Source organism: Balaenoptera borealis, assembly GCF_965194805.1.
Source record: "Balaenoptera borealis genome assembly, chromosome: 5".
NCBI lineage: Eukaryota > Metazoa > Chordata > Mammalia > Artiodactyla > Balaenopteridae > Balaenoptera > Balaenoptera borealis.
In genome coordinates this window covers 83,552,429-83,780,980 of record NC_138862.1, presented here as the reverse complement: position 1 = coordinate 83,780,980, position 228,552 = coordinate 83,552,429, and the positions used below count along the sequence as shown (strand labels likewise).

At 40.6% G+C, this 228,552-nt stretch overlaps 4 protein-coding genes, 2 long non-coding RNA genes and 1 pseudogene across 26 annotated transcripts; 3 read left to right on the top strand and 4 right to left on the bottom strand.

Moving 5' to 3' along the window:
* The first annotated feature begins 18,498 nt into the window (after positions 1–18,498).
* YEATS2 (YEATS domain containing 2) lies at positions 18,499–127,883 on the top strand. 9 transcript variants are annotated; one of them, XM_082393866.1, is made up of 31 exons: positions 18,500–18,690; positions 45,210–45,327; positions 50,316–50,413; positions 50,933–51,025; positions 55,476–55,721; positions 57,309–57,424; positions 68,118–68,279; positions 76,996–77,107; positions 80,611–80,659; positions 82,910–83,086; positions 84,085–84,324; positions 85,796–85,954; positions 87,482–87,585; positions 88,944–89,051; positions 89,530–89,712; positions 96,737–96,995; positions 99,179–99,340; positions 101,932–102,077; positions 102,854–103,012; positions 106,009–106,185; positions 107,077–107,260; positions 112,351–112,479; positions 112,973–113,071; positions 117,667–117,769; positions 118,689–118,762; positions 119,838–119,917; positions 120,865–121,066; positions 122,715–122,941; positions 123,829–123,903; positions 124,627–124,700; positions 126,090–127,883. In XM_082393866.1, exons 2-31 carry the CDS (start codon positions 45,228–45,230, stop codon positions 126,196–126,198), a joined length of 4,206 nt encoding a protein of 1,401 aa, XP_082249992.1. In that variant the 5' UTR covers positions 18,500–18,690; positions 45,210–45,227; the 3' UTR covers positions 126,199–127,883. The 9 variants fall into 9 exon arrangements, 8 of the variants coding, with proteins under 8 accessions (XP_082249994.1, XP_082249995.1, XP_082249992.1 ...); XM_082393864.1 differs by having other exon boundaries at positions 107,074–107,260; XM_082393863.1 differs by having other exon boundaries at positions 84,082–84,324; positions 107,074–107,260.
* On the top strand, positions 35,584–42,987 carry LOC309629762 (large ribosomal subunit protein eL29 pseudogene; annotated as a pseudogene). The gene is made up of 2 exons (XR_014249489.1): positions 35,584–39,397; positions 40,063–42,987. The product of XR_014249489.1 is annotated as a large ribosomal subunit protein eL29 pseudogene (transcript).
* On the top strand, positions 68,287–73,988 carry LOC309629837. The gene is made up of 2 exons (XR_014245258.1): positions 68,287–70,632; positions 70,959–73,988. It is a non-coding gene; the product is annotated as an uncharacterized lncRNA (long non-coding RNA).
* On the bottom strand, positions 121,203–123,822 carry LOC309629794. 2 transcript variants are annotated; one of them, XR_014245216.1, is made up of 3 exons: positions 123,362–123,822; positions 122,617–122,767; positions 121,203–121,505 (listed from the first exon to the last, which is right to left on the bottom strand). It is a non-coding gene; the product is annotated as an uncharacterized lncRNA (long non-coding RNA). The 2 variants fall into 2 exon arrangements; XR_014245217.1 differs by having other exon boundaries at positions 123,366–123,822.
* Positions 127,003–141,004, bottom strand: MAP6D1 (MAP6 domain containing 1). Of its 5 annotated transcripts, none has more exons than XR_014245200.1 (4): positions 137,227–141,004; positions 132,159–132,276; positions 128,616–131,579; positions 127,003–127,111 (listed from the first exon to the last, which is right to left on the bottom strand). XR_014245200.1 is itself a non-coding variant. In XM_082394189.1 (3 exons), the coding sequence occupies exons 1-3, from the start codon at positions 137,604–137,606 to the stop codon at positions 131,499–131,501; spliced, it is 579 nt and encodes a 192-aa protein (XP_082250315.1). In that variant the 5' UTR covers positions 137,607–137,655; the 3' UTR covers positions 131,135–131,498. The 5 variants fall into 5 exon arrangements, 1 of the variants encoding a protein (XP_082250315.1); XR_014245201.1 differs by having other exon boundaries at positions 128,653–131,579; XR_014245202.1 differs by having other exon boundaries at positions 131,439–131,579; positions 137,227–137,655.
* Positions 141,005–141,103: 99 nt separating this feature from the next.
* Positions 141,104–202,846, bottom strand: PARL (presenilin associated rhomboid like). Of its 7 annotated transcripts, none has more exons than XM_082394172.1 (10): positions 202,757–202,846; positions 192,546–192,741; positions 191,936–192,076; positions 189,587–189,635; positions 160,688–160,783; positions 159,956–160,105; positions 158,434–158,504; positions 145,050–145,151; positions 144,813–144,910; positions 141,104–141,429 (listed from the first exon to the last, which is right to left on the bottom strand). In XM_082394172.1, the coding sequence occupies exons 1-10, from the start codon at positions 202,798–202,800 to the stop codon at positions 141,318–141,320; spliced, it is 1,059 nt and encodes a 352-aa protein (XP_082250298.1). In that variant the 5' UTR covers positions 202,801–202,846; the 3' UTR covers positions 141,104–141,317. The 7 variants fall into 7 exon arrangements, with proteins under 7 accessions (XP_082250298.1, XP_082250301.1, XP_082250300.1 ...); XM_082394175.1 differs by having other exon boundaries at positions 189,531–189,635; positions 202,757–202,774; XM_082394174.1 differs by lacking the exon at positions 202,757–202,846 and adding an exon at positions 202,597–202,751 and having other exon boundaries at positions 189,531–189,635.
* An 11,867-nt stretch (positions 202,847–214,713) lies between these two features.
* LOC309629752 (cytochrome P450 2D4-like) lies at positions 214,714–226,379 on the bottom strand. The gene is made up of 7 exons (XM_082394263.1): positions 226,215–226,379; positions 225,356–225,516; positions 224,692–224,868; positions 224,139–224,280; positions 223,158–223,345; positions 217,850–217,991; positions 214,714–217,761 (listed from the first exon to the last, which is right to left on the bottom strand). The coding sequence occupies exons 3-7, from the start codon at positions 224,812–224,814 to the stop codon at positions 217,544–217,546; spliced, it is 813 nt and encodes a 270-aa protein (XP_082250389.1). The 5' UTR covers positions 224,815–224,868; positions 225,356–225,516; positions 226,215–226,379; the 3' UTR covers positions 214,714–217,543.
* Between the last annotated feature and the right edge of the window lie 2,173 nt (positions 226,380–228,552).

Sequence of the window (228,552 nt, the reverse complement as noted above, 5' to 3'; positions counted from 1 at the left end):
TCTTTTATATTTTTTGTATGATGTTTTGACATCTTTGGGGGACCTTGCTGGCTGGGAAGAGACTGCTCCTCCCAGGACTGGCTAATTCCTAGAGGCGGTAAACAGCTAGTCAGTGAGCCCAGCTTTCATATATAAACCAACCAATCTCCTGTCCAAAACTCCAGCCGCCTCCTTTAACTCTCACACACCAAACCAACATTTCCCGTGCCCTAAAGCACCCTAGGGCCAGGTACCAGACTGCTAAGAACCACCCCTTGTGTCACCAAACCAGCTGGGATTATTCAAACTAGCCAACCCTAAACTGTTTACCCTGCTATGCCTTGACTTACCCATGGAAACCCCAGTAAAGGCTCTGTCCTATGCTTCCCCCTCATTTCTTTCTGCCCCCTGACTGACGCTGGTGCTTCCCCTGTGGCCCTGTGTGACACACTGTGCCTCTTGTTTCTAGGAGAACTGTAAGTAATACTAGACTTTTCTTTCAATGGCACTGACTGCTCCACGTTATCACCCAGTCACCTTTATAAATTAAGACTCAAAAGTCAGATGTTCATTTTTATGTTTGAATAGCATGTTCAGCACAGAGGTGCTTAATGTTTTAGTGAATAAAACCACCAATTCTGTTTTTTATACAAGAGCCTGTATATACCTTAAAACAGGATTTTTGAGTCATAGTTTGATAAACATAATCATCAATACGTGTGTAGTACAACCAAAGTGCCAATCGGTCCAAAGAGTCAAGGCTTTTCAATACTCTCATCTTTTTATTTAGAGAAAAACACGGTTGTGTGATAAAGGAGGAAAGAGGATTTTTAAAAGATCATATTTACTTGCTTAACACACTCCTACTGAGATGTGGTGGATGATACCAAAGACAGTAAGGCTTTATAGGAATTCAGTGTCTGCAGGTGAGTAAACAGAGGAGGTGAAACAAAACAGAAAGCAACACTCCAAGAAGCTTTCTAGCATGGTGTGACAGCTATGGAAATGGGCCTGACTAGCCTCCAACCACAGGGAGCATAATTGACCAAATGATGCCCCAGCTGCTGGCTTTGAAATCCATCTTGCATTTGTGCTGAGCCCACACCTCCTACCAGCTGCTTTCAGCCAATGACTTGTAACAGGGATACTAAGGCACACATGTTCCTTCTGATGGTGGATTTGGGCTCCAGGACTCCCCTTCTGCTTTGTCCAACCTTCATTAGACTACATGGCAATCTAAGATGCTTCTATCCAACCTTCTTTCCCTCTCTCCTTCACTTGCTTCTGGGGTCTAATGGCTCTCCCAGCCTTCTCTCTCTCTCTCCCTCCCTCCCTCCCTCCACGTTTTCCCTCACAGGGCATTTTCTTGCATGTTTTTATTAAAATCCTTGCACATTTGATCTCGTCTTAGCATCTGCTTCTCACAGGACTAGCATACGTGGCAAGTGGGAAAAAAATCCCTTGGGAATCATTGCCTTAATGATAAAGTCAGCACTGTGGAGTGATCCACTAAACCTGGTTTTCTGATAAGTCCTAGTTGTTACACTTAGACTAGGCTTGGTGGCAACATAATGTGAAAATAGGTTTTGAAGTCAGAGCTGTATTCAAATGCCAGCTTTAACATTTACTGCTTGTGTGTCTTTGGGTAAGATGCTCAAACTTTCTGGGGCTGCAGTTTCCCCTCTTCCTACTTAGGCTTGTTGTGAGGATTAAATTAGAATATAAAAGCATGTAATGTCTCAGCAAGCAGCCCTCCCCTGATTGATATGTATTTCCTCACTTGACAAAGCTTCTGCAGGGCAGGGCCTGTTTTATTAGATTAATTCCACAGCATCTTACCCAGTGCTTGGCAGCAACGGGAAAGAAGAGACCAAAGCCCAGTACTTGGCAGTGGTGCTTAATCAGGAATGGTAGTTCTTAACAGCTGAGAGATTCATTCGTTTATGTATTCATTTATTTATTTGACAAATACTGGCGTCCTTAATGTGGATCAGACAGAATGTTTCCTCTGGGATTACAGTAATGAATGTGACAGTTCCTGTTCTCAAAGTTTATAGAATGATGGGAGAAGCAGACATATGAATAAATTCTATATATAGTGTGATAGGGGAACTTATAGGATTCCAGCGACTGAGAACTGTGTAAATGGGAATAAAGAATCAGCACTTTCTAGAGTAAAGAGATTGTATGGTCTCTTCTTTCTTTTTTTTTTTTTTTCTTAACATCTTTATTGGAGTATAATTGCTTTACAATGGTGTGTCAGTTTCTGCTTTATAACAAAGTGAATCAGTTACACATATACATATGTTCCCATATCTCTTCCCTCTTGCGTCTCCCTCTCTTCTTTCTAATTGCTGCCAAGAACTGGGTAAGATGCTGTGGGATTAATAAGACAGGCCCTGCCCTCCAGAGCTTTCTGTCAAGTGAGGAAATACATAGCAATCAGGAAAGGGCTGCTTGCTGAGACATGGAAATAACATTACACTAATGTCCTAGTCTGTGGCATTTTCCGCTTCTCAACTTGTGATTTCCATATACCTACCATTCATAAAATTGTTTGTTAGCAAATTTTGACCTCTGACATAGTCATACTCTTTAATTTTGATTTCTGCCATTATCCTGGGTCATTTAAGCATATAGGACCCATCCCTTTGCTCTAGCCTCACATTGTTTTGACCTCTAGTCAACAGACCTTCACTCCCACTCACTCCAAGTAACACAGAAGGCCATTCCTCGGATCATTTCATCACCCAGAATTATTCTTCCTATGAAACCTTAAACTCCAAAGCCTTTCTGTCTTTTGCCACAGCCTTCCTTTCCTTCCATCTCTCTCATTCTGTGATTTTCCTTGTGAGCTTATCTAGATCTTCAGTCTTCTAACACCTCTTCCTGCAGGCCCCTGGGTTACCCATTATCCCTTCCCAGCCTGCATTCCATCATCACAATGTCATTCCAACACTCACCAGCACTCAAAATTTGCTCACCCCTTTGATTTCCCATTCTGCTTATTCTCCTACTGCCTCCATGTGTATCATCCCAATGGTTGGCCTTCTCTGCTCCTACTCCCAAGCTATTGAACACAGGTAGAGAAGATCAGCTAATTTATACCTCTAAAATTGTGTGATCTCCAACTTCAATTGGGCAAGATACTCTTGGCAAGGCTTCAACTCACTCGCCACTCTCCTGGCGTACTCCACTCTCTTAGCAGTTGATCTTGCTTTCTCCTTCAGAGACTTAAAGGACATGAAGTAGAATCTCTCCTCCTATACTTCTTTCCTATCCTCTCTCTCCTTCAGGGTTTAGGTGTCCCTCCTCCACCTGAACTCTGAATCCCACTCTACCAGCATCTTAGGGACTTCCCCCTACATCCTTCTCTGATTTTCAACCTCTCTATGAGCACTTTCCCATAGCATTTAAACATACTCTAGCCTCTCCCATTTTTAAAATCCTTTCTGCAGCCCCAAGTTCCTTTCTGGCTCTACCCTCTTTTTTAAAAGCCTCTCCTTTGCCTCACTTCTTCATACACCGCAACCTGGCTCACATACTCACACCACTACAGAAATCACATTTGCCAAGAGCTCCAATTACATCTTTGTTGTTAAATTTTAAGTCCCTATCTTATTTAACAAATTTGATGGTCCTGATGACATTTTCCTATCTTGTCTATAGCCATACTTTTCCTTTTCCTCCTCTTTCATGGGCTCTTCCTCTGCCTCTGCCCTAAATCCTCAATCATCAGGCTTTCTTCTTACCCTGCAGATAATTATCCTGGGTAATTTTATCCACCACTATGGTCCCAGTTATGACTATATTTGATGGATCCTAAATCTAAGTGTTCAGACAAGATACTTATATCCAAATGTCTTCTAGAAATTTCTGTATGAGTCCTTAATATGGGACTACTAGAACCTGAAACTCAAAAGCAGCTTTTTCCAAAAAGGTTCATCTTGTATTTTCCTTTCTGGTTAATAGCAACAAAATTGACTGAAACCTAAGAGTAATTTTTCCTATTATTCAATCATGCATTCAAATATTGAGTCCATACCTTGTGCCAGGAACTCTTCCTCTTTATATCTAAATCAATCTATCTGTCTGTCTATCCATCCATCTAACTTTCCATCCTCCCTACCAATGCCTTAGTTCAGGCCTTCATTATCTCTATGGAAGAGCCTTCTAAGTGGTTTGCCTAAGATCAAAATTCCTTGTTGGCATGTGACTGAAACAACACTATCTGAATAGGAAATTTATTGCAAGGTAGCAGAGGCTCACAGAGTTGATGAGGCAGCCAAGTATCCTACCTAGAAAATAGGCATAAACTGGGGCAGCTCTAGAGAGCTATGAAGCAGGACACACACAATTATCTTTAAGCAAAAATAATCTGGATAGAACATCCCTACCCATCCACCATGCTAATAAATTTATCTTTACCTCACTGACTCCTTGATTGAAATCTGTGGTGGAAACACTCAGCTGACACCAGTTCATGTAACTGACTGGCTGCTAAGGGCTAGTGGAGAGAGAGAGAGAGAGAGAAAGATCTGAATTCCTTAGGGAGAGGGAAGCTTTGTTTCTTGTCAAAATCAATACAATATGGAATTCCCCAAATCTTGGGTGGGGTGGGGGAGAGAGGAGGAACGCTTCCTGGGCTTACCCATCTCTGTGCCTTGGTTTCCTTCTCCTGGAATGCCTGGCCTCCAGCTATCTCCCCTACATTCTCTGAAAGAGCTAGGATTCATTTCCTCAGGGGAGCTTCCGTGATCACCCTCTTCCCATCCTGTAACCAAGCAGAGCCCTATGGGGCCTTCCCAGAACAGGATCCCCTCCCTCATATCCTTCACCTGCCTTTTGTCTATAGATAAACTTTAGTCAAAGAATAAATTTAATCAGAGAAGTGAGAAAATGCAGAAAGGAACACAGTCAAGCAAGACAAAATAATAGTTTAGTCGTTAAACAAAGTCAAGGACCTTTGGTTCCTTCTCAAGGGCTATGGATAATATTCTGAGCCATGTCCTCTGAGCTGTTTTGCAGATACTGAAACCCCCACCAGGTGGAAGAAGTTAACAGTATGCTGCCCACAACACGTAGACCCTAGACCGGTTGGAACCGGGTTGATGATGTTGACTTCTGATCATCACCACCAACCAATCAGAAGAACGTCCACGAGCTGATCACACACCTCACCCTATCCTTAAAAACCTTTTCCTGAAACCATTTGGGGAATTCTAGTCTTTCAAGCACTAGCTGCCCTGGACTCCTTGCTTGGCCCTGCAATGAACGCTGTACTAGCCTTCACCACAACCAGGTGTCAGTAGAGTGGCTTTACTGCGTGCAGGCAAGTGGACCCAAGTTTGGTTTGGTAATAAGCCCAGTCTGAGTTAGATGGGCTCTTGTGTGCCCCCATTACCTCCTTGATATACCTCTGTGAGAGTACTTTACTGTTTACTTGACTCTTTACCTCCCTCTCCCAGATTATGGACTCTTCAAAATTAGAAACCATCTCTTATTTGGTGAGGTCCAAGAATCTAGCCAAGAATCCAGCCCAGAGGAGAGGACCAGCTGGGGTAAGATGCCTTAGTAGGTAGTTTTGGAAAACCCAAGGTCACTTGAAAGTGAAAAGAGAGAGAAAGTGGCTAGAATGTAGAGTGCCAATGACAAATGGCCTGTTTTGAATTTGCCTAGAACTGAAAAATTTCATCAATATGTGTTAAATCATATTATTAATGATTTCCTGGCATCTTACATAACAGTGGCTTTCCCTGATCTTATCATTAGCTTTTGGGTTTCTGTCTAAATCTAGGTTCAGCAATAACCCTCTCCTTGCTTCTGAGTCCAGATCAAATGCTACCTCATCTATGATGCCTTTCCTGATTCCCCAAACGGATTTATTTTTCACTCCTTGAGGGCAAGGACCAAGTCTGTCTTGTTAACCTAACTCTATCCCAAGGACCAGCCAAAGTGCCTGGCACAGTGTAGGTAATGAATATTTATTTGACTGATTATCACTATGGGAGGCAGAAGGGATATGTTGAAAAATAGAGGAATGGGGAAGTTATAAAGCCTCCAAATTTCTTTAGTGATTCCTGGTTTTGTTCACACCTACTGCTTCTCTCTTGTTCGCTAACTGGAAGTCCTGATGGGTTGTTACCCAATCTTTTGTTCCTGACTTACTCTGCTACTGCTATCCCTAACCCCACCCCTACCTCCACATCTGCTATGATCCCATTTTTTATCAAAAGTATATAAATTACTTCTGGAATAGTGGTGTGAAGAGTTTCACAGACCCCCACCTCAGCAAAACAACTGTAATTGGTGAAAATTATTTTAAAAATAACAACATTTAAAGTCTCTAGAAATTATCCTAAAGGCGTATAATAAGTAAAGAAACATTTATTCAAGAAAATCTGCTGAAACTTAGTAAGAACAGAGTCTGTAGCACTTAAGCCACTATGCACGCTCTACCTCACTTTCCCTCCCAACTCAATATGACAGAAGCTACACTCCAAGTGGATGTGGTCAAGAAGATGGGGCTCCCCTGCTCCCAGGCAAAGAGGTCTCCGTGGGAGGGGCAGGCCACCAGCATTTCGCATCCCCCCACGGCTCCATGTTGCCTAGGCTAATTTCCAGGTGAGTATCGCTGAGAGGTAGGCACCCTTCCTCCAGCCAGCCCCTACTTGGATGGCAGAAGTTCCACACCAAAAAGGCAGGTCAAGAAGACCAGAGCCTATGACCCCAGCATAGCACCCTGCTTGTAAAGCTGACTGACTTTATTTCTAACAGAGTGTGGAGATGTTCAAACTGTCCACCACAATAGTGGTAGACAGTTAAGAGAAGGCTGGTAGCGCCAAGAGATCAACAAACACAGGCCAGCTAGTTTACCAGTGAGAACTAGGGAAAGAAACTGCTAAGAAGACCCCTCCTGGGATCAGAATAAATCTCAAAGACTGGCCCCAAAAACTAACCCTGCAAAGGAGTCAAAATTAAATTGAACTTCATAAAAGTTTAAAGCTTCTGTGCTTCAAAGGATACCATCGAGAAACTGAAAAGACAATCCACAGAATGGGAGAAAATATTTGCAAATCATATTATCTGTTAAGGGACTTGTATCTAGAATATATAGTGTACTAGTTTCCTGAGACTGCCATAACATAGTATCACAGGCTGGGTGGCTTAAACGACAGAAATTTATTGCTTCACAGTTGTGGAAGATTCAAGTCTGAGATCAAGGTATCTCGATTTCTTCTGGGGACTGCGAGGAAGAAAATGTTCCATGCCGCTCATCTAGTTTCTTAGTATTTTCTGTCAATCTCTGGCATTCCTTAGCTTCTGCTACATCACCCTGTTCTCTGCCTTCATCTTCATATGATGTTCTACTTGTACGCATGTCTCTCTGTGTCGAAATCTTCCCCTTTTTATAAGGACACCCACCATATTAGATTAACCCCACCATAAAACCTCATTTTAACTTGGTTACATCTGTAAAGACTCTATCTCCAAATAAAGTCATATTCTGAGGTATCGAGGGCAAGGACTCCAACATATCTTTTGGAGGAGACACATTCAACCCACAACATATAGAGAACTCTTACCACTCAATAAAATAAAATAAAAAAACCCAATTTCAAAATGGGCAAAAGATCAGAGTAGACATTTCTTCAAAGGAGATATACAAATGGCCAATAAGCAAAGATGCTCAATATCATTAGTTATTAGGGAAATGCAAATCAAAACCACAATGAGCTACCACTTCATACCCACTAAAATGACTATAATAAAAAAGACAGGCTTTGGGGTTTTTTGTTTTTTAGTTTAAATAAATTGAATTTTTAAAAAAGACAGATAACAACAAAGGTTGACAAGGATGTAGGAAAAATGGAATCCTCATACACTGCTGCTGAGTATTTAAAATGGTACAGCCACCTTGGAAAACAGTCTTGCTGCTCCTCAGAAAGTCAAACATAGAGTTATCGCATAACCCAGCTCCTAGGTGAGTACCCAAGAGAAATAAAAACATATATCCACGCCAAAACTTAAACAGTGCTTATAACAGCATTATTTGTAACAGCCAAAAGGTGGAAGCAACTCAGAAGTCTATCAACTGATGAATGGATAAATAAAAAGTGGAATTTTATTCATCAATAAAAAGGAAAAGAGAACTGATACATGCTACAGCATGACTGAATTTTAAAAGCATTATGCTAAGTGGAAGAAGCCAGTCACAAAAGGCCACCTATTGTACAATTCCATTCATATGAAACACCCAGAATGGGCAAATCTATAGAGACAGAGGTTGGTTGGTGGTTGCCTAGAGATGGAGGGTCTGGGGGAAATAGAGAGTGACTGCTAATTGGCATGTGGTTTGTTTTGGGGTAGTGATTGTGCAATTCTGTGAATATATTTACTACAAACCATTGAATTGTATACTTTGAGTTAATTATATGATTTATGAATTATATCTCAATAAAGCTGCTATATTTTTAAAATTTGTATAAACTCTTTCAGGAACCTCATCCTACCCAAAGTTGCTATTAGAACTGTAGTTGACAGTGAGAAAGAACAAAGGTTCTTCCTTGTTTCCAGTGCAGTTTTCTTCCTTGATTTCTAGAGACAATAGGACTTTGCCCCGCTCAGCATCTCCTTACACGGATAGGGAGCCGACTTATGGATAGATAATTACAATACTGTGTGTGAAGACCAGTAATGGGCAGATGATGGGTATAGTACGGAGAGCAAGCACAGATTTTTGAAGCCTGACGGCCCTGGGTTTGAATCCCAGCTCTGCTACTACCAGCCTCTGTTTCCTCTTTTTAAATCGTGAACAATAATAACGAGCCATGGGAATGCTGGAGGAACTAAAGGAAATACTGTCATCAGAGCACAATGTCTATCACAAGGCCCTGCACAGCAGTGCTTCTCACACTTCAGCTGGCGTGGGACTCATCTGGGGATCCTGTTAAATTGCAGATTCTGATTCAGTAGGTCTGGGGTGGAGCCTGAAACTCTCTGCTTTTCTAACAGGCTCCCAGGTGATGGCCCTAGTGTTGGTTGAGGACCACCGGTTAAGTAGCAAGACTCTACAGTACCCTGTGTATGAAGTGCCAAAAGAGTGTAGAGGAGGAAGCAGTCAATTAATTCTTCAGAAGGGAAGCCAGAGCTGGACTTTCCTTGAAGAACTGGTAGGGAGTTTGCCAGGAATGAGAAGGGGGATGTGCATTCCAGACAAGGGGAAGAGAATGATTGAGACCTTGACATAAGAGTGGCAGGTGACCTCAGAAATAACTTACGGGGACTTCCCTGGTGGTCCAGTTGTTAAGACTCCATGTTTCTACTGCAGGGGGAAAGGGTTCGATCCCCGGTCGGGGAAAAAAGATCCTGCATGCTGTGCGGCCAAAAAAAAACCCAAAAAAACTTATGGAACGTGGTGAGCAGCGGCCAGAAACTGGGAAGGTAGGTTGTAAATGATTTAAACCTGACGTTAAAGAGTTTTAATTTTAGCCTAGGCCAGTGGTTCTCAAAATGTGGTCCCTGATCAGCACCATCCTCAAACTTGTTAGGAATACACATTTTAGGACCCACCCCAGACCTACTGAATCAGAGACTCTGGAGGAGTGGCCCAGCAATCTATGTTTAAACGAGTCCTTCAGGTAATGCGGATGCACAGTAAAATTTGAGAATTACCCCTAGGTAATGGGGCCGGGGCACTGAGGTGTTTTAAGTAGTAGAGTGAAGTGATCAGATGTGTTCTAGAAAGTTGACCCCAGCGGTTGAAACACACTAGATGGGGAGAGTAGGAAGGCAGCACAACCAATTAGGAGGAGAGGGTAAAAGTCCAGGTGGAGAGGGTGGGCACCTGGACCAGGGCAATGGTGAGGGAATAAAGGAGAGAGAGCTGACCTAAGAAGAATTTAAGAGATGGATTCAGTAACACCTGGAGACTAACTGGATGTGACCTGTGAAGGTAAACAAGGAGTGGATGATTCCAAAGTTTCCATCTCAGATAACTGAGTGGGTGGTGAAACTAATCAAAATAGTAAGAGAAAGGAGAAAAGTAAGCCTTGGATGGGGAAAAAATGAGTTTAATTATGGATAGGCTGAATTTGCTTCAGGGCCATACAAAGGGAAATGTCTTAAATGCACTTGAAAATAATGGTCCAGGTTCAGGTTGGAGACCCAAATTCATGATCTAGATTTGGAACTTGTTGGCATGTAAGGGGCAGTTGAAGCTGTGCCCATGGAGAAAATTATTCAAGAAATGAGAACAGAACAAGGATAGAAGCCACAGAAATCTCAGTATTCAGGCACAGGCAGAGAAAGAGGAGCTGGGGGTGGAGACTGAGAAAGAGCTATCTGAGAAGTTGAGAATAGGAAAGAAGCACATTGAAGAAATCTCGTGTGTCATAAAGGAATGTGGTTGGCTGAAAATAACAGAAAGTCTGGCCACAAGTTGTTTAAACAAACAAATGATGTTTTTCTTACATAGCAAGTTGGCAGTCCAGGCCTGGTACCATCATAAAAGACCCAGGCTCCAGCTTTCTTTCTGTCCCGTTTTTAAGGTGTTGGCTTGAAACTCCATGGTTGAAAGATGGCTGCCGTACTTTCAGGCATCACATCCAAAGTCAAGGCAGGAAGAAGGGGACAGAGAGGCTGACGCAGGACTAGCTACAACTCTCCCCTTTCTTTGGGAGTCTCTCTTTTTATTCATTGAACTTGCGGTTTCATCTTCTTGGCTACAACTGAGTCACATGGTCACCCCTGGCTTCAAGGGAGGGTAGGAAATTGAGTGTTTAACTTTCTGGCTTCTATAGAAGAAGGCAAGGGAGAAAGGGTTGGGAGTGGATATGACATCTGCCAAGCTGTCGTGTATGCCACATCTAAAAGGAGAGAGACACGGTGACGAAGGGGGGCAAGGAGAGGCACAGCTTCTCAGCCCTATGCTGTTGCATAAATAAATCTTTTACACAAAATATAAATGTCAACACTGTACAACCAGTATAAAATTGAGTCAAAAAACAAAACAAAAAACAGCTTTCCCAGCTATCATTCCCAATATTATGATTCTTTTTTTTTTTAACTTTACAACAGACTGCCTGCATTTTGGGCTATGAAAATCCAAACTCATTCTATACACAAACTCTGACTGCTGAAATTCTCCAGTTGGTGTTATCTATAGTGAATAGAATACAAAGCAGCTCAGAAAACTCTCTGACAGTTTCCCCTCCTTTTGTTCCTTTTATAATGTGAACAATTCTTCTCTAGGCACATTTATGACTGTTCTGACATTATCTGCTGCTCAGCTGGGGACACCAAACCTGGATGAGTTTACTCTGAACATATGAATAAGGCATTTTGTAAGCATAGAAGGAGAAACATAATGGCCATATAAAGTATAATAGTTTAGAGATGTTTGGAGAATAAAAGTTATTATGCAGGTGGTATGTTTCACTGCCAAGGTCAATTTATAGAAGATTACTCTTCCCAGCTAAAATCCCCTGTTCACTTGCATTGGAAGAATCCGAGATCTGACTACAGGGGCAACATCCCACAATCTGCCATTGGGTGCCCCATGGTAAAGGCCAAATAAGCCTCCCAATATCAGGGTCAACAGGAAAGCACTCTGGGCAGTAACTGATTTTCGAAACCTGATGTATATGCAATATTATTTGTTTTGGCTTCATCTAGGCCACCAGAGGCCTCTTATTATATTTGGGAATGAGGGCTGTTTACAGCCAGGACTATACCTCTTGACTGAGGGCATTTGCGGAGCATTTCTAGAACAGATGAGCCGTAAAATAGGAAGCCAGGAAAAGATCATGATAAAAGCCACCAGAGGATAATATAAGTAAATACCATCAAGAAAACTAAAGTATATAAAAATTCTGTCAACAAATTAATAAGCTTAGCACTACTGTCATTATTTATCTTTAATAACAGAGAGCTGTAGTGTAGAAAACCAATATAAAAACAATAAACAATAAATGAAAATATCACAGTATTGTATTAACTAGACACCTAACAGCTGATGAAAAGATATAAGGAAATGTAACCAAATTAAAATCAGAAGTCTTCAGTCTTTAAAGCTTGACCCAGAAGTTTAAGCAGGACTACTTTTGTACATTCCCCTTTTTACATTGTCTAGATTCCACCACAATCAAATCATATTACAGCTGAAGTTGTATATTTATGTTAACTTTACAAGTAATTTTCAGATGTTTTTAGCCTGTTCCCAGAGATGACTTCTTTTTTTTTTTTAAACAACTTTATTGAGATACATGCTTTTGCTATGAACATTCCTGTACAAATTCAGTGTGGACATATGCTTTCATCTCTCCTGGGTATTTGCCTAGGAGTGTAACTGCAGGGACACATGATAACTCTGTGTTTAACATTTTGAGACACTGCCAAGCTGTTTGCCAAAGCAGCTGCACCCTTTTACATTCGCATCAGCAATGTATGAGAGTTCCAAGTTCTCCTCATCTTCATTTTCATATGAAACAAATACAGAGAACCCAACCACTTCCAACCATAGGAAGTTTCCTTTCAGGGCAAATACCCTTTTTTTTTTTTCACACCAATGAAAACGTTTTGCATCATCTTCCCCATTCGCCAAGTCTGCATTTGTGGCGACGGCCCAGTCCACACAGAGGAGACGCACAATGCATGGTTTCTTTGTGGGTTAGGATGGGGTCCAGTAAGATCTTCAAGGGCGGGATATAGTTTTGTTAACATCCAAAAAGGCCAACCAGACGTTTGGTTTCTTGTTTGGACCTGGTTGTGGACAATCATTTATTTTTAACAACCCGAGTGTAATTCCCAGGCACTAACGACTTTAACAGTTTGCTTGGCACTGTACGTGTGAGGTTCTCATTTTAGAAGTCTAATTAGTGACTGCATCCTGGGAGGGGAACCTCATGACCACAAGGGCTCCAGGGGTCCCTGTCAATCTTAGGAAGGGTGGTTGGTCTTCCCAGGGTGGAGGCCAGGAGGATACTTCCAGCCTGGGGATCTCTGGGGCAGAGCTTAGCAAAATTGTCCATCTGAGCCAGATTCCCCTCCCACTCTCAGAGCCTGAGCCTCACCACCCTTCCCAGGCTTTCCTTGGTTATCTGATTGCTGCTTTCAGTCTGCCCCATCCCTCCCCTCCAGTGGAGCCCTGCGAGAAGCCGGGGGCTGCAGCTCCCAGAGTGAGCCTCCCTTCCAAATACCAGCTCCTTCTCCTGGGTCAGTGCCATCATTCCTAGAACCTTCTTGACTAACTTTAATAATTGTTGCTTTTCCTTTCATTAATACTGTACATTTAACATTCACCCCCACCTCCCTCCTCTCACACTTTTACTAAGGAAGGGACTGGTGAGCGATCGAAGCCACCCCACCCTCTCTTCCAGTTGAGAGACTGTAAGACCCCAAACTGACATAAACCGTATTTTTTCCCCCAAGACTTGAAACTAAGTTTAAGCATACTGTCAAAGTCTCCCAAGACCTCAGTCTCAGATCAACCTTATCTAAATAAAACTGTCTGAAATTGAAAAGTTAGTTATTTAACATTTTGTTGCCTTCGCTCTGTGTCATTTTCATCTTTTATACTTGGGAATGATAGATCCCAAGTATATATCAGAAGCGTGATTGTTTCAGAAGCACAGAAACATAGTTATGAGTTTCTCATACATATTTAACCTAAATACTAACCTGTTTTTATCAATTCTATCTGACCAGATAACATACAAACAGAAATTTCACTAATAAATAATTTTAAAATTCTTACCCATGGAAGTTAGATGCCTTTAATATTTTTAATATTCTACTTGGTACAGATAAATAATTCTCCAATATCAGAAAACAGAAGTGCAAATAAAACAATAAATGGCCACTGATGTTCAGACTGGGATTGGGTTTTGGGGGGACAGGAAAACAATAGGAAGTGGTGGGACCATGCCCTGCAGGCAATAGGGCTTTTCTAAATGGGATTGCAGCTTCCCAGCTGCACCCAAAGTGTCTAAGCCCTCAGACCCTGGTGCCAGATAGCCTGGGTCTGCAACCCAGCTCTGCCACTTCTTAGCTGTCTGATAAGTTACTCAACCTTTCTGTGCTTCAGTTTTCTCTTCCTTAAAGTACGAACCATAAAAATCAAGTTGTTACTTAGATTAAATTTGTGAAGTGCCTGGAACACTGCCCAGCTCATAGTGTTAGCTAGTATCTAATTACAGCAATGTGGGTCCAGGTTACCACAGCTTGATTTTTCTTTTTTGTTTTTTTTAATTTTATTTATTTATTTTTGGCTGCGTTGGGTCTTTGTTGCTGCGCACGGGCTTTCTCTAGTTGCGGCGAGCGGGAGCTACTCTCCTTTGCGGTGCACGGGCTTCTCATTGCGGTAGCTTCTCTGGTTGCGGAGCATGGGCTGTAGGCATGCGAGCTTCAGTAGTTGTGGCTCACGGGCTCAGTAGTTGTGGCTCACGGGCTCTAGAGCGCAGGCTCAGTAGCTGTGGCACGCGGGCTTAGTTGCTCCGCGGCATGTGGGATCTTCCCGGACCACGGCTTGAACCCATGTCCCCTGCACTGGCAGGCGGATTCTTAACCACTGCGCCACCAGGGAAGTCCCTTGATTTTTCATAGAAGGGGAAATCCAGGTTATTATGTGATATTTCTCAACATTTGGAATGTTGTCTTGTATAAAGCAAAGTGTGACATTATGGGCTGTGACTGTGCAACCCCTCTGAACTGTGCTGTCTTTTCTCCAATCTCATCAGCCCTCAGAACTACCTGTTGACAAGGTTATGTTGACAGCGCTACCCACCAGTTCTCTGAGCCCCAGAACTGTGTGCACAGATGCCTGTTTAATGTCTTCAGGTAGATGTCTTAAACTTAAAATGTCCCAAGAATTCTTGATTCACTCACCACTACCCCCTACATAGAAAATCTGTTCTCCCTTCAGTCTCTCTCCTCTCAGTAAATGGCATCACCATCCACCATCTGCCAACTCTAGAAACCAGTCCCCCTCGGTTCTTCTAATCTTCTCCTTCCAGGCCCCCCTCCAGTGCAAGAGGCCTGGCCAAGGAGGGGCGTGAAATCCAATCTCCAGCTGTGGGCCCCATCGCGGGGCACCATCTGCTTGAAGGCTGGGGCTGCTTTTTCTCACTTTCCTGGTCTTCTCCCAGTTCATTACCAAGTCTCTCGCTATTTTCTCCACAATTCTTGAATCTTTCTGCTTCCCTCCATCTCCGCTGCCCACTGTAAGGTACCCTCATTTTTCACCTGGATGATCGATCAAATTGCTTTCCAACTGTGTGGCTGCTTCTTTGTTCACACACCCCTCCAGTCATTCCCCACCCATTTGCTAGGTCGAATATATTACCTTAAAAGGGCAAATCGAGTACATTACTCCCCTGCTTAAAACCCTCTGATGACTTCCTGTTGTTCTTAAGGTAAAGATAAAAATCTTAACACCACCTACCTGCACGATCTTGTTCTTGCCTGACTCAGCCCCAAACCCAGCCACTCTGCTCTTAAGTTACCCTGAACTTCTCTCACTTTGTCTTAGGCTTTATCGTGACCCGACAGCTCCTACTGCTTTCAGTTTCACTTAATATTTTTTCAGGGAGGCTTTTTCTACCTCCATATTAAATTTGGTCCCCCCGTGCTGTGCTCTCTTAGCACCCTGCCCATTTGCTTCATAGAGCTTCTTTCTTTCTTTTTTTTTTTAATTAATTAATTTATTTATGGCTGTGCTGGGTCTTCGCTTCTGTGCGAGGGCTTTCTCAAGTTGTGGCAAGCGGGGGCCACTCTTCATCGCGGTGCGCGGGCCTCTCAGTATCGCGGCCTCTCTTGTTGCGGAGCACAGGCTCCAGACGTGCAGGCTCAGTAATTGTGGCTCATGGGCCTAGTTGCTCAGTAATTGTGGCTCACGGGCCTAGTTGCTCCGCGGCATGTGGGATCTTCCCAGACCAGGGCTCGAACCCGTGTCCCCTGCATTGGCAGGCAGATTCTCAACCACTGCGCCACCAGGGAAGCCCCCATAGAGCTTACTTCTGTTACTGAAATGTACACACTGTGTGCATATGTATACAAATCCGTAGCTGTTATTTCTCTTTAACTGATGAAAACTTTCTTGTGGGTTTTCATTCCTGTTGGGGAGTGGGCTAAATTTAAGCTTGCCATACTACTCAGCCATAAAATTTCACTCAGCCATGAAATTTTGCCATTTGCAGCAACATGGACGGACTTGGAGGGCATTATGCTAAGTAAGATAAGTCACACAGAGAAAGACAAATACTGTATGATATCATTTATATGTGGAATCTTAAAAATACAACAAACTAGTGAATAAAACAAGAAAGAAGCAGACTCACATATATAGAGAACAAACTAGTGGTTACCAGTGGGGAGAGGGAAGGGGGAGAGGCAATATAGGGTAGGGGGGAAAAAGGGTTATTATGGAATTACATGAAATCATGTGTGTGAAACTTTTGAAAATCGTAAAGCACTATAGCATTTAAAGAATCTTTCATTCAATTAAAAAAAAAATACTCTGGAAAAACAAACAAAAAGAACTTGCCAGTGAAAGTTATATGGTCTTAAACCATCTCATTTTGGGTAAATATTCAGTGAATGGAAAGTTGTAGTCCTATCAGAACTTACCCCTCCCCACTCTTGACTTCCCAAGATGGCCTGTGGGATCAAAGGGAAGCTTTGAGGGAGTGGCCAGAGGGGTCTCAGATCTGTGTGCAGAGCTGTGAGCCATAGCCTGGGTCCTCACTGGCCTTTGCAGCCATGTGCCTAGTCAAACCTGGTCAGCAGGGCCCTACTGGCATCAACTGCTGAGGTTGTTGGCTGTCAAGCTCATGATCTGTTGCTTCAGCACCTTGAGAGTCTGACGTCTCACCTTCCCACCCCGACTCCTTCATCCCTGCTCCTCTCACCAGCTGACCTGGGAGCACTTCAGCTCTTGCTGGGGTTTTTAGCTCTGCCCATCCTTGGGGTCTTAGCCACATCATTACCTGCCAATTAATCCACCCTAAGGCCTCTGGTTTAGGATCACCTGGCCCCTGGCACAGTGCCCATCGGCCTGTCCATGGCTCTCACCCATGCTACTTTCTGCTTGCCTGGCAGAAGGCGTAAGAGAAGTCTGGGTTTCTGGCACACCATCTGCAAATTGTGGACACCCAGCAGCACTATCTCAGATTCCTCTTTCTCACTAATGCTGCTGTCTGCTCCTAAGCCCTGATCAATGTGAGACTTCTGCCAGAACTGGGCAGCCTTCCAAGCTGGGCCAGGAGAAGTGGGCTTCTAGCCTCCTCCACACTCAGCTGGATATTTCTAAGCCCCTGCCTCAGGGTTAGACCCCCAAAGTAGGAGAATACAGACATGCCCATGCTGACCACTTACCCTACCTCTTTCTCCATGAAATTTATTTTTATCTCCCCGATTCCCATTCTCTTTTTGGGTTTTAGCTTAAAGCTAAGAGAGTCCTTTCCTGGCCTTTCAGATTAGATTGACGGTAAATTTCACAAGGGCAGAAACTGTTTTGTTCATTTCTGATCCTCAGTATCTAACATAGTGCTGGGCACACAGTGCCAGGACATAGAATAGAAACACACAAAAAATCTGTTGAACAAATATTGTTAATCTGCCTTTACCCTTAATAGACATTAAGGTCAGGAGGCCAACAGTGACATTTTATAAATCCCTCTATTCCCTTATCATGCAGGGCTTTGGAGTAAGTTCCTGGCCCTACTATTCATTTATTCAACAAATACTTTTTGAGTGCACACTATGTGCAATGCACTGGGCTTGCAATTGGAGATATACGAGTAAATCCTTTAAAACATTTTTATTAAACACATCCAAAAAACTGATAACATATACATAAAGTGAAAAAAAAATTATAAAGTGAACTCCCTCTAAACCTTGGTAATTCCAATGGTAAATCTTTACGTAGTGAGGAAAACAGATTGGAGGGGGACAGAAATAGATACCTGGAGACCACATGGGAGGCTACAGTGGCCTTGGGCAGAGAGATGATGGGGTCTACTGTAGGGTGGTACAGGGAGAAGGAAAGGGAAGGTTGGGCTCAAGAGATATTTAGGTGGAAAACAGTACTTGATAGATTGTTACTCACTAGTTGTATGACCTAAATAACCTTTCCGAGCCTCAGTTTCTGCACCTGTAAAATAGGTTAGTAATAACTATAGTTATTTGTATCCCTAGCACAGAGCACAAAGCTTGGTACAAGATGACACATACAAAAATCATAGCTACTGTTGTCCTTGCTGTAGAAGCTTCATAAATGCCGGCAGAATGAATATTCTGTCTTTGGGCTGGAACTCGCCGTCTTTCTCTAAGGAGGAAAATAATATATGATGGTGCCTTTACCAGAACCGGCGCCCATGCTCCCCAGGTAGCGGGACAGGGCTGGGCAGTGCGGGCCAGCGCGTCCCGGCCCGGGGTGAGAGTCTAGGACAGCCTCAACCCCTCCCCGGCCCCGCCCACAACCTTGCGAACTCCGCCCCCGGAACCGCGTGCGTCGCCACCGCCCTTGCTGGTGACGTCCGGGCCAAACGGGTCGGGCGGGCTCTGCCGAGCAGTGTGCTTCCGCGGGCTCCGGGGTCGCTGGGGCCTCGTGGCGGGGCGGCTTAACGGGGCTTGGCCCGCTGCCTCCCCTTCCCCGTGCCCTCTTGCGGCGCCCGGCGGGGCCTGCGCTTCAGCCAGAGACCCGGAAAAAGGGTGAGTGTTGGCGGGAGCGGGATGGGACCGCCGGGCGCGCGCTCCGTTCTCCCGGGCATTGTCTGGGCGGGGGCGGCGCGGGCACGTGCACGCCCTTCCCCCACCCCGCCGGACGCGCCGGCACCCTGGTTGAGGGGGGGGGAGGGAGGGGGCGGGTGACTGACGAGGGGAGAGGATCCGAAGGAGGAGGCTGGGTCCGGGGTGAGTGTGTGTGCCGGGGTAGTCTCCGCAGCGGGAACCCGGAATTTGGGTGTGTGAGGGGTGTCCTTTTTTAAGGGGCAACGCGCTCTCTGAGGGGATGGGGGTCGCCTGGGCCCCACTGGCGGGAGCTTTTAGCCTGTTAAACCTGGTGGCCTGCGATGGGATTGGAGACGAGATTTGGCCCCAGCACCGGCAAGTTGTGGATTTATCAGCAAGAATCGTGGAGTCTTTCTCCAACCTGTCGGCTTCCCTACCGTCTCCTTCCACCGTGAAGGATGAGTAGGACTTAGAAAGGTTGGAGGATACTCTAGAGATGGTGCCCGGGTTAAAGCACCAGAGGTGTGAGACAGTGCTGGGTGGGAGTGAAAGGCTGCTTTGGTGGGTTGCGGCCAGATTGCAGAAGACAATGAGGTTTATCTCATAACCTTTTTTTTTTCTATTGTGAATGTAATTATGTTGAAAAATAGAAAGTAGAGGGAAAATATCACCAGTAATTCTACAGCCCTGACACCTCATTCTTAGAATTTTGATATTTGTTTGCTACTGTTTTCTCCTAAGCTTGTAACAGTTGCAGAGTTGTAACTACAATTTTCCATTCCCTTTTCTCCTTAACATGTAAGAATGTAATATTATGTAGTATTCAGCAATATAATTTCCTCTTTCTTAAAAAGCAAGTAGTAGGTATTCATCATAGAAAAATTTAAAAATACAAGAAAAATGAGGAAAAGAACCCATAGTTTTACTGTCTAGAGATATTATCATGGAGTGTATATTTTTGGTTTTGTATGTTCTTTCAAAGATAGGAGCAGGTGAAGCCGTTCTTAGGAACTGAGTTTTTATGAGAACCCTTTTGAAGGCTGTAAGAAGGAAAGTAGCATAATCTGCTGGGCGGAGGAAGAGGGCAAGAGCGGAAGCTAGAAGATCGGTTAGTTTACAGTACCTTGGACTAGGTCCATGATTGTGGAGATGGAGAAGAGTAGAAAGATTAACAAATATTTTGGAGGTAGAATGAACAAGACTTGGAAATGGATTGGTGAGAGAAAGGGAGAACTCTTTGCTTTCTGATACTTGTTTTGAGCAACTTCGAGTAGATGGCAGCATTCGCTGAGAAGAATGGAAGAGAGAAATTTGAGGTGGGAGAAATCATGAGTTCTGTTTTGGGTGTATTAAATTTGAAATGTATATTAGATATGAAGTTGGTATGTTGAGGAAGCAGTTGGATGTACAGGTTTGGAGCTTCCAGAAGAGAACCTAGAGCTGGAGATAAAAATTTGGGAGTACTCAGTATATAGATGATATTCAAAGTTATAGGACTACCTGAGATCACTTAGGGAGAGAGTGTAGATAGAGAAGTGAAAATTGAGTGAGCCTCAGGCACTGTAACGCTTGGAGATCTTATGGGGGAAAAAGATTGAGCACAGGACAGAAGAAACAGTCAGCGAGGTAGGAGAAAAAGCAGGAGACTGGTGTCATGGGAACCACGAGAGAGAAGTTTCTGGATGATGGAGGCTTGGTCCGTCAGTGCTTCTGAGATGTTTAATGAGTTGCTCACTTGGATTTGGCAACGCAGAGGTTATTAGTTTGGTCATTGGTATTATTATCCAGAGTTGTAGAAGTAGTAGGAGGTAGAAACAGATGGGAGTAATTGAATGGGAGTGGGGAAGTGAAGACAATGAGTGTGGATTAGAAACAAGTGCCCCTTGTTAAAGACACCTTATTTTCATCTCCCCCCAAACTAAATTTAATAGATGAAAAATTGTGTCTTGTTTAATGTTTCATTCCTTGATTACTAGTATGTTTGAACATTTTTTCTCATTTATTGGCCATTTGTGAATTTCTGTTCCTGTCCTTTGTGCGTCTTTTTATTTGTGTTTGTCTTTTCCTGATTGACTTTCTAATTGTCAAGAATTATCTAGATACTAAAAATATGTAGCCTGATACAGAGCTTACAGAATTTTCCCCCTTATGTGTGTCACCATTCCCCACCCCCTGGGAATAAATGAGTTTATTACCTGTGCTCCATCAGGAAGGACATGGTTAATAATGGAAAAAGCATACTTACCATTTAACTCCTATGTATACTTTTTTTCAGGTGTAGTAAGATACACATAACGTAAAATTTACCACTGTAACCATTTTTAAGTGTACAGTCCAGTGGTATTAAATACATTTATATCATTGTGCAGCCATCACCACGATCCGTCTCCACAACTCTTTTCATCTTGTAAAACAGAAACTCTAAACTTCTCATTTTCCCTTATGCACAGCTATTGGCAATCACCATTCTGCTTTCTGTCTCTGTGATTTTGACTAGTTTGAGTACCTCATATAAGTGGATTCAGGCAGCAGTTGTCTTTTTGTGACTGGCTTATTTTACTTAGCATAATGTACTGAAGGTTCATCCATGTTGTAGCATATGTCTCAATTTCCTTCCTTTTTAAAGGCTGGATAATGTTCCAGTGTATGTATATATCACATTTTATTTTTTCATTCATCTGTTGATGAACAATTGAGTTGCTTCCATCTTTTGGCTCTTGTGAATAATGCTCCTAGGAATGTGGGTGCAGACATACCGGTTTGAGTCCCTGCTTTCAGTTCTTTGGGGGTATTTACACAGAAGTGGAATTTCTGGATCATACAGTAATTCTATTTTTAATTTTTTGAGGAAGCGCCACACTGTTTTCCGTAGTGGCTGCACCATTTTATATTCCCACCACCAATGCACGAGGGTTCCAGTTTCTTCACGTGCTTGCTAACACTTTTCTGCTTTTTGTTTTTTTTTTCTAAAGTAGCCATGCTAATGGCTGTGAGGTGATATCTCATTGTGTTTTTGATTTGCACTTCCCTAATATTAGTGATGTTGAATATCTTTTCATGTGCTTATTGACCATTTGTATATCTTTGGAGAAATGTCAATTCAAATCCTTTGCCCATTTTGAATCGAGTTCTAAGTTTTGTGTTTAGGTCTTTGATCTATTTTGAGTTAATTTTTGTACCTGGCATTAGTTAAGGGTCCAAATTCATTTTTTTGCACATAGATACCCAGTTTTCCTAGCACTATTTGTTGAAAAGACTGTTTTTTTTTTTAAATTTTTATTTATTATTTATGTATTATGTTTATTTTTGGCTGTGTTGGGTCTTCGTTTCTGTGTGAGGGCTTTCTCCAGTTGCGGCGAGTGGGAGCCACTCTTCATCGCGGTGCGCGGGCCTCTCACTATCGCGGCCTCTCTTGTTGCGGAGCACAGGCTCCAGACGCTCAGGCTCAGTAGTTGTGGCTCACGGGCCCAGTTGCTCCGCGGCATGTGGGATCTTCCCAGACCAGGGCTCGAACCCGTGTCCCCTGCATTGGCAGGCAGATTCTCAACCACTGCGCCACCAGGGAAGCCCGAAAAGACTGTTTTTTCACCATTAAGTGATCTTGGCACCCTTGTCAAAGATCATTTGAGCATATATGCAAGAGTTTATTTTTGGGCTATTTTATTCCATTGGTCTATATATCTGTATTTATGCCAGTACCATGCTGTTTTGATTACTGTAACTTCTAGTAAGTTTTGAAATCAGGAAGTGTGAGTCCTCCAGTTTTGTTCTTTTTCAAGATTGTTTTGGTTATTCAGGGTCCCTTGAGATTCCATATGAATTTTGGGATGGGTTTTTCTATTTCTGCAAAAAATGTCATTGAGATTTCAGTAGGTATTGCATTGACTTTGTAGATGGCTTCAGGTAGTATTGACTTTTTAACAGTATTAGGTCTTCCAGTCCATGAAAATGGGATGTGTTACCATTTATTTGTCTTTAATTGCTTTCAGCAATATTTTATAGTTTTCATTGTATGTATCTTTTACCTTCTTGGTTAGTTCCTAAATATTTTATTCTTTTTGATTCTATTATAAATGGAAATATTTTTGTAATTTCCTTTTCAGATTATTCATTGTGTATAGAAATGTAACTGATTTTTATGTGATGACTTGGTATCCTGCTACTTTGCTGAATTAATTTATTCTACCAGTTTTTTGGTGGAATCTTTAGGGTTTTCTACATATCCCCCCATATTAAAATTCCTTTATTCAATGGATACACTGTAATTTGCTATGGACTATTTCTAGTTTTTTATTATGAAGTTTTTTATTATATTCTAAATATATAGAAAGTGGAGAACTAATATTTAAGTTGTAGATCTGTTAAGTACAGCCCATGTATGATGTATATCACCAGTCTTGAGAGTATTTCCTTAGGATAGATTCCAAGAAATACTTGATCCTCCTCTTTTCTCATTCACTCATAGAGAATAGAATTCTTCATTGCCATCTCCTTAAATCGGCCCCCACCTCCTTGCTTTTAACTAAACCTGCCTCCCTTTCAGTCTGTTTTCTACACTGCCGCTGAATGGAGGGTGAGGGTCAGCATTGGTGCACTTTTCCCTCATAGAAAACAAGACTTATGAAGCAGATTGTTTCTATAGCATCTGTTCTGTGGGAGTTAGAAAAAAAATTTTTGAATGCTGGGGTGCACTTTATGGATGAATTGGAATTTATTTTGATTCTTGAAGGATGAATAGCATTTCAGTAAGCAGAGAGAAGTTAGGGATGAAATGTGAACCCGTTGGAAGGTAATTAGGAGAAGTTCAGGCATGTGAACTTTGACGACTGTAGGCAGGGAGAGGTAGAAGAACTAGTTCTCCTAACCAAGAATTGTTTATTCTGTTTATCTGAAGAGTGAGCTTGGAGTAAGTGTGGGGAGAGACCTGTTATGTGGTGGTAATGAAGGCTGGCGGTGACCAGAATGGCAAGGGGCAGGAGCTTCAACTTTATTCGTAATGTTTTTATTTACAGAGTTGTGGATATGTTGGTGATTGTTATTTTGTTTTTTTAAACTAATTTAGTTTATTTGAATGTATACTTATTCATTGAGACATAATTCACATAAGATAGAATTCACCATTTTTAAGTGTATAATTCAGTGTTTTTTTTAGTATATTCACAAGGTTGTACAACCATTACTACCATCTAATTCCATAACATTTTCATGATTCCAGAAAGAAAACCCATACATATTTGCAGTCAGTCCCAGTTCCCTCCTCCCCTCATCCCCTGGCAGCCACTTTCTGTGTCTATGGATTCACCTGTTTCTGGACATTTCATAGAAATATAATCATGTAACGTGGCCTTTTGTGTCTGGCTTCTTTCACTTAATTAGCATAATATATTCAAAGTTGATCTGTGTTGTAGCATGTGTTGGTACTTTATTCTTTTTTATTGCTTAATAATATGTTGTATGATTATATCACATTTTGTTTATCCAATCATCAATTGACATTTGAGTTGCTTCCATTTTTTTCACTATTGTGAATAATGTTGTTATGAACATTCACATACATACAAGTTTTTACGTGGACATATGTTTTTAGTTCTTTTGAAAGTATACCTAGGTGTGGAATTGCTAGGTCACATAGTAATTCTGTGTTTAACTTTTTGAGGAACTGCCAAACTGTTTTCCACAGCAGTTGCACCATTTTACATTTCCACCAACAATGTATGAGGGCTCCCATTGTGTATTCTTTTTTAATTTTTAAATTTATTTTATTTATTTATTTTTGGCTGCATTGGGTCTTCATTGCTGCACGCGGGCTTTCTCTAGTTGGGACGAGCGGGGGCTACTCTTCATTGTGGTACCTGGACTTCTCATCGTGGTGGCTTCTCTTGTTGCGGAGCAAGGGCTCTAGGCCTACAGGCTCGGTAGTTGTGGCTCGCGGTCTCGAGCACAGGCTCAGTAGTTGTGGCGCACTGGCTTAGTTGCTCCGCGGCATGTGGGAGCTTCCCGGACGAGGGCTCAAACCCGTGTGCCCTGCGTTGACAGGCGGATTCTTAACCACTACGCCACCAGGGAAGCCCACCATTGTGTATTCTTTATACATGTTTTGACAGTCTGTATTTAATAGCTGTGTGTGTATGTTTAAATTGCTTCATCGAGGCACAATTGGCATACCACAATCTGCACATATATTAAGTGTATAATTTGATAAGTTTTGACATATTTATGCATCTGTGAAAACATCACCACAATCAAGATAGTAAATATATGCATCATCCCCCCAATTTTTCTAATGCCCCTTTGTGATCCTTCTCTCTCCCTTCCCCATCATTGCCCCATACCACAACAACCACTGATCAGGTTTCTGTCACTATAGACTAGTTTGCGTTTTGTATAAATGTTACCATTGTAGTATATACTTTTTTCTTAAGCTAGCTTCTTTCACTCAGCATCATTTTGAAATTAATTCATGTTGCTGCATGTATTGGTTAATTCTTTTTTATTTCATTTTTTTAAGTTTATTTATTTATTTATTTATGGCTTCCTTGGGTCTTTGTTGCTGTGCACGGGCTTTCTCTAATTGCGTTGAGCGGGGGCTACTCTTCGCTGCGGGTCGTGGGCTTCTTATTGCGGTGGCTTCTCCTGTTGTGGAGCACGGGCTTCAGTAGTTGTGGCACATGGGCTCAGTAGTTGTGGCACGCAGGCTTCAGTAGTTGTGGCTCGCAGGCTCTAGAGCGCAGGCTCAGTAGTTGTGGCTCACGGGCTTTGTTACACTGCGGCATGTGGGATCTTCCCGCACCAGGGCTTGAACCCATCTCCCCTGCATTGGCAGGCAGATTCTTAACCACTTTGCCACCAGGGAAGTCCCTGGTTAATTCTTTTTTACTGAAGAGTATGTTCTATTGTATGGATATATCGCAATTTGTTTATCCATTCACCTACTAATGGACATTTGGGTTGTTTTTAGTTTTTGACTATTACAAATAACATTGCTGTGAACATTTGTGTTTTTGTATGGACATAGGCTTTTATTTCTCTTGGGTAATACGTAGGAGTGGAATGGCTGGGTCATATGGTAGGGAATTTTTAATTTTTTTTAAGAAACTGCCATGCTGTTTTCCAAAGTGGTTGTACCATTTTGCATTCCCACCACCAATGCATGAAAGTTCCAGTTGTTCCACATTCTCTGTAGTTGTGTCTTTTAAGCATATAGAGAAGTAAGAAGAAAACAAAAAGAGACATAAACTCTTTTGGCGTTTTCCTCCCCCAAATAATGCATGTACATGGTTAGAAAATTCAAACATTGTAGTCAGGAATAAAATGAAAAGCAAAACCACTACCCAGAGGCAACTGTTGTTAAATCAATTTTTATCCTTTCTTCCAGAAAAACCTACACAGGCATCTACCAGCATATTTTTAGGTTTCTCTGCTCTTTCCCCTAGTTTACACAGAAAGAATCAAAGTATACACACCATCTGCACCTTGGCTTTTTTTCACTTTACAATTTATTTTAGAGGTATTTCCGTATCAACACATTCTTTTTAATGGCTACATTGCAGAACATTTTTGCTATATGAAAACATGAATATGTTCCAGTGCAATTGATATAATAGGGAACTATTTTGAGTATAACGTGAATTTAAACATTTGCTCATGCGTGATTTCATCTGCAAGAAATGCTAGATGAATGCAGAAAACTGCACCTGCTGAATTGAGCCATGGCAAAAATACACAAGCCACACGCAGGCACACACCTCAGACATCCTCCAGCAACCTCAGTTTGCTGTGTTATGAGCCACACCCATCCACATCTGGTGTTACACTTTTCTGTTGATTTCAGATTAGCCTCCTTACCACTTCAAGGTAACTCAGCAAGCTGTAACTTTTCAATGCCCACTTCCACAAGCAAACTTGAGGTCTTTTTCAAGGCAAACTGCCAAGTTTATTGTAGCACTTAGGTATTTCTTAACCATTTAATGTGTAAAACTGTGCTGCCATTTTTACAATATTAGATGCCTTTTTTTATTTGATTCCCTTTTTTTCTTAATGTCACTGATAAAATTTTTGAGTGTTGGGCTCAAACCCATTTTTCCCATAAGCCTTGTGGTTTCTGTTATGCAATTTTATACAGCATGGTGATTTTTAGGAATGCATATGTCACATTATAGTGGAACTGATTTATTCCATAGTATGAATGTACATAATTTCTTTTAATTTGTATTGTTTTTAAAAATTATGAAATACATCATATGTATATTAAAGAGCATATATAATAAGGAGGTACGTTTTAAAGAATAATAATAGAGTAGCAAATACCTACTTAGCTATCACCCAGCTTAAGAAATAGATCAGTGGGACTTCCCTGGTGGCACAGTGGTTAACAATCCACCTGCCAATGCAGGGGACATGGGTTCGAGCCGTGGTCCGGGAAGATCCCACATGCTGCAGAGCAACTAAGCCCGTGTGTCGCAACGAAGAGTAGCCCCCGCTCTCCACAGCTAGAGAAAGCCTGCGCCCATCAACGAAGACGCAACACAGCCATAAATAAATAAATAAATAAATAAATAAATAAATAAAAAATACATAGGAGATCACTAATACTTTTGAACCTCCTTGTGTTCCTCTCGCTGATCATTTTATACCTTTTTTGAATATCTGAAATATTTGATTAAAAAATTAAATTTGAAAGTGTTAACAGTACGTGCCTCTGGTCTTCCTAATGTTGATTAGGAACTGGTCTTCCTAAGGTTGATTCCCCTCCTGCAAGTGTACACACAGCATGCACACGCATACTTGGGGAAGGATAATCTGTAAATAGATTTCTGTTTAAGGTTAATGTATAGTGGGTTTGTCATTGTTATTATTTATAATACCTTTATTGAGCTCTCATTCACATACTATAAAATTCACTCCTTTAAGCTCTTGCAGCTCAATATCAAAAAAACACACAACCCAATCCAAAAATGGGCAGAAGACCTAAACAGACATTTCTCCAAAGAAGATATACAGATTGCCAACAGACACATGAAAGGATGCTCAACATCACTAATCATTAGAGAAATGCAAATCCAAACTACAATGAGGTATCACCTCACACCAGTCAGAATGGCCATCATCAAAAAATCTACAAACACTAAATGCTGGAGAGGGTGTGGAGAAAAGGGAACCCTCTTGCACTGTTGGTGGGAATGTAAATTGATACAGCCAATATGGAGAACAGATGGAGGTTCCTTAAAAAACTGAAAATACAACTACCATATGACCCAGCAATCCCACTACTGGGCATATACCCTGAGAAAACCATAATTCAAAAAGAGACATGTACCACAATGTTCACTGCAGCTCTATTTACAATAGTCAGGACATGGAAGCAACCTAAGTGTCCATCGACAGATGAATGGATAAAGAAGATGTGGCACATATATACAATGGAATATTACTCAGCCATAAAAAGAAATGAAACTGAGTTATTTATAGTGAGGTGGATGGACCTAGAGTCTGTCATACAGAGTGAAGTAAGTCAAAAAGAGAAAAACAAATACCGTATGCTAACACATATATGTAGAATCTACAAAAAAAACAAGGTTCTGCAGAACCTAGGGGCAGGACAGGTATAAAGACAGAGATGTAGAGAGTGGACTTGAGGACACGGGGAGGGGGAAGGGTAAGCTGGGACGAAGTGAGAGAGTGGCATGGACATATATACACTACCAAATGTAAAATAGCTAGTGAGAAGCAGCTGCATAGCACATGGAGATCAGCTCAGTGCTTTGTGACCACCTAGAGGGGTGGGATAGGGAGGGTGGAAGGGAGACGCGAGAGGGAGGAGATATGGGGATATATGTATATGTATAGCTGATTCACTTTGTTATACAGCAGAAACTAACACACCATTGTAAAGCAATTATACTCCAATAAAGGTGTTAAAAAATAAAGAGAGTAAACAATGTAAAAAAACAATTCACTCCTTTAAAGTGTAATACTCGGGAGATTTTTTTGGTTTTTTTTTTTTAGTATATTTACAAAGTTGTGCAACCATCACTGTATCTAATTCCAGAAAAATTTCATCAATAGGTAGATTTTTGTAAATAGGTAGATTTTCTAGATTAGGCAGTGTTGCTAAAGAAAAACCAATTTTCTGAAAAATATCTTATGTTTTAAGGTACTTGTTTTCTTTCTAGAATCTCAGCTCTTGATAGAATGGCATGAGACTTATCCCCATAGGATTGACTGTCAGTTTGAAAGCTCCAGTGAAAAAAATCCCTGTTTAGTGAAGTGTGCAAAATTAGGCTTAATTTATATATTCTCAGTGACTGTGGCCAAGCGTTTGACACAATCTTGATCTGGTCCAGTTCCTTTCTTTCCTTTTCAGCCCTTATTTGTAGACAAGTCTTTTTTTTTCCCTCTTTTTGCTTCTCTTGGAAAGGAAACTTTTATGGCTTCACATCTGAAACAACAAGATTGTCATATGCGTCAGAATTATCACTTTAGATAATTCCAGTGATTTTTGTCTGAAAGTGGCTCCAAGGAAGTTACTGGAATGTTACATGGCCTACCTTCTGTCAACTTAAGAAGAATTTACCGTAAATACATCAAAACCTGTAAACTTCCCAGATAGCTCAGTCTGTCTACAAAGAGTATGTTTAAGAGGTCGGGTAAAGGAAGGGTAAACCTACCTAAAGCCAGATCTCCAGCTGTTGCACTAATGGATAGAAGCAGGGCATTCATAATTTAGAATAGCTGTTTGATCCTAAACTCTTTTTCTTGTTACTTTGTAAGACTGGAGACAGAATACTGTTCTGAATGGATCCTGGGACAGACCTTATATAACAACTTATGTAGTCTTAAGCAGTTTTATTTATAATAGGAAAGTAGGTGTTTTTGGCCTGGAAATATATAATACTTAAATAATGAAACAGTTTTTTTGAGCTCAGCTGTCTAACTGTCCCATTTTGCTCACCTCTTTACATGTCACACTGGGGATGGCCACATCAACCTAGTGGATCACATCAGTTTGATGCAAATGACCAACCTCTATCAGCTTCCCACCATTCTGGTCCAGTGTAAAATTGTGGCTATTTTTATTTAAAAGACCTATTTTTTCCCATACCAGGTGAGTTGAAGAAACAGTGATTGTGTTGGCCGACACAGGGCTCAAACCTGTGTCCCCTGGATTGGCAGGCGGATTCTTAGCCACTGCGCCACCAGGGAAGTCCCAGCATACAGTATTTGTTTTTCTCTTTCTGACTTACTTCACTCTGTGTGACAGACTCTAGCTCCATGCACCTCACTACAAATAACTCAATTTCATTTCTTTTTATGGCTGAGTAATATTCCATTGTATATATGTGCCACATCTTCTTTATCCATTCATCTGTCAGTGGACACTTAGGTTGCTTCCATGTCCTGGCTATTGTAAATAGTGCTGCAGTGAACATTGTACATGTCTCTTTTTGAATTATGGTTTTCTCAGGGTATATGCCCAGTAGTGGGATTGCTGGGTCATATGGTAGTTCTATTTTTAGTTTTTTAAGGAACCTCCATACTGTTCTCCATAATGGCTGTATCAATTTACATTCCCACCAACAGTGCAAGAGGGTTCTCTTTTCTCCACACCCTCGCCAGCATTTATTGTTTGTAAATTTTTTGATGATGGCCATTTTCTGACCAGTGAGAGGTGACACCTCATTGTAGTTTCAATTTGCATTTCTCTAATGATTAGTGATATTGAGCATCTTTTCATGTGTTTGTTGGCAATCTGTGTATCTTCTTTGGAGAAATGTCTATTTAGGTCTTCTGCCCATTTTTGGGTTGGGTTGTTTGTTTTTCTGGTATTGAGCTGCATGAGCTGCTTGTACATTTTGGAGATTAATCCTTTGTCAGTTGCTTAGTGGGGAAATATTGTCTCCCATTCTGAGGGTTGTCTTTTTGTCTTGTTTATGGTTTCCTTTGCTGTGCAAAAGCTTTTAAGTTTCATTAGGTCTCATTTGTTTGTTTTTATTTCCATTTCTCTAGGAGGTAGGTCAAAAAGGATGTTTCTGTGATTTATGTCATAGAGCGTTCTGCCTATGTTTTCCTCTAAGAGTTTTATAGTGTCTGGCCTTACATTTAAGTCTTTAATCCATTTTGAGTTTATTTTTGTGTACGATGTTAGGGAGTGTTCTAATTTCATTCTTTTACGTGTAGCTGTCCAGTTTTCCCAGCACCACTTATTGAAGAGGCTGTCTTTTCTCCATTGTGTATTCTTGCCTCCTTTATGAAAGATAAGGTGACCATATGTGCGTGGGTTTATCTTTGGGCTTTCTATCCTGTTCCATTGATCTATATTTCTGTTTTTGTGCCAGTACCATATTGTCTTGATTACTGTAGCTTTGTAGTATAGTCTGAAGTCAGGGAGCCTGATTCCACCAGCTCCGTTTTTCTTTCTCAAGATTGTTTTGGCTATTCGGGGTCTTTTGTGTTTCCATACAAACTGTGCAGTTTTTTGTTCTAGTTCTCTGAAAAATGCCATTGGTAGTTTGTTAGGGGTTACATTGAATCTGTAGATTACTTTGGGTAGTATAGTCATTTTCACAATGTTGATTCTTTCAATCCAAGAACGTAGTATCTCTCTCCATCAGTTTGTATCATCTTTAATTTTTTTCATCAGTGTCCTATAGTTTTCCGCATACAGGTCTTTTGTCTCCTAAGGTAGGTTTATTCCTAGATATTTTATTCTTTTTGCTGCAATGGTAAATGGGAGTGTTTCCTTAATTTCTCTTTCAGATTTTTCATCATTAGTGTACAGGAATGCAAGAGATTTCTGTGCATTAATTTTGTATCCTGCTACTCTACCAAATTCATTGATTAGCTCTAGTAGTTTTCTGGTAGCATCGTTAGGATTCTCTATGTATAGTATCATGTCATCTGCAAACGGTGACAGTTTTACTTCTTTTCCTATTTGGATTCTTCTTATTTCTTTTTCTTCTCTGATTGCTGTGGCTAAAACTTCCAAAACTATGTTGAATAATAGTGGTGAGAGTGGGCAACCTTGTCTTGTTCCTGATCTTAGAAGAAATGGTTTCAGTTTTTCACCACTGAGGACGATGTTGGCTGTGGGTTTGTCATATATGGCCTTTATTATGTTCAGGTAGGTTCCCTCTATGCCTACTTTCTGGAGAGATTTTATCATAAATGGGTATTGAATTTTGTCAAAAGCTTTTTCTGCATCTATTGAGATGATCATATGGTTTTTCTTCTTCAATTTGTTAATATGGTGTATCACGTTGATTGATTTACATATACTGAAGAATCCTTGCATTCCTGGGATAAATCCCACTTCATCGTGGTGTATGATACTTTTAATGTGCTGTTGGATTTTGTTTGCTAGTATTTTGTTGAGGATTTTTGCATCTATATTCATCAGAGATATTGGCCTGTAGTTTTTTTGTGACATCTTTGTCTGGTTTTGGTATCAGGGTGATGGTGGCCTCATAGAATGAGTTTGGGAGTGTTCCTCCCTCTGCTGTATTTTGGAAGAGTTTGAGAAGGACAGGTGTTAGCCCTTCTCTGAATGTTTGATAGAATTCACCTGTGAAGCCATCTGGTCCTCGACTTTTGTTTGTTGGAAGATTTTTAATCACAGTTTCAATTTCAGTGCTTGTGATTGGTCTGTTTATATTTTCTATTTTTTCCTGGTTCAGTCTCAGAAGGTTGTGCTTTTCTAAGAATTTGTCCATTTCTTCCAGGTTGTCCATTTTATTGGCATAGAGTTGCTTGTAGTAATCTCTCATGATCCTTTGTAATTCTGCAGTGTCAGTTTACTTCTTTTTCATTTTTAATTCTGTTGATTTGCATCTTCTCCCTTTTTTTCTTGATGAGTCTGGCTAATGGTTTATCAATTTTGTTTATCTTCTCAAAGAACCAACTTTTAGTTTTATTGATCTTTGCTGTTGTTTCTTTCATTTCTTTTTCATTTATTTCTGATCTGATCTTTATGATTTCTTTCCTTCTGCTAACTTTGGGGGTTTTTTTGTTCTTCTTTCTCTAACTGCTTTAGGTGTAAGGTTAGGTTGTTTATTTGAGATGTTTCTTGTTTCTTGAGGTAGGGTTGTATTGCTATAAACTTCCCTCTTAGAACTGCTTTTGCTGCATCGCATAGGTTTTGGGTCGTCGTGTTTTCATTGTCATTTGTTTCTAGGTATTTTTTGATTTCCTCTTTGATTTCTTCAGTGATCTCTTGGTTATTTAGTAGCGTATTATTTAGCCTTCATGTGTTTGTATATTTTACTGTTTTTTTCCTGTAATTGATATCTAGTCTCACAGCGATTTGGTCGGAAAAGATACTTGATACGATTTCAGTTTTCTTAAATTTACCAGGGCTTGATTTGTGACCGAAGATATGGTCTGTCCTGGAAAATGTTCCGTGAGCACTTGAGAAGAAAGTGTATTCTGTTGTTTGTGGATGGAATGTCCTATAAATATCAATTAAGTCCATCTTGTTTAATGTGTCATTTAAAGCTTGTGTTTCCTTATTTATTTTCATTTTGGATGATCTGTCCATTGGTGAAAGTGGGTTGTTAAAGTCCCCTACTATTATTGTGTTACTGTCGATTTCCCCTTTTACGACTGTTAGCATTTGCCTTAGATATTGAGGTACTCCTATGTTGGGTGCATAAATATTTACAATTGTTATATTTTCTTCGTGGATTGATCCCTTGATCATTATGTAGTGTCCTTCTTTGTCTCTTATACTAGTCTTTATTTTAAAGTCTATTTTGTCTGATATGAGAATTGCTACTCCAGATTTCTTTTGATTTCTATTTGCATGGAATATCTTTTTCCATCCCCTCACTTTCAATCTGTATGTGTCCCTAGCTAGGTCTGAAGTGGGTCTCTTGTAGACAGCATGTGTATGGGTCTTGTTTTTGTATCCATTCAGCCAGCCTGTGTCTTTTGGTTGGAACGTTTAATCCATTTACATTTAAGGAAATTATTGATATGTGTGTTCCTATTACCGTTTTCTAATTGTTTTTGGTTTGTTTTTGTAGGTCTTTTCCTTCTCATGTGTTTCCTGCCTAGAGAAGTTCCTTTAGCATTTGTTGTAAAGCTGGTTTGGTGGTGCTGAATTCTCTTAACTTTTGGTTATCTGTAAAGGTTTTAATTTCTCCATCAGGTCTGAATGAGATCCTCGCTGGGTAGGGTAATCTTGGTTGTAGGTTTTTCCCATTCAGCACTTTAAATATGTCCTGCCACTCCCTTCTCACTTGCAGAGTTTCTGCTGAAAAATCAGCTGTGAACCTTATGGGGATTCCCGTGTATGTTATTTGTTGCTTTTCCCTTACTGCTTTTAATATTTTTTCTTTGTATTTAATTTTTGATAGTTTGATTAATATGTGTCTCGGTGTGTTTCTCTTTGGGTGTATCCTGTATGGTACTCTCTGTGTTTCCTGGACTTGATTGACTATTTCCTTTCCTATGTTAGGGAAGTTTTCAACTGTAATCTCTTCAAATATTTTCTCGACCCTTTCTTTTTCTCTTCTTCTTCTGGGACCCCTATAATTCGAATGTTGGTGCGTTTAATGTTGTCCCAGAGGTCTCTGAGACTGTCCTCACTTCTTTTCATTCTTTTTTCTTTATTCTGCTCCCTGGCAGTTATTTCCACCATTTTATCTTCCAGCTCACTTATCTGTTCTTTTGCCCCAGTTATTCTGATATTGATTCTTTCTAGAGTATTTTTAATTTCGGTAATCATGTTGCTCATCACTGTTTGCTCTTTAGTTCTTCTAGATCCTTGTTGAATGTTTCTTGTATTTTCTCCGTTCTGTCTCCGAGATTTTGGATCATCTTTACTATCATTACTTTGAATTCTTTTTCAGGTAGGTCGCCTATTTCGTCTTCATGTATTTGGTCTTGTAGGTTTTTACCTTGCTTCTTCGTCTGTAATGTATTTTTTTGTCGTTTTATGTTTTTTTTTGTTTTTTTGATGGGTGGTGCTGTATTCCTGTCTTACTGGTTGTTTGGCCTGAGATGTGCAGCACTGGAGTTTGCAGGCAGTTGGATAGAGCCTGGTCTTGGTGCTGAGGTGAGGACCTCTGGGAGGGCTCACTCCAATTGATATTTTCTGGGGTCTGAGGTTCTCTGTTAGTACAGCGGTTTGGACTTGGAACTCCCACCACAGGAGCTCAGGCCCGACCTCCAGACTGAGAACCAAGATCCCACAAGCTTCGTGGCATGGTTAAAAAAAAAAAAAGGGAAGAGAGAAAGAAGAAAAGGAGCAGTACAATATCAAAGAATAATAAACAAAATAAAATTAGAAAGATAAAAAATGTATTAGTAGAAATAAAACTATAATTGAGACAACTACAACAAGGTAAAAGAAAACCACAACAGAAAAAAAGAAAAAAAAAGGAGGAGAAAAGTCAAAAGGAGGGATCACTAACAAAATATAAAGAATAAAATAAAATTAGAAAAGTAAAAGATTTATTAGGAAAAATATAAAATATAAAAGAGTCAAGAACAATGAATCAACAAGGTAAAACAGAAGCCCAATCTAAAAGAGGAAAAAAGAAAAGAAAACAGAAAAAAAAAAAGAAAAAAGCCTTGGCTTTGGGTGTGGAGTTTAGGTGGGGGTGGAACTTAGACAGGGGCAGGGTTTAGAGTGGCGGGGGACCTAGGCCAGTGAGGGCGGTGACATTTGAGCATGGGGCGGGGCCTAGACGGGGCACTGTTCAAGCCTGGGTCTGGTTCTCTGCTCAGGACCTGCGCAGAAGGGGAGAGGCAGCACGTGGAAAGGAGGGCCTCTGGAATGTGGAGTTCCCCGAAGTTTGGAGATAGGGCGCTGGGTGAGGCTGTGTGGGTGGCGTTTAGGCCCCACAAATTGGAGGGGGACCGAGTGTAGAGGTGGGGCCCTGGGTGTGGGTGTGGGGCAGGGCTTGGGTTCTGCACAGCAGGAGGGAGGCTCTGAGGACAGAGGATTAGGCCCAGGAGCCCAGCAGGCTTCCCGGTGCCTAAGTGGACAGGGAAAGCGCTGGCCCCGTTCCCTTCTGTTCCTCTGTGCCCCTCCCCCACCGTCTCCCCCAACGTCTGCCCCGTTGCCGCTGGCCCCCTAACCATGGGTCCCGCTAGGTGTAGGAACTCCTCCCCTCCCCCAGCCGCCCCTCAGGGGTGCCGGTCCCGGAGGTCCGGCCTTACCTTTGCTCCCCTTTCCCTCCCTCCCACTCCCTCAGGACCCGCACATCTGGAGGGGGCCTAGGTGGGCAGAGGATCAGGCCCAGGATCTCAACAGGTTCCTGAGGGTCCAAGTGGACAGGGGAAACCTGGCCACGCTTCCTTTTGATCCTCTGCCCTCCCAGTGCTTCCCCAATTTCCCCCTTCTGGCGTGGGATCCCTTCCCCTCCCCTAGCTGCCACTCTGGGGTGCCAGTTCCCTCCTGCCTCCCCTTCTCCTCCCCCTTCACTCCCCCCATGCCACACGTCCTACCCAGTTAGTGGGGGTTCCTCCTGTCCCCTTCGGTGTCTGTGGTCCCCCACTGGTGCCTGGTAGGTGCCCTAGTTGTGAGGAAACGGGCATTCCGCGTCCTCCTAGTACGCCATCTTGACTCCACCTCTCCTGATCTCTTTTTTTAAATTTATTTTATTGAAGTTTAGTTGATTTGCAAGTTGTGTTAATTTTTGCTGTACAGCGAGCAAAGTGATTGAGTTATACATATGTATACATTCTTCTTTTTCATATTCTCTTTCGTTATGGTTTATCACAGGATATTGAATATAGTTCGCTGTGCTATACAGTAGGACCTTGTTGTTTATCCAGACAGAAGTTTTAAGTTTCTCACCATTCTGAGTTAACATGATGAAATCTTGTGCCATCCTGGTTCTGTCCCACCTGGGATGTGACTCATCCCTTTGTCCTGTGTATTCTGCCCTTTAGTCACTTAGTAGCCATCTTGGTATCACATCAACTGTTGAGGTATCAGTGCTTGTGTTCAAGTCACCCTTATTTTACTTTATAATGGCACCAAAGTGAAAGAGTGGCTATGCTGGCAATTCAGATATGCCAAAGAGAAGCCGTAAAGTGCTTCCTTTAGGTGAAAAGATGAAAGTTAATAAGGAAAGAAAGAAGTTGTATGCTGAGGTTGCTAAGATCTGCCTTATGAACGAATCTTCCATCCATGAAATTGTCAAGAAGGAAAAAGAAATTCATGCTAGTTTTTTTTTTCACACCTCATATTGTGAAATTTATGGCTACGGTGTGTGAAGAGTACCTAGTTAAGATGGAAAAGGCATTAAATTTGTGGTGAAAGAGAAAAAGAGAAGACAGGGTTCACTACTCTTCTTTGTTTCAGGCATCCACTGGGGTCTTGGAACGTATCCCACACAGATAAGGGGGGACTGTGGTAGACTCGGTTTTGTGTATAAGACCTGGCTTAGAATAACTAGGATGGAGTTTTCTTTTTTTTTCTTTTTTAACATCTTTATTGGAGTATAATTGCTTTACAATGGTGTGTTAGTTTCTGCTTCATAACAAAGTGAATCAGCTATACATATACATATATCCCCATATCTTCTCCCTCTTGCGTCTCCCTCCCTCCCACCCTCCCTGTCCCACCCCTCTAGGTGTTCACAAAGCACCGAGCTGATCTCCCTGTGCTATGCGGCTGCTTCCCACTAGCTATCTATTTTATATTTGGTAGTGTATATATGTCCATGCCACTCTCTCACTTCGTCCCAGCTTACCCTTCCCCCTCCCCGTGTCCTCAAGTCCATTCTCTATGTCTGTGTCTTTATTCCTGTCCTGCCCCTAGGTTCTTCAGAAGCACTTTTTTTTTTTTTTTTTTTTAGATTCCTTATATATGTGTTAGCATACGGTATTTGTTTTTCCCTTTCTGACTTCACTCTGTATGACGGAGTCTAGGTCCATCCACCTCACTACAAATAACTCAGTTTCATTTAAGATGGAGTTTTTTGTTGGTACCAACTTAAATGAAAATCAGAACAAAATCTTCTCTTCTCGCTTTTAGATTTCCCTTGATCTGAGTCTTTCCTATAAATAGGCTACTTCAGATAGCTTGTATTGTGAAAAATAAGCATAATTTGGGGAAGAAGATTTTCAGTTATCAGTATCAATGGGAGATGACAGCTCTATGAGTAATCTTCAAACAGAGGAAAAAATTTAAATTGACACTGAAATATATATTTTGATTTTTTTGAAAGGACTTCTTCATGCCTAATGATTTTTGTCATTATAATATTAAAATGGTTATTCTTTCTCAGCATGCACATTGGGCAGTCTTTGAGAAGCCTGGATGGTGTTGGAGTAGAAGCTGCTGCTATTTTTAGTTTGCAAAGTATAATTCATGAAATGGATCATATGTATTTGGATTACTGAAAGTCAGTTGCATTTATATATTTCTAAAGGTCCAATGTTAGACCTATGCAGTTCAAATCACCTTGCTTCTGGATCTCCCCAATGCTTTATTTATTGCTGGTAATAAAACCTTCTAGTCACGATGCACAGTTCTTTTAATACCTTGCTGGACTGGATTTGTATCTGCTTATATTTGCAAATGAAAACTGGTCTCTCATTTTCCTCTGAGGATGCCTTTTGACCACATCTCCATAGGTTTAGATATATTGTTTCCTTTTTGCTGATAATTTTTAAATAGTCATTGAAATTTCCTTCTTTCATATCATAGTGAGTTTTTGTTAATAATTTCATATTTAATTTTATCAAAATCAGAGAATATAACTGTAACATATCCTAATTTTGCAGTAATTGAGACTTTCTTTATATAACTTATATAATTTAATTTAATGAATTTTTCTAGCTATTTAAAATATTTTTCGTTGGGTTCAGAGTTGTATGTATATATTAAATCTGGCTTGTAAATTGTACTATCTATATCATCTGTATTTTTATCTGTTGTCTTCTTGATCTTTTAAATTTCTGAGAGACATATGTTCAAATTCTCCTCTTATGATTGTGATTTTCTTAAATTCTTGTTTTTCTCGTTTGTTTTGTGTTTTGCATGTCTTGACATGATGCTGTTTGATTTATAGTTTATTACATATCTTTGCAATTGTGTCTTTTAATAGTAACATAATCTTTTTTGTATTAAATGGTTTTTGCCTTAAATTATTCTCTCTGCCGATAATCTTGCCATGTGTGCTTTTTGTTTGCATGTGTCTGTGTGTAATATCTTTGCATATCCCTTTATTTTAAACATTTAGCTATAATACCTTTGAAGGTATAGCAATATCAACAAATAGATTTGTAAGTATTATAGAAAGAATGATGAAAGCTAGTAGTTTGTTCCCTGTGGGTATTTATATTTTGGCATGTATTTTAGTTATCCCTTCATTTATTTTTTCAGCAAATAATTTATTGAGACCTTCCAAGAACTTTGGAGAGGGAATATGGGGAGAGCTGTGTTTGGTAGTATGATCAGGGAAGGCCTTCTCTGATAAGGTGGGCATTTGAGCTGGCGTCTGGAAAGCTAACCTGGGGGAAGAGCATTCCAGGCAGAAGGAACCATAAGTCCAAAAACCCTAAGGAATGATTGAGGTGTTTTTGAGGAATAGAAGGAAAACCAAGGCTTTCTTGGTGGTGCAGTAGTTAAGAATCCGCCTGCCAATGCAGGGGACATGGGTTCGAGCCCTGGTCTGGGAAGATCCCATATGCTGCAGAGCATCGAGGCGTGTGCGCCATAGCTACTGAGCCTGTGCTCTAGAGCCCGTGAGCCACAACTACTAAAGCCAGCACACCTAGAGCCCGTGCTCCACAATGAGAAGCCACCGCAATGAGAAGCCCGCGCACCGCAACGAAGAGTAACCCCTGCTCACAGCAGCTAGAGAAAGCCCACGCACAGCAACAGAGACCCAACACAGCCAAAAATAAATAAATGAAATAAATAAATTTAAAAAAGAATAAAAATAAAAAACATTTTAATAAAAAGAAAGAAAATCAGTGTGTCTGGATCTTAATGATTAAGGATGGAGAAGCAGGCAGGGCCCAATTCATGTAACATTTTGTAGGTCATGTTAGGGAGTATGATTTTATTCTAAGAGTTATTGGAAGCCACTGGAAGATTTCAAGCAGGAGAGGGCATGTTCAGATATGTTTGTATAGTCCTTTTCTGAGCTGAGCCACAGTTTACATTACAGTGAAATACACAGATTTTAAGTGTACAGTTGGAATGAGTTTTTAACAATTGCATGTACCCGTGTAACCCACACCTTTATTAAGATAAAAAATATTTCGGGGCTTCCCTGGTGGTTCAGTGGTTAAGAATCCACCTGCCACTGCAAGGGATATGGGTTCAAGCCCTGGCCCGGGAAGATCCCACATGCCATGGAGCAACTAAGCCTGTGCGCCACAACTACTGAGCCTGAGCTCTAGAACCTGCAAGCCACAACTACTGAGCCTGCGTGCCACAACTACTGAAGCCTGCGCTCCTAGAGCCCGTGCTCTGCAACAAGAGAAGCCCGCGCACCGCAACAAAGAGTAGCCCCTGCTCACCGCAACTAGAGAAAGCCCATGCACAACAACGAAGACCCAACACAGCCAAAAAAAAAAAAAAAATTCGGTGGGCCCTGGTGCAGACATGGCCAAGTCCAAGAACCATACCACGTACAACCAGTCCCTAAAATGGCACAGAAATGGCATCAAGAAACCTCAGTCACAATGATATGAATCTCTTAGCGGGGTGGGCCCCTAGTTCCTGAGAAATATGTGTTTTGTCACGAAGCACAAGAAGGGCCTAAAGAAGATCCAGGCCAACAACGCCAAGGCCATGAGTGCACATGCTGAGGCTATCAAGGCCCTCGTAAAGCCCAAGGAGGTCAAGCCCAAGATCTCAAAGGGCGGCAGCCACAAGCTCAGTCAGCTTGCCTACATTGCTCACCCCAAGTTTGGGAAACAGGCTCGTGCCTGTATCGCTAAGGGTCTAAAGCCTTAAGGCTCTGCCGGCCAAAGGCCAAGGCCAAGGCCGCAGCTGCAGGTACAGCTGCAGCTCCAACTCCAGTCCAGCTCAGGCTCCCAAAGCTGCCTAGGCCCCCACAAAGGCTCCAGAGTAGAGGCCTTTATCTACCAATGTGAGGACAGAAGGACTGGTGTGACCCCTGGGTTGCTGTCTGCATGGGACTGGTGTCCTCCTGTGCTATTTGTACAAATACACGGGGGAAAAAAAGATATAAAATATTTCTGTCACCCCAGAGTCTTTATTCCTCTTCTCAGTCAGTCTCCACTACCAGCACCCCAACTACTATTCTGTTTTCGTTCACCATAGATTAATTTGTGTGTTCTTGAACTTCATGTAAATAGGATCATTCAGTATGTGTTCCTATTATGTGTCTGGCTTCTTTTACTTACCATAATGAAGATTTATTCCTGTTGTTGGTTGTATCGGGAGTTCATTGGTTATACTACAATTTGCTTACCCATTCTCCTGTTTTGTTTTTTGTAGACATATTTGAAATGTCTATCTGGCTAATAGAGGAGAACGGATTCTCTCATTCACATGTTTAATAAAGGAGCACTAGTTGTCTTATTTACAGAGGGGAAAATATTTTGTTTGAAATGAAAACTACAGAAAGGACAGGGCTAAAGAATTATAAAGTTGTTATTAACATGTTAGGAGCATCTGTCTGTATGGAAGCAGATGGAAAATGATTGTACCTGCTGCTCCCCATCCCACCTCTTAAATCAGATAGGAAAAGTCATCTTGAGTGAAAGCACGAAATACAGTGGTTCTGATGAGATTCAAATGCCATGAGGATCACAGAATTTTATATTGAGAAGGTACCTCACTTAGTAAAGTTTCCAGGAACCTTATTTATCAGATTTTATTCCTTTACCCAAGAGTTGGCCATGTCTTGTATGATGTGGTGTTTGCAAGACAGGGTTCCAGGACTAGATGCTAGGTCTTCTCTAACATGAGAACTAAGAATTTCTAGTGACTCTATATTACATAATTTTTGTGTTTAAATTGTACAATTTTCCTTTAAAAATTATTTTTCTCTTCAAAGTATAGAGCATTAAAAAGTTTTGTTTGTTTTTGGTATTTAACCTTTTTCAAAAACTTAGACTTGTTTATGTTATTTGAATGGGTGTGATACAGGGTGGTTTTGCTTTCTTACATTGTATTACAATACATGGGGGGAGGGGAATGTGTATTTTTAAAGTTTAAATTGACAGTGTTTACTTTTTATAAGGAAGCTATTTCAATGAGAGAAAATTTTTAAATTAGAGGAATCAGCATTACATACATTTCTGTATTTGGATTTGGTCCCATGGTATGGAGAAAATCCTTTCTCACAGACAAATTATGAACAGTAACTGATTTTCTTTTTTAACAGTTTACCACAGTCAGTATTCTTTTCAATTTCATTTGATTCAAACCCTTAAGAGGATTAGTAGGACATTTTGTTTCAAAGTTGAACCTGACAATATCTAACAACTGTTCGTATTTCCTTTTCATAAATCTCAAAGACAGACAAGAAGAATCCAAAACTTACCATTACATGGATCATTTGTTACACATTCCACATACTTACTTATTACATAATGGTGAGAGCATGCCTTGGCAGATGTGCCTAGCCTTAGGTAGCATGTACTTGAATGTGGCATGTATGTCTTTTAGTATTGTTCTTGGTAGAACAGAAGCAGACCTCAATTACTAAAAATGTTCAGTACAGACCTAAATCTTCCTCAACATGTTTATCAGGAGGAGCTCAAACCTATGCCCAAAGATGACAGGAAAGGCTTTATTTACAGGGGCTGCATGAAAATGTGAATTACCTTGACAGCATAAGTTAATTCATTGGTGGTTTCTTCCTTACCCACCCCACCCCCTTGCACCTCCAAAATCTTCTCTTTTTTCCCTTCTGTTCTCTCAGTTTTAGAGCACAAGTCAAAAGAGAATTTTGCTTTATCCCTTAAGTGAGGGTAAAACAAAATACTGTTTTCTTCAAGAATCCCCAACCTTTTGGGGGAGGAGCCACCATTACTCCTGAGAGTACTTGGGGAGAGAGGGGGTGTGGGAAGAGAATATGGAGATTATGAAGTCCGCTGGATGGATGAGTGAAGGTGATGCTGGACTCACTCATTTTTACAGATAATCTAGTAAGACTCTTGGTAAACTGTAGAAGACAGGTGGTCACTGAGGAAATGGTATGGTGCAAAACAGATTGGATATCTGCTATGATGTATCTACTTCTGATACCAGGTTTATCTTGATAGTAGGAGGTTTTGTTGTTGTTCTTTTTCTATCTGCATTAAGGAAAAAGGAGTGAGGTTTACTGATTTTTTTTTTTTAACATTTTTAATTTTATTTATTTATTTATTTATTTATGGCTGTGCTGGGTCTTCGTTTCTGTGCGAGGGCTTTCTCTAGTTGCAGCGAGCGGGGGCCACTCTTCATCGCGGTGCGTGGGCCTCTCACTATCGCGGCCTCTCTTGTTGCAGAGCACAGGCTCCAGACACGCAGGCTCAGTAGTTGTGGCTCACGGGCCTAGCCACTCCGCGGCATGTGGGATCTTGCTGGACCAGGGCTCGAACCCATGTCCCCTGCATTGGCAGGCAGATTCTCAACCACTGTGCCACCAGGGAAGCCCAGGTTTATTGATTTTTAAGAAAGTATTATTTATGTAACTGCCCAAGATTTTTTCAGGTTGTCTATAACTAGTTGCCGACCAAATGGAGAAGGCTAAAAGAACAATACCCTACTCTCACTTTTTATAAGCTTTAAAAACAGAAAATAGTAGTTGGATTCAGGACTTCTCCAAAAATACTCATTTATATTCTAAATTAGAGCAGGTAGGTAATGATTGTGAACAAACATTAAATGGCTTGATTTAGGATGTTTATAAATGCTGGGGGGGACAGGTAGGACATTTTAAAGCTTAGGGCCATTATACAAAATAACAATTATAAGAAAAATGTTCTAGATCCAGGATTTACATATATATCATTACATAATGAGTCTCTCCCAGCTGAATCAAGTGAGTCTACCTCAGAGATGGGTGAAAGAACTGGACTAAGAGCTGAGAGGCTTTTAAATTGTTATTTCTGTTTTAACTTTGAGTGAGTAAAAAAATAATTATTTTTGAGTTATACTTTATTTTCATTAATTCTATTTTAAAACTGTGTATTACCTCAATAAATACATTTTGTGTATTTTTGCCTTTGGTTAGGTAAATAATCTCCATCAGTGGTAGAGGAGAGGTTTGGAAATTAGGGAGCTCTTCTTGTCTTTTCTGTCATAGATCAATCTTCTAAGGGGCAGCTCATCTAACCTCCCTGGACCTGTTTTCTTATCTGTCAGTAGACCCTCGCTGCCCAGTAAGGGACCCACTAGCCACAGGTTGTTATTGAGCCTTTGTAATGTGGCTAGTCCAAATTAAGGTGTACTCTAGGTGTAAAAGACTTAGTACAAAAGTAAGAATGTAGAATATCTTATTGCTAATTTGCTTATATTGATTATATCATTGGAATGATAGTATTTTGGGTACATTGGTTAAATAAAATGTATTATTAAAATTAATTTCACCCATTTCTTTTTCTTTTTTTAAATGTGGGCACTAGAAAATGTTTATTTCCATTTGTGGCTCACATTATGTTGCTTTTGGATAGCGCTGATCTGTACAGCATTTCCTAAACTGACTCATGAAATATTAATAAGTGCTTAATGAAACACAGTTTGGAAGAGGAGCGGTGTCCAGTGGAACTTTCTGCAGTGATAAAATGGTCTGCATCTCTGTTGTCCAATTTAGTAGCTACTGGCCCTGATGGCTATTGAGCACTTGAAATGTGGCTAGTGTTCTGAAATGTAGGAAAAGGAACTGAATTTTAAATATTATTTAATTTTAATTAACTTTAAGGAGCCACGTATGGCTAGTGGCTAATGTATTGGGACAGTGCAGATCTAAAGATTTATGGGACGGTTTTGTTTAGAGACTTGTATACCTAGGACTTGTTTACCATATTGCAAGCTTGTTAGTTTAATATAAGTCTATACAGTTTGTGTTTATTATGAATAATAATAAATGATCGTAACAATAATATTTATTAAGTACTTGTTATATAGCATGTACTATGTAAATACCAGAGAGAGGATTTGTATAATAAATTGTTTACTGAGTTATATTGCTCGTATTCTGTCATATATTTGATGCGTTGTGGTTTCCAGGATATTGTGGGCTTACCATGTTTTCATCAAAATCTGGTTTCTTTTCTTTCTATATGAGGTCCCTTCTGTGAAAGCCTGGCTCCTTTTGGAATGTCTGAACAATGTGCTGCCTTGTTAAAGGATTTTCTTTTGAAAGGGAAACGCATGCTTTGTAACAGATGATGATGATTTTTTTTCAGTGAACTTTTGAAGTTAGTTATGTTTTTAGCTTTAAAAGGGATGTGTGTGTATTTACACAGACTTATAAATATCAGTATTATGTAATATTTATTCCTTTTGTGTGTGTGTACACATATAAGTATTGATATCAAGCAGTGTTATTAATTAATGTATTATTGCTTCACAGTGAAGAACGAATGTCATCATGTCTGGAATCAAGCGAACAATCAAAGAAACTGACCCTGATTATGAGGATGTATCTGTGGCCCTTCCAAATAAGCGGCATAAAGCAATTGAGAATTCAGGTAGAAATTCACTTGCCTTAGGAAATTATTTCTTTGTTGACATATGCCTCCCTATAAGATTTATAGGAACTAAAATGAAATGCATGTCCACTATTGTGTATATTTTGAAGAGGTTTGTGAGAGGGATTAGCTAAGTGCTCTGTTTAATAGTAATATACCATGTGTGGCATAAAAGGCTGGAACATAATCAGGTAGACTGTGAAAGCGTCAGTAATGAGACAGGCTCTAAGTTTTAGCTATCATTGTATGTTAGGTGTAATCGTAAAGTCTTAGCAATGTGTGTACTACAATGTGGTATCATGTGAGATGATTATAGGTGGTACATGAATTAAGGTTTTTTATTTTAATAGTGTTCATGTCTATAGAAAAGATAATGGTCTTATCAGACTTGCAGTTTCATGGCTACTGCTTAGGATAAGGCTAACTTTTTTGTTTTTTAAATTTTAATTCTATTGGAGTATAGTTGATTTAAAATGTTGTGTTAGTTTCAGGTGTACAGCAAAGTGATTCAGTTATACACATATATATATTCATTCTTTTTTAGATTCTTTTCTCATATAGATTATCACAGAATGTCGAGTAGAGTTCCCTGTGCTATACAGTAGGTCCTTGTTGGTTATCTATCTTATGTATAGTAGTGGGTGTATCTTCATCCCAAGCTCCTTATTTGTCCCTCCCCCCAAGGGCTAACACTTTTTAAAAATACTATTTAATGGAGTTAATTAGATGTTTCACATGGTTCTCAGATGTGGTAGGTAACTTGAAGGTGGGATATGAATGATGGAAATTTGGGAAACACTGATCTTTGCACTTAGCTGGTGGTGGCTTAGTTAAGACTCAGAGGCATTAAATTACTTGCCCAAGATCATTTAATTAGTTGAAGACCAGATCATCTGTAGTTACCCAGAATGTTTTAAGCTGTCTCAAAAAAAGTGGCTATATTTGAGTTTCTAATACAAAATATTGCTAAAATTCATTACTGTTTATTTAAAAAATAAATCTATGTAAGTTATTACAGCTAGATAAAGAAGGTCTCAAAGTCATAGATAAGGTGCTGCAGCTCCACAGAGATCAGAGCCCCAAGGTTAAGTGGTGAAGGAAATTCCTGTCTGTGTAAGTGCAGTCAAGTCATATGTACCCCACAAAAGTCTCTGTGTACCGGAAATGATCAAATCCAGTTCCAAACAATAAAAACATTTCACTGAAACTTTTCTCTCCATTCAGTTGTAATTTTATTTACAAGGATATGTCATTTGCTTTCAATAACAAGCCACATAAATATGAAAGTATCATGAAACTTAAATTCATTATTCAAATGCATCACATGGCGTATCTTTTTTGTAATAAAAATAAGAAAAGGGAAAACTTATTGTTTTAGGAAACATCGTAATTTCAATTTAAATCTAATGTAAGTTCCCAAATATGTAGCCTAAGCAGGGACAGTTTTTTGTTACTAAGTGCCAATTTGCCGTTCTTCTTCTTGGTGTCCATTCTCAACCTAATTCCTAATAAAGATTTTATTTTTATTCTTCAGAATTTTTCTCAAAGCAGGTTTGGTAGAATGCTTCCCTTTTCTTTTTTTTTTTAAATATAAATTTATTTATTTTTGGCTGCATTGGGTCTTCGTTGCTGCACACAGGCTTTCTCTAGTTGCGGTGAGCGGGGGCTACTCTTTGTTGTGGCGCGCGGGCTTCTCATTGCACTGGCTTCTCTTGTTGCAGAGCACGGGCTCTAGGCATGCGGGCTTCAGTAGTTGTGGCACACAGGCTTCAGTAGTTGTGGCTCGTGGGCTCTAGAGCGCAGGCTCAGTAGTTGTGGTGCACGGGCTCAGTTGCTCTGTGGCATGTGGGATCTTGCTGGACCAGGGCTTGAACCCGTGTCCCCTGCATTGGCAGGTGGATTCTTAACCACTGCGCCACCAGGGAAGTCCCAGGATGCTTCCCTTTTCTTATATGGTTTTATTTTGTTTGGCTTTAGTTTTCCTTATTTCATGAAAGAGATAATTTAGAATTGCTTTTTTCTGAGAAGCTTATGATAAAACAGCCTGCATTGATAACAGTCTCTGACTTTTAGCCTCCCCTAAGATTATCTGCTGGTTTCCAAATATATACAAGGTTTATATATACAAGGATACATACATACAGTAATACTAGAAAAAACTCTTTTCATCAGATATGAGGAAAGCTTAGTCATTTGCTTCAATGCAGGCATATCCACAAGAACGCTTATACCAGCACTAGTTTTATTTATTTATTTAACATCTTTATTGGAGTATAATTGCTTTACAGTGGTGTGTTAGTTTCTGCCGTATAACAAAGTGAATCAGCTATACGTATACATATATCCCCATATCTCCTCCCTCTTGCCTCTCCCTCCCACCCTCCCTATCCCACCCCTCTAGGTGGTCACAAAGCCCCGAGCTGATCTCCATGTGCTATGCAGCTGCTTCCCACTAGCTATATATTTTACATTTGGTAGTGTATATATGTCCATGCCACTCTCTCACTTCGTCCCAGCTTACCCTTCCCCCTCCCCGTGTCCTCAAGTCCACTCTCTACATCTGCGTCTTTATACCTGTCCTGCCCCTAGGTTCTTCAGAACCATTTTTTTTTTTAGATTCCATATATATGTGTTAGCATATGGTATTTGTTTTTCTCTTTCTGACTTACTTCACTCTGTATGACAGACTCTAGGTCCATCCACCTCACTGCAAATAACTCAATTTCATTTCTTTCTATGGCTGAGTAATATTCCATTGTATATATGTGCCACATCTTCTTTATCCATTCATCTGTCGATGGACACTTAGGTTGCTTCCATGTCCTGACTATTGTAAATAGAGCTGCAGTGAACATTGTGGTACATGTCTCTTTTTGAATTATGGTTTTCTCAGAGTATATACCCAGTAGTGGTATTGCTGGGTCATATGGTAGTTCTCTTTTTAGTTTTTTAAGGAACCACTATACTGTTCTCCATAGTGACTGTATTAATTTACATTCCCACCAACAGTGCAAGAGGGTTCCCTTTTCTCCACACCCTCTCCAGCATTTATTGTTTGTAGATTTTTTGATGATGGCCATTCTGGCCGGTGTGAGGTGATACCTCATGGTGGTTTTGATTTGCATTTCTCTAATGATTAGTGATGTTGAGCATCGTTTCATGTGTTTGTTGGCAACCTGTATATCTTCTTTGGAGAAATGTCTATTTAGGTCTTCTGCCCATTCTTGGATTGGGTTGTTTGTTTTTTTGATATTGAGCTGCATGAGCTGCTTGTAAATTTTGGAGATTAATCCTTTGTCAGTTGCTTCATTTGCAAATATTTTCTCCCATTCTGAGGGTTCTCTTTTCGTCTTGTTTATGTTTTCCTTTGCTGTGCAAAAGTTTTTAAGTTTCATTAGGTCCCATGTGTTTATTTTTGTTTTTATTTCCATTTCTCTAGGAGGTGGGTCAAAAAGGATGTTTCTGTGATTTATGTCATAGAGTGTTCTGCCTATGTTTTCCTCTAAGAGTTTTATAGTGTCTGGCCTTAAATTTAGGTCTTTAATCCATTTTGAGTTTATTTTTGTGTATGGTGTTAGGGAGTGTTCTAATTTCATTCTTTTACGTGTAGCTGTCCAGTTTTCCCAGCACCATTTATTGAAGAGGCTGTTTTATTCTCCATTGTATATTCTTGCCTCCATTATCAAAAATAAGGTGATCATATGCCAGCACTAGTTTTAAATTGGCAGTCTAGTGGCATATTTTACGGGGAGAAAATGATATGGGTGATCAAGGATCCAAATTTTCTCTGCAATTTTTTTTACACCCCAAAGCATGGGTGGTGATTTTTTCATATTACAAACACAGGATCATTATGCAATATCCCAGGTTTTTCAAGCAGTCATTCGACTCTTCTTTTTTTATTCTCTTGTAATCAAACTACATTTCATATCTGATGTTTTTAACTCTTTGAATTGCATATTACCCTGAGTAGTCCTTTTGAATTCTTTCTTTGCTGGTTCCTTCAGGTAGTTGTAATCAGAAACTGCTGAATTGTATGCTAGATCCTAACTTCCTGCCTTCTTATGAACTGCTCTTGTGTCACAGACTACTTCTTCCTCTAGCTAACTCTTTACTTTCTTTTTCCTTGGGGTTATGGTTTTTCAGAAGTCACCACGTATTTCTCTCGGAATCTTCATGGGTTTCTTTTTCTTTTTTGGTAATTTTATTTTGATGTGACTTCAAACAGAAAAATTGCAAGGAGAATTTGTATGTCTTTTGTCCAGATTAATTCACCAGTTGTTTACATTTTGCCTCATTTGGTTTATCATTCTTTTCCCCCACCCCCAATCCATACACACACGTACTACACAAATGCATGTATGCACGCAGGTATATATGCACATCATTTTTTCAAAATCATCTGAAGATACATTAGACACTTGTAAACACTTGTGTATTTCCTAAGGACAAATTTCTTATGTAATCACAGTACAATTATCAGAAGCAGGAAATTTTAACATTTTACATTACATTGTCTAATCTGCTGTCCATATTCAAGTTTTACCAGTTGTCCCAGTATTTTATAACTATTCCCCCTCTCCAGGATCACACAATGCATTTAGTTGTTATATCTCTTTAGTCTCTTTTAATCTCCTCAACTTTTCTTTGTCTTTCTTGACTTTAGTATTTGAATGTATAGGCCAGTTATTTTATACAGTGTCCTTCAATTTAGGTTTGTCTGGTGTTTGCTGTGATTAGATTCAGCGTTTTTAGCAGGAACGCCACAGAGTGGTGGAGTGTTGTCAGTATATCATATCAGAAAACATGTGAGGTCAGTTTGCTTGAATATTTGGTGATGTTAACTTTTCATTATTGATTAAGGTGATGACCATGAGGTTTCTCCACTTCAGAGTTACTGTTCCTGGGTTTCTTTTGTTGCTTGCTGAGTTGAATCAAGGCGGCAACTGATTAATTAGACCTTGGATTATTGTATGTTCTTTGTGCAGCTCGAGATGCTGCTGTGCAGAAGATTGAGACTATTATCAAGGAACAATTTGCACTTGAAATGAAGAATAAGGAACATGAAATTGAGGTCATTGACCAGGTATAATGATGTTAAATTAAAAATAAAGGAACAGAACTATTGAAAAAAAACTACGTGTGATGAATTTTTAAAAATCTGTTGAGATGGAATTATGGTGTATTTTTCCCCTTTGCTGTTCTTTTAAAAGGAGCTTTCTCGTTTTTGGGAAAAAAGACCTGCGCCTTTTTTTTTTTTCTTTAAATGACACTGCAGAAAAAGATTAAAAAGTCACTTGAAATTCCATCCCAAAAGATAATTCCTCTTTGCTTTTGTGCTCAATGTCTTTGTGGACATTTCTCAATGAATATGCATATATACATACAAATACATATTAATATGTCTATATACTCTTGCAAACATCGTATTTTGTCATTTAAATATTTTGCCAATCTGATAGGTGGAAAATGGTCATTTCTATTTGTCTTTCTTTGATTATTAGAGAAGTTGAACCTTTGGGTTCATTTACATTTCTTATGAATTGTTTGTATATCTCTTCTGTCATTTCCATTTTTAAAAGTAATTAATTAATATTTATTTTAGCGACTAATTGAGGCAAGAAGGATGATGGATAAACTTCGTGCCTGCATTGTCGCAAACTACTATGCTTCTGCAGGACTTCTGAAAGTTTCTGAGGTAAGTTTTCCTCATATGCAGTCATTTCTGGCCACCCATATTGTTGTGTGAAGAGAAATTAGTCTTGATGTGAAATCCCTGCCTTCAAAACATTTCTTATATTGACCTTTCGAATTCAAGAAGCCTAGCCTGCCTTCCTGAGAATATATGTAAATTTATCATTGTGTTCAACCATATCCTTTAATTATACCTCTCTACATTGTCAATAATCGTTAAGTAACATTTTTTTCTTTTTGCTTAATTGTTCTGTAAATAATTGTTAGCACTGTTGCTAGGCTTTGCAGATACAAAGATGAGTGTGACCCTGTTCTAACTTGCCTTATTCCTCTTCATTTGATTATGGATGGCTTTGGAATAAATTATAGATCGATTCATTTTTCTCTGACCTTTTACTGCTAATGAATGACAATTGTTAGTTTCAGTAGATTGACTCTATTCAAGAAGCCCTGATTTTTTTCCCCCTTTTTGTGAAAATTTTCAAATATATAGAGAAGGTGAAATAAGCACTTGTTTATGCATCACTTAGCTTCAGCAGTTTTAACATTTTGCCATGTTTGCTTTATCTATCTTATTTTTGTCTAAAACATTAAAAAGTAAGTTCCAAGCATCATGACACTTCATCCCTAAATACTTAATCCTAAAGGATCGTCTTCTGTGTAGTCACAATACCTAAGAGAATGAGTCCCTAATATTATTTGATAATCAGTCCATATTCAGATTTTCCCAGTTGTCCCCAAAATATCTTTAAAGTTGGGTTTTTTTTTGTTTTTCGTTTTTGGACAGGATCCAGTCAGGGTTCATGGGTTACATTTGGCTGTTTTGTTTCTCTAGTCTCATTTTATCTAGAACAGCTCTCCCATCTTTTTTTCCCCTGTGATATTGACTTATTTGAAGAGAGCAGGCCATTTATGTTGTAGAATGTCCCACATTTTGGATTTTTTTCCCCTTGGGTTGTTCCTTCATTCCTTCTATTTTTCTGTAAAATAAGAGTCAAGTCTAAAGATTTGATTAGATTAAGGTTGAGTCTTTTTGGAGACAGTACTTCATAGGTAATGCTGTATACTTCATATTGTATCACATTAGGAGACATAGTATCAGGTTGTGCTACTGTTAGTGATACTAAGTTTAGTCATGGTTAATGTGATTACCACTAGATTGCTCCAATGATAAAGGATGGGGATAAGATTGAACTGATACAGAAGTATTTCTTCTTGCTTGACGTTTTGATAATTTCAGCATAAGTTTTGTTTTTTCTTAAGTGTTTTCCAGTTAGAATTAGATAATTCTCCTCTTGGACAGTACCGGCTCAATGAGAATAGTGGAAGGGCTGCAGGGAGCATAGTAGCATGCTGCTTTGCATCATTCCCTGTGGTTTTTACACATAAGAGGTACCTGCCACGTATAGGCTTTTGTGTCATCCTGTGGAGCTTTAGGGTATTAGGTATCTGAAGCATTATTTGAGTTTAATCTTAGGTGGTAGATAGTTGTTTCTTCTACTGCAGAAGTTTCCATATTACATTTTAGAGTCTGAACTACTTTGCTCGAGCTACCGTAACAAATTACCACAAGCTTGGTGGCTTAAAACAACAGAAATTTGGGACTTCCTTGGTGACGCAGTGGGTAAGACTCTGCACTCCCAATGCAGGGGACCCAGGTTCGATCCCTGGTCAGGGAACTATATCCCACATGCATGATGCAACTGAGAGTTCGCGCATGCCACAACTAAGGAGCCCATGAGCCACAGCTAAGGAGCCCGTGTGCTGCAACTAAGGAGCTGGAGAGCCTCAACTAAGGAGCCCACCTCCTGCAGCTAAGACCCTGCGCAACCAAATAAATTTTAAAAATAAATAAATAAATAAATAAAGGAACCAGACTTTAAAAAAAACCAAAACAAAACAGGAATTTATTATCTCATGATTCTAGAGGCTAGCAGTCCAAAATCAAGTATGTTGGTGGCTAGGCCATGCTCCCTCTGAAGACTCTAGGGAAGAATTCTTCCTTGTCTTCTCCTAGCTTCCGGTGGTTGCTAGCAGTACTTGGCATTCCTTGGCTTGTAGCTGCATCACTCCAATTTCTGCCTTTAACATGGACTTTTCCCTTTGTGTGTCTTCTCTGTTTCTTTCTGTATCCAACTTTCCCTCTTTTAAGAATACTAGTCATTGAAGTAAGGCCTACCCAAATCCAGTATGACATCATCTTAACTTGATTACATCTGAAAAGACTGTATTTTCAAATAGTCACATTCACAGGTCTAGGTGGACATGAATTTTTGGGAGACACTGTTAACCCAGGGCAGATTCTAAAGTCATCTGTCACATGGCTTGCTATTAGATTCAACAAGATGCACATTGCAAGCTAGCAGCTGCCTGACATAGGACTGTAGCTACTCTGAAGAGCTGGTTATTCATTTAATGTTTTGATGCCTTTTTTTTTAAACCATTAGCAGTACTGAACTGTGCTATTTGATAGTCTAGAAATGTACTGATTTTTATCTTGTTATATTCTGATTGGGATTTATTTAAGGATATTTAGGTATATTTTTATCTTTTAGGATCTGCCAATTAATTATTTTTAGTTTGCTCTAACAAAATACATTTATAGCTCTAAAATAAACCTTTATTATTGAAGTACAACAGCTCTGTTGCTTTGACTCTGAAACACTGGTCTCTGGCTCCCTTTTACTTGCTAAAACAATTATTATTATTATTTTTTTTAACATCTTTATTGAAGTATAATTGCTTTACAATGGTGTGTTAGTTTCTGCTTTAAAACAAAGTGAATCAGTTATACATATACGTACGTTCCCATATCTCTTCCCTCTTGCATCTCCCTCCCTCCCACACTCCCTATCCCACCCCTCTAGGTGGTCACAAACCACCGAGCTGATCTCCCTGTGCTATGCGGCTGCTTCCCACTAGCTATCTATTTCACATTTGGTAGTGTATATATGTCCATGACACTCTCTCACCCTGTCACATCTCACCCCTCCCCCTCCCCATATCCTCAAGTCCATTCTTTTTTTTTTTTTTTTTTTAATTTTTTTTAAGTCCATTGTTTAGTAGGTCTGTGTCTTTATTCCCATCTTGCCACTAGGTTCTTCATGACCTTTTTCTTTTTTTTTTTTCCTTAGATTCCATACATATGTGTTAGCATACTGTATTTGTTTTTCTCTTTCTGACTTACTTCACTCTGTATGACAGACTCTAACTCCATCCACCTCATTACAAATACCTCCATTTCATTTCTTTTTATGGCTGAGTAATAGTCCATTGTATATATGTGCCACATCTTCTTTATCCATTCATCCGATGATGGACACTTTGGTTGCTTCCATGTCCTGGCTATTGTAAATAGAGCTGCAATGAACATTTTGGTACATGACTCTTTTTGAATTATGGTTTTCTCAGGGTATATGCCCAGTAGTGGGATTGCTGGGTCGTATGGTAGTTCTATTTTTAGTAAAACAATTATTTTTAATTTCAATTAAGCAATTTCTAAAGCTGGGCTTCCTAGGAAGTAACTACATTATAACAACACACTATTTTATATGCAAGTAACAAAACACAGAAAAATACCCTAGGCAGGCTTTAGTACTGGACTGAGGACAGACTGTATATCATTATTAATCATTTTAAACCATTCTATGCTACATTTTATTCCTACGTGGGAGCCATTTTACATATACATTTTTAAAAATCTTTATATTTCTTACAGGAATGTTTTATTTAGAGCAGTTGATGTATTTGTATCAAGCAATGTGACGTTTATTTTTTTTTAAGTCAAATCTGACTTTCTATGTGTTACTATATATATATATATTTTTTAATTTTTTAATTTAATTTATTTATTTTTGGCTGTGTTGGGTTTTCGTTGCTCTGCGTGGGCTTTCTTTAGTTGCGGCCAGTGGGGGCTACTCTTAGTTGTGGTGCGTGGGCTTCTCATCACGGTGGCTTCTCTTGTTGCGGAGCATGGGCTCTAGACATGTGGGCTTCAGTAGTTGTGGCACATGGGCTCAGTAGTTGTGGCTCACAGGTTCTAGAGCGCAGGCTCAGTAGTTGTGGCACATGGGCTTAGTTGCTCCATGGCATGTGGGATCTTCCTGGACCAGGGCTCGAACCCATGTCCCCTGCATTGGCAGGCGGATTCTTAACCACTGTGCCACCAGGGAAGTCCCTATATATTTATCTTTACTTTTCATTTACCTTTTGAGGACTTGCATCTTTAGCTTTTATTGTTAGGACCTTTGCATAATTATTTATCATTCTCTAGTTTTTGTTTTGTTGATTTGGACCACATTAAGGAGTTTGGACTTCATTTTATGGGAGTGGGGTGATTTTGAAGGATTTTAAGCATGATTGGAAATAGATAAGCGTTTTTGGAAAGATCAAACTTTTGCCTACTTTTGTTGGATATGATTAAAAGTTTGTTTTGCTTACCCTCATTTTTGCAGGGATCAAAGACATGTGATACAATGGTTTTTAATCATCCTGCTGTCAAGAAATTTTTGGAATCACCATCTAGGTCATCATCTCCTGCCAATCAGAGATCAGAAACACCATCAGCCAATCATTCAGAAAGTGATTCTTTATCTCAACACAATGACTTCTTATCTGATAAAGACACTAACAGCAATTTGGACATAGAGGAAAGACTCTCAAGCAACACAGAGCAGAGACCAAGCCGAAATACTGGAAGGGTATAGTTGGATGGATGGGAGGGAGCTGAAAGAGAAGGGAACCAGTATTTATTAAGAATGCACATATTATTCATTTAACCTTCATAGGAACCATAGGATATAAGTTAATTATAGCCCTTTTAGAGATGGGGAAACTGCGTCTCTATGAGGTTTAAGTTATATTTGTTCACAGATATCAGAACTGAGAATTAAACTTTTGTCTTTTTATATTTGTCCACAGTATCAGAACTGAGAATCAAACCTGTGTCTTTTTGATTTTACAATTCAAGGCTCCTGTGTACCGTACAACTCCTAGATGCCATTCATGTAGATATGAAAGAAATTTTGAGGAGTTGGCAGTACTGTGACCTTGCCCAAGGTCTTTCCACTCTATCATGTTTATTCTCTCAAGAGCAGTGGCTCTTCATCAGTTTCCTCTTTGAAACTTTATGTTCTAAGATGCTTTAATAACTGGAGGAAATTTGAAAAACAATAAGTAGAATTGAAAACTGTTTATTGCTCTTTGATCCTGTCAGTTTGTAATTTGAATTCCCATCTCAAGCTGCTCTGAACTTCTTGGTGTAATACTTGGCTCTAGAATCCTTACTGGATAAGACCAGTGGTTTTTCTCAGCCAGATGTTCTGTGATAGAGGAAATTCCCAGGCTGCTTTCCACATACTCAGACATCAAAGATTTGATTATTTTGATAAAATTAAAAAATGTTTCTGATTACAAATTCATATATGTTCATTTTTAAAAATTTTAAACTACAGAAAAGTAAGAGAGAGTAGAAAAGTCATTCATAATGCCACCACCCAAAATCAGAACTCTTAGTGTTTGGATTTAGTTGTCTCCTTCTAGTATACTTTCTGGGGAAATACTGCATATGTTTTTCTTTTTTTAATTAAAATGAATTTAGGTCACACTAGTCATAGGATTCAGAAACCTACTATCTTTTATGTAATATGCATGCTCATGTTTATGTAACAGATATTTAGTGTTTACTGTGTACCAAGCATTTTTCTAAAAACTGTACAAAACTGTCATCTGAGATAGATACTATTATCATCCTTATTTTATAGATGAGGAAATAGAGACAGAAAAGTTAAGTAATTACCCAAGATGACACATCTAGTAAATGTAAGGGCCAAGGCTTAAACACTGGCTGTCTATATCCATAGTCAAACTTTAAATTAACCATTATGTTTATGTTACTTCTTACTGAAAAATTTGTAATAGTACAGAAGATTGAAAAGAAAGTAAATTCCATTGACCCCTTTCCCCATTTCCATTTCCCAGAGGTAACTGTTGTAGTAGTTTCTTGTGTATCCTTCCACATCCTATTTGCATGTACAAAGCAGCTGTTTATGACTGTTACAAACACACACACATATGTGGAATTACAGTGTACAAACTTTTTCTATAAACTAATGGCAAAAATTATAGTAAAATTATTCTTTCATGCTCTGAGAGCAGCTACAAAGCCAGAGAATTTTGTAATTTAAAAAAAATTGAGTTAGTCCATTCATACCTTTTATGATTTTGTGGTTTCTGCCTATTGAAAATTGTCTAAATTGAAAATGAAACTTGATTATGATTTTTTCTAGGACACTTCTGGTATTACTGGCTCCCATAAAACAGAGCAGAGGAATACTGATCTTACAGGAGATGAGACTTCACGACTTTTTGTAAAGAAAACAATAGTAGTGGGCAATGTGTCCAAGTGAGTATTCAGTTGAATTGTCTCATTTTCAGTCATCCATTTTTGGTAATACTCTGGCATTACTCTTATTATCATAGTATTACAGTAAGTATAGGCCTCAAGGATTCTTTTTCCCAAACGCTTAGTTGTTTTAAAAGTGAATGAAAGTCCAGAGACTTGAGACTGCTTCAGCGTGTCTGCTAATCTTTGACGTAGGATAAAATTGTGCTTGGTAAAAATTTTGTAGACGTGAACGTTTATGCAAATGGTGTGTTTTATTAGGCATGTAAGTGTGGATAACTTTGGAGGAACTTTTGACTTCTTCTGGCCTAGTTCTATCTTTAGCGGCCTTTCCTAATTCCTAAAAATGTTTATTTGGTTGCCCAAATTGAAATGTTTTAAATTTATAACAAAAGGTTGTAGAGCAAGTCTTGAAGACAGAATTCCTTCAAGCTAAAGGGCTATCTCTTTAACAGTATGATCTCATGCTGTCTTATGGAAGCATCATCATTTTTGCCGAGTATCTAGGAATGGATAAAGACATCATAAATCTTCAAACAGCATAAGAATGTTATTTCCTCACAAAGCCTTATTTGCCCTTCTCCTCACTAGGCATATTTCCTCTATGCTCTCTTGTCATTTTTATCATATTATATAGTTATTTCCTATTTTCATATATTTTTTCAAATCAGACTGAATCTCTTTTGGGTAGACAGTATATCTTGTTTGTTTTTGTATCTTGCAGTAGTTGGTGTTCACTAAATATTTGACTGATGAATGAATCAGTATATTTATGAAAACTGTAATTGGATTCAATTACTGAAAATAAAGGATTCAGAATTAAAGTAAATATCTGGGGAGGGGGAATCAGATCTCGGGGGAGTCTTCCAAGTCCCAGTTAATGGACCACTGATAACAAATAAGAAGTACATTAAAAATCTCAGGATAATAAAAACAAAGATGGTCTGTGTCGTAGTATTTAAATAGAAGCATGAAATATGACTAAGGCAATTAGGTTTCTGTTTCATGGATTATTTTAGAGTTAGCATGCATTCAGCTAAGGGGACTAATATGAAGTGTTGAGGTCTCAACTATAGTACAAGACAGGTCAGCCCAGAAAAGGCCAAAACTAGAAATTCATGTAGACTCACCAGGCCACCAGAAGATTGGGGGAGAAACAGTTATTGACATTGTCAAACAATTATGTCTGATTTGTAGGTTTTGGTGTTTAAGACCAGCTAGAACTTAAAATACTGGTTAACTGTGGATTTTAAGTAGAGAGGAATGATTGACATGAGAATTGTAAAGTCCTTGTTTGTTCTGGAAGAGGATAAAAATATCGATTTACTTTGGACGTTGTTAAGAGTGCTCGTTAGAATATCTAAGATAACAACGAAAAGAACAGACATAGAGATTTAAACTTTAAAAGTAGTAAGGGGTTGGACTTCCCCGGTGGTGCAGTGGTTAAGAATCTGCCTGCCAAATCAGGGGACGGGGGTTCGAGCCCTGGTCCGGGAAGATCCCACATACCGTGCGCCACAACTACAGAGCCTGTGCTCTAGAGCCCGTGAGCTGCCCGCAAGCCACAACTACTGAGCCCGCCTGCCACAACTACTGAAGCCCGCGTGCTGCAACTACTGAACCCCGTGCGCCTAGAGCGCGTGCTCCACAACAGGAGAAGCCACCACAATGAGAAGCCCGCGCACCGCAACGAAGAGTAGCTCCTGCTTGTGCAGCTAGAGAAAGCCCGTGTGCAGCAATGAAGACCCAATGTAGCCAAAAAGAAAAATGTAGTAAGGTGTGAGGAGAATTGAATGAAAAAAAGGGGAAAACCCCCCTGATTCCAAAGGAAGGCAAGCAGGAGCAGGAGAAGGGATGTGGAAAAGAAGAAAAAAAGAAAAAGACAAATAGTATAAAATAATTTAGTAGCAATAAATCTAAATGTATCAACAATCATAAAAAATGCATATGGATTTAATTAATGAAAAGAAATAGTTATACTGAGATAAAATAACATCTTTATGCTAATGCATTTGAAAATTTAGATGAAATGGAGAATTCCTAGAAAAACACAACTTAAAATGACTCAAAAAAGGAAAAACCTTGAATAGTTTTAGAACTACTAAGTTTAATTATTGATTTTTAAAACATTTTCTTCACAAAACCAAATTAAACCATGAGGCTTAGATTGCTTTAAAGGCTGAGTGAACAGCTAATTCCAATTGTGTAGAAAACCTTATGGGGAAAAAGAGAACATTTGTCAATTTACATTATGAAGATAGCATAAGTTTGTTAGCAAAGCCAAACAGGGAGTTCATAAGAAAAGGAAAATTATAGGACATTGACACTTACAAATATAGAGGCAAAAGTGCTGAACAAAATCGTTAGCAAACTGAAGTCAGTAACTATAGAAATGATAGTAGTTCATGACCAGGAAATGCAAGTTTGAATTAACATTAGAAATTAATAAATATAATAAAGGACATAAAACGTGACCACCTCAGAAGATGCAGAAACATTTGACAAAATTCAAAGTCTATTTGTGGTGAATCCTCATGGCAGACTTGGAATTTAGTTAATCAGATAAAGGATATCTCAAAAAACCTTCAGCAAATATCATACTCAATGGTAAACAATTAAATGCCTTCCCTTTTAGGTTCAGAACAAGACAAGAGATGCTCAGTATTACTACTCCTATTCACCAGTGCACTTGGAGATACTAATAGAGTCATAATACATTAATAAATATGAGGATTAGAAAAGAAGAAACAAAGTGTTGTTATTAATAGATGATATAATTGTCTACACAGAAAAATCTAAAACGATTTTTCATAGTTTTAGAGTTACTAAGAGAGCTTGGCAAGACTATTGAATTACAGTATCAATACACAGAAGTTGATTGTGTTTCTGTATGACAGACTTAGAAAACAGTTCTAAAAAGATGCATTTACTATAGCAATAAAAAATACAACATAATAAATCAAACAAAAGATATGCTAGCTTTTCATGAAAATGAATAAAATTTTATTAAAACACATGAAAGAACTAAGTAATTAGGAACTTCTCTGGTGGTCCAGTGGTTAAGACTCCATGTTCTCAATGCAGGGGGCACAGGTTCAATTCCTGGTTGGGGAACTAGGATCCCACACACCACAGGGCGTGATCAGTCAATCAATCAATAAATAATTAGATCAGTATACCCTGTTCAGGATAGGAAGGCTCAATATTGTAAAAGATAACACTTCTCCCTAAGTTGATATGTAAATATTCTGATTAAAATCCCAGTAGCGTTCAGGAAATTCACAGGTGGCTTTTATTTGTGAAAAACCAAAGGGTCAAGATGGGACATGAATACTCCTAAAGAAAAACTAGGTTAGGCAACTTGGCCCACTGCATTGCTAAGGATAACCATAGACATAGATGAATGTATAGAAGTCCATGACCGTATTTTACAACAAAATGTAATAAGGGGGCCTTGTGAAATAAAGACAGAGCCTCAAAAGGGAGGGCTAAGGATTCTAGTTTTACCATGGTCAGGACTTAAGGGAATGGCTTGTTTTGGCTTTTAAAAGGCAAGAGACCAGTTGCATCCTTCCTGGCAGCAATGAGTAGTAAACAGAAGAGTTCAAAGTTCTAGCACTTTGAAACCTGAATGAAATCAACCCAAAGGCTAGAGGTTTCCTAACCCAGGAATAAAGTATGCCAGTTTATTTCTACCTAATGTACCCACTTAGCAGGAAAAGCAAGATTGATTTTTTTTAATTGCATGGTGATAATCAGAAAACAAAACAAACTTCAAGGGAATGCCCCTTAGGCCAAAAAAAAAGTTTAAAAGAAAAGGGTTAACTGCAAAGATTCACTTTGGTTAGCTGATATAGCTGTTAAATATTGAATGAATTTTAAGGGTTTTTTAAATTGAAAAGTTTCTCCCACCCTTATCCCCTGGCAACCATTTTTCTACTCTACTTCTATGAGTTTGACTTTTTTTTAGATTCCGCATCAAAGTGATACCAAGCAGTATTTGTCTTTCTCTGTCTGACTTATGTCACTTAGCATAATGCCCTCAAGCTCCATCCATTTTGTCACAAATGGCAGGATTTACCTTTTTTCTCAGAACTGAATATTCCCGTGTGTGTGTGTGTGTGTGTGTGTGTGTGTGTGTGTGTGTGTGTGTGGTGTGTGTGTGTATGTGGCCATATCTTTATCCATCCCTTTTAAAACATTTTTTTAAATTGAAGTATAATTGACCTAACAACATTATATTAGTTTTAGGTATGCAACATAGTGATTTGATATTTTTATACATTGCAAAAGGATCACCACGATAAGTCTAGTTACCATCTGTCACCATAGCTGTACATTATCTGTATATTACATGACTTATTTATTTTATAACTGGAAGTTTATGTCTCTTTATCTCCCTCATCTATTTCCTTCATCCACCAACCCCTTCCCCTCTGGCAAACAGCAGTTTATTCTCTGTATCAATCTGTTTCTGTTTTGTTATGTTAGTTTTGTTTAGATTCCACATAAAAGTGAAATCATAGTGTTTGTTTTTCTCTGACTTATTTCACTTAGCATAATACCCTCTAGGTGCATCCATATTGTCACAAATGGCGAGATTTCATTCTTTTTTATAGCTGAATAATATTCTATTGTATGTATATACCGCATCTTGATTCCGTTCATCTGTTGATGTATGCTTAGGTTGCTTTCATATCTTGGCTATTGTAAATAACGCTGCGGTGAACATAGGGGTATATTTATCTTTTTGAATTAGTGTTTTGCATATATTTGGAATTTCCAGAAGTGGAGCTGCTGGATCATGATGGCCATTCTATTCTGACAGGTGTGAGGTGATATCTCATTGTGGTTTTGATTTGAATTTCCCTGATGATTAGTGATGTTGAGCATCATTTCATGTGTCTCTTGACCATCTCTATGTCTTCTTTGGAAAAATGTCTATTCAGGTCCTCTGCCCATTTTTTAATCGGGTTGTTTGTTTTTTTGATGTTGAATTCTATGAGCTCTTGGTATATTTTGGATATTAACCCCTTATCACAGATATGTCATTTGCAAATATCTTCTCCCATTTAGTAGGCTGCTTATTTGTTTTGTTCATAGTTTCCATCAATGTGTAAAAGCTTTTTAGTTTAATGTGGTCCCATTTGTTTATTTTGGCTTTTGTTGCTCTTGCCTGAGAAGACATATTCAAAAAGATATTGCTAAGACTAATGTCAAAGAGCATACTGCCTATGTTTTTTTCTAGGATTTTTATGGTTTCAGGTCTTACATTTAAGTCTTTAATCCATTTTGAGTTTATTTTTGTATATGGTTTGAGAAAGTAGTCCAGTTTGATTCTTTTGCATGTTGCTGTCTAGTTTTCCCAACACCATTTATTGAAGATGCTATTTTTTACCCATTGTATGTTCTTGCCTCCTTTGTTGTAGGTTAATGGACCAATAAGTGTGGGTTTGTTTCTGGGCTCTCTGTTCTGTTCCGTTAATCTATGTGTCTGTTTTTATGTCAGTACCATACTGTTTTGATAACTGTAGCTTTATAGTGTATATCCATTCATCTCTTGACAGACACTTATTTCCTTGTCTTAGCTATTGTAAATAATGCTGCAGTGAACATAGGAGTACAGATATCTCTTTGATATCCTTTTTTATTGTCTTTGCCTATATACACAGAAATGGGGTAGTTTTTAATTTTTTGTGGACCCTCCATACTGTTTTCCATAGTGGCTGCATTTACATTCCCACCAACAGTGCATAAGGGTTCCCTTTTCTCCATATTCTCACCAACACTTGTTATCTCTTATATTTTTGATGATAGCCATTCTCATCTCAGTTATCGTCTCAGATGTGATATGATAACTCATTGTGGTTTTGATTTGCATTTGCCTGATGATTAGTGATGTTGATCACCTTTTCATGTACCTTTTGACCATTTGTACGTCTTCCTTGGAAAAATATTTATTTACTTCCTCTGCCTATTTCTGAGTTAGGTTTTTGTTTTGTTTTTTGCTATTATATGAGTTCCTCATATGTTTTGAATATTAACCCTTTATCAAGTGTATGATTTGCAAATATTTTTTCCCATTCCATAGGTTGCCTTTTCATTTTGTTGGTGGTTTCCTATCCTGTGCAAAAACTTTTTAGTTTGTTGTAGTTCCACTTGTTTATTTTTGCTTTTGTTGCCTCTGTTTTTGGTGTCATATCCAAAAAATCATTGCCCAGACCAATATCAAAAAGCTTACCCCTTATACTTTCTTTTAGGAGTTTTATGGTTTCAGGTCTTAAATTTAACTTGTTAATCTATTTTGAGTTTATTTTTGTGTATGGTGTGGATAGAGGTTCAGTTTCATTCTTTTGCACATGGCTTTACAGTTTTCCCAATACCATTTATTGAAGAAACTATCCTTCCCCCATTGTATATCTTATCTCCTTTGTTGGAAATTAATTGACCAGTAAGTGTGGGTTTATTTCTGGCCTCTCTATTCTGTTTCATTGATTTATGTGTTTTTATGCCAGAACAACACTGTTTTGATTACTGCAGCTTTGTAATATAGTTTGAAATCAGGAAGTGTGATGATGCCTACAGCTTTGTTCTTCTTTCTCAAGATTGATCTGGCTATTCAGAATCTTCTCTGGTTCCATAGAGATTTTAGGATTGTTTTTCTATTTCTGTGAAAAATGCCATTGGAATTTTGATAGGGATTGCATTGAATCTAAATTGCTTTGGATAGTATGAACATCTTAACTATTAATTCTTCCAATTAATGAGCACAGAATATATATTTATTTGTGCCTTGTTCAGTTTCTTTCATCATTGTCTTATAGTTTTCAGTGTACAGGTCTTTTACCTCTTTGGTTAAATCTATTGCTAAGTATGTTGTATTTGATGCTGTTGTAAATGAAGTTATTGTCTTAATTTCTCTTTCTGATAGTTTGTTGTTAGTGTATAGAAACACAACTGATTTTTTATGTTGATTTTATATCCTGTAACTTTACTGAATTCATTTATTAGTTTTAACAGTTTTGTGGTGGAATCTTTAGGTTTTTCTATATATGATATTATGTTGTGTGCAAATAGAGACCATTTTACTTCTTCCTTTCCAGTTTGGATGCCTTTTATTTCTTTTTCTTGTCTAATTGCTCTGGCTGGGACTTAACAGTACTGTGTAGAAAGACATGGCAAGAGTGGACATCCTTGTCTTGTTCCTGATCTTAGAGGAAAAGCTTCCAGCGTTCACCATTGAGTACGATGTTAGCTGTAGGCTTGTCATATGTGACCTTTATTATGTTGAGTTATGCTTCCTCTATACCCAGTTTGTTGAGAGTTTTTATCATGAATGGGTATTGAATTTTGTCAAATGCTTTTTCTGCATCTATTGAGATGATCATATGATTTTTAGCCTTCATTTCATTAATGTGGTGTGTTGCATTGGTTGATTTGTGTATGTCAGACCATCATTGCATGCCTGGAATAAATCCCACTTGATCATGTTGTTGATACTTTTAACACATTATTGACCGGGGGATTTTTGCAGAAACTAACACCTGTGGCCGATGGTTTGTTATGTAAGTGAATATTGAAACACCCGCGTTAGAGTAAATATCAACAACGTTTTTTGCACTTAATGTATTTATTTGAAACTTTGTACATGTCTTACTAAAGCATTCTAATATTTTGTTAGAGTGTGATAGGCAGTATAGCAGGCACCTCTGTGCAGGGGAACAGAATATCTATTACAAATATACCATGTTTCAATGCACTTTCCCCTGGAATAGGAGGCTCTACACTTTCTGGTGGCATTTGTTTTTGGTCCTGTGGGTATTATTTCCTCTCGAATGTATTCTTTTATTTTACCTGATAGTTGACAATGTGGATCTTTGCGGCGCACTGTTCTAGAAACACCACAAGAAGGACCAGGTGTGGGACTACCGCTATATTCACCAGAATGGTCAGTTCCCCATTCTCTAGCTACTGCTAGCAAAAATTACTTGTAAGTCATTTTATTCTGTGCATTAAGGCTGCAATAAATTTTAAACACATTGAATAAAACTGCAATTAATCAAATAGAAACCTACTTTCTTATACCATTTTCGAGTTCTCCGGAGGATATTGAAGTTTGCCAGATATTGTTTGGATCAATCAACTCCTTTCATGTATTTATTATACTCTAATATACAGGTGGGCTTAGTTATCTGATGGCCAGTCCTCCGTCTTCTTTTCCTGTAGTTGCTATGGAGGTGTCATGAATAGTTGTCACCATGCGGATTAGCCTCTTGTCTTTCCATATAAGAAGAGTCACTTCTCCCTTCCATAAGAATGTCATTTCTCCCCTCTGTAGATTTTTAGATTTCTCCTTTAATTGGTTTGGTAGACCACGATTCTCTCTTATAGTCCCACAAACTCTGGTTTTATTTTTCAACAATATTTCAGATGTGGACACACTGTTGTAATAATTGTCTTGGTAAATATGGTGCCATGAACCAAGATAAGGTTGTAGGACCGATAATATTGTTTCTTGCAGTTTCTTTCCTTCACCCATGTAAATCTCAAAGTTGCATATATATCCGGTTTCACTTTCACTCACCATCCTGACCAAAATTCCATATTTTGTAAGTTTTCTGGGATTATAGGTTTTGAATCTGAGTTGTCCCCTCCACTTTATCATTGCCTCCTCAAGTGATAGCTCTTGTTTGGGTATATAGATCGATTGAAATTTTGGTAGAAAATAATCCAAAAGAGGTTTAACTTTTGAAATTCTGTCTATAGGCAGTGGAGTTTCTGAGTTATTGGTAAAGTGAAGAAATACCATTATTTGTTCGAACCTTCTCGTCATAATCTTTGGAAAGATTGGTGTTTCGGGATCAGTCAACCAGTATTCTTTCCAGTGTGACTTTCTTATTTGTCCCATCAAAATTATTAATCCAAGAAACTTCTTCATGTCACTATTGGTTACATCAGTCCATTTTAAAGCCTTACCATACTTTTTATATGACTTTTCATTCTGTTGGTAATACAGGTTTGTTTGAGAAGCGACCAACTTGAAAAAGTCGTTACCAAAAATTAATTCTGTTATTTCACTAACACTTTGCGGGTTATTACATTCAGTAGTTACACCTGATACACCTGTAAAGTCTTCTAATTTTCGTGAAGTGTTGTCTTCAATCCACTCTTCCGTAGAAGCAAAGGAGCATTCTCCAGCACCGTGAGTTTCATTTTCACTTTCCGTATCAGAATCAGTCACTAAGGTTTTTTGTCTTTTTGTTGGTCTAATATTCACGTCGTCTGAATCAGAACTATATTCTGAAGAACTGTCATCTTCTGAGGCACTAGTGTATATGTCGCTGGGACAGTCAGAGAAAGTATCTGTATAAAATTCACCAAAAAATTCTTCTTCACTCAAAATTTTGTGATGCGTCATTTTTGAAAATTTTATGGTAATAAACTTGCATTTATAATATACACAGGATTGGGACAGAAACCTAACAGAGCAAAATGTGAATGATAGTGACAGTCATAAGTTGTATAATGAACCCTTGATCAATTTTAAGCTCTAACAACTTTGCACGGTGATGTTAATTGTATCACTCTGTATTGATATGTCTCCGGTCAATAACGTTCGGTTAACAAAAGACGCATTAATACCTCTCTGGTCAGTAATGTGTCAATGTACTGTTGAATTCTGTTTGCTAATGTTTTGTTGAAGAATTTTGCATCTACTTTTATCAGGGATACTGGCTTGTAATTTTCTTGTAGTATCCTTATTTGGCTTTGGTATCAGGGTAATTTTGGCTTTGTTAAATGAGTTTGTTGAGTGTTCCCTCCTTTTCTGTTTTTTGGAAGAGATTGAGGATTGGTACCAATTCTTTAAATGTTTGGTAGAATTCACCCTTTAAAGCCATCTGGTCCTGGAATGTACTTTTTTGGGAGGTTTTTACTAATTCAATCTCCTTACTAGTAATTGTTCTGTTCAGATTTTCTATTTCTGCACGATTCAGTCTGGGTAAGCTGTATATTTTTAGGATTTATTCACTACTTCTAAGTTGTCCGGTTCGTTGGTGTGTAATTGTTCTCCGTCTCTTATGATCCTTTGTATTTGTGTAGTATGAGTTGTAACATCTCCTCTTTCATTTATAATTTTATTTATTTGAGTCCGTTGTGTCCTCCCCCGACCCCCGCTGCTTTCTTGGTAAGTCTGGGTAAAGGTTTTTGTCTATTTATCTTTTCAAAAAACCAGCTGTTAGTTTCTTTGATCTTTTCTACTGTGTTTTTGGTCTCAATTTATTTCCACTCTGATCTTGATAATTTCCTTCCTTCTACTAACTTTGGGCTTAGTTTGTTTTTTTCTTTCTAGTCCCTTATGGTGTAAAGTTAGATTGTGTATATGAGGTCTTTCTTTTTTCTTAATGTAGGCATTTATCACTGTAAACTTCTTTCTTAGAACTGTTTTTGCTGCATCACTTAGGTTTTGGTGTGCTCTATTTCCATTTTCAGTTGTCTCAAGATATTTTTTGATTTCTCTTTTGATTTTTTTTTTCACCTATTTGTTGGTAAGTAGCATGTTGCTTAATCTTCACATATGTGTAAATTTTCCCATTTTCTTCTTGTAATTGATTTTTAATCTTGTTTTAAGTATAGTTAATTGGTTTGTTAGGAAAAAAGAATTCGAGTAGTTTATTTTTTTTCTCTACTCTAGGTACATACCTCCTGATAAGAGAGAAGAAAACGACCAATCAACCCACAAGTGGATGGTATATGTCCGAGGGTCTCGTAGAGAACCCAGCATTAATCATTTTGTCAAGAAAGTTTGGTTCTTTCTTCATCCCAGCTATAAACCAAATGACCTTGTGGAAGTTAGGTGAGCACACTTGAGTTATTAAACCTGAGAAGTACAGATTTACTGAAGTGGAAGGAAAGTGATTTAACTTGAGAACACTCCCTTGAAATTCTTGTGTTATTAATAATTTACTCTGCTTCGGCTTTTAGTCACAGTATAGTTTTAGCTGTGGTTCCCTCTTGCAGATTTCTGTCTCACTGAACAGGTACCATCCCCTTCTGTCAGGTTGTTACCATATGAATTACATTAGCTGATTCTGCTCTCCTCTGGAAATAGCTTAACTTGTTTATACAGATACAATGTTACTGTTTTTTATGATTATCAAAATATAATAGAATTAAGTAAAGGTTTCTGAAATTACAGAAATATTTAATGTTGAAAGTTCTCCATGATCTCACCTTCTCAGAAGTAACCCTTAATGATATTTTTCCTGTATATATAAACCTAGTATAGTTGTTGGGGTTCTTTGTTGTCATTATTATTTCACAAAGATGGAATGATAATATATATATTGTTCTGAAATTTGTTTCATTTAGGTGTATTCTTTACATCTTTATGTGATGTTACGTATCACATATATATTCATTATATGAATGTATTGTAGAAGTGGTTGTGGGTCTTTATCAGTGAAATCTCCTGTATCCTCAGCTTTCGTCAGAACATTCCCTCCACTCCTGACTCTTAAGTAAAACATGGCTATCTCCTGAGAACACCACTTCTCCCAAGAAAACTTTCAAGTGGCAGCTGTTTTTTTCTCTCACACAGCATGTACCATTGGGTCTAAAAATGGGGTGCATGTCTTTCTTGCTCATATTTGTGGCTTCTAGACCACCCTTTCCCTTCTTCTCTCTAAAAACCTCAGCTCCTTTGAAGCTTCGTAAGATCTGCTGCTCTTCCTTGTCGCAGGCATCTACTGATTTCCCAGTCAATCCTCTCTTTCAAAAACAGTTTTAGCACCTGGTGTACTGATCTTCTGTCTAGCAGTGCTCTTTTTTTTTTTTTTAACATTTATTTTATTTATTTTTGTCTGCGTTGGGTCTTCGTTGCTGCTCACAGGCTTTCTCTAGTTGCGGTGAGTGGGGCTACTCTTCATTGCGGTTTGCAGGCTTCTCATTGCGGTGGCTTCTCTTGTTGTGGAACACGGGCTCTAGACGCATGGGCTTCAGTAGTTGTGGCACGTGGGCTTCAGTAGTTGTGGCTCGTGGACTCTAGAGTGCAGGCTCAGTAGTTGTGGCGCATGGGCTTAGCTGCTCCACGGCATGTGGGATCTTCCTGGACCTGGGCTCGAACCCGTGTCCCCTGCATTGACAGGCAGATTCTTAAGCACTCCGCCATCAGGGAAGTCCCTCTAGCAGTACTCTTGCCCTCATTCTTAAGGGCTTTGACATGCAGATAGACAATTCGTCCAAAACCCTGGTGTCCCAGTTCATTGATAACCTCACTTTAATAATAAGGTTATGGTAGTGATATACCATAGAATCTAAGCTGAGTAAGGAGAGAAGGAGATTACATAAGAGCAGTGATGGGTAGTGCAAACTGGTGTGGGCAAGAAATGGAAATCTCTGTGGGGGTCAAAGGAATGGAGTTGGAAGATAGGAGTTGTTGGTCAGAAAGTCAAATACCTGGAAATGAGATATTTTTGTAGCTAATACAGAACATTTATCTTCTTCATATGGATAGTTATGCGTTTATCAGTTATCAGCTGATCTGTCCTTTAATACACACTAAATTCTGACATAAACATGGATCTGATGCTAGATTCTGTTAATGATTTTAATTCCTGTACTAGTATTATACTATTTTTTAAAATTAATTAATTAATTTATTTATTTTTGGCTGTGTTGGGTCTTCGTTGCCATGTGCGGGCTTTCTCTAGTTGTGGTGAGCTGGGTCCACTCTTCATTGCGGTGCGGTGTGTGGGCTTCTCATTGCGGTGGCTTCTCTTGTCGCGGAGCATGGGTTCTAGGCGCGGGGGCTCAGTAGTTGTGGCTCGTGGGCTCTAGAGCTCAGGCTCAGTAGTTGTGACGCATGGGCTTAGTTGCTCTGCGGCATGTGGGATCTTCCCGGACCAGGGCTGAAACCTGTGTCCCCTGCATTGGCAGGCGGTTCTTAACCACTACGCCACCAGGGAAGTCCCTATACTATTTTAATTGTTTTGCTTTATAGTATATTCTGATGTCGGGTAGAGTATGTTCCCCTGATTATTATTATTCTACAGTTTTTGTCTTGTTCATTCTTGAGTATATATGTTGTTCCAGATTAGTTTAGAATCTCTGTCAAGTTATGGATTGAAATTGCATTGAACTAATGATTAATTTTCACACTTTTTATGATATTGAATCTTTCTGTCTTGTCTATCCTGGAGAATCAATCAGTGTAAACAAGATTTTTTTCTTTTTTTTTTCTTTTTTTAAATTTTTATTATTTATTTATTATGTTTATTTTTGGCTGTGTTGGGTCTTCGTTTCTGTGCGAGGGCTTTCTCCAGCTGCGGCGAGTGGGGGCCACTCTTCATCGCAGTGCATGGGCCTCTCACTATCGCGGCCTCTCTTGTTGCGGAGCAGAGGCTCCAGACACTCAGGCTCAGTAGTTGTGGCTCACGGGCCCAGCCGCTCCACGGCATGTGGGATCTTCCCAGACCAGGGCTCGAACCCGTGTCCCCTGCATTGGCAGGCAGATCCTCAACCACTGCGCCACCAGGGAAGCCCAAGATTTTTTTCTTTTAATGTTGATAAAACTTCCTTTATTTTCTTGACATATTTCACTGGATAGAACCTCAGAAAAGTGTTGATACTCTGTTTTTTTCTAATGGTAGAGTTTGATAGAGGAGCAATTACATTCTTAGGCTCTCAAACATTAGTATTGAGAAGGCCTTGTCTGTGATTTTGTTTCAGTCTATACCTGATTCATGAAATCTTTCAGAAATACCCGATACAGCTCATCTAGCCTCACCTGGAATTCCACTGGTGACCTAGACTTGTTTTCTTTGCTAGGAATATCATCTTCCTGTTGTCTGTCTTCTTCACTTACACACACATGCACATATGCATATGTACACGCACACACTGTCTTTCTTAAGGTCTGCTGTTTATGCTTCAAGACATAACTCAGGTTACTTTCTCAGTGAATCCTTCTTTGCTCTACTTTCTTACAGGGGTTAAAATACAGTAAATGATTGTTTACTTGAATCCTTGGGATAGTAACAATATTTTATAGTTTAAGATAGCTTACAGGGTAACAGTATTTTCTGAGTTTAGATATACTGACTCCAGATAAGTCCAGTATTTTAATACACATATTTTAGTGAGTTTGGTAAGAAATAGTAGATGAGTTTAAAAAGTGCTTTGTCTGTAAAAATATAAATAATAAAAAGAATATATGTTTTAATGTCCAGACCAGCAAGAAATTCCTTTATATCGTAAAAACAGCAACAAAAATACTGTTTTAGGAAAACATTTTATTTAATATAAAGCATGTAAATCAGTTAAAATGTATTAATCATATTTTTTATTGATGATAAACATCTGATTTACCAAAAATGGGATTAAAAACTCATTACATAAAACCCTAATACTTAATGATGCAAATCAATGCCTATTTTATTTCTCAGTTCTCATCCCAGGAATTGGAATTTGTGAAACACACTGAGTTCCTTTAAGTTTTAGAATATATCATGCAGTAATATATGAAATTGTATTTATTAAGAAATCTTTACTAATCTGCAGGTAAAGGTGGCAAATCACACTTATCAGGTTGTATTGTAACAGTCTGAGGAAATCCAAGGAAAAGATCATACATATAGCTCCTCTTCAAATTTCTCTCTCATCTTATACATCTGGAGTATCTTCTGTTAATAGTAAATGAACTTTATTTTCTGAAATTTATGAGGCTTCACATCATGGAAATAGCCTCTGACAATTATTTTCTGTCTGGTCCATGCCACTCTGACAGTATTGCATAACTGGCTGTGGTGGTATATCTGACCAGTTAGTTTTTCACAGCTTGTGAATTGCACCATTACTACATACCTTTCCCAAGAGCATACTTTCCCATACTTTATTAGCTACTGGGTTATGATTTTTAAATAGTATTTTAAAAGAGATCCTTGCTTGTGTGCTTCTGGTGTTTAAAACTCCTGAGAAATAATTTGTTAATGATTAACCACATCTCTGTGTTTTTATAGCAAGTAATGTATATAAGTTTATTATTACACTTATTAATTTACATGTATGTCTCCCTTACTAGATTTAGAACTTCTCGATGTTTGGGGCCTTTTCTTAATTCTTTCTCTCCCTGTGATCTAGCACAGTGTCCAGCATGTAGTAAATGTCATTTCTTGTTGAGTGAATTATTGAATTCATGATATGAGCCATTCCATTTGTAGGTGGCTGTGTTTGTTTGGAAGTTTTTAATTATATTGAGCAGAGACCTAACTTCTTTAACTTCTAAACAGTACACTTCCCGTTTGTTTTGTAACACCCCACAGAATCAGTGTAGTCCCTTTTCCATGTAGCTGTTGTTCAAATATTTTGAAAGCAACTGTTAGGTCTCTTCTATTCTCCTCCAAGCCAAATATCCACATTTGTTTCAGTTGTCTTTCATGTGACTTTGTTTTATGTTCTCTGCCATCCAGGTTATGTTCTCTGACACACTCTGGTTTGTCTGTATTCTTAAAATATTCTTCTTAGAGCTAAACTTTAAATTTCAGGTAGGACAGAACATTAACATGTGTCCTAGATTTAATTATAACTGTGTTCTTTACAAGGCTTTTAAGATGTTTCTTGTGTCAAGTATCTAAAGTAACGTGATGAGTAGGCGAGATCTTTTCAGCTGCCTTGAAACTTGGGGATAATCTTTGTCTCTGGACCAAAGCACATGTGTGTTCATCGTGCACTCTGAGTCTCCTCGTCAGAGCACATTACCTGATGAAGAGCATAAGTAGATTCTGTTCCTATAGACCATCTGTTTTCCATTTGGTTCAGTTATTCCTTAGCCAGCTTCTTAAAAGCTGTGACTGTAAACTTTGCTTTTAGGCACAAGATAGTCACTAAATGTATGCTAGGCTCAGGACTTGATACAGGGATTGCAGAGATGAAGAACACATGGTTACTGTGTCAGTAGAATATTCCTGCCCTTGGTGCGTGAGAGACTAGAGTGTGCTCGGCCCACAAGGGAATGTCCTAGTGAGCCTCTTCAAAACGTTTATATCATTAAAAAAAATAAGCATGGGCCCTGGAGTTTAAATCTCAGATCCACTACTTATTTGCTGCATGACCTTGGGCTAGTTATTTAGCCTCACTGTGTCTCAGAGGGGATATTTCATATTGTGATTCAAAAATTAGATAAGTTAATAGATATAAAGGGCTTAGAACAGTGGTAGGATCATAGTAAACAATATAAGTGTTTGCTTCTGCTGCTGTTATAAGGAACAGAATGTGTTTACCCTGAAAAGAAGAGAACTTAGTGGAATGTTTGAGTTTTTTTGAAGGTCATGTGGAGGAGGAATTTGTGATTGCAGAAGGCATACTAGAAGTAACATGCAGGAGGAAGATGAAATATTTTTATAACAGAGCTCTTTAGAAATGTGATAGAGAGTGTTATTAAGGTAATGAATTCTGGGTCACTAGAAGTGATCCTAAAAGACTGGTTGCCCATTTGAATTATTTGGGCAAGGAATTGTGCTTCATTCTGTATTTTTAGGAAAGCCATTTTTAAAGCCTAGTATTCTGTGGGTTGTCTTCTTGGTTATTGATACATTTCACCCTCTATGAGGAATCTAGAAATATAGAAGTCTATTTAGGGGAAGCAGTCCCTTTTTGTGTGAAATACATATGTCTTTTGAAGTATAACATTTCTGTAGCTGTCTTATCTGTTGGTAGGTCTTGGATTCCTTTTTTGTTTCCAAAAATATGGTTAGGGAGGAATTTCCTGTGAAAAAGCATTGTTCCTTTTTCCTGATCTGTCTGTCTTCTGTCTTCCCTGGCAGCAGTCCTTCCTGTCCATTCACTAGAGTTTAGCCTACGTACACAAATTGAGGAGCACAGCTGATTTACTATATCCTTTGTAAGAGAAATTCAGCATACAAACCATGAGATTGACGAATATTGCAAAATGAATTTGGGCCATCCACTTAGCTTTACCGGAATTTAAGTGACTAAACTTGTCATCAATAGAATTTCCCTTAATTATTCTTCTTAAGTCCACCATGTCTGTAGACCCCACTGTATCTCTGGCTTTGGATTCCTTTTCAAGCTGCTTTCTCAAGTCAGCCTTCTCATTTGACCCCAAGCCTGTCTTTATTGCTGTCTGAACCTATGCTGACATCATGGCTACTTCTCTTACTAACTCAGCTGGTTTCTTCCATCCAGGGCACTGTGTTTCTTTGCTTTCTTTTCTCTAGTTTATAATACAGCTGTTGCTTCCTCTACTTTCCAGGCTGCTCTCATACTCAGGGATTTTTCCTGCTTTGGGCTCTCCTGGTAGCCTCTGGTTTTGTGCCTGATGATTCATATCAGTTCCTAGACTCCTCTCAGGTTGTGTTCTTGGACTCTGCCCTTACTGAATTCATGTCCCTCCTTAGTTTTCCAAAAGCACATCCCACTGACAGTCCTTTCTCCCTGCAATCTTGGCATTCTCTCTCATTACAGGAATTCCAAGCCATTGATTCATAATGAACATTTTCATTTTAAAGCATTCTCTCTTTCCCCCATTAACTTAAACCATGTTATTCTTGAGTACATGAAGGTCTCAATTAAATTTTTAAACTTTTTATTCTGGAAAATTCCAGACCTATATTGGGTTGGCTAAAAAGGTCCTTTGGTTTTTAAGTAAAAATAAAAGACACATTTTTCATTTTCACCAAGAACTTTATTGAACAGTGGATTCACCGTTTTGTTCCACTACCTTCTGCCATTTTTCAGGCAACTTCATAATTCCATCTTTCCAAAACTTTTTATCTTTTTGAGCAAAGAACTGTTCTAGGTACCTTTTACAGTCTTACAGGGAATTGAAATTTTTTCCATTAAGCGAATTCTGTAAAGACTGAAATAAATGGAAATCCAAAGGTGCAATGTCTCGTGAATACGGCGGATGAATCAGAACTTCCCAGCCAAGCTGTAACAGTTTTCGTCTGGTCATCAAAGAAACATGCGGTCCTGTGGTATCCTGATGGAAGAAGGTTATGTGTTTTCTGTTGACTAATTCCGGACGCTTTTGGTCGAGTGCTGCTTTCAGTTGGTCTAATTGTGAGCAGTACTTGTTGGAAATAATCGTTTTGTTTTCCAGAAGGCGCTCATAATAGAGGACTCCCTTCTAGTCTAACCATGTACACAACATCACCTTCTTTGGATGAAGACCGGCCTTTGATGTGGTCGGTGGTGGTTCATTTCGCTTGCCCCACAGGCAAAGCTTCCATTCCACATTATTGTACAGTATCCACTTTTCATCGCCCGTCACAATTTGTTTTAAAAACAGACTGTTTTCATTATGTTTCAGTAGAGAATCGCATGCGGAAATATATGGTCAAGAAGGTTTTTTTGCTTATGTAGAACCCAAATATCAAAGTGATTAACATAACCTAGCTGGTGCAAATGATTTTCAGTGCTTGATTTGGATATTTTGAGTATGCCGGCTATCTCCCACGTGGTATAACATTGGTTGTTCTCAATTAATGTCTCGATTTGATTGCTGTCAACTTCAACTGGTCTACGCAACCGTGGAGCATCGTCCAGCAAGAAATCTCCAGCATAAAACTTTTGTAAACCACTTTTGACACATTTTGATCAGTTACAGCACCTTCTCCATACACTGCACAAATCTTTTTTTGCATTTCAGTTGCATTTTTATCTTTCTTGAAATAATAAAGCATAATATGCCTAAAATGTTCCTTTTTTCTTCCATCTTCAATATTAAAATGGCTACACAAAAATTCACCAATTTTGATAAGTTCTTTTTTAAATGCACGCTGATATGACAGATGTCACAATACAATCTAACAAAATTGTTTCAAATGAAGTTAAAGACAACTAAGCGCTACTAGAGCGAACTTACTGAAAAAAATGAACGTACCTTTTGGCCCACCCAGTACAAAGTAGAGTATATTGAATCCTCACGTACCCAACACCAATTATCAACAGCATGCCAGTCTTTTTCTCATCAATCTTCCTTTTTATTCCCTTCACAAATTACATTTTGACTGCTGAAAATTCTCTAGTCCAATTAGCATTCACACACATTCCTCTCTATTCACTAGAATTATATAAAGTCCTATATAATTTGTTAAGTCTTCTTAGTAGATAGTTTCAAATAAATTGTCACTTTCAGATTGAGCACTCATGATTTATTTTGTTTTTGCCAGAGTGGAGGAATAAATGATTGTCTTGGGGTAGGGAACGTACCTCACAGCCTATGTCTATCAAGTAGCAATCAAGCTTTAATACTGCAACATCCATCAAATCACCTTAGTTCCCTGTCTGTGAAAATAATGACACTGGATTGTATGGTATAAGTGTCTTAGCTCTAAGTATTCAGTAGTTGAAAGTTTAATGTAGGTTTGAGTTGAATTTTTTATGATTTAGCATTTTAGCAAAATTCAGCATATTGATTTAGCATCAAGTGAGGAAATCTAAATAATTATTAGAAACATGTGAAGTTCTAACTTAGCCATTATGGGAAAACTATTCTTTCTAGAATGAGAGAGTGAACATGGACTAATATATTAATATCTGCTTTTCCCTAGAGAGCCTCCTTTTCACTTGACCAGAAGAGGCTGGGGTGAGTTTCCTGTCAGAGTTCAAGTTCACTTTAAGGACAGCCAGAACAAGCGGATAGATATCATACATAATCTGAAGGTATTGTAACAAAACATTGCTCCCCAGAAATGAAGTATCTTTTTTCACCTCCACTTGAAGTGGTGGGTTAGGCCTCTGAGAGAAGTGGCCATGGATAGTGGGAGCAGGATAAATCTTTTTGAGTGTGTTTTGCTTACTGCTACAACACTTGCCTTCTGAAAGCTGGGGAAGGGCTCACTTTTTTACAGCAGAATGTATATTCTTTAAAAAGATGAACTGGTCAGATAATCAGAAGAATCTCTGATCAGAGATCACTGGTACTGTGTTACCTGGGGCTAACAAGTAAATGAAATCTTTTTCTTTTTAATCTGTATTTTACTTTTTACATTTTAATTTTCTGTAAAAAGAGGCACAAATAATAAGCCTTGTCTATTTATCTCTTAAGGATAAAGATAGAAGTGAACATATTTTAGGAAATATTAAGTACTGTGGAAGGTTGTAATACTTTTGAAATCCTTAACTGATATATCCAGATGGTTTATTATGTAACCATTACAAATTTTATTTTAAAAAGTGTTTTTTATACATGGGAAAAACTACCATTATAGCAAATGAAAAGCATAGAGTATAAAACTATGTATATAGTATGAGGCCAACCGAGATTTTAAATAGGTAGAAAAAACACAAAAGAAATACCCAAAAAAGTTGGAGTAATTGAAGTAACGACATTGTGGGCAGTTTCTCCTGCCCCTTTTTTCTGTGTGTGCATGTGTGTGTTTTTCTTTTCCAGTTTTATATAATAAACATTTAACTTTCATAGTTGGAACACAGACCATTTTTTTAAAGTGCCCCACATCCCTGTCTGTAGTAACCTCGTGTACATTTTCTCCCGTAAAATATAATCCTAATATTGAACTTCTCCCAAAGCGCCCTTACTTTGTGATTTACCACATTATTCCCATTAATTGTCCCCAGGTGAATCTGAGTACATTTTCAGAATTCCTCTTTTGTTCCCTTTGTTCCACAAACATACCTTTTTCAACCTTAAGGCCGCCTGAGATTTGTCCTCCATTGTTGGTAAACAGCACTACTTAACTTCATGTTTAAGTTATTTTCTAGAGATTACTGTAAAACAAGATTGCCTTATAACCTCAGAGAAGAACTGAAACCAAATAAAGAACATATAGCCACTTTGTTCGGAGGGGCAGGATATGTTCCCACTTACTTAGAGGAAGGTGTGAAATAGTTTTGCTTTCCTCTTAACTTATTTTAAGCACTGTACATACCATCTTATATTGCACTGGGCCCAACCCTAATCCCTAAAATAAAGGGAATTGTTTACATAGTTTTTATACATATTTTATTGTCCTTATCACTTAGAGTTCCTGGTGAATGATTGAGACAGTTTTAAAAGTATTTCTTACCAGATTTTCCTTAATTTTAGTATTTATTACGTGTTGATTGGCCTTGAGAACTTAAGCACCTCTGTTGTGACCACTGATCTTTATTTATTATGGAGTATCATTTTTCCTGCAATTTCTTTGTTAACTCTCAGAACCATCTTTGATTCTTCCCTCTGAGTTCTAAATATTTGTTCACTTGCAAACCATTACTCTTTCTTCATAATTTTTCTTATAGACTACCCTTCGCCCTTTCCACTCTTAGTAGGCTATTATTATACTCTGTCTCCTGATTAGCTTCTTTAATGCTAATCTGTCTTCTTTCCCCTCAGTCCATTCTGTACACCGCCATCAGATTAGTCTTCCTAAAACAGGAGAACCATTATGTTGTTCCTCTCTGAGAAGCTTTGATTGAATTCCTGTTATTCAGGTTCAGACTCCCCTGCCTACTATTCCAGGCTCTTCACATTTTGACTTGACGTACTTACCCTAAATTATCTCACACTAATCCCCTGCCTGAACATCCTACTCCAGCCAGGTCAGTCTGTTCATGTCCCAGAAATGCCTTAGGCCGTCTCTTAAGTCTTCTTTTATGCTCTCGCCTCCTCGAATGCCTGTGTGTATTCTTTCCATTCTTCATGTTCCTGTGTAGCTTTTCCTGGCTATTAAAGTCCATAGCGATCTCTCTGTATTCTGAAATTCTGTAGTACATAACAATCTATATTTGATACTGTAATAATTACATTATATACTAAATACTCAGTTTTAAGAGTTCAATAAAATTTAAAGTTTCTGGGATGAAATTCACATATCTGCATCCCTGACAGGTAGTCATCTAACCTCTCCTCAACCATCACTGGAGCACAGTAATTCCCAAAACAATCCGTTTATCCATTTAGTAAATAAACTTTTAGAAGCTTCTTTCATAAATTTACCTAAAACTGCTGCCCGTTTCTCCCCCACCACCCCTTCTAAGCTTGATCTCATTTATCCTAGTTTGATTTCTGGAATAGTACAGAACAGGACTTTGTTTTGTTTTGTAAGAACTCTAAAAATGTTTAATGATAGCGTTTGTGTCTCTCCTTAAATCATTTCTTCCTCAGCCAAAACCTGTTCTTGTAACATTTCTTGTATGCTGTGCTTTCTTTCCAGTTTCTCTTGTCATTTTGATAATAGTTCTATCAGTGTCTCTCTCAAAATGTGGTCCCAAGAATAAAACATAGGCCAGTGCAGATTACAGAGGCTTAATCTATGCTCTGGATCTATGCTCTGAAGGATATGCAAAATGGATGTAGCCTTAAAATTGCCCATATCTTTTTAACAGTCATACTGTTGGCGAAGGTTTAAATGTTAAAACTCCAGATCTCTTCCATGGGGCTACTATAAATCTACCCTCTATTGCCTTTTCTATTATGAACACTAGGTCTCATGACTGAGTTGTCTTCTCTGTGTTGGCTGCTAAGGAACTCAGCCAGACTGAAATCTACTTCTTGCAAGCCTTTAGAATTTTCTATTTACTAACTTATCCCTGGCTTCATTTTTTCCCCCATCTTTCCTTTTCTTTTCTTTCCTTTCTACCCAACTTAACCATTTTTACCTATTGATCTTACTGTATAAGATTTACATGGTAAGCTGCCACAAATCCTTTTTTTAAATTTTAATTTTAAATATAAATTAAAGTATAAGAACCTAACCTCTTTGTATGTAATTGTAAACTTTTTTGTTTATATTATTAACATTCCCTCAATTTATACTCCTTTCTCTCCTCTAAAGTAAATCATCCATGAAGCTAATGTACTGGTAGTTATTAGTATTGCCTATATTGCCTAAGTTTTCATTCATTTTTTGCACAAGTGCTTAGTAAATATACCCTAAGTATATAATTGTGTCATCACACTGCATGTATATTTTTATAGTCTGTTTTTATAACTACCTATATGTCTGAGGTTGTTTTTATTTATTTTACTCAGTTCTTCTCTCAGAAAATTGAGGGTTTTTATTGACATGATGAATTTATACATTATGAAAAAGTAGATCCTATGATATGAAGACTTGCAGTGAAAGGGGTTTTAGATTAAGACTGTATCCTAAGCTTTAAGCATAGTGAAACTTATCCTAAGCTTTAAGCATAGTGAAACTTAATACTCTTCTGTCTTTCAATAGCTGGACAGAACTTATACTGGCTTGCAGACTCTTGGAGCAGAGACGGTAGGTTATTTTCCTACAGTATTATTTGGGAACAAGTAGAATGAAAATTGATCTTCGTTTTTAATTAGGAAAAAAAAAAGTGCTTAATTTTAAAAAAAGTTTCTCTCCCCCCTTATTTACTTATTTATTTTTAAATTGTGATAAAATATACATAAAATTTACCATTTTAATCATTTTAAAGTGTGAGGTGGTATTAAATATATTCACATTTTCATGCAGCTGTCACTACCATTCATCTCCAGAGAACTCTTCATCTTGGAAAACTGAAACTACCCATTTATAATAACTCACCCTCTTCCCGCAACCCCTAAACCACTCTTCTATTTTCTGTCTCTATGAATTTGACTACTCTAGGTACCACATAAGTGGAATCATACAGTGTTCTTTTTTTTGTGTGACTGCCGTATTTCACTTAGCATAATGTTCTCAAGATTCATCCACATTGTAGCATGAATCAAAATTTCCTTCCTTTTTAAAGGCTGAGTAACATTCCGTTGTATGTATACGTCACATTTTGTTCAACCACTTATCTGTCAGTGAGCACTTGAGTTGCTTCCATCTTTTGGCTATTGTGAATAATGCTGCTAAGAATGTGGGTCTCTCTGTTCGAGTCCCTGTGTTCAGTACTTTGGGGTGTATACCCAGAAGTGGAATTGCTGGATCGTACAGTAATTCTATTTTTAATTTTTTGAGAAACTGCCACACTGTTTACCATAGCAGCTGCATCATTTTACATTCCCACCAACAGTGTGTAAGGGTTTCGATTTCTCCACATCTTTGCCAGTGCTTGTTGTTTTCTGTTTTTTTGATACTATCCAGGGAGTGTGAGGTGGTATTTCTTTGTGGTTTTGGTATGCATTTCTGTAATAATTATTGATGTTGAGCATTTTTTCATGTGTTTATCAGCCATTTATGTATCTTTTTTGGAGAAATGTGAATTCAAATCCTTTGTCCATTTTTGAATTGGGTTGTTTGGTTTTTTGTAGCTGAGTTTTAGGAGGTGTCTCTATATTCTTGAGATTAATCTCTTATCAGATATATGATTTACAGATATTTTCTCCCATTCTGTGGGTTGCCTTTTCACTCTGTTATCATGTCCTTTGATGCACAGAAGTTTTAAATGTTGATGTAGTCTAATTTATCTGTTTTTTCTTCTATCTGTACGTTTTGTATCATATCCAAGAAATCATTGCCAAATTCAGTGTTATGACACTTTGCCCCTATATTTTCTTCTGAGAGTTTTATTGTTTTAGGTGTTATGTTTAGGTCTTTGATCCATTTTGAGTTAATTTTTGTATATGGTGTAAAGTAAACTTCCACCTTCATTCTAATGCATGTGCATCTCCAGTTTTCCCAGCACTATTTGTTGAAAAAACTGTCCTTTTCCCAATCAATGGTCTTGGCACCCTTGTCAAAAATAATTTGACCATGTATGTGAGAGTATATTCTATTCTAATGGTATCTTTGTCTGTCTTTATGCCAGTACCACACTGTTTTTATTACTATAGTTTTGTAATAATAAACTTTGAAATCAGGAAGTATGAGACCTTCAACTTTGTTTTCCCACCCCATCCTCCCCCTCCTTTTTTGGTATTCATGATATATCAGCAGTAGCCATTATGATTAGAATTAGCTAAGTTAAACCTTACTCTCTTTAGGGAAATGTGCTGTCTTATGCCAGAAGATATTTATTGAGCACATACTATATGCTAAGCACTGGTTCAGGTACTGAGGATACAAAAATGAACAAATGAGAGTAGCTACTACTCTCGAGGAGTTTTATTCTTGGTTGTATTGAGAGTGGGGAGAAGGTATATAGTAAACATAAAAGCAAATAAGATAATTTCACTTACAAATAAGTGCTATAAAGAAGAGAGTAGCCGGAGGACAAGTTGGGTGCTTTAGCTAGGTTGGTTAGGGAAGGCCTCTCTGAGAAGGTGACATTTGATTGAGACCTAATGGTGAGAAAGAGGCAGTCATGCTGAGATTAGGGGAAAGAGTGTTCTAAGGTGCAGAAACACTAAATGGAAGGTCCCCAATTTTATGATTGGTTTCATTGAGTTATCTATTAAGCCAGATTAGATTACATTCTGGGATAAATCCTTTAGTTATTGAGATTGAAATTGCCTTTGAAGTATGAATAGAAATCATTTGCAACGTCTGTTAGAGCACCATGTTTTGAGACAGGTTTGGGGCTTTCTGTGACATTGATGATGGATTCATGAGCCCACTTGTTGCCCAATCATGTAGGTAGTGGATGTTGAGCTCCATCGGCATTCTCTTGGAGAAGACTCCGTTTATCCTCAGTCCTCTGAGTCAGACATCTCAGATGCCCCACCATCCTTGCCTTTGACCATTCCAGCCCCTGTGAAAGCATCCTCACCAGTAAAGCAGTCACATGAGCCAGTACCTGATACCTCTGTGGAGAAAGGTAGTATATATTTTTCCTTGTATGGAAATGCATTTTTACCTTGTATAGAGCAGTCATTATGGCGTGTTCCTTTCCATCACTTGATGTTGAACTGCTGTCTTCAGCGCCTTATGAGTGTATGGAAAATAAATTTTGCATAAGTAGGCATGCTGCTCTTCTACACAGACCTATTATGAAAATAGCCAAGCCCTTACTCTTCTCAGAAAAAATTTTTTATGCAGTTTTATCGACATTTTATAGAACACAAAACTCACTGAAAAGCATTACATTTTTATTCTTTGATGAATATAATGGTTTCCTCTAATATGTTACAGGAAGACTTTCTTGTTTGGTCCCTAATTGTGTGAACAAGAAGTTCAAATATTAGTATCTAATCTTATTTAAAATACAGTATAAGACTTATCATCAACAAATGTATTTTGACTATGGCATTTTTTAATTTAGTAAATATATAAGTATATAATTAAGTATTTAAGTGTTTACTTATATAACATATACAAATACATATACAAATACGATATACAAATCGATTCTAAATGGTGTTAGTTTGGTCTGCAAGCCTACGTTTAATGTGATGTTAATATTTTAGTTCTTTTATAAAAATCTCAACTTTATTTCTCTTAAGTTTCAGTTGCATCTTTTTTATGGGCATTTAATAAAACAAGACATCATTAGATTAAGCTAATGCTTTCTTTTGAGTTTTTCTTCTTCTCTAAACAGTTTGTCAATTCATATATAAAGAATGGGAGAACATAATGAACTTGTAAATTTTATTATGTAGTGTTAGCTAATATGTTTTCTAATTTTTTAAAAGAAGCATTTTAATGAAACATGATTCTAGGCATGATATTTACATTTCACCAGAAAATACATAAAGCAGTGTTAAATACCAGTCAACTGTATTTATTTTACTACTGGTAAATGGCTTAAATGGTTCTTGAAATGGTGAGGGATTTCAAAGTGGTTGATGACTTATTTGCCTGTTTCATTTCAAAAAGGATTCCCAGCCAACACTGAAGCTGAGAGACACACTACATTTTATTCTTTGCCATCTTCATTGGAACAAACACCCACCAAAATGACAACATCCCAGAAAGTTACCTTTTGTTCTCATGGCAATTCAGCTTTTCAGCCAATAGCATCAAGTTGCAAAATTGTGCCACAAAGTCAGGTTCCTAATCCGGAGTCACCTGGAAAATCCTTCCAGCCTATCACCATGAGCTGCAAGATTGTCTCAGGTATACATGGTATATATGAATTTGGTGTGTGTAAAAATTGTTGGAATGACAAAACAAAGTACTATGGCTTTTTTTTTTTTTTAGTTTTTCTAAGCAGGGTTTTTGTTTAGTTAACAAGCAAGCTAATCACTGTTGATTAGCAAAGCAAAAGTGTCACAAAACAAAAACAAAAGTCATTCATATGGAAACAATTTTTGAATGAGGAAAGAAATAAAATTCAAAGCAGTCAAATTTTCATCTAGAATCAGCACAGGTAAATTGTTTGCTAGGATGTATGGTGGAAACTAAGGTAGAAATTAAGTTTGGGAATTATATATGGAAACCAGAGTGACTAGTAATAGAAAAAATTTAGATGCCTTTTGGTTTGTAGTTAAGCTTCAAGGGTTGGTTTGGGATTGAGATATCTTTTATACTCTATAACCACACTAGAAATTTACTCATTCCTATGATCAGTAGGTCGTTCTGAGGTTTCATTTTCACTGAGGTTGAATTGTCCATTGCCTCGTGACAGTTTATGTTAGGTAAACTTCTAGTAGAAATATGCTTTATAGTTTTGGCTGTGCCACCTCAGAAAAGACATGAAAGTGAGTCAATAGAATACCTAGGCAGGGGGAGACTTCTGTATAATTCCTAAATGAAGGGGGTGGGGGGAGTCTTCAGTGCTAAAAATAGCTAAGCAGAAATATGATCCAAGTCCTTGAAATTGATGAAAGGTAAAGAATGTATAATTTTACCTACCAGTTAGAAGCATTTTGGAACTTGCTGCTTCAGAGGTGGAATAGGCTGAACATATAAATTGTTTTGAAGGTTAGAGAAATTCATGGATAACAGATTTGATCAATAACGGTTGAGGATGTTTAATGATGTATCTGTCGGTAACTTCTGAGAGCTATGGGAACACGAATCTCTGGATTGTGGCTGTGACATGGTATGGAGAGAGACTTTTGTTTCGGTGGATGAATTTCATATTTTCCTATTGGAAATTCATTGCAAATCAAGACTTGGTTCCTAAGTCTAGCAGTTCACTTGCCTCCCTAGCTTCAGTTTCTTCAAGTGTAACCAGTATTATAACAACCTGCCCAAGTTGTTGTTACCTGGGGATGCAGCAGTTCCACACTTATGTAAAGCACTGTGTTTTGAACTTTAATGTGCCTGCTGGGGTATCTTGTTAAAATACTGCTTTGTTGATATATTCGGTAGATCTGGGGTAGGACCTCCGTATCTGTTTCTAACAGGCTGCCTGATGCTGCTGGTCCATGGAAAAGGATGTAGAGAGTAAAACGCACTAACCCCTGGCCTCAGCTGCTGCTGCTCTCAGCACCTGAAACTTACAGGCCCATCCTCTTCTCCCAGCTTGTCACCTTTGTACTGGTGGCCCTGCCCCTCCTCCGTTTTCTTTAGCATCCTCTTAGATGGGCTGAATATATCTATTTTGTTTAGTTTATTTTGTTTCTCTTTTTTATTAATAAAGGTTCCCCTATATCAACCCCAAGTCCATCGCCATTGCCTCGAACCCCAACTTCCACTCCAGTCCATGTGAAGCAAGGCACTGCCAGTTCTGTTATTAATAATCCTTATGTTATCGTGGACAAGCCAGGGCAGGTTATTGGAGCCACCACTCCTACTGCAGGTGTGTGTTTGAACGGAACAATATTCGTGCAATCCCCAAGATTTGATCTTTTTTAAAGGTGAAATCCTAATGTGACTTAGTAGCCATATAATGAGAGAATGAAATCTTCAACCATAACAAGAGGAGGGAATACATAAGAGTGTGTATATATACATATATATATATATTTTTTTTTTTCCAGTGCTGTTTCTCTGAGGGAAGATTTACTTCTTGTAAAAGTTATATTTTTAGGAATTTACTTAAGTTTTTTTTTTTTTAATTTCTTAAGCTTCATAGTGAACCATAATTAATTTTCTAAAAAAGAAAAAAAAAGTGGATTTTTTTCTCATTTAGAAGACATTCTTTTTAGGCAATGTGATTAACTTTTCCAAATTAAGCTTTAGAGCAAGAATAGCTTTGTGAGCCATATATATTTTTCCCCAGTGAAATAAAAAAGTGATCTTTACGTTTCAGTGAATAAGATAAAACTTGCATGTGGGAGGGAAACTGAACCCTGTGGTTATTTAAAACAAAAAACTAAAAACAAAAAAAAACTCTAATAGGAAGAATAAGAAGTCTTTGGATTCCCCGTGTTTATCATCATAACCTCATATAAATACAGAGAGCTTTTCAGGTTTCTTTGAGGTACTTTCACTAACATTTTATTTATTCCCTTCAATTAAACTGTTTAAACACATGCGCCTCTGTGTAAACTTTCCTGTAGCTTTCACTTCTAATAGAAATATCGAAAAAAGAAATAAGAGAAATGACTATTAAGTAATGAGACTGATTTTTTTCTAACATGTTTGATTTTAACACAGATTAATGTGTGTTGGGCCTTTCCAACTATTTTTTTAGAAAGTTATGTTCTTTAACAATGATTATAATTGTGGGACTCCTTTAAAAAATGCTACTTTCAGAGATTCCCTTTTGAGTACACTTAAGGATGCCAAGTAGGTGTCTTTTGAGGATGTTTAGTTTTAGGAATCAGCCAAAGTCTCTGCAGGCAAGTTTGGTAAATGGAGGAGGTGACCAAGTACCATTTTTAGTCTTCACTTACTGTTGACTGTAGATAATGTGACTTATTTTGATCAGACCCTAAAGGCAGTTGTACTGATGGAGTATAAAGTGTTTAATGTTGTCAGCATTTTGGAGTAGGTATAACCTTCCAGTGGAACTACTTTGAAGGAAGTAGCATTCAGTTGAATGCATACATTTTGGCACATTGTGAAATAGCCAACACCATTATGTTACAGTATCTCTTTCTATGTAAGTGCAGAATATATAATGTCTGCTTACTTTACTTATTCTTCTACACTTGCTTACTAGCTTCTTGTCCCTTTGCAGGTTGGTGAAGCGGTCAGCTTCACAGGATGAATCCTTAAGTGTTTTTTTCTATAATAATATCATGGTTGTGAGTTTTCAGCCCTTCAAAATGAACAATAAATAGTGGGGAGAAGAGGAGGGTGGTGGAAAATGGCTTTAAAATTCCATTTTGTAAATTTTACTTTGTTTATACTTTATTTTTAAATCAACCTTGCTTATCAGGAAGTCCTACCAGCAAGCTCTCTACTGCCTCTCAGGCCTCCCAAGGAACAGGTTCCCCGATTCCTAAAATTCATGGAAGTAGTTTTGTAACATCTGCTGTCAAGGTAATGCTCTTATTGCACTTTGCTAGTTTCTAAATGTGGTACATTCAAGTTGAGCCAGAATTTGCAAGTGATAATGCAGATTTCATAAAGTAGAATCTTCAAGCTAAGAAGTGTCATAAAGATCAAGTAAGTACTTCAGACTCCCCTACCTTACCTATGATTTTTTTTTGACAGCTTTGTTATACGTTTTTCTTTGCAAAGTAATAATTCGTATCTTTCCACAGTGTATTTTCCCCCTCCCCACCTTCTTCAGGGTAAGAAGTCCTTTGAAATTTACAATTCCAAATATGATCTGACTTGTTCAGATCATAGTGCTAGATATCTGCTCACTGTTCCACAGAGACAGTCACTGCTGTTGGCTTAGTTATTCAGCTTATTTGTTATTGTCTTGGCTACCTTAAGGCTAGAGCCTCTGAGGTATAAACTTCTGTTTGAGAATTCCTGAGAATTCAAAGATCATCTGTTACATGACTGGTGCTAACACAGCGTTTCTTATATCTAGGCACTTAATGGTGATGATATTGAGTAGTTTCCTGATCCAGGGCAAGGTTTCTCTCTAATGCAGTGTAATCTGTGAGCACTGTGTTCTATGAATGCCTCAATTGTAAGAATTCCACGAAGGTCTTAATTCTCTACCAGTGTATTTTTGCATGTTTGTTGATGACATTTTCATTACATAGTTAAGCAGTGTTCTTAACTTTGTTTCTTGCCCCCAACATTTATTTATGGAAAATTGCCTCTGAGACTTGCCTTTTGTATTTGAGGATTAGAGACAAATGACAGTAATTTTGAATTTTGACCTTTGCTGTCTTTGTATTTGCTAATTGTTCAAGTTCTTTTCATTGTATTGTTTTTAAAATTTTTAGTGAAAAACTTCCCCCTGCGTCCTGGGTATTTATTCCAGAGTAAGGATAACAGTTCAAGTTGCAAGTACTGTTACAAGGGTGTGGTGTACTGAAACACTGTCACTGCCTGTTACATTCATTTGTTTATTTAGTGCCTAGACTTTAGGGATAGAAAAGAAATAGAATACAGTACCTATCCTTTAGTAGCATCTGGCAGGGGACTGGACATGAAACCAATGAGTCAACTAGATATTAGCGGTAGTATGATAGGAGTCTTTCCGGTTTCCAGTGGGCACAGATGAGTAGGCTCTTGCCAGTTTATAGCCTTACTTTGAATTGTCTTTTCAAGCAATAGTAAAATGCAGGTGTAGGGACTCGGAAGACCCCAAAGAGTTTTGGGCTTTTTGTTTGTTTTTGTTGCTAGGGAATGTCACAGGTTTATATTAAATATGTGACTAGAGTGAAATCACTCACTTTATCCTAATTGTACAATATGTATTTTTACAAACACAGCAGGAGGATTCTTTGTTCGCATCTATGCCACCTCTTTGCCCAATTGGGAGTCACCCTAAAGTTCAAAGCCCCAAACCTATAACTGGAGGACTTGGAGCTTTCACAAAAGTAAGTATTCATGAGAGGATTATCCCACAAGTGGATAAGCTCTTGTTACAGAATCTTTTTGTGGCATGTTGGGGTTGATTGATGCTACTACCCCACAACATGGAACTTTTTAGTATGTCTCATCTCTAAGACTGGATCCTACTTCTGAGACATGCTTCCATTTATTTAGTGGTGTTCACAGGGCAGCCCTTGGAGTCTAGCAAGATGGGAACTTTCTGGTGCCGTTTTGCCACCAATATCTAAAACAAATGACGAGGTTGGTTTGCAGATACACTGGATCAAGTCCACATCCTACTTTTGGTCCCTTTAATAGCTATTATGGGCTATACTTAAGCAGTATTTTTACCCTTCTAGTGGAGTCATTGTTTACATACAGGGCTTCATTCATTCATTAATTCCTGCAGACAGAATAAATTCAAATATTAGTAGCGTTTTTCATGGGCTGTTTATTCATTGTCATTATCATGTTTGTTGCAAGGTAATCATCAAACAGGAACCTGGTGAAGCCTCTCATGTACCAACAACAGGAGCTGCCAGCCAGTCACCACTCCCTCAGTATGTGACTGTGAAAGGGGGTCACATGATAGCTGTGTCCCCTCAAAAACAAGTCCTAACTGCTGGAGAAGGGACTGCCCAGTCACCAAAGATTCAGCCCTCTAAGGTTTGTGTTGGGTAAGGATGGGGAAGTCAACGTGTCAGTGAACGTTGTTTGCCTAAGTAATGGACACGTGCTGAAAAGGGTGACGGTGTTGATGGTCCCGGGAAAACCTGTGGATGAAAGCCCTGTAGGAAAAGCAGATAAGTCGGTGTTTAACGCACCTGTTCTTGTCATAGTCATTAACAAGAGCAGGGACATGGTTTATAGAGGGCCCAGGGACAGTTCAAGAGGTGAAGGGATGCCGTGTTATCTCTCTGGCAGTGAAGATGATTGACGTCATGGACACAACTTTACACTTGATTCAAGTCTAACTGACAGGATCGAGGTCCACTGTTTTTACCTGTTTATTTCTGATAGGAGACTGCTATAGTTTGCACCTCTGATGTCTTGACTGTGTGATCTGTTAAATGATTCTTGGCTCTTTAGAGAGTTTATTTTCTTTATAATTTGGAGGTTTGGGGAATTTACATATTGAGAGAACTCTAAAACAGAGATACCTGTTTCCCTGCATCCGTTGTACTTAGGAGTGCCAAAGTATATCATGCTCTTATTTGTACATTATCTGTAATCCTCAAACAACCTTGCAAGGTGGATATTTTCACTGCTATTTTACAAATGAGGAAATTGTGGCTCTGAGAGGTTTAGCAACATCCGAGCATACAGCTAATAAATGACAGAGAATTTGAACCCAGGTCTAGTTGACTCCAAAATTCCCCATTCCAGAACTATTAAAATTTGTGAGCCATTGTCTGTAACCTAAGCATGCTTTTAGAACATCCAGAGTTAAATTATCTTATTTTTAGGGCAGATATATCCTAAAGCTATTAAGAGTACTATGTGAGGCGCTTGCTCTTCAACTTTAAAATAGGTTTTAGATATTTTGGTTAGTCTAGATGGCTGCATATAGATCGAGTTAAAAATTCATAGTCTTATAGGTGGTTCTAAAATCTGTAAGAGTTCATCAACCACTTTCCCAAACTTATCTGCTCATAAGACTCAACTGATGATTAAAAATATATAGATACTAAGGCCCCCATCTCAGAACTTCTTGGTGACCCCAGGAATCTGGATTTTTAACAAACTCTCCTACTGACTCATATGATTAGGCAAATTTAGGAACCATGGAACTACAGCATCAAATTTGACTTTGGGGCTTCCATAGCCAGAATCACTAAAACAGGCAACCCCCAACTACTTCCTGATGCTCCCTCTGTTGTTTTGGCTTCAGGGCTAAGCATTTTGTTCAAGTCCTTTCGTGAATCGGTTATTGTCATCTGGTCTTTGTACTCAGACACATCCTGTATGTTGTTTAAAATCTATTTTGCTTCATCTAGAAATACATGGTATTACTGATTTAGGCTTTTGAATCATGATAGCATTTCTATTTATGCTCAGAAGCTCTGAAAAGTTTCTGCTTTTTGCCACTTTTGCATTTTGCACACCTACTCACCCAGTAATACTGAACAACTGTATTGGCTTTCTTGTCACATTGCCACCTACCTAATGGCAAGGTAGGACCAAGAGAAAATGGGTGGGTTTGTGCTAGAATGCCTTAAGTGTAAAGGTACCTGATAAGAAAAGCCACAGTAGAGTGTGAAAAAACTACAGAGAAGCAGAACATGAGACAAGACATCTATCCCAGAAATTTACTACATGCTTTAGACTTGAGATAAAGAGCTGTCTGCAAGTACAGGGTGTCCCTGGTTATTGCTGAGGTGCAGTCAGAGAAAGTATGCCAGAAAACAGAAGTGTGAACAGAATGGTACTGTTTCACTTTCCACACAACTTTGGCACAATAGAAACACAGCTTATCTCTTTCATAAAAGTAGAGAGCGGTGCTGCTTTTGACATGAAAAGAGACAGCTGAGGAATTGGTGGTTCATATGGGAAGGAAGCAGTGTGGTGTAGTTAAAAGAGCATGAGCTTGTTACGCATCTCAGATCTCAGCCACTCATTACTTGTGTGAGCTGGGCAAATTTATCTCTCTCAGCCTTGTTTTTTCATCTAGTAAAAGGAAATAATACCCTTTGCCTTTCAGTGCTGTAGGAGAATTGGAGATCATTGTATATAGAGGACCTAGTACAGAGCAGGTGCTAAATAAGTGATAGCAGCTAAAGTTATGTGAGGACGAGTCCTATGTATATATGCGTGAGTACCATGTAATAGTGACTATCACTGAGAACTAAATCGTAAGTGGCTGTATTTTTCAGCATCTAGAGGGAAAAATCACATATACAGAGTCCTCACCTTCAGGTTGCTAAAGTAGATTCTGACTTGCAAAGGTATGTACAGGGCACAGGGAGGGCAGGAATAGAAACACCAAATCAAAGCATGAATCAAAATTAAGTATTTATAACAGTACAGAACAAAGGTGAAACAAGAAGGAAATTTGGAATGCGGAGAGCAGTGCTGTGGGAGGGGAAGAGGAGAACAGTTGGTAGGTGATTTCAGGTTCTAGGCCAAAATGTATTTAAAAAAAAAAAAAGACTAATTTGGGGTTACAGTGTCCTACTTAATAGACTTCCTTGTGGTGTCATAGACAGCTGTGCATAGGGTTTTCCCCAGTAGAATGCCAGACTTCCTCATTCTCCTCAGTGTTTTAGAATAAAGGGGGGTTGTTTATCTTGTGAGCAGTTTGCTCTTGGTGGACAAGCTCTGCTAGTAAAAACTGCCCTCCTGTGGCCAGCATGGTTTTGTTTTATTTGGCTCTCGGAGGGATTAGGTGTGTCATATTCTGGACATTTTGAAGCAGTTGAGTGTGAGGATAGAGGTTGGCACAAGGAGGGAAAAGCAAGTCAGATGCATGGGATTGGAGGAAAGAAATTAAAATAGGTACATGTATGTATTATTTTCCTTTTTTAAATTGAAGTATAGTTTGTGTATAATATTATATGTTACCAGTGTACTGTATAGTGATTCACAATTTTTAAAGGTTACATTCCATTTCTACTTATAAAATATTGACTGTATTCCCTGTGTTGTACAGTATACCCTTGTAGCTTATTATATACCTAATAGTTTGTACCTCTTAATCCCCTACCCCTATATTGCCCCTCCTCCCTTTCCTTTCGCCACTGATAACCACTATTTTGTTCTCTGTATCTGTGAGTCTGCTTCTTTTTTGTTATATTCACTAGTTTGTTGTATTTTTTTTTTAGATTCCACATATAAGTGATATCACATGTATATATTATTTTCCTTTAAGATCTTTGCTTTCTTTATTAATTTAGGAACATGAAAATAGATTATGTGTAATTTAGCTTATGCAAGGGATTATTAAGTGTGATATATTTAGGAAATGTAAAGACAGACGTCTTAGAAAAAAGTTCAACTAATATAACAAATTCCCAAACCAGGAGCTTAAATAAGTTTACTTCTCTCACACATAAAAGACTGGTAGGCGGTCCTGGTGTGTTGGTTCCACAGTCATCAAGAATCTAGACTCCATCTCGTTGCTCTGTCATTTTCAAAATTTGGTTTTCAGCTTGTGGGCTGTGATAGCCACTTCATCTCATGCCACCATGTTCACATTTCTGGCCAGCAGGAAAAGGGAAGGGAAGATGGTTTGGGGAGAGCATAACCAAAAATTTCCACTCATCACTTCTGTTCACATCCCTTTAGCCAGAAATGAGATGTCAGACCTAGATGTGAAGGAGTTGGGAAATATAGTCAGTATTCTGTGTGGCCATGTCCCTAGCTGAAAATCGGGGGTTCTGTTACTATGAGAGAGAAGCAAAGAATACATATTGGGGTTCAGCTGGCAGTTTCTGCCATACCTTAAAAATAATTTTCTGGATTAAGAAACTTTTTTTTTATCAATGCAGAGAAAAGTTCTTGATTAGTAAGAAGAGTTTGTGTATCTCCACATCTCTAGGGGGAATGAGTGTGCCCAGCTCTGTAGCTACAGTAACGCTCCATGTTGCCTATATAATGAGGTTCATACAGTCAGAATAAAGAGATTTGGATAGTCATCAGGGATTGTTTTACCCAGGGCAGGGTAGCTGGGAGTTTTCTCTTCTCCATTCTAGATGAACTTATTTCTCCCCCCCACCCATTGGTTCTTTGATTGTTTTGTTTTTTCCTTTCTTTCCCTCCTTCCTTAAACTTACATAAAAGTGCAGAGACTATTGTAATGAATCCTACATGCCCATTATTCCGTTTCAGCAGTTACCAGCATTTTGCTAATCTTTTCCTCCTAGAATATTTTAAAGCAAATACAAGATGTTATCTATATATTTTGATTTCTGTTTGATTAACTGGACCTTAAGATCAAGGTCCTCTGCCCTGGCCAAATGCTGAAGATAGTGACAGATGTTAATCCTTTGGCTTTCTGTCCTGAGTCTCTACGTAGTCTCATAGATCACCATTCTTTAGTTCATAGTAGCAAGTGTTGTGCTGGCTGCAGCTGTCATTTACTGTGTACATCATGCTAGCTAGGCACTTTATAAACTTTTTTTCATTTATGCCTCATGATCTTATGAGATATTTTATAGATGAGGTATCTAAAGCTAAAGCTCAAAGGGGTTAAATAACTGTGCAGCTACTAACTGATGGAGCAAAACTGGGAAAGCAGGTCTGACTGCTTATAAAAACCTATACTCTTTCCTCTGTGATACACTGGTTTATAACAATTGATTAGGGGACCATTTTCTTTACATCAGCCATATTATCCAAGCACATGACAAGTGTATTTTACTATATTCACATTCTTTGAAAAGGAACCATGTATGATTTAGTGATTATTTAACTTAAAAATCCCATTCATCAGTTGTTATATGGTTTGTCATTTTGTTCTACCTTAAGTAATGCTATTATTTTTTAATTTGGGAAGATTCTAAAATTTCAGTAAATACAGAGAATAATATAATCAGTATCCACATATCCTCCACTGTGAATTAACATGTTCATATTTTTTTTTAATTAATTAATTTATTTATTTATTTTTGACTGTGTTGGGTCTTCGTTTCTGTGCGAGGGCTTTCTCTAGTTGCAGCGAGCGGGGGCCACTCTTCATCGCGGTGCACGGGTCTCTCACTGTCGCGGCCTCTTTTGTAGCGGAGCACAGGCTCCAGACGTGCAGGCTCAGTAGTTGTGGCTCACGGGCCTAGTTGCTCCGCGGCATGTGGGATCATCCCAGACCAGGCCTCGAACCCATGTCCTCTGCATTGGCAGGCAGACTCTCAACCACTGCGCCACCAGGGAAGCCCAACATGTTCATATTTAATTCAACATTTTTTTCTCCAAATAAAATATGACTGATAAAGTTGCAGTCCACTTTGTTCTTCCCCAAAACAACAGTCATGAATTTGGATGTGTAGCTTGACAGTCCATACTTTTTATTACATAAGTAATAGCCATAAGTAACATGTAGTGTTGTGAATTTTGAAGATTTACATAAAAGATATTTATACTCATATTTTTCTGCAACTCCCCTTTCACTCAATATTTGTATTTGCAAAGTCTGTTGATGTTGATATATATATAGTTCCAGTTCATTCATTTTAACTAACAAATGTTATTCCATCGGTCAGTCTTATACCACAGTTTATCTATTCCTCTGTCTATAGACATTAAGCATATTTCATTTTGTAGACATTAAGGTTACTTACAATTTTTTGTAATTACAAATAATGCTACCTTGGACTTTCTGTGTATGTTCCCTTGAGCACATGTCTAAGATTTCTCTGGGATATATCCCTACCAGTAGAGGGTGAATTTTCAATTTTAGTAGATATCCTAGTACTTCTCTGGAGTGGCTGTACAAATTTACCTTTCTACCAGCAGTGAACAAAAGTTCCTGTTTCCCCATATCCTCTAGCCAATTCTTGGTATTATCAGGCTTTAAAATTTTCCCCTCCAATCTGATGGTTGAAAAGTACTTTCTTCTTTATCTTTTTTGCCTTTAGAAAGCAGATCTTTTCTCATTCTTAAAAAAGAATGTAAAAGTCTTTTTATCTAGTTTCTGGTGAGAAGTTCTTTTTATGAAATAAAGAATTGGGGAGTGTGAAACACTGCCCCAATTTTCCATGAATTAAGTTGTTTCTTCTAATTGAACATTGTACTATTGACCTTGTTTTAAAAGAGCTCCGAAATATTCTTTTACTTGAAAGAATTTACGGTATTTTCAGAACTAGGTATTTCTAACTTTCATTCTTTGGGTGCTGGGATCTTTTTTTTTTTTTTTAATTGAATTAAATGTTTTTCTAGCTTACACTTTTTCTTTTTTAATGAAATGTCTACCTTTAAGGAAAGGAAAGATTAGAAGGTATAGAAAAAGATAACTTTTCTTAAAAATAAGTTGGAAGAGGTGTCACATGTTTTACCATATAATAAATGACGTGGATTGTTAGATGTTCTAGTGATGAAGAAATATTGCCTCAGATGGGGATAACACAGAAGGGATTACTGAAGAGGTGTTATTTAAAAGTATGTAGTGGAGTTTATAGTTCATATATGAGAATGTTTATTGCAGTTTTTTCATAATGTGAAGTTTAAAATTACCTAAATAGTTACACAGTAGTGAAATATTTACTTAGATTATGGTATATCTATTCTAATACATTATTTTTTGGTCATCTCAAAATGTTGTTGAAAAATAACAGTGGAAATGGTTGTAACATGATGTTAAATTTAAAAATTATAAAACTATATGTATCCTAATCTTTGTTTCAAAATGTACATTTAAAAGAATCAGAAGTAAATACTACATTAAAAATATTAAGAGATTATTTCTGATGAGTATTTTTTAAAAAAACACACATATTACTTTTTATAATTAAAATAGGTTATGGATAGTAGCTGGGGTTAAGACAAAAGCTGTAACATTTTATTGTAATAATATCCAGACTGTGAGAAATACTGCTGTTCACATCATAGGTAGCATTCCTAGATGATTGAATAAGACTCCATGTGTTGTATCTAGGGGTTTGCTTTTGTTCTTTGCTGGAACAGAGTGACTGTGCTGCTTTAAGACCTCTCAAGGGACTATGAGAAGAAGCACTGCTGGGTTCTCCTCTGTTTTGAACAGGTTGTTGGGGTGCCAGTTGGGTCTACCCTACCTTCGGCAGTGAAGCAGGCAGTGGCAATCAGTGGTGGCCAGATCCTCGTAGCCAAGGCCAGCTCGTCTGTCGCCAAAGCAGTTGGTCCAAAGCAAGTTGTGACCCAAGGAGTTGCCAAGGCAATTGTGAGTGGAGGTGGAGGAACCATTGTCGCTCAGCCCGTGCAAGCGTTAACCAAGGCTCAGGTCACTGCTGCTGGCCCTCAGAAGAGTGGATCCCAGGGTTCAGGTAACTGATACTAATCGGGGGCCCTTTCAGCAGCAGCCCCTTCCAAAATGCTCTGTGCTAGTGATTTTATTTGCTATTTGGTTCTCTCTAGGAAAACCTAGTGTGTTGATGTTATAAGGAGTATATAAAAACATGTTAATCTTTTTCATGTAACATTTTACATAGAGGCCTGTAAGGCTTTTGCTCTAAGTTGTGCGTGCGCGTGTGTGGGTATGAGCAGGAATAGTAAAAATAGAGGGTATTTCTTGATACTGCTCTCAAGTCTGAAGAATAATTCTCATTTGTCCTTATTTCCATGTTGCGTTCTATTTCAGACTTACAGTCTTGGTATGGTCATTTGCCAGCAGCATTTTGAGATACTTGACTAAGGCATTCTCTACTAAACAAAAGTTTAAACACTTTGAATGTGTTTTAGTCCTTAATGTGTTGTTTCTGTGAGTGCATGAAGAAATATACCTCAGGCATTTGATATTCACTAATTTTTAAAGGTCTTGATGAGGCTAAAGAATGGTAGCAGTGAGTTGGGAGGGTAGAAGGGTAGTGGAGGTCCAAAGTAAAGATTTCAGAGGTGAAGAATTGCTGCTGATGACAAAGTTCTTTTGTGGCATTCAAAATGAGTGTTTGAGATGGACCAGAAGAAATGATCTTTGGAGTTTAGAAGATACAGCAGCTGAGAAGGCAGAGAATTAAATAAGTCATCTATAGTGTTGTCACTGAGAATGACAGCCCTTAGCATAGAGCACAATACTTTGAGTCCGGAGTCCGCCTTCAGCTAATGAGGGGAAGTGACTTGGGAGTTCAGTAAATGAGAACAGAAAAGAGAGGGAGATGGTATAGCTAAGTAGGAGCCTCAAAAGAGGCAGGGCTTTTTTTTCTCCCCCTCTGGAATGAGTGGTGATAATGGTCTGAAAGTCAAACTGGAGAGCAAAAATGTTCCTTTCTTGGTCCTAGCCCTCTGATATTGAGGTAAGACAGAAAACAGCCTGTAGTTAGCGGCGGGGGGTTGGGGGGGGTTCTGGGGAAGTCTTATCTTCAGAGGACTGATGGGTTTAATTACCACAAAAAGAGATAATGTTCAAGGAGGTTGACGTTCTAGAGGGTGTAGTGATCACAGCAGGAATTCCTGGAGTGGGGTGCATGGTGAAAGAGTCAGGAAAGGAAGAAAGCATGAGGAGATGGGTTCAGATCAAGGACCGTGAGCCGTGTGGAGATGGGACTCCGGGTGCGGGTGGCAGAGAGGTCTGCAGTCCTGGCCTGGCTGCGATGCACAGTGGTGTAAGATGAGATTACTTCTGGTCATGATGAAGAGGGATGGCCCTCAGTTTAATATCAGTCCCTGATATTGGGTGCAGCTTCTAGGGTTCCCGCCTCCCAAAGCTTTGCACAGTGAAGTGGTCCTGAGGGGGACTACTGTAGCAGGCGGGAGGAGGCTGAGAGTCCTTTCCCTGCGGGACTCACGTGGTTCCGTAGGCTTCAGTTCCTGGAGATTCGAATACAAAGTAACTGCAGAAAGTTTTCATGTTTAGAGGTTTCACAGCCATGTGCATCGAGAAGTAAATTCTAAGCGGTAAGTGAAAGCTGTTTGACATAGGTGAGACTTTTAAAAGATGAATTATAGTTTCATAGTGTATGTGCCAGTTGTTGACTGTAGCATTTTTTAGTTCTTAGAAAGTGAGGAAGACTAGAAGTCTTGTTTCAAATCAGTAGATTCATCGTTACTAGAAATTGACTATAAAGGGGCTTTAAACAAATGAGAAGCAAATGTGTATTCATCCATAGAGAGGATGATTATTTTATTGATTGTCTAAACAACACTACTTTTGAGAGTTAAGAGTCACTATTAATAATTATAGTGGGACGTAGGTATAAATTGTAATGGCTTTGGGCAAACCAGGACATATGGTCACTCTATTTATATACAGATATAAGTTTCTTTATAGTTTGTAGCAGGCTCTTCTAGTATGTAAATATTTTAATTAGCAAGATAATGAAAAATGTCAGCCTTTAAAGCATTGTGCATCTAGGAAGCAGACTGTAGAGTTTATTGTTTGTTAGTGTTTTTGAATAAGTATTTTACTACTCTGTGTATGTTTTAATTTTAGAGATAGCATTGCCCTCAGCTCCAGTTTATCTTAATGTTTTTCCTCTTTCTTTTTTTCCCTGTATTCCCTTTACCATTTTAGTAATGGCAACGTTGCAGCTACCAGCCACTAATTTGGCCAACTTGGCAAATTTGCCTCCTGGCACTAAACTCTACCTTACAACGAACAGCAAGAACCCTTCAGGAAAAGGCAAACTTCTGCTGATCCCTCAAGGAGCCATCCTGCGGGCTACCAACAATTCTAGTTAGTCCATCATTAAATCATTTGGTTCTTGGGTCTCTGGGTACGTTCATCTCATCCACCTGAGGGGCAGTTCTTACCTGTTTCAGGAAGCATTTTCATAGCTCTGTTTGCTCAAATGGATTTAAAACATACACACATTTTAACTGGAAGTGGGTTTAAATAATCATAGTATTAGGAGGTGACACTGTTGTCTTGGATTTATCTGCTCAGAGTCTGAGTTTGGGAACAAATTACAGTGAAGAGGTATGGCTATTGAGGCTGTGTTGGGAGAAAGCTGTATATGTGATCTGGAAATAAAGAAGAGTTCTTCCTGTCAGTGGTATCTGAAAACTGGTGACACCTGAGAAGATTGCTGGAAGCCTGTTTTTATCTTGAAGGGGATGGGAGTAGGATTGGAATCAAGTGTCTCTGCTTGCCATTATGTAGATGTGCGTCTTAAGTTTGCTAGGTTTGGAGATGGCAAGAGAAATACAGGCTCAGCCTTAGTGTGTAAGACGTAAAGCCCCAAGGAAATTAGGCGGTTTATCTAGGCTTATATAAACTTCTGCTTTGACATATAGAGAAAAGCAATTTGGGTAGTGTTGAAAAGGAAAGGGTAAGAGGAATTATTTCCATCTGAGTCAGATGTATAGTTGGTACAGCAGTTAGGTTCATTTGAAATTAGTCACTTGCCAAAATGCAGTGTTGTAATCAAGCAAGGGCTCGTGTGCCTGTGGTACAGAAAACCACTTCTGACAGTGGGCGTTTGCAGCAAAGTAAGGGTTAATTGCAGGGCATCAAGCAAGGGAGTGGGAAACAGGTCTCAGATCCGCTCCAGGCTGGTCTTTGAGTTCAGGGCTTTTAAAGGGGAGGAACAAAGAAGCTGGGGTTAATCATCATCTTGTGATGTTTCTTTTTTTTTTTTTTTAATTTATTTATTTTTAGCTGTGTTGGGTCTTCGTTTCTGTGCGAGGGCTTTCTCTAGTTGTGGCAAGTGGGGGCCACTCTTCATTGCGGTGCGCGGGCCTTTCACTGTCACGGCCTCTCTTGTTGCGGAGCACGGGCTCCAGATGCGCAGGCTCAGTAGTTGTGGCTCACGGGCCTAGTTGCTCCGTGGCATGTGGGATCTTCCCAGACCAGGGCTCGAACCCGTGTCCCCTGCATTGGCAGGCGGATTCTCAACCACTGCACCACCAGGGAAGCCCGTGATGTTTCTTAATCATAGTTCTGGGAGTCAGGATGTCTCTGGTTTCCATTTCTCTGGCCAGGTGGTCCATGGCTCGGGGGTCTGTTAGCTTATCTTGCCCTAGGGAAACAATCTTGAGTTTTTACCTTAGCGATGTTATCTACAACAGCAATTTTAGTACATTAATGATGTTGTTACCAATGGCAGGTTTCGTCATCTGACTCTGGTTGATTAATGTTCAGTTAGCACAGAATTGAGGTCAGAGGGGACAAGAAAGGGAATAAAGTTTTGGATAGAGAGATTAATCATAAACTCAGCAGGGGAATTTGGTTTTAGGGGGGCACTCAGTTTCAAAAGCTAGTCAGCCGTTTTGTTTACCGACTGTAATGGGCGATCTCCACTCTTACCCTGGTGTTTTTTCCTCCTACCTAAGCAGTGGTGTATCAACAATTTAGATATGTAAGAGAAAGACAATGTAAGTCTTCAAAAATTCATCCAGAGAGCTACTTAGAGTTTAGTTTATATATATAATGTCACCAAAAGGGAAGTAAAAAGGGTACAAAGGCTTTAAAGTGGAATTTGAAAAGCAAAAAAAGACCTGGAGTCGTTATAAATATGAGGAAAGTCTTGGTTTTTTCCAGAGCAGGGGGGAGATGGAAAAGAGAGAGTACTGCAAAATTACACTAAATTCCAGCAGTTTCACTGAAATTGAATCAGATGCCAGAAAGTTTGGGAGCACTTCTCTGAGCACACTTAAGTGTTGGTTAAAAATACTTGGTTAGGGCTTCCCTGGTGGCGCAGTGGTTAAGAATCTGCCTGCCAGTGCAGGGGATACAGGTTCGAGCCCTGGTCCGGGAAGATCCCACATGCTGTGGAGCAACTAAGCCCATGCGCCACAACTACTAAGCCTGTGCTCTAGAGCCCGCGAGCCACAACTACTGAAGCCCATGCGCCTAGAGCCCGTGCTCTGCAACAAGAGAAGCCACCGCAATGAGAGGCCCGTGCACCACAACTGAGAGTAGCCCCCGCTTGCCACAACTAGAGAAAGCCCGCAAGCAACTACGAAGACCCAACGCAGCCAAAAATAAATTAATTAATTAATTAAAAACAAACAAACAAAACACTTGGTTAGAAAATGTATCTGACTGTCGATCTCTCACAACTAAGCTAAAACACTTGCAAAGATAAGTTCTTCATTGTAGTACAGTACTCAGAGCTGAACTAGTCGACCATTCAGTCAAACGTAAATATATTTCAGTCTTCAGCGTTAGGAAGTTCTCACTCTTGTCACGGACTTGTATATTACAAAAAAAGGAGGAAAGAAGGAAAGGGAAGAAGTGGAGCCCTAAGGGAAACATCTCTCTGGGCTCATCTGTTTTTTCTCTTAAGCCTTCTCTTAATACTTTGTCATTGGTTGTGTTTTCAGACCTCCAGTCTGGCTCAGCTGCCAGTAGCAGTGGTGGCGGCAGTGGCAGTGGAGGAGGAACCGGAGGAGCCCAAAGCCCTGCCGGCCCTGGAGGGATATCCCAGCACCTGACGTACACATCTTACATCCTCAAGCAAACCCCTCAGGTCTGGTCATTTGTGACTGGTATCTTTTAAATCAGTTATTTAATGACTGCCTTTAATTATAGTGGATTTACCTTTACAGCTCTGGCATCAGGCGTCAATACTAACATTTTAGTCATGTTATAAATCTGTATTATTTTGGGTTTGCTTTGTTTTGAGAGAAAAGCGAGTGGAGATTCAGAAGGACTTACGTAACTTATCCAAGATCTCTCCGCTAAGCCTAGTGGTAGGGTTTGGATTTAAACCCAGATCTTTCTGAAAGATTTTTGCTATGCTGTTGCCTTTCATGGATTTGGAATAGTATTAATGTGCAGTTGAAAATTTTCTCCTAGACGTAACCAGAGAGATAGTATCAAGTTATGGTTTGGAGTTCATTGGATTCAAGATTAGGAACAGGTTTCTGCCTTCTTTCTTTCCCCTTGTCGCTGGTCTTGGCTCCTCTCTAAGGAAGGGAATGGAATTTTGGTTCTAGATGTTCTTAGTGAGAGAGTGGATAGTTATCAGTCTGAAGGATTAAATCCAGCTATGAGGGGACTAGATTGTAAAACTTGAGCTTCCAACAACCTACTCTGTAACTCCAGTGCAAAGTTTGAGAAGTGGGGATAACTGTCGGTAGTGACACTGAGAGCAGAGCTATTCTTTTTAATCATTTTGATGAGTTGTAGAATTGAAGGGTAACATTGTCGTTTATAATATGGGACCTTGTGATTTAAAGAATCAGAGCAAGTCATTTGAACTTAACAAATTACTGATCAGGTCTTTATTTGTTTGTAATTCAGGGCACGTTTTTAGTTGGCCAGCCATCACCCCAGACATCTGGAAAACAGCTGACTACGGGGTCAGTGGTCCAAGGAACACTGGGAGTCAGCACATCCTCTGCACAAGGACAGCAAACATTAAAAGTCATCTCTGGACAAAAAACCACTTTGTTTACCCAGGTAAATACACACACACACACACACACACACACACACACAAATATTTACAGCTTGTCTCTTTCCAAATTATTGTTACCTAAGAAAGTAAGCAATAAAATAGTATAGAAAAATAAGAAGAAAATCTTAAGATTTGGGAAAATATAAGTAGAATGAGAAGATAAGACCAGAGAGTTGTTTAGATATGCAAACAGTAATGTCCTGTATACTTAATAAAATTTGCCAAAGCAAAATGAGAACAATGATCAGTTATAAAATTCACACCATTTGTGAGAGAAAAAAAAAATAACCACATAATATTTTCTTAGAAGAAACAAAGGTTTTCTAGACACTTCAGTCTAAAATTTCTCTGGAGGGACTTCATATAGGAGATTCTGAATAGTGTTATAGGTGATTTCAGCCACAATATCAATATAGTAAGTAAATGCTATAGGGAGTTTGGTGTATGTTTCTACAGCTTCTTTAGTATAGGTGGAAGAATAATGACAGGGAATTTTAACTGGGTGAGGGATATCATAATCATCTGCAGGAGAATCTATAGCTAAATCTCAAAAACTTACCAAATGAAACAAAGTGTAGAAGGATACAGACAGTGTGGATATCAACAAATAATGCACTTTTTATGACTGAATGTAGATCAGCAGTTCTCAAAGCATGAAATGGTATTGGATTTTTGTCAAATGCTTTTACTGTGTCTATTGAGAGGATCATATGGTTTTTCTTTTTTAGTTTATTAATAAGGTGAATTACATTGATTGTTCAAATATTAAACCAACCCTGCGTTCCTAGAATAAACCCTACTTGGTTGTGATATGTTATCCTCTTTTAATGTATTGTTGAATTGAATTTGAATTTTTTTTTCATAGTAATCTTTTATTTATTTATTTATTTTTATATTTATTTTTGGCTGTGTTGGGTCTTGGTTTCTGTGCGAGAGCTTTCTCTAGTTGCGGCAAGCGGGGGCCACTCTTCATCGCGGTGCGCGGGTCTCTTCACTGTCGTGGCCTCTCTTGTTGCAGAGCACAGGCTCCAGACGCACAGGCTCAGTAGTTGTGGCTCACGGGCCTAGTTGCTCTGCGGCATGTGGGATCTTCCCAGACCAGGGCTCGAACCCGTGTCCCCTGCATTGGCAGGCAGATTCTCAACCACTGCGCCACCAGGGAAGCCCTGAATTTGAATTTTTGCAAGGGATATTGGTCAGTAGTTTTCATTGTAATTTCTCTCTGGTTTTGGTATCAGAGTAATGCTGGCCTCATAAAATGAGTTGGAAACTTCTCCCTCCTCTTCACTTTTTGGGGGGAAGAGTTTATGTCGACTTGGTATTATTTCTTCCTTAACTGTTCAGAATACACCAGTGAAGCCGTAATGGCCTGCAGTTTTCCTAATTGGGAAGGTTTTTAACTACAATTTCAATTTATTTAATAGATATATTGATAAGACTGACTATTCACACTATTTTGTCTTAAGGAGGTTTGGTAGTTTATATCTTTAAAGGAATTTTTTTTATACATCTAAGTAGTCGAATTTCTTGGAACAAACTTGTTCATAATTTTCCCTTATCCTTTAATGTCTGTAGAATCTTTGGTAATGTCCCCTTTTTCATTCTTGACTGTGATAATTATGTATCTTCTCTTTTTTTCTTGATCAGTCTAGCTAGAAGGTTTATCAACTTTATTGATCTTTTCAAATTACCAGCATTTGGTTTCCTTGAGTACTAAATTCCCTTTGGTCAGATGCTCTTTGCTGTTTTAAACAGGTATGAGGCCCCAGAATTCTTTAGGCAGTTCTTTAAAATCTTAGCTAATTTCTTCTAATCCGCTCATGTTGCAGCCAGTGCAGTGACTTTCTTTCTGTTCTGCCACAGCTAAGATGTTTGCTGTTGCCTTTTATTAAGGTATAATTTACATAGAATAATGCACAGATCACAAATGTGCTGCTCAGGGAATTTGGACAAATGTGTATGCTCTTGCAAGCACTATCCCAGTCATGATATAGAGCATTTCCATCACTCTAAAACATACCCTCATTTCTCTTTCCAGTTTTTTTCTATCACCATTTTTCTTTCTCTGTCACCATAGATTAGATTTTTTTTTATTTTATTTATTTATTTTTGGCTGAGTTGGGGCTTCGTGGCTGCACGTGGGCTTTCTCTAGTTGTGGTGAGCGGGGGCTACTCTTCATTGTGGTGCGCAGGCTTCTTATTGCGGTGGCTTCTCGTTGCAGAGCATGGGCTCTAGGCACGCGGGCTTCAGTAGTTGCAGCACGCAGGCTCAGTAGTTGTGGCGCACAGGCTTAGTTGCTCCACAGTATGTGGGATCTTCCCAGACCAGGGATCGAACCCGTGTCCCCTGCATTGGCAGGCGGATTCTCAACCACTGCGCCACCAGGGAAGCCCCATAGATTAGCTTTTGTCTGTTCTTGAACTTCATATCAACAAAATTATATAGTATATAGTCTTTTATGTTAGCTTCTATTGTTGAACAGAATGTTACTGAGATTTACCCATGTGTGTATTGATTATTCTTTATTTTTGTTATTTTTCTTTATTTTTGGCTGTGTTGGGTCTTTGTTGCTGTGCGCGGGCTTTCTCTAGTTGCAGCAGGCAGGGGCTACTCTTTGTTGCGGTGCACGGGCTTCTCATTGCAGTGGCTTCTCTTGTTGCAGAGCACAGGCTCTAGGTGTGCAGGCTTCAGTAGTTGTGGCACGTGGGCTTGGTAGTTGTGGCTATGGGCTCTAGAGCGCAGGCTCAGTAGTTGTGGCACACGGTCTTAGTCGCTCCACGGCATGTGGGATCTTCCCGGACCAGGGCTCGAACCCGTGTCCCCTGCATTGGCAGGCAGATTCTTAACCACTGTGCCACCAGGGAAGTCCCCTTCATATAGTTTTAATTAGCAAGACTTTCTTGGGGATGCACTATTTGGGGGGTGTATGTAGGTAAGGATTAAATTGTGCCTATTAACCAGGGTAACTTATTACTCCAATCCATTTTATTTCTGCAGGCGGCCCCGGGGGCACAGGCATCTCTAATGAAAATATCTGATAGCACATTGAAGTCTGTGCCAGCCACCTCACAACTCTCAAAGCCTGGAACCACAATGCTGAGAGTAGCAGGAGGAGTTATTACAACTGCCAGTTCCCCAGCTGCAGCCCTCTCAGCAAATGGTCCTGCACAACAGGTGAGAAGTAGCATGATAGTGGAAAACCATAATGAAGCATAAAAGCAGTAAAAATGTAAGATATTCATCAGGCATACTATTGAATGTAAGATATTCATCAGGCACACATCAGGGCCATATTACTTTTTTAAAAATTCAAATATAAGTCACATACCATAAAATTCACCATTTTATTTTATTTTAATTTAATTTATTTATTTATTTTTGGCTGCGTTGTGTCTTCCTTGCTGCTCGCGGGCTTTCTCTAGTTGCGGCGAGCGGGGGCTACTCTTCGTTGTGGTGTGCGGGCTTCTCATTGCGGTGGCTTCTCTTGTTGCAGAGCACAGGCTCTAGGCAACTGGGCTTCAGTAATTGCAGCATGCAGGCTCAGTAGTTGTGGCTCCACGGGCTCTAGAGCACAGGCTCAGTAGTTGTGGCACACGGGCTTAGTTGCTCTGCAGCATGTGGGATCTTCCCAGACCAGGGCTTGAACCCATGTCCCCAGTATTGGCAGGCGGATTCTTAACCACTGCGCCACCGGGAAGCTGTATAGTGAGTTTTTAATAAAGCTCATATTATTCCATTTTTACATTCTGAGATTATGTCCTCTTATGGGGGGGGTGTTGAAATATCCTTTTATGAAGTGTTATAATAGGTGGCGAATTTTTTTAATGTGGTAATCCTATGATACCTCCTTGCTTTAAAATTTAAAAAATTTCCTGGTCCGTGAAATGTGAAAGTGTAGGAACCACCAAAGTAGAGAAGCAGTCTTTTTAAATGGCATGACATTGAATAGGTAGCTAATAATAACTAATAGCTAATATTTATTGGGTATGCTACACGGCAGTCACTGTTCTAAGTTACAGTACTTTCTTCTTAATATCTATTATTTCTGGTCCTGTGGGTTAGCAGTCGGAAGGAACAGCTCCCAGTTCATCGTCTACTGTGACTTCTGTAATGAAAACTTCTGGGCAGCAGCAAGTGTGTGTGAGCCCAGCCACCATGGGACCCTGCAAGGCTGCTGCCCCCTCTGTCATCAGTGCTACGTCCCTGGTGTCCACACCAAACCCCATCTCTGGAAAGGCCACAGTATCAGGTCAGTTGTACCATAATATTATTTCTCACTCCCTTCTTTGGGCTGGAGTATTTGTGGAAGGTCTTACATAATAACAGTTTTTAATAATAAATTGTTAAAAATCATTAATTCGGCAGCATTTTCCATATAGCTGCCTTTTAGATGAATTACTCTTATTTAAAATCTAGGTGTAAATTTTCAAGTCTGAAAGGTTTTTATGGATTGAATAACAATTCTTAACTGATATAATAAAACATTAGCCATCTGGAACTCTTCTGGGTATTTATCAGCAGTTTTGCATGGAACTCATGGTAAAACATCATACGTCTCTTTTTGCTTTCATAAACAAAGTATATAAAATTAAGTTAGCATTGTTGACTCCAAGACATGATTTTTTAAAAAATAAATTTATTTTGTTTATTTATTTTTGACTGTGTTGGGTCTTCGTTGCTGTGCGCGGGCTTTCTCTAGTTGCGGCGAGCAGGTGCTACTCTTCCTTGCGGTGCACAGGCTCTAGACGCGAGGGCTTCAGTAGTTGTGGCACGCAGGCTCAGTAGTTGTGGTGCATGGGCTTAGTTGCTCCGCAGCATGTGGGATCTTCCTGGACCAGGGCTCGAACCCATGTCCCCTGCATTGGCAGGCGGATTCTCAACCACTGTGCCACCAGGGAAGCCCCAAGACATGATTTTTAACAGTAGTTATTATATTGGGTAGTGTTAGAATGACATGCTTGAGCTTTGGTAAGATGTATCCTTTCTCTGTGCCCACCCTGAATGGCCCTGGAAGAGTGTGCCTTTTACTTCTTTGGGTAACATAGAGCACAAATCCTGGAGCCAGATTGCCTAATACCTACCTCATAAAGTTGAGACGATTAAATGAGTTAATATAAAAATGCTTAGGATACCGTCTGACATGTAGTTGCCATTATATAAATAATTGCTGCTGTTATCATTTTTAGTGTCATCTTTGTTGTTAGTCCACATTCCCTTATCTGCAATTCTGAAATCCAAAAAGCTGTGAAAACCAAAGGTTTGTTTATTGTTGTTTTTCCCCATAATGAATTTTAGGGCAAAATCTGACCTCCATTGACAGGCTGTTTATACTACTTAATATGAGTATTCATCTTTTGCCACAAATATTAATGTGTTTGATTACATTGTACTGTCCCAGATGTCAGGGGCTGATATAATATACAGCATTACTTCTCAAACTTGAAAGGTCAACTTTGTTTTACTATAATCTAGTACAGACAGATACTTCTGTAAAACACAATAAAAATATCACAACAAAGTCAAACTGTTACAAAACTTTTGAACACTCAGTATCTGTATTGCCTTGTTACAGATTAATTATAGTTTACCAACTGGCACTGGTATACAGAAAAAAACTGAGTATTGCTAATATATATATGATATATATATCATACACACATGTATATACAGACACATACACAAACATAAATACATACACACACATACCTTAGTACCTTTGCATAAAGATTGTGGGTATTCTTCCCTGTTACTGCATGTAGTTTGGTCAAATAAAAGCACAGGCTTGTGAGCTTTTTGGTCTATAAATAAACCATCTTAACGACTCTTGGGTATTTAAAAAAAAAAAAAAAAAGATTGTGGATATTCTTGTTGTTCTTCTTATCACTAGATTCCATACATGAGTCTAAATCAAGCCCCTATGTTTTGTTTGCTTTTTGCATAGAGACCAAAAGATTAAGGCTGGTTTATTTTTCCCATGATTTCTACCTCCCAGTTAAAATCGACCAAGTTTTTATATGGGGAGTGCTTGTTCTCTGCTAACTGAATGTTTAGAGGTACTGTGTTAGCACTGGAGTAGAAATTATAGAAATATAGAAGGAATTACTATTTTAAGAAATGAATGCCCTCCTTTTTTCTGATTTTTAAATGAAGTCTCTTGCTTTAAGTTCTAGTTTCCTGAAATACTGCTGATGAAACTTTCTGTATATTATTTTCATAAGAGAATCAAACTGTTTTCTACTGACCATTTTGTGTGTGTGTGTGTGTGTGTGTGTGTGTATCCTTTTTTTTTTAATTGAGGTATAACCTTTAATTTTTCAATTAAATTTTTTGTGTGCATTACAAACTGTTTTGAACAAGGTTGCCATTGTGACTAGAGCAGAATAAGCAAGGGAAAGAGAACTAGGAGGTAAAGTCAGAGTGGTGGGGGCCAAATCACATAGGGCCTTTGTAGGTCATTGTAAGAACACTGATTTTTACTTCAAGAGAACCCATTGGGGGGTCCTCAGCTAAGGAGTAACACGAGCTGCCTTTTCCTTTTAACAGGTCACTGGCTACAGCATTTAGACTAAACTATGGGGCACAAGGTGGAAGCAGGGAATAGACCAAGAAGTAGACACTAAGAAAGAAACTTTGATGATGTATTTGGGAGCCCTGGCAACATGAGACTAAACGGAGTTCCAGAAAGAAAACAGAAAATAATGGGAAAGAAATGATCCAAGAAATGAAACAGTTTATCCCCAAATTGAAGGGCATGAACTTCCAGGTTCAAGAGGCACAGTGTCCAGCACAATGAGTGAAAGATGGCTCACATGAAGGCACAGTTCATGAAATCAGAACACCAGTGACAAGGAGAAGATCTGAAAAGCTGTCAGAAAAATAAACAGAAAAGTTTAGAAATTACATTATCATTGGGCTTCTCAGTAGCAGTGCTGGAAGCTAGAATATTGCTTTTCAAAATTCTACGGGGGAATTCTTGTAGTCTAGAATTCTGTAGTTGGCCAGATCTTTACTGAGTATGAGGGTAGAAATATTTTCTGACAGACAACGTTTCAAATGTATTTTCTATGACCTTGTCTCAAAACATAACTAAAATACATGTTTCACCGGAGTGAAGAGGTGTAGACCAAGAAAGAGGACAAAAATAGAGAGGAAGGCAAAGGGAATTCCCAGGGTAACTGTGAAAGGGCGCTCCCCGAATGAAGGCTTTGCAGCAGGCCTAGAAAGCAACAGTCCAAATTGGAGCATATCAGAGAGTCCCAGGAAGGATAGCTCTTATTTTAAAAATGGAACTGTAAATTATTTAGGAGGTTTGACCATGTGGAGAACTGTATACAGGGTGATTTATAGCGTTTTTGAAGGACATGGGAAGACTTTAGTAAGATGTTGAAGGAGAACTAAATAAGCAAATGAAAAAGAAGGAAATTATTAACTCCAGAAAATGAGATCGAGTCATAGCATCATGATATTCTTTGGATCGATAGAGACCAATATTGGAGGAGAGGGAAGAGAGGGTATAAATGCCTTACAATGCTTATCTACCTTAATAGTAAGTCAGTGTGTAACATCAAAATGAATCAAGGCCTACAGTATACACATTCTTTTAAAAAATGCTGAGATAAATATTAAAACACCAAAAGGGTTAAAAGTGTATGCTACTGGGGAACCAGATGAAGACAGGGAGGTGGAGCAGAGGATGGCTATTTTTAGTGATATGCCTTTTAGCACTTTTTAACTTTTCAACTGATGAGCATGTAATGTTTTGATAGAAATAAGAATTTTAAAAATACGAAGAAACCAGGTCATTGTTGTACTCTTGGAGGGCACATCTCAGTTAAGGAATTACCACTTGACTGATCTAACACTCATCTATTCCAAAGAACGATTTTCTTGTTTATTTAAGGCTTTGTTCTTGAAAGTGTTTAAGACTATTCCTTCTCTTAACTCAAGCTAACTGCATTCCAGTGCCTTAAAGTATCTATAGCCTCTGTCGCTGTTTTTTTTTAAAAAATATTTAATTAATTAATTTATTTATTTATTTGGCTGCATCAGGTCTTAGTTGCAGCAGGCAGGCTCCTTAGTTGCATAATGCGAAATCCTAGCTGCAGCATACATGTGGGATCTAGCTCCCCAACCAGGGATCGAAGCCAGGCCCCCTGCATTGGGAGCTCGGAATCTCAACCACTGCGCCACCAGGGAAGTCCTGTCTGTCGCTGTTTTTTTTTTTTTTTAATTGCTTAGTTTCTTTTAATTTAATTTATTTATTTATTTATTTATTTTGGCTGTGTTGGGTCTTCGTTGCTGTGCGAGGGCTTTCTACAGTTGCGGCAAGTGGGGGCCACTCCTCATCGCGGTGCGCGGGCCTCTCACCATCGCGGCCTCTCTTGTTGCGGAGCACAGGCTCCAGACGCGCAGGCCCAGCAATTGTGGCTCACGGGCCTAGTTGCTCCGCGGCATGTGGGATCTTCCCAGACCAGGGCTCGAACCCGTGTCCCCTGCATTGGCAGGCAGATTCTCAACCACTGCGCCACCTGGGAAGGCCCCTGTCGCTGTTTTTAAGTAGTTGTTATAATATGTGTTTGTGTTGTATCTTGTGTACTCTCTTTTTGTCACTTTTTTACTGGCCCTCTGAATGTCTAGAATAGTTTTATAATGGAAATGGGAGTATGGAAATTCTTTTAAAGCAAAGTGGGAGAGGATGACCCTTTCTAAAATAAGTGGAGAATATCTGGTTTGAAAAATAAAGGCTGCACAGAGATAGAAAATTATAAGATATGGTGAGTAGACAGACTGAAGTATTAGATATGTAAGGTTGTTGTAAAGGAGATGCAGATAAATTAGGACCAGATTAAAATGGACTCTGAATGCTTTGACTAATTTTAGGCAAATCCAGAGCCAGAGAAGGTTTTTAAGTCGGAAAATGACAGTTATCCAAATCGAAATACAAAATTTTACATCCAGTTTGTACATATCACAGCTATATACAAAACAAATAAATTGTCACAAAAAACAAACATGGAAAAGAACTATCTCAAAATGATGATACTGGTTGTCTCTGCAGTAGGACTCTGGGTGACTTTTCTTTTTTCTATTATTTCCACTTTTCCAAAAATTTGTGTATTACTTTATGATAGCAGGGTAAACATGAATCATTATTGTCGCATCATTGCTTCATTGAGAAATCAGCTGCATCCATTGCCTCATGCTTCCAGCTCTTTCTTTATTGAAAGGGTAAATGTCCTAAGAATGTCCTCCTGTGAGAAAATATGAATGCTGAAGAGGGCATGAACTTCAAGGAAGCATCTGATCTTCAGCTTGGCCTTATCTTCCAACTTATTTTAGGATTGTTAAAGATTCACTCCAGTCAGTCCAATCCCCAGCAGGCTGTCCTGACAATCCCCAGCCAGCTCAAACCACTCAGTGTAAACACATCTGGAGGTGTGCAGACGATACTGATGCCTGTGAATAAAGGTGAGTTCTTCACCTGTGGGTGTGCTTGTCTCTGGGTCTGTCTGGTGGGAAAGTCTGTATTCCGTCACTTGGTGGCCGCTCCTCCCTTTTTTAGCCTGCCCTTGAGCTGTCACCATACTCCCTGGCACCACCTCTAGGACTGAAAGTAAAACCCAAATGATCCACTGACTTCTAAATAACTGCCCATTTCTTAAGTTGAGTAGGGGGGGTACATTTTAAGTATTTATAAGAGTGCAGGTTAATTGGATTTTTATTTTCTGAGTTTAGTGACAAGCCCCCATTTCCACAGTTGAAGATACCAGCTCATTTACCCCGGTACTAATAGTAAACAGCCTCCTTGTCAATCACTGTATTAAAAAAGGACCGTATCTGTTGTACTGAAATTGTTTTTGTGCTAGTAGTCTACAGAGGGGCTACCACCTGGGAGTTAGATCATTTTCATTAAAATAATTTCTATATTTCTTATATCCTCCCCTCCTTTTTTGCCTGTTAGTGGTTCAGTCATTTCCTACCAACAAATCGCCTGCCATTCTGCCTGTAGCTGCCCCAACTCCAGTTGTCCCCAGCTCTGCTCCAGCAACTGTTACAAAAGGTATGTAGTTTCCCACAGTATATTTGCCCAGAAGTTTTGTGCAAGACATTACTGTAATATGACTCCCTTGAATTTCAGCATCCATGAATCAGTCACTTCAAAAATATGTAGAGTGTTTATATATAGACTTGACATTAAGGGAAATACAGAGATGTGTGTAAAGCATCATTTCTGCCCTCCAAGAACTTATAATCAGGTTGAAGAGAGTTGCAGTAGACAGCAAGCAATGACTGATACATGCAGGGTAAGTGATCTGGAAAATGAATGCTGAAGTATTTCAATCTAGGATGTCTGGTCAGGGAAGCTGGGGATGTGGAGGTGGGTAGCACTTTTGTGTAGCACTTTGTATGGGACACGGATTATAACCTGGACTTTAGAGTGAAGCATTTTTAGCTGTGGAGGGGTCAAGGGGCATGCCAGATTAAGGGAACAGTAGAGACAAAGACTCACAGAGGGTTTGTTTGGGGGAGTAGACCAATTAAAGGGATTCACCTGGGGTATGTAGTTGCAGTAAAGGAGCTGTAGGTAGGGCCAGACCTTGGCAGCTGGCAGTGGGGACATTTCTGACTGTTGAGTAGATGGAGATAGTGCAGTGGGTTAACAACATATTTTGACATTTGTAACATCTACAGTAATGCTAGCTACCATGTGTAAGAGCCTATAATGTACTAGGCACCATGCTAGCTGCTTTATACATATATCACTAATTATCACAGTACTTTAGGACAGCTATTACGCCCATTTTGCAAATGAGGAAACTGAAGTTTGGAGATACTAAGTCCATACTTCCCAAGTCTAGAAAACTAGAAAGCAGTGAAGTCAGAATTTGAAATACTTTTCAGGCATGCCAGGATCTCTCATAATAGTCTTGTGAAGAGATGGATTTGGAACTTAGAGCATGACCATCTAAAGCAAGGGTTGGCTGACTGCAGTCTGCTGCTCATTTTTTAATGAGCACATGGCCATACCCATTCATTTACATATTGTCCATGGGGGCACTGCAACCTCAAGAGTTGAGTAGTTCTAGCTGAGATCATATGACCCACAAAACCTAAAATATTTACTGATTAGTTCCTTATAGGAAAAGTTAGCTAGTCCTGATGAAAGAATTGATACCTATCTAGACCACCGTTTCTTCTCAGCAGTAGGTATATGTCATAGGCCTTCCTCATACAGATTCTGATTCAATTAATTTTGGACTGGGGCCAGAGCATCTCTGTTTTGATTTTAATTGAGGAAAATTTTGTGTAGTGAAGTGCAAAGATACTAAGCATACCATTTGATGAGTTTTGACAAATGCATAAACCCAAGTAACCAATATTGCATTCAAGCTATAGAAATTTCCATCACCTTGTGCCCCCTTCCAGTCAATTCCCATCCCGTATTAGGCAACCACTGTTCTGATTTCTATTATGATAGATTAGTTGTGTCTATTTTTAAACTTTGTGTGAATGGAAGTACATACATTCTTTTGTGTCTGATTTCATTCACTCACTGCAATGTTTTTGAGATTCAACCATGTTGTTGGTGAGTAGCATTCCACATTGTAGGGATGGATGGATATACCATAATTTGTTTATCCTTTCTCCTGTTAGTGGAGATTAGGGTTATTTCCAGTTTGGGGCTATTATATGCAAGTCTCAGCATATGTTTTCATTTCTCCAGTAGAATAGCTATCCCAACCTGAATATGCTGATTATATAATTTTGTAATTGTTTGATTGCCAGATTAAAGTGAGTATACTTGCAGGAATTCCCTGGAGGTCCAGTGGTTAGGGCTAGGCGCTTTCACCGCCATGGCCTGGGTTTAATCCCTGGTTGGGAAACTAGGAACCTGCAAGCCATGCAGTGTGGCCAAATAAATAAATAAATAAAGTGACTATACTTGCACCTATAGAACTGGAGTATCTGAACTTTTTCTGAGGCCTTCCTTTTGTTTTTTGAAGTCTTGGAATCACTAGGGGTTGGGGGAAGATGTATTGCTAACAGTGAAATTAGCAAGGTCACTCAATACAAGTCTATATACATACTAAAGCCATTTTGATTTCTATATAGAAATTAACTGCTAACAACCCAGTAAACATTTCTGAGAGGAATTTAAAAGATCTAAATAAATGGAAGGATATACCCTTATAAATATAATAAATTATAAATAATTATAAATATATTATTTAATTATATTAATTTACTGAAAGACCTGATATGTTATTAATCCTCCCCCCAAATGACATAGATTCAATACAGTCCCAGTCAGAATCCCTACATTGTTGTTTTTGTGCTTGTGCAGAAATTGACAAGCTAAATCTAAAATGTATATGGGAATGCAAGGCCTAGAGTAGCTAAGACAGTCTTGAACAAAAAGCCAGGGGACTTGGGCCACCAGATATATATATACTATAAAGCTACAGTAATTGAGATAGTGTAGTATTGGTTCAAGAATAGACAGAATATAGGGGTGGGGCAGTGGGAGGTACAAACTATTGGTTGTAAGATAAGCTCAAAGGATGTATTGTACAACACAGGGAATATAGCCAATATTTTGTAATAACTGCAAATGGAAAATAACCTTTAAAAATTGTTTAAAAATAAAATTTTTTTAAAAAGAAACCGAATAATTGAACAGAAAAAAGAGCCCAGAAATAGACTCACGCATATATAGCCAACTGATGTATAACAAACTCAGTAGGGAAAGGATGTTCTTTTCAATAAATAGAGCTGAGTTAATTGGATATATCCATTTGGGGAAACAACAAAACTTGGCCCCTGCCTTACACCATAAACAGAAATTAATTTGAATTGGATCACAGACTAAATGTGAAGGTAAAACAATAAAGCTTCTAAAAGAATATGAGAATATCTTCATGACCTTGGGCAAAGAACACACAAGAAAGATAGCCGTAAAAGAAAAGATTGATAAATTAGACTTTATTAACTCTAGGAACCTCATTTTATTAGAGGGGCAAAATTAAGAGTGAAAGTCAAGCCACATCCTGGAAGATAATTTGCAATTGATATATCTGACAAAGGAGTTCTGTTCAGAATATACACAGACCTAAAAATCAATATGAAAAAGACTGACACTAATTTTTTTTAAAGAGCAAGAAATGTAAACAGGTACTTCACAGAAGAGGATATTGAAATATCTCATAAGGAAATGAAAAGTTGTTCAACCTCATCAGTCATCAAGGGAATGCAAGTTAAAACCGTAGTGAGATACTGTTCTATCACCAAAATGGAAAGAACTGACATTACTAAGTGTTGGCAAAGATGTGAAGCAACTGGAACTCACACACACTGCTCATGGGACTACAAATGGATATAATTACTTTGGAAATCAGTTTGGCAGTTTCTAATAAAGTTAAACATATATCTGCCCTATCATCAGATACACTTCTAGGAAATGCATATATCTGCCCTATCAGCAGATACACTGCTAGGAAACGCATGTGTATGTCTACCCAAAGACATAATACAAGCATGTCCATTACATTGTTATTTTTAATAGGTAAAAAGATGCTGACACAAAAGGGTAGCACAGTATGATTCCAGTTATATGAAATTTAAAGTGGACAAAAGGTGGTTATCTTTGGCAGGAAAGAATGCCAAAAGTGTAAGGGGGCCAGGTTGAGGACTGGAAATATGCTATTTTGATTGGAGTGATGGGTACATGGATGAATACGTAGGTAAAATTTATCAAACTGTACCCTTAGTATTTGTGCATTTTATGCAAGTTATGTTATGCAGCAATAAAAAAGGGAAAGATGCACTAGTAGATCTCATTTGTAGACCCTTGCTTTTATGAAACTTGAAGGATGTTGAGTAGGAAAATGACACTAACATGGTCCTTTAGGCAATTTTTCTGGTGCTCATGTACAAAATGGGTTGTTAGGGAAGAGATTGAAGGCAGGGACGCTGATACAGAAGCAGCGAGTGTGTGTTCACAGTATTTTGATCAAAGAAGACTGTGAAAGTAAAGGAAGACAATACTCCTGAGACATTGCTCTCTTCCATCAGTAGATTTGGTGATATTAGAAGCTGCATGTGATTAGCTTGGATTTTTCCAAGCACAACAGATCTGATTTTTGCTTTTTGCCCTGTGTCTTAGAACACTAAGATAATGCTAAAAGTTGATAAACTTAGCTAGAGAGATGATAAGCAAAAGGATATTAGAACTTAGAACAGGCCAGCATTGTATTTTAATGTGGCATTGTTCAAGTGTGTGTGTGTGTGTGTGTGTGTGTGTGCGCGTGTGCGCGCGCGCGCGTGCGCGTGTGTGTGTGTGTGTGTGTGCGCGTGCGTGTGTCTGTGTGTGTGAGAGAGAGATATCTCACATAGCACTGTGGTTAGCCCTCTAAGGAATATCTAAAAAGCCACTTTATTGCCCCGCCTTGTCATGAGACCCAGGCTAACAGTTCTCCCCTTGTCTGCTGATCCTGTGATGATAGGCGCCGTCTCAGCACCCTGGCCATGTCTCTGCAGCAGCTGCTGTGGCAGTGTCCTCACTGAGTTTCCATGCAAGAGCTTTTGTTTCTGCCTGCACGTGTCCTTCCGTCATTGAACCCTAACAGCTCTCTCATTGTTGCTCTTCCCTTGTAGTGAAGACTGAACCAGAAACACCTGTGCCAAGCTGCCCCTCTCAGGATGGTCACACAGCAGTGAAAACAGAAGAAAGTTCTGAGCTGGGAAACTATGTCATTAAGTAATTATTTCAGTCCTCTCTAAGGGAGTTGTGCTTTCAGTGTTTATGGTACTTTTAAAAAACCATCCCTGAGACAGCTGCATATGTGTAGAGTTGTGTGTATGAGTTAAGCCCTTTGATGGGTGGAAACCTGTCCGTGTGTGGTGAACAAGTATTACCATTTGCTGCACAGCTCAGGAGTGTTCATTTAACCCCTTGACGTGACCTCCGAGCAGCACTTGATTTGTTGCCTCAAAAGCCTCCGGTGCAATTACAGATCCCCCTCCATTTGAGCTTACCAACACGAAGTTTCTTTGCTGAATCTTTGGGTATGAAATTTTTCATGATGTAATTACCCAGGTGTGTATGCATTTTGTGTCGGAGTATCCACACACCTGCCTAATCTTAAACAGCTGCCTTTTCATGGCCCATACAGACTCAGTGCTTCTTCTAAAAATACTCCCTGAGATTTTCTAATTTCCAAATTGGGAACCCACCTCTGACTGCATATCTTGAAGTATCTCAAACTGCTGGGAATGGTAGAAGCTTAGCCACTTTCACGTGACAGGTGACAGCATGAACTGTAATAACCCTACGATAGGCATTGTATGATAGAATTCCCTACTCTAGTGACAATCACATTGCAGAAAGATTACGTGGCTATTTAATTTTAAAATATAGATAAAATGAAATGTCAGGTTTGCATAATTTGTCATTCTTGGGGTTTCATCTTAGTGTTGACTTTTTAAGCATTAATGCTCTTCATTTATAAAGGCGGCTATGCATAGAAGGAAGGACATACCAATATAGTTGGTTTAAGTTTTAATTCCCTTGGAAAGAAGTATATACATAAATTCATGTGTGTTACATGCACACACACACAGTTAGAAACTGCTCTGTGTATTCCCTACCTTAATTTTCTTTTCTTTATCCTTCTCAGGATAGACCATTTAGAGACTATCCAGCAACTCTTAACAGCAGTAGTAAAGAAGATCCCTTTAATCACTGCAAAAAGTAAGACAATACTGAATATATGGATGCATTTTTTTTTTAAAGCTGTGAAGTACTTGGGATATTGAGTCAACTCGAATCACTTGGTGTTGTAATTAATACTGACATGGTAGTTATCATAGAGGGTTTTAGCTACAGCTGTAGCTCATTTGCAGGTTTTAGAATTCACAATATCTTGGTCAGTCTTACTATTTTCACGGTTTGATCTGCAGAAGGAATTTTTTAATCTTTCATCTAACACTCACTCTGTAGAAATGCACGACTGTCAAGACCTCCTGCAGTGAAGTCTCCTCTATCCCTGCCCATTGTCGGCAAGACTGAACAGTTTGCTTCTCAGCCCCAGTTGCCCTGACAGAATCAACAGCCCTCACCAAGGGCATGACCGACAGCCTGTGGATACTTAGGCGTCGGCTCTCGGGCAAGATCACCCGCGAACATTTAGAGGGAAGGGATGAAGCAGATTATCATTTACATTCATGGGAATATGAAAACAGTAGGCCAAGTACAGACTACCTTATTTTTTTCGAGCTGTAATAGCAAAGAAATTATTTCTTTTTTTCCCCTCAAAGGGGTCATTTTGAGGTAGCTCAAAGTAAACTCAGTGGTTTTTCTAGCCCAGCAGGAAAAAAAATTTTTTAATCTTTTTAAAAAAATTCAGATACAAATACAGAATATTAGAGCTGAAAGGCAGTTCAGGAACCATCTTTCCCAGTGGTCTCATTTTACAGTTAAGAAAACTGAAGCCCAGAGAGATGATATAGGTTGCCCAAGGCAGCTTAGTGAATGGCAAGGCCAAGGCTAGATCTCAGGTCTCCTGTTCCCAGTGGAGTGCCATTTCCACTTATTTTAATAGGTAGTCTACTGCCATGAAGCTTTCTCTACCAGAGAAGCTGCTTTCCCAGGGAGGGCTGTTGTTTTGAGAACACACGAATGAGTGTGTTATGTTGCATCTGAACTTGCCTGTTGAGGAACATAGCCAATAAAGAGGTCTAAAGAAACTTTTGGACATGCTTCCAGCAAATAAGATTTTATTTAAATCATAACTTTATTCAGAGTTTGCTGGATATGTGCATTCTAGGTGAAGATGCCAGCTGTTTTTCTGCAAAATCTGTGGAGCAGTATTATGGCTGGAACATTGGGAAAAGGAGAGCTGCTGAGGTAATCCCATGTTTGCTGCAGGCCACCACTGAGAGCCTATTAGACAAAATAACCAAAACACATGTGCATTCTGGCTGCTTCCATAAACCTCGTCACATGGAGCAATGATAAATTTTGCAGCATGTTTTGTAAAATTTTTTTTTTTTTAACTTTATTTTTTGGCTGTGTCGGGTCTTCATTGCTGCACACAGGCTCTTCGTTGCGGCACCAGGCTTCTCTCTAGTTGTGGCATGTGGGTTTTCTCTCTCTAGTTGTGGCGCGCAGGCTCTGTAGTTTGTGGTGCTCGAGCTCAGTAGTTGCGGCGTGCGGGCTTAGTTGCCCCATGGCATGTGGGATCTTAGCTCCCCTACCAGGGATCGAACTTGCATCCCCTGCATTGGAAGGCAGATTGCTTTACCACTGGACCACCAGGGAAGTCCCTCGTTAAATATTTGATGGTAGAACTTTTTCCTTAGTTAAAATCTCATTCTCCAAAGACATGTAGCTAGCCTTTGAAAGATCTACTTTTTCCTGCATTGGTAAAAATTTCTAAAAAATATTAGAGAATTATATTAAGTCAAGTATTTATTACTCAGTGTGGTAGCAACTATGCCAGACAGTAAGGTTATAAGAGGAAGTAGCAGGTACAAAGGCATGCTTAGGAAGCTTTGAGAAAGTCAGTGTGATGAGTTTGGGTAAGGCTGGGAAGGGTGGGGAAGTGGGAGAGATCACAGGTTAAGACCAGGTGAAATACCTTATAGGCCAAACCTAGGAATTTCAGTTTTATTTTATAAGCATTAGGTAAGAGTTCTTTTACTTTTTTTAAAAACTGAGGAGTAACACCATCAGATTTTTTTTCCTTAGAAAAAAATGATTCTAACAAGTTAGCATGGTAGTTTAGAGTTGGGTGATTTATTTGAACACGCTAAGTTGAAGAATTCTCCCCCTCCCCCCTCAATTTGTTTAAGTGGCAAAGAGCGATGACAATGCGAAAAGTCTTACAAGAAATACTGGAAAAGAATCCAAGATTTCATCACCTGACTCCGCTTAAAACCAAGCACATCGCTCACTGGTGTCGCTGCCATGGCTACACCCCACCTGACCCCGAAAGCCTGAGGAGCGACGGGGACTCGATCGAGGATGTGCTGACCCAGATTGACAGCGAGCCAGGTGAGCACTGGTGGGACTCGGAGCACCATCGGCAGCCGAGAGGTGTTTCCTTGGAGCCCACGGTCACCTCTCAGCCTCCATGGTTTTCGGGCCACGTCAGCCCCAGCAGTTTTCAGTGCTCTTTCCTTCAGCTGAGGTGAAGGGACCTGAGGACTCCAAGAGCTGCCTCAGAGAACAGGAGCCCACCCTGGGTGTCCCGCCCACCCCCCAGGATGGTCCCTACAGAACTATTTGTGCCCAAGTGTCCCAAGTGTTGTGCCCCAGCCAGGAATGTTCTGGCCCGTGACATGCAACAGGAACACACTGTTCATTCAGGAGCCCCCTTCCTCAGCATCATTTCTCCTTTGAAGACCTTCTTGATCAAACTCCTTTCCTTGTGGTAGAAGTGACTTCTTCCTTTGTGACCTTATAGCCACCCTCACACAGACGAGTCTTCTCCCTGAAGATGGGGACGAAATCTTATTTGTTACTTTATCTCCAAAACCTAGCCTGGAAGTGCACTGTGCTGGAGGCACAGGTTTAAACAACTAATAATGTTGCAGATAAAATGAATTGTTTTATGATAAAGACACAAATAACTGAGCTATATGTGGGCAGGGGTGCAGGGGAGCTGGGTATACAAGACATATGGGGAAAATATTTTGAGTTTCACCTTAATGAATAAGGAGTGTTTTCTCCTCTCAACCCCATTTCTGTAGAAAAACAGATGCTCCACCTCCCAGTCTGAGGGAACCTGGAGCACAGGTAGGGTCTGGGGGGGATCCCTTAAGACTTAGCACAAGTCCCATTTTCTCCATGAAGCTTTCCCCAGAGCCCTAACGCAGGGTGGCCTCTCCTTTCTCTGACCTCCAGTGGTGTTTAATATCAGAACCTTGAGGGTTTGTCAGATTTATATCTAAGCTTTTTGGAGAGCAGAGACCATGTCGATTACTTCTGTGCTTCACCTGTAGTGTATGTAAAGCACAATACTTTACCTGTACTAGGCTCTCTGTTAATACGACTGATTGATCTGTGAGCATCCTGCCAATAAAACAGAGAAAGCCAGGAGCTGGATGCTCTACCTCCACCCTGCTGGCTGCCCTTAACTCCCATCTTGTCCCAGTCTGGACCTCACTTACTTATCTGTAAAGTGAAAGGGATGCACTAGAAGATTCCCAGAGCCCCTGCTGGCTTTAAACTTCTAATACTCTTTGTTGGGCTTTGTATAAATCAACTTATTAAAGACTGGATGCATGGTATACACTAAAAAGTTAGTAGTACTTATCTCTAAGCAGAACATGGATGATTTTTAATTGCCTCATTGTGCATTTCTAAATTCTCCAGATTTAAAATTTGAAAAAAAAATTAGTGGAGTGGGAGGATGGCCTCGTTTTTGGTGGCATAAGTATGAATTATGTGCTGTTTTGACTTAGAGTGTCCTTAACAGCACATATGTTTTAACACAAGATGCCTGTCTTGGTGCTTGTCTCCCTTATGAATTACTAGTTCTCATAATTATAGATCCATAGAATTTTAGAACCAGAAAGAAGGTCAGCTCCCTTGATACTTACCCTTCTTCTCTGGGTCTCAGGCTATTGGTCCCTCGGAGATGGAAAGTCCCTTTCTTTTGTCACCACAGCTGTCATAAGACTGATTACCTCTCATTTAGAGTGCCCGTCATCATTCTCCTCTGCTGACAACCTCTGCCGGAAACTGGAGGACCTGCAGCAGTTTCAGAAAAGAGAGCCAGAGAATGAGGAGGAGGTGGACATCCTCAACCTCTCAGAGCCGTTAAAGATAAACATCAAAAAAGAACAGGACGAGAAACAGGAAGAAATGAAATTCTACCTGCCACCAACACCAGGCTCTGAATTTATTGGTGACATCACGCAGAAGGTAGGGGACTAAGGCCTGTGCTGCTGGATCCCTAACCAGGTGCAAGGTGCTCAGACGTTCAGCCTTAGAAACTGATACCAGACTTTCTGGTGAAGCAGGTGTATAACTTCCTTCTGCCTGGTAAACCTGGGCTCTGCTCTCTGGGCACCTGCCTTCCTACATCAGGGCCCTTGGGCAGGAAAATGAATTACATGTATAGCGAGGCTGCTCGTTGAACATGAAACTGAAGCAAAGGCAGCTAGATGTAGGCAGTTTTTTACTTTTCATCTCCTCTTTTCTCATTTGCCTCAGTAGAAGCACCTTTCCCTCATGAGGCATGTCATAATGAGCTCTCCCTGACACTGTACTAGCTCCCAAGTGCCCTGCCAGGGTGTGGACGTGGCACTCAGTGCCCTTATGGTACAGGAGAGAATTATCTACCTGCCTCCAGTGGAACGCAGCCTCGCTTCAGCATCTGCCTGCTGCACGGCTGCTTGGGATCCAAGTGATGAAAAACTAGTTTTTTTTCACCTACAGAAGGAGATGACAAATGGGGCCGTTTCCAGGTATATCTCCATCACCTATTGCAAATAGGGCCTCAGAGTCTGATTCCAGGCTTTCCAATATGTTGCTCCCACTGTCAGAATTCATGGCAAATCCAATGTTCTCTCATGAAGGAGATTTGGGGGTAAGAGCAGGATTATAATAGCATTTTTAACAATCCCTTAGAAACGTGGAGTGGTAGGATAACAGATTTTCTGGTTGTTATATTCTGTGTTACTTGTCCATGAGTTTTGTCCAGAATGTTTGTGGAGTTATTCTTCCACCCGGACATCATCTTGGGTATCAGAAGCGTGCTTGTTTTTCACGTAGACATAGGAACAAATGGCTTTCTTCTGCTCTTCCAGATTGGGATCACCCTGCAGCCTGTGGCGCTGCATAGGAATGTGTATGCGTCGGTGGTGGAGGACATGATTTTGAAGGTGGGTGCCTGTGGGCAGCAGAGGGGCCGTGGGCTGAAGCGCTGAGGGGCCAGCCAGGCAGGACAGCCTGGATGCCAGGCTGCTTTGAGTAAGACAAGGACAGAAGTGGAACAGAGATGACAGGCTTTACGATTTCTCAGCTTATTCGGGCTTCAAGTTTTCTCTTTTTTTTTTTCCTTCTGATTTTTAAGTGAATTAAATTGTAGTTCTACAAGAGTTTCTGTGCTGATGTCACTCTAATGATATCTTTCAGTGCCATTTCAAGTGCTTTTTAAGTAGCCTGAGGTGAGAGTCAGAGGTCTCAGTGCTTAAGGAGGTGACTCACATATCACAACAACAGAAACAGCCACAACTGTCCCATCCCTCGGTGAGAGGATGACAAAACCAGGTTCCTTACCCAGCCGGATCCTAGCTCAGCAGTTCCTTTCCTGGTAGATCTCCTCCAGGAGCAGGGATACCTCACAAATAGCCCTCACCTGTTCTCCTTAAAAATAATGTCTGATTAATGAAAATTACCCCCTTCATAATTTCTCAGAATCAGAGCCTCTGTAATTGTGGGCTATTATTTGTGGTCTATTATTCGAACCTTTAATTTTTCCTTAAGGACTTCTGATCCTTAGATACAGCTGTTTCCAAGTTTAGGGTATGGGATGGGGTCAGCTGCATCCCTTCTTGCCAGCAACCAGGTGGCCCTTTTGAGAGTAACAGCATCTTCTGTTGTAGGCTACAGAGCAGCTGGTCAGTGACATCCTGAGACAGGCTTTGGCCGTTGGATACCAGGCAGCATCTCACAACAGGTACCGTTATCCCTTTAGTTGGTGGTATCAGGCTGACAGATATTTCTTCACAGTTTAGTTGCCCATCGTGATGTTTTAGACCTAAGTCAGTTCAGTAGGAGGTGTCAGTGCTTGGGACATTCTGAGAGGCAGACAGACTTGGGGGTCTGCTTGGTTGTTTTGAGACAGTCTCGTGGTTGTGAGAGGTCTGTATCTTCCCCATCTCTACTGCATAGACCCTGTTCAGTAGCACTCTGATATGTTACAGGGTTGAACAAATACCAATTCGTTGCCATTGAAGATAATAGTGTTTCTTTCGTGTCAGATTTAGGGCCAGGCACTGCATATATTACCTAATTTGTTGTTCATTTCAGAACTCATACTCCCTTTTTAGAAATCAGGAAACCGGGCTCTGAAAGGTAATCTTGCCTGGCTTTCCCAGCAAATACATGATAGAACCTAGAGTTAAACTTGGATCTCACTAGCTCTATACCCACAGGCTCACCAGTGCTCTTTGCAGCCTCTCTAATTGTCATTGATTGGGACGCTGAATTTTGCTCTTTTCCTGGGCCCTGAAAGAATGATAGACAGGCATTCCTTTCAAAGGAAACAAATTTATTTTATTCTGTTGTGCTTAAAGGCTGTCATAAATTTATATAACTTTAACAGAATACCTGAGGACATGAAGAGACCTAAATCAGAGGAATATGATTAGGTCAGACTTGACAGGAATGTAACACATCAGGCAGTGTAGAGAGGTCTTTACGAAAAGTGGGGAACAAAGGAGTTCTAGTAATGCCGGTTCTTATCCTGCTGGAGATCCAGGGAGTGGGCGGAGTGCCTCTGCAGCCCCTGCTCGCCTCTATGGTCCCAACTGTGAAGACACAGAGTGACCTGAGTGCTTTTGATAAGAACATTGAACATCACACTTGGCCTGCCATAACTCCATCTCCCATCTTTCCAAGAGATGGGCTCTGTGGTGCATTGAGTCATCTTTCATTCGGCTGAGACTGAATTACAGCAATAACATTCTGTTCTGCTTTACTTCCTTTCTCTTTTCTCAATCCCCAGTCTTTTTTTTCTTCTTCTTCTTCTTAATCATTCAACCACCTTCTTGAAATCCATCTTATGCCTGTGGTAGGAAGCCATATTTGAGCCCTAAATAGGGCTGACCGGGAAGAGGGTAGGCCACATCTCCACCAGAGTCAAAGGAATTAGTGGGAAAGAAGAGGGGGAGAGAGAAGGCACCTGGCCACTCCCCATCCCCAGAGTGGCCCTAAACCATGCCTATCACTCACCATCGTCCCCATCTACTAGAGCCTGTGCATGGGATGGTCCTTCCAGTAACTTAATGGATTAAATTATTTAGATATTTGAGAGAATCACTAACATCTTTGTTTTTTGGACCAGGATTCCCAAAGAAATTACAGTGAGTAACATTCACCAGGCCATTTGCAACACTCCTTTTCTGGACTTCCTCACAAACAAACACATGGGGATACTGAATGAAGATCAGTGAACAGAATGAAGATGCGCCTAGGAAAGCAGGATTCGAAGTCTTGAACGGTGATGACTCTTCGGTTCGGGAGAGAAGGTCGTTTTCTGTGTGCCTCAGAGTATGACGGCCACTCAGCCACTGCCTCCACTTAGTAACACCAGTGTTCAGCCCCAGGTCAGATCCTTTTAGGAGAGAAGTTTGTTTCCTGATTCTAGAGGGAAGCCATGAGTGGATGCATGCTCTGTCAGCTTGTATCTGTTCCCTCTCTGTGCAGGCTCCATCAGGGTCTCAGAGCAGGGTCAGGCCCCATGTATCAGGCCCTTCTGTCCTCTGTGTGTTTTCCAGGGGGCACCTTGGGCCTGAGTCTCCCTCCAGGAGGCGGAAAATGAGTCTGGCTAGCTAGAGATTTCACCCATTCTGTGGGCTGGGGTTACAGGCACCCCGCCCAGTTACCCTGATAACATCTGGAGGCGGGCTGGCCTTCGGCACTCAGACCCCGAGGATCGGCTCAGGGAGCAGTGATGCTGTGTGGAAGACACACAAGCCTGGGAGGCTGCAGACTGAGAACGCTTCTGTCGTGGAACACAGGAGCATTACCACAGCCAGTCTCAAGAGCATCGTCACGGGATGGACAAACCCCAGCATAGGTCAGGAAAAGGTTCGACTACAACCGAGAAGCTCTTAGCCATAGACAGCACCCACAAAGCCCGGGCACTTGGCAGACTCAGGCCAGCTTTGAGTGTGTGCCGGGCAGAGAGCTGGTTCCTCACCATTGGCGTGGTCTGCAGGAGCTTCTGCTGCTGAATCCACGTTGAGTGGCCAGTGGGGAGCAGCCCCTTGGACAGTTCATCCTATCCAGTGGATTTGGTGTATTGTTCTTCTCTGTCAAGGAGTTTTTCCCAAGAAGAAAAGTGTTTTAAACACTTGTGAGTGCCTTAAAGGTAGAGAAAGGACTGTCAAAGCCAAGACACAGGGATGTCAGTGCTCAGAAGCAGTGAGAACAGATTGTGTCATAAGCAGAGGCCATCTCAGTGGGAGGCAGAAGTGGACGGAAAAAGGAAAGTTAGCCGTGCCCTGCATGATGTCCAGTTTCATTATAGACACTTTACCCCAATCTTCCTGACAGTCTGTGTAGAAGTAAAGAATTTATTCTCAGCAGTTAGGAATCTGCTCCAAGAAAAACTGAAAGCTGTGAGTCAGAGCCAAAGAAACTTATCCAAGCAACATAATTCATGTTTTCATGAATCCTCTAGATGTTTGAGTCAGGAGAAGGCAGGGAGGCAACTACGGGAAATCTGCCCTTCTTTTTTCAGCATCTGAGGACTGCAGCTGCAGAGGGAAATTACTCAGTAAGGCAGAGGGAAATTACTCAGTAAGGCAGAGGGCATGCCCTGGCTTAGTAATAGAACAGTTTAGTAGTAAAGGCTCAGATATTCCAGACATAAAATACTCCAGGCAGGGTTAATGGGCAAGTGTAGACTCACTCAGCAGTGGACTGCGACTCAGAGCTAAAGGGTGAAGATTTGACCCAAATGAGAACAGAGCCAGTTACTACAGGTGTGAAAGCCTCAAGAAATTATCTTTTTGCAGAAGAAATAGTAAGCGATTTAACAGTCCTCATATATGTTAATGTTGCAAATGTATTTGTATCATAATATGTAACATAATTGTGTAACAAAAATATCTACAATAAATCTTTCAGTATTTGTGATGGGTTTTTCTGAGTTTGGAGCACTACACTTTGGTAGGGTTTTTCTTGCATTAGGTCAAAAAGAGCTGGGATGAGGCAAAGGTATAGGTGTTTGTGTACTTGAATTAATTCTTCCACTTCTTTCCAAAAAGAATTTGCAGCTACTTAAAATAAGGATTACAGTTATATAAAAATCTGAAAAAGTTTTGGAAAAATGCATGTTGGTCCTGGCCATAGTGGTTTCTGACAGCTTGGAGCAAAGGAAAACTACCTGATGATTGAGCTCAGAGCCTCCTCAAAGCCAAGGCAAAGAGTAAAACAGCTCCTGTTGTCCAATCAAGAAGCACAGCGGTTCGTCTGGCAAGAATGGGTCTGTGCTGAAGCCAGAAAGAAGTTACTCCTGTGACCCAGTCCTGCTGGGACCATCTGCCATCACAGTGGCTAAAAAATTACAGCAAGTGCAGAAATATTTCAGAAATGACTATTATTTATATCCACCCTTAATAAGAACTAAAAGCTTTGAAAGCTTTGGTTCTTCAAAGGTGAGAAGTTCTTTGGGGAGGAGGCCCTGTGAAACAATCCAAGTATGTAGCTTTCTTGGGACCAGGCTTCACTTAGTGTCAACCTTTAGGGAGTTGAATGGTCTGGAGGAAGGAGAATAGGGGCATTGATTAGGCCCCCTTCTTGAATGTTATTTGTGTCAGCCACGGTTTTGACAGGAGCCACAGGACAGACAGTGTCACAGTACCTTAATCGGGGGCTCCCTCTTAACTGACTGAAGGCACCTGTGTGAGTGAGGCCAGCGGAGCTGATCCTGCTCAAAGGGTCCCCCGTTGGCCCAGGGTGGGCTGCATGGCCAAGGTTCTCTCAAAAGCTGCTTTTTGGAGTTTGGCAAAAAATCCTGGAGTTATTACAAGGATGAAAGTATTAGCGTTTGTAATGGGTTTTTCTGAGTTCGACTCACTACGGAGCCGTCAGTCTTGGTCTAAATGACTGTGGGTGAAAGGACCCAGGGGCTTCCCTGTGGTTGGGCCTCCTCACGGCTGGTCCAGGCTGCTACTGCAGTGCTAACTTTGGTCATGGAATAATTAATTTGAACTCTTTCCTTTGGCTAAAATTACCTAACAAGCAGATTAAACTGCTTTTTAATTTAATATAAAAATGCTAATTAATTATATAGAAACTTTTAGCAAATATTCTAAGGTGTAAAAAATTTTTAATTATCCATAGTTCCCCGTCTCAAAGATAGCCACCATCAGTATTCCAGCGCGTTCCTTTCGGTCTTCGTCTGTTTGTGTCATACATATGACCTAGGTGAGTTGGGACCGCGTGGTTGAGGCTGTTACCTCAGTTGCTTCTGAAGGCGACTCCGGTAACATAATGTTAAGGCCTTATTAAGACCTAGTGGGAGGAAACTGCTGCTTCAGAATCCAGATCTAATAATGAAGTCTAGTACGGAAGGCTGTTGGGTTGGGGCGTTTCTGAAAAGCTGTTTGTTCCTGGGTGTGCAGGATGCCTTCCAGAGGTCAGGCCTCTCCCAGGCGGTGGTGCCAACACTGCCAGCATGGGAGCCCGCTTTACCCCAGCTCAGTGAATGGGCTCTTGGGACAGGCTCTGGGGGAGGGATGGGCATGGCTGGCTATGCGGTGTGACACAGGCAGGGGCTACTGAGAGGGCCTGTCAGTGGCATCAGATGGACCAAAGCTGCAGATGGGAGTAAAGCAGGCTCCCGGGAAGGGGTGCTCGGGCAGGAGAGAATAAGTACAGCAGCTGCGCTTTGTTGGCCATTTACTGTACTAAGCACGCTGCACATAAACACACTCTCTTGGGGGGGTGGGGAGGGGAGTGGCATTACCCATACTTTGCAGATAAGGAAACAGACGCTTAAACTGCTCCCAGCTAGTGAGTGGAGAAGCCAAGATGATTTGAGCCCAAGACTAGCTTCAAAGACAGTCTTTTTACCCTAGGCTCCTGGCGGGGTTGGGGGGATACGGGTAAGTAAGTGTAAAAGAGGAAGTTCGTGGGTTCTGTTAAATATTACTACATACGACACCAGTGCGACTGCAGCCCAGGGTCAGCGTTCTCAGAATCTACAAGCCTCCAAGGGAGAGCAGCAGTAGCCATGGCACATTCAGTCCTCTAAGAGGGGATAAAGGAAGACATGAGAAGGCGTTCGTGTTTATAATTAATTTAAAGAAATAAGTTAAATTGAAACAGTATGTTTGGGTTTTAGTAAAATCTGAGATTGTAACCATTAATCTGTTTGCTTCTCACAGAATGCCCAGCACGCAGTCTCTTTTCCCTTAGAAGCATCTAACACGCAAAACCAATGAAGTCTGAAATAATAGAACCCTTTGTGTAAGCATATGGTTTTGCTTTTCCCTTTAAAATGATTCTCTCAGAGCATTTCCTTTGCTGGAACGTGCCAGAGCTGGGAGCTAGCACCTCTGAGGGGACTGACGGCCCCTCGCAGCCTGAGCTGGAAACACGGCCCCGCCTCCGCTCTGAGCTGCTTCTAAAACCTGAATGCCACCTCCTGTGGTGAAAGTAAATGCTCACCTGGCTAAGCCACCTGAGGGCTGGAAAGGGGTAAAGATCCAAAGGGAAATCCTTGAGCTTCCTTACCAAAACTGTCCTTCGCTTGTGCCTCTAATCTCTAAAAGGAACACAAACTCCTTCAACTGTTTCGAGGGCTGCTGTGCAAAGAGGGGACCGGGCTAGTTCCAGGTGGCTGCACTGGCTGGAATTTGTCGAGAAAGTCAGGAGGGCCTTCCAAAAACAGAATGAGCTGCCTCAACAGCTAGTGAGCTCCCTGTAATGAGATGACGTTTTCAGGTCTTTCAGGGAATGAAGCTAATGCCACCCTTCTCCCAAAGAAGCTCCCAGTTCTTAGTATAGTAGTTCCCATCTAGTCATCAATACGTTAAGGGAACAAAACTGGAGTCAGTAATACTAAGGTGAGTGTCATTCACTCAGTACTTCACTCATGCCAAGAAATGTTTTGTTAAAACCAGGGTCGTCTTGGCCATAAAGAAATTGTCTTTAAAACTGAAACCCTATGATGATTGATATTCTGCTGCTTTGGGAAACTCCTTCCTGGTTACTTAGCATCATCATGAGTCACATGCAGTTGATAACCTAAGAAAGATTTCTTCTACAGCCTGAACATGTGGGGCCGTTGGTGGGACTATCCAAGGACACCACCTTGGGTTACCATAGGTTATAAAATTATCGTGCAGCCTGCAAAAACAATAACGTGGACATTACTGGATCTTTCAAGGACCTGTTATGTCCATATTCCTCAGCCCCCAGCGACCAATTCAGTTCACAGAATTGATCAAGTTCTTCAGATGTAAAAAATGAAGGGTGGCCAAAAGAGGCAATTAAAAAAGATCTGAAGCCTTCCGCACACGTCTCTGAGGCCCAGAGCTGAGCTGGGTGGTGCTGTGTCCCTCTGTGCCTCTGCTCTGCCCGCGGCCTCGTGCAGCTTGGAGAGGAAGTAGTGCCCCACGGTGAGAACGGAGGACCCTACCCCTCTGACAGCAGGGGCCGTCTGGTCCTGAGACCTCACCCCAGTCCCCGGGCAGTGGGTTCTGATCCTCTGTGGCTGCTCGCTTTTCTCCGTGGGCAATCACATGTTGAGGATCCGGGGAGCTGAGGCCTGAAAGATGGCTGAGGGGTTAGGGGCGAACTTCTTCCTCACCTCAGGGACCTGGAAAATGAAATGTGGCCACAGATCAGTGGGCCTTTCCCTCGACTTTCCCCCTCCCCGCAGCTCCAGGAAAACAATCCCCTCCTCTTCGTCCTCGAGAGTTGGGACTGCTAACCTGAAGGGTCTGCAGTGGGCGGGGTTCCTGCGTTAGTGGACATTGGCCAGATGGAGCACGTGGACCTTCGTTTCTCCCTGAAGCCTCCTTTGGGTTGAGTCAGGAAGCTGAACAGCCCCACCCCCCTTCCAGCTCCTCCTTACACGAACGCCGGGGCTTAGACAGCTTGTCACTAGGGGTCAGTGCTCAAGGGTAAGATTGGGATTTAGAAGGGAGGGGACACCCTGCTCCCAGAGAAGTCAGCACTAGGGGGACACACACGTGGCTAACGACAAAGCAGCACCTTGGCTTTCTGTTCGCGAGGAACAATCGGGTGCTCAGACACCACTGTCCCTGGCATAATGCCATCCTACACCATCCAAACCTGACTCCTAGTCCCTAACCTGGAAAAAAAGCCTCTGTCCTCACACCCCCTGCACCCAGGCACCCAGCCCCTCGCCCTGCAGCACCAGCTTCGGACTCACCTGGAAGCCAGCCCCGGGGCTGCTGTCCCATCCAGAGCTGTGGGTTGTGATGACTGCGGCAGGTTTCACCTTTGTGGATCTCGATGGCTTCACTCCAGTCCAAGCCTGGAATTCCTGTCTGGAACAGAACACATCACAACCTTGCACAGGGTCACCCATCCCTTCCCCTGACCCTTCAGAGGCCTCGGCCCTTGCCCCGTGCTTCTGGAATATTCCTGACCAATGTCCACTGCTGAGATGCTGCTCTGGCTGCAGATGTTCCTTTCTCCCCTTACAAAGGCAGAACTAGCAGAGGAAGTGTACCCCAGACAGCTCCACCGGAAATTTTCTCTCCCGTTGCTGGGGAGCGATAGGCGCAGGCTGCACGGGGAGTAAGCAGAGAGCTCAGTCAACAACTGGATCCTACTCATCCCGAACCGCGAGCTCCCGGCCTGTGCTGGCCCTCAGAGACAGCACGTTCCAGCCCTGCCCTCCAGGGCTCCCTATCTTGCCTCCGGGCCACTTGAAGGGGCCCTAGAGGCCCAGAACCAGCGAAAGTCGCTTGCCTGCAGCCCACACCTCTGGTGGCCCTTATGTCCAGAGGAGGTGCCGGACTGGACAGCACACTGCACGGTCCTCCGTACCTGGTTACAACTGAGGAAGAAAATGAGGCTCAGTGTTATGTTTAGTTTTTAATAACTTGTCTTATTAACTCCTGCAAGAGAGTATAAATCATAGTGACCATCTCAAGAAACTAAAGACAGCCTGGCGCTGTGGCTTTTGTATGGCGCTATGCCCGCTGGCACTGATGCGCGGGAGCAGGGAGGGACGGTGGTCTGCACAGGGGGGTAGGTGTTGGCGGGAAGTGACAAGGCTGGCACGGCCTAGCTCCAAGTGCTCAGAGTAGCGTTCTTTTGACAAAGACTTAATTCCTCAATTCCTCTTTAAAAAAAAAAGACCTATTTTAATTCTATCAACTCCCCTACTAAATGGCAGAGACCTCCTGTGCCCACAGGAGCCGCTGGCCAAGGTGATGTTCTGAGGAAAAGGGTCCAGATGGCCAGAGGCAGCACCCACATTTGGGCTGGGTCCACGCCTATCTCACCTCATCCACAGCCCTGGCCAGGTTTCAGGCCTTGAGGTCAACAAAGCAGCCTTTTCTCCTTAGCAGCACAGCTGGGCACCACTGGGCAAGACACGTGTGCAGGGAGCAGCTGTGTCTGTGGTCAGCACTTGGGTACCAGGAGGCGAATTGGGCCAAGGCCCTATTGGATAACTTTTGCTTCCAAAGCTGCAGGGTTTCAAAGACCAGCTGCCCGAGCCATCTGCTACTCTTGTTTCTCCTGGGGAAGCAGGTCCTCCCCTGGGTGTGCCCTTCTGTTCCCACACTGAGCTGAGCCTTGGGTCTGGCAGCCCAAGCCCGCTGCCCCAGGGTGGCTGCAGGGGTCCCAGAGCCGGAAGTGACCAGAGCCAGGGGCTAGAGCAGTGCCTATGGCTGCTTGTGGGGCAGGCCTGGTGCTGGAGCCCAGGTGAGAGGGGAGCCGGCAGTGGGGATGGAGAAGGGATGTTGAAGACAAACTCGGCAGGGCCTGGTGACTGCCCAGGAGATGAGGAGGGCAGGCTAATGGCCTGCCGAGGAGATAATACAGGACTAGCTGAGTCCACTGTGCCTCCCCTCACCAAGCAGTTTCCACCACTGTCCACCTCATGTGAGCCTCAGCTGGACCTTGAGGGCCGCAGTCCCTCCTGCTGAGGGGCAGGGAGCCACCCAGGGCACTGCAGAGCGCCCAGACTGAGGATCCTGAGGCCTGGGTTCTCAGGCCAACATGGCTTCAAACAAATCCCTGAACTTCCCTAAGCCTTCCCGATGGGCACTTGGAAAAATGGGAGTCAAGTCTGACACTTTGACTGTCGGCCCTTTAACTGACTCATCCAGGAAGGAAAGAGGGATGACTGGGCCAGGGGTGCTGACACACCGAATTCTGGAGGGGAGGCGCTGGGAGGAGCTGGTCATGAGGAAGGACCCAGGCTGGCAGTGGGCAGGACCCGCTGCCCATCTGGCCGAGTGAGTGACGCAGGTCAGTTCTCACCTGGAGACCAAGGGCCAGGCGAGGCAGGACCTGCTGGGGTGGAGAGGAGTATCCCTGGGCTCTCTGGATCTGTTCATTTCCTTTGTTTTGTAAATTTCTTTAAATAGTTCGCTTAGGTAATGTGCATCTTTCAAGAAGGTAGGCGGGATGGAGTTGCTCATTCCAGTAGTAGAGCTGGGAGATGGAGGGTCCCTGAGGTCGGCTCACACGGTGCTGGGGGAGCCAAGTTCAGCAGTGGTCCTGTGTCTCTGCCAGGTGACCCAGGCAGCTAAGCTCTTGCTATTTCTGCTTTACAGATGAGGAAAGGGTCAGAGGGGCCAAGTGACCCACCAAGTTTATATACCAGGAAGGAGAGCTCTAGTGAGTCCCAACTCTTGCCCAGCTCAGTACTTTTCCACCACTGCCAGACACAGGTCAAGCAACTACCTGATTCAGAGGAGGCAGCATCTTAGGGGATGATAACCTATTGGGGACACAGATTTGGTCTCTGAGGCAAGACACACTTGGGTTCTGCTCTGCTCTGCTCTGCGTGACCTCGTGCCAGCCACTCAAGTTCCTCGTCTATACAATGGGGACAGCAACTTATTCCAGGGCGTTATTGTGAAGTCTTGGGGAGATAATCTGTGGGAAGTCCTAAGCCTGGTGCCTGGTACGTGTCAAGCAGAGAGTAATAACTAGTACCTTTAGTATCACTGGAGCTGGAAGGACCCAGCAGGACATTCAAACCTGCCATCTGCTCAGCAAGGATGAGGGACGGCTTCTAAAAGTCCAGCCTTTGCTTGGACACTTCCAGTGAGCAGGAGATCAGCACCACGTGACCTTACCCATCGCAGTCAGTTCTACTTATTAGAAAGTGTGCTTCCTTCCCTAAGCTGAAGCTATCTCCCTGCAAGTTCCGCCCCCGTCTGTGCCTGGAACATCAGCCACTTGAAGGCGCTGCACACCCAGGACCTCTGGCCTTCCAGAGCTGTCACCATTCAAGGCCCCTCCAGCTGGTTCAGGGCCCCGTCATGCAGCAGTTGGCATCGTCCACTGCCTGGCTGGGGCCCCAGTGCCGCGGCTCAGTGTCTGCCCTGCCCCTGACACCCCTGGCTGCATTTCTGCAGCTCAGCTTGAGCACACGTCCCTGAACACAAGACCCACCCTGAAACGGCCACTCCCCATCGAGTTCCTTAAAACCTGCATGCCCATGAAGGAACCTCTGGGGAGACGGAATGTTCCACGTGTCTGAATTATGGTGGTGATGCCCAGGTGTATACAAAATCATCCAGCTGTACGCTTATAATGGATGAATTTTACTATATGGAAATTATACCTCAATACAGTTGATTTTAAAAGTAATAAAATTGAAGGGGAAAGTTCATACCTTTTGGCCCTTAATTCCACAGGTAGGAATTCATACTAAAGAAATTACTGTATAAGCAAAGCTTTAGCTACAAGAATGCTGATCAAAGGAGATTTTTTTCTCTAAAATTTTTTGTTAAAGGTAATACATGTACTTTTTTTTTTAGAGCAGTGCTTCAGGGAATTCCCTGATGGTCCAGTGGTTAGGACTCTGTGCTTCTATTGCAGGGGGCATGGGTTCCATCCCTAGTCGGGGAACTAAGATCCTGCAAGCCATGTGGTGCAGCCAAAAGAAAAAAACAGAAAAACAAAGCAGTGGTTCAAAAGGGCAGAGTGAAAAGTCCCTCAGTCTCCTTCCACCCCTGGCAGCATCCACAACTTCTTCCCCTTCTTCCTCTCCCTAAAGGTTACCATTTTCTCACACATCCATGCAGAGACATCCTACGCTTATTTCAGCAGATATGTATGCATCAATAACCCCTTTAAAAACACAAATAGTAGCAGATGTATCGTTCTGCATCTTTTTTGACATCTTCTATTATCAGTACATTCTGGGCTTCCCAGTAGCCCATCCTATGGCAGAGCTATAATTAACCAGTCCCCTACATCAGTAGGACAATGGAACTGTTTCCATTTTTTGCTGTACGTTGTTGACACGTACCTTATACTCCTTAGCTCCCACCCCATGTTCAAGGTTACCTGTAGGGAAAATTTCTGCAAGTGAAGTAACTAGATCAAAGGAACAGTGTTTTTAATAGCCCCAAATTAGAAACACCCTAAATATTTAACGACATGAGAGTAGATTAATATTTGGACATATATATCAATATATGGATAATGTATATCCATAAGATAAAATACTGCACATCCATTAAAATTCATGTTGTAGAAGAGCATCTAGTAACACGGAATGACATCCATGATACGTGAAAGAAAAAAAAAAAACGTGTACAGTTACAAATCTAACTATGCAAGAATTATAAACAGATATGCACTCAAATGCATGTTAAGGATTAGAAAGAACTACAAGTTTGGGGTAGGATTAAGGGCATACTCATTTTCTATGCTGTAATTTCCGTAATTTCCAATTTTTCTGATCACTGTTGTAATAAGGAGAGAGAAAGCCCTCAGTTGCCCAGGGGCAGAACATAGGCCTGTCCTCAGTGATAGCCAGGTCAGCTGCCCTCAGTCACTCAGTGGCATCTCTAGGGGACCACCCACTTGGAAGCTCTGCATTTGGTCCTCACCACCAATGCCCCCACAGAAAGTGCTGCCTCAGGCAGTTGGCCCGCGAGCACCGCTCCTATGGCTAGGCCCACCTGGTGGAAGTTAAGGGGAAGCGGATTTTAACTCGGTCGAAGGCAGGCTTTCTGACAGGACTGCCCGAGAGGGCAGCGAGTGAGGTAGTGAGCTCGCCGCCACGGAGGTGCTCGCTCACTCCGAGCCTGATCGGGGAGCATCGAAGGAGACGCTGGCAGTGCCAGGAACCAAAGGGGATGACCTCGAAGGCCGCCCGCAGCTCTCGAAGTCGTGTGGGATGGGGGCTCCAGGCGCCTCCTCCCTCCCGCCCACCCTGGTCCTCCAGGCTCCCCAGCTCAATCTCCTGGGACCAGGGGGTCTGCGTACGATGCGCTCTCCTGCCCCCAGCCTCATACCTGTACGATGTGGTCGCCGCTGCAGCCGCATCTGCGTCGCCGACGGGGAGCACGTAGACCCCCCGGCTGTAGGACGCAGGGGGCTTGATCCTGCGGCCGCCCGCTCCCGGCTCGCGCCCCAGTGTTCCATCTCTGGGCCCCGCGGGAGCCGTCCACACGCCGAAGTCCCGCTGGTACTGAGTAAGCGGCACGTCGCGGCCGGGGTCCCGCGCGCCTGCGGGGGACGGGCCCCTGCGCGAGGTGGCACCGCCCAGGCCCGGCTCCTCGCTCTCGAGGTCGGAGTAGCTGTGCAGGGTCAGTGGCACGGCCACGTCGGATCGGTCCAGCTGGTTCCAGCGCCGCGCCAGGCAGCAGAGGCGGCTGATGCAGGGCCACGCCATGCCGGCCCCGGCGCCTGGCGCTCGCTGGACTCCCTGCGCTCCGGGCCGCTCCGCCCCCGCCCGCGGCCCCGCCCTCGCGGCCCTCCCGGCGCCGCCGCAGCCCCGCCCCCGGGCCTGGGGTGGCCACCCAGGGAGCGGAGGGCTGGGCGACAGCCCTGCGAGGCCAGGGCCGCCTGTGCAGGGCTGGAGCGGGGCGCCGGTGAGGGAAGAGGGTAAGGCTGGCGGGGTGCAGAAACGGGGCTGGGGTTGGAGGAACTGAAACCGCCCGGAGGCACAAGTGTCCAACTTGAAGAATGTCTAATTTAATCCAAAGTTCCCTAAATGCTATCTTATAATTTAGACCTGGCTTCGCAGAGGCCGAGGGCCGGATGGCGACAATTCCTAGCTGATCGCCCTCCGCCAGCACCGAGGCTGCAGCCCGCCTCCCGGAGGGTCTGTTGAACCCCGCCGACAGGGGACAAGCCGTGGCTACCAGATTACCAGATTTGCTCGAGGCTGCAGCGCAGAGGTCGTGGGCACACAGGGGGAGACGCGCGATGAGGGGATCACAGGGAAGACTTGGGGCCGTGCTTCCCATAGAACGTGGGTTTGAATCAGCCGTTATGATGCCAAATTTGGGACATCCAATTCAGCTTCCACTGAGAATTGGCATTAGCCTTCAATTGATATTTCCTGAGGCCTAAAATCCCTAATTTTAAAGCATGGCCATAAAGGCTTGCTTATAAAGCTGCCACAAATCTTTGGCCACTATGCTATAAAAGTTTCTCTCCCTCCTGTGCAGAGCTAAGTACAGGTAATCCTCCAGGCTATAGGTCAGTCTGTTTAATGCAGGACAGGGTATCAAACAGCTCCCTGGCCACACGCAAAGGCTTCCTGAATATTTGACACTAGCCCTCAGTATGCACTGCAGACCAATCACTAGTAACACTGTTGAAACAGCATTAATTTCCCAGTGCTCCATCTCAAGCATATACTTGGACAGTATCCAGCCTGCACCTCAGAGGGAGGACTGCAGTACAGCCCTGGCCATCAGAATACAGATTCCTCTCCCAAACCACTGCCTATCTTAGCTCAAAGGCACAGCAAAGTGACACGACGACTGCCCGAAGTGGCAGCAGTTCAGCTGCCTTGGCCAGGCCATGGCCCAAGAGGCAGCAGCAGAGGAGCCTGCGTACCGTGAAGACACTGGGAGATTACACACCTGCTCAGGGTACACTGGCTTTGTGTGACTTATGTGTGCCAGGCCCTGCCTGGGTCAGCCACCTGGGAGACTGGTGACTAAAACACTCCATTCTGCAGAAAAAAAAAAGCAGTCCTTCTTGTTTTGATTTCTTCATTCACTAAACAGTCAAAAAGCACTTACAATGTGCCTGGAATAATGCTGGGTGCCTTCAGGAGGTTTACAGTGCAGTGGGTGACAGACGTGGAAACCAGTGTAATAGAGCTGGCCTTCCAACAGCGGAGAGAGGGCCAGGGGCCTGGACTCGCCGCCCATAGTGAGGGAGGGTAGTGGGGTCGGGTGGGAATGCAGGGTCCAGGGGCCAAGGGTTCAGCCACGGGCAGCAGAGGCTGGGCCACGGAGGGCCTTGGTAGCCACACTAGGGAGTTTGCATAGGCGACAACAGGAAATGACTAAAGTGTTTTTAGCACTCTGTGGCCTTGTGGAGAAGTACAGGACATTTAGAGAGCAGCTGGAGAACAATCATAACAACAGTCCAGGTTAGAGACAAGGGACTGAACTTAAGGCACTGGGAGTGGAGAGAAGGGGCTGGATTCTAGAAATGAGAGGTGAGAGAGGGAAATCTAGAATGACCCCAGGTTTCCGGCTTAAGCCAGGAGTGATATTTGATGTGCCTGCATAGTGGGGTCCGAGGACCTGGAACTATGCCTGGGACATAGTTCCATACTGTCTACAAAGTAGACGTATGTACTGAGTGACAGCTTAGAGATATTCAGTGGGTCCAGAGCTCAGAAGACATCCTCACAGAGATAACTGAAGCCACAGAAATGGAGAGAGACGAGACAGCTAAGAGTGCACTCCTGGGACCCCACACTTCAGAGGACACTGGAGGTGGCACAGGCTGAGAGGCACGCTAGCCAGGGAAAGCACGGCCTTGGGGTGCTCACGTGTCAGCAGAGAAGCCAAGATGAGAAAGCAAGATACCCCAGCGGGCAAACAGGAGAGTAGGGACAGTTGCCAAAGCCATGGACAGTTAGGCTTGTGCTTCTGGAGCTGGGCGCTGACCTCCCAAGGCCTCTCACAGGTAGGTAACTTGACCTTCCAAACGTTCCTTCTCTGAACATCACAAAGCAGAGAGAGCAGACATGTCTTTGTTGCCTGTTTTCCAGATCTGCCCACAGACGACATGAATTTCATTTTGGACTCCATATGGAATGTACATGTGATCTCAGCCTCCCATCCCATCTCTGAAAAACACTTCTTGTCTCATCTGTAAGTCACAGGGTTCTTAGCATAACTACATATTCAGAAACGTCAAAGCACAGCAGTGTGACCTTGGGCAGTTCCCACACATGACCACCCTGGTTCCTTACTGGCAAAATGAGGGCTGGGTGAACAAAAATTCTCTCTCCTTAAAGTGACATTATTTTAGACTATTCTAAACTAGAACAGAGTCCCCTGCCTGGCAAGAATGACCGGTACTTTGCAGCAGAGAAGAGTCCGGCTTGGTGGGAAAAAGATGAAGAACCACCATAACTGGACAATCCCTATGTGCTGGGCACATGCTGCCATTCAGCTCTCAACACCGTGTGAGGTGAGCACGGCTCCCTTCCTTGTCATGAAGCCAGGCGCTCTGTGCCCGCCACCAGGCAAGCCCGGCCCTCTCCAGCGCAAGGTGCAAAATGTGGTATAACCTTTTGAGATCAACCAAAAGACTCAAAAACTCTACTATAAATTCTTTCAAGAAAAACTTTTAAATTCTCAAATCACATTTCCTAGAAATAATTCTCAATCATGAGGACAAGTGAGTTCCACTACAGTGAAGCTATGATGATGACCTCTGTCTGCTATGTCAGTAAGATGCTCCACTTCAAAGAATGTACATTTTCCAACATAAGATGCTATTAGGCTCAGATTCAAGTCTGAATTTATCCAAGATACTTCCTTCTAATTCTTAATTTAGCTACAATTTTAACCTAGAAAGCAAAACCTAAAAATAGCTTTCTGTATATGCCACTCACTGCCACGAAACATTTACCTACCTTTTGGGGAAAATTTAGAAAATACTGCAGCTGTTATTTCAGACCCATGCCAGAGAGAAGATGCTCTTAACTTTTACCTGTCAACCAAGCAAGGAAAGGGGTAGGTAAGTAAAAGTAAATATTTAGCAGAGGTGCTAGAAGGCCAACATTAAAAAACAAGCGCCTCTGAGTTCCAATCAGACCTTTCCATGTACTCAAACTATGTCAAATATAACAACGAACAGCAAGATTCCAGGGCAGCATTAGTGCTCTTCAAAAGAGACATATACCCGCTGTTTACAAACTAGAGATATAAACCTTTATTTCACAACTTTGTCATAATTCATTTTCTAATGAGACATGTACTGGAGACATAGTTTAAAATACTGGGAAAGCTAGATGCTCAGTGTCTTCCAGGCAGGAGCAAAGATGTGGTCACTCCAGGGCCGATGCATTCCTAGGGCTTCAGGCAGCACGGACCAGTCGTACCAGTATTGTCCAACCCCAGTTTTACTTAGAGCCACCTCCTTTTTTGGGGCCGTTAGTCCTCATTTCATGCCAAATTTTCACTAGAGGCTCCCTGTTCTTCCAAATGAGTTCATGACCATAAGTAATATACCATCTGGGGAAAAGAAAAACAAACCAAGTCCAACATTCAAACAGTATGACATACAAATGCCAAGTACTATGATGATATCAAGCTGACATTTTAAAAACTGAATGCCACTGTCATTTACTATCCAGCATATTAAAATAGCTGATTAATTTATTTAATGTAGATCAATGACTTACCTTTAATATACAGAATACATAAAAGATGGAAATAGGATGGGACCATGTGTGACTGCTCCAAAACTGTAAGTACTTCACACACACTACTTTTAATTCACCACAACCCTGCAAATCAAGTATCACTTTTCCGATTTACAAACATGAAGAAATCAAGTCTGAAAGAAAGTCATTTGCCCAAGGCGCTAACAGCTTCTAAGTGGTCAATCAAGCACTCACTTGCAGGTCAGAGTGATTCTAAGCCTGGACTCTTTTTATTATGTCAAGTGTAAGAAATGTCAGAATTAGAATTAACTAATAATGATGGCTATACTAATTTAAATGCCTCTCCTTCCTCACCTTCAGCCTGGCTACACAAAAGGATCCAAATTCTGCCCACCTTTTAAAATACAGCTCCAATCCCCATCCTCCTGTTAAACAATGCCTAAAAGCAGCCTGAAGCAATGAGCCGAGGAAGCTGAAACACTGAGAGGTTTAGCAATTTAACTTGCTCAGGCTGCACAACTAGGAATCACCAAACTGACACTAGAACCCAAATCTGACCCTGTAACCTGCGCTCTAACCGCGGGGCTGCACTTCAGCCTCTCGGGAGCACCTGCTTAAGCTGAGGAACACACAGGGAGTGAGATGAGAAGCCCACAGGCCCGGGTCTGCATGACCAGGAGCCCTACCCAAGGGCAGCACAGGCTGCAGGAGGAGCTCAAAGGCACCTGCCTCCCCGGGGAGCTTCCCTGGAGGAGGGGGATTTGAATGGCTATTTTAAAAAGCTTTTGTTATTGAAACTTTTATTTTTGCCCTGGTTTCCCCAAACAGATTTCATGTTCCCTGAGGCAGAAACTAGATTTTGTTGATCTTTCATCTTAGACACCTGACTGAAAAAATGCTCTATTCAACTTAATTGATATCAGAATGGCAGTTTAATGTTTTAACATTTTTTAAATGTTTGGAGCATGTATTTTTTTTATTACAAAGGGCTTGAATTGTACCTGAATCTTAATTCTCACTAAATATAGTTAAAATTTAATCATAAAAAGTCACCATTAAAATTTTGAAAAATGATCAGTAAATTTGCAGAAAGAAAAAAAGCATTTTAAAAACATGCAAATTAATTAACAGGCATGTAACAAAATTCTTTTGGGCTTAGAGTGAAGTTCTCTGGTGAACTTAAAACAAGAGAAAAAGGATCACCCTATGATTCAAATGCAATTATAAAACTCTTACAAGAAATGAAACACTTGTCGGGAACTCTCCATTAGTAAAGTGTCTTCTCAAATCTTTTTAACCTACTTATTTCAAGCAAAGAGTCAAACACTTTAATCTTACAGGTACATTGTTTTGATTATACTCGTAAGTTCAAATGTAATTGGTCATTCGGTTAAATTAAAATTAGGAAAATATTTCAAGCTGACTAATTTTTGAGGTATCTTTTTTTGTTTGTTTTTGGTAGCAGCCTCACAGTCTAGTGCTCAGTCTGAAACTCCAGCTCTGCAATGACTCACCGTGCGACCTTGGATAACTCCCTTCTTTAAGCAGTTTCCTTTCTGTAAGTTGGACTACCTCACAGGATGTTAAGAGTATTAAATTACTCCTTAGCGTAGGCACACAGCAAATACTCAATATACATTAGCTATCATTACTGCAGCAGTACAAGGTGAAGACCATAAAATGTGGTCAGGGACATAAAGTCAAAGCAATGTGCAGGAGGTTACCAACAGATCTTTACCTTTTCTAACATCTTTAATCTAGACTGAGGAATCTTTACCATTAAAGATGTTAGAAAAGATGAATTCTAGATATGACCAAGATCGAGTAAATGAAAGGAGTTGAAATTAGAAACAGCAAAGAGAAAGGATTCCTCTGCCTTTCAGATTCTGGACTTTAAAATGCATTTGATCCAGTTTTCAGAACAGAAAAAGGTCATCTAATTATAGTTGAGAGGAATAAAAAACTGCTGGGGAAAAGATCCTTTAAGTATACATGGAAGGAGCCAGGTAAATTTAGAGTTCATAAAACAAAACCCCTTTTTCATCATCAGTCTTTATGTTTCTCATACTGTAATAGCAGGTCAGTTTTTACTGTTTATAATGGGCTGCTGTTAAAGCTCGAACTCAAACATGCTCTTCTTTAATCATCACTGAAAATTATAAATGGCATTTAGTTCCACTGCCTACTGGGCAAAACTGCTCCACTTAGAATAGATTTTTCTACTTTTTTTTTTTAATTAAAAAACTAAGGTTTCCCACTGTTGTGAAATAAAGTAAAAACCAAATAAGGGTAAAAGGCAACATTATGCAAGAAAAGAGAGGCCATCAGGGATCCAGCATATCAGACAGACAACAGCTCTGCTGAAGGGCCTCTCACGGTCAGATGGACTCCAGGAGCCCTGAGGAAGTCCTATGACGGTGTCGCTACAGCACTACTATGTTTTAGGCAAGAGTCCACTGCCTGAAGCACAAGTGGGAGATCTTGTAACCACAAGGTAACTGTAATCACTGTGGTGTGACAGAGGTGGGGAGGGCTTTGGATCTGGGTTTAAATCTCTGCTCTGCTACTTAAAAGAGCTGTCTGACCTGGGGAAGATCACTTCTGAGCCTCAGTTTCCATCAGTGAAACAGAGGTAATAATTATATAACGCAAGGTAACTAGCTCAGTGCCTGCAACATAACAGATGCTCAATAAGTAGTCAACACGAGTTTATGACATCTGGCCTATACTCCAGTCATGCAGCAGGCACCTGCACACTCATCGCAAGCAGAGGACCAGTTCCCCCCACTCAGGGTGTCTGCCCAGCACTGGTGAGGTCAGTGGTAGCCAGGTAGGGGAGCAGGGTAGGGACTGGGCAGGGGAGATGTGGCTTGAGAGTGGGGAAAGGAATAGAGCACAGACTAGGGGGCTGGGCAACAGCCTCCAAGAAGGACTAGGAATTTTGACAGTCATGAGTTCAGGTGACTTGAGGTTAAGGGGAGGGTAAAGGCACAGATGGTCTCCCTCTACAAATGACCGAGGCAGGGGCAGGGCCAACAGTCTCACATTCCCATCTCATATGGTGAAGCTGCTCAAGACCAAAGCAAACCATGTTGCGATTTCCTTGCCCTCCCAACCCCACCTGCCCTGCTTCCATCACAGAAGTAACTGCCTTATTCTGCCTTCCTTAGGAGTGGGGGGAGGGAGATGAGCTGAGAAAGCAGTGTAACAGTCAATCATACTCAAACTTACATTCCAAAGAGAGCTCCCCCAAGATGTGCAGCATGATCAAAAAATTTCCATCCCAGGATCATTCCTGCTGTATCCATGGCAATAATGGCTTTTAGGGCCTGAAAGCCAGCAAAAGAGAACAGAACTGATACAACTTTGATTCCTCCAGCATTGACATTTCTAATTTAAGGACAAGAATTCAGTCAATGTAAAAATATCACCACTGTCCCCAGCACTTCACTTCATAAAAATACTCACATTCCCTGCCGTGAACGTGAACATTGGAAGGAAGATAATGGCGAGCCTCCCTTCTGGGATCTTAGTGCAGACAGCTGCAAGGACAGTCATGATTGCGCCCGACTGCAAATTAACACATTGGGGAAAAAGTGAAACTCTCATTGTGCAACTGCTTAGTGACTACAATGTCTAACGTAGAAATACTTTTTCCAGAAAGCTTACAAGCCACACATTTCTAGGTGAGCACAAAGTTAAAAAGCTTTCCATTACTAACGTACAAAATATCAGGCAAAGGGACTCCAAGTCCGTGATACGGTAACCACCTGGCAAGGACTGAACTACAGGCAATAAGATGTAACAACCAGCATGTCAGCAGTTAATGAACTTCAGGGACAGTTATGTGTGTCACATGCATCATTTCATTTAATGACTAAAAAAGGACTTCTCAAACTTCAACAAAATTCCTCGAGGGACTTCCCTGGTGACGCAGTTGTTAAGAATCTGCCTGCCAATGCAGGGGACATGGGTTCGAGCCCTGGTCCAGAAGATTCCACATGCGCGGAGCAACTAAGCCCGTGCGCTGTAACTACTAAGCCTGCGCTCTAGAGCCCGTAAGCCACAACTACTGAGCCCGTGTGCCACAACTACTGAAGCCCGTGCGCCTAGAGCCTGTGCTCCACAACAAGAGAAGCCACCACAATGAGAAGCCCGCGCACCGCGATGAAGAGTAGCCCCCAGTCGCTGCAACTAGAGAAAGCCCACGTGCAGCAATGAACACCCAACACAACCAAATAAATAAATAAATAAAATTTAAAAAAAAACAAAAACAAAAACTCCTCGAACCAGAGAGTGAGCATGAATTTGCCCAAAGAAACCAACATGTGTGGAATTTCTCCCAAATTTAATGCTTTACCATAAATCACGTGAAATTTGTATCCTACTTCATTATAACACTAAACATTTTCCTTAAAACGTTTGACAAATGTTCTGCTCCAGGAAAGCATGCCAAATTTATCCCATGGCTCTGCATGACCCCCCCCCCCCACAGCATCCTCCCAGGGACACACATGCATCCGCCTGCTTGAGAAGCACTTTCCCCAACAGCCTTGTATTTGAGAATAAAAATCAAAACTTAAAAACCTTATGACCAGTAAGTCAACCATTTCTTGTTATAATTGAAATTATAACTGCTGTATAGTATTATCGTCTATTGTGTTTTTCCACATTGCTACATAACCTTCATAATTTAAATTGATAATGGCTATGAAATATCTCCTGGATAAATTATGATAATTTAACTAAACTTTCTTAATGTTACACGTGTTCCTAATTCCTCTAAATGATACAATACTTGAGAAATTGGATCATAATCCCTTGTTTACATTAAATCTCACGATAATCATTCATTCAAATACTTGAGTCCTACCAGGCACTATGCTAGATGTTGGGGATACGGAGGGGAACAAAATGGACAGTCCCTGCCTTAATGGAGCTTACAGACTGGCATGAAAGACATAAATGAGTAAAAACCACAAAATATAATCAGTTATGATGGGGAAGCACAGCAACTGCCAAACTGTTTTCCAAAGTGGTTTTAGTGTTTTACTTTCCTACCAGCAGTGTATGAGATTTCCAGTTCCTCCACATCCTCACCAACACTTGGTATGGTCAGTCTTTTAAATCTGTAATATAGGTTTATAGTGATACCTCAGTGTGGTTTTTATTTTCATTTTCCTAACAACTAATGATGTTCATCTTTTCATTTGCTTATTTGCTATCCATACATCTTCTTTGAAGTGTCTGTTCAAACCTTCTGCCCATTCTTTTTGAATTTTTCTTTATATAGTCTGGACACAAGTCCTTTGTCAGACTTCTGACATGCAAATATTTTCTTTTAGCATGTATCTTGTCTTTTAACAGTATCTTTAGAAGTGTAAGTTTTTAACTTACATGGAGTCTGATTTATTTATTTTTTTATTTTTTTTTTAATTTTATAGCTACTTCATTTATTTATTTATTTATTTATTTATTTATTTATTTTTGGCTGTGTTGGGTCTTCGGTTCGTGCGAGGGCTTTCTCTAGTTACGGCAAGTGGGGGCCACTCTTCATCGTGGTGCGGGGACCGCTCTTCATCGCGGTGCGTGGGCCTTTCACTATCGCAGCCCCTCCCATTGCGGGGCACAGGCTCCAGACGCGCAGGCTCAGTAGTTGTGGCTCACGGGCCCAGCTGCTCCGTGGCATGTGGGATCTTCCCAGACCAGGGCTCGAACCCGTGTCCCCTGCATTAGCAGGCAGATTCTCAACCACTGCGCCACCAGGGAAGCCTGAAGTCTGATTTATTAATTTGTGCTTTTTGGTCTCTCAACTACGAAATCTTTGCCTAAAATGAGGTCACAAAGAGTTTTTTCCTATGTTTTCTTCTGTAAGTTTTTATTTTAGGTTTTACATTTAGGTCTGTTTCACTTTGAAAAAAATTCCAAAATACTCCTGAACCAAACTCACCAATTTTTAACATTCTGCCACATTTCACTTATCATTTTTTCTTTATATCCGTACTTTTTTTCCTGAACCATTTGAGAGTAGGCTGCATATGTCATACCCTTTTACCCCTAAATACTTCAGTGTATATTTCCTAAGAACTTGAATATCTTTATATATCCTACAATACAGTTCTCAATTTCAAGAAATTTTATACTGATATATTATACTTTCATTTAATCTATAAACATATTCCAGTTTTATCAATTGCTCCACTAATGCCCTTGCAGCTGTTTTTCCCCACGTATTGCATTTAGTTGCCATGTCTCTTTGGTCTCCTAAAAGCTGGACCATTTCCACAGCCATTTTTTAAAAAGGGGGTCCATTTTCATTAAAAGCCTCTGACTAAAAACGGTGAAAATAAAGAATCTCTGCATGGGGTAGGCTAAACATTTGTCTAAAAAGCAAGTTGTGGGAATTCCCTGGTGGTCCAGTGGTTAGGACTCTGCACTTCCACTGCCTGGGGCCCAGGTTCAATCCCTGGCTGGGGAACTAAGATCCCGCAAGCCACATGATACGACCAAAACATAAAAAAATAAAATGTCATTTAAAAAAATAAAGCAAGTTGCAATTTATTCAGACACATGTATGTTTAAATTTGTGTAGGTAAAGGTCACTTGGAGAAAATTTTAGAAGGAAAATGGAACTGCTTCCTATGGTTAAAATAATGTATAATAAGTACAATAAGTTATAGTCACAAAGAAACTGGCTTTACATAGAAATGCACAGCTAATGAGAATTTTCTTTAATATTTAAATTTCTGTAAATGAGGACTTTAGATGGAGAATATAATCATCTATGGAGAAGCAATTTAGAGGGTACAGGATTTTAGTGCTCTTCTTTCAATTCAGCTAACCAAATTATATTTGTTTCATTTTGGGGAAAAGTATAATTTTATTGGTTTTTTTCTCTCAGAAAATAAGGTCTCAACTTGATTTCTTCTGGGTTTTGTTGAGTTGAATTTTTAGGTTTTATTTAAAAATCTAGGATATTCAAGTTGCACATCTTAAAGCCTGAAAGGTGAACGGTTATTACTCTTTACTCTGACTTTCAAATTCTCAGTGACACTGACATCCACTCTGCTTAATACAGTATATGCTGGTAGCTTATAGTGGCAGATGTTGAAGTTCTAGCCAAAACAAATCTTTCAGAACAAATATAAATTTGGCCAGTATAACATGTTGCACCCCTAGAGGAACCATGACCCAGCAAGTTTTGTGGGGAATCCCATCTTCTGAGGTAGTGCTGATATCCTTCCTTGAAAGCTGCTGTGATACATTAAGGACATGGAGTGGGGAAACCAGCAAAAGAGTGAACAAATTATGGAGGCTGTGTGTGCATGTGTGTGTGTCTTCACAAGGCAGCGATTGCCCTGTGAAGGGAAGTCAGGATTTCTGAAGAACCTCGTGTGTTACTATTGCAGACTTATATAGGAGCCAGTTTGGTAAATATACAATAACAGACAGCTGATCTTAAATAGAGACTACAGAACTCTGACTCCTAACCTCCGCTGCAAAATTAACATGTATCTCCAACACCCAGCCTATCCCTTTTAATATGTAGCTGACTTTGTTTCCTTGTTCTTTCATTTTTTTTAGCCTAAGCCCTGGGTTGTCTTTGTCCACTTGCCTGAACTCATGTCTTAGGTTCTCCTTCTGAGGAATATTAATGCTGTCCTTCCACCTTGTAGCTTCCCCAACCCGTTCCTAGGAATGCAGCATGAGCTGGTTTCCCTGTTTAGGCTGACTGGCAAGCATATATTAAAGGGCTGCGGACTTCGGGGATGCCTGGGACTCATAAGTCTTTAAAGTTTTAGTAACTCCTAAAATGTAAGATAATCCTTTATTCTGAAGCAACTCTTCACACCGAAGACCCTAGACAGTTGGCGATTAAGAGAGGTAGATGCTATATTCCAGAAATAGCCTTTTTAATATAAAAAAGTAGGGACCTTTCCTTTTAATTATAGGGGCCATCAGAGTCAATTATAGGAGCACCTTTTAGAAATTTTTCTCTTAGGTGTTTTTTAAACATCCTATTTTGAAATAATTTAAATCTTACAGAAAAGTTTGCAGGAATAGTACAAAGGACTCCCAAGTCTTTAAACATAAAAAATAAAAGTTGGGTTTACTGAAGTATAAGTGACATACAAAAAACTGCACATGTTTAAAGTTTATAATTAAGTTTTGACATATAAATACCTATGAAACCATGGCCACACTCAAGATTATGAGTGTGGCCAAAAAGTTCATCATCCCCAAAAGTTCCCTGGTGCTCCTCTGCAGTGCGTCCCTCCTGCTCCTCCCCCATTCCTAGGCTACAACTTCTCTACTTTGTTAAGATAGATTCACTTTGAGTTTTATATTGATGGAATCACACAGCATATACTCCATTTTGTTGTTGTCTGGCTTCCTTTACTCTGTATAGTTATTTTGAAATTCACCCATGTGGTTGTATCAATAATTTATTCCCTTACATGGGTGAATAACATTCCATTGTATGGTTATACCATAATATGTATATTCATTCACCTGATGGACATTTGAGTTTTTTCTAGTTTTGGCTGTTACCAAAAAAGCTGTGAACATCTGTGTACAACCCTTTGTGTTCTTTCATTTCTCTTGGGTAAACACCTAGGGGTGAAATGGCCAGATCATATGGTAAATAGATGATTATCTCCATCTAAAGCACTCATTACAGAAATTTAAATATTAAAGAAAATTCTCATTAGCTGTGCATTTCTATGTAAAGTCAGTTTTTTTGTTATTAAATTTTATTTATTTTAATTTCATTTTTCCTCTGACTTTATTTTTTAACATCTTTACTGGAGTATAATTGCTTTACAATGGTGTGTTAGTTTCTGCTGTATAACAAAGTGAATCATCTATACATATACATACATCCCCATATCTCCTCCCTCTTGCGTCTCCCTCCCACCCTCCCTGTCCCCCCCCTCTAGGTGGACACAAAGCACTGAGCTGACCTCCCTGTGCTATGCAGCTCCTTCCCACTAGCTGTCTATTTTACATTTGGTAGTGTATATAAAGTCAGTTTCTTTGTGACTATAATTTATTGTACTTATCATATTATTTTAAAGATAGGACGCAGTTCCATTATCCTTCTAAAATTTTCTCAAAGTGACCTTTATCTACGCAGATTTAAATATATTTATGTGTCTGAATAAGTTGCAACTTGCTTTTTAGACAAATGTTTGGCATACCCCATGCAGAGATTCTTTATTTTCACCTTTTCTAGTAGGAGGCTTTTTAAGAATATAATAAAAATGAACCCTTCCTCCTCAGAAAAATTCATACATATTTTAGACATAATTTCAGGGACTCATGAACCCAAACCCATGTAGACCCTAGAGGTCTGGTTCTTTGATTAGAGATAAAGATCTTTTATTCTCCCCTAATAATTTGTTTATGTATACTGGTTATGAACTTGTAATCAATATGCACATATAATATTTTTATTTATTTCATAAATAAACAATTTTCATTAAGTATTTTTCTTTATCAATATATAATCTTCATGTATCTATCATATAAATTTTTTTTAACACTATGAATTTTAAATGAATTTGCTCTAAGAGGCCTTCTGCTTCCACAAGCTACATATAGCTAAAAACCCTGGGCATTATATGTAAAACAAATATAAGATGACTCTAAAAGACTGAGAAAGGAGAGCAGCCCAGCTAGGAACCTTAGGATCCAAGGAATGACACAGTGGTGAGTTCCCCGGGTTTTCTTTTGGCCTCATGCTGCTCAGACTGGGCTCTGGAGAAGCTCACAACCTGGAAACACCAATGAACTCAGACAACATAGGCCTGTACCAAAAAATGCTCTCTCTAGCCAAAGGACCAAGAAAGCATAGCCTAGCAAGACACAAAACTTTTAGACAATAACCACTTTACTCCAGCCAAACACCACAGAAACAACTGTGGCCCGATCCCCACCAGCAAAAGCTGAGTGGAGAGCCTGGACTTCCAGCCTTACAGACTGTAATGAGGCGTCCCACCGTCCCTGACAGGGTGGTGTCAGTGGAGGTCACACAGGCAGCAGTAATAAGGCACTCTTCCTCCTCCTAGCCAGGGCTGTATCAGTAGAGGTCTCCTGAGGAGCCCAAACTCCCTGCCCTGCAGCAACAAGAGCTCTTCCCCACCAGTGTCAAAGGAGACTGAGTGGGGAACCTGGACTGCCTCACTCACCTGGCAGTAGCAATCACAGCACTGTCAGAGGTGGCCTGCTAAACAGTAGATTTAATTAAGATTAAAGTCTCATAACGTAATATCCAAAATGTCCAGGTTCCACTTAAAAATCACTCATCAGGGAATTCCCTGGTAGTCCAGTGGTTAGGCCTCAGCACTTTCAATGCCACGGCCGAGGTTCGATCCCTAGTCAGGGAACTAAGATCCTGCAAGCTGTGAGGCGTGGCCAAATAAATAAATAAAATAAAAATAAAAATCACTCATCATACCAAGAACCAGAAAAATCTCAACTTGAGTGAGAAAAGACAATTAATAGATACCAACATCAAGATGACACAGATGTTAGAATTATCTAACAAGCATTTTAAAACAGCCATCATAAAAATGGTTCAACAAGCAATTACAAACATGCTTGAAACAAGTAAAAAACAGCACAGAAATAGAAAAGCTCAAAGAAATAGGAGATATCAAGAACAATGTAAACTTTAGAATGAAAAATACAATAACCTAAATAAAAACACTGAATGGCTTGAGCAGAATGGAAAGGACAGAAAATAATCAGTTACCTTGAGACAGAATAGCAATCACCCAATCTGAACAACAGAGGAAAAACAGTCTTTAAAAAAAGTTAATGGAGTTTCAGAGACCCATGAGATAATAACAAACTATCTAACATCATGTCATCAGAGTCCCAGAAGGAGAAAAGAAAAAGGGTGAGGCTGAAAAAGTATCTGAAGAAATGGCTGAACATTTCCCAAAAGACATAAACCTATAGATTCAAGAAACCTAGTGAACCACAAACAAGATAAACACAGATGTCCATGACAAGACATATAGTCAAACTTCTGAAACTAAAGACAAAGGAAAAAGTCTAGCAAGTAGTAAAAGAAATGACACCTTACCTATAGGGGAAAAGCTATTTGAACAACAAAGAATTTCTCTTCAGAGACTATGGAGGCCAAAAAAAGTGGCACATTTTTCAATTGCTGAAAGAACTGTCAGCCTGGAATTTTATATCCAACGAAAATATCCTTCAGAAATGAAGGGTAGAAAAAAAATGAAAGGGAAATCAAAACATTCTCAGAAAAAAAACTTGAGAATCTGTCACCAGCAGGCCTAACTGGCTAGTGGCTATGGAATGGCTAAGAGAAGTTTTCTAAACAATTAAATGATATAAGGAGGAAATCCTGGAACATCAGAAAGAAAGAACAATGGAAAAAGTAAAAATTGGGTGTAAATACAATAGACTGTTCTCCTCTCTTGGAATTTTCTAACTTATGTTTAATGGTTGAAGCAAAAATTATAACAGTGATATTCTAAATGCATGTAGAGGAAATATTTAAGACGATTATAATTTGGGGAAGGTATGCAGACAAAAAGCAAGGTAAGGCTCACTTCACTCAAACTGGTAAAATGATACCACCAGTAGACTGTGGTAAGTGATATATATAGACTGTAGTACCCAGAAGCAGCCACTAAAAAGTTATACAAAGAGATATACTCCAGAACACTATAGATAAATCAAAATGGAATTCCAAATGAATCTGCACTAGTGATCATTTTATTTCACTTACAACCTTGTAAGAAAGAGACTGAAGGTACTTTCCTAAGCACAAGAATTCAGTTTATGTACAAGTTAGACCAGTGATAAGTTAAATCAATGAAGTTACAGCAAGCAGGTTATCATAATGTTGGTGAGCAAATTCAGCCTATGATAAACTATTTACAAACACAACCATAAAAAATCTATGGGATGCAGTAAAAGCAGTCCTTAGAGGGAAGTTCATAGCAATACAGGCCTTCTTTAAGATATGAAAAAATCTCAAATAATCTCAAATCTAACCCATCACCTAAAACAATTAGAAAAAGAACAAAAACCTAAAGTCAGCAGAAGGAAGGAGACATTAAAGATCAGAGAGGAAATAAATAAAACAAAGATTAAAAAAACAATAGGACAAAACCCAATAAAATCAAGAGCTGGTTCTTTTAAAGGGTAAACAATTGACAAACCTCTGGCCAGGTTCACCAAGAAGAAAGGAAAGAAGACCTAAATAAACAAAATATGAAAGAGGAGAAATCACAACTGATACCACAGAAATACAAAAAACCATAAGAGAATACTATGAACGATTATATGCCAACAAACTTGACAATCCAGAAGAAATGGACAACTTTTTAGAAACATACAGCCCACCAAACCTGAATCAAGAAGAAATAGATAACTTGAACAGATCACTAGATATGAAATAGAATCTGTAACTAAAAAAAACTCCCTGCAGACAGAAGTCCAGGACCAGATGGCTTCACTGGGTAATTCTACTAAACATACAGAGAAGAACGTGTACTGCTCCCTCTCAAACTCTTCCAAAAGACTTAAGAGGAAAGAACACTCCCAAAGACATGCTATAAAGCCACCATCACCCTGATACCAAAACCAGACAAAGACACTACCAAAAAAGAAGATTACAGGCCAATATCTTTGATGAATACAGACACAAAAATTCTCAACAAAATATTAGCAAACCAAATCCAACAACACATAAAAAAGGTCATATACCATGACCAAACTGGATTCATCCTAGGGTCACAAGGATGGTTTAACATACGCAAATCAACCAATGTGATACACCACCACAACAAAAGAAAGGACAAAAACCACATGATCATCTCAATAGATGCAGAAAAAGCATTTGATAAAATTAAACACCCATTTGTGATAAAAACCTTACAAAAATGAGTATAGAGGGAACATATCTCAACATAATAAAAGGTATTTATGACAAACCCACAGCCAATATAATACTCAATGGTGAAAAGCTGAAAGCATTCCTGCTAAAATCTGGAACAAGACAAAGATGCCCACTCTCACCACTTCTCTTCAACATAGTATTGGAAGTCCTAGCCACAGCAATCAGACAAGAAATAAAAGGTATTCAAATTGGTAGGGAAGAGGTAAAACTGTCATTATATGTAGATGACATGATACTATATATAGAAAACCCTAAAGACTCCACACAAAAACTACTAGAACTGATAAACGAATTCAGCAATGTAGCAGGATACAAGATTAACAAACAGAAATTGGTTGCATTTCTTTACAATAACAATGAAATATCAGAAAGGGAATGTAAACAAACAATCCCTTTTAAAATTGCATAAAAAAATAAATAAAGGACTTAGGAATAAACCTCACCAAGGAGGTGAAAGACTTACATGCTGAGAACTACAAAACACTAATAGAGGAAATTAAAGATGATTCAAAGAAATGGAAAGATATCTCATGTTCTTGGACTGGAAGAATTAATACTGTTAAAATGGCAATACTACCCAAAGCAATCTACAGATTTAATTTGATCCCTATCAAATTACCCATGACATTTTTCACGGAACTAGAACAAATAATCCTAAAATTTACATACAACCATAAAAGACCCAGAATTGCCAAAGCAATCCTGAGGAAAAAGAACAAAGCAGGAGACATAACCCTGCCAGACTTCAGACAGTACTACAAAGCTACAGAAATCAAAACAGTGTAGTATTGGCACAAAAAGAGACATACAGCTCAATGGAACAAAACAGGAAGCCCAGAAAAAAATCCACAAACCTACAGTCAATCTTCAACAAAGGAGGCAAGAATATAACATGGGAAAAAGATAGTCTCTTCAGCAAGTGGTGCTGGGTAAGTTGGACAGCTGCACGTAAATCAATAAAGTTAGAACACACCCTCACACCATGCACAGAAATAAACTCAAAATGACTTAAAGACTTAAACATAAGATATTATACCATAAAACTCCTAGAAGAGATCATAGGCAAAACATTCTCTAACATAAATCGTACCAATGTTTTCTTAGGTCAGGCTCCCAAGGCAATAGAAATAAAAACAAAAATAAACAAATGGGACCTAATCAAACTTACAAGCTTTTGCACAGCAAAGGAAACCATAAACAAAATGAAAAGACAACCTAAGGAATGGGAGAAAATATTTGCAAATGATGCGACCGACAAGGGCTTAATTTCCAAAATATACAAACAGCTCATACTATTCAATAACAACAACAAAAAAACGACCCAATCGAAAAATGGGCAGAAGACCTAAACAGACTTTTCTTCAAAGGAGAAATACAAATGGCCAATAGACACATGAAAAGATGCTCAACATCGTTAATTATTAGAGAAATGCAAATCAAAACTACAATGAGGTACCACCTCACACCGGTCATAAAGCCATCATTAAAAAGTCTACAAACAACAAATGCTGGAGAGGGTGTGGAGAAAAGGGAATCCTCTTATACTGTTGGTGGGAATGTAGATTGGTGCAGCCACTATGGAAAACAGTATGGAGGTTCCTCAAAAAACTAAAAATAGAGTTGCCATATGATCCAGCAATCCCACTCTTTGGCACACACCCAGACAAAACTAATTCGAAAAGGTACATGCACCACTATGTTCATAACAGCACTATTTACAATAGCCAAGACATGGCAACAACCTAAATGTCCATCGACAGGGGAATGGATAAAGATGTGGTGTGTACACACACACACACACACACACACACACACACACACACACACACACTGGAATATTACTCAGCCATCAAAAAGAATGAAATCATGCCATTTGCAGCAACATGGATGGACGTAGCGATTATCATACTAAGTCAGTCAGAAGGAGAAAGACAAATATCATATAACTTATATGTGGAATCTAAAATATGATACAGATCAACATATCTATGAAACAAAAACGGACTTACAGATACAGAGAACAAACTTGTGGTTGCCAAGGGGAAGGCAGGGTAGGGGAGGGAAGGAATGGGAGTTTGGGATTAGCAGAGGCAAACTATTATATATAGGATAAACAACAAGGTCATACTGTATAGCACAGGGAATGAATATAATAACAACCAGTAACTAGTAAGAAATTCAATTTTTAAATGAGATTGATATGCATAGCTCTAACTAAACTCCTTACCAAAATCTAGTCAGTATTCTCGCTCCCTTGTGCCACTGATAACTGACAAATATTCTTTAACAATCTTCATCTTTCAAAGGCAGTAAGACCAATACTTTATATTTTCTATCACAATTTTAACAGTATTTTTTTCTCCAGATTTCTCATTAAAAATACCATATACCTGGTGATTTAGTTTTCCTTCATTTTAACCAAGAATGAATGAAAGTATTTGAGGATAATAATTTTATCCTGCCATGGCTCTATAGGATTTTGATGACTGAATAGAAACCACCACTTCCACCTTTCTTACTACATGTTCCTTACTATGCTAAGCACTCTAAACACACTTGCATTGCAAATGAGAAATAGGTATGTTATCCCCATTTTATATGGGGAAGCAGGTTCAGAGAGGTTAAGTAATAAGTCCTGGAAATCATGACTAAGTGGCAGAGCTGGGATTCAAACTCAGTCTAATTCCAAATGCCATGCCGCCACACTCTATTCATGAATTTCAGTTTCCTATCTGTAAAATGGGAATACCATTTGTCTGAGGGCACATCAAAATGCCTTCCCAGATCCTCTGAAGTAATGAGAAAAGTCTTCCCACCCTCAGAACCCCCAATGTCCTCTAGAGACTACTCAGCCCTTTCAGTGTATATTAGATGTGTATAATGTTTTCTCCCCAACTAGACTAAACTTGAAAGTCAGAGACCATTTCTGATTGATCCTAGTGGTCTTCACTGCCTTCACAAAACAGGCGCTTAGTTGGCAAATGAGGTAGAATTTGAGATATATAAATTATATTGACATCAAATTTTATATAGAAAACAAACATTCCACGAAGAAAAAAATGGGAGGGGGATTAAGTTAAGAAAGCATAAAGGTCATAGGACAAGATACAGGCCTCATTGAGAAAATTAGGTAGACACAAATCTGAGGAACACACAAATTATGGAATGGTTATTTTACATAAGGATTCTTTTCCAAAACTAAACCTTCTTACAGTTTCTTTAAATGTGAAATTCCCTATTTGAATACATTGAAGTGCATTGAATACATTTAAGTGTATTTAACTATGCACAAATTGAATGTGTAGTTTTTAAAGAAATATTATGTAAAGATTTCCATGTGCCTAGAAATCTGTCATTAAACTCAAAAGAAAACACAATTGTAATTTTTTAAAATCATCCAGAACATAACTGAGGGCAGGAATTCTGATATCTTGCTCACTGGATGTATCCTCAGCCTCTAGTAAGTACAGTGCCTAGCAGTCGAATCTGCATAGCACTCAAATATTGACTAAAGAGGAGGACACAGTATCAGATTCAAATCTCTAATTCCTTAGAATTTTCCAATGCTAGATTAGGCTCTCCAGTTTCTGGGGATTGCATATCCACTAGTTTGACTACTCCTCATGATATATACTCTGTGCCAGTTAAGTATATATAAATGACCAGTGGTTAAAAGCAATAGCCTGAAATTTACAAAGCTTTACAAATGTATAAATTCTAAATTAGATGTAGATTAGTTAATAGTATTGTTTAAATATTAATATTTTGGCGTTGATAGTTGTACTGTGGTTCTGTAGTTAATAGTAGGGTTAAGGGTATATAGGAACTCTTTGTACTAATTTTGCAACTTTCTTGTAATTCTAAAATTATTTCAAAATGAAGCGAAAAATTTTAGTTAGAAATACTTACTGCACCAAGTGATGGTCCATATCTTCCTGTGGCAACTTTACACACATAACTAACGAAATTGGAAATAACACCTAAGAAATAAATCACATTTCAGTAATTTTAGTGAGGTATAAAAATGGCTTCCATTTCTGACCTCCACCCCACAGAGACTAACAATGTTGGGTTTCTACCCAGGTCACCACAAGGTGCAGGCATAAATACTTATCCTGCCTGTCGCTTCAGATATATTATAGGGAAAGCAAAGTCTGACCCACCGTACCACTTACTGAGTAACGTAGGGTCATTCACTTTACCTTGTAGTTATCATTTTCCTCATCTACACTGTATGAAGAAAGACTAGTTCCCAAACTCACCAACTGTCTGGGAATTCTCTGGACTGCGCTCTAAACACTAAATCAGAACCTCTGGAGTGGGACCAGGGAGTCTATATTTTACCCAGCTTGCCAAATGAATGTGTTGCAGATCTAGACTAGATGATCCTTTACAGGTCCCTTTGGCACCAATGTCATCTGAACTGAGTATGGCTAATTTTAAAAAACAACTTTCTATAGAGCAGGAATTAATGGCACTTGAAACAGACCCTTTGTACCTACAACAACATTAGTGCTCAGGGAAAGAACTACACACTTACCTTATTAGGCCAAAGATACTGCTCAGCTTCTGTTTTGAAGACTAGATGCACGTGAGTATTTAATTAACACTGATTAAGTACCCACTCGGGGCCTTGTGGTAGGTGCTTTTATTTTATCCCTTCTACAACCCCATGTCATATGAGAGTAAGTAGTATTATCCTCAGAGAGGTATAGTCTTTTCTGCAACATCACACAGCTGGTAAGCAGAAACAGGATCTGAACCTAGGCCTTCCATCTCCAAGCTCAGTGTCTTTTCACTACACATATCTGCCAGATATACTGTTTTTAAATGAAGGGATTTTAGGAATGAATTTTTACACTTTATGGTTATAATTAAGTACATTTTGCAAACAGAAAGTAAAAAATTTTTTTTGAGATAAGTAAAATATAATCAACCAACTGCCAATTTAGCAGCATCTAGGAACCTGGAATCCTGCACTATCATTTACTAGTGAAATAAGGAAATGATGCTACCTCCAGGATGACTTGAGTGGTTCCATGCTAATATATGCTTGCAACAAAGAACGAACTCATTCTTGACAATCTTATTGGATAGCTAATCGAAAGTTTTCTGAAAACTGAACACACTTGGGAAATGAGCGTAAGGTTATTTAACACAGATCCAGATAATTGAGGCATCCCGGAACTCTGGGAACCACTAATCTATAAAATGGTGGGCCTGAGCTAAAGAAACCAAGGCCTAGGGAGATAAAAATGACATGCTTAAACACTACACCAGTTTGTATCCTTCTCTATATACAATCTGAGAAACAAATACATACTGAGCACTTACGGTATATAGAATATGGCTATAATCATTCCCTTTGTCCCTTCTCCAGATAGGGGAGAACACTTATACTCTGAAAGGTCCTAAGATGAAAGCTTATTACCTGCAGATAAGTATACTGCCATGAACTGCTCCTGACCGAGAATGTTCACTATGCTGGAGGAGAAGCTCCACAAGACATACATATTTGCTGCCATGTGAAACAAGGAGAAATGACTGAACGTTGACAGCAACATTGGAGAACAAAGGACCTCTACAAGAGAAAGAAAAAGTCTTGTAATTGTGGAACACACAGCCAGTAAAAATGATCCATTTTAGACTTTTTCATTATTATTATGACACAAACATGCGAAACAAACCAGAGCTAGTTAAAAGATTGGATAAGATGGTTTAAGACAGCTTTTTACCACTTGAAAAAGGCTATCTTAAATCTCTTTTCTACTTAGTAAGCAACCAATAAAGATTCTCAGGTCAGTGAAAGCAACTTGTCCTATAGAAAAAGTTAGTTAGAAAAAGAATTAGTAGATTATTTCAATTACGGAAATAAAATTGTATATAATAGTCTCTTCAAAGAGTAAACTTGTAGCGATCATGGATCTTAAGTCACTAAAAAATATTTAGATATCTGCTATGTGCAAGGTACATTTTAGGTGCCTCGACACAGCTGTAACAGAAATGAGGTTCCTGTCCTCCAAGAGTTTACAGCCTATCCTCCAGATTTTGCTTACAATTATTGACAAGTAAATCATCTTTTTTATAGCACTTCAATTACCATAAAGCATATTTCTTCCATTTTACCTCTACCTCAAAATAAAATCACACAAGTTAGACTTACTTGAGGCTGGACTGGATGTGAAATATCTGATCATCGTCCGCTGTAGAGAAGGTACTCTCCACAAACAAAATACAAAAACATTTGCAGCTATGATACCTACAAAATAAACATTTATAATTTAGGGAAGTTAAAAATAAAAGCAAAGAAAGTCTGATCAAAAGTCCACCCGAGGGACTTCCCTGGCAGTCCAGTGGTTGAGACTTCGCCTTCCATTGCAGGGGGGTGCGAGTTCAATCCCTGGTCGGGGAGCTGGGATGCCGCATGCCTCACAGCCAAAAAACCAAAACACATAAAACAGAGGCAGTGTTGTAGCAAGTTCAATAAAGACTTTAAAAGTGGTCCACATCAAAAAAAAAAAAAAAAAAAAAAATTCTTAAAAAAAAAGTCCACCCAAATAAGATTTTCTACCACATTATTTAAGAGTATTATATACTTGGGGGGGGTGGGGGGAAGTAAACTAAGAAAAGTAAGTGAAATCAATGTTTCTGAGTATCAAAATTGTCACAGGTTGGTAAAGTCAGAAAATTCCTGGAAAATGCTCTAGGAGCTAACTTCCTTCACTCAGATCCATATTTTACTCCTTCAGAACAGTTCACTCTTCTCAATAAATAATCAGATCTATAATTATTGCTTGAAAATGGCCAAGGCAAAGACAGAAGTAATGTACAGAATTAGGTTCTTTGGCCAAGAGTCAAAAAGCTACATAACATCGCTTCTTTTTCCACAGGGAATGGTATGCTTCTTTAACTTCTGGACAGCTTGTGGAAACACCTATGGATCATCTATATAGGGACTTCCCCGGTGATCCAGCGGTTAAGACTCCGCGCTTCCACTGCAGGGGGCGCGGGTTCAATCCCTGGTCAGGGAACTAGGATCCCAGGATCCCACATGCTGCTCGGCACGGCCAAAAAATTTTAAAAATTAAAAAAAAAAAAGTCATCTGTGAAGATGAAGATCCACATGTCTGAGAAAAAAACTCATTAGATAAGAATTCAGGAATAGTCTGGAAGACTTTTGAAACTGCTTTTGAAAATATGTCTACATGTGGGAGTTGGATGACTTTTATTTTTCTGCAAGAACTGATGTTGCTAGAACTACCACTAAATTGAGTAAGTTTGTTTACTGATAAAATGTGACTAAACAGTTAATTCTGGGGAAGAAATTAAGTTATTCTTAAAAACCGCAAACTTTAAAAAGATACATTAATTTTAGGTACCACAACTCCTTACACATAGTAGGCACTCATCTACTTGAATTAAATTTAAACATGTATTCACTCATCCTGTCTCTTTAGGCAACAGGCAACTAGCCCTTTCAACTTCTTCAATGAAAATAAGGACTGATTCCAGCAACATTCTGGTAAAATAATTTATTTTAGAAGATATTCACTGTACAGTCCCTGCCAGCTGCTACATCTTGGAGTTTTCCTTTGGCTCCCGTATTTGTGCACTCTGTAAGACTCTCAGCTATCCACTGGCATTCCTAGTCTCTCTAGTTTTTGCTCTCCCACTTAAGAGTTAGAATCTATGAAAAATGGTAGTTTCCTTTCCAAAGACATTCTTTCCCATTTTAATATCTGAAATCAGGATGCATCTTACAATTGGTAGTGTGTCCAATGAACTGGTAGTATCTTTCTTCATAGCACACTAAATGGTGTTTTACTGCATTTAACTGAACTGATCCTATCAGTTTTATCAGATGCCCTGCTAGTGAGGTCTGTGACTATGATTATGACAGCTATTTTACCATCTTTCTTTTAAAAAATTTTTTTTTATCTTCCTTTTTTTAAAAATTTCTTTCTTTTATTTTTGACTGTGTTGGGTCTTCGTTGCTGCGCAGGGGCTTTCTCTAGTTGTGGCGAGCGGGGGCTACTCTTTGTTGCAGTGCGCGGGCTTCTTATTGCGGTGGCTTATCGTGTTGTGGAGCATGGGCTCTATGCGCACGGGCTTCAGTAGTTGTGACATGCGGGCTCAGCAGTTGTGGCACACAGGCTTAGTTGCCCTGTGGCATGTGGGATCTTCCCAGACCAGGGCTCAAACCCGTGACCCTGCATTGGCAGGTGGATTCTTAACCACTGCGCCACCAGGGAAGCCCTATTTTACCATCTTTAGTAAATAACTACAACTCTTTCCAAGATGATGTGAGGAACAGTATTTATTTTTTAAAAAATGGGGGAAAGGGATCATAAACAAGGCAAGTAAGAGCACTGTGTGTACATCCCAATGAGGAATCTGGAACCCTGGGCAGGGAAGGTGGGCAGAGCCTCCTCAGCTGCAGAACAGACCTCAGGGGTTTATCATAACAGGAAGTGAGCAGTGATTAGTATTGCCTGGGGTTCTTTAGTTTCTTTTGCCGAGTTAAACATCTTTACTCACCCAGAGACTCTTAGGTCTAGATTGTTATACACAGTGTTTGGTATCTCAGGGTAAAAAAGACTTGAGAATAGTTTGGCCCAGATTTCCATGGTCATAAAGATAAGTCAGGGCTTTGCAGTTTGCTCCAGTTATGGTTCACTGCAAAGAAAGCAAGATGGGGCCCCATCCTGCCTGCCGAAAAATGGCAACTACTCTGCCTACTCTGCCAGTTCCACAGGCCACTTCCTGAAACCAGTGACATACAGCACTCAATTCCAAAAACTGCAAGCACTACAGCACTGTAGAGAAGTAGAGAGCATCTCTGGCTGAAGAGATTACAACCAGGGAAAAGACCTGAAGGGAAAGATAACCAAGGATATCAAGGTTAACAGTAGCCAAAGAGTTAACATTGCCAAGTTTTCAACCGAAATGTAAGAGGCCTTTTTGGTAAATTTGACAGAATATTGGTACTGGAACACGCTGCGGTCAAACCCCTCACTTCACAGACCAGTGATCTTCGATTAGGCAAAACCCATCAGTAAACAACTGAACGTATATACCCAAATTATGTACATGAACAACTATAATTCATTATAAAATACACTAACAAAAAAGAGAGAAAGTAAAATGCAGATATTTTCTTCCCTGGTTATCCCATTTTGAAGGCCAATTATAGATGAGAAAACTGAGGCTCTAAGAGGTACAAGTTTTCAGAGAGCCAAATTCAGTGGTTAAGCCAGAATTCCTAATGTAGTGCTCTTTCTACTAGACACAGAGACATGGGTAGCCAAGGGGATTTCTTTTGATCTTGGTCACTCTAGAACTTCAGATACCAGGCAAAGGGCTCCTTATATGGGGAACAGCATAGGTTGGTCCCCAGAGGCAAGTGACCAGGAGGTATGACAATCGTAGGCCTACTGAGGAAGCATTGCACACTGTCTGAAGGTAAGTTGCACACTGTCTGAAGGTAAGTTGCACACTGTCTGAAGGTAAGGGTGAAGGAGCCCAGCAGGACTGACTGTGTCCTATTTACACTATAACCTGGGCAAGAGGCCTAATCTCTCAGCCTCAGTTTCCTCGTCTGTAAAATGGGGGTAATAAAATCAACCTCGAAGAGTTGAGTGATGATTAAATGAGAAAGCATGATTACATGTAGTGGTCACACAGAGATGACTCAATACATGAAAAATATGGTAGAAAGGGAATGGCCTTTTCAGGTCTGAATCCTAGGTATGTCACTTAGAAGCTTTGTGGCCTGTGGCATTTCACCACCTTCATTTCAGTTTCCTCATTTGTAAAATGAGGATAATACTTGCTATACATCATAAAGGTTGTAGTGAGGCTTAAATAGATTGTAGATGCACCTAGTATGTAGATGCTCAAAGAAAATGGTTCCCTCCCCTCCTTCCTTCTCCTTTGAGAGGTAGAACTGCTTAGGGTCTCTGTTTGTATCTCCATTTAGGAGGAGTGTTACTTGCCTCCTCCTGACTCAATCATGTCTTGGACCAGCTTGGCACTATTGATTTGGGAAGGTCGCTGCTGCCTCAGTGCCTACCTTTACCAAAAGTGATGCACTGGATTCTATCAGCAAGAATAATGGAGTAAAGACCACCAAAAGTTCTGTCCTTCATAAAAGCAATGAAAAAATTGGCAAAAAATGTTAGAATCTACTTTTTCAGAACTCTGGTAACTAGCCAAAGGCTTGCTGCAACCCAGCATTTTTTTAAGAAAAATGGATAAATCTTGATAAGAACAGTGAGCTTTGAGGCATTTTAACTTGCCCTAGTGCCACCCCCCGCTTTCCAGATGTGTTAGCCATGAAAATACACTTTCCCTGGCAGCCCCCAGAGATAACAGAATGGAGCTGAATCTCTTTCAAAGCCTTGTTCCCAAAGAATTATCGTCATCTGACCTATCTGATAATAGTTTCTTGGAAGACCCCACTTGCAAGGATGTCTGTATTTGACCTGCCTGGGAGCTTAAGTACAAAACTCATTTCCCCAGGGGGCGTTTGTCAAAAGCAATTACAGGCAAGTGTTTAAGTTTGCAGCTGCCTAAGGTGATGGATAATAGAGACTAAACAAAAATCTTAAAACGAAAATATGAGGAATGATATGTTCATAGGGGCTTACAAAACCTCCAACATATTTCTGGGATCTAGAAAGCCACAAGAAGAAGACAAAGTAGACTTTAAGACAGTATTTGTTACTAGAGACAAAGAATGCTATTATATAATGAAAAATGGGTCAAAAAAAAATCTTGATATCCATGAAGAAGATATAACAATTACAAACATATATGCTTCTAACAGTAGAAACCCAAAATATATGAAGTAAAAACTGACAGAACTTAAGGGAAAAATAAATGACTCAGTAATAGCTGGGAGACTTCAATACCTCATTTGTAATAATGGATAAAATTAGATTATCAGCAAAGATGCAGAAGACCTGAATACTATAAACAAACTAGATGTAACAGACATCTATAGAATATGCCACTCAAGAGAATACAGTCTTCTCAAGTGCATGTGGAACATTATCCAGGATAGACCATATGTTCAGCCACAAAACAAGTCTCAATAAATTTTCAACCTGAAAATTTCAAAACTGTAATTATAAACAGTAGGTTCTCTGACAACAATGGAATAAAATTACAAGTCAATAATACATTTGTAAAATTCACAAATATGTGGAATTAACGCACCCCTAAATAACCAATGGGTCAAAGAAGAAATAGCAAGGAAAATTCGGAAGTACTTTGAGATGGATGAAGACAAAAATATAACATACCTGCTATGAACTGAATTGTGTCCCCCGAAGATTCATATGTTGATGCCTTAACCCCTAGTGGGATGTATTTGGGAATGGGGCCTTAGGAGGTACTTAGATTTAGAGGAGGCTGAGGTCGGGCCTTCATGATGGGATTAGTGTCCTTATAACAAAGATACCAGAGAGCTTGCTCTTGCTCTCTCTACCTGCCATATGAAGACACAGCAAGGTGGCAGTCTACAAGCTAAGAAAGTTCTCACCAGAAACCGACCATGCTGGCACGTTGATCTTTAACTTCTAGCCCCCAGAATTGTGAGAAAATTAATTTCCGTTGTTTAAGCCACCTGATCTATGGTATTTTGTTATGGCAGATCAAGCTAACTAAGACAATACTAAAACTTACAGGATACAGCAAAAACAGGGCTGTGAATGCCTACACTAAAAAAGATCTCTAAGCAATAACCTAAGGCTCCACTTTAATAAACTAGGGGAAAAAAAAGAGCAAAGTAAACCTAAAGCAAGCAGAAGGGAATAATAAAGAGTTTGGATAAATGAAGTAGAGAATAGAAAAACAGAGAAAAATCAATGAAACTGAAAGTTGGTTCTTTGAAATGATCAACAAAATTGACAAACCTTTAGCTAGACTGACAAAGAAAAGAAGAAAAGACTCAAAATCACTAAAATCAGGAAAGAAAGCAGAATGATACCACTTACCTTACAGAAATAAAAAGAATTCTAAGGATACTATGAACAATTGTATACCAACAAATGAGAACTTAGATGAAACTGACAAATTCCTAGAAAGACACAAAGCACTGAAACTGACTGAAGAAGGAATACAGAATCTGAATAGGCCTTTTTTATAGGTAAAGAGATTGAATTAATAATCAAAAAACTTCCCATAAAGAAAAGCCCAAGACCAGATGGCTTTACAGTATATTACTTCCCTAGAGCTGCTATAATAAATTACCACAAACTCGGTGGCTTAAAAGAACAGAAATGTATTCTCTTACAGTTCTGGAGGCTAGAAATTTGAAATCAAATTTGAAATCAAATGGTCAGCTGCGTCATGCTTCCTTATGAAGACTCTAGGGAAGAGGAGTCCTTCTTTCCTTCTTCCTAGATTCTGGTAGCTCTTGGCATTGCTTGGCTTATAGCAGCATCACTCCAGTCTCTGCCTCCATCTCTTCACAGGGCCTGCTTTTCAGCATGTGTCTTTTTGTCCTATTCTCTTGTTATAAGGACACAAATCATTGGATTTAGGGCCTACCTTAATCTAGTATGATCTCACTATTTCAATTAAGATAATACTGAGTTTCTGGGTTACCTTATTTCAAATAACACTCTGAGTTTCTGGGTGGACATGAATTCTGGGAAACACTATTCAACTTACTACAACTGATGAATTATAGCAAACATAAAGGAGAATCAACATCAATTCTTTTCAAACTCTTCCAAAAAACAGAAGAGAAAGAAACATTTCTCAACTCATTCTATGCAGCCAGTATTACCTTGACATCAAAACCAGACAAAGACATCACAAGAAAACTACCAATATCCGTTATGAACACAGATGGAAAATCCTCAAGAAAATACTACCAAATCAAATCCAGCAGAATATAAGAAATTATAAACAATGACCAAGTGGAATTTATTCAGAAAGGCAAAACTGGTTCAACATATAATAATCAATGTAATACTCCATATTAACAAAGTTGGAAGACTCACAATTCCCAGTTTGAAAACTTAAAGTACAAAGCTACAGTACTCAAGCCAGTATGTCATAAGGATACACATATAGACCAATGGAATAGAACTGAGAGTTCAGAAGTACATCCATACATCTATGTCAACTGGTTTTTTTTTTTTTTACTGTGGTCCCAAGACAATTCAATGGGAAAAGAATAGTCTTTTTAACAAATGGTGCCAGAGCAAGTAGATATCCACCAGCAAAAGAATGAACATGGACACCTTCCTCAAACTGAATACAAACGTTAATTCAAAATGAATCAAAGACCTAAATGTAAAAGCTAAAACTATAAAACTCTTAGAAGAAAACATAGGTGTAAATTTTTGTGACCATGGATTAGGCCACAGTTTCCTTGATATAACACTTAAAGCAGAATAAAATAAAAAATGGATAAAATGGATTTCATTAAAAAGTTCATGCTGCAAAGAACACTATTAAAGTGATGACAGCCCATAGAATAGGAAAAAATATTTGCAAATCATATATCTGATAAAGGTCTAGTATCCAGAATATATAAAGAACTCTTACAACTCAACAAAAAGACAACTCAAAAAATGGACAAAGTGGGACTTCCTTGGTGGTCCAGTGGTTAGGACTCTGCACTTCCACTGCAGGGGGCGTGGGTTCGACCCCTGGTCAGGGAACTAAGATCCCACATGACATGTGGCGCAGCCAAAATAAAAAAAAAGGACAAAGGATTTAAACAGACATTTCTCCAAAGAATAAATGGACAACAGCACATGAAAAGATGCTCAGCCTTACTAGTCATTAGGGAAACGCAGTCAAAACCATGAGATACCACTTGCCACACATTAGGATGGCTATTATTAAAAAAAAGAAAAAAAGGAAAATAAGTATTGGCAAGGATATGGAGAAACTGGAACTCCTGTATTGATACATTGCTGGCGGGAATGTAAAATGGTGCAACTACTGTGAAAAACAATTCAACAGTTTCTCAAAAAGTTAAACACAGAATTACCATATGATGCAGCAATTCCATTTCTAAATATACACTACAGAGAATTGAAAGCAGGGACTTAAAACAGACTTATACTGCATGTTCTTAGCAGCATTATTCACAATAGCCAAAAGGTGAAACAAACCAAATGCCCATCAACAGATGACTGGATAAACAAAATGCAGTGTATACATACAATGCAATATTATTCTGCCTTAATAGAATGGGAAAAAGACAGTCTCTTCAGCAAGTGATGTTGGGAAAGTGGGACAGCCGTGTGTAAACTGATGAAGTCAGAACACTCTCACCACACACAAAAATAAACTCAAAATGGCTTAAAGGCTTAAACGTAAGACATGACACCATAAAACTCCTAGAAGAGATCACAGGCAAAACATTCTCTGACATAAATTATACCAATGTTTTCTCAGGTCAGTCTCCCAAGGCAATAGAAATAAAAACAAAAATAAACAAATGAGACCTAATCCTACTTACAAGCTTTTGCACAGCAAAGGAAACCATAAACAAAACGAAAAGACAACCTACAGAATGTGAGAAAACATGTGCAAACAATGCAACTGACAAGAGCTTAACTTTCAAAATATACAAACAGTTCATACAACTCAACAACAAAAAAACAAACAACCCAGGGGCTTCCCTGATGGTCCAGTGGTTAGGATGCAGTGGTTTCACTGCCGAGGGCCGGGGTTTAATCACTGATCAGGGAACTAAGAGCCCACAAGCCACGTGGCGGGGACAAAAAAAAAAAATCAAACAAAAAGCAGAAGACCTAAATAGACATCTCTCCAAAGAAGACATACAGGTGGCCAACAGACACATGAAAGGATGCTCAACATCGCTAATTATTAGAGAAACGCAAATCAAAACTAAAACTACACCAGGAGCTTCAAGATGGCGGAAGAGTAAGACGCGGAGATCACCTTCCTCTCCACAAATACATCAGAAATACATCTACATGTGGAACAGCTCGTATACAACACCTACTGAACGCTGACAGAAGACCTCAGACCTCCCAAAAGGCAAGAAACTCCCCATGTACCTGGGTAGGGCAAAAGAAAAAAGAAAAAACAAAGACAAAAGAATAGGGATGGGACCTGCACCAGTGGGAGGGAGCTGTGAAGGAGGAAAGGTTTCCACACACTAGGAAGCCCCTTCGCAGGCAGAGACTGCGGGTGGCAGAGCTTCAGAGCCACAGAGGAGAGAGCAGCAACAGGGGTGCGGAAGGCACAGTGGAGAGATTCCCACACAGGATCAGTGCCGACCAGCACTCACCAGCCCGAGAGGCTTGTCTGCTCACACGCCAGGGCAGGTGGGGGCTGGGAGCTGAGGTTCGGGCTTCACAGGTCGGATCCCAGGGAGAGGACTGGGGTTGGCTGCATGAACACAGCCTGAAGGGGGCTAGTGCGCCATGGCTAGCTGGGAGGGACTCCGGGAAAAAGTCTGGACCTGCAGAAGAGGCAAGAGACTTTTTCTTCCCTCTTTGTTTCCTGGTGCTCGAGGAGAGGGGATTAAAAGCGCCGCTTAAAGGAGCTCCAGAGACAGGCAGGCGCGAGCCGTGGCTATCAGCGCGGACCCCAGAGACGGGCATGGGACGCTAAGGCTGCTGCTGCCGCCACCAAGAAGCCTGTGTGCAAGCACAGGTCACTCTCCACACCTCTGCTCCCGGGAGCCTGTGCAGCCCGCCACTGCCAGGGTCCCGTGATCCAGGGACAACTTGCCGGGGAGAACACACCGTGCGCCTCAGGCTGGTGCAACGTCACGCCAGCCTCTGCCACTGCAGGCTCGCCCCGCATCCGTATCCCTCCCTCCCCCAGGCCTGAGTGAGCCAGAGCCCCTGAATCAGCTGCTCCTTTAACCGTGTCCTGTCTGAGCGAAGAAAAGACGCCCTCAGGTGACCTACACGCAGAGGCGGGTCCAAATCAAAAGCTGAACCCAGGAGCTGTGCAAACAAAGAAGAGAAAGGGAAATCTCTCCCAGCAGCCTCAGGAGCAGCGGATTAAATCTCCACAATCAACTTGATGTACCCTGCATCTGCGGAATACCTGAACAGACAACAAATCATCCCAAATTGAGGAGGTGGACTTTGGGAGCAAAAGATATATTTTTTCCCCCCTTTTTCTCTTTTTGTGAGTGTGTATGTGTATGCTTCTGTGTGTGATTTTGTCTGTATAGCTTTGCTTTTACCATTTGTCCTAGGGTTCTGTCAGTCCGATTTTTGTTTTTACTTTAAAAAATTTTTTTCTTAATAATTATTTTTTATTTTTTATTTTAATAACTTTATTTTATTTTACGTTATTTTATTTTATCTCCTTTCTTTCTATTTTTTCTCCCTTTTATTCTGAGTCGTGTGGATGAAAGGCTCTTGGTGCTCCAGCCAGGCGTCAGGGCTGTGCCTCTGAGGTGGGAGAGCCAACTTCAAGACACTGGTCCATAAGAGACCTCCCAGCTCCACATAATATCAAACGGCGAAAATCTCCCAGAGATCTCCATCTCAACGCCAAGACCAAGCTTCACTCAACGACCAGCAAGCTACAGTGCTGGACACCCTATGCCAAACAACTAGCAAGACAGGAACACAGGAAAATAAGAACTTATCCAGGGGAGAGGAACCAAGATGGTGGAGTACAAGGACATGCTCTCACTCCCTCTTGCGAGAACACCAGAATCACAACTAGCTGCTGGACAATCATCGACAGGAAGACACTGGAACTCACCAAAAAAGATACCCCACATCCAAAGACAAAGGAGAAGCCACAATGAGAAGGTAGGAGGGGCGCAATCAGAGTAAAATCAAATCCCATAACTGCTGGGTGGGTGACTCACAGACTGGCGAACACTTATACCACAGAAGTCCACCCAGTGGAGTGAAGGTTCTGAGCCCCACGTCAGGCTTCCCAACCTGGGAGTCCGGCAACGGGAGGAGGAATTCATAGAGAATCAGACTTTGAAGCTTAGTGGGAATTGATTGCAGGACTTCGACAGGACTTGGGGAAACAGAGACCCCACTCTTGGAGGGCGCACACAAAATAGTGTGCGCATCGGGACCCAGGAGAAGGAGCAGTGACCCCGGGGGAGACTGAACCAGACCTACCTGCTGGTGTTGGAGGGTCTCCTGCAGAGGCGGGGGGTGGCTCTGTTTCACCGTGGGGACAAGGAAGGACATTGGCAGCGGAGGTTCTGGGAAGTGCTCTTTGGCCTGAGCCCTCCCAGAGTCTGTCATTAGCCCCACCAAAGAGCCCAGGTAGGCTCCAGTGTTGGGTTGCCTCAGGCCAAACAACCAACAGGGAGGGAACCCAGCCCCACCCATCAACAGTTAAGTGGATTAAAGTTTTACGGAGCTCTGACCACCACAGCAACAGTCAGCTCTACCCACCACCAGAGCCTCCCATCAAGCCTCTTAGATAGACTCAACCACCAGAGGGCAGACAGCAGAAGCAAGAAAAACTATAATCCTGCAGCCTGTGGAACAAAAACCACATTCACAGAAAGATAGACAAGATGAAAAGGCAGAGGACTATATACCAGATGAAGGAACAAGACAAAACCCCAGAAAAACAACTAAATGAAGTGGAGATAGGCAACCTTCCAGAAAAAGAATTCAGAATAACGATAGTGAAGATGATCCAGGACTTCAGAAAAACAATGGAGGCAAAGATCGAGAAGATTCAAGAAATGTTTAACAAAGATCTAGAAGAATTAAAGAACAAACAAACAGAGATGAACAACACAATAACTGAAATGAAAACTACACTAGAAGGAATCAATAGCAGAATAACTGAGGCAGAAGAACAGATAAGTGATCTGGAAGACAGAATGGTGGAATTCACTGCTGCGGAACACACTAAAGAAAAAAGAATGAAAAGAAATGAAGACAGCCTAAGAGACCTCTGGGACAACATTAAATGCAACAACATTCGCATTATAGGGGTCCCAGAAGGAGAAGAGAGAGAGAAAGGACCACAGAAAATATTTGAAGAGATTATAATCAAAAACTTCCCTAACGTGGGAAAGGAAATAGCCACCGAAGTCCAGGAAGAGCAGCGAGTCCCACACAGGATAAACCCAAGCAGAAACACACCGAGACACATAGTAATCAAACTGGCAAAAATTAAAGACAAAGAAAAATTATTGAAAGCAGCAAGGGAAAAACGACAAATAACATACAAGGGAATCCCCATAAGGTTAACAGCTGATTTCTCAGCAGAAACTCTACAAACCAGAAGGAAGTGGCATGATATACTTAAAGTGATGAAAGGGAAGAACCTACAACCAAGATTACTCTACCCAGCAAGGATCTCATTCAGATTTGATGGAGAAATCAAAAGCTTTACAGACAAGCAAAAGCTAAGAGAATTCAGCACCACCAAACCAGCTCTACATCAAATGCTAAAGGAACTTATCTAAGTGGGAAACACAAGAGAAGAAAAGGACCTACAAAAACAAACCCAAAACAATTAAGAAAATGGTCATAGGAACATACATATCGATAATTACCTTAAATGTGAATGGATTAAATGCTCCAACCAAAAGACACAGGCTTGCTGAATGGATACAAAAACAAGACCCATCTATATGCTGTCTACAAGAGACCCACTTCAGACCTAGGGACACATACAGACTGAAAGTGAGGGGATGGAAAAAGATATTCCATGCAAATGGAAATCAAAAGAAAGCTGGAGCAGCAATACTCATATCAGATATATAGACTTTAAAATAAAGAATGTTACAAGAGTCAAGGAAGGACACTACATAATGATCAAGGGATCAATCCAAGAAGAAGATATAACAATTATAAATATATATGCACCCAACATAGGAGCACCTCAATACATAAGGCAACTGCTGACAGCTATAAAAGAGGAAATCAACAGTAACACAATAATAGTGGGGGACGTTAACACCTCACTTACACCAATGGCCAGATCATCCAAAATGAAAATAAATAAGGAAACAGAAGCTTTAAATGACACAATAGACCAGATAGATTTAATTGATATTTATAGGACATTCCATCCAAAAACAGCAGATTACACTTTCTTCTCAAGTGCACATGGAACATTCTCCAGGATAGATCACATCTTGGGTCACAAATCAAGCCTCAGTAAATTTAAGAAAATTGAAATCATATCAAGCATCTTTTCTGACCACAACGCTATGAGATTAGAAATCAATTACAGAGAAAAAAACGTAAGAAACACAAACGCATGGAGGCTAAACAATACGTTACTAAATAACCAAGAGATCACTGAAGAAATCAAAGAGGAAATCAAAAAATACCTAGAGACAAATGACAATGAAAACACGACGATCCAAAACCTATGGGATGCAGCAAAAGCAGTTCTAAGAGGGAAGTTTATAGCTATACAAGCCTACCTCAAGAAACAAGAAAAATCTCAAGTAAACAATCTAACCTTACACCTAAAGGAACTAGAGAAAGAAGAACAAACAAAACCCAAAGTTAGTGGAAGGAAAGAAATCATAGAGATCAGAGCGGAAATAAATGAAATAGAAACAAAGAAAACAATAGCAAAGATCAATAAAACTAAAAGCTGGTTCTCTGAGAATATAAACAAAATTGACAAGCCATTAGCCAGACTCATCAAGGAAAAGAGAGAGAGGACTCAAATCAATAAAATTAGAAGTGAAAAAGGAGAAGTTACAACAGACACCGCAGAAATACAAAGCATCCTAAGAGACTACTACAACCAACTCTATGCCAATAAAATGGACAACCTGGAAGAAATGGACAAATTCTTAGAAAGGTATAACCTTCCAAGACTGAACCAGGAAGAAATAGAAAATATGAACAGATCAATCACAAGTAATGAAATTGAAACTGTGATTAAAAATCTTCCAACAAACAAAAGTCCAGGACCAGATGGCTTCACAGGTGAATTCTATCAAACATTTAGAGAAGAGCTAACACGCATCCTTCTCAAACTCTTCCAAAAAACTGCAGAGGAAGGAACACTCCCAAACTCATTCTATGAGGCCACCATCACCCTGATACCAAAACCAGACAAAGATACTACAAAAAAAGAAAATTACAGACAAATATCACTGATGAATATAGATGCAAAAATCCTCAACAAAATACTGGCAAACAGAATCCAACAACACATTAAAGGGATCATACACCACGATCAAGTGGGATTTACCCCAGGGATGCAAGGATTCTTCAATATACGCAAATCAATCAATGTGATACACCACATTAACAAATTGAAAAATAAAAACCATATGATAATCTCAATAGATGCAGAAAAAGCTTTTGACAAAATTCAACACCCATATACGATAAAAATGCTCCAGAAAGTGGGCATAGAGGGAACCTACCTCAACATAATAAAGGCCATATACGACAAACCCACAGCAAACATCATTCTCAATGGTGAAAAACTGGAAGCATTTCCTCTAAGATCAGGAACGAGACAAGGATGTCCACTCTCACCACTATTATTCAACATAGTTTTGGAAGTCCTAGCCACGGCAACCAGGGAAGAATAAGAAATAAAAGGAATACAAATTGGAAAAGAAGAAGTAAAACTGTCACTGTTTGCAGATGACATGATACTATACATAGAGAATCCAAAAATGCCACCAGAAAACTACTAGAGCTAATCAATGAATTTGGTAAAGTTGCAGGATACAAAATTAATGCACAGAAATCTCTTGCATTCCTATACACCAATGATGAAATATCTGAAAGAGAAATTATGGAAACACTCCCATTTACCACTGCAACAAAAAGAATACAATACCTAGGGATAAACCTACCTGGGGAGACAAAAGACCTCTATGCAGAAAACTATAAGACACTGATGAAAGAAATTAAAGATGATACCAACAGGTGGAGAGATATACCATGTTCTTGGATTGCAAGAATCAATATTGTGAAAATGACTATACTACCCAAAGCAATCTACAGATTCAATGCAATCCCTATCAAATTACCAATGGCATTTTTTACGGAACTAGAACAAATCATCTTAAAATTTGTATGGAGACACAAAAGACCCCGAATAGCCAAAGCAGTCTTGAGGGAAAAAAACGGAGCTGGAGGAATCAGACTCCCTGACTTCAGACTATACTACAAAGCTACAGTAATCAAGACAATACGGTACTGGCACAAAAACAGAAACGTAGATCAATGGAACAAGATAGAAAGCCCAGAGATAAACCCACTCACCTATGGTCAACTAATCTATGACAAAGGAGGCAAAGATATACAATGGAGAAAAGACAGTCTCTTCAATAAGTGGTGCTGGGAAAACTGGACAGCTACATGTAAAAGAATGAAATTAGAACACTCCCTAACACCATACACAAAAATAAACTCAAAATGGATTCGAGACCTAAATGTAAGACCGGACACTATAAAACTCTTAGAGGAAAACATAGGAAGAACGCTCTTTGACATCAATCGCAGCAAGATCTTTTTTGATCCACCTCCTAGAGTAATGGAAATAAAAACAAAAATAAACAAATGGGACCTAATGACACTTCAAAGCTTTTGCACAGCAAAGGAAACCATAAACAAAACAAAAAGACAACCCTCAGAATAGGAGAAAATATTTGCAAACGAATCAACGGACAAAGGATTAATCTCCAAAATATATAAACAGCTCATTCAGCGCAATATTAAAGAAACAAACAACCCAATCCAAAAAAGGGCAGAAGACCTAAATAGACACTTCTCCAAGGAAGACATACAGATGGCGAAGAAGCACATGAAAAGCTGCTCAACATCACTAATTATTAGAGAAATGCAAATCAAAACGACAATGAGGTAACCCCTCACACCAGTTAGAATGAGCATCATCAGAAAATCTACAAACAAAAAATACTGGAGAGAGTGTGGAGAAAAGGGAACCCTCTTGCACTGTTGGTGGGAATGTAAATTGATACAGCCACTATGGAGAACAGTATGGAGGTTCCTTAAAAAACTAAAAATAGATTTACCATATGATCCAGCAATCCCACTACTGGGCATATACCCAGAGAAAACCATAATTCAAAAAGACACATGCACCCCAATGTTCACTGCAGCACTATTTACAATAGCCAGGTCATGGAAGCAGCCTAAATGCCCATCAACAGATGAATGGTTAATATACACAATGGAATATTACTCAGCCATAAAAAGGAACGAAATTCAGTCATTTGCTGAGATGTGGATGGATCTAGAGACTGTCATACAGAATGAAGTAAGTCAGAAAGAGAAAAACAAATATCGTATATTAACGCATGTATGTGGAACCTAGAAAAATGGTACAGATGAGCCGGTTTGCAAGGCAGAAGTTGAGACACAGATGCGGAGAACAGACATATGGACACCAAGGGGGGAAAACTGCGGTGGGGTGGGGATAGTGGTGTGCTGAATTGGTCGATTGGGATTGACATGTATACACTGATGTGTATAAAACTGATGACTAACAAGAACCTGCAGTATAAAAAAAACAAACAAACAAAACAACTAATACTAAACTTTCATTGGGTTATTTGTATGGAAATATGTTAATATAAATGTTTCAGAAATTACATGAAATTTCTAAAAATCTTACATGTTCTGGTATAATGTTATGTCACAATTCTAGTTATTACTTTAAAATGTATATCTCAGAAATAACTAAATTTCCTTGTCAATTGCATTATTATGAACTTTCATCAAATCTTTAACCGTGGTCATTTTTAAGTCTTTCGTCATATACAGACAGTTCTGGGTGTACTGTGATGCTTTTGCAAATATGTTCCTATAAAAGGGTTTCATCATCAAGGAATTCATGGAAAAGTCTCTGACAAGTACAGGTTTCTGGTAACTGACTGTACTGCTGAACTGAATGAATAAGCATTTTCAGAACTCTAATGAAAAACTGATGAACTCATAAAAGTGCTAACAAGAGATCAAGATGAAAAAAAAATTAATTACATGGGACTGAGTGAACTGATGAGGATGATTATAATTTTTGTAACTTTCTGTTTGAATTAAAAAAAAAAAAAATCCCACAAGGACTCAGAGGCAAAGAATATACAAATCAATTTTCACTGCAAAGTAAAGGAGCTGTTACAGTGGAGGATTACTGGACTGAATGTCAATATTATGACATAGCATGAGTGTGTTTTGTGTTTGGTAATTGCAATCATTGTTGCTTTTGTTGTGGTCATCCATTTACAATGCTTGGTGTCAGTCTATTTATCTCTTGTAAAAATAAAATACAGTGTGTGTGTGTGGAAAAAATGTTCCAACAGCCAAAAGCCCAGGACCAGATGGCTTCACAGGCGAATTCTATCAAACATTTAGAGAAGAGCTAACACCTATCCTTCTCAAACTCTTCCAAAATATAGCAGAGGGAGGAACACTCCCAAACTCATTCTATGAGGCCACCATCACCCTGATACCAAAACCAGACAAAGATGTCACAAAGAGGGGCTTCCCTGGTGGCGCAGTGGTTGAGAATCTGCCTGCCAATGCAGGGGGCATGGGTTCGAGCCCTGGTCTGGGAAGATCCCACATGCTGCGGAGCAACTAGGCCCATGAGCCACAACTACTAAGCCAGCGCGTCTGGAGCCTGTGCTCCGCAACAAGAGAGGCCACGATAGTGAGACGCCCGCGCACCGCGATGAAGAGTGGCCCCCGCTTGCCGCAACTAGAGAAAGCCCTCGCACAGAAACGAAGACCCAACACAGCCAAAAATAAAATAAAATAAAATAAAAAATAAAAATAAAGTAACTTTCAAAAAAAAAAAAAAGATATCACAAAGAAAGAAAACTACAGGCCAATATCACTGATGAACATAGGAGACGCAAAAATCCTCAACAAAATACTAGCAAACAGACTCCAGCAGCACATTAAAAGGATCATACACCATGATCAAGTGGGGTTTATCCCAGGAATGCAAGGATTCTTCAGTATATGCAAATCAACCAACGTGATACACCATATTAACAAACTGAAGGAGAAAAACCATATGATCATCTCAATAGATGCAGAGAAAGCTTTCAACAAAATTCAACACCCATTTATGATAAAAACCCTCCAGAAAGTAGGCATAGAGGAAACTTTCCTCAACATAATAAAGGTCATATATGACAAACCCACAGCCAACATCGTCCTCAATGGTGAAAAACTGATACCATTTCCACTAAGATCAGGAACAAGACAAGGTTGCCCACTCTCACTGCTATTATTCAACATAGTTTTGGAAGTTTTAGCCACAGCAATCAGAGAAGAAAAAGAAATAAAAGGAATCCAAATCGGAAAAGAAGAAGTAAAGCTGTCACTGTTTGCAGATGGTATGATACTATACATAAAGAATCCTAAAGATGCTACCAGAAAACTACTAAAGCTAATCAATGAATTTGGTAAAGTAGCAAGATACAAAATTAATGCACAGAAATCTCTTGCATTTCTATACACTAATGATGAAAAATCTGAAAGTGATATTAAGAAAACACTCTCGTTTACCACTGCAACAAAAAGAATAAAATATCTAGGAATAAACCTACCTAAGGAGACAAAAGACCTATATGCAGAAAATTATAAGACACTGACGAAAGAAATTAAAGATGATACAAATAGATGGAGAGATATACCATGTTCTTGGATTGGAAAAATCAACATTGTGAAAATGACTCTACTACCCAAAGCAATCTACAGATTCAATGCAATCCCTATCAAACTGCCACTGGCATTTTTCACAGAACTAGAACAAACAATTTCACAATTTGTATGGAACTACAAAAGACCCCAAATAGCCAAAGCAATCTTGAGAAAGAAAAACGGAGCTGGAGGAATCAGGCTCCCTGACTTCAGACTATACTACAAAGCTACAGTAATCAAGACAGGATGCTACTGGCACAAAAACAGAAACATAGATCAATGGAACAGGATAGAAAGCCCCAAGATAAACCCACGCACATATGGTCACCTTATCTTTGATAAAGGAGGCAAGAATATACAGTGGAGAAAAGACAGTCTCTTCAATAAGTGGTGCTGGGAAAACTGGACAGGTACATGTAAAAGTATGAAATTAGAACACTCCCTAACACCATACACAAAAATAAACTCAAAATGGATTAAAGACCTAAATGTAAGGCCAGACACTATAAAACTCTTAGAGGAAAACATAGGCAGAACACTCTATGACATAAATCACAGCAAGATCCTTTTTGACCCACCTCCTAGAGAAATGGAAATAAAAACAAAACTAAACAAATGGGACCTAATGAAACTTAAAAGCTTTTGCACAGCAAAGGAAACCATAAACAAGACCAAAAGACAACCCTCAGAATGACAGAAAATATTTGCAAATGAAGCAACTGACAAAGGATTAATCTCTGGGCTTCCCTGGTGGCACGGTGGTTGAGAGTCTGCCTGCCAATGCAGGGGACACGGGTTCGAGCCCTGGTCTGGGAAGATCTCACATGCCGCGGAGCGGCTGGGCCCATGAGCCACAACTACTGAGCCTCCGCGTCTGGAGCCTGTGCTCCGCAACAAGAGAAGCTGCAACAGTGAGAGGCCCGCACACCGCAATGAGGAGTGGCCCCCACTCGCCGCAACTGGAGAGAGCCCTCGCACAGAAACAAAGACCTAACGCAGCCAAGAATGAAATAAATAAATTTAGGGGAAAAAAAAAGGATTAATCTCCAAAATTTACAAGCAGCTCATGCAGCTCAATATCAAAAAAACAAACAAGTCCATCCAAAAATGGGCAGAAGACCTAAATAGACATTTCTCCAAAGAAGATATACAGATTGCCAACAAACACATGAAAGGATGCTCATCACTAATCATTAGAGAAATGCAAATCAAAACTACAATGAGGTATCATCTCACACTGGTCAGAATGGCCATCATCAAAAAATCTACAAACAATAAATGCTGGAGAGGGTATGGAGAAAAGGGAACCCTCTTGCACTGTTGGTGGGAATGTAAACTGATACAGCCACTATGGAGAACAGTATGGAGGTTCCTTAAAAAACTAAAAATAGAACTACCATACGACCCAGCAATCCCACTACTGGACATATACCCTGAGAAAACCATAGTTCAAAAAGAGTCATGTACGAAAATGTTCATTGCAGCTCTATTTACAATAGCCAGGACATGGAAGCAACCTAAGTGTCCATCAACAGATGAATGGATAAAGAAGATGTGGCACATATATACAATGGAATATTACTCAGCCATAAAAAGAAACAAAATTGAGGTATTTGTAGTGAGGTGGATGGACCCAGAGTCTCATACAGAGTGAAGTAAGTCAGAAAGAGAAAAACAAATACAGTATGCTAACACATATATATGGAATCTAAGGGAAAAAAAAAAAAAGGTCATGAAGAACCTAGCGGCAAGATGGGAATAAAGACACAGACCTACTAGAGAATGGACTTGAGGATATGGGGAGGGGGAAGGGTAAGCTGTGACAAAGTGAGAGAGTGTCATGGACATATATACACTACCAAATGTAAAATAGCTAGCTAGTGGCAAGCAGCCACATAGCACAGGGAGATCAGCTTGGTGCTTTGTGACCACCTAGAGGGGTGGGATAGGGAGGGTGGGAGGGAGGGAGATGCAAGAGGGGAGACATATGGGAACATATGTATAACTGATTCACTTTGTTATAAAGCAGAAACTAACACACCATTGTAAAGCAATTATATTCCAATAAAGATGTTAAAATAAATAGACAAAAAATAAAAAATAAAAAACTAAAACTACAATGAGGTACCACCTCACACTGGTCAGAATGGCCATCATTATAAAGTCTACAAATAACAAATGCTGGAGTGGGTGTGGAGAAAAGGCAACTCTCTTATACTGTTCGTGGGAATGTAAGATTCTGCAGCCACTGTGGAAAACGGTATGGAGGTTCCTCAGAAAACTAAAAACAGAATTACCATATGATCCAGCAATCCCACTCCTGGGCACATATCCAGACAAAACTGTAACTCAAAAAGATACATGCACCCCCTATGTTCATAGCAGCACTATTCACAATAGCCAAGACATGGAAACAACCTGAATGTCCATCGATGGATGAATGGATAAAGAAGACGTGGCACATATATATAATGGAATACTACTCAGCCATAAAAAAGAATGAAATAATGCCATTTGCAGCAACATGGATGCAACTACAGATTATCATACTAAATGAAGTCAAGTCAGAAAGAGAAAGACAAATGTATGATATCACTTATACGTGGAATCTAGAATATGACACAAATGAACCTATCTATGAAACAGAAACAGACATAGAGAACAGACCTGTGGTTGCCAAGGGGGAGGAAGCTGGGGGAGGGATGGAATGGGAGGTTGGGGTTAGCAGATGTGAGCTTTTATATATAGAACGGATAAACAACAAGGTCCTATTGTATAGCACAAAGAACTATATTCAATATTCTATGATAAACCATAATGGAGAAGAATATTTTAAAAAATGAATGTATATATATAACTGAATCACTTTGCTGTATAGCAGAAATTAACATAACATTGTAAATCAACTATGCTTCAATTTTTTAAAAAAATTGAAAAAAGAATGCAATATTATTCAGCCTTAAAAAGGAATGAAATTCTGATATGTGCTAAAATGTGGATGAACCTGGAAAACAGTATGCTAAACAAAAGAAGCCAGACACAAAAACATATTTTATAATTCCACTTACATGAAGTGTAGGCAAACTCACAGAAAGTAGAATGGTGGTTACCAAAGGCTAAGGGGTAGGGGAAATGGGAAGTTGTTGTTTAATGGGTACAGAGTTTGTTTGGAATGCTGAAAAGTTCTAGAAATGGACAGTGATGACGGTTGCACAACACTGTGAATGTACTTAATGCCACTGAATTGCACACTTTATGGTATGGCTAAAATGATAGATTTTATGTTATGTATATTTTACTACAATAAAAAAATACCAAAAAAATTGTAGTTGATGATATATTAGAAAAAGACAAGCAGGGCTTCCCTGGTGGCGCAGTGGTTGAGAATCTGCCTGCCAATGCAGGGGACACGGGTTCGAGCCCTGGTCTGGGAAGATCCCACATGCCGTGGAGCAACTCGGCCCGTGAGCCACAATTGCTGAGCCTGCGCGTCTGGAGCCTGTGCTCGGCAACGAGAGGCCGTGATGGTGAGAGGCCCGCGCACCGCGATGAAGAGTGGCCCCCGCTTGCCACAACTAGAGAAGGCCCTCGCACAGAAACGAAGACCCAACACAGCCATACATACATACATACATACATACATACATAAAAAGAATGTAAGCAGACAAGAATAGCATTAAAAAAAAAAAAAGAAAAAGAAAAAGACAAGCAATAAATAACAAATGGAATCCTCATACACTGCCTAAGGGAATATAAAATGGTGCAGCCACTTTAGAAAACAACTTGGCATTCTTCAGAAGGAAAACAGGGAAAAGTGGATATTCACACTCAAAAGAATAAATTTGGACTCTTACCTTACACCTTACACAAAAATTAACTAAAAATTGATTAGAGGCCTAAAGGTAAGACCAAAAACTTTAAAACTCCTAGAAGAAAACAGGGGAAAAGCCTCATAACATTGGATTTGGCAATGATTTCTTGGCTATGACACCAAAAGAGCAAAAATAGACAAATGGGACATCAAACCTAAAAGCTTTTGTGCAAAGGACACAATCAACAGAGTGAAAGGCAACCTACAGAATAAGAGAACATATTTGTAAGTCATCTATCTGATAAAGGGTTAATATCTAGAACATATAAAGAATTCCTACAACTCAACAACAAAATTCAACCTGATTAAAGCGAGCAAAGAACTTGAACATTTATCCGAAGATGATATTCAAATGGCCAACCAACATATGAAAAGATGAGCAACATAGCTAATTAGAGAAATGCAAATCAAAATCACAGTGTGTCACCTCACACCCATAAGGATGGCACCTTTTTTTAAAAAACCATAAACAGAAAATATCAAGTGCTGGCAAGGATGCAAAGAAATCAGAACCGTTGTAGGAATGTAAAATGGTGCAAACACTATGGGAAACAGTATGGAGCTTCCTCAAATAATTAAAAATAGAACTACCATATAGTTCAGCAATCCTACTTCTGGGTATATATCCAAAAGAATTGAAAGCAGGGACACAAAGAGATTTGCACGCCCATGTTCCTAGCAGCACTACTAACAATAGCCAAGAGGTGGAAGCAACCCAAATGGCCATCGAAGAGTGAAAGGATAAACAAAATGTGGTGTATACACACAAAGGAATTAATTATTCAGCCTTAAAAAAGGACGGAAATCTTGTCACATGTTACAACATGGATGACCCTTGAGGACATTATGTTAAGTGAAATAAGCCAGTCAAAAAAGACAAGTACTGTATGATTCCACTTATATGAGGTATCTAAAGTAGTGAAATTTATAGAAACAAAAAGTGGCATGATAGTTACCAGGAGCTGGGGAAGGGGAAAAAAGGGAAATTGTTGTATAATGGGTATAGAGTTTCAGTTTTACAAGATGAAAAGAGTTCTGGAGGTGTTTCATAACAATGTGAATATACTTAACTCTACTAAACTATACAGTTAAAAACGGTTTAAATGGTGCATTTTATGTGTTTTCTACCACAGTTTTTAAAAAGTTAAACAGAGTACCATATGACCCAACAATTCCACTTCTAGGTATATTAGCAAGAGAAATGAAAACATATGTCCACACAAAACATATATATGAAAATTCATAGCAGCATTATCATAATATTAAGCCAAAAAGTAGAAACAAATGTCCACCAACAGATGAATGAATAAAATGTGATGTATCCGTATGATGGAATATTATCTAGCCATAAAAAGAAATATATATTGACACGTGCCACTATGGATGAACTCTGAAAACATTACACTAAGTGAAAGAAGCAGCCACAAAAGGCCTCATATTTCTGTGATTCCATTTTTATGAAGTGTCCAGAACAGGCAAATCCACAGAGAAAGAAAGTGGGTGTCTAGGGCTGAGGGGAGGAGGGGAATAGGGAGTGACTGCTAATGGCTATGGGGTTTCTTTCTGGGTAATGAAAATGTTCTGGGAGTAGGTGATAGTGATAGTAGCACAACCTTGTAAATATAATAAAAACCACTGAATTGTATAGTTAACCCTTGAACAACGTGAGTTTGAACTGCACAAGTCCACCTTACGAAGATTTTTTTTTTTAAAGTAAGTACTATGGTACTACATGAGCCATGGTTGGTTGAATCCACGGATGCATAACAGTGGACAGAGTGCTGACTATAAAGTTATACACAGATATTCAACTGTGTGGAGGGTCAGCACCCCTAACCTCTGCATTGTTCAAGGGTCAACTGTGCTTTTAAATGATGAATTTTAGGACAGGTGAATTATACCTTGATTTAAAAAAAAAAAAAAAAAGATACACTGATTTGGGAAGCACTACTGGGGGTTCAGTAACTTCAGTCTATTTTCCTCCTCCAAGGAAGGGGGTACAACCTCTTTCTCTCTTTTCCTAAAAAAGAAAAAAAAAAGACTATCCCAGTTGGAGTCTAATAGCTAAGTACAGCATCCCGTCTGTTTCTGAGGTGGGCCAGCTCACCCCTCCACAGCTCCTCTATCTGAATGAACCTGGCCAGTGCAGACAGTGACAAGCACACACACCCACAGCAGCCAAACAACTGAGTCCAAGCGGTCCTCAGGGTCCCTGGGAGCCAGGACTACAAGCACTGGGATCATTCCGTCGGCCTCACACAGTGGCTGTAATTTCTCCTCCTGGGGAGTATCCACAAAACAAGTTAAGGACTGATTCCACAGCTTCCTGAAATCGAGAGGAAATCCAAAGAGACTATCCATCTTCCATCCTCCTATGAAAGCAAGACTAAAGACAACCTAAATATTCATGAATAGAAGACTTGTTACAACAGTACTCATTTGCATGGACTACTGCAATGCCATTAAAAAGAATGATCCTGGGGTGCTGGTAATTTCCATTTCTTCATCTGCGTGCTAGTTATGTGGATGTGCTCAGTTTGTGAAAATTAGTTGTACATCTGACATGTGCATGTTCTTCTATGTATATTATACATCAATAAAATATTTTTAAAAGCATACAATAGACCTACTTGTATCAATATGGAATGTCCTTTAAAATACTAAGTGAAAAAAATAAAGGTGTAGAGGAGTAGAGGAGGTGTGGAGGTGTAGAGGAGTATGCATCACATGCTACCGTTTGTATTTAAACCATAGTTAGATACAGATATAAATGTCTATATATAAACAGGTGCTTTGGAAGAATACACAAGCAGCTAAAAAGGCAATGGTTATGGGGGTGGAACTGGATGTCTACAGTGAGAGAGATTTATTTTTTTATCTTATATATTCTCTATTTTAATGTTACCATGCACATTTATTCATTTTACAATGACAAACTATAAACCGAGTAGCCGAAAACGTCCCTCTTTCTTCACTGAATGCCAGCCTGCTGCCTTGGGACAATTTGCTGCAATTTGGTCTATGAATCAGCACTCAGATACCTCAGATGGGGGAAGGCAGTGCGGTTTATCAGAAAGGTAATTAGTGGTGGTTTGCTATAGCAGAAAGTGAATGGATGTAATAAAACGCATATTATTTGAACTAAGGAGTTTGTTTCCCATCTCCAGCCTTTCTAGCTGTGTGATCTCAGACAAGTTATTTAACCTCTCTGAGCCTCACTTACCCCATATGAACAATGAGGATACCAGTAACAGGGCTCTTAAGGACTTCCCTGGTGGCACAGTCGTTAAGAATCCACCTGCCAATGCAGGGAACATGGCCCTGGTCCGGGAAGATCCCACATGCCACAGAGCAACTAAGTCCATGCGCCACAACTACTGAACCTGCGCTCTAGAGCCCGCGAGCCACAACTACTCAGCCCGCGTGCTGAAACTACTGAAGCCCACATCCTAGAGCCCATGCTCCACAGCAAAGAGAAGCCACTGCAACGAGAAGCCCATGCACCGCAACGAAGAGTGGCCCCCGCTCGCCACAACTAGAGAAAGCCCACGCGCAGCAACAAAGACCCAACACAGCCAAAAATAAATAAATAAATAAATTTATTTTTTAAAAAGATTAATAATAAGGATTAACAATAATATGTGTGTCTGTAAAGTACCTAACATAGTACTTGAAGCCTAGCTGGCACTCAAGCATTAGTTTGGTTATCCTTTCCCCAGAAATAACTAAAACTATGACGAGTGCCTCATAGGCATCTCTAAAAGCTAGAAATGTAGGGGAAATACTCGCCTTGGGGGTTGCCTGGGACCTCTACTACAGGCTTAAAAGCCTTGCAGAGCAAGGCAATACAGGAGACTAGCTGAAATATAAAAGTACCAGGGACAAGCCTAATTTCGATGAATGCTACTTGATGCTCCCCCTTCATCCTACAAACACCAAGTGAACTTATAACAACTTTTTCAGAGCAATGTGAAGTTTGGGGAGATATGTCTGTGTAACAATTAAGACAAAAAAAAAATCCCTAAACCAGATAAGAAAAAAAAAAAAAGATTAAGGGATTAAGACCAGTTCTCTGGTAGATCTTGACAAAGTGATTTCCAGGGACAGACTGAGCTAGAAGAGTCAAAAACTAGGGACTCCAAAACTGCTATCAGCTCTAAGGAAGGGAGGTTTTTCACCTCACCACTGGATTCCACCTTAAAGATAAAGTAAATTACAGGTATCTCTTATGATTTGAACTGTTCTTATCCAAACCTAGGACTCAAAAGAGATATGGATAAATTTGAGATATCCCTTGTTACACCTCAAGCTCAGGCAACAAGTGCATTTGGATAAAACATTTTGCTGTCTGAACTTGCTATAACCAAAATCTTGCCATCCAAATCCATGAGCACATTAGGTTCAGACAGCAAGGAATTCTCACATGAAATGTTTGCTGTAAAACTGCGAAATCTTTAACCTGCTACAGCTTTCAAGCTGCCAGTGTCTAGGTGTGAATACTACAGAGCAAAGAAGCACACTAGTCTCACAGAGCTTTGAAACGTTCTAGGTCAGTGGCCTAAGGACTTGTCAAGTTCTTTCAAAATACAAAAAGAAAAACACTCAGAGAACAGCTACAATCCAAGGAAAATATGGCACAGAATGAATCTGTCACCCCATCCTCAATAAAAGCCAGGAGCTGAGCCAACCTCACTTAGAATCAGCCTAAAGGAGGCAATCGAGGGGCTAAGCAAGGTCAGTGGAATGAACTGCCACCTCTGAAAAGAGACAAGATATAACTAAAGCACAAGTTTATTAACCATTGAAATTTTAGTATATAGCTAACTGATTATAAAGCACCACCAACAAGTGTTGTGAGGCTAGATTCACTGCTACCAGAATAATTATTTCCTGAAGGAGGAGTCTGAGATGACACTGAACAGATCAAAGAGCATTTCCTCAGCCTTTAAAAGTCACTTAGCTAACCTGACAGTAAGTATTTGAGGTCTTTAGCATGACCATTCACATTTATGTGGTTCGAAGTACTTTATACTCAAGCTGCTAGTTACACTGCAACGTCATCTAAGGGAAAGAATTTTGATTTTTAATTATCTCCAAATACCAACTTCTTTGAATAAACCATTTCCTGGCATGAAAAAGGGTTTAAATTCTGGTCCCAGGTTTCCTCAAATGTTAAATAACAAAATCTTCACAATCTTCAAAGAACACTAGGTATCAACTAATTGTGAGATACTTTGAAAATATCAAAAGAAATCAAAACTTTGCTACCCTAAGGAAAGGCTATTAATTTTCAGAAAACAAGCAAACAAACCAAAAATCCCAATTAATTCCAATGGAAACATGTGTTATTACAGAGCTATTTTTGAAGTTATCATATTTATTAAGACCTCACTGACTAATCAATTATACAGTATGGCAATATACTTCGAAAAATCTCTATCTTTTGATTCAAGATCTCATCGACACTCATTCACTCAATAGATTTTAATTAAATGCCTTTATTGTGTGCCAGGTATGTGCTAGGAGCTGTAGCAAAATGAAAAATCTCATCATTGTCCTCAAAGATGATACATGTACAATTATATAAGGCAGGTTGTGTTATAAGTGATTAAAAAGTGCAATGAGTTCAGAAAAAAAGCACTTCCTGCAGGAAGCAATGTCTAAACCATAAGCTTGAAGACAGGATCAGGTTCCACCAAGGAGACAGAAAAATTAAACCTTCCAGACATAGTCTGAATGAAGAAACATAAGCACCTTTTCTCCACTTAAGTAGGTATAGAAAATTAAGAGTACCATTAAGTCTAACCATGTTTAAGGAAAAGCAGTATTTTGCTGTTTCTCTAGGAAGATTTTTTTCCCTATCTACACAATTGTTAAAGAATTTACAAATCCATTTCCCCAAATTTCTCAAAATAACTAAGTCCATAATATATTGCACAAGTGTTACCTTGAAGAGCCAGATCTGTCTCCCATAAAAATTTACAAAAAACAAATTATCATGGTGATATACATGTTATGCTTACATTTAAAGAGGATTTTATAAACAGCATGGTGTAGAAAAGAGAAAACCGGCTTTAGGATGAGACAGACCTGGGTTTTGAAACTCAGCTCTTACTTACTAGCAGTGTGACCTTCGAAAAGTTCCTTCTCTGAAAGCCAGTTTCCTTATCTGTAAAAAGGGAGATAACTACCCTGTAAGCAACCCTGTGAGGTACAGAGAGAATATGTATAAAGCATGCTGCATAAAGAAGGTACTTAATCAATGTCCCCTTTAGTTACTTTAATGGGAAAGTAATAATTACTCATAACCTATTTCACAAGCTAGGATTTTACAACAAAGATAGATCATTTGACCAATATCATACTAGATCAAAATTAGAAAATAACTGACCCAGAGCCTCATGTATACCTTTATGCCACACTACTTTCAAACCATTACATTAGCCTGAAGGTACAGAAACTCTGTCTTTTAAACCACTGATGAGCATGGTACAAAAGCCATTGACTATGACATACTGTACCTTTTGGTTTGATTTCTCTTCCCTTGAATGGCTAAAACGTGTAAGCTAACACAAACCTGTCACAGTCCGCTGGCCATCACTTAGGTTATTCCACCACTTGTTAATCTAAAACAGAAGAAAAATTGCATATCACCATATGGTAAATAATTTCAGGCTACGTAAATGAAAAGCAAGAAAGAAAATGCTTTGTGCATAAATGAAAGAGTCCTCATCTATAAAAATCTCTACTAAACAACAGACATAACAAATATGTGGTAGAGTGGAAAACACAGGTGTTTTATAGTCAGACAGCCTGCATTCTCTACACAAAGACACTGATAAGCTCTGTGACCTCAAATTACTTCTAAACTTCAGTTTCCTGATACATAAAATGGAGACAGTAACAGATATCTAGCAGTACCGCTGTGAGGAATATCAATAACATAAAGTACCTAGCACACTATCAAGTGATTGTTCACCAAGACCCAAGAATATTTTCTACTAAAATTGCCTTTTTTTTTTTAAAGGTATAATACTAGATTGAGGTTTAGAAAAAGACAGAATCCTAATCTTTTAGGGACACACCCTGACATTTTTATAGATGATATATGCCTAGAATTTGCTTTATAGTAATCAGTGGCAGGGAGGGAAGGGAAAGAAGGGGAACTAGATGAAACAAAGTTGGCTATGTGTGAATAATTGTTGACATTGGATGATAGGGGTTCATTATACTATTCTCTTCACTCTTTTTACTTTACCTTTGAAATTTTCCATGATTAAAGTTTTTTAATTAAAAAAAAAACTATGTTCTAACTATGAAACTGAAAAAGGCTTTGTATACTAATACAGAAAGAAACCCAAGGTAAAGAAAAAAAGTTACAGATCAACATGTATTTGATTCATGCACAACAATGATTCCATTTTTGTAATTCAGTTGACCCTTGAACAGCAGGGGTTTGAACTGCACTGGACTTATATGCAGATTTTTTTCAAAAAATATGTACTACAATATACTACACCATTCACAGTTGGTGGAATCCACAGATGTGGGACTGCTGTTACAGAGGCCCAACTATAAAGTTACAGGCATATTTGCCACTGCGTGGAGGGTCAGCGCCCCAACCCCTGAGTTGTTCAAGGTCAACAACAATTAAATGCGTGTGAACTCTCAGACCTTACTCACTGCGTATGTAGTAGTGGGGCACGGGTTCCCAGGACTTTCACTTCCCATGTTATATTTATGTGTTATTTCAATTTTATTCAACGTGGATTTTACATTTTATCTCTTATCATTTAACTACTTTAAACAAATCCATCTTTGGATGAAGATTATGTATATTGCATGTGTCATTTTCACCATTCCAAGGAACAATTTGGGTAGCAAAACTTTATAGTGCAGAAGCCTGTAGCTTTCAAGGGATCCAGGACTGTGGAATAGGTCAGTGTTACTATCTTCTCAAACATATTGTACTGAATAAAAACCACTGCTCATTATTGCAGGTTTTACCTGCAAATATTACATCCATTGTTCTTCTGACATAAAGCTTCTCTAGAACTGGTAGGGCTCATGCTTCTTGTGTCTATGGGGAAACAAGGAGGAATGAATCCTTCTCCCTACTTAGAGGAACCTTCAACTATCATTAGGAAAAAGAAAACCCAAGGCTGCTCTCTCACTGGCCAGGAATAAGAAGTTCCTAGGAAGGAGAAAACTGAAGAGGATATCAACACTCTCTCCAAATTGGAAGAGCAGTGTGTCATAAAAAAATACGGAGATGCCTGAAAAATAAATGGACCTGGATCCACAAATTAGCCTATGGTCTCTCCTCAATAAGTACTGGCAAATGAAATAAAATATATGCTTTATCTAAAAGGCAACATTTTAAGAAAATCAGTTAGGTGGAAGGAAGGCCATCAACTTGCATATGAAATAATGAAAAGTTCTAAAAGCTCTATATTTGTACCCTTTTCTTGAATCTTGATCCCCTGAGCACAGTTAGAAAAAACATCAACAGTGGTTATTTATCAGAGATATATAAACATCATGTCACTGAGAAGCTTTTTAAAACCCACACAGTATCTCTACCTCTCAAGCATAAAACTCCCTGTGATTCTAATATGTACTCTAAAACAGTGGCCCTTAGTAGAGCTGGAAGAGGCTCCAAAACATTAATTTTTAACAACTATCTGTGGTGATTCTTGATATGTGGGTAGAGGGACAAACTTCTTGGAACGCTGTTAAGTACAACGTTGCCAGACATACGAAACATTAATACTTACTACAATGAAATGACTCTAAAGAAGAATATTAACTGCAATGACTTCACATCTACTGATCTAATGTTGCCATTAACTAAAAACACTTCATAAATAACCAGACTTCAAAAACTGATCGACTAGAACAAAAAAAAGGCCATGTTTATCTTTACCTCCTTTCTGAAGTCTCCTTCCTTCTGTGGTCTTATGCTATCCAACCAATCAGCTTTTATACCATCAAAATAACTCTGGACCCTGGATTTCAGTGATTCATACTGCCAAATGGCAGCTGATCCAAATGCACAGCCTGTAAACTATATAAAACAAATATATTACAAAAAAATATTTTTTTTAATAGATCTACACATAGTTCCAAGGATGATATTTCATTTTCATTGCTTTTTATAAACATAAGGAACATCTGGCACACTGAAACTTACTAGGTGAAAAGAACACTTAATTGTTTCCCATTTTATTAACGTTACAGTACCCTGGGGCCTGTTTACAGTCAGAACTTTCCCAATAAAATTCAAAATATCAACTCAGTATCACTTGCATTGTTATACCAAATAAGAGACCCATGAGTTTCTTCTCCAGGGCTTACATAAATGAGCCATACTCTAACAGCAATTATTAAATTCATGTTCTATTGTAATCATGACCCCAGATCCTTTTGATCCCACTCCGCTTGTCTTTAAGGAGCCCAAATAGGACAAGTAGTATTGATACTTTAACACTACACCTGCAGCAACGGAGGTAACTCCTAGTGACGTGAGCTCTTACCCCAACAGTAAAAAACAAAGGCTTTACAAGAGTCCTTATAGGATAGGGAGAAGGATAAAAGGCTGTTTCTTCTACAGGAGGAATCAAAGCACTTCTCTTGTATGTTTCACTACTTGTTCCTGTGTCTGATCTTCGAGGTTCAACCCTCCTGGGTGCTTTTCTGAATCCACATTTTTGCTGAATAAAAAAGTTAAACCTATAGGGGAAAATAACAGATTAGAAACAGAGCTGCATGGATGCGGGTTCGATCCTTGATTGGGGAACTAAGATCCCACATGCCTCGGGGCAACTAAGCCCACGCGCCACAACTACTGAGATCACGCACCTCAATGAGAGCCTGCGTGCCGCAAACTACAGAGTCCTCATGCTCTGGAGCCCGTGCAACACAACTATAGAGCCCACGCGCCCTGGGGCCCGCGCACCACAACTAGAGAGAGAAAACCCTCACGCCGCAACTAGTAAGAAGCCCAAGCGCAGCAACACAGACCAAGTGTGGTAATGAAAGATCCTGCGTGCCTCAACGAAGATCCCGTGTGCTGCAACTAAGGCCCGATGCAGCCAAAAAAAAAAATAAGGAAAATAAATAGGAAGGAAGGAAGGAAGGGAGGAAGAAACAGAGCTGCATCTTGCAAGCATCAACCTCTACGAGCCTCCCCAACTGACGTGCATCATCACCATTTCAGTTTATTCTCACTACGCAGCCCCAAAGCCGCCAAGACTCCTACTCCCAGGTAGGATTCAGTCAAAACAATGAACTGTGCCCTTCAGGAAAAGGAGAGACATAAACTATAGCAGCTTTACAGGGCATCTGTTTGGGCCGTTACTGTGTATCAATCAACAAAATAATTTGTATCCATCCCCCACACAGTCTGCAATTCTGTACAAAGCTGGAGAACTACAAGTTGTGGTTTGAATTAGCACAGAAGAGCTTTATTTTTTTTTGAAGTTTGGCCAAACATTTAAATCAAATGATGATTTTCCTTTTATAAGTACTAACCATTACAAATTGGCGGATTTTCCCCACCTTGTCCCCTATTTACTTCACTACCAGTTTGGGGGACAATGAACTAGACATTCTATAAAGGGTTTTCTTGTTTAAGTCCTTACAGCTTGACCTCCTCAAAACATCTGACACTACTGATCACACCTGTCAGTGCCTGTAAGGTTGCACTCCCTGCTCTTCAAACTTGCTTTCCTAACGGCTTCCCCCTTTCTCCTATCCCGTAAAGACAGATATGCTTAAAGGCTCTAATAGTTCCTCTACACATTCTCCATTCAAACTAAACCCATATAAATTTGTGAAGCATTTTTTGCTTTTGTAAAATGGTAATTTCCCCCAGGTAGACCATGTAGAGGCCCCTTCCTGTTTGTTCTCATTGTACTCTAATCATACTATATCCTTCTAGACTCATAAAACTCCTGTCTGCCAGTCAGACAGGTCTTCTCACCTTTGTAACCTGGGCCTTGAAACACTTTGGTTGAATAAAAGAAAAAGTTCATTTCTGTGGCCTGGATGACTTCTAAGCAGTAAATGATTCAAATATATGTCTCTAATCCCAGCCTCAATTTTCTTGTCTTGTATTTCCAACTATATATTGAATAATTCTACTTGGATATGCTCCCCATTGCTTTGAAACCAATATATTCAGAAGGGAATTCATCCCCCTCTACAAGCTCCATTTTCTGACTTCTTTATTCTTTCAGTGGGCCCACAGTTATCTTAATCACTAAGATTAAAAATCTAGAAGTAGGGGGCTTCCCTGGTGGCGCAGTGGTTGAGAATCTGCCTGCCAGTGCAGGGGACACGGGTTCGAGCCCTGGTCTGGGAAGATCCCACATGCCATGGAGCAACTGGGCCCGTGAGCCACAACTACTGAGCCTGCGCGTCTGGAGCCTGTGCTCCGCAACAAGAGAGGCCGCGATAGTGAGTGGCCCCCGCTCGCCGCAACTAGAGAAAGCCCTCGCACAGAAACAAAGACCCAACACAGCCAAAAATAAATTAATTAATTAATTTAAAAAAAAAATCTAGAAGTCATTATGGAGTTCTCTCTCTTTAATTCTTACCATCTAATTTAAAACCAAATCTGTCAAATATTTTTTTCACTCCTAATCTAGTCCCGTACCCCATGCCTAAACTACAGCAACAGCTGACTTAAGTTCAAACATTTTAACATGTTTCATGTTCTTCTTTCCTCATATCACTCTTCCACAAACATTCAACACCTCCTCAAATGCCCTCAGAGGGCCAACATTCTCTCCCTAATTCCCACACAATCCCTTAGTTCATCCCTTTTGGCCTGGAATACTCTACCATTTCCTAACAGATCTCACTGCTTCTAATACTGCCCTACTCCAATTCATCCTCCACATTTTATTAAGCACAAATATATTATCATTCCCCTGCTTTAAATCCCACAGTAAATTTTTCATCACCCCACCAAACTCAGCAATGCTACTCCTTTGTTGCGGTACTTACTTCCCTTTAACTTTTTCGTGCCCTTCAAAATTCAGTTCATTTATTTCCTCCTCCAGGAAGCCTTCCTAAACTCTCGCAGGCTGGGTGTCTCCTTTGTACTCCTAGAGTCCTAAAGCATCCTGTACGTACTCTTATACTTGTCTCATTTATTGCCTGTACCATAACTAGATTATCACTTCTGTATTCATTTTATCTCCACCACCAAGGCCAGTTCCTAATAAAGAAAGGATCAATAATTATGTTAGAAGAAAGAAGGGGTCAAGAATGATTATTGGTTTCATTCTGAATAACTGAAAGGAAGGTGGTACTATTCACTAAGACAAGGAAAATCAGAGGCACCAAAATAGGAAACTGGAAAATGAGAGATGAATAATTCCATCTTGGGCACTGTTTAAAATGCTTGCAATCGCAGCAGCTCAGTTCTAACAGGTAAAAATTGGAACTTAAATTTCCATCAACAGGGGAAAGGATAAACTGTGTTATATTCATACAATGGAATAATACAGTGGTCCCTCAGTATCCATGGGAGACTGGGTCTAGGACCCCCTGCAGATACCAAATTCAGGATGCTGAAATCCCTTATATAAAATGGCATAATACAGTGACATTCCCCATCCACAGTTGGTTGAATCCACGGATGAGGAACCTGAAGATATAGAGGGCCAATTGTACTACTCAGTGAAAAACTACTGATCACACATCACGGATGAATCTCAAAAACACTGCTGAGTAAAAGAAGTCAAACACAAAAGAGCACATAATGTGTGTGATTCCATTAATGCATATCAAGCTGAAGAACAGGCAAAAATAATTCGTGGTGATCAAAATCAATAGTGGTGGACTTCCCTGGTGGCACAGTGGTTAAGAATCCACCTGCCAATGCAGGGGACATGGGTTCAAGCCCTGGTCCAGGAAGATCCCATATGCTGCGGAGCAACTAGGCCCGTGCGCCCCAACTACTGAGCCCATGTTCTAGAGCCCGTGAGCCACAACTACTGAGCCCTCGTCCACAACTACTGAAGCCCGTGCACCCAGAGCCCGTGCTCTGCAACAAGAGAAGCCACCACAATGAGAAGCCCGTGCACCACAACGAAGAGTAGCCCCTGCTCGCCATAACTAGAGAAAGCCCACGCGCAGCAACGAAGACCCAACGTAGCCAAAAATAAATAAATTAATTAATTTTTTAAAAAATCAATGGTGGTTGCCTAAAGTGGGACTTGACTGGAAAGGGGCAAGAGGGAACTTGATGGAATGATGGGCAGTATCTTTATTTTTAGGTGATGGTTGCACAGGTGTATACATTTGTCAGAACTAATGGGCTGTATGCTTAATACTTATATGTTTTACTACATGTAAATTATATTGCAATGAAGTATTTTTAGCATTGGTAGAACACCCAGGTGATGTCTAGTAGGCATTTGGAAACATGAAACTCAGAAAAATGGTATAGCTACTATTACTATTACTCGCCTAAAATGCTCTGTCTTCAACACTGAGTCCACGCCACAGTTCAACTTCTCAAACATCACATGGTGAGGATGGGTGATGATGATAAAGTAATTCACCTTAAAACTTCTAATAATTTAGAATTTGTACTCACAAATAAGTGCTACTTCTTTCAACAAAATCTATTTTGGAAAGCAGTGCACTTAGTCAAACAATGCCAATGTTGCTCTGAATGGCTCTGAACTTCAGAACCTGTTCCCAGTCTTATGAATATCCTTTAGCAAGTAACTGTTGAATGGCTAATTGCAAATCTATCTCTAGTTCTTATTCTGTTGCCTGCTTTTTCTGCAGAGGCTAGGAAAGATAAATATCTTCACTTTTCCAGTCTCTCCTATGGCTAGGGATGGCCGTATTACAGAGTTCTGACAAAATAAGACTTAATTGTTTAGAAACCTCTTGAAAAGGTTTTGCTTATCTGATAAAAATGGAGGTATCACTAATGTCACATCCCTCCTACTTCCTTTTGCCTTGAAAAAGGACGCAATTTTCTAGAGACGGAGCAGTCATCTTGAATGCCAAGAGAAAGGCCAAGGGCTTCAGAAACTAACCTTAACATTTTTTGAGCCACTGAGCAAAGACAATAGCCACCTACCTCCAATCATTTCATGCTAAATACTCCTCTCGTTTCTTTAAGCAACACTTAACTTACAGCCAAATGCATTCTTAACTGATAACAGCTTTAAAAGTGGCAGATGTTAATCCTTTGCAATTGGATTTGATTTTTATTAAATATTCCAAAGTAATTTAGAGCTAGGTCTAGTAAATAAATGACAAGTAACACCACTTTGGGCCAAAAACCCCAAAGATGTGACATACAGTAATAGGAATACGTTTCCTTTAACTGTTTCCCTGTAAATGGTTACAAATTGTAACCCAGGGCCTCCCTGGTGGCAGCAGTCGTTAAGAATCCATCTGCCAATGCAGGGGGCACACGGGTTTGAGCCCTGGTCCGGGAAGATCCCACGTGCCACGGAGCAACTAAGCCCGTGCGCCACAACTACTGAGCCTGCGCTCTAGAGCCCGCAAGCCACAACTACTGAGCCCGCGAGCCACAACTAGTGAAGCCCATGCGCCTAGAGCCCGTGCTCCGCAACAAGAGAAGCCACCGCAGTGAGAAGCCCGCGCACCGCCATGAAGCAGACCCCGCTCGCCGCAACTAGAGAAAGCCTGCGCACAGCAACGAAGACCCAATGCAGCCAAAAATAAATAAATAAAACAAATAAGTTAAAAAAAAAAAATTGTAACCCAATGTTGTTGGTTTCTGGTATTCTTTTTTTTTTTTTTTTGGCCACGTCTCGTTGCTTACAAGATCTCAGCTCCCCAACCAGGATTGAACCTGGGTCATGGCAGTGAGAACCTGGAATCCTAACCAGTAGGCCACATTTTTTTCTTTTTAGACCAAGAAATATGAAGGATGAGATTTCTTTATATCTCCAACAGCTTAATACTCCAGGATATGTACTCAATCAGTTCTTCTACAGCTCATCAACTCATTTACAATTCTGAAGCACAATGCTTGAAAAGGAATACAAATACACCAGGTTGGGAATCTGGATTTGACACAAAGCCAGACCTTTTGCCTAGAATAATATTTACCTTGAGAATCTCAACAGAAGTTAAGTGTGGAACTGAGGACACTAAGAACAAATTGGCCCCAGATGCAGTTCAGATGCAAAATACATGTTAGGAGTACATATACTGGGAATTAGAGTTAGACATACAGAACTTGTTGGATAGAATTAAGTACTATGACTTGGCTCACTGAACACCTATTCTTTTACCTATGGTACATTCACATGCTGCAGGGACTGGAAAGCTAAAAACTATTTCCCAGGTATCCTTTTGGTTAGGATTCGAGATGTGATCAGGGCCTGCTAATCAGATACATCAGCACAACACATGAAATCAGAACTGAGTTAAGTGAGAAGGCAGCACATGAGGCATCAATTCTGCTAGTGAAAATAATGGTGGAGACAGCATAGTTCTTACTTTGGTTAGCAGATCCTGATCTGGTAGCAGCTTCCCCAGTTGTCTCATTTATTATTGCTTAAAAGAGTTGTTTAAAAGAAAAAGAATATCTGACAGTGACCTATGTGGCCCTATTTTCTATCGAGCCTTTTACAAAATAAGTTTGGCAAACCCTGTCCTAAACTGCTCGTTCATGAACCACTTTGAATAGCAGGAGCTACAGTCTAATCCCTCGTCCTTACAACAATATTTCTACTTAAATTACAATGGTTATCTACAGGTTAATCCAATCTGACTAGAATTTTAAAAATAGGATTTGTAACCAAAGTATTCCAATACAAAAGTTTCACTATGACTGACAGTGAGCTTTTTTGGCTCATTCCTAGCATCCACACCTAAGGGTACCCTGGAATTTCCAGCCACTTGGTTTGGGGAGGCACACCAAGCTCCTGACTGGCTTAAGCCAACCTACACATCCCACATCCCTGGCAACTTTAAGGAATTCAAAGATGAACATGTATCCCAAGTTAGGCCAATCCAGTCCAGTGAAATTCAAATTTCAAGATTTTGTTTGTAATACTGGGGAAGAGAATCTTTTCTGCTGGACTTGAACCTAAAAGTATATAGCCCCAAGAGCTGCTGACAGCCATCTTACAACAAGGAGATAGCATACTGAGAGCATAAAGCCAACGTTTAGGAAGCAGAGCCAAGCCATGGAGGAAAACGGAGTCCTGGTGACAATCTGAAACACTGGATCTTGCCTCACCAGAAGCCAGGCTCACCTCTGGACTTTTTAACGGTATAAACCAATAAATTCCCCTAATTATTAAGGTCAATTAGAGCTGGGTTTTCTGTTGGTACAAGAATGCTTTTAGATGTAATAAGTACTTCATCACACATTATATGACAAGGTACATTCTCTGTCCTTAGGGAGCTTTTGTTTTACATTTCTTAAAAGTAAAACCAACCAGGAAAAGCATGATAAATGTCTCCAATTGCAAATGTTTGATATCATATTTAAAGGCCTAGGTTCTTAAGCTCTAACCATTCATATGGGTAGGTAATATGGAAAAATAAATGACCTGAAATAAGTCTGGAAAGCAAAGGAAGCAACACAATAAAATGCATGGGGGTAGGATGGGAGGAAAGAGTCACAAGAGGTATATACCAACTCATGAGGACAGGCCTGCCTTTTTGCTCTGTGCTTTGGTCCTTCTGCCAATAACTAGTGATTTGTGAACACAATCTAACGTGCTCAAAGTGGGAAGATCTTATGAATGTTTGAGTAACCACCAACCACACAATTGTTATGGTTCCATTTTTTAATATCATCCCATAACTTTTAAATAGAAAAGTCATGCTGCAGGGACTGGAAAGCTAAAAACTATTTCCCAGGTATCCTTTTGGTTAGGATTCGAGATGTGATCAGGGCCTGCTAATCAGATACATCAGCACAACACATGAAATCAGAACTGAGTTAAGTGAGAAGGCAGCACATGAGGCATCAATTCTGCTAGTGAAAATAATGGTGGAGACAGCATAGTTCTTACTTTGGTTAGCAGATCCTGATCTGGTAGCAGCTTCCCCAGCTGTCTCATTTATTATTGCTTAAAAGAGTTGTTTAAAAAAAAAAGAATATCTGACAGTGATATTCTGTCAGATATATATTCTATGTATCTGTTGCCTTAATGGTGAGTGAGATAACACAGTCTAGTGAATTGTTTTCAACAGTGTGAGGATAAAGACAATGCCACTTAGATATCGTGCAAGTCAGCACTAATGTCTATGTCACTATAGATTTGTGTGAATAGACTGAGTAGAAATGGCCTAATGTGCAAATGGAGACAAGACGTGTCCAAGCACACACACAATAGACTCATCCCACTTAAAAGAAAATAGTTGTATTTAGGGGAAGGGGCATAAACTCTTGCATGCCACAATTATTTTCTTAAAACTCATCTTGAGTTAATACATGGTGAATTAAACAGGGAAAATAATTGAATATACCTGATTTACTAATTTGTCAGGTATTTAACCTAAATATATCTTAAGATTGTTATCCCAATCTAAAAGATTTAAGCTCCGTGTAAGTGCTACAATCAACTATTTTCTTCTCTTAGCTAGTTCTACACAACTGACAAATTATGCAGGCTTCTTTCAGGCCTAAACTATTTTTCAACAGTGCTGCCAACAGTTTGATCATGGTAAAGTTTCTGAAAACCCTAAGTGAAATATTCTCCTTTTTCTGTAAAGAGCCAGACAATAAACATTTTAGTCTTCGTGAAGAACAACTTAAATCTCTGAGGCATATTGTTTCGTTTTGCAACCCTTTAAAAACATAGAAACCATTCTTGGCTGGTGGGCTGCCTTGGGCTTGCTACTGTTTGCAGAAATTTTGAGGAATATCACCACCTGCGGCTCTTGTAAGAAGAAAAAAAATGCAAATTCTCAGCCACACTTCAGGCCCATTACATCAAAATCACAAGGACTGAGCCCAGACCTCTGCTTTTTAACTGTATCCATGACTTCATTCCTCCACATACTAATTTTAGAACCACTAGAAGTGAAAGCAGACCTAATAAAGTTATATACAAGGAAACTCATGCTGCTTTCTAGAGGCAAGTAGACATATATTCTATTATATTTCAGGCTTACCTACAATCTCTTGTAATGCACATTTTTCAGTGTCACCACAAAAAATGTCAATTTCAAACTTTGCATATAAATGAAAAACTCTAAAAAACTGTGATGCTAACCTTCAACAGCACATGATTTTTTTTCAAATGGCCTCATTAACCAAGTTGTTAGTTCTTTTCCTTTCCCTTCCTAACACATATCTTGAATATTTAACACCTGTTGCTTCCTAATAACTATTCACTTTTCCTCTCCCTCAAACCATGCAATTTCGACTGGGATTTGGAGTAAAGTGGAAATGGAATCAGGACCACTGAAATCAACCACCACCTCCACCTGACCTCATTCTCCATCTCCTCAGGAGTTTAAGATTAGTGCCTGAGGCCCCATGTTCCAGTGTATCATGAAATTAAGGTACAATATAAGCCAGTTTTCCACAAATCTCTGATCCTACACACATGCAGTGCTTGTTTAGAACTGCAGGTTCTTTACTCCCCGCCACCCCCTCCCCCCCAGCACCGGGCAAGATGACAGGAAGGACTGGGCTAGGGCCTGGGAAATGCAGTCTACAAACACTCCAGGTGATTTTAAAATTAAGGATGGCTCCACCATATTGAAGCCTCAATTATTTACCACTGGCTAATCCCCATACTGATAAACACTTAATGTTCCTTGCTACTATCAGTCAGGTGGATTCCAGGCACACATCTAACCAAGTCAGAAACTGGCAGAGCTGAAATTCTGTTAAAGAACAGGAAGAAATTTCAGAGCCAAATACACATCAGAATCTTAGTTCAGGGATTTCTCTCTTCTCTCAAATTTAGAGTTGAATTACTCTAATGCAAAAGCAGCAAATACTGATAGACCGTACTCTTCACACAACTTCTACTCGGGAAAAATTGACTTTTCTTTCCAAGTCATCTAGAAACCAAATACTCCACTTCCCAATTTCTTTAACAGAAAAGCCTCTCCTACAACTCTGCAAGAGGCAAAGTGATGCCCTCCTCTGACTCCGTCTTCCCTTATAGAGTTCTCTAAACGATAAAGAAGGTAATTTGTAGTAAAACAAAGGTTTTATAAAGACTGACAGAATAAAATCTCAGCCCTGCCATTCTACCAGCTGTGTTAATTCTTTACTTGCTCGCGTGGTGATTATGAGGCGTGGTGCGCAATCAGCCCTCACAGACTACTTCTTCCCGACACGTCCCTCCGGATAGGAAAGGGGCCACCGCGGGCTCACGGAGAGCTGGGCCGGGGCTGGTCACTGTGCACCCGGGCAGGGTGGCGCGGCGAGAAGCAAAGATTGGACGGAGGCGAGGGGTAAAAGGGAAGGGAGAGAGGAGGGGCTGGTGAGAAGAGAGGGTGAGCCGGGGGGAGCATAAGAGACCCGCACGGCCTCCGCCCCTGAGGATGCGCTGCCGGAGCCGAGAGCACGAGAGGCGAGAAGCCCCGAGAGGCCACCATTACCTGCGCCCGAGCAGCCGCGGCTGGACCAGGGCCGCAGTGAGCTCCTCGCAGCTGCGGCCGCCCGCCGGCGGAGCCCACGCCTGACCACAACCCCAGCCTCTCTGCGCCAAGCCTCGCCACGCCATCTTCCCAACCTCTGCCCCACCATGGCCCGATTTACCAACCCCTGCCCGGAACCACTTCCGGGGCGAAAGGAAGAACCATAGAGTGCCGAGGGGCAGCCTAGCGCGCCCCCGTGCGGCCGATTCCCAGGCCGGACCAACCGGAGGGAGAGGGACCCGCCGGCCGGCAGCAGTCCGGCCGGCAGCAGTTCTCCCAACAGCGCCCAGCCTGGACCTGGGAGGGGCGTGCGAAAGCGGCCAGGCCTCCATCCTACTGACCCAAAGGAAAAAGAGGGGGGGAAACGAATTTACTGAATGATGCCATGTACCTTTACCTAAGTTAGTGTTTAATCCTCGCAAAACGCTTAAGATAGATGTTATTACTGCTTTTTTTTTTTTTTTTTTTTTTTACCGTGGTTCTGAGGCCCAGAGAGAAGTGAGTGGAGGAACCAATATTACAACCCAGGTTTTCTTAAATTACTACTCTTTTTTCTCCCCACCATTTCACGTTATGATACACTGAAGAGGATGTGCCTTTAACAAAAAGTACAAGCGTGACGTGAAAATCTAGATTCTAGATAAAATTCAAACTTCATGATCAGCCCTTGCCTACCCGTCAGCTTTATTTCCTGCCACTCCATCCCTCCCTCTGACCCTAGCTGCAGTCATACTGAAACATACGCAGTTTCTGAAAGGCACTACTTTTCCAGTACCTACTTCTCCCGAGTTCATATACCATCCTCACTGCCTGAAACACCTTTTCCCTTCTCTGCCTGCTAACCAATTTGTCCTCCAGACCAACTTGAATCGTCACCTCCTCTAGGAAGCTGTAGGAAAAAGTTTTCCTCCAACCTCTTAGGGTCCCTGGCCAGGTCTGAAAGGTAGTGACAAAGACATTAACAGGAGAAAAGCACACAAAGTTTATTGATTTTTTACATGTCCATGGGAGTCTTTGCAAGAGAATGAAGACCAGAAGAAGTGACCAGGGCAGGAAGTTTTTATACCTTTTCTACAAAGAAACAATTTGTGAAGAATTGACAAGACAATGGGGCTTGGACTAGGAGTAGTCCAACTAGGGCTAGGTAGTCCTTATCTTCCTTAAGTAGGAAGATGAGAGTTAGGTTAACAAAGCTTGTTTGCAGATTACACCAGTGTCTCTTGTTGAACAATAATAATATTAATAATTAGTATTCATAATAATCAATATCGCAGCTGCAAAGAGCAAAGACCCTTTATTTAGGGTCTCAAGAACTGCAATTCAAAGACACAGATTAGGGTAAAACCAAAAGAGTGTTCGGGGAAGAGAAGGAATCAGGGGCTTATAAAGGCAAAAGCCACAAGGTTGTTCAAGAATTAGAGGGTTCCCTGGTGGCCTAGCGTTTAGGATTCTGGGCTTTTACTGCCGTGGCCCGGGTTCAATCCCTGGTCAGGGAACTGAGATCCCACAAGCCACACGGCCAAAAAAAAGAATTATGATGGACTCTCAGGCAATCCCTTAGGGCAATTTTCCTTAAGGGATAGGCTCTCACCAGTTATTCTAGGGTAAGGGTCAAATAAGTAGGTAGGCTGTCATGAGTTAATTTTAGGGTAAGTCGAATAATTATCTTGAGTTTCTGGAACACTGGATAGATATTCTGGATGCCGGTGTTAAGACAGTAAGTGGTCAAAAGGCCAGATTCCATCCAGGCTGAGATGTGCATAAGTCACACTTCCTCAGTGATCTCCCAGCTGTATTTTAGAGGGCTCTCTTAGCAACACCGACTCCATTTTGAGTTTACTTTTACACTGGTCTCTAGTCTTTGGGCTGATAAAAGTCTGTCTCCATGAAAGGAAACATTTATTTCCTGCCTTTAGAAAGAAAAGGGGGAGCTTTTTCTGCATTTACTGCTTCTTGATTGCCTTCAGCTCAAAATAACTTTTATGTCAAAGAGTCATACTTGGGGGTGACATTTTGGTTTCCTTTAAGGCTTTCCTCTTAGACCTTCACGCTGATTTAGATGACCTTCATCTGTGTTTTAATACTGCTTTATGCATATCAGTATGATAACACCACATTCATTCCATAAATACTTATTAAACACCTACAGTATGCCCAGCAATGTACTAGATCTGGGATATATTTTAGAAGACACTATCTCTGACCTCACAGAGATCCTACTCTACAGGGGAAGAAGGGACCAAGTAAATAAACAGGCAATTACAATACATCGGAAGAAGTGCTATGGTCAGAGAAGCAGAAGGCTCTCTGGGGGTTTAAAGGAGGGGGAAATAATGCAGTCAAGGGATAAGGAACGGGAGGCAGGGGAGAAGGCTTCCCAGAGAAACTGATGGTAGTTACCAGGAGAAGAGAAGGGCTGAAATGTTCTAGGTAGAGAAAGTAGCATTTGTGATGTCTTCCAGGGCATGACTTCTTTGAGAAACTAAAATAAATTAACTTTGGCTTTGTCATAGGTGTCAACTATGAGATTTGATTTTACCCTATTTGCAAGCTAATTAGTTTGGATGCTGGCAGAAAACAGGAGACTCCTGGGTCAGAAGGAAAAGACTTTATTACCCACAGCACAATAAGCATCATGTGCATCGTGTTTGCAGGGGCTCCCCTTGTTCTCCAAGCCCTACAGTAGCAATGCCATGGGCCAGATGGATGCTGAACATGCAGTGGTTTTGCATCTCAACTGAAGAACACTGAGCTTGGGGTATCTACCATTTTAATAGCATTTAAAAAGAAACAACAAGGGCAAAATGGAGTCACCTGTGCTAAGCCCCACATCAGCAAAACAAGACTTAATACGTAACCTAATTGCATTTTCAGCCTCTCCCAGGAATGCGACCTTTAACCAGTCAATCTGGAATTACCTGGTCAGCACTAGTCAGGTAATCTGCCTGATAGACCCACAGCTTCCCCCAAATGAAGGTGACCTTGCCTGAAACAATCCACTCTTTTGCTAGAAGCTTTCTTTTTCCTCCCCCTTCTGCCTATAATAAGCTTCCATTTCGGACGGGTCCTGAGAGCTCCTTTCTAACTGCTAAGATGGGATACTGTCCAATTCATGAATCATTAAATAAAGATCTAATTGAGGTCTTCAAATTTACTCAGTTGAACAAAAGTGGTAAGCAAGCAAACAACCTTGAGATAAAGGCATTTTCTTCCAGAGCAAAGGGCCATATTTGCTTATAGCCTTGCATCTTAGTCTACTTGGGCTGCCATAAGAAAATACAATAGTCTGGGTGGGTTAAACAACAGAAATTTCTCTCACACAGTTCTGGAGGCTGGAAATCTGAGATCAAGGCACTAGCATGGTCAAGTTCTGGTGAGAGTTCTCTTCCTGGTTGCAGATGGCTGACTTACTGCTTTGTCTTCACATGGCAGAGAGACACAGCAAGCTCCCTGGTGTCTCTTCTTTTAAGGGCACTAATTCCATCATGGAGGCCCTACCTTATGACCTCATCTACACCTAATTATCTCCCAAAGTCCCCATCTCCAAATACCATCACACTGGGGATTAGAGCCTCAACATACGAATTTTAGGGGGGTCACAATTCAGTCCATAACACCTTGGAAGATAGAGATTAGTACCACTTGACAGAGCAAGGGCATGCTTACCGCCCATTATAGAAGTTTCCAGTTCCCTAAACTCAGCATTCCTCTCCTATAATGCAAACCCCTCAGTGTGCAGGTGTCATTTAGCCTTCATTGCATTGTCCCTTGGGAATTGGAACCCAGGGAATCAACACAAAAATGTTGATATTCTGGCTAATGCTATTGTTCTAATAAGTTGTACTTCGTCTTTGACCCAAGATTCTGTATTTTCTACCAGCATCCATAAAACTGTGTCAGGCTAACTTGTTCAGAGCCCTCACAGTTCTTGATAGGGATATGTGAATTTGTCATTTCCTAGGGAGAGCTTCTCCAGCTGCTAACAAGAATTTGGGTGTGGTCATACAGTTGATGGCTGAAGAGGAAGGAAGCTGGAAGTCACTAAAGATGAGAAAGCCTAGAAACTGAGAGTCCTGGATGTTGACTGGGCTACTCACATTAACTTGGTGTCACCAGGATGACAGCAGGACTTGGAGAGGAATCCTGAGACTTCAGTGAAAGAGAAGCAGTGACCAGAAGATTAATAGTGCTGAAGAAGAGCTAGAAATAGAGGACAGAGTGTCAACAGAGGATAAATACAAGCTCCAGGTGATCTGTGGACAAGTGATCTGAAAGAATCATTAGGGCATGAGGAGGATGTGGTCCACCTCCAGAACCCAAGGATTCTGAAGTGGGGATGTGCTGGATGTTCTCTTCTTGCCCCTCCAGATCACTCCTGTATCCTGCTCCAGGCCCCTCAAGACTAACCTTTATTGACCAGATCAATGGGCTCCCCTGCCCTCTGGCTTTCGGCTGGACTCAGCCAATTGCAGGCACCAACAGGAGATTGGACCATGGGAGGAGAAAGGCACTTACTCCATCCACTCTCTTCCTCCTTGATCCACACGGGTTGGTGTCTGTGCTCTGTTATTAAGCTCTCCTCATTGCTTTGAGTGAGGCTGCTATTTCTGGTGAGAACCTGAACTGACAGAGGAAGAACAAGCAGCCTCCACTCAAAGTCTGCGGCAGAAGCAGGGTCCTCAGGGGACAGCCAGGAGTCAGGATGAGTGGAAAGGATCTATGGAGGTGTGCTGACTATAATCCAGGGACAGGAGTATTAATTATTATTTGCCATTTATTGTGCACTTAGTATGTACCAGGTACTGTGATGGGTATTTTGCATGCATTGTCATATTTAATTTAATCTTAATATCAACCAAAAGAGTTAGCATTATTAGCTCCACTTTGCAGGTGAGAAAACTGAGGCTATTGATAATCTGACACTTTGACTCATTTCTATGAATTCAGATAACTTCTACCTTGTCATTTTGATGATTAAATGACTTTGTATGTGTCAGGTGGCCAGGTGCACATTGTTGAAACTCAACATATAGTAGCAAGACAGCAGAAGCAAGAAGAACTACAATCCTGCAGCCTGTGGAACAAAAACCACATTCACAGAAATATAGACAAGAGGAAAAGGCAAAGGGCTATGTACCAGATGAAGGAACAAGATAAAAGCCCAGAAAAACAACTAAATGAAGTGGAGATAGGCAACCTTCCAGAAAAAGAATTCAGAATAATGATAGTGAAGATGATACAGGACATTGGAAAATGAATGGAGGCAAAGATCGAGAAGATGCAAGAAATGTTTAACAAAGATCTAGAAGAATTAAAGAACAAACACGTAGAAGAATTAAAGAACAAACAAACAGAGATGAACAATACAATAACTGAAATGAAAAATACACTAGAAGGATTCAATAGCAGAATAACTGAGGCAGAACGGATTAGTGACCTGGAAGACAGAATGGTGGAATTCACTGCCATGGAACAGAATAAAGAAAAAAGAATGAAAAGAAATGAAGACAGCCTAACAGACCTCTGGGACAACATTAAACGCAACAACATTCGCATTATAGGGGTCCCAGAAGGAGAAGAGAGAGAGAAAGGACCAGAGAAAATATTTGAAGAGATTATAGTTGAAAACTTCCCTAACATGGGAAAGGAAATAGCCACCCAAGTCCAGGAAGCACAGAGAGTCCCAGGCAGAATAAACCCAAGGAGAAACACACCAAGACACATAGTAATCAAAGTGGCAAAAATTAAAGACAAAGAAAAATTATTGAAAGCAACAAGGGAAAAATGACAAATAACATACAAGGGAACTCCCATAAGGTTAACAGCTGATTTCTCAGCAGAAACTCTACAAGCCAGAAGGGAGTGGCATGATATATTTAAAGTGATGAAAGGGAAGAACCTACAACCAAGATTACTCTACCTGGCAAGCAGCTCATTCAGATTCAACGGAGAAATCAAAAGCTTTACAGACAAGCAAAAGCTAAGAGAATTCACCACCACCAAACCAGCTCTACAACAAATGCTAAAGGAAAGTCTCTAAGTGGGAAACACAAGAGAAGAAAAGGAACTACAAAAACAAACCCATAACAATTAAGAAAATGGTGAAAGGAACATACATATTGATAATTACCTTAAACGTGAATGGATTAAATGCTCCAACCAAAAGACGCAGGCTCACTGAATGGATACAAAAACAGGACCCATATATATGCTGTCTATAAGAGACCCACTTCAGACCTAGGGATACATACAGACTGAAAGTGAGGGGATGGAAAAAGATATTCCATGCAAATGGAAATCAAAAGAAAGCTGGAGTAGCAACACTTATATCAGATAAAATAGACTTTAAAATAAAGAATGTTACAAGAGACAAGGAAGGACACTACATAATGATCAAGGGATCAATCCAAGAAGAAGATATAACAATTATAAATATTTATGCACCCAACATAGGAGCACCTCAATACATAAGGCAACTGCTAACAGCTATAAAAGAGGAAGTCGACAGTAACACAATAATAGTGGGGGACTTTAACACCTCACTTACACCAATGGACAGATCATCCAAGCAGAAAATTAATAAGGAAACACAAGCTTTAAATGACACAATAGACCAGATAGATTTAATTGATATTTATAGGACATTCCATCCAAAAACAGCAGATTACACTTTCTTCTCAAGTGCGCACAGAACATTCTCCAGGATAGATCACATCTTGGGTCACAAATCAAGCCTCAGTAAATTTAAGAAAATTGAAATCATATCAAGCATCTTTTCTGACCATAACGCTATGAGATTAGAAATAAATTACAGAGGAAAAAATGTAAAAAACACAAACACATGGAGGCTAAACAATACATTACTAAATAACCAAGAGATCACTGAAGAAATCAAAGAGGAAATCAAAAAATACCTAGAGACAAATTACAACAAAAACACGACAACCCAAAACCTATGGGATGCAGCAAAAGCAGTTCTAAGAGGGACGTTTATAGCAATACAAGACTACATCAAGAAACAAGAAAAATCTCAAATAAACAATCTAACCTTACACCTAAAGGAATTAGAGAAAGAAGAATAAGCAAAACGAAAAGTTAGCAGAAGGAAAGAAATCATACAGATCAGAGCAGAAATAAATGAAATAGAAACAAAGAAAACAATAGCAAAGATCAATAAAACTAAAAACTGGTTCTTTGAGAAGATAAACAAAACTGGGAAACCATTAGCCAGACTCATCAAGAAAAAGAGAGAGAGGACTCAAATCAATAAAATTAGAAGTGAAAAAGGAGAAGTTACAACAGACACCGCAGAAATACAAAGCATCCTAAGAGACTACTACAACCAACTCTATGCCAATAAAATGGACAACCTGGAAGAAATGGACAAATTCTTAGAAAGGTATAACCTTCCAAGACTGAACCAGGAGGAAATAGAAAATATGAACAGACCAATCACAAGTAATGAAATTGAAACTGTGATTAGGTCTTCCAACAAACAAAAGTCCAGGACCAGATGGCTTCACAGGTGAGTTCTATCAAACATTTAGAGAAGAGCTAACACCCATCTTCTCAAACTCTTCCAAAAAACCACAAAGGAAGGAACACTCTCAAACTCATTCTATGAGGCCACCATCACCCTGATACCAAAACCAGATAAAGATACTACAAAAAAAAAAAGAGGACTTCCCTGGTGGCGCAGTGGTTAGGAATCTGCCTGCCAATGCAGGGGACACGGGTTCAAGCCCTGGTCTGGGAAGATCCCACATGCCGTGGAGCGACTAAGCCCGTGAGCCACAACTACTGAGCCTGCGCGTCTGGAGCCTGTGCTCCGCAATGGGAGAGGCCGCGACAGTGAGAGGCCCGCGCACTGCGATGAAGAGTGGCCTCCGCTTGCCACAACTAGAGAAAGCCCTCCCACAGAAAACGAAGACCCAACACAGCCATAAATAAATAAATAAATAAATAAATTTATATTAAAAAAAAAATTACAGACCAATATCACTGATGAATATAGATGCAAAAATCCTCAACAGAAAACTAGCAAACAGAATCCAACAACACATTAAAAGGTTCATACACCATGATCAAGTGGGATTTATCCCAGGGATGCAAGGATTCTTCAATATACGCAAATCAATCAATGTGATACACCATATTAACAAATTGAAGAAGAAAAACCATATGATCATCTCAATAGATGCAGAAAAAGCTTTTGACAAAATTCAACACCCATTTATGATAACAACTCTCCAAAATGTGGGCATAGAGGGAAGCTACCTCAACATAATAAAGGCCATATATGACAAACCCACAGCAAACATCATTCTCAATGGTGAAAAACTGAAAGCATCTCCTCTGAGATCAGGAACAAGACAAGGATGTCCACTCTTGCCACTGTTATTCAGCATAGCTTTGGAAGTCCTAGCCACGGCAATCAGAGAAGAAAAAGAAATAAAAGGAATACAAATCGGAAGAGAAGAAGTAAAGCTGTCACTGTTTGCAGATGAGAATCCTAAAGATGCCACCAGAAAACTACTACAGCTAATCAATGAATTTGGTAAAGTTGCAGGATACAAAATTAACGCACAGAAATCTCTTGCATTCCTATACACTAATGATGAAAAATCTGAAAGAGAAATCCATTTACCACTGCAACAAAAAGAATAAAATACCTAGGAATAAACCTACCTAGGGAGACAAAAGACCTGTATGCAGAAAACTATAAGACACTGATGAAAGAAATTAAAGATGATACAAACAGATGGAGAGATATACCATGTTCTTGGATTGGAAGAATCAATATTGTGAAAATGACTATACTACTCAAAGCAATCTACAGATTCAATGCAATCCCTATCAAATTACCAATGGCATTTTTTATGGAACTAGAACAAAAAATCTTAAAATTTGTATGGAGACACAAAAGACCCCGAATAACCAAAGCAGTCTTGAGGGAAAAAAACGGAGCTGGAGGAATCAGGCTTACTGACTTCAGACTATACTACAAAGCTACAGTAATCAAGACAATATGGTACTGGCACAAAAACAGAAATATAGATCAATGGAACAGGATAGAAAGCCCAAAGATAAACCCACGCACCTATGGTCAACTAATCTATGACAAAGGAGGCAAGGATATACAATGGAGAAAAGACAGCCTCTTCAAAAAGTGGTGCTGGGAAAACTAGAAAGCTACATCTAAAGGAATGAAATTAGAACACTCCCTAACACCATACACAAAAACAAACTCAAAATGGATTCGAGACCTAAATGTAAGACCGGACACTATCAAACTCTTAGAGGAAAACATAGGAAGAACACTCTTTGACATAAATCACGGCAAGATCTTTTTTGATCCACCTCCTTGAGTAATGGAAATAAAAACAAAAATAAACAAATGGGACCTAATGACACTTAAAAGCTTTTGCACAGCAAAGGAAACTACAAACAAGATGAAAAGACAACCCTCAGAATGGGAGAAAATATTTGCAAACGAATCAATGGACAAAGGATTAATCTCCAAAATATATAAACAGCTCTTGCAGGTCAATGTTAAAGAAACAAACAACCCAATCCAAAAATGGGCAGAAGACCTAAATAGACATTTCTCCAAAGAAGACACACAGATGGCCAAGAAGCACATGAAAAGCTGCTCAACATCACTAATTATTAGAGAAATGCAAATCAAGACGACAATGAGGTATCACCTCACACCACTTAGAATGGGCATCATCAGAAAATCTACGAACAACAAATGCTGGAGAGGGTGTGGAGAAAAGGGAACCCTCTTGCACTGTTGGTGGGAATGTAAATTGATACAGCCACTATGGAGAACAGTATGGAGGTTCCTTAAAAAACTAAAAATAGAACTACCATATGACACAGCAATCCCACTACTGGGCATATACCCAGAGAAAACCATAATTCAAAAAGACACATGCACCCCAATGTTCATTGCAGCACTATTTACAATAGCCAGGTCATGGAAGCAACCTAAATGCCCATTGACAGGCGAATGGATAAAGAAGAAGTGGTACATATATACAATGGAATATTACTCAGCCATAAAATGGAACGAAGTTGGGTCATTTGTAGAGACATGGATGGATCTAGAGACTGTCATACAGAGTGAAGTAAGTCAGAAAGAGAAAAACAAATATCGTATATTAATGCATATATGTGGGACCTAGAAAAATGGTAAAGATGAACTGGTTTGCAGGGCAGAAATAGAGACACAGATGTAGAGAACAAACGTATGGACACCAAGGGGGAAAGTGGAGGGGGGGGGTGATGGTGGTGATGTGATGAATTGGGAGATTGGGATTGACATGTATACACTGATGTGTATAAATTGATGACTAATAAGAACCTGCTGTATAAAAAAGTAAATTAAATAAAATTCAAAAATTCAAAAAAAAAAAAAAAGCTATCGGAGCAGTTTACTAGGTGTAATAACAGGAGGCTTTTCTTTTCTCCCCACTACCACCTCTGGACTCATGGGCTTATGAGATATATTACAACACTGTCCTCTGATTCAAAGCTTGTACTGCATCCTGTAAGATAGAAGCCCATTCTTAAAAAAAAAACCAAAACAACAACAACAAAAACTTATAACAGCTATCATCGTGAGATTATAATCAGAAACTGAAGTGGAAGCCCATCCACAGGGGAAGGGCGCCTCTCGTCATCATTTTCATTTTAGGGCCATAAATGAAGATGTAGTGCTTATGTGTGTGTGTGCATGGGGGAAAGAGATCTCCATCAACATCAGCTGAGCACTTATCATGTACCAGGCTCTATGCTGAACATTGGCATTCACAACAGTCCTAAGGGAGAACTCCTATTATCATTCCATTTGACAGATGAGGAAATAGAGGCACACAAGAGTTTTACTGATAGCAAAACTGAGATTTCAACCAAGGTCGAAGCCCATGTGAAAGAAACCTTCCTGGAAAAGTTGGCCTTTGAAAGGAGTAACATGCAGGGGGTCAGGCAGGATCAAAGACAGGAGGCTGGATGGGGCTGGGGGTGGGTGTTAGAGGGTGCTGCAAGCTTGAGATAGTGGCTCCAATGCATGTTTTTCACACCACGAAGCAATTCTGACATGATCTCCCTGGAGATTCCACAGGTTATGGGCTAAGTCCCACAGGACTGCTCCCATTTCCCACTTCTGATGCCAGTCACAAATTCAGGGTATCACCCGTGCTTCTGACCAACAGTCTATAGGCACTCCTGTCGCTTGGGAAATTCCAAGGGTTTGAGGAGCTTTGTGCCAGGAACAAGGGACAGAGACCAAATGCATTTCTTATTATACCACAGGGGCTCTAACAGGGAGAGAATTGACAGAGGATTAGGAGAGTGAGGCAAGAAGTAGTCGAATTAGGGCCCACTTTATTTTCTCCACACTAGAGCCTGCCTGGGTCACAAAAGGCTGCCAGCCTTGGGAGGGGATCACCCAGGCAAGAGAACCCTAGGATTTCTGCTGCTTTCTGGGACCCTGCTTGCCCAGAGGGCCCCACTCTGGACTCCCCAGGCACTGGGTATGGTTCCACACAGAAAATGAGGTATCTGTGAGAAAGCTTCAAGATTTCTAAAAGCCTATGAGAGAATATTACTCAGCCATAAAAATGATTGAAATATTGCCATTTGCAGCAACATGGATGGACCTAGAGATTATCATACTAAGTGAAGTCAGATAGAGAAAGACATATATATGACATCACTAATATGTGGAATCTAAAAAAATGATACAAATGAACTTATTTACAAAACAGAAATAGACTCACAGATATAGAAAACAAACTCATGGTTACCAACGGGGAAAAGGGGAGGAAGGGATAAATTAGGAGTTTGGGATTAACATATATACACAACTATATATAAAATAGATAAACAACAAGGACCTACTGTATAGCACAGGGAACAATATTCAATATCTTGTGATAACCTATAATGTGATAATCTTTTTTCACAAAAGAATCTAAAAAAGAATATAGATATATAGATATATATATATACATACATATATAACTGAATAATTTTGCTGTACACCTGAAACATTGTATGTCAACTATACTTCAATTTAAAAAAAGAAGAAAAAAAAAGCCTAGAAGAACTGTACATTTGCTTGCAAAAAGGCCAGAGGCTAATTAATACAAGTTTCCTCATTTCTGGCTGGAATTTTCCCAGCTCAGTGTAGCAGTTGTGGATGAAAAAATTAATAGTCGATCTAAGAAAGAAATGGAAAATTTTATTGGAACCAACCTGAGGATTCTAACCTGGGAGACAGTCTTTCAGAAAGCTCTGAGGACTGTTCCACCCATTAGAGGTCAAAGCACAGTTATGTAAGTCTTTGAGACAAATATACATCAAATGACATATTACTGACAATTTACACAATCCAGATCTGCACGTATAAAGCGAGTAGTGGGTCGTGTGTCATCATGGCCCCTTACAAGATTAAGAAGGAAGGTTATCTCCTAAGGAGGTCTGGTTAACGCAGACGCACGACACACACTAAAGGGGAGGGAGGAGGCCCAAACCGGCAAAGAAAATTTTTGTTTAAATTTGTTCTTGTCTTGCCGTAAAATATGAATTTTATTTCATCACAGTGATGACTGATATCCTACTAATTAGAAATGTTGGTTCATTCTGTCCACTGAAAAAACACACAATTTAAGAGCAGTGAGTTTCAGTTTTATTCAGGGACTGTACTGAGGACTGTAGCTCGGGAGACAGCCTCTCAGAGAGCCCTGAGGAACTGCTCCAAAGAGGTAGGGGAGGGGCCAGTATGTATATGAATTCTTTGGTGGAAAACACAGGTAGTTAAGCATTAAAAAGGTTACTGCTAATCACAAAGTTAATGATTTTAGTGCTTATCTATCTATGCATAGGAAAATGCAAGAATCTGGGGGTCATTGAAATTCTTCCTGAGGTAAGCATCTTAACTATCTAGGGGCCTTTATACCCAAAATACAGAAGCTTTGTCCTGTTTTTTCCATCCTGAATTCCTCTCAGAGTGCATTGTCATGGGTAACTACACTACCACTGGTAAGTGGGTTGCAACTTAACCCTTTGTATAAGGGGATGATGAGTGACACCCTTTGTTTGTTTGTTTTAATTTTTATTGGAGTATAGTTGATTTACAATGTTGTGTTAGTTTCAGGTGTATAGCAAAGTGAATCAGTTATACATATACATATATCCACACTTTTTTTTTTTTTTAGATTCTTTTCCCATACAGGCCATTACAAAGTACTGAGTAGAGTTCCCTGTGCTATACAGCAGGTTCTTATTAGTTATCTATTTTATATATAGTAGTGTGTATATGTCAATCCCAATCTTCCAATTTATCCCTTCCCCTGCCCTTATCCCCGGGTAACCATAAGTTTGTTTTCTACATCTGTGCTTTGTTCTATTTGTTTACAATTCATAGGTACATCTTTTAAATAACTCAAAGGAGAAAGGTAAGACATGCCTTTCTTAGAAGTCAGATTTACTGAGATATGATTTATACACAATAACATTCACTCTTTTAAGTATACAGTTCAATGATTTTTGACAAACACATACAGTTGTGTAACCATCACCACAATCAAGATACAGAACATTTCCATCATCCCAGAAAGTTCCCTTGTGTCCCTTTATAGTCAACCCATAACCCTACTCCTAGACCTTGCCACCAGTTATGTTTTATGTCTTATAGTTTTGTCTTTTCGAGTATCACAGAAATGGAATCAGATAGTATGTTTTGTTGTGAACATATATTTTCATCTTTTTTGGTTAAATACCAGGAGTGAGTCAGCTGGGTTGTATGGTATAATGTTAATTGTACCAGGAATTCCCAAACTGTTTTCCAGTGTGGTTGTACCATTTTACATTCCCATCAGCACTGTGTGAGAATTCCAGTACTTCGGCTCAGGGCTTTGTTTTCAGCAATTCAAATAGGTGTGTAGTGGTATCTCATTTTGATTTTAATTTGAGTATCCTTAACACAAGTTATTCTTTTTTAATAAGCAAGACTTGTCTGGAGACACGGTGTTTTAAACCTTGGGGCATCCTAATTTGCTGGCTTTGCCTGATACAGAGACTCGGGAAGATCTTTCCCTGTCCTGTGTTGGCAGGGACCTGCACTTCTTACATCCAGTCAGTAGAGGGCAGGAGAGGACAGAAAATAAGCTTCCCAGTTTTTGGACTATCAGGGGCCAGCATGGATAGTATTCGGATGCATTACTGTATTTATGGTTTTTCTCAAATTCCTCTCCCTCTGAACCTCTTTAGCTGCCACCTTGTGAGGCTTGACTCCCCAGATTAATCTTGTGAAGTGATTCAAGGCCAAACCTCTTAACTAACCTTGTAAAATCCTAAGAACTGAGCTACCAAAACTGAGCCACCTTTGTAGAGTCCTTAATACGTCTACTCTCCAATGTCACTCATCAGAGCCTGTGTTAGGGGGAACCACAGGCAGCTGAGTTGGTGAACCTCTGTTCTTCTTCAACTCTTCAGGAGCCAAAAGAGACTAAGGGGTCTTCCCTGGTGGCACAGTGGTTGAGACTCTGCCTGCCAATGCAGGGGACACGGGTTCGAGCCCTGGTCTGGGAAGATCCCACATGCCGCGGAGCGGCTGGGCCCGTGAGCCACAATTGCTGAGCCTGCGCGTCTGGAGCCTGTGCTCCGCAACAAGAGAGGCCGTGATAGTGAGAGGCCTGTGCACCGCGATGAAGAGTGGCCCCTGCTTGCCACAACTAGAGAAAGCCCTCGCACAGAAACGAAGACCCAACACAGCCATAAATAAATAAATAAATAAATATTCTTTTAAAAAACAAAACAGACTTTTAAAAAAAAAGAGAGACTAAGGAAGGTCTTTGTCGGGGACAAGTCTCCAGACCGCCCCCGCCCCTGCCATTGGCTACACGCCCTCCTCTCCAGGACCTGGGCTGGGGCAGTTCAGACGGGGCATGGCACAGATCTTCTGGGGCCGGGGCTGCCGAGTGCCCCCAAAGATGTACTCCAGCCTGAGCCCTGGGCTCCCCTCTGGCAGTTGGAACCAAAAGGTCCTGAGGAGGGTGGCAAACATCAGGAAGAGCTCCATCCGAGCCAACTGGTCCCCTAGGCACACCCGATGCCCTGGAAGCAGAAGGAAAGGTCAGAGGGTGGCAGCTGTCCCTGTGCCTGTCCCGTCACACCCACCATGACCCAGTGCTGTGTCCAGTACCTGCAGAGAATGGCAGGAAGGCCTCATTGACCAGGAAGTTTCCATCCTTGTCCAGGAAGTGGCCAGGGTTGAATTGTTGGGGGGTCTCCCAACACTCAGGGTCATAGAGCACAGAGGCCAGGTTGGGCAAGATGATGGTGCCCTGCAGAGAGGAGCTGGTATGGCTCAGGGAGCTCAGCTGGCCCAGCACCCAGCCCTGATGCTGGGCTGATATGAGCTCAGAGAACACTCGGTGTGCACAGGGAAGTTGCCTGGGACCAGGGGGCCTCAAAGAGATTCAGCAGACAGGCCTTCACATCAGTGAAGTCGTTGGGCATTATGCTCTCCTGGCTAAGGGGCACCCACCTCCATCCTAAAGACTCCCGGCCCAGGCTAGAGACTCAGCTTCTGCCTCCCAGGAAGAGGGCCAGTGGCTATTGGGCATGAATGGAGGGGACCAAGTTCTGCACAGGGCAATGAATACTGGCGGTGTGTGTGTTTAAGTGTGTGTGTGTGTGTGTGTGTGTTTGTGTGAGAGAGAGAGAGAGGAGAAATGGAATGGCAGACAAAGTGAAAGAAAGACTGAGTAACAAGGCAGAGAGAAGAAGAGACAGAAAACTTCAATCCTTAGGATTAGGGAGAGGAGAGAGTGACCTCTAACCCTAACCTAACCCGAGCCCTCACTCTACCTCAAAGAAGTGAATAACTGGAAAGAGAATCAGACTGAACAGATGGGAGCAGAAAGGAGCCAAAGGCTCCTGTTGGTGACTTCTGCTCCTTATCACGTGGGCCCTGGGCTGACCAGGAAGCCAAAGTGGAACCAGGATGGGGTTGGCTATGGACCCGGGACCTGGGAGTGCAGCTCCAGGTGTTCTGAGGAAGGCCTCATATCCTATGGCTCAGTAACCAACACCAGATAATTAAACTGGTCATCCCTGTGGGGACTAGAGAACTGACCACAGGATTCTCAGTTTTGACAAAGGCATCTTGAAATTAAAAATAACTCAGCAGTTTGAAGCCTGCACACCAAAGAGAAGCCAGTGAAGAATGCAGAAGTTCAGACAATGTAAATACTTTCAGAAGGCACTTTTCTTTTTTCTTCTTTTTTTTTTTTTTTTTTAGTTGCTCTACTGTAGCCTTAAGGGAGGGGCCTGACCTTAGCCATCCAGACTGACAGGCACCCAGACCTCTTTACCCCGTGGCTTTAATCAGTGGGATTGGGAAGCACATGTTCTTGCTGCTGCCTGAGTGAGCTGTTTGTTTCCTAGTTACTGTCCTGGGAATTTCCCTCCATTTTCACTACCAGGGATGAAGTAACCTCTGCATTACAACAGTTCTTAATAATCACCTTCAGATGCAGAGGCTCCTGGCAAGATGCTCTTTTCCCTCCAGAATTATTTATATCCTGTTCTGGGTAATGTTCTGGACTCCTTGCAAAGTGATTAACTGATATTAATTCATGGGACAGGCTCAGACCATAGCCTACCCAGCACACAACAAGGGCAACCCTCCCTCCCCTCCAAACTATAGAGCCATCTGCCTGCTGATACCTCCTGGGGATTCTATCCCAACTTCTTCCCAGTAAATGGCAGCTTGGAGTTTACAATCAAATAGAATGTCTGAAGAGAGACAGGCTTGAAGTGCCACGTCTGTATTAGGGACCATTGCTGTTGTCGCTGTCACTCGACTGATGGAATGGTTAAGAACCATTTAGGAATATCTGTAACATTTAATGATCTACTGTCAAGCTTTTTTTTTTTTTTTTTTTTTTATAAATTTATTTATTTATTTTTGGCTGAGTTGTGTCTTCGTTGCTGCACGCGGGCTTTCTCTAGTTGCGGCAAGCGGGGGCTACTCTTCGTTGCGGTGCGTGGGCTTCTCATTGCGGCGGCTTCTCTTGTTGCAGACCATGGGCTCTAGGCACACCGGCTTCAGTAGCTGAGGCTCACGGGCTCTAGAGCTCAGGCTCAGTAGTTGTGGCTCACGGGCTTAGTTGCTCCGCGGCATGTGGGATCTTCCCAGACCAGGGCTCGAACCTGTGTCCCCTGCATTGGCAGGCAGATTCTTAACCGCTGCGCCACCAGGGAAGCCCTACTGTCAAGCTTTGATTCTACTTTCAGGAGACATCTCTCGCCCAAGTTGGAAAAGCTCAATATTGATTCTAGGCTGTTAATGGTTCCCTGGAGCTCTTATCACAGAACACCTCCGAGAATCAAATTGGCAGGAATGGGCTATTAATAAGGAAATTTTTAATCCCAAACGACATAAAACAGAGCTGAACCTTAGTTCCCTCCTTTTTAACTTGACCTAATTTGGAACAACTCTTGGACAACCAGGGCCTGGGGCCTCCTACCAGGATAACAGCAAAATGAGTTGATGACATGGTCCTATCCTCACAATTAAGGAGACATTTGTCTAACCTCTGAACTTGATGGCCAAAAACTGTCAAGGACTGTTCAGTATTAGCCAATCTGGCAGACCAATGGACAATGCAAAACACCTCCTTCCAATGTGCTGATGCATTTACCTTCCTAAAGAGGCATTTTTGGAGCAATATGAACGGCAGGGAGTATGGTAGAGCAAAAAATTTGGAATCAGAGGGACATGAATTCGAAACTCAGTTAAGTACCTTACTAACTGTGTGTTTGGGGCAGTTACTTGAGCTCTCTTAAGCTATCTGTTAAAAAAAAAAAAAGAAAGAATAACAGTAGCAACAGCATCTAAAGGACAGGGTTATTATGAAGAGAAAAATGCATGGAGACAGGAATCTCAAGTCTGATCAAATTAATAAGAATTTAATAATCACATCCTGGCAGGGCCCTTGCTGTCAAGCCTGCCCTGAACCATGGTTGTAAGAGTTGAACAAAGATTCTCATGATGGAAAAAATTGGGCCCCCATACCTTCTATCCCCACTGTGTTCATGGTGTACCACCTGGTACCATTGAGGCTTCCACCAGAGACAGGCTGGAGTATCAGTGCTGAGCCAAAGTCCCTTTCTGAGGAAAGTCTTACACAGCGCACCTCCGTGCATAAGGCACCAAGATGAGTGACTCTGTTTCATCTTCATTAAAATGGCAACCTTGCCACCTACACACCTGTGCTACATTTCCTTTAAAATGACACCCCACTCCCAAAATGATTCTTGATGCCTGTCATTCACTCCCCATAAAACCATCTCCCCTTGAGGGTGGGCTGGCTCTAGTGACTCACTTCTAGCAAATAGAATATGGCAAAAGTGATGGGATATCACATCTGAGATTAGGATACAAAAAGACTGTAGCTTCTGTCTTCTCACTTGCTCTCTCTAATGGAGGTCAGCCGCTATGTTTTGAGCTGCCCTATGTAGAGGCCCAATGTTAAGGAACTGAGGGTGGCCTCCAGCCAACAGCCCAGGAGAAACTGAATCCTGAAGATAGCAATGCAAGTGCTCTTACAGTGGAACCTCCCCATGGAGACTTCAGATAAGACTGCAGCCCCAGGCAACAACTTCATCATAACAACATGAGAGACCTTGAATCAGAGGCATCCAGCTAAGCTGCACCTAGATCCCTGACCCACAGAAACCCAGATCCCTAGCCCACAGAAGTGCTATTTTTGTAAGTTGCTAAGTTTGGGGGTAATTTATTACAAAGCAAGAGAGATAGACAACTAATTCAATAAATACCTTTTATCTAGGATCTGCATGGCAGTCAGTCATTGTGAGGACTGAATGCTGTAGTGGACTCAAAGCCCTTAGCACACAGTAAGGCTTGGCAAAGAGCAGGAATTATTATATTGTTATCCAGTTCATGTCAGAAACCTGCACAGAAACCTGTTTCAAGCTGAATCACCAGAGAGCTACAAACCTGAACTCTATTTTTTAACTCCATGCAGAAATGTATTCAGGTTAAACTTTCACCGTTTAAAATGGGTTGAAGATAAGAAGAAGCTACCATATGAAAGAATATTTCTGTATCTTTAAACTCCTACTGAAGGCACCACCCAATACATTGTCCACTGGCCCTCAAAAAGGTATTATGATTGATGATCTTCATAATAACTTCTTGAAGGGTGATAAGCCAAAGTTTTCCTGATACAGGCATGCTTCCTTTTATGACGTAATGAGAGCCATACCTAATTGGGATTTCCTTTTTTGACTTGATCCAGGGAAGCTCAGACTCAAGTTGTTTTTTTTTTTTTTTTTTTAAAGTTATACAATTATTTATTTATTTATTTATTTATTTATGGCTGTGTTGGGTCTTCGTTTCTGTGCGAGGGCTTTCTCTAGTTGCGGCAAGTGGGGGCCACTCTTCATCGCGGTGCGCGGGCCTTTCATATGCGGCCTCTCTTATTGCGGAGCACAGGCTCCAGACGCACAGGCTCAGTAATTGTGGCTCACGGGCCTAGTTGCTCCACGGCATGTGGGATCTTCCCAGACCAGGGCTCGAACCCGTGTCCCCTGCATTGGCAGGCAGATTCTCAACCACTGCGCCACCAGGGAAGCCCCCAGACTCAAGTTTTATGTACATATACAGTGGCTGTTCTTGACCTAAACAGTTTGATTTACCTTTATTCCTCTATCTCTCCTTATTCAGTACTTGTTCTCTTAACCTAGTTATAAAATGAAAGAAACAAGACAGGCATTTCTACTAGAAATCAGTTCTAAGGATATAACACAAAATGCAGACCAAGCCTAAGGCACATAAATTGCAAATAGGCTAAATGGTCACCAATAAGGGTTAAGAATTACAAAACATCCATTTGGTGGAACATTATGCAGCCATTTAGAGTGATGTGGAACAGTGGTTTTCAAAATGTGGTCCCGGGACCCAAAGCATCCACACCACTTGGGAACCTGTTAGAAAGGCAGATTCTCAGCCCTCACCCCCAAATACTCTGGGAATGGCTCCCAGCAACGTACATTTTAGCAAGCCCTGCATGTGATTCTGGTGTACCTAGAAGTTTGGGAACCAGTAATGTAGAAGAATCAGAATGATATGTTAAGTGAAATGAAGGATTCAGAGTTATATATTCAGCATAATCACAGCTATGTAAAATATATGCAGACAAAAAAGATTGGAAAGAGGTGTGTTAAACTGTCTGCAGTGGTTACTTCTGAACAATACAGAACATTTAAAAATATCCCTAATTGAGTGTATTCTTTCACAATCATAACTCTCCATCCGGAATGACATAGATAGAGATGAATGGATGGACGGACGGATGATTGACTGAGAGTTGGCAGACAGGCAGAAGCTGTAGCAGGTGGCTGTGCTGGGCAGGCAGCCCCGCGAAGGGTGCTTTCTGCAGGCACTGGATCGGGCATGAGGTCACACTGGGGCCACCTACCTTGGGCACGGGGTGGCCGTGCACACGGGTGGAGGTCACGCACTGGCGCACGGCACCTGCGGTCACGATGCTGCCGAGGCACTGCACCTCGTGGAGGACGGCGCGGGTGTAGGGCAGTCGCTCGCGGTCCTCGTAGCGGACGACCCGGGAGGTACCCAGCACCGCATCCAGCTCCCGCTGCACCCTCTCTGCAGGCGGCTCCGCGTGGGTCCCGGGAGGGGCTGCAGCCCGACCTCCCCACCACGCCCCACCGTCCTCGTCCCCACCCAGAGACAGTCGCCGAGGTTCGTCGCCCCTAGGTTGCCCTACCCCCCTCAGCCACCCCTGGTCCCAACAGTGGCAGCCCCTCTCTGAGGCAGAGCTTGTGAACAAGATTTGGCAGGATTTGCTCCTCCAAGGGGAACTTGAGGGAAGGGCTAGCACCCAGATTTGAGCACCCACTATGTGCCAAGTGTTCTATATACAAAGAGTCCTATGGGGTAGGAACTGTTGTCTCCACTTTACAGACAAGAAAACTGAGGCTGTGACAGGACAGGTACTTTTCTGAAGGTCACAAAACTAGTGGAACCAGGATTTGAACTTAGGTCATGGCCAGTTTGTCCCTGAGAGAACTCTAGCCACCTTTTTTTCCTTTGTGATCTTGAGTGGACATTGACACAGGGCCTGGCACTTAGTAGGTGCTGGATCATTACTGAATGGGTGAAATCATGTTGCCTCATTTCACACTGTTCCTAAGTGGTTGAATTACTTACCCAGGATCCCTCAGTAAGTAGCAGGGTGCGACTAGAAGTCCCCACCCCCCAGCCCCTCCATCTGATTCAAAGCCATGAACACCTCCTACACCACAGCAGTGAGAGCAGCACCCACCCCTGGGGCCACAGACCAAAGACAGTGATAGGGACAGGTTCCTCCAGCCCAGAAGCCCACAGCAGGGGTAATGGGCATGGGGCAGTCAGCAGGGTGTAACCACGGCCCCCTTACCCTGGATGGCTCCATGCTGGACCATGTAGATGAGTGCCCAGCACAGGGTAGTGGCCGTGGTGTCGGTGCCTCCCAGAAACAGGTCGACCACCACCTGGATCAGGTTTTCTTCATTGAATGTGGAGACAGGGTCGTCCGTGGCCTGGTGGGTGGGGGATGAGTGGTGGGGAGAGCAGCTCCGAGTCTGAAGCTCTCCTCTCACAGAGCCCTGGCATCTCCCTGACTGAGGCCTGGCCTGTCCCTAAACTTGTAGGACCAGAACTCCTCTGTGGTCAGAAGGGCCTGAGTCCCAGGACTGCACTGACTTTTGAGGGGGGACCTGCCCTGACATCAGCCAGGTCCCCTGCTTCCCACCCTACCCATGTCTGCAGGAGCCAGCGCTGGCCTGGGAAAAGATAGGGAGGGAAAAACCCGAACGGCTGCTGCTTCAGCGTGCTCTGAAAAACTGAGGCCAGGATGAGGAACTGAGGCCGTGGCCTTGAAATGAGATGCAGCCGGAAAGACAGCCCCCTCCGTCCCTCCCTCCCTCCCTCCGCAGCTGTTTCAGGCCCACCTTAGTGATCTGGGCCAGGTAGCAGCTGATGAAGTCCTTGGGGGCCTCAGGTGTCCTGAGTTTGTGTCTGCTGATATCCTGGCAGAAGATATAGCCCCGCACAGCCTTCTGGTACCTAAACATCTCCTGGTGGGGGGCTGGGAGGCGGCGGAAGGCCCAGGGGAACAGATCATACAGCTGTGGGGGAAGAGGCCCGCCCAGGGGCTGCTCAGGTGCTGACCCTGAGTCAGGGCAGCTCAGAATGGTGCTGGGGGCACCAAAGTGGTCTGGGACCTCTGACATGGGCATCCCAGGACTGCTCGTCATCTGGAAACTCTCCACACTCCCAAAGTAATCTAGACAGTAATGAAAGCAGTAGTAGCGGAGACTGGATCCAGCGCTCAGCTAGGATGTCGCAGGCCCAGATAGCTGTATTTAAGGGGATTTAACCTGTCTCTTACTCTCTGCCCACACTTCCATGCTCAACCACAATAAAGGAACTTTGATGCTGTGAATCGTCATTTTGCTGAGCAGAGGCTGCCTGAGGAACCCAGAATCAGGCCCCGTGGCCTTCCTCCTGCCTACCTGACACCCTCCCTGCTATGCCCTGGCTGAGGTCCCTGCCTGCCCTGGGCCACCAGCTGTCCAATGGTCGGCACACCTGCCTCCCCGAGGGCCAGCTTACCCTGCGCCAAATGGTGCTGACAAAGGCCAGGCCAAAGTCGATGGCTTGAATCAGTTCCTGGAAGAAGGGATCCTCCAAGAGGAAGTGGCGGCCAAACACGAGGGCCCCAATGACTCTGGCCGTGGACGTGACAATGTGTACCCGAGGGTCGAAGGGTCTACCTGAGAGCAGAGGGGCAGGGCTCAGGGTGAGGAGGCGAAAAGAGCACTGCCCTGAGTGTTCATCCAGTCTGTATACGGTCACTCATTGCAACACTCATTCATTCCCAGTCTTCAGTCATTCACTCAGCAAATGCTTACGGAGCAACTTCTATGAGCCAGGCTTGGTGACAGGCACTGGGTTTGCAGGGAGAGGTGTGGGAGACAGACCCATTTAAACACACTAGAACGTGGGGCAGGTATGTCCCAGCTGGGAACAAAGGATGCAGGGGCCAGCTGTGCCTGGGATTTGGGGAGGGCTTCTTAGGCAGGTGATGTCAGCCAGGTCTGAAAGGAGCAGTGGTTTCTCACAGGGAGGGAAGGGGTGTGGATTAGGACATTCCAGAGGGGGAACAGCATGTGCAAAGGGTCTGTGGTGTAAAAGGCTCGAGATGTTGAGGGAGGACATTTCCCCACCTGTAGAGAAGGGCTTCAGGCTTCTCAGTGGACTGGACGTTCCTGGGCCTGTGTCTGCCCACTTGCCCACCTTACAGAAACTTCTGATTTATTGATGTAGCACAAATCCCCTACTGGATCCGCAAAGGGTCCACCCCTTTATACACACATTCCCCCACCCCACCCCTAGGGCTCAGCCTCCTTGCAGAAGTGTGTGTGTTTGTTGTGGAGGGATTAGGGTGGGCCTGCCCCAGCCCGCTCCTTACCCTGCTCCTGGTGGAAGGCCTCTGCCAGCTCTGCCGCCTCTCCCTGCAACTGCAGCTCCAGTGCCAGCTTGCCTAGGCCTAGCTCCCGAAGCGTTGCCAGGCAGAAGCGTCTCTGCTGCCTCCACGTGTGCCCATTGCTGCAGATGACCCCTGGGCCCGGGTTGGGGGACAGTCAGCAGCCCGTCCCAGCCTCCCAGGCCAGGGCCACCTGCCTCTCACCCAGGCAGGGACAGCAGACCCCTGGGCAGCCTTCCCAATCAGCTCGGGGCTGGTGCTCTGACCGAGGGGCATTTGGGGGTCGTGTGGTCCGTGAGCCTGGTGCCATCAAGGTGGGCTCAGCTATGCCCTCCTCCCAAGCTGCCAACCTGATTTTGCCTTTAAGAGTCCCCACAAGAAATGGAGGAGGAGATAAAGAAGGGAAGGGAGGACGGAGCCTGGAGGGGAGGAGGCGGGGGGAAGGACATGTGCTGAGCCAGGCGCTGTCCTGGGCACTCTTGGCTGTGGGGCTCACTTAATCTCCCCCACATCCCGGGAGGCGAGAGCAGTCACTATCCCCATCTAACAGATGAGCACACTGAGGGACGGAGAGCGAGGCTGCCTCGCCCGGTCACAGAGCTGGTTCCTCCCCATGCTCGCCCCTCCCCTCGCACAGCGGGGTTTGAGGAGACCTGAGCCCTCCTGGCAGATTCCTCCCTGCTAACAGTTCTGGGTCACCCCAGCGGACTCCTGAGTGCGGTCTCCATCCAGCCACCCCGTTCCCCGCGGACAGGGCACCCTTGCCTCTGTCTCCAAACAGGTCCCGGAAGAGCGGGGTGAGGGGCCGGCCTGAGAACTGCTCCGAGTTGGAGACCAGGGCTTCCTTCACCACCCGGAAGCCGCTCAGCACCACCACGGGCGTCGGGCCCACCCACACGGTGAACACGTTGCCGTGAGCCTGGGCCAGCTGCGGAGAGACAGGCTCCCAGGTCTGCAGAGAAAGCTCAGCTGGCCCCATTCCCGGGCACCTTCCTCTTGGCATGAATCTCCACCTTCTCGCACCCAACACTTACCTCGGGTGCACCTTCTCAGTGCACCCGCCACCCCATTCGTCAGACAAGCCAAACCCTGGGTTCCCACAGCCAGCACTAGTGCCAGCTGGGGTCACATCACAGGCTCCCTGAGCACGTAGAATAGTCAGGGCCCAGCACTTACACACACAGCATCTGGTTTGGACCCCAACGATCCTGGGAGGTGGGTATGCTCTACCCATTTTACAGATGATAGTCAATTATAACGATACTTTCTTCAGGGCTCAGTGTCCAGTGTGGCCTTTACATAGATTACTTTAGTGCACTTTCAGTATAAGTGTGCGAGGTAGGTATCATTATCTCTAGTTTATGAAAATGGAGGCCAGGGAATTCCCTGGTGATCCAGTGGTTAGGACTTGGTGCTCTCACTGCCAGGGGCACGGGTTCAATCCCTGGTCAGGGAATGAAGATCCCATAAGCTTCACAGTGTGGCCAAAAAAAGAAAAAGAAAAACAGAAAGAAAATGGAGGCCAAAAAAGAAAGCAAAAGACCAGGGCTCCACACCCGGGTCTTCCGACTCTCAGTGCAGTGCTTTTCCTACTACATGACGAGCCTGGGGATCATGGTCATCTAGAATCTTCAACCAGAATTTTATAAAATACTTAGTCAACATTGATGAGAGCTGAGCATTGTCATGGGGAAGGGAATCGTCTCCTGCCCTCCAATTCTCAGCAATAATTCAGCTCTGGCCCGGATTTCAAACCCCCAACTCAGGGCAACAAAACCCTCCCACTGGTGGGATCCACCCACCCTAGAAGGGGGCCTGGTGTAGCAGTGCTACTTGAGTGTGCCCTCAGGGGTCCCATTCTCCCCAGTTCCCATCCCAAGTGGCTTTTCAGAAAATTCCTTCCAGCCACAAACAGGGCTCTCCTGGAGCAGAGTCCTGTTAAAGAGTTTTCTCCACCTCATTACATTGGCAGTGGAGCTCTGCTGCAGAGTCCTCTTGGGTGACCTCTGTGCAAAGTTTTTTTTTTTTTCTTTTAAACATTTATTTATTTATTTATTTGGTCGCTCCAGGTCTTAGTTGTGGCATGTGAACTCTTAGTTGTGGCATGTGAGATCTAGTTCCCTGACCAGGGATCGAACCCACGTCCCCTGCATTGGGAGCGTGGAGCCTTAGCCACTGGACCGCCAGGGACGTCCCTGTGCAAAGTTTTTACATTCAATGTTTGCAATCTCCCAACAACCCTGCGTTTGACAGATGAGGAAACTGAGGCTCAAGGTCATAGAGCAAGTGAGTGGCAGGTGCAGGATTCACCCCCCCCCACGCG

What these genes read in the sequence shown, in the direction of transcription:
- MAP6D1 (XM_082394189.1), bottom strand. Translation starts at nt 137,606, where the DNA reads ATGGCGTGGCCCTGCATCAGCCGCCTCTGCTGCCTGGCGCGGCGCTGG. An exon ending in GCGGCGACCACATCGTACAG is followed by an intron (nt 132,277 to 137,226) that starts GTATGAGGCTGG and finishes GTTCTGTTCCAG; the next exon opens with ACAGGAATTCCAGGCTTGGA. An exon ending in GCCCCGGGGCTGGCTTCCAG is followed by an intron (nt 131,580 to 132,158) that starts GTGAGTCCGAAG and finishes TTCATTTTCCAG; the next exon opens with GTCCCTGAGGTGAGGAAGAA.
- LOC309629752 (XM_082394263.1), bottom strand. Translation starts at nt 224,814, where the DNA reads ATGTTTAGGTACCAGAAGGCTGTGCGGGGCTATATCTTCTGCCAGGAT. An exon ending in CCAGCATGGAGCCATCCAGG is followed by an intron (nt 223,346 to 224,138) that starts GTAAGGGGGCCG and finishes AGCCGCCTGCAG; the next exon opens with AGAGGGTGCAGCGGGAGCTG. An exon ending in CTTCCTGCCATTCTCTGCAG is followed by an intron (nt 217,762 to 217,849) that starts GTACTGGACACA and finishes TTCTGCTTCCAG; the next exon opens with GGCATCGGGTGTGCCTAGGG.
- YEATS2 (XM_082393863.1), top strand. Translation starts at nt 45,228, where the DNA reads ATGTCTGGAATCAAGCGAACAATCAAAGAAACTGACCCTGATTATGAG. An exon ending in AAATTGAGGTCATTGACCAG is followed by an intron (nt 50,414 to 50,932) that starts GTATAATGATGT and finishes TATTTATTTTAG; the next exon opens with CGACTAATTGAGGCAAGAAG. An exon ending in CCCTTTAATCACTGCAAAAA is followed by an intron (nt 118,763 to 119,837) that starts GTAAGACAATAC and finishes TGTGCATTCTAG; the next exon opens with GTGAAGATGCCAGCTGTTTT.
- PARL (XM_082394171.1), bottom strand. Translation starts at nt 202,721, where the DNA reads ATGGCGTGGCGAGGCTTGGCGCAGAGAGGCTGGGGTTGTGGTCAGGCG. An exon ending in CCGCGGCTGCTCGGGCGCAG is followed by an intron (nt 192,742 to 202,596) that starts GTAATGGTGGCC and finishes TTTCCCCTATAG; the next exon opens with GTTTAACTTTTTTATTCAGC. An exon ending in ATGGACCATCACTTGGTGCA is followed by an intron (nt 145,152 to 158,433) that starts GTAAGTATTTCT and finishes GTTAATTTGCAG; the next exon opens with TCGGGCGCAATCATGACTGT.